Here is a 288,358-nt window from a genome sequence, read left to right as displayed (position 1 = left end):
GTTTATTTATTCAAAATCGTGCTTTGAATACTTTCTATAAGAAAATTAACAGACTAAATAATTGGATGAACAAAATCAGATGGGGCAGTACTTTTGGGGTCTTACAGTATATCCTCAGGAAGATTCAAAGTAAGATTCCAGGGGTTGGGAGAAATATATAAAACTGGCAAGTGGTTAAGAGGTGACCTGTGGAATATTAGCAAAAATGCTTATTTCAAGAGTGACTCCAAGGTCCACAGAAGTGCTCAGGTGATACTTATTAAAATAAGGGCAAGATAAGGGGAAGAAAGTTCATTCTGTTGGAGCTTGAGATTCCTTATGGGTCAATCAGGTGGAAGTAGATACTAGCAATTAGAGGCTGCATAGAAATGTAAAGATAGGGCATATGTAGGTAAGGAGGGTGTATAAAGTGGTTCATGATTGAGATGACCCCATGTCTTCAGACCCTGCTTTTGGGGAAAGTGAGGCTGAGGCTAGCATGCAGGTAGCCTATTAGGAACACAGCAAGAGTGAGGGAGCAAGAAATAAGGAAAGACAAAGGTGCTTTGAGTTAGCCTCTACTGTGACAACTGCCTGCCTCATCCCACAGAAGCTCCAGGAAAGGTCTTGAGAAAAACTTGAGGAAAGGTCTCAAAGCTATGCAACAGGAAGAAAAGAAGCATTTACCCAGAGGCTTTATTGCCCTCCCCCCGGATCAAGTGTTTTCAAGTGTGACTCCTTGGGCTTTCTGGTTTATACATGGGAGTGCAGTGCAGGTTGCCATGGGCATCTATGCAGCAATGTCAGAGGGTCCAGAAGAAGGTGCTGCATGGGGAAGAGATTGTATTGCTCCTGGGTGAAACTGGTCCCAGTATGGCTCAAAGGAAAGGTGAGGTCGAAGGGTTTGATTGAAGTAGTACTGAAATGTTTCCAATACATTTGAAGGCAACATAGAAAATACAGTTGAGCCCCTGGGGAACAAGTTGCCACAAGCCTCAGAGAAGAGCTCTCAAAAAGGAAGGATTTGAAAATAAACACAGCAAAAATCAAGAGATCAATTGTGACCAATAGATTTGAGAAGTCGCTAAAGTCAGGTCCCTAGGATGAGAAAAACAAGTTTGCAAAATACTAAGTAGTAAATGAATTGTGATCTGGGTAGACCAGTGACATTAGTATTTGTATACTTCTGCCACATATATATACAATATTGCAATATATGTTAAACATTCTCAAACAAATGTCACAAAATAATGTTTGCAAACCTTTTTCCTCAGTAATTTTAGTGCTGTGAATAAAAATGCTGTTCTAAAGTTTAACATCCTGTGAAACAGCATTTTTGAAGATCAACTAAGTTTGTTTTGATTCTTGGTCTTAAGGGTTGTCATAGCTGAGAAATATTTTGTGAAGATTGGTAGCTCCAGATGAAAAAACTGCACCATTGGCTGTTCTTATTAAATCATGAAACTCAGTGTGTAGTACCATTTTATTACACAAAACTGAGACTCTTCTGAAATTCCCATGGTGTCACTGTTGTTGCAAACTAATTGGAAGGTGTTGCACTTCTACGCTTTTAACCAATTAGTCCAAAACCTCCTGAAATTTTGAAAGCCACTTTCTAACCTGCTTGAAACATCTAGATCTTAACATGCAGACATGAGACTCTTTAGACACTGTTCTCCAGAACACAATTGCAATATTGGAAACATTTGAAAATCTGCTTTTATAATCTCTTTATAGTATGAATTTATTCTCAAAGCAGTTTCTTGCTTTATTGTTACTTTGCTTTTATCTTGAAGGGAAAGATTTCTCCAAGGGTATCCAATTGTGTTAAGGTTAGCAAATATGGAACATTTGACACTTCAAAAGATAAACGCTTAACTTACCTTAATCTTTATTTTTGAGATAGGCCATAATGAAAAATTCTCATACCACAGATATTCATTCTAATTGCAAAGAATCACAAGGCTTCTATGGTCTAAAAATCTTTTTTTCACTAAATTAGTCCCCTCAATGACAACATCTAGTACAATGTACACTGTTTTCAACTTCTTCCTGGCAACTTCCTGTTTGTGAATGACACAATGGATGAATTGCACATCCTGATACATCTGTAAACTCACCCTGGTATCAATAGTGATTACTTACATTTTCCTTGAAGGGGTTATTTAATGTTGAATATGGCTCACAGAAGTAATTTTAGGTTTATATCATTTTCAAAGTAGAAACTGGCAGATACCACAATCTGAGACATGTTCAAAACATTTATACTTTCTTCCAACTGTATAGCAACCTCCCACACTATAATTTGTTCTAAACCTCATTTCTTCAAATCTTCAGTATTTGCTGTTTATCTGCCAACAGTGTTTGATACGTATGGTTCCATTGTTCCCAGTGTATTGTAGCAATTTCTATCATAGAACCAAGTGTTTCCTCAGTGGTAAACGGATCTTTATCTTTCACTCCTCAACATATCATTGCTAAATTAGTGAAGTCTTAGAGTGTTGGAGTAAGAATTACATGACTCTACAAGACACTGAGAGAATTGTAAATACATGCTCTGTGTACTTAGTATGAAGTTATCAGGATTAGCAAGACGTCAAAAACATTAACATATCAAGTCATTGTGTATATACTTATGGAAGTAATTTCTATGCTAATCTAGAAAATCTTACCTTAATAGTCTTTATAATTTCAATTAGTCCCTTGGCAGATTTATTGGGAGAGCTAATGTTTTACCTTATATGGCTATTGAAGAAACATACTAGAAGTAATTTGTCAGCTCTTGCTCTCAGGTGCTTATACCAGCTTCTTCAATCTGTAGTTTCACTGTAGCAGTATGTTTTCTGAGACAGGGGTCTCACTCTGTTGCCCAGGCTGGAGGGCAGTAGCATGGTCATAGCTCACTGCAGCCTCAAACTCCTGGGCAGAAGTGATCCTCCCACCTCAGTCTCCCAAGTAGCTGGAACTACAGGTGCATGCCACCACACCTGGCTTCCCTGTAACAATCTTTCAATCTCATGCTTTATTAGTCTGTTCTTACATTGCTATAAAGAAATACCTGAAACTGGGTAATTTATAAAAGAGGTTTAATCGACTCACAGTTCTGCTGCAGGCTGTTCTGTAAAGGAAGTTCTGTAGAAGTAATAGTGGCTTCTATTTCTGGGGAGGCCTCAGGAAGCTTCCAATCATTACATCGTTGGAGCAGGAGAGAGGGAGGAGGTGCTATATATACATTTAGAGGACCAGATCTCATGAGAACTCACTGTCACAAGGACGGTACAAAGAGGACAGTGCAACACTTATTCATGAGAAACTTCCCCCATGATCCAATCACCTCCCGCTAGGTTCCACCTCCAACATTAGGGATTACAATGGGACGTAAGATTTGCACAGGGACACAGATGTAAACCATATTCTGCCCCTGGCCCCTCCCAAATCTCGTGTCCCTCTCACAAAGTACAATAATCCTTTCTCAACAGTCCCCCAAAGTCTTAACTCATTCCAGCATTAACTCAGAAGTCCACAGTCCAAAGTCTCATCTGAAACAAAACAAGTCCTTTCACCTATGAGCCTGTAAAATCAAAAACAAATCAGTTACTCAAGATACAATGGGGGTATAAGCATTAGGTAAATACTCCAGTTCCAAAAGGGAGAAATCAGCCAAAAGAAGGGGGTTACAGGCCCCATGCAAGTCAAATCCATCAGGGAAGCCATTGAATCTTGTTTTGTTTTGTTTTGTTTTAAAGTTTAGCTTTAATTTGGAAAATATGTAATACTTTCATATCTTTAACATGTGTAAGGCACAAAGGCCAGGCAGAGAAAAACTTCCCTGTAATATCTGTCCTCCATCTACCCACATTCCTTCTAGGATAATATTATTAGTATAATATTAATTCCTTAGCTGTTCATGCAGAGACATTCTATACAATATATGCTTGTATTTATTCCATATGCAAGTGAATAGAAGCCCCCTATACCATTTTTATGCCAATACTCCAAAATCTCCTTTGACTCCTTGTCCCACATCCAAGGCACACTGGCGTAAGGAGTGGGCTCCCAAGACCTTGGACGACATCACCCCTGTGGCTTTGCAGGTTTGATCTCTATGGCTGCTCTCATAGGCTGCTGTTGAGTATTTATGGTTTTTCCAAGCTCATGGTGCAAGCTTTCAGTGTGGATCTATCATTCCGGAATCTGGAAGACAGTGGCCCTCTTTTTACAACTCCATTAGGCAGTACCCCAGTGGGTACTTGGCGGGAGGTGGGGCTCCAACCCCACATTTCCCCTCCACAGTGTCCTAGTCAGATATTCATGAGGTCTCTGCTCCTGCAACAGCCTTCTGCCTGGACATCCAGGCATTTCCATACATCCTCTGAAATCTAGGAGGAGGCTTTCAAGCCTCAACTCTTGTAGTTTGTTCACCTGCAGGCTTAACAGTACATGGAAGCCACCAAGGATTAAGGCTACAGCCTGTGAAGCAGCAGTACAAACTGTACCTGGGACCCTTTGAACCATGGCTGGGGCTGGAGTAGCTGGGACACAGGAAGCAGTGTCTGAGAACTATGCAGGGTGACAGGGCCCTAGGTCTGGCCCAGAAAACCATTCAGTACTCCCAGGCCTCTGGGCCTATGATGGGAGGGGCTGTTGGTCTTCAGAGACAGCTGACAGTGTAGCCTGCCCCAGCCTAAGCTCTGTGTCAAATCTTGAGTCTATGTGTATTTCAAAGTCTAATAGTTGAGGGTCAGTAACTCATATATGGAGTCTAAGAGGTAACCTCACACTCATGAGGGGAGGAGGAGTTCACTCCAAGTTCTCAGTGGAGTCTGAGACCTCACCTTCCCAAGGTGGGTGGGGAATACGCTCCAAGTTCTTACTACAGCAAAACATACATTTGCTTAAATTGTTTGGCATCCCTTCAAAGCTACATAACAGCCCATTCCCTCTGAAGCCAGAGGCAGGGATCTATGCTGATAAAAGAGCTGATATAGATTTGTTGTGGGAGGTCTGCAACAGCTGCTGTCTACAATAACATCATTAACAAAGGGCAAAAGTTTCCCTTCTGCTGCAAGATATTCACCTTGTCCCTCTAAGAAACAACTGGTTCATGGAAATCTGTTTGGAGAAGTCAAGAGGTCCTGAAACCAGGAAAGAATGGCAGAGGAAGGCTCTAGGCTCAATACAGGCAAACAGGTGCCCTCTTGCCAGAATACGATACCAAAGGCAAGGCACTTCCATCTTCCACTGAAGTTGCAAATGTTCTTTGCATATCTTAAATATACAAACTTTCAGGGCTAAAGAAAAACTGTCAAATGTCTCCCAACTGGATTAGTTATATATACATTTTTAAATGTCTTCATGATTTTTAAAACTTGTGGTTTCATTTTATACAATTATTCACACATTTATATATAGCTTCAACATTGGCATTGTCATAGCTAGTGACAAGCTGAGTCACCTAAGTTTTACAGAGCTTGTGTGCTCTTAGTCATATAACAGATATTAGTTAAATCGGATACAACTGCAGGAAACTTGAACCCAAACCACAAAGACCTTTTTTATGATACGAGTATCAGTCTTTACCCCTATTCCTCCAATGGTCATGGGTTTGTTTCCTACAGTGTAACTCCATTGCTTTAAAAAACCTATAAAAGGCCTATTTGTAATAACATCTAAAATTTGACTGTGAGACATAGGGCATACCCTCAGAAACAACTACTGAGTTGGTGTTAATGTGAGAGAAACTGCTCACTTCCTGTATTATTAATGTGGTTGAGACCTATAGCACAGTCTTGAACCAGCATTGATTGAGGTCTTTTCCAGTTAACATATCTTCCCTTTCCCCATTGCTTGTTTTTCTCAGGTTTGTCAAAGATCAGATAGTTGTAGATATGTGGCGTTATTTCTGACGTCTCTGTTCTGTTCCATTGATCTATATCTCTGTTTTGGTACCAGTACCATGCTGATTTGGTTACTGTAGCCCTGTAGTATAGTTTGAAGTCAGGTAGCGTGATGCCTCCAGCTTTGTTCTTTTGGCTTAGGATTGACTTGGTGATGCGGGCTCTTTTTTGGTTCCATATGAACTTTAAAGTAGTTTTTTCCAATTCTGTGAAGAAATTCACTGGTAGCTTGATGGGGATGGCATTCAATCTATAAATTACCTTGGGCAGTATGGCCATTTTCATGATATTGATTCTTCCTACCCATGAGCATGGAATGTTCTTCCATTTGTTTGTATCCTCTTTTATTTCATTGAGCAGTGGTTTGTAGTTCTCCTTGAAGAGGTCCTTCACATCCCTTGTAAGTTGGATTCCTAGGTATTTTATTCTCTTTGAAGCAATTGTGAATGGGAGTTCACTCATGATTTGGCTCTCTGTTTGTCTGTTATTGGTGTATAAGAATGCTTGTGATTTTTGTACATTGATTTTGTATCCTGAGACTTTGCTGAAGTTGCTTATCAGCTTAAGGAGATTTTGGGCTAAGACAATGGGGTTTTCTAGATATACAATCATGTCATCTGCTAACAGGGACAATTTAATAAATGGTGCTGGGAAAACTGGCTAGCCATATGTAGAAAGCTGAAACTGGATCCCTTCCTTATGCCTTATAAAAAAATTAATTCAAGATGGATTAAAGACTTATATGTTAGACCTAAAACCATAAAAACCCTAGAAGAAAACCTAGGCATTACCATTCAGGACATAGGCATGGGCAAGGACTTCATGTCTAAAACACCAAAAGCAATGGCAACCAAAGCCAAAATTGACAAATGGGATCTAATTAAACTAAAGAGCTTCTGCACAGCAAAAGAAACTACCATCAGAGTGAACAGGCAACCTACAAAATGGGAGAAAATTTTCACAACCTACTCATCTGACAAAGGGCTAATATGCAGAATCTACAATGAACTCAAACAAATTTACAAGAAAAAAACAACCCCATCAAAAAGTGGGCAAAGGACATGAACAGACACTTCTCAAAAGAAGACATTTATGCAGCCAAAAAACACATGAAAAAACGCTCACCATCATTGGCCATCAGAGAAATGCAAATCAAAACCACAATGAGATACCATCTCACACCAGTTAGAATGGCAATCATTAAAAAGTCAGGAAACAACAGGTGCTGGAGAGGATGTGGAGAAATAGGAACACTTTTACACTGTTGGTGGGACTGTAAACTAGTTCAACCATTGTGGAAGTCAGTGTGGCAATTCCTCAGGGATCTAGAACTAGAAATACCATTTGACCCAGCCATCCCATTACTGGGTATATACTCAAAGGACTATAAATCATGCTGCTATAAAGACACATGCACACGTATGTTTATTGTGGCAGTATTCACAATAGCAAAGACTTGGAACCAACCCAAACGTCCAACAATGATAGACTGGATTAAGAAAATGTTGTACATATACACCATGGAATACTATGCAGCCATAAAAATGATGAATTCATGTCCTTTGTAGGGACATGGATGAAATTGGAAATCATCATTCTCAGTAAACTATTGCAAGAACAAAAAACCAAACACCGCATATTCTCACTCATAGGTGGGAACTGAACAGTGAGAACACATGGACACAGGAAGGGGAACATCACACTCTGGGGACTGTTATGGGGTGGTGGGAGGGGGGAGGGATAGCATTAGGAGATATACCTAATGCTAAATGACGAGTTAATGGATGCAGCACACCAGCATGGCACATGTGTACATATGTAACTAACCTGCACATTGTGCACATGTACCCTAAAACTCAAAGTATAATAATGATAAAGAAAAAATATCTTCCCCAAATGGCATTTTGTATTCAAAATTTATTGAGACTATATCTAAATGGAGTTTTTGTAAAGACTTTCACTTAATTTGACTTTCTCTCTCCTGAGGGATGTTTTTTTGAGGGAGAACTAATATCCAGGCATATGCCACATGTTCTTCATAATTCAGTCCAGGCAGCATGCTGCATGACACATGGCTAACTTTGAGCAATTAGTCACTACTGTAGTAGGGTCAAATGACAAATCCCTCCTTTATCTCTGCCATCCCCCAAGTTCCTGGGCCTATTCAGATTTGGGCATTCAGAAGAAAACACCAGAATGATGGAAGCGGTATTTAAAAAGAGAAGTTTGCAAGGAAAAAAACTATTGTGGAATTTAAAAGGGGAAGAAATACTGGCAAGAATAAGTTTGAGGTAGAACAGAATTTCTGAGGAGCTTCTTCCTTTTGAAGAAAGGTGAAAGGGTATCAGTGGGGAGAATGGTTAAGGTCTTACTGAACAAAACACTTGTTTACTCCTTGAGATCTTACTAAGTTAAGAAAGCATAGTACTTGTGATGACTTGTCAGATTCTGCTCCTTTGAAAAGGCTCAAGCAGAGATTGGACCCTGCAGGATTTATGTAACAGTAAGATTTATTGCCCATTGAACAGAATGTCAATACACCAAAACACCAACGTTGAAGCCAAGAAAACTTAATTGTAGAGCCACTAAATGAGGTGGGTGGAAACCTCAAATCTTACCTCCCCAAGAGGTTTGGAGAATAAGGTTAAGGATCTAGAAGGATGGTGGGATGGATGGTGGGCTGAGGTGTGAGGGGATTGCTGATTGGCCCTAGACGTGAAAGGTAAAGTCATGGGACAGAAAGATGAAAAAATGGCATTCTTATGCTGAGTCAGTTCCTTGGGTGGATTTTCAGATTCATTGGCACCAGCCATCCTGCTGGAATTTGGAGGTCTCAAAAACCAAGCAATCTTTGAGCGAGTCTTATTCTAGCATGAGCAAAGATGCTGTCTATAGGAACAATGAAGAAGCAAGTGATCAGCATATTACATGATTCTCAATTGGCAACTGCAAGGAAGAGGGTCAAAATACACCAGTGTGCCCTGGTTAATGCCTATAATTCTGCCTAAAGCCTGGCTTGTTAGTGTTAACCCTGTGAGGATGGTCTCGGTATCCCTCGACTCACTTATTTTCTGAATCCTGAGGCAGGGATCAATAAGGAAGGATTCAGGGTATGACTGCTGTCAGCTTCCTGCTGAATGGGGGTACATATGGAAGCACCATGATCAGGATTAGAGAAATGAAGCTGTTTTGCAATAGCCTATAGGTACTCATGCATGCCAGGCCTGGGGCTCCCACCCTGCGTAATGAAAGCATTAGTCCTCTCATCTATAGTTTCAGCACAACATTTAATGGAACACTGAATTATGAGGCAAATTATGAGCCCAATTAGTGAAAAGGAAAGCTCTAATATCAGGAGCTCTTGCAAAACTGATCACAAGGCCTGGGGCATTCATGAGAAGTCCAGAAAATCAATCAGGTAATTCTGGGGCTTCTGGAAAGAACTGCTGTAGCCAAGTGGCCTCATGTCTAACCTTGTCCACATGGGTTTTGACTTCAGCTGAGGCATTGTATGTACACAAGTTGTATTAGCTATTGCAGACTCCACCCTGTCCTGCCAAGATAGTCAAGAGCAATCTCATCTAACAGAACCCAAGCCAATGGATTAACTTCTTTGGGTGGCTACTGCAGACGCAGTTTCATCAGCAAGAATTCCTAAGGTAAGGGAGAGGTTTCTAATCACATTTATGGAACACTACTCCATACCAGAGTAACAGTCTGCCCAAAGAAATACTCGGCTCCATCTTTGTACCCAGACAAGTTCTGGCTTATGAATCTCCAAAGCAAGTATGAGGAACCATTTAGTTCTAACAAATTTCAGGGCTAGTCTAGTGCTTAGTCTCAGCAGATCTACCTATAGAAAGAAACTAGCCCAATGGGCAAGTTCCTCATATATACCAGCTGTCAATGCTTTTGTAAGCCCAGGGAGGGGATTCTCTGGGAACCCTCACAAACAATAGGCATACTGTAAGCACACAGGACCCTAGACAAGTTGTATAGGTTAAGCCTGCAGTCTTAAGCAGGGCTTTGGGGATTGGACTAAACCAAAGATCTGTAGCTAGGGAGTTTATTTCCAAGCACTGCTTTGTAGTAAGGAGCTACTGAATTTGACAAGACCTAAGGCAAGAGTTCAGAGGTATTACTGAGCAGGCCTTTAAGGGATGATAGAAATACAAGAATATGGCCTACTAATATTCCTGTCAAGCTGATAGTAAACTAAACAGTGGGGAAGGGTATAAGTATTTCCTTGGCAAAATTGATCAAGGTAGTTCCAAGAAACAGGGGCATATAATGGTGCCTTCATTCATACAGTATTTCTTAGGTGGGTCAGAAAACAAAACCAACAGATGGCTAGTGATATCAACAGGCTTAGAACAGTTAATAACTTTGGGGTATAGAGAAAATCAACTCTTCAATAAAGGAGTTAGAAGCAATTGGAGAGAGAGTCTTGGATAGCTACCTTTACTAGATAGGTCCCTTGGTGGGGGTCTCATATTCTGTGACAAAGTTGGGAAAAGCCGTGAAATTACAGGCATGACTAAAGGATTATTATGTTCATGAATCAAAAGATTTGGGATGATATCCAGCAGTCAGATTTCCTAAAGAGGTCAAAGTCTGGGAAATTCTAGTCATGGGGTTATCTCCTCAAGCCAGCACAAGAGTCAAGAGTGATTAAAAACCAGAATCATGTTGATCCTTTCCCAGAAAGACGAGATAAAAATGACATGTCCAATTCTATCCAGGCTATTAATAGAAGTTCTCATATCTTGAGTAAAATAAAGATAGCTAATGTGCTGAATGATTATTATAGCTCAGATACCAAAACATAATCCATAAAAGTTCAAAAAGTAACAAATTTTATTCCTAATAGCCATTTAAAAATTCAAACGAAGGGAGAAAGCATAAATCCAAATTCAGAGAAACTGCTGCTCAAGCTCTGGTGTTTGCCTTTAAGGTAGTAAAGTACTTGACTCATCAAAGTAAAATAGCAATGTCCTCTGAAGAAAGTCACAACATATGGATGTCTAAACATAGGAATACATGGAACTGCTTTAGCATGGCATAAAATATGTAAAATGCATAAGACTCCTGCCACCGTGATCAAAGGAATTATGAAATAAACATGCAATCTAGGCACTTAGCAAGGCAGAGATGGGTAACCTGTTTTTTTCCCCAAAGTCTAAAAATACTTTATTTTTTTACTTAAAGTTCAGGGGTACATGTGCAGGACATACAGGTTTTTTTTTACACAGGTAAATGGGTGTCATGGGGTTTTGTTATACAGATTATTTCATCACCTAGGTAATAAGCCTAGTATCCATTATCTTTTCTCCTCTCCCTCCTCCCAACCTCCACCCTCAAGTAGACTCCAGTGTGTATTATTTCCTTCTTTGTGTTCTTAAATTCTCATTTAAAAGTAAGAACATGCGATATTTGGTTTTCTGTTCCTGCATTAGTTTGCTAGGGATAATAGCCTTCAGCACTGTTCATGTCCCTGCAAAGGACATGATCACATTCTTCTTTATGGCTGCATAGTATTCCATGGTATATATTTACCACACTTCCTTCACCCAGTCTATCATAGGGCTTTTAGGTTGATTCCATGTTGTATTAGTCTATCACACTGTTATAAATACCCAAGACTGGGTAATCTGTAAAGGAAAGAGGTTTAATTGACTCACAGTTCCACATGGCTGGGGAGGCCTCAGGAAACTTTCATGGCGGAAGGTGAAGGAGAAGCAAGGGCCTTCTTCACATGGCAGCAGGAGAGAGAATGAGGAGTGAAGCGGGAAAAGCCCCTTATGAAACCATCAGATCTCATGAGAACTCACTATCAGGAGAACAGTATGGGGAAAACTGCCCCCATGATCCAGTTACCTCCACCTGGTCTCTCCCTTGACACATGAGAATTATGGGGATCATAACTTGGGATTTGGGTGGGGACACACAGCCTAACTATATCACATGTCTTTGGTATTGTGAATAGTGCTGCAGTGAACATGTGTATGCATGTGTCTTTATGATAGAATGACTTACATTCCTCTGGGCATATAACCAGTAGTAGGATTGTTAGGTGGAATGGCAGTTCAGCTTCTAGCTCTTTGAAGAATCACCATACTGCTTTCAACAACGTTTGAACTAATTTACACTCCCACCAACATTATATAAGTGTTCCCTTTTCTCTGCAACCTCAAAAGCATCTGTTATTTTTTGACTTTTTAAATTAATAGCCATTTTGACTGGTGTGAGATGGTATCTCATTGAGGTTTTGATTTGCATTTCTCTAATCAGTAATATTAAGTCTTTATGCTTGTTTGCCACGTGTGTATTTAGAAAAGTGTTCCTGTCCTTTGCCCACCTTTTAATGAGGTTTTTTTTTCTTGTAAATTTAAGTTCCTTAGAGATGCTGAATGTTAGACCTTCGTCAGATGCATAGTTTACATTTTCTCCCATTCTGTAGGTTGTGTACTGTAATTGTTTCTTTTGCTGTGCAGAAGCTATTTAGCTTAATTAGATCCCATTTGTCAATTTTTGCTTTTGTTGCAACTGTTTTTGGCATCTTCATCATGAAATCTTTGCCTGTGCCTATATCCTGAATGGTATTGCCTAAGTTGTCTGCCAGGGTTTTTATAGTTTGGGGTTTTACATTTAAAGCTTCAATCTATCTTGAGTTGATTTTTGTATATGGTGTAAAGAAGAGGCCCACTTTCAATCTTCTGCATATGGCTAGTCAGTTATCCCAGCACCATTTATTGAATAGAGAATCCTTTCCCCATTGCTTGTTTTTGTCAGGCTTGTCGAAGATCAGATAGTGGTAGGTGTGTGGTCTTATTTCTGGGTTCTCTATTCTTTTCCATTGGTGTCTACGTGTCTGTTTCTGTACCAGTACCATGTTTTGGTTACTGCAGCCCTGTAGTATAGTTTGAAGCCAGGTAGCATGATGCCTCCAGCTCTGTTCTTTCGCTTAGGATTGCCTTGGCCATTCGTGCTCTTTTTTGGTTCCATATGAATTTTAAAATAGTTCTAGTTCTGTGAATGTCGATGGTAGTTAGATTGAAAATAGCATTAAATCTTCAAATTTCTTTGGGCAGCATAACCATTTTAACGATATTCTTCCTATCCATGAGCACTCAATGTTTTTTCTGTTGGTGTAATCTGATTTATTTGAACAGTGGTTTGTAGTTCTCCTTGTAGAGATCTTTCACCTCCTTTGTTAGCTGTATTCCTAGGTGTTTTATTTTTGTGGCAATCGTGAATTAAATTTCGTTTATGATTTGGTTCATTGCTTGACTGTTGTTAGTATGTAAGAATGCTGCTGATCTTTGCATATTGATTTTTGTATCCTGTGACTTTGCTGAAGTTATTTATCAGCTTAAGCTTTTGGGCTGAAATGATGGGGTTTTCTAGATACAGGATCATGTCATCTGCAAAGAGGGGGATAGTCTGACTTCTTCTCTTACTATTTGGATGCCTTTTATTTCTTTCTCTTGCCTGATTGCCCTGGCCAGAGTGCTAATTTGATTGGCCAAAACTTCCAATACTTTGACTAGGAGTGGTGAGAGAGGGCATCTTTATCTTTTCAGTATTTAAGGGGAATGCTTCCAGCTTTTGTCCATTCATTATGATGTTGGCTGTAGGTTTGTCATATATGGCTCTCATTATTTTGAGGTTATGTTCCTTTAATACCTAGTTTGAGATTTCTTAACATGAAGGGGTGTTGAATTTTATTGAAGCCTTTTCTGCATCTATTGAGATAATGTGGTTTTTGTCTTTAGTTCTGTTTATGTGATCATGTTCTCCAAGATTGAAATCAATCCAGATACTACTTTTGCTTTTCCTATGGTCTTCACAACCCACAGACCAGGAGATTTCCCCCGGGTGCCTACACCACCAGGGCCCTGCGTTTCAAGCACAAAACTGGGCGGCAGTTTGGGCAGACACCAAACTAGCTGCAGGAGTTTTTTTCATACCCCAGTGGTGCCTGGAACACCAGCAAGACAGAACCGTTCACTCCCCTGGAAAGGGGATTGAAGCCAGGTAGCCCAGTGGTCTAGCTCAGCAGATCCCACTCCCATGGAGCACAGCAAGCTAAGATCCACTGGCTTGAAATTCTCGCTGGCAACACAGCAGTCTGAAGTTGTCCTGGGATGCTCAAGCTTGGTGGGGGGAGAGGCATCTGCCATTACTGAGGCTTGAATAGGAGGTTTTCCCCTCATCGTGTAAACAAAGCTGTGGGGAAGTTCCAACTGTGTGGAGCCCTCTGCAGTTCAGCAAAGCTGCTGTAGCCAGACTGCCCATCTAGATTTCTTCTCTCTGGGCAAGGCATCTCTGAAAAAAAGGCGTCAGCCCCAGTCAGGGGCTTATAGATAAAATTCCCATCTCCCTGGGACAGAGCACCTGGGGGAAGGGGTGGCTGTGGGTGCAGCTTCAGCAGACTTAAACATCCCTGCCTTCCAGCTCTATGCAGCGGATCTCCCAGCACTACATTCAAGCTCTGCTAAGGGTTAGACTGCCTCCTTAAGTGGTACCCTGACCCCCATGTCTCCTGACTGGGAGACACCTTCCAGCAGGGGCTGACAGACACCTCGTATAAGAAAGCAGCGGCTGGCATCTGGTGGGTGCCCCTCTGGGATGAAGCTTCCAGAGGAAACAAAGGGCAGAAATCTGCTGTTCTGCAGCCTCTGCTGGTGATACCCAGGCAAACAGGGTCTGGAGTCGATCTCCAGCAAACTTCAGCAGACCTGCAGCAGCAGAGGGGACTGACTATTAGAAGGAGAACTAACAAACATAAAGGAATAGCATCAACATCAACAAAAAGGCCGTCTACTCAAACCCCATCCGAAGGTCACCAACATCAAAGACCAAAGAGAGATAAATCTACGAAGATGGGGAGAAACCAGCACAAAAAGGCTGAAAAGTCCAAAAACCAGAATGCCTCTTCTCTACCCTCAATCGTTAAGGTTGTTGACCTTTGAGTGGGTTCCTTAACAGTCTGGCAACTTTTCCATAGGGCTGCTGTATTTTCCTGGGGGTTTATTCCAGTCCCTAGTCATCTTAGATTTTCTAGTACCTAAAGGTATCACCACTGAAGGCTGTGAAGCAGCAAAGATGACAGCCTTGCCCCTTTCTCTGGGAGCTCAGGCCCGGGGGGTTACAGACCTGTTGCTGGCCCAAACACACCTGTAGGAGGTAGCTGGAGACCCTGGTTTGAAGGTCTCGCCCAGCCAGGAGGAATGGGATTGGGGATTCAAGCAGTTCAGTCACACTTTCATAGAGCAACAGTGCAGTTCTGGGGTACTGCTACCCCCAAGTGCCTCAGATAACTCCAAAGCCCACAGACTGGAATGTCTAAGTTGCCCAAACAGCAAAGATGGCATTCCACCTTTCCCTCTGGGGGCTCCATCCCAGGGAGAATTCAAATCTCTGTCCACCAGAGAACACGGGCAGGCATGGCTTGGAGGCCCCAGTTGGGAAGTCCTGCCCAGTAAGGAGGAAAGGATCAGGAATCTGCTTTAAAGAAGCAGTGTCTGGCCACGTTTTGGTAGAGCAGCTGTGCTGGGGGATTTCTTTCACTCCTAGTCAGTGTGGACTCTTCAAAGCCCACAGGCTGAAACAGTTGAGTTGCCCAAACAGCAAAGATAGTGAGTGGCCTGCCCCCCTCCCCACCTCCCCGGGAACTCCATTCCATCCCAGGTAGGTGTTGTAACACCGTTGCCAGTGGCTGGCTGGAATTCCAAACCAGTAGGTCTTATCCTGTGAGGTGCCATGGAAGTGGGGCCTGCAGACCATCGCTACTCAGCCCCCTTCCTAGGGGTATGTACAGAGGTCCAACCTCCTGTCTTGCCTGAGTTGCTTTTGCCTTTGCCGGGGAGCCCAGAGCTGGAATATGTAAAGCTTCTGGGTCTCCAGGTATGCCTGAGGAGCTGTTCTATCAAGATTCCACACAGCTCTGCATGTCAGACCGAAGGCCCTGGTGGAGTGGGTTCATGAAGGGATCGCCTGACCCGAAAATTGCAAAAATCTGTGGGAGAAGTGTGGGTTCCCGGGGTTGCACATTCACTCACTTGAGGGGAGTTTCCCTTGGCTCTGTGTCACTCCTGGGTGGGCCATCATCCTGCCCTGCTTTTCTCTATTCTCCATGGGTCAAGCTGTTTGTCTGATCAGTCCCGCTGTAAGTACCTGGATGTTTCAGTTGAAGATGCCATATTTACTTGCCCCTTTTGTTCCTCTCTGTGAGAGCCACATACTGTAGCTGTTTCTAGTCAGCCATCTTGGCCCCCTCACCTAACTTCTTACATAGGATAATAGTAATGAATCCAAAAACAGTATAATCAAGGTATAAGAGGTTAGGCTATTCATTAGCAGAAAACAGATGGAAAGCTTAGGCTCTGAAGTCTGGTATTATCTAGTTGGTTATTTTTCTTAGAAAAACTTGAGGTCAGTCAGGCTTTTGCTCATCCATTAGGTAGTGTTCAGCAGCCTTTGGATGACTCAGCTCTGAATGTGGGTCAGATGGGACAAGCTCTACACAGCTGTGGTAGACTCAAGCCTTAATTCCCACACATTTCATGGAGGAGCAAGTCACCAGCAGCACTTCATATGGTCCATTCTATTAGGGCTTCAGTTGATCATCAGGGTGCTGGTTTCTAAACAACCTGCTAGAAGACTTATGGCAGTCAAACCTAAGGATTGCACATACCTGACAGTGTCTAGCTCTTTTACACCTATGCTTTTGTGGCATTTCAGTTTAGAGGAGAAGCATGGGAAGTTTCTCCCATGTAAGATTTCAAAAGGGCTCTGTTTGGACCCAATTGTAGGGACCACTCTTACTCTGATCAGGGCAATAGGCAAAGCCTTATTCCAGGTCAGGTTGATTCCTGACAAATCTTAGCCTTTTTCAAGGTATGACTCATCTTTTCAGTGTTTCCTCTGTACCGTGGCCTTCAAGCAGTGTAGTTTCCAAGTTGCGCCAAGGTCTTCATAAACATCCTGAGTTACCTTGGCCACAAAGGCAGCACCACTATTAGAGTAGAAATGGGCAGGCCAAACTGAGGAACAACTTTGAGTAAGCCTTAATAACTTTTTTTCACAAGGGAATGTTTCAATCCATCCTGAAAGTGTCTATAAACCTAAGCAGATAGTTTCCCATGACCCTTAGCATCATGGTGAAGTCAACCTGCTAATCTTCAGTTGGCCTTTCATCTCACACCTGGACTCCTTGCATCAAGAGTAGAGGACTAGTTTTGAAGTTGTTTCAGGCACAAATACACTTTGAACAGCCATATTCATATGTGGGCTAAGATATTTCTGAATCCATTGGAGAGTGACATCCCAGTCATATGATGTCATGAATGTCCAATGCCATCTGTGAGTTGTCCAGGACTATTCTCTTTTATATATCTATCTGTCCTAGGTTTGTTGATTGGGGTCAACCCCAGTCAAGTGCTCTTTTCAGATCATTCAAATACAGTATATAGGTGATTCAAGGTCTATTTCAGGCATTAATAAAGTTTTGGACCTTTTCTCTTGCTGCTGTCTTTGCAGCCTTGTGTGCCCAATTGTCTTTTGCCACCAAACTGTCAACAGATGCCCAAGGCAATGAACTATTGCTACTTCTTTAGGGACCAGGGCTGCCTTCAACAGAGTTTAAAATTCTTAGCATGTTTAATTTGTTATCAGAGGTTAAAAATCCCCTTTCCTTCCAAATGGCTCCATGAGCATGAACCACAGAAAAGGCTAATCTTGAATCAGTGTAGACTGTGGCTCATGGGTTGTTCATCCAGTTGAAGCACCCAGGTCAGGGTGATGAGTTTGATGGCTGCTGTGAAACCTTGGTGGTTCTTAGTTTATGAGAATCTAAACAAGTCATACAGCAAAGGAAATGCAACATAGAGTAATTTATTGCAAAGGAGAAAGAATACGTTGAAAGTTAGGTGCAGAACAGATAGTATACCCTGAGATTCAGGGTAGGGTGCTCATAAGGATGAGACAGCAAAGACTGGCACTAGAGACTCCCTTTATGGGAGTCTTACATGATTATTCATAAGGGGGTGGGAAGAGCTATTGGTAAGCATGTTCTGGGTGGTTCTTTGCACACGTGCAGTAGTGGTACCTGCTTGTTCAAAACATTATATGTTGCATTAGCATCTTAAATATCCACCTAGGGGTGTGTTTTTTACTATTAAAATGAGCAAAGGGCCAGTCTGAGGACAGGTAAAAATGCATGTTCTCTACAGGGGAAATTGCCTACTGGAGATAGCTGTGCTTGAATAAGCTTGACTACAATGTGAATGCTGGGGCTTATTGTGTTAACTGTACAGTAGCCTGTAACATGTCCCAAGGACATGGTTACCTCCTTGACTACCCATCCTGCCTCAAGTTCATCTTTCCATCCTTACTTCCCATGAGGAAGTATTTCAGCTTCTAAAACTGGCCAATGTGTTATTGCAGCATATACAGCTTTCTGCTGTCCCTGGTCCATGAAGCTTCCATCTGTGAACATATCTCAATTGATCTTCCAAGGGTATGTTGGCCAAATATGGTTGGCTCAAATAAACTTGTTCCATAATTTGCAAACAGTCACCTGTAGGTTCAGATGCTATCTGCGGGAGTAAAGTAGCAGGGCTTAAGGTAGAAACAGCTCTTAATATCACATTTGGGTCATCCTGAAGTATAGCCTAGCCTTCCAGAGGTCAGCCAATAGCCTCCTTTCTGTTCCAATAAAAGTACACAGTAAAGGGTATACACTGTGGTAAGCTGGCCCAGGATCCCCAAAGTAGATCACAGGTGACAACAACTGCCCAAAGGCAAGATGGCCATCCGTTGGTGATGTCCAACTGCTTTTGAAAAGTAAGCAACTAGCCTCTTGGTGCTCCCCATGTCCTACATCAGCAGTCCTAAACCAACTTTGCCTTTCAGGTACAAAATAGGTCAAACAGCTTCCCTTCAGTCAGGGAGCAGGTTTTTCTGTTCTTGAGAGTTAAATCTAAGATATCTAACCAAGGGCTAAGATTTGAACCTTTTTCTTGGATGTCTTATAAACCCCATTTAGCCAGAAAATTTCAGTATGGTGTTTGGATTGGAAGCCTCTCTGGTTGTGCTAGTAGTAACTAATGTCATGAACATATTGGAGCAGAGCCCCATCTTTTAATTGCTAACCCTGGAGGTCCTTAGGGAAAACTTCCCTAATAGTGGTTGGAGTTCATAAAGCCCTGGATGACAAATGACAATATTGTTGTCTTCTCCTTAGTTATGTGGATCTTCGTTCCAAATGATTCTCTGGATTCTGGACTTGGAATGCAAACGAAAGCATCTTTCATATCTAAGATTATAAACCAGCAAAGCTCACCAATTAAGGTTGTGAGTAATGTATAAGGCTGGAGACCACTGGATAAATGCCTTCTATAACTTGATGAATGACTCTCAAATCCTGAACAAACGTATATTCTTTGGTCCAGAGTTTCTGAACTGGGGGGATAGGTTATTAGACTTTGCCAGTCCCCATGTAAGTTCAACCTGTAGGAAAGTGGAGAGCAAATGGTGAATAGTTCATCACGCTTGTTCTCTCAAAAGGTGTTTCAGATTGAGTGGTACCATCCCTGTGTACACCTTTACCTATACTAAGGTTGTGGAGTTGGCCCTCCCTGGCCTCCCATCTGCCCATGTATCCGGATTCATCTCTTATGGCAATTCTTCAGAAATAGGCACAGGCTTTTAAGCTGCTTATAACAACAAAGCTCGCAAGGTGCAAGCTTGACCTGTGAGCATTCTGATACTCAGCCAACCCTGCGAAAATGTAACCTTTGCATTCAGTTTAGTCAAGAGATAATGTCTCAAAATGGGTCATTCAGGCACATATAAGCTGTTTTTAACTGGACTTGTCCCAGTTGATCCAGGGGTTGGAGGAATTGTCTTCAGGGTCTCCCCTGAGGCCCTAGTCACTTTCATAGTTTCTGACAACAGTTTGGATATGCATGTACTTAATACCAAATAGGTGACACCAGTATCTACTAGAAAGTCCAAAAGTTGATTTTCCATGGTCATAGTGACCCAAGGTTCCATGTGGGAAATATGGAGTGTATTAGTTGGGTTGGAGGGAGACCTTGTACTGTCATTTCTAATCCTCAAAATCTTCAGCCCTCTAGACCCTTCAGCTATTTTGGGCATCTGTTGAACAGGAGACTGATTCCCCTCGTAACCCCCTACCCCCCACCCCCCACCCCCATATTGGCCCTTTTGAGGTATAGGTAATCTTTTTCCCAGTGGACCCTCCTGTCTGCAATAGACCCACTGGTTAGGACCCCCAGTGGAGTATTTCTTTTTGTGGGGAGCATGGGGCCCAGGAAGGCCCTACCTTAAGTGGAATTCCTGGAGAGTACCCTCAGGGTGGTCTACCGTTTCCTTGAGTCAGAGCAGCTACCAGCATGGTGGCTTGCTGTTGCATTTTTTCATTGTTCTGACATTGATCTTTGCTGATGAATACCTTGAAAACAATCTTCACCGATTGGGACAAAGACATGGCCAATGTTCCTTTTTGCACCTTCCTCTGAATATCAGAGGCACTTTTGCTAATAAACATCATGTATATTATCTTAATTTTCTGGTGCCTTAGTGTCAATACCAGTATATTGCCTGAGTGCTTAAAAAAAAGTGTTCCAGGATTTCTGAGGGGCTCTACCTGGGTTCTTGTTGTACTTCTTGAAACTTAAGGCTTCTCTGCTTTGGTATTCCTTTACGGTGCCTGGCCAGAGTGAAATCATGAGCACAATAATGCCCAAGCTTATCCCTACCTCCAGTGTTAACATTCTACTTAGGGTTGGCTGTGGGCACTGTGACCTGGGCAGCTGCCCACACTGGGTTACTGGGGGAATCAGCATACTGGGGGGATCTACCTCTTCTCTAGCCTTGTCTAAGACCATTTTCTGTTCCTCAGACATTAAGTGTGTTTAACAAGCTTTAGACACTGACCCTGGTGGGGTTATAAGTTGCAAAGATAAAGGGGAAATTTTTCATTTTCGATCATCCCAATAGGTGGGCATGTCATTTTTCCAATTAAGTCAGAAGTAGATAATGAGGAATAGACCCAAACAAGCCATATGGATTGCCCTGTGTCAGCATCAGTCCCTCCATGGGTAGCTATTAATGGGGGAATTGCCCTGCTAGAGCTAAAGTGGTGCCCTGGCGAAATTTGGTTCTCTGACAGTAGCAACAAGGGAAACCATTGCTGTAGCTCCAGGTTCCTGCACTTTTGAAGGCAGGGAGTCTGATTCAAGTGCTTGTGGCATGGTCACATCTCTCCCATGAAGTTGGGGAGGTGAAACCAATGGCTCATTCAACTGAACTAGCAAAGTATTGTCATCCTTCTCCTGTGATTCCACTAACACACAATTGTTTGCATTAACATTCCATTGTACCATGATTTTGCATTTTTCTGTATCAGCTTTTGTCAAAGCAACACAAAACATTGTACATAAGGAATTTCATTCAATTTTTCTTTCTTACACAACAGGTGTAACTACAAGATGGTATTATAATTAAGGAAAACATTTTCTGGCCTCTTTCCCTGTATTCTAATGAGTACTGGGGCCAGGCCGTATTATAAAGTAAATCACTTTCTATGTGTTTGTAGGTAAGAAACCCAATTTTGGAGGATACAGCCCAATGGACTGCTTTGGGGGGAATCAAATTAGCATTTTCCATATCAACCAAGACAAAACTCCACTGTACACACAACAAACACGAGCTGCTCTGCTCAATGCCTGAGTTCAACCTGGCAAGGCTCACACTTGCCCCAGCTAGTACCTGACACTATCGATCCATACAAGGTGGGGGAGACATGACCCCCAGCCAGTAATCTAGCAAATGGTCACTCAGTGTGATAGAGCAGATGGCCACCCTGAGTTAGGCTACCAAGCTGCTGACTACTCTGGGACTCACTAACTGCAAGTGGTAAGACAGAACAGGTTCCAAGTCAGGCCAACTGAGCTTTCACCAGCAACTCCTTTGGGGTTTTCATACAAACAAGACATGATGAAACATAAGGTCTCACAAGTCAGTTCCGTAATTTGATTTTGAAACTAAGACCCAGACAAGTCTGAGTACCTCTCCCAGAGAAGATCCTTTATTCCCTTTTTGGTTGGAATAAGTCCCACCCACCCACCCTCGCCCTCAGCAAGTCTTTTCCTAGTGATAAGGGAGGGTCAACAAGACCTCTGGAGAGGCTACAGGACCTCCAAGGAGGTAAACAAGTTAGAAGGAAAAGTGGGTTCTTCCAGGTCCAGATACCATATTTCTGCTGGAAACAAGTGTATGCACCAATGCTGAGCAATGCCCAGCCAGCAGGGAAGGCTTCAGAGATATTCCATGGCTTCAGGAGCCAGGTGACTTCTTGAGTTTGTCTCTGAGCAGACTGAAATGACAAGTAGGGAAACCGAGCCATGGACAGATTCCCACAAGGGGGGTCTCCTGGCTAGATTGCCACTAAATATCATAATTGTAACAGATTCATTGCCTGATGCCTGACAAGTCAATATACTGAGACACTGAGGGTTGCAGCAGTGTTTAATCACAGGGCCACCCAAATGGGAGAGAAGGAAACCTCAAATCCACCTCCCTGAGAAGTTTGGAAATAGAGCTTTTAAGGACTCTGGACAGATGGCAGGCTGAGGTGTAGGGGATCACTGACATGTCCTGAAAATGAGAAGTTAAGTCATGTGACAAGGAGATGAAGAAATGGCATCCTTGAGCTGAGTCAGTTTCTCAGGTGGTCTTCAGTCTAGTTGACACCAGATATTCTGCTGGAATTTGGGGTTCTGGAAGCAACTTAAGCAATATTTGAGCAAAAGTCTTATTCTAGCTTTAGAGAACCTATGTACAGGAATGATGGAGAAGCAAGTAGTCAGCATGCTATGTGACTCAGTTGGCAGCTGCAAAGAAAGTGGGTCAAAATGTGCCAACACACCTTAATGCCTAACTATAATTCTACCTAAAGCCTGGCTTGTGCTTCTTGTCAACCCTGTGAGGGCAGTTCCATATGTTCTTTTTAGGGCTGTAATATCACCTGACAGCTCTATGTGCTTGACATAGTATGGTATAAATTAGATAACTGGTCTTCATCCCTGTTTTCTAATATACAGGTCCTAAAACTTCTGAAGTGATTATGCTAATTATGACTAGTGCCCCCTAGATAGCTTCAGGATGGGAGCTGGTCACTGGAAAGACTAAAGCATGATTAGAGGGTTGGGACTTGCAGCCATACCCCCCAACCTTGGGTTGTCAGAAGAAAAGGCTAAAAGTTAAGTTGATCACCAATGGTCAAAGATGTAATCAATCATGCCTATGTAATTGAAACTTCCATAAAGCCCAAAAGGACAGGTTCATAGCTTCTGGATAGCTGAACACATGGATGTGCTTGGAAGGTGGCATGCTGAAGAGGCCATGGAAGCCCTGCAACCCTTTCCCACATGCCTTGCCTAATGAGTCTTTTCTATCAGGCTGTTCATATGTGTGTTTTGTAATAGCGTTTATAAAAAATGGGTAAACATAAGTAAAGTGCTTCTCTTCTGCACATGTATCCCGTAACTTAAAGTAAAAAAAAGTGCTTCTTTGAATTCTGTGAGCCATCTAGCAAATTAAATGAACCCAAGGAGAAAGGCAGGTTGTAGGACCCTTGATACGTAGCTGGGAGTGGTACCTGCACTCCAAAAAGGGGGTCAGTGTCCTTGAGTGCTGGGGTTAAGGTTATCTGACCAGCTTGTTGCAGGACAGACTAGAATACTAACCACTGAAAGTGCCTTTGTCCTGAACTTTGGCTACTTATATAACTCAAATGAGTGTAAAACAGGCCTTATCAATTACTTCCTCTAATACTCACTTTTGTTCCATATGTCCAATATCTACTTCTTGAAGATAATCCCCGTGGCTCTCAAAATATGGGGCTATGTTTGGCCTTGGAGAAAGTTAGCCCTGTTTGACCTGTCCACTTCTGCTAGTATTTCTACTGGCAGGGCACTCTTAAACTATCCTGGATGCCTTTCAGTTCTACTGATCCAAATCTAGTCAAAGCTGCAATGGGATCCCACATTGGAGTGACAAAGTTACAGCTGACTAAAATTCAATTCCCCTGTTCACAGTTTCTAAAATACAATGTTCATGTTCAAAAGAGAACCCAGCATTCATTAAATGTTATTTTGACCCCAGACTATCAGCCCGAAATTCCCTTACTCTGGGGAATCCTATTTCAGGGACTCTTTCCCCTTTTAACCTAGAGAACCAATAGTGCCATCGTAAGAAGTCCAGAGACTTCCAAATAGCTCACCCTTATCTCTCAACTCTGCACACCAAGGTAAGAGGTAGTAGCTTTGCTAAGTCCCCATTGCAGATTATTGTGTTACAAATGAATCCCAAGGTAACAGTTGATTTGTCCTTAACCTTATTCTAAAAGGTGTTTTACAAGAAGTTTCTCCTAAGTATAGTGGACATTCTGTGCTCAATCTAGATCCTCCAATTTCTTTTAAATTGAGGTAAAATACACATTATCTTAACCACTTTAAGAATACAGTTAATTGAGTACGTTCATATTTACAACCTCCAGAATTCTGCATCTTCCCAAACTGAAACTTATATACCCCTTTGTATCTTCCCCCACAGCTCCTGTGAGAACCATTTTATCTTTATGAATGTGACTATTGTAGGTACCTCATAAGTGGAATAATATAGTATGTCAGTTTGTGATGGGCTTATTTTGCCTAGTGTAATGTCCTCAAGGCTCATTCACGTTGTGACATGAGCTGGTTTTCTTTTTAAGGCTGAACAATATTCCATTGTATGTGTATATACTTTGTTCATCTGTGGGACACTTGGGTTGCTTCCACCTGTTGGCTATTGAGAATAATGCTGCTACGAACATGGATATACAAACATCTGAGGCCCTGATTTCACCTCTTTGGGGCATATACCCAGAAGTAGAATTTCTAGTTCATATAATTCTAATTTTGATAAACTACCATACTATTTTTCATAGTGCCTGTACTATTGTATATTCCCACCAACAAGGCTTCCAATTTCTCCACATCCTCAGCATCCCTTATTCTGCAGCGTTTTGTCCATGGTAGCCTTCCTAATGAGTGTTAGGGGGTATTTCATTGTGGCTTGGATTTGCATTTCCCCATTGATTAGCGGTGTTGAGCATCTCTTTGTATGCTTTTTCACCATTTGAATAGACATCCCTCAGATGAGTCCGCTGCCCACTTTTTTGGTTGCTGTTGGATTGCAAGAGTACCTGGCATATATTCTGGATATTAAGCCCCTGTAAGATATGACTTGCAAATACTTTCTCCCATCCCACAGGTTGCCTCCTCACTGTATTCATTGTGATCTTTGCAGGGGCGTTTGTAACTTTATAGTCCAATGTATCTGTCTTTACTTTGGCCTATGCTTTTGTCATATCCAAGAAACTATTGCCAAATTAAATGTCAAACTGGTTTAAGTTCTATAGTTTTATGTAAGTCTTTGATCAGTTGACTGTTTATATATGGGATAAGCCTTATAAGGTAAAGTTCCAACTTTTCTTTTGCGTGGGGGATATCTAGTTTACTCAGTACCATTTTAAGAGGCTGTTCTTTCCCCCCATTGAATGGTTTTGGCATCCTTGTCAAATAACTTGACCATAATGTGATAGGAGTTACTTCTGGAGTACTCTTCTATTCTATTGGTCTATGACTTTATGGCAGTATCTCAGTATCTAGATTATTGTAGCTTTATAACTTTGAAGTCAGGAAGTATAAGACTTCCAACTTTGTTCTTTCTCAAAATTGTTCTGGCTATTCTGGGTGTCTTGAAATTCCATATGAATTTAGTTAAAACTTTCTATTTCTACAAAAAAAAAATTGAGATTGTGATGGAGGTGACATTAAATTTGTAGATAAATTTGGATAGTATTGCCATTAATAACACTCCAATCCACAAACATGGAATGTCTTTGTGTCACTGTATTTCATCAGGGTTTTGTTTTCAGTGTAAGTTTTTCACTTCCTAGGTTTATTCTTAAATATTCTTTGTGACTATAAGTTTTCCTTTTCTTAACATTGCTGGTGTATGGAAACACAACTTATTTTTGTTTTCACATCCTGCAACTTAACTAAATTTGCTTATTTAACAGCCTTTTTTTTTTAACTTAAAATTAAGTTCCGGAATTCATGTACACGACGTGCAAGTTTGTTACATAGGTAAACATGTGCCATGGTCATTTGCTGCACAGATCAACCCATCACCTAGGTAATAAGCCACATACGCATTAATTATCCTGGTGCTCTCCCTCCCTCTGCTGCCTGAACAGGTCCCAATGTGTGTTGTTCCCTTTCCTGTGTCCATGTGTTCATTGTTCAGGTCCCACTTATAAACGAGAACATGCAGTGTTTGGTTGTCTGCTCCTGCATTACTTTGCTGAGAATAATAGCTTCCAACTCCATTCATGTCTGTGCAAAGGACGTTATTTCATTCCTTTTTATGGCTGCATAGTATTCCACAATGTACATGTACATTTTATCTGGTCTATCAATTATGGCCATCTGGGTTGATTCCATGTCTTTGCTATTGTGAATAGTGCTGCAATGAACATACACATACATGTATCTTTATAATAGAATGGTTTATATCCCTTTGGGTATATACCCAGTAATGGGATTGCTTGGTCAAATGGTATTCATTTCTAGGTCTTTGAGGAATCACCACACTGTCTTCTACAATGGTGGAACCAATTTACATTTCCACCAACAGTGTAAAGTGTTCCTATTTCTCCACAGCCCAACCAGCATCTGTGGTTTCTTGACTTTTTTTTATAATTGCCATTCTGGCTGGTGTGGTTTTGATTTGCATTTCTCTAATGATCAGTGATGTTGAGCTTATTTTCCTGTTGGCCACAAAAATGTCGTCTTTTGAGAAGTGTCTGTTCATGTCCTTTGCCCACTTTTAGAATGGGGTTTAACAGGCATTTTTGTGGAATCTTTAGGGTTTTCTACATGAAAGATCATGTCTGAACAGGGAACTATTTCCAATTTGGATGCCTTGTTACTATTTCTTCCCTAATTGCTCTAAGACATCCAGTACTATGTTAAATAGAAGTGGCAAAGACAAGGCATTCTTTAGCCTTTTCCAATCTTAGATCTGAGTTTCTAGTCTCTCACCAACTGAGTATGATGGCTGTGGGCTTTTCATATAAGACATTTATGTTAAAAAAAAAAAAGTTTCCCTCTATTCCTAGTCTGAGTGTCTTTAATTATGAACAGGTAAATTGAAGTTCTTTCTCCACATCAATTTTGCTTTTCCTTCTTCATTCTGTTAATGTGGTACACGACATTGACTTTTCTCTTTCATATACAGAATCATCCTTGAATTCCAGGAATGGAGCCCACTTGGTCATGGGGTATGATCCTTCTAATGTGCTGTTAAATTGTTAGTATCTTGTTATAAGTTTGCCTCAATATTTATCACTAATACTGGTCTGGTGTTGTTTTTTGTCTTGCTTTAGTGTCAGGGTAATGTTGGCCTTATAGAATGTTTAGAAGTATTCCCTTTTCAATGTTTTGGGAGGGTTATTAATTTTTAAATGTTTTAGAACATACCAGTGAAGCCATCTGGTCCTGGGCTTTTAATTGTTTATAAGTTTTAAATGACTGATTAAATCTCCTTGCTGGTTATAGACCTGTTCAGATTTTCTTTCTTAATAAGTTGGAGTGTATGTTTCTAGGAATTTATCCATCTCATCTAGGTTATCCAATCCTTTAGCACACAATTATTCCTAGTATTCTCTTAATGTTTTTTGTTTTTGTAAAGTCAATTGTTGTAATGTTTCATCTTTCATTTCTGATCTTAGTTATTTAACTCTTTTAAATCTAGTTGTCGATTTTGTTTGCAAAGAACATAGTTTGATTTCTCTATCTCTACTCTAATTTTCATTTCTTTTGGTCTGCTTGCTTTTAGGTTTAATCTGTAACGTGTCTGGGTTAAGTTGTGAAGTTACGTTGTTGATTTGAGACCTGTCTTAAATGTTTACAACTATAAATTTCCCTCTCAGCATTGCTTTCATTGCACCCCATAAGTTTTGATATATTCTCTATCTTGGTTTATCAAGATTTTCTATTGTCTCTTGTGATTTCTTTTTTGATTAAAGGGTGTATTATCTAATTTCTAGTTTTTCTTGTTTTCTAGTTTTATTCCATTGTGATCAGAAAAGATAATTTGTATAATTCAATCCTCCTAAGTCTATTAAGACTTGTGGACTAATATATGGTCTATCCCGAGGAATGTTCCATATGTACTTGAAAAAAATGTGTATGCTGCTGAGTGTTCTGTACATGTCTGTTGGGTACAACTTGTCGGTAGTGGTATTCAGGACCTATTTCCCTATTGGTCCTGTCTGGTTGTTATATCCACTATTGGAAGTAGGGTGTTAATTTGTGGTTGTGAAGTTGTCTATTTCTATAATTTTGTCAATGTTTGCTTCATATAATTAGGAGCTTTGATATGTGGTATGTTTCTCACTGTATGCACATTTACCTTTAAACATGTTAAGAGCCTCACCCCTTCTCAGGAGCTTTGTTCTATTGTGCCTCTCTTCCCAGAATCTCTCATCCTCAGGAGCCCATGATTCTGCAGCCCCCTGAATCTCATGCTACAGAACCTGCCACTGCTTTCAGGGGCTTCCAACCTGATATTCAAACTATGCTGCCACTCCTGCCAGTGCTCAGTCAAGTGACACAGAAACCAATCCTTCAGGTTTTTCACAGACAAGTCAGAACTTGGCAAGTTCCATTCTTTATGTGCCAAGGAAGGGGCCAGGATTTGGGCAGCTTTCTTCTAACCACCCACAGATGTGGTAAAGCAAGGTTGAGCAAAAATGCTGAGTAATTTCCTATCATTGAGTATGGTTTCTTGGGTTGAGCATAAGCTTGATTGCTGCAGCTTCTAAACTGGTTTCTAGAGTTCTCACAATGCTACTCTGACCTGTATACTTCATGTTTCCATGATGGGGGAATAAGCCAGTGTTTTCTTTTCTGCCATCTTGCTGTCACTTCCTCAATTCCTTGTTACCTTTCCTGAGCATCTCTTCCTGGCTTTGTGTTTTTACTTCCAATAGCCTGCATATGTGCCTCTTGGGAGAACTGACCTAAGGAATGGGACCATCTCATCTGTAGGCAGAGAAAGCCAGACATCCCTGGGAGCTTATCTTCTTGGAATAGTCCTTGGCCAGTGACTAGAATGAAAATTATGCCTCTGACTTTGGGTGCAGAGCCCTCCTGTGGGATCAGGCTGCAGCTGGTCTCCGGGACCTTGCCTAAATCGTATCCCCACTTGATTGGCTTTCTTTTCCCTGTCCTGCTTTTGTGACTTCCTTACTAGATCCTCCTGGCAATCTTTCCTTAATCATTTGTACTTATCTTCACCTCAAGGTCTGTTTCTAGAATCTGTTTTGGGGCTGTTCCTAAGACCCAAATTACATACTGCATATCTCTATGCAAACAGAAGCTTATAGCTTCTCAGGGTTTCAAAAAAAATAAAGGTATTCTTTTATACATGACTTTTCATAGTAGAAAAATAGGTTTTTCCCTAAACCCCTATCTGACTTGTAGAAAAGTCTGGATGTTGTAAGGAATATGGGACAGGGGAGAACCAGTAAGGAGAACAAAATTATTCGATTACTGGTCCTATTGGGTCGTCGGAGAAAAGAGATGGCATAGTTTAATAGGCTTAGTGTTTAATAAAGGGACACTTTAAAGAAGTAGAGGCAGGGTGAAGGAAACTAACAATGGTGAAACACCAGCGGAATAGCAAAAGGAGCACTTACCGCCACCAGGACCTGGAGGGGGGTGTACAGGAGAAGCTGTTGCTAGAACCCAGTACAAGCTTCAGCCATGGGGTCTAGATCACCAAGCAGGAACTAAAGCTTTTGGTAAAGGAGCACAACCCTGCCAAAGATGGCCTTATAGGGAAAGGAACAGAGGGAATAATACCCCATCCTGTTCTCCTCATCCTTGGCCTCTTGTGAGTGCCTTCTAGGGGCTGAGTTCACTAAAAGCCACAGGGCAAGTATAGAAGACACAACTGTGTCACTAAGATGCCCAACAAGATGTACCAGGCTTGCTGCCCAGGTACAGGAAGCCACTTGCCCAAGGTCATGAAGCCACCAGTGACTGAGGTGTAGCGGCAAAAGCCCAGGTGTGTCACCGACACATAGAACAAATGGAAAACACTTGCTTTGGAGCTCTCCACCAAGCTGGCCAAAGCTCTTCTGGGCCTGCATAGCAGTCAGATTATTTTCTCTCTGCTTAATCCTGCTTCTTCCCCGTCCTTTCACAGGTGTTGATACCTAATAAACACCTTGCATCCCAAACTGTCCAACCTATAACAGCAAGAGAGATGAGTGATACAATCACACAGGTTAGCCTCCTGTGTGCAGAGCAAGACAGGATGGCTCTAGGGGGAAAACACGGAATAACCAGTAAGTCTACACTTCGCTGCCACTCCCTGGGCTCAACTGTTCTAACTCGTTAAAGGAAGAGAGGAAGTTAACCTGATGCCCTTCAATCTGAGGGCCTGGACCACTTGGGGACATATATAGGAACCTGGGGAGCTATGATTATCAGGTGTGCATGCCTGTCACATGGCAGTGTGCAAGGCTGTCTGCACATGGCTGGTGCTGTCTCCAGTGGTCTATGTGCGTGTCGGCCCTGTGTGAGACTCCCTTGAGTGCTGTCAAGGAAAACTCTACAATGGTGCTAAATGATGCTAAATGATGCTGCTCTAAGTGGGATGATTAAACAGTTCAGTGACTGGAGCATCATCACAGGGAGAAGAGCAACAGGAGGCTCCTGAGGACATGCCTGAGTACATCACAACAGGGTTCCAGTGAAGGGAGCTGGCTAGCAGCACAGGAAGTTGGTGAATGCAACTTGTTCCAGGAGAAAGGTGACCTTGCCCTTTTTGGGGGGAACAGTCCCCTCTGCACCAAGGTGCTCTGCTCAGGGGTGGTAGGGAACTGCTGTGCTCCTCAGGCCAGAGCTAGGGAGCTGTTGGACTGACACAAGCTTAAGGCATAGTCAGTTGTCAGTACTGTGCCATTTGTTCTGAGTCCCCTCGGGCCCTCTTGTGTAATGCTGCATTTCATCCAGATTTTCTTGGATTTAAAGGATGCAACTCTTCCATACGTTAAGTTTCTCCCCATTACAGGGAGATTCCAGGACAGACTTTGGGGTGCAAGGTGTTGATTAGAGGTCAATGCCTATGAAAGCAGGGAGGAAGTAGAAAGGGGAATAGAAGTTGAATAATAATGCAAACTCAACAGAGCCTCAGCTGATCCTGTGGGGAACTCTGCAGCCACTCCTGCCCTCCAGTTTTGGGTCAAAATGAGCAGCCTTCTACACCTTACCCCTCTGTCGCTGGGCACAAACTGCCCAAGGAAGAGATGAACTCAAGTCCTTTCTTGGTAGATCTGGATTGGCACATCTCCATGTTTAAAACACTTTCCCAGTTGTGGCTCTGGTAGCCTATAGGATGGGGCTGCTCTCTGACCAATGTACAGACCCCAGACCATGGATGGAAAGAATGACAACCCCAGAATCCCTGATAAGGTAGAATAGGAGCTACTCCTACATGAGACAATGGGGTTCTGTGATGGATCACAGTAGTTCCTGTTAGTCTGCAAAGTGTGATTTGAATTTGTTTCAGACGTTCAGCTTGAACCTACATTCAGCCTCCTTGGCACATCCTTGGTGTCCCCTCCTCCCTAAGACAGCCAGACTCAGACTGAGGACACATAAGCCTACTATAGGTATCCTCCTTAGGCATGGGACTAGTGATTGCAGAGCAGGAAATACATTAAGAATCTGGATAATTAGATATACACTAGTACCTGAGTGTCAGCAAAACTGCCATTCCCTAAATAGAGTGCTTTCCCTCTCTTGGCCCCTGGTGTTCCCCTCTGTGATGACCTGAATGGTGCTTCTGCTTTGGAGGAACTGGATTATGCTGTCACCCTGAGCCCTTCTGATCAGGCTGCTCTCACCATCCCCCTGCTTCCTGTCATAGCCCCATGGACAAGGAATGGCTGTGTACTGAGCTCAGGAGAAACTGCAGTCATCTTGGGGCTCCCGTAGTCTTTCCCCAACTGCAGATGGGGATCTGCAGGCACTTATTCAAGGCTGCGCTGTGTGTCAGGATGAGACTGAGGGCCTATTTGCTTTTGTCCCCAACCACCTGGTATACAGCTACCTGAGCACCATGTCACTCGTCTCCTTGAGCTGTAGTCTGGAAAGATGAGGCTTGCATTGCCTGCTTTTGCCCAGCTATAGTTGGGAAGGTAATCAGAAATGTGCCTGGGTAACCCTAGGACTGAGCTCTAAGCCCAGAGCCAGATTTCCCTGAGAATCAGGATCCTGCCTAGCTGAGGATTCCAAGCCTCTGAGGCCTAGATATTGCCCCTGAGGCTCTTTCACAAAACCTGCAGTTTGCTGTACCATATGCCACTCTTGGGGCATAGCCCATTGGCAGGGGCTATTTTCAGGCACATTGATGCCAGGGATCATTGAGTGGCCTAAAATGCTGCTTCTAGGGCTATTTTTTCCATTCCCAGAGGCACCTATCAGTTAAGTTGGGACCAACTTCCAAATCCCCCTGCCTCCGGAGGGGCTACAGGGAGCTGTCTGCCAAGGGATGCTGCTGACACTGAGGCTGGCGGAGCTCTGCAGTCACTCAGCTCTTGGGATCTGTCAAAGGGGCCCTGATAGGGAACTGATGGCTCAGTCAAATTTGAATCATTAAAAAAATGTTGACTTCCAAAAGAGCTAACTTTGAAGCTGTGTGTCATAGAAGAATTGTATTAGTCCATCTGAGCTTCTATAACAATACCATTAACTATGCGGCTTATAAACAGAGGTCCATTTCACACAGTCCTGGAAGCTGGGAGGTCCAAGATCAATGTTCTGGCATATCTGGTATCTGGTGAGGACCTGCTTCATAGATGACACCTTTTGCTGTGTCTTCAAATGACAGAAGGGGTGAGGGAGCTCTCTGGGGTCTCTTTTATAAAGGCACTAATCCCATTCATGATAACTTTACTCCCATGACCTAATCACCTCCCAAAGGCTTCACCACCTAACACTGCCTTGAGGGTTTAGGATTTCAACATGAATTTGGAAGAACACAAATATTCAGACCATAGCAGGAAGCACAAAGAATGATCAAAAACATCAATGAAGTTGTTACCACACCTGAGCCCAAAGGTATTGGGGGTGTCCAGCTGGGGAGGTCACCAGAACCCAGGGAGCCAGTTCAGAAGAAAATACAGCTTTGAGTGGAACAATGACTTTTTGCCAAGGGTACACTCAGCTGAAGGTGACCCTCCTGCCCTTTCCTGCTATTCTTTCCAGTTTCCCCATGAACTGAAAACAGCCAGGAGACAGGGCAGGGAGCCCAATTGATGCCATTCACACAGCTCAGCCTTCCAAGATAGAGTGGGGAAAGATAGAGAGTTTATCTGGAGCAAGTGGGACACATGGGTACAGAGTTTTAGCTTCCTCTTCAAGTGTTTGTATCCCTATCAAAGCTCATTCCCAAGAGCTGGCTAAAAGGCTGGTCTCTTATGTGCTTGTATTTATCTATTGCTGCATAACAAATTACCCTAAAACTTAGTGTCTTAAACATTTATGACCTGATGGTTTCTGTGGGTTGGGCATCTGGGACAGGGTATCTGAGGAGTTTCATCTGCAGGCTTGACTGGGACTGGATCATCTGCTTCCACAGTGGCTGATTCACACACTCCTAGCTCAGATGACCAACCCATCCTGGTTTGCCCAGTATTGTTTGTTTATGGCAGCTGGGGCAAGCTACAACAGAAGAATTAACTAGTTGACAGACCACTTGGCCCTCACGTCCTGAATACTTAAGGTTTGGCACTTTCTGTAGTTTGCCAAACCTTGACATAGACTCATGCTGAGAATCAACTCCAGAGGAAAAAAAAAGCTTCTTGGCCCCCACATTTGTAGCAGATGCTCTACCTTGGTGAATACACATCTGTAGATGCCACCTCAGGACTGAGCTAAGCCTGTCCCTACAGATATTAGGGCCAGAGTCTCAGGATCCCACCTGATTGGAGATTCCAAAGCTCTGAAGCATGGATATCTTATCACCTATTTGAAGTGCATCACAACATGTTTATCAGTTTTGGCATTATGGGTGAGAAACTCATTTAAGTAAGACAGTGTTGGTGGCCTGCCCACATCCACTCATTCTTACCACTTCAGTGCCCCCTAGCTCAACTACTGACTAGCATCTATGACTCTTCACCTGAGAGCTTTCTCTAGCTATTGAAATCTAGCACATGGCCAGCCAGAAGGCTAGGGAACTAACACCACTGAGAGAAGTCCTCAGTCAATGACTTACGGGAGCTGATGTATGAATACCCCAGCTGCCTCTTCCTTCCATGGCAACAACTCTGTGTCCTGTACTGGCTCTCAGAATTCCCCTGTAAAGGTGTGCTCCAGTTACCCTTGGTGGTAATAAGCTTGCTAACACACCAATTGTTAACTATCTTCCCTTTGTCTCACTTCTTCCCTCCCTTTCCTTGGCTCCCCTCTAAATAACTTGCTCAAATCTTGAGCTTGGGTCTCCTCTGTCAAAACCCAATTTAAGACACTGGACACTGACTTGAGGTGGCCTGAGGAAGCCCTCGATCTGGCTTAGATAGCTGATTCCAATGGCTCACTTGGCTGTTTCCTTGCTGTATGACTTTGTGGTTTCAAAGCAGCATGATTCTGCCCAATTTTCATCTATTAAGATGGGAATGCCACATTCTTGATATCCTGACTGAGACTAATAAGAAATCCCAAAGAGCTCATTTAACATGAATCCTGAGTCATCGGAATGGAATGATCAGATGGAAATCTCTGCCTTTGCCCCTAGTGTGGGCATAATAATCACCACTCCTTGGCCTTCTGCTATGAACAGTATGGTCAAGAGTGCTGCCCTACAGGTGATTCAGTGGATCAAACAAGAGTGGAAAATGAGGAAAGAGCCCCTGCAAGTGTCCTGCTCCCTGAGGAGCCTGAATGGGGCAGAGGCAGAGGCTTACTCACCTCACTGGAGCAAGTAGCTGGAACTGGTGGTATGCCATGGTCCAATGTGGCAGTGTTGGGAGTTGGGACCTTTGGGAGGTGACTGAGTTGTGAGGTCTCAGCCCTCATGAATAGATTAATCCGTTCATGGATTAATGGATTGTGTTCTTGAGGGGAATGGGTCATGAGTGGGTCTGTCATAAGCCAGTTTGGCCTTCTCTCACAAGCCCTTTCACCATGTGATGCCTTCTGCTATGGGATGATGCAGAAAGACCTTTGCCAGATGCAGCCCCTCAGCCTTAGACTTCTCAGCTCCAGAATTGTATAAGAATTTTCTTTATAAATTATTCTAACCTTAAGTATTCTGTTAGTTACAGAAAATGGATTAACACATGGCGCATATGATGGCCCTCTTGGATTCAAGATATTAATGGGTTCAAGTGAGGTCCTTTGGGTGCCCAAGCCTGAGGACAACTGTCTGCCAAATCTATCAGTTTTCCATGGATGGCAATGCCAAATCTGATGTTGGCCCTTAGGAACAGGCATTCCATGGAATTTCAGAACACAATACATTACAAGCCAGGAAGTGGCACAGGAAGTATCTGGAATATAATGTACCTTGACTGAATTACTGAACTGTGGGAATCTTGATTTCACTGTATCAGTCAATTCACGGTACATGCTAACTTTATTTTGACAGATGCTGATCTAATGTTGCTTACTTGCTTGGAGTCTGACAGAACTATTGTCTTGGTGCTGAAATTAACATCCCATCCCAGGGTGAGAGCAACAGAAATGTGTTGGGAGATAATGGTCTTTTATGATAGAGAATTTCAGAGCCAATATGGGAGGCAGGCTAATATTTTCAAAGATAGTTGGATAAGGGTAACATTCCAGATGATGATTCTAGATAGGATATAGTCCAAGAAAGACTTCTGGAGGTGAAGTACATTAAGCAAGACAGAGATAGATGGGATTGAGGGAGAAACGTAAGCTGGCAGGAAAAGGGGCTTATAAGAAAGAGCTTAAGAAATTGAAGCTTTCAGAAGAAGCTGGATGGTCGTGGAAGCCATCATATTGCCTTCAAGTCAATCTTGGGTTAGAATTTAGCCTAACTACTTACAAGCTAAGAGCATTTGGGCAACTTTCATGATTTCCGCTCCAATCATCAGCTTTTTGATATATAAAAGGGGGATTCACAACTATTTCCTAAGGGTGCTAAGAGGACTAAAGTACCATGTTGGTAGAATGTCTAGCACACAGTAAATGGTCACCAAGTGTTAGTCACTGTCATCCCATTCTAACCTAAGTATTCTGTTAGTTACAGAAAATGGATTAAGACATGGCAGAAGAGGGATATAAGTTGGACTATATGGCCCAGGAACTAGAAGTTACAGGGAGACACAGTGGACATTCGAAGTACTGTCTGAATAATAGTGGATGCCCTAGGAGTCAGCAGACTCTCCTGTGCTGAGCAACAGCTGCTGCAGGATCATTGCTTGGCTGGGCTGCTGTAAAGGGTTTTGAGACAGTCTTGGATGAGTAGTCAGATAAGAAGGTTCTAAGGTCACCTCAAACCCTGTGACGGATGTGCACTAATCTTGTTTTTCAGACCCACTAGACTTTGGGTGAACCTTGTTCTGACCAAAAACTGTTTTGTTTCCAAATCTCTTCTGTTAAAACCTTGTTGTATCTCACTGCCCAATCAGGGATTTTCATTAGTAGTGAGGTAGATAATAGGTATGAAAAATGTTTTGACCTCCTTCAAATCTAAGAAAAATACAAATTACATTCCAGGAAATTTATTACAAATTGAGGTTCTGCACATAGCCATGCCCACCCTAGACAAGTTCTTGAACCTACGCAGATTAAATCACTGTAAATGCACCAGGAGAAGGCTTGCTATTTAACCTGCATCACAGGATGATTCTCACGTTGGAGGATTCATGAGAGGAATGGATTTGTTTTTATTAACGTGACTAGTGAAACAATTTTCCAATTACTACTTATTATAAAATGAGTTATGTTCTCAGAAGAATTTCTTGGATCATTGACTAAGTATGGGGGAGAGTTAAAGGACCTATGCAAGTCCTATAGACCTGTTTTTGCCTTAGGCCTTGACCTTGCCTTTACCAGCCCTGCTTCTGGGACTCTTCTGGATGTACACATGTGTGTGTGTGTGTATGTGTATATATGTGTATATATGTATATATATGTGTATGTATATATGTATATGTGTGTATATATGTATATATGTGTGTGTGTGTATGTATATATAACTGGCTACACAGAATCTGTTAGTGACCCTCCTATTTTCCTTGGACCTTTAGAGTACTCAGGGCTGACTTTTGCCAGCATTTGCATCTGATAGCTTTTTTCTGAAATTATAAGGCAATTGACGTTACCTCAGAGCTGCCCTCAACCAGTAACTGGCAAGAACATAAGTACCCCAACTTCCTCTTACACACACACCCGACGTGGGGGAGATAATTCTGAGACATTAACTCTGCACCAGTACCTAGGGTCTCCAAAAGGAAGGAAGTTCCTGTTGCCCTTCCTTTCTGTAGCTTTTTTGGCCTCCTTCCCTTCTCTGTATCACTTCCTATGTCCCTACCAGTTCCTCTGCATCTCCCAAATAAACCTGCATTGAATCCTTTGAGGAAACATAAACTAAGTCCCTGGCTGTGTCAATCCCTTTTGAGCCCTATTATAGATTGTTGAATACCAGGCCCCCTTCTCTGTGTGCACACCTATACTTTGTCTCCAAAGATCTCAAGGAGGAGCAGTGCAGCCCTCAAACCGTGCCATAGTGGGGTCATGGGATTTGGGACTGGGGACCTGTTCCAAGGAAACCTGCCAAGGGTCCATTTGGCTATTTGTTGAAGACTCAAGTCCCAGAACCAGGGCACAGATTGCTGCAGGGAGCAAGGTATTCTTAATCACCTTATCCTGAAATACCCACCTCTTAGTCTTAGATAAATTGACTTTTCTAGATTCTTAAGATGAGTCTGGCATCTGTGTCCCTGAGAAGTCCATTTGAGAGGGAGCTGCTGTGTGGATGTCTGCCACTGCCCATTTGAGGCATTTGAGGAGAGTTTTCTTGTTACCAGACAGTCCTGCCTTTCCCTCTACCCACAGGATCGGTGGGGAGAGGTGTTCTTGGTTAAAGGCGTAGCAAAGTTCTTGGCATCATGTGGTGGTGCAGGCCTGTAATCCCAGCTATTCCAGAGGCTGAGATGGGAAGACCACTTGAGCCCAGGAGTTTGAGACCATCCTGATCAACATAGCAAGATGCTTTCTCAAAACTAAAAAAAAAAAATACAACCAAGTGAAACACCACAAGATTTGCCAGGCACAGTGGCACATGACTGTAGTGCTAGCTACTTGGGAGGCTCAGGCGGGAGGATCCTTTAAGTGCAGGAGTTCAAGTCCAGCCTGGGCAACGTGGTAAGATCCTGTCTCAAAGTTTAGCAAAACCCTGCCTACTTTTACTTTATCCAAATATCAACTTGAACAAAATATGCCTACTTTTATGCAATGATTTCCCCATGCCCCTACAAGGGAGGATACAACCTATTGGGAAGATTTGAGGGAAACTGAGAACTACATCTTTGCATAGAGGTTCTTATCAATATCTTACGGCTACTGACATTTTCATATATAAGGTACCCATTTCTGCAGTTTACTTTCTTTATTAATATTGACTAAGTTCATTATCTCTGTCCACAAACTAATTTGATCTTGATTCAAATTCAGAAGGCATGTTAATCGCTCCTATCTTAATAGAAGTAAAACTCCTTGAGTAGCAAAATCACAATTTCTGAGAAGGGCTCAGGTTGAAGTTCAGGCGGAAAAACCTAGGATGGCTCACTGCCACTTCAATCTGGGCCTGGCTGAGATTTCATAGTGTTGACAGATTCTCTACATCCCCTGCCCTCATATTTCCTTCCATGAATATACTGCACATAACCCAAGTGTATTTAGAATGTCATTGTTTTGGTGGAGGCGGGGAAGGTGCTTGTCCCCCAGGTAATGTGATAGGCCTGTTACACAGGGCTCCTCCCTCTGTGTATAACCACTGATGCCAGACACATGGCAGTTCAGTGGAACTGAGCTGGTAAGAAGGAGCAGAGGAGAGTCATGAGCGATGTACACATGGGAAACTCTGAATTTTTAATTTGAAAATGGTGACCAGTTTTTTACAGGTAAATATCATTTACAAATTGCTGCTACTGTATTGAATTACATCCAGTGGCATCACTTTTGTATCAGTCCCATTAGCTTTCTGTTTATTGGTACATGGAAGTACTGCTCCACCTCCTCCCTCTGAGTTGGATGGGACCTTTAATAAGAGGTGGCACTTGAGGTGCCATTGTGGATAGGAAAGGAGCAAGGCAGATGCCAAGGTGGAGATATGTGGCACAGACGGGAGGTGCTAAGGGTGTGATAGAGGATTCCTTAAATTTAGAGCCCCTTAGGACGTCTCCCTTAGTTCTTTGCCTAGATTATTAGACTCCTGTGACTTCTGTGTTTGTAATTCATCCCCAACTTAAATAACTTCACAGCAATAATTGTCATGGGAAGAAAGGAAGAAGATCAACTTTGCTGAAGGTATACCTTGGGGACCTGAGAGTGAATTATATATGGGGACAAGGAGTTTACTGTTTAGCCCTAGAAAGGAATACAGATAATTCTTGGGGCACAAGGTGAATCTTTAGCATCGATGCCCTCATATGTCCCATTTTAGTAGAGCTGTGGTGAATCTTTGTGGAACCTAGTGGGAATGGCCAAATTTTGATAGAAAAGAGAATCAGAAAGCAGGCCAAGGTGGCAAACTTCAATGTAAGACTATAAGCTCCCTCAAGGGCAGGACTCTCATCTTTAGTCCCTAGTGACAAGCAAGATGTTTTGATAAATGTGATCCATGTTTGTGCTCAGAAAATGCATGTTTGAATGGAGGGACTCCTGGGAGCCATCTTGGCTGCTGGAGGTGAGCTTGAGCTCATAGTTGGGCTCTGTAAATGTCAGGGTCCTTAGAGGGGAGAAGCAATTACAGTTCTGACATTTGGAGCATAAGGCAGAGTTCGTGGAAAATGCCTGGCCCAGTGAACTATTATGGAAGCTGCTGAGTGGAATGGGCAGCAAATTTTATTGAGAAGGTTCAGGGGGGATTCTCTCATCTTCCTATTTATGCTGTTTTCCTCTCAGCCTTCCCACCCCTAGGATGGACCACCACACTGCTATACCATAAATATTTGTTAAAACCATGCTCTCTTCCTTCACAGGCTGCCTTGTTTGTGAAGGAAGAGAAGGGTAAATTCAAGGAACAGAACATTCAGGGTGGTTGGAGGGAGGCAGTCTAGTACAAAATAGGTGTATTAGTCAGGGTTCTCCAGAGAGACAGAACTAATAGGATATATGCATATATGAAAGGGAGTTTATTAAGGAGAATCTACCCACACAATGACAAGGTGAAGTCCCAGGGACAGACCATCTGCAAGTTGAACAAGGAAGCCTGTAGTGGCTCACTCCAAGTCCTGAAACATCAAAAACAGGGAAGCCAACAGTGCAGCCTTCAGTCTGTAGTCGAAGGCCCGAGACTCCCTGGCAAACCACTGGTGTAAGTCCAAAAGCCAAAGAACCTGGAGTCTGATGTTCAAGGGAAGGAAGCATCCAGCATGGGAGAAAGATGAAGGCCAGAAGACTCAGCAAGTCAACTCATTCCACCTTCTTCCATGTGCTTTTTCTAGCAGTGCTGGCAGCCGATTGGGGCCCCCCAGGACTGAGGGTGGGTCTGCCTCTCACAGTCCACTGACTCAAATGTAAATCTCCTCTGGCACCCTCACAGACACACCCAGAAACAATACTATGCATCCTTCAAGCAAGTTGACACTTAATATTAACCATCACAATAGGAATATTCACCACACACCTGAATGACTGTATAAAATTAATTAGGGTCAGTTTTTCATTTTTTTTCTGTCATAGCGTGTCATTTTGTATTTACAGTGTTACCAGCCTACAGCAAAAAGCTATCTTTGCCTAGCTCCAGAAAGCTCAAGGCACTCGAGCTACCATTTTTTCTATTAGCAAGGATGAAGATGTTCCAATGTCTTTTCTCCAAGATCATCTTTGGGTAATTTACTAGATGCCTTATATACAGACTTATCTAAAACCTCCAACTCCCTCCCCACCACCAAATGAGGGACAGCTGGATAGTCTCCATCATAATCTTATCCCCAGTGAGGTGGTTGGTGGTCACAGCTGCTTTTGTGCCTGAACCAGTTTTATAACAAAAAGGAATGGACTGAAGTTGTAGTAGGAGTGAACATACTACTTCAAACCCTAGGTCCCTGATTTTTTGATTCAGAAAATATGGGCCAGTGTTAAAGCTACTTAGTCTGACATCTGGAATTCCATGAGCTACCCCAGTCTTATCAACCCTAACTCCTGATGTCTGCATGGGCTTAAACCCTGAAATAATTTCTAGAAATGGCTCCATCTGAAATTAAGGCAACCAAATAGTCTAAATTTTATAGGGCCATCCTTCAGACTAGAAATGGTGGTTTTTTAGCCAGAGTTTCTATTCCTTCTGTATACCCTCTTCCACCACCACAGTGCTGGTATCACAGCTATACCATAAATACTTGTTAAAATTACATTAGAAATCATAAGCCAAGAAAATAGTGCATCTTAGAATTTTGTCCATTGTGGCACTTTTGTCAAAGTATCTGTTTTATGTTAAGAAGCAGGAGTCAAATCCTAACTAGTATCACCCAAGCCATTTCTTAAATGCCATGTGACTCTCAACACATTATGGTGGTTTGTTTCCATTAGCCCCATTTGTCTCTTATTCCAGCTCTCTATCTGGGTTCTATGACTGGATCATAACTTAAAGTAGAAATGTTCCTGGGAGGGGCAAGTGATTAACCAAAACATTCTAGACATAAGGCTTTAGTTCATAGGTACAACTGTAAAATGGAGAAATGAGGCATAGTCTAGGGCACGAATATGTGTATTTGAGGGTATGTGGAGGTACCAGAGGCTTTTTCCCCCATAAATTCCTAGCTCCTGAAAAATCTATCCCCAGTGTCTGGCATTTAAAACCCAATTAACTGAATGAAATCTTATAGCATAACTGACTCCCAGTCAGTTGCTGCTAACCATAAATAGTTGGTCAAAAAAATGAATGATCCCCCAGAAAGTGCTTTTTCTAACTCCCTACTTTTCTCCACCCTCACTGCTCTGTCCCACCTTGTGCCAGTGGCCCATGTTCCCTAGATCTGGTCTTGCTGACTTGATTGAGGAGGAGTTACAGCTGTGGCAGAGTCCACCAAAATACAAGTCTATTAAAAGCATCAGTTCATCAAAGTCCATGAAGTTAACTTGCTGGGTAAGGGGTCCCATTGGATTAGATTTTTAATTGGGATGAAATGCAGCCCAGAAAACTGGGGTCTTGGGGAAACTCGATTCCTCAGCCTGGCAATAATTAACCAACCTCCTCCAGAGTTACTGCCCCCTGGAGCATTGAAGTTGTTAAATCATCAGGCAGGGGAAATTCTATTATCTAGAAGCCTAACCCTTATGTATTCAGTTCTCTCCTCTACTCCCTTCCCATCTTACTGTTGTAAGTGAGCTATTTCTGACTCAAGGCTGCCAAGGAGACTCAGATCCTATAGAACCATAAGACCATGAGTGAATGCCTGTTCCTTTGGGTATCATCATCTCTAACTTGTTGTTTTCAGAGGCAAATACATAGGAATCAACGTGTTCAAACTGCTGTACCAGCATATCACAGGCAGAATGGCTTATAAATGTATTTCTCACAGCTCTTGAGGCTGAGATGTACAAGATCAAGATAATGGTAGGGGACTACTTCCTAGTTCATAGATGATGCCTTCTCACTATATCCTCACATGATGGAAATGGAAAGGTAGATCTCTGGGGTCTCTTTTATAATAGCATTAATCCCATTTATGAAAGCTCTATCCTCATGACCTAATCACCTCCCAAAGGGCTCTACCTTCTAACATCACATTGGTGATTGGGTGTCAACATACAAATTTGGGGAAAACAGATGATAGTATCCCACCCCTGGCCCTCTAAAACTTGTTCTTCTCACATTAGGTATTCATTCATCTCAATAGTGCCAAAATTCTTAACTCATTCCAGTATCAACTTCAAAGTTGAAGTTCAAAGTCTCATCTAAATATTATCTAAATCAGATATGGATGAGACTCAAGGAATGATTCATCTTAGAGCAAATTGCTCTCCAGCTGTGACCTATGAAATCAAACACGTTATATGCACCCAAAACACACTGGAGGGATGGACAGAGGATAGACATTTCCATTTCAAAATAAGGAAATAGGGAAGAAAAGGGTATTGGGGCCCAAGCAAGTCCAAAGCTCAACAGGGCAAACAACAAATCTTAAGGCTCCAGAATCTTTCTCTGACTTGATGTCCCACCTCTAGACCCACTAAGGTGGGAGTTGGACCCTCAAGGCCTTCAGTGGCACCACCCTCATGACTTTGCTAGGTACAGCCCATGCCACAGCTTTCTTGGGTTATAGTGGGTGACTGGCTCTTCTAGGCTGGAATTGCATACCAGTAGCTCTACCAGTTTTGTGGTCTTAGGAATGGCTTATCCCCAATGACTCTGCTGGGCATTGCCCTGGTAGGGGCTTTCTATGACGGGCCCTACCCCACAGTTTTCTGGGGCATCCTTGGCAATCTTAGGTAGAGGCTGCCATACCTCCATAGCTTCTCCTGGTACAGTGCACACTGCACCTAGCATAGACAATGTGTGTGGCAATGGAGCTCAGGGAGTGGAGCCTGTGATGTGAGGTGGCACCACTATAGCAGCCCCTCCTTTAAAATCATCCTGGCTCATAGACCCTTGCATTCTGGGCCTGTGATTGGGTGGTACCCTGATTTCTGAATTGTCTTCAAGGCTTATCTTCCATTGCCTGGGACAGTAAGTCCTGGCTTCTCTTTAGATTACTGACTAATCTCTTTATCAGATGGTCATCCCCTTGTTTTCTCCTAAACATGCTTTCTCATTCCTGATAATTTTCCAAACTTAAGTTCTGTTTTCCTTTTGATTACAAATTTCATTTTTAAATTGTTTCTTTGTGCATTTAAGCATTCAAGAGAAGCCAAGTCACACCTTCGACACTTTGCTTAGAAACTTCTTCAGCCAAATATCCTATTTCATCATTCACAAATTCTACCTTCCACAAAACACTAGAAGATAAACATAATTCAGTCAAGTTCTTTGTGACTGATCGCTTTTCCTCCAGTTTCCAATAACATTTTCTGCATCTCATAGCTCATCAGAATGGCCTTTACCATTCATATTTCTATCAGAATTCTGTTCATGAGCATACAAGTATTCTCTAAGAAGACTGAGCCTTTCTCTATAGCGCTCCTACTCCTTTCAAGCCCCCACCAGAATCACCCTTTACAGTCTGTTCATGGCAATGCAGGCTTTCTCTAGCATGGACCTCAACCCTTCCTGTCTTTACCCACTATCTAGCTCCAAAGCTGCTTCCACATTTTAGGTATTTGTGGCAGGAGCACCTATCCTACTTCTCAGCACCAATTTTGCGTCCATTCAGTCTGATATAACAACACCTTAGATTAGATAGCTAATAAACAGAAATGTGTTTCTCATAATTCTGGAGGCTGGGAAGTTCAAGATTAAGGCACCAGTATATTTGCTGTCTGACGTCCCATTTTCTGGCTTATAGATATACTTTCTTGCTGGTGGAAGAGGTGAGGCAGCTGTCTGGGGCTAGGGTTCTCTTGTAAGGGCAAAAATCTCATACATGAAAGTTCCACCCTCATGATCTAATCACCTACCAAAGGCCCTACCTCCTAACAACTTATTGATAATTAGGGTTCAACATGAATTTTGGGAGGACACAAAAATTCTGATCATTGAAGAGCCCTTTAGACTGTCATTCCAGGACTTAAGAGATTTTCTACTACCCTCTGTAAGCCTGTAAGCCAAGACTGGAGCAGGGTCACAAACTGTGATACAGTCATACAGTGTAGAAAATAACAAAGGCAAACTGTGTCTTCCCTACAAGGAATAAAAACAAAATACAAAAATACAAACTAATAAATTGCCAGTCCATTTCGTGTTACTATAACAGAATATGTGAGACTGGGTAACTTTAGAGATTTATTACAGTTCTGGAGACTGGGAAGTCTGTCAAGGGACCACACCTGGTGAAGGCTTCTTGCTGTGTCATAATGTGGAAAGGATATGGCAATAACATAGAAGGGAGATGGGAGGGGGAGCATTAGGAAGGGGTCCAAACTAATCCTTTTCATCAGAAGCACAATCCAGTGATAACCAACTCTATTCCATTGATAATAAATTCTATTCCATGACAATGGCATTAATGCATTCAAAAGGGCAGAGTCTTTGTGACCTAATGACGTCTTAAGGGTCCCACCTCTCAGCACTGTTGCATTGGGGATTGTCTCCAACACAAACTTTGGAGGACACATTCAAATCATAGCAAGAACGGATACATGTCCAGTAAAAGCCAGACATGAAAGAGAAGCTGTGATTCTGTGTAAAGTTCAAGGACAGGCAAAACCTGTTGTGATAGAAATTAGAATAGGATTTGCCTATAAGGTGTCAGAATAGAAAATAACTACTAAGAGTGTGAGGGAGGTTTCCTGAGTAGTAGAAATAGTCAAGTACCACATGATGTTTTGGTCAACGATGGACCAAATGAGTTGGTCCTGTAAGATTGATACCATATCTTTTTCTATGTTTAGATACATGTAAATATACAAATACTTACCATTATGCTACAACTGCCTACAATATTCAGTAATATGCTGCATAGGTTTGTAGTCCAGAGCTATAAGCTGTGTCATATAGCCTAGTTGTGTAGTAGGCTTATACCATCTAGGTTTAAGTACTCTGTTTGCACAATGACTAAATCGCCTAATGCATTTATCAGAACAAATCCCCATCATTAAGCCACACGTGGCTGTAGTTTATATATTGAGTGTTTGGTGGTTAAACAGGCATATACAGTTGTTAAAATTCATTAGGTTGTACACAGAAGATCTATGCATTTCTCTATACGTAAATTTTACCCCAATAAAAAAGAATTAGACTTGAAGGGAACAAATACACATACCTCCTTTAACTCAGCAAATTCTACTGAGAATTTGTCTCATGTCATTAAGCAAGTATATAAAAACTCATTGCAGTGCTTATAATAGAAAAATATAGAAATAGAACTTAAATGCTCAGCAGTATAGTTAAATTATGGTAGCTCAAAACAGAATGCTCTATGGCCATGAAAAAATAATGTTGTAATGTACTTTGACATGGGAAAATACAAAATGTGATGAATTATAAACATGAGTACAAATCCATTTTTGCAAACACTAAATATAACTGGCTTTTTTGTTTAGCTTAATTACAGGCAAAATTTATGCTTTTCTGAGTCCTATATAGTATATAACAGTATATGTGTCTATAATTTGTGCCCACTTAAATTTCTAGTTGTATTCTTACACATCTTTAATTAGATTTGGGACAGCTCCTACCACAGTGCCCAACTCTTAGAGTGCCAATGCTCATAGTCTGTTCTGTCTCCTCCATTTCTTTCCCTTCTACTCAGGCTCTCAATCTTGTATTCCTTTTTTCTCTCTGGAAAAAAATCTGGGAGCTTAGTTTTTCCATATCATTGATACACTGCCACCATTTAGTCCAGAGGAAGATACCCGTTTCTTCTTTTGGGCTTGAACTTTTCAGACTCCTAGCAGTGGTCTGCTTCCACTCACAGCAATCTAGTCCACACTCCTAGGTTTGTGCACTCTGCTCTTTCATGAAGGTGCAGAGTGACCTGGATGGGACCTATGTACCCTTGAGAGCTTCAAGGGCCAGTTTGTTGGTGCTTTGCTCCTACTTGCAGGCCCTGGCCTCAGGTTCCAGGTGAGGTATGCACACTTTGGGCATACCAGGCTGCTTCTCAGCCTCTGATTTTGGTCACATATCTACACTGTTCCAGCTGTCTTGTCTTCCTCTAGCACTGTCTTTGGGCTCACACCTTCTTTTCACCTACCTTTTATTCTAGGTTTTCAGATCCTGAGACTCTTGGCTATTTTCGTATTTTGTACAAAGAGGTAGTATAGTACAGATAATAAGTTTGAATAGCCACCCCTCCTCAAAAGTATGTAAAAGTCCTAACCCCCAGAACTCTGTGAATATGACCTTTTGGATATGGAATCTTTGAAAATTAGATGATATCATCCTGAATTTAGGATGGCCCCTAAATTTGATGACAAGCAGCCTTATAAGAAAAGTGAGATATCTGACACACAAAAGGCCATGTGAAGGTGGAGGCAGAGCTAGGAGTTATGTCGCAACAAGCCAGGGTACACCCGGAGTCATCAGAAGCTGGAAGAGGCAAGGAAAGAATCCTCCCTAGAGCTTTGAGGAGGCATGGCCCTGGCCATCCCTTAATCTCAGACTTCTGGCCTCAACACTGATGGAACAAATTATTTTAAGCCACCCAATTTGTGGCGATGTACTCCAGCAGCCACAGGAAATGAACACAGGTAGTAACTGCCAAAGCATCTGTATCAGTCCTTCTCCTACCCCTACCACTTGACCTGGTAGAAGGAACTGTGGTCTATGCATGAAAGACATGAATGAAAGCCTGATGGTGAGGGCTGGTGTGGGTTCAATGCAGTCTGAGGAGTGATTCCAGGAAACTGAGTTTGGAAACAAATTAAGTGAAACCAGGAAGGAGGGAGGGGCATCCAAAATTAAGTGTGTGTGTTGTAGCAAGCTTGTTACCGCTGAGGACAAGGGAGGTATGTTTTTGCAGGGATTCTCCAGGAGCTGTAGCAGTCCCACAACCACCCCAGAATTGTCTGTTCAAGGGTCAGAAGAGGGGAATACTTACTTCCTGGCTCCCTTTCCTCGTTGGTCAAGTCAGTCACCTCGTTGGTCAAGTCAGTCACCTCGTTGGTCAAGTCACCTCGTTGGTCATTAACCGCTCATTGCTTGTGCTGCTTTCAGCTGTGCCTGCAAAAGCCGGAAGTGACAGAAGGCCCTGGGCAGAATGTGAGATGTGTGGTGCCAGTGCTGGAGTTCGTATGACAGCTGTGGCTGGAGTAAAGGTGGGCTGGGGGGACCGAGGCGGGCCACCAGAGGTGTGACCTAGAGCACAGGAAGATGTGTCATCAGACTTGGATTGCAGTCTGTAACTTCAGGGAAATGCTCTCAAAACTCTCAGCATGCTTAATTTATAACGGATTTCCCAGATCCGATGAAGGTCTGATAAGAATGAATATGAGAGTGTTTCATAAACTGTAAAACACTAATGAATACCAACCAGTATTTCCCATTGTATATAATCTGCCCAAACTGCAAGAGCCTATTTCTTCAAGTCTCAGACCCTGTGCTCCACTCCTTCTCCACTCCCCACCTCATTCCTGACAGATCTTGTTACATCTCCAGCTGGTGTCCTACCCAGGCTACCTGCAGATGCAGGTTAAGGGGCAATTAAGTCTCTCGGAAGATGCTGCCCAGTGGAGGGACTTGGAAGGGAGCGAATAGTCTTCCCGGATACAGAAGGAACTCGCTCTCCTCAGAAGCATCTTTTCGTATAAGACCTAATTGCATCTTTCCTACTGCTCTTGCAAATGAAATTTAAATATTTAACAAGCACCCTTTGGGTGGCTGCAGTTTCCCCAGATGAGATCTCAGAGGAAGGCACCTACCTGGAGCACACACAGTTAGCAGATTCTGTTCCTCTCCCTCACGTGCCCTCGCTGACCGAGCACTCAGGGTGGGTGGCCTGGGCTGTGGCTGCTGTTGGGTGCCCTTGCCATACAGAGCCTGAATGGGGCTGCTGCCATAGTTGGGCCAGATCCTGGTGGGTACCATCAAACCATGGATGCAGATGGGCCAACCCCATGGTTGATGGGGTCTGGAGCCAGATCTGATGTAGCTACCTACCACCAGAAGTGGATGTTTGCCCCCGGGAGTAGAGCCTAACACCCCTAACAGGCCAAGTGGCTTCTTCTGTCTTCTTACTTTCTCTGATATGCTATGTCTGATCACAGGCCCCCTATTTTTCAGAAGAAATGTTATAGGAATAAAACATTAAACTAAAAATATATGTGTAACTATATTTTAAGTATATTTAACTATGATATAAACTATTATAACTATATAACACCTATATTTTATAAGCTAACTATATTATAACTATCGTAAATATTAGTCAAATTTTCAACTGACAGATAGCTCCCACATATTAGGAGAATTGGAGGAGGTTTATAAGGGGACCCTTTACAAAGCAAGGGTGAGGTGTGCTGAACTGTGATTAGCAACAGTGGAGCTGTGATCACCCTTAGGCCTGATGGAATGAGGAAAGGGACCCTGAAAGAATTGTAACCTACAGGCTGCCTGGAGAAATACCATATGAACGCACTTAGAGAATGCTACCATGCTAGGCACTGGGGATTTGAGAGATGAAGGGAGATTCCTTGTGTTTAAGAAATTCTGCTTAGAAAGTGAAGCAGTTATCAAAAGCTATACAATAGGACAGGTGTTCTATATCTTACAGTTCAGATATCTGTAGTAGGAAAGAATAGTGCTCCCACTCTTGGAAAGCTGGCCAGAAAGGGATTACTAGAAGACTTCACAGATGATAGCTGAAATGAATTTAGGAGGTGTTATTTAGACAAGCTTTAGGTAGAAGGAGCAGCATCTGTGTACACTCAGTGGTATTTGGATTCCTGCCACGTTTTGGGAATGGCTGGAGTTTGGACAGCTGCCAGTAAGGGTAGGAGAATAAAAGGAGGTACCCCATTCAGTGACTTTCCAAGACCTACCTCTCTGTTCCCACTTTAGTCAGTTGCAGAGGATTAGGGGAAGCTGCCAGTAAAGCCATTGTGAGGCTGGACACCCCATGCAGCTGATGGCCAACCCAAAATGTCTGAGTAAGCTGCTCAAAGCTGTGGTGTAGATCTACCAGCCCTCCTCCTGCTTCCTTCCTGGAGTCTCTCAAGGAGTACAGGCAGACCTGAAAAACCTGAAGGTTTGTGCAGTATGGGACTGAACAGCCTCGGGGTCTAGAAATGAGGAAGCCACATCATCTCTCTAGTTCTTGCCTGTGCTCAGACTTGTTCCTGCAGGCATGCTGAGGGCCCCAGAGGCCCTTCCTCCTGACCCCAATTATTAGGCTGTTTCTTCCATGCCAGTAGCATGTAAGAATCAATCCAAGGTCAAAAAAAATCAATATTTAAAATGTGCTCTCAGGTTATCTACCCATCTACCTCTTAATATTTCTACCACTCTTAAAGAATTTTGAAAGTCTTTTGACCAGATAACACCTGATAAAGTACCTATGTTGAAGGGGAAAGCTGTTAACCTAGTATCTATTATTCCTGGCAGTACAGATGTTTCCTTAAAGATGGAACGTGGGACTGACAAAATTTTGAAAAGAGAGAAGATGGAAAAATGTTAGGGTGTAAGATACTGAATTAGGGAGGACCCATGAGCTTCGAGGATTCTCTGTGGATAGGAGAGATCATGCCGTGAAGACCAAGATCAGTTTGAATTCATCAAATAGTTACTTAATTCTTCCTGTCTTGGTTCCACTCTTATCTGGCTGGGACTGATACACATATTTCACTGGAAACCTACCTGGGGCAGAGCCCCATGGAAGTTACTCTGTACTCCATTTAGCTTGCTTGGGAAATGTAGTTAAAACTGTGTGAAAAGGGGTATCATCTTGATAGCCATGGCAGGGTGCTTGATAAGAATATGGTTCACTGCCAAGCCATTGTTTCTTTATCTTGGGGGATGGGTGGAAAAGTAGAAGGGAGGTGCTCAAGACCTTTGCAGGTAGAATGTCAGGGAGGACTGGCTCAGACTTAAGTAGGACAGTCAGTGTGGAGGACATTGTGGCCTTTGGGCTGGTCACTGAACCCCATAAGCCTTAATTTCTCCTATCTGAAGTTGGGTGAGTAATATCTAACCCTCTCATATAGGTTTGGAAGGAAGAGAGATGTTAAGCCAACAGGGCCTACCAAGGGGCTAAACTAACAGGTGTTCATTCCTTCCTACGAGATTAATACTATAAAAACAAGCAGGAAAATGTCAAAAGTGATGAAACTCTAAAGGGCAGAAGGGAGGAACTGTTGATGTGCGTATGCTGTGGGAGAATAGAGGAGCATGAATAAGAGTATCTGTTTCATGACAAATGTGCAGCATCCTCATGATTAAAACCAGGGCAGTGCAGAAGCCCTGTGCTCGTGAGAAACTGCAGAAAAATAGGGCACCAACTAAGGCAGCTGTTTCTAGAAAACTTCCTCTTAACTACCAGTACTGCTGCCTTTTTACTGTTTCCTTTGCTGTTCAGAAGCCTTTTAGTTTTATGCAGTTCTATTTGTCTATCCTTTTATGGTCTGTGCTTTTGAAGTCTTAGCCTCCCAAAATATTATTCTACAGACCAATGTCACCGAGCTTTTTCCCCCATTTTCCTCTAGTAGTTTCAAGGTTATAGGTCTTTTAGTCTTTAATTCATTTTGGGTTTTTTTTTTATGATATGAGAAAATGGCTTGTTTACATTCTTCTGGATGTGAATATCTTGTTTTCCCAAAACCATTTAAGATACTATTCATTTTCCATCGTGTGTTCCTGGCACCTGACTATAACATCAAAGATCAATTGACCATAAACTCCCTCAGATTTTTTTTGAGTCCTTATCTCTCCGTTTTTGAAGGACGGCTTTGCCAGGTGTAGTAGTCGTGGTTGACAGTTTTTTTTTTCTTTCAGCTCTTAGAATATATTCTATGACACTCTTCTGGCCTTGGAAGTATTCTGAGAAATTTGCTGATAGCTTTGAGATCTTCCTTGTATGAGATGATTCACTTTTTTCTTGCTGACTTCCAAACTTTTGTCTTTCACTTTTGATAACTATAATGTCTATGTAATCTTTTGGTGTTATGTTTGAAACTTCACAGGTATGAATGTCCATATTCCTCTCCAGATTTGGGAAGTTTTCAGCCATTTTTTTAAGCTTTTTGCCCCCTTTCTCTTCTCCCTTTTGAACTCCTCTAATGCACACATTGGTTCTCTTGATATTGTCCCATAAATCCTGTACACTTTATTTCTTCTCCTCTGACTAGATAATTTTATATTACCAGTCTTCAAATTCAGATGCTTGCTTCTGCTTGATCAATTTTGTTGAAGCTCCCTCTTGCATTTCATTTCATCCATTGTATTCTCCAGCTCCAGAATGTTTATTTGGCTTTAAAAATGATTTCTACTTATTGAACTTCTCATTTTATTCAAGTATTTTCCTGACTTTATTGAGTTGTCTTTTCTCTTGCAGCTCACTAAGCTTCCTTAAAACAATTATGCATATTTTCAGGCAACTAATAGATCCTCATTTTGGGAAGATTGGTTACTTGAGCTTTATTAGTTGCCTTCAGTGTCATATTCACTTGATCATGATTTATGTAGTCTTGTGTTGATGGCCTTGCATTTTAAGGAGCAAACACTTCTTCCTATCTTAACACACTGGCTTTGTCAGGTAAACACCTTCTTCTGCCAGGTCCATGAATTGATGATACTGCCTCCAGGATCACAGTCAAGTGGGGCTAGAGCCCAGGACATCTGGCTGCTACTGGGTCTGCAGCTTGGTCCCTGGTTGACAGGCCTGTTAATGAACCATATGTGGGCCTCGTTTCTGCTAGATCCCCAGGTGAACAGGACTTCCTATATGGGACCATAGTTGAGTAGGAGAAGGGCCAGGTCATGAAGCCACTTCTAGTTCCAAAGTTAACTCTGCAGATAGTAGCCCATTACAAAGAGTATCGACGAGTGTGCTCCTCCTGAGTAGATCCCTAGGAAATCAAGATGGGCTTTAAGATCAGAGTTGAGCTGGAGATAGGCTGCAGGGTTGCTTTTGAAGATCTACAGTTGGCTTGACGTTGGTGGGCTTATTTACCAGAGCAGAAAAACATGTCTCCTGCTAGACCCCTGAGTGGGAAGGACTGACTGTGGGTCATGGTAGAACAGAGCTGGAGCTAAGTCACAGGGTTACTTCAAAATTTATAGTTGGATCTGAGGTCAGTGAGCCTGCTACTAGGGACACAGATGAATGTGGCTACTCTGAAGTCCTCTGGCAGATGGGTGTGGTTATGAGACTGTGGCAAATGAGTCTGGGGATGAGTATCTGGCATGATGGGGATATCTTTGGTCTACAGCTAGTACCACATTTGGCAAGCCTGCCACTGGGGTATAATCAGGGTTTTGTAACCCTTACCTTTATTTCAATGATCCCACAAAGACACTTTTGTCCAGAGTTTGCTGCTGATCATTGTTTGGGGGGAAGCAGGCTGGAGACCTCTTATTCCATCTGGATATTATTCAAGTCAAAAGCAGTTTTGGATGAAGCACTATACTTACAGAAAAATATATAAATCTAGGATATGCTACAAGAACAATGATCAGATGAATTTTTTTATCTTAGCTATTTTTTAAGACAATCTTAAATTTACAATAATCCAGAATTAAGTCTATAACATTAATCATGATGTGCGGGGGAGAGAAACAATGTAAGATTATGCTAAATTTCTTGCCATGTTAAGAAGATAGATATTACATAAAAATAGGATTTAATACCCGCAGTAAAAAGTGGGACAAGCTGAAAAGTTTAAGGTATTAGAAAACAGAGTAAACATTCATTGTAATACATGTACAAAACTCACTAGGAGAATTATCGACAGGTGGAGTTAAAATCAAATGAAAATGGAAACATAACCTACTGGATACAGCAGAAGCAGTGCTAAGAGGGAAGTGTATAGCATTAAATGCCTTCATCAACAAAGGAGACTTCATCAACAAAGGGGGGGGGTCGGGGGGGGCAGGGAGACAGATTCTCACTCTGTTGCCGAGGCTGGAGTGCAGTGGCACGATCTTGGCTCACTGCAACCTCCGCCTCCCAAGTTCAAGTGATTCTCCTGCTTCAGCTGGAGATTATAAATTAAGTGTAACAATGCAGCTTGAAGTAGAAGAGCAAGAAAATAAGCCAACCCCCCGCCATTAGGAGAAGAGAAAAAGCTGAATCAAATGAAGACTAAAACTAACAGAAGAAAACAAATGAAGACTTTAAAACATAAAATTATTAACAAGTCAGTTTATTAAAAAGGTAAAATTGATAAACTGCTAACTAGTCAAGGAGAGAAGACCTAAATCAGTAGTGAAAAGGACATTACAACTGATATGAAACACAACATCAGAGACCTGGAGACACAGCCTACCAAGACTGAATCAGGAAGTAGAAAACCTGAACAGACCAATAATGAGTAATGAGATTGAATCAGTAATAAGTCTTCCAACAAAGAAATGCCCAGGACTGGCTGGATTCATAGCTGAATTCTACCATATGTACAAAGAACTAGTATCAGTGCTTTTGAAACTATTCAAAAAACCAAAGAGGAGGAAATTCTTCCTAACTCATTCTATGAGGGCAGCTTCACCCTGATACCAAACAAGGACACAAAACTACAGTCCAGTTTTCATGCTGCTGATAAAGACATACCTGAGACTGGGCAACATACAAAATAAGGAAGTTTAATGGACTTACAGTTCCACATGGCTGGAGAAGCTTCACAATCATGGCAGAAGGCAAGGAGAAGTAAGTCATATCTTACATGGATGGCAGCAGGCAAAGAGAGAGCTTGTGCAGGGGGATTCCTCTTTTTAAAACCATCAGCTCTCATGAGACTTATTCACTATCACGAGAATGGCAGGGGAAAGACTTGCCCCTATGATTCAATTACCTCCCACTAGGTCCCTCCCACAACATGTGGGAATTCAAGATGAGATTTGGGTGGGGATACAGCCAAACCATATCAAACATACATGCCAAAACCTGTAACAAGATACTAGCAAACTGAATCCAACAGCACGTCAAAAAGATATAATCAAGTGGGATTTTTATACCAGGGATGCAAGGATGGTTCAATATATGCAAATAAATGTCACATCAACAGAATGACAGAAACCATATGACCATGTCAAGAGACACAGAAAAAGAACTTGATAAAATTCAACATCCCTTCATAAAACTCAAACTAGGCATAGAATAAATAATAAAAACTATATACAACAAACCCACTGCTAACATACTAGACAGAGAAAAGTTGAGTCTTTCCTCTAAAAATTGGAATGAGACAAGGATGTGCATTCTTACCACTCCAATTCAGCAGTACTGAAAGTCCTAACCAGGGCAATAAGGAAAGAGAAAAGGCATCCAAATTGGAAAAGAAGAATTCAAATTGTCCTTATTTGCTTATATGATCTTATATCTAGAAAAACGTAATGACGTCACTAAAAAACTTAGATTTGATAAATTCAGTAATTTTGCAGGACAAAAACAAAGTCAACATATAAAAACTCATAGCCTTTCTATACACCAGTCTAGCCGAGAAAGAAATCAAGAAGGCAATCCCATTTATAACACTTAAAACAAAACAAAAAACTGGCCAGGGATGGTGACTCACACCTGTAATCTCAGAACTTTGGGAGACCAAAGCAAGTGGGTCACTTGAGGTCAGGAGTTTGAGACCAGCCTGGCCAACATGGTGAAACCCCGTCTCTACTAAAAATATTTGGTGCAAAAGTAATTGTGGATTTTGCCATTTAAAAAATGGCAAAATTAGCCTGGCATGGTGGCTGTACCCCTGTAATCCCAGCTACTCAGGAGGCTAAGGCATGAGAATTGCTTGAACCCAGGAGACAGAGGTTGCAGTGAGCCAAGATCGTGCTACTGCACTCTGGCCTGGGTGACAGAGCAAGACTCTATCTCAAATTAAAAAAAGAAAACTAGAAACAAACTTAACCAAGAAAGTAAAAGATCCCTAAAATGAAGAAAACTACAAAAGACTCAAGAAATTGAAGGTGACATAAACACATGGAAAACATCTCATGCTCATGGATTGGAAGGATTAGTATTGTTAAAACAACCGTATTGCCCACAGCAATCTGCAGACTTACTGCAATTCCTTTCAAAATATTCTTCACAGAATTAGAAAAAAAGATCCTGTTTCATATGGAACCAAAAATGGGCCTGAATAGCCAAAGCAATCTTAAGCAAAATGAACAAAGTAGGAGGCATCACATTACTTTAAAAATGTATTACGTGGCTATAGTAAGTGAAATAGCATGCTTCTAGTACAAAAATACTGGAACAGAATACAGAACCCCGAAATAAAGCTACATATTTATAGCCATCTGATCTTTGACAAAGCTGACAATAACTTTAAATGGGGAAAGGACACCCTCTTCAATAAATTGTGCTGGGAAAATTGGATAGCCACATGCAGAAGAGTGAAACAACCCCTGTCTCTCGCTATATACAAAATCCAACTCAAAACAGACTAAAGTCTTAAATGTAACACCCAAACTATAAAAATGCTAGAAGAAAAACCTATAGTAAACTCTCCTGGACATCAATCTAGGCAAAGAATTTATGACTAAGGCCTCAAAAGCACAGGCAACACAAAATAGATGGGACATAAACTATAACTTCTACACAGCAAAAGAAAACAGTGAAGAGATGTTGAATGAGAGAAAATATTTGCAAACTATGCATCCAACAGAGGACTAATATCCAGAAGACATAAGAAATTCAGAACAGGAAAAACAATCCATTAAAAAGTGGGCAAAGGACATGAACATCTCAAAAGATATGCAAATGTCCAATAGGAATATAAAAGAAATGTTCAACATCACTAATCAAAGAAAAAAATAAAACACTACAATGGGATCATCTTACCCCAGATAAATAGCAGCAATAAATTAAATTGAAGCTAAAAAACACAGATCTATGAAATAGTTGACTTTTTGAAAAGACAGAATTGAAACTTTTCCTTAGAAAATCCAAATAAGTCAAATCAGAAAAAAGACTACCAAAATACAAAGAATCATTAGACTATTATGAACAACTGTATATCAACAAATTGGAAAGCCTAGAAGAAATGGACAATTTCCTGAACATACACAACGTGCCAAGATTGAAGCATGTAGAAATAGAAAACCAGACCAATAACAAATAATGACATTGAAGCCATAAAGTCCCCCATCAAAGAAAAGCCCAGGACCTGCTGGCTTCCCTGCTGAATTCTGAACATTTGAAGAACTAAGACTTTGAGGTCTTACACAGTTTTTGCTGAGACTGATATTAGAGTATTTCCCCAATGTTTTGTTTTAGTAGTTTCATAGCTTCAGATCTTAAACACAGGCAGCCAAAGCAAAAAGAGACCAAGAGGAATTACATCAAACTAAAAAGCTTCTGCACGCCAATCAATCAACAAAGTGAAAAGACAACCTACAGAATGGGAAAAAATACTCACATACCACCCATTGGTATATATTCTGAATTGGTAACCAGAATATATGAAGAACTCAGACAACTCAGTAGGAAAAACTATTCTATTTGATTTTAAAATGGGCATCAGAATAGATAATTCTCAAGACGCACAAATGGCCAACACATATGAAAAAATGTTCATCACTAATCATAAATGCAAACCAAAACTGCAATGAGATACCATCTCATCCCCTTTAAGATGGCTTTTATGAAAAACATGGGAACAATGGATACTGGTGAAGAGGTAGAGAAAGTGGAACACTCATAGGCTGTTGGTGGGAATGTAAATTAAGACAGCCACTACACAAAACTGTTTGGAGGTTCCTCAAAACTAAAAATAGAACTACTGTATAATCCAGCAATTCCACTGAGTATATACAAAAAGGAGATAAGTATAAAGCAATGTCTGCACTCCCATGTTTGTTGCAGTACTACTCACAACAGCCAAAATATGGAATCAATGTAAGTCTCCATAAATGGATGAATGGATAGTGTTGTATATATACACAGTGGAATCTATTAAGTCATAAAGAATGAAATCGTCATTTTTAGCAACATAGAACTGGGGGCAATTATGTTTAGTGAAATAAGCCAAGCACACACACGCGCACACACACACACACACACACAAATACTCTGTGTTCTCATATGTGGAGCTAAAAAGCGATCTCATGAAGATAGAATAGATTGGCAGTTACCAGAGGCCAGGAAGGGGGAAAGTGAGATTGATTCACGGGTAAAAATAAACATTCAACTAGAAGAAATAAGATCTAGTGTTTGATCAGTAGGGTGACTGTCAATCTATTATATATTTCAAAATGCAAAACAATTCAGATGCTCCTAACATAAAAAGATGAATATTTAAGTGCTAGATATCCCAATTACCCTGATTTGATCCTTATACATCATATGAATACATAAAATATCACATGTACTCCCCAAATATGTACATCTATTTGTCCATACACAAAAAAATACCTATAACTGAATGGTGACATATATTACAGCCTCTGTGATAAAGCTAATAGCTATTAGATACCATTTAAAAACAGGAATTTTCAAAAGGTCAAGAACTTAACAAAATTAGAGAATAAACTCATACATGAATTAAAAACAAAACTTCAATAAGATAAGCTAAAGTGAGATTGTTGAAATGAATAATATAATAGACACCTCTGATATGACTGATCAAAAGAAGTAAGAGGCAGAGCAAGATGGCCAAATAGAAGCCTCCACTAATCATCCTCCCTATAGGAACACCAAATTTAACATCTATACAAAAACGTCCCTTCATAAGAACCAAAAACCAGGTGAGGGATCACAGTACCTGGTTTTAATTTCCTATCACTGAAAAGAGGCACTGAAGGGAATAGGAAAGACAGCCTTGAATTTCCAAGAGTGAAAGGGACTTTGTCTTGCAACATAGATACCAGCTCGGCCACAGTAGGGAAGAGCGCACATAGCACCCTACTTCTATAGCCTGGCAGCAGCCACATGGCATGAAGAGAGAATCTGCACTTGGGGGAGGAAAAATGCAGGACTGTGGGACTTTGCATTGGAACTCAGTACTGCTGACCCCAGGCAGAACTCAACTGGTGCCCACAGAGGGAGCATTTACCAACCTTAGCCAGAGGGGAATTACTCATAGCAGTGGTTGCAACTTGAGTTTCAGCAAGTCTTGCTGTGGAAGGCTAAAGTCTTCGAGTTCTAAATAAACTTGAAAGGCCGCCTGGGTCACAAAGACTGCAACCCCTAGGCAATTCCTAGTGCTGTGCTGGGCTCAGAACCAGTGGACTTGGGGAACACGTGACCTGGGTGAGATACCAGTCCAGGCAGCTAAGAAAGTGTTTGTGTCACCCTTTCTCCCAACCCCAGACAGCACAGCTCACAGCTCCAAAAGAGACTTCTTTCTCTTGAGAGGAGAAGGAATAGTAAAGAGTATTTCATCTTGCAACCTGAATACAGCTCAGCCACAGTAGGATAAGGCACAAGGCAAAGTCATGAGGCCCCCGCCGTTCTAGGCCCTAGCTCCCAGATGATATTACTAGACATACCCTGGGCCAGAAAACAACCCACCGTCTTAAAGAGAAGGGCCCAATCCTGGCAGGATTAATTATGTGCTGAGTAAAGAGCCCTTGGACCCTGAATAATCAGCCATAACTAAATAGTACATGCTATGGGCCTTGGGTGAGACTGAGACATTTCTCTAACCACAATGGAATAAAAGTAGAAATAAAGAAATTTTAGGAAGTACACAAACACATTGAAATTAAATATACTTCTGGATGACCAGTGAGTGGATAGAGATTAAGAAAACTGAAGTTTCTCAAAACAAATAATGAACTGACATATCAAAACCTATGAGACAGTGAAATTTCAGAAAGTTTATAGCTATAAATGCCTACATCAAAAAAAAAAACTTCAGATAAACTTAAAGCTGCCTCTTAAAGAAAGAGAAAAGCAAGAGCAAACCAAACCCAAAATTAGAAGAAATAGGGATGAGAGCAGAAATCAATGAAATTGAAACAAAACAGTATAAAAGATCAATGAAACAAAGTTGGTTTTGTGGAAAGAAACAAAATTGACAAACCTTCAGTCAGACTAAGATAAAAAGATGACCCAAATAAAATCAGATGAAAATAAAGACATCACAACTGATAGTGCAGAAATTCAAAGGATCATTAGAGGCTACTATAAGCATCTATAGTAAACTTATAAGAAATGTATAAATTTCTAGACATATAACCTACAAAGATTGAATCATCAAGAAATCCAAAACCTGAACAGACCAATAACAAATGAGATTAAAGCTGTCATAAAGTCTTCCAACAAAGAAAAGCTTGAAACCTGATGGCTTCACTGCTGAATTTTACCAAACATTTAAAAGAACTAATCAATCCTATTCAAACTATCCCAAAAATAGAGGGAGTATCTTCAAACTCATTCTGTGAGGCCAGAATTATCCTGACACCAAAACCAAAGATGCATCCAAAAAAAAAAATCAATATCCCTGATGAACATTGATGCAAAAATCCTTAAAATACTATCAAACCAAATTCAACTCATTAAAAAGATCATTCCTTCTAAGTGGGATTTATTCCAGAGTTGCAAGGATCGCTCAACAAATACCAATAAATGTGATACATCATGTCAACAGAATGGAGGACAAAAATCATAAAATCATTTCGATTAATGCTGGAAGAGTATTTGATTAAAATTCAACATGTCTTCCTAATAAATTCTTGAAACTGAGTGTAAAAGGAATAGACATCAACATATAATAAAACTATATATGTCAGACCCACACAGCTAGTATCATACTGAATGGGGAAAAATTTAAGTGTTTCTTCTAAGATCTAGAACATGACAAAGATGCCCATTTTCATCACTGTTGTTCAACATAGTACTAGAAGGCCTAGCTGGAACAATTGGACAAGAGAATGAAATGAAGGGCATCCAAATTGAAAGGGAAGAAATCAAATTCTTGTTTGAAGATATCTTATTTGGAAAAACCTAAAGACCCCATCAAACTATTAGCATTGATAAATTCAGTAAAGATGCAAGATACAAAATCAAAAATTAGTACGATTTCTATGATAGTGGCAAGTAATCTGAAAAAAAAATCAAAGTAACCCCATTTACAATAGCTAAAATAAAATTAAATGCCTAGGAATTAATTTAACCAAGGGAATGAAAGATATCTATAACTACAAAACATTGATGCAAGAAACTTAAGAGGACACAAAAGAAAGATATTTCATGTTCATGGATTAGAAAAATTAATATCGTTAATGTTCATAATACCCAAATCGATCTAAGATTCAATGAAATTCCTGTCAAAATACCGATAATGTTCTTCACAGAAATATAAAATACACTCTTAAAACTTATATGGAATCAGAAGAGACCCAGAATAGCCAAAGATATCCTGAGCAAAAAGAACAAACTTGGAGGAAAGAATCACATTATCTGACTTCAAGTTATACTACAGAGCCATAGTAGCCAAAACAGCATGGTAGTGGCATAAAAACAAACACATAGACTAATAGAACAGAATAGAGAATCCAGAAACAAATCCATATATCTACAGTGAACTCAATTTGACAAAGGTGCCAAGAACACACATTGGGGAAAGGACAGTCTCTTCAGTAAACAGTGCTGGGAAAACTGAATATCCATACACAGAAGAATGAAACTAGACTTGTATCTCTTGCCATATACAAAGACCAAATCAAAATGTGTTAAAGACTCTAAGACCTCAAACCAAAACTAATAAAAAAAACATTTGGGAAACTCTCTAGGATATTGGATGGGGCAAAGATTTATTGAGCAATACCCCACAAGCACAGGCAACCAAAGCAAAAATGGACAAATGGGACCACATCAAGTTAAAGCTCTAGCATGGCAAAGGAAACAGGAGACAACCCACGGAATGGGATAAAACATTCATAAACCATCCATCCAACAAGGGATTAACAGCCAGAATATATAAGGAGCTCAAACAACTCAAAAGGGAAAAACCCTACTAATCCACTTTTAAAATGGGCAAAAGATCTGAACAGACATTTCTCAAGACATGCAAATGGGTATATGAAAAGATGCTCAATGTAATTGATCATCAGAGAAATGCAAATCAAAACTACAATAGATAATCTCATTGTAGCTTTGTGTAGTTGAAGTGGCTTTTATTTAAAAGACAGGCATTAACAAACGCTGGCAAGGATGTGGACAAAAAGGAACCCTCGGGTACTGTTGATGGAAATTTAGATTAGTACAACCACAGACAAATGGATAAAGAAAATGTGGTACATATACACAATGGAGTACTGGTCACCCATAAAAATGAGATCCTGTCGTTTGCAGCAACGTGGTTGGAACTAGGGGTCATCGCGTTAATGTTCTCATTTATTTATGAGAGCTAAATATTAAAACAATTGAATCATCCATGGAGACAGTAGAATGACAGTTACCAGAGGTTGAAGTATAGAAGGAGGGGGAAGTGAGGATGATTAATGGGTTTAAAAAAATAGAATAAGGTCTAGTATTTGATAGAACAGCAGGGTGATTATGGTCAATTTGTGTACACTTAAAAATAAGTATAACTTGATTGTAACACAGGTTAAATGCTTGAGGTGATGGATACCCCATTTACTGTGTGATTACGCATTGTATGCCTGTCCTGTATCTAAAGAGCTCATATACCCCATAAATACATATACCTACTATGTACCACAAAATTAAAATTTTTAAAAAGACAACATACATAAAATAGGGGACACAGTTACACAGTAGAAGATCAAAAGACAATACATAAATACCATCAATTATATGCTGACAACTCTGCAAATTTAAACAAAAAGGGCAAATTCCTAGAAAAAGACAACTTAGAACTGAAACAAAATAAAAAAGCTCATATTTCTATTAAAAAAGGAGTTGAAAAAAATCTCTCTAATAAAAAGACCTGTGTGGTTTTACTGACAAATTCTCTCAAATTGTCAAGGAACATATTCTATCTTATAGAATATAAGGCAATAGGAAAAGAGGCAGTATTTACCAGTCCTGATGCCAAATCTAGTGAAATATTATGCAAAAACAAAATTGTAGGCATATTACCCTTATAAACATAGATGCAAAAATCTTAATGTTAGCAAATTAAATCCAAGAGTATATAAAAGTGCTTATTGGGGATATACAAAGATCTTTTACTGTCAGAAAGCTCGTAAACATAATCTGCCACATCCCACAGATTAACAGAAAAACCAAATATTGAGAGAATTCTCCACAGATCTCGTTTCTGCACATCTTGTGAGCAGAAGCTCCCATGGCATATATTCCAAACTAACTTTTCAAGGATCACTGTATAGAAAATAGCCTTCAAAGATAGTGTCTCCTTCTGAAGCAGATGGCAGATTTTTTTACAGTTCAATATAATAAATATGATGTCTCACTTCAGGGCAAATGTTAGACAGGTCTGCTTCTTAGCCCATTTTAAAAGATTCAGGATTCCTTGGCTGTGATACAATCCACTACATGTGCAGCATCCACCTAGCCTTCCCTTTATTGCTCTCATGGGGCATGAGGGGCAAAGGGAAGTGGTGTGGACATCAACATGTTGTTGCCTGCTGTGCCACAATAGTCCTTTTATCTCTTACCCATAAGTCTCATGTCTTCTGCCAACATCTATAAAACTATCGCAGGCTAACTTACTAAGAGTAAAATCTCAAACTTTTCGTTTCTTGACAACTATCATCTCAGAATTTATAGGATAAAGAATGTAATAATACTCTACAACTACTTGTGATAAAAGTTCTTATATAAGAAAACATTAAAAGCATTCTTTTTCAAATCAAGAGAAGAATTTTTACTATAATTCAATGTTGTATTGAAGATCCTAGCCAGTATAATAAAACAAAAATATAGGCATAAGGATTGGAAAGGAGAAACTAAAACTCATAACAAACTCAATCTACAGACAAGTTATAAGAAAAAATACACATCAAGATGGCTATAAGAATAGCATTCAAATAGTATATTCAAATTTGGTTGTATATCCATATGTTAGTAGCAAATAATTTAAAAATGTAATCAAGACTCTGTTTAGAACACAAGAACAGAATATCAAGGATGTAAGAATAAATCCAACAAAAAAAGTAAGACCTCTATAGGAAAAAAAAAGCCCTAACTCTGAAATATCAAAAATGGAGAATTATAGCATGTTTATTAAAGGCTTAATGTTTAAATTTTTATAGAACTCAATACTGTCACAAACTTTATACTTAGAATATTTACTATTCTATATATTGTCCAATAAAAGAATAGTAGGAAGGGTACATTTCTGTATTAGAAAAAAATAACTATCATGCTATATTAAATCTGTTGATATTGACAGGGGTAGACAAATTGACCAATGCGATAGAATAGTGAGTCCCAGAAACAGACCCTGAAAGTGAGATGTCATGTCATGGGTGAGGGAATTTTTTCATATAGCTGGATTATTTTAACCTTATAAGAAACAATTTAATGCCTACCTCACACCACACCCAGTAATGTCACATGAATTAATAATTCACCTGTTTTCTACTGAGGGTTTAAGAAGCTTTATTTTTTGAGCCTGGGAGTTAAGAAAAACCTAAGACACAAAAATATTGACTGAAGGAAAATTAATAAACTTCATTAAAATTCACTTCATGAGCTGTCAAAAGTTAAGAGAAATTATGAATTGATATGTTTGCAATATATACTGAAAATAGTATTCAGAATATGCAAAGAAGTCCTACAAATAAGGAGCGAATGGACAAAAGACATAAATGGGCATTTACTGAAGGTGAAACAAAACCAATACAATATGAGATTTTTACTGGTGATAAAATGCCATCTCACTGTGATCTTGACTTGCATTTTGATATCCATTCAACTGGCAAAAACTTTTAAGTCTGACAATGCCAAGAGTTGGGAAAGCTGTGATTCTGTAAGATTTCTTATATCTTATGAACAATAACTTGAGAAGATAACATTAATACCATAACTTATGAAATACTTCACATGTATACATACAGGAGAAGAATTGTTAGATTATGAAGCATTTTAATATTCAGCTTAAGGAGATGCCACCAAATTCTTTTCCAAATATATCTGATCTCCTCTCTTCTCGTCAAATATACATCCTAGCCCCTTTTGCTTAGGTGGAGCCATAGGTCTAGTTTTAACCAATGAGTTGGGAGTAGAAGTGACACTTTTCTTCCATGCCAGGGCACTGAAATGTTGATTCCAGATTCTTCAGAGCTTTTTCCCTCTGGCAGCTGTCAACCTTTGAGACAGTGACTGTTCTGTCAGCCTAGGTCCTTGATTCAGCATAATACACGTTCTTTCCTGTTGAATACAAAGGACATACAGCATAAGTGAGAAATAAGTCTTTGTAGATTTAAGCTGCTGAGATTTTCAGGGTTGGTTTTTACTACAGAATACCATAACCTATTCTGATACATACACAATAGGAGACATGGACAAGACTGTTTTATAGCACCAGTGTTCACAATGGCTTTGGAAACAACCCAAATACCTGTTGCCTGAAGGAGGATGACTAAACTGCAGCATATTTACTCAGGTTATTCAGCAGTAAGAGTAAAATAACTACAGTGACATGTAACAATACATATGAGCTTTAGCAATGTAAATGAAGTGAAAGTAAATCCAAAAGATAATTTATAAATATATATTTTCATATATATAACAAGATGCCCTTTTCAGAAAACTAAAATTCAAATACTAAGAATACATATAGGCATCATAAAATTATATAAAAAGGAAAGCAGAAAAGTGATAACCACAAGTTTCAGAATGATAGTTACCTGAGGTAGGAAGATCCAAGGGCATAGGATGAAAACTGCATTGTTATATGTAGGCTACTATCAAGATCTCGATTTTTGAGGAGTAGCAGAAGTATTTTATAAGTATGATATTATTAAAAATAGCTAAATGGCAATTTATTCATGATTGAATGCTTTATGAACTAGAATCATAACTAATTCATATTCTAAATCTATGTACCTGAGATAGTTATACATAATGACAGAACTGGTCCTATTGTCGCTATCTTTGCAGAAAGAGAAGCATATATGTGGATGGGTTCTCAGTAACCCAGAGTTCAGTTAGAATACAAATGTGCACCTTTTACCAGCATTAAGGTTTGGGAGTAGGGTGACCTGTGACCAAAAGGATCTCTTTTTGATAGTATCCAAATCTGCCTGAACATTCATATATCATATTTCTTCTATCAGGTTCTTAGTTATATAAGTTCTTAGTTAAAGGCTGAGCAGGAGATAATTTCTGAATGAAACAGGAAAATTAATGATGTAGTAATTACTTGTTGACCATCTTACTCCTTTGTTCCTATTCTGCCAGGCATTGCTCCAAAGACTGGGGATAGGATGGTACACCAGAGCTCTCAAGGCCAGGAAATCTGTTTGTTCGGATGTGCAGGCAAACAAAATGGGTGTTATGGAAAGTAAAGGAAGGTCCCTAATCTAGACTGCTAATGAGAGGAGAGGTGACCCCCACCACCACCACAGCTGAGGCCTAAGATACAAATAAGATCTATTCAGGTAAAAGGTTGGGATGATGGGGGATTAAGGGTGGAAGATAAAAGAAAAAGAAGGGTATCTCAGGCAGAAAGCAGTTTATGCAGCTTGAGGTTGCAGCAACAACCTTGAGGAGGTTTTGGTCAACTCTAAAGTTTAGTCTGGCTGGACAGAAAAGAACAAAGTGGAGAATGACAAGACGAAATGTGAGAATAAACAGATTACGCAGGGTCTTGCATGAGTTGGATTTTAACCTGAGGTCAGTTAGTCACACTGGTGTGTGTTAATCAGAGGTGTGATGTCAGATTTGCATTTCAGAAAAGTGGCTCTGGTCTGATGTGTGTAAGGAGATCACTTAGAGGGTGGAGAAGGGTTCCCACAGGAAATAGCATACTTATGGGGTTCGATTGAAGAAAGTTTAGGGAAGAGCTACTTCTAAAAGTGTAGGCAGATCAAGGCAACCACACAGGGGACAGTACAGCACCCAGGAAGTGGCAAGAACAGAGCCTTTACCACACCAAGACCAGAGGGTCAAGGTAGCACAGCTGTGTACCAGGGTTTGTTGGGACCTGGAGCAAGGAAAGTGGCCACCTAACAAGCTGTGGCTCTTGAGGAATGACACTGCCAAAACCATGCCCAGAAGGAAGATGGAGGGATACCCCAACTGCCATGTCCTTCTAACCTCTGATTTCCTGCCCATGCCTCCCATTGGCCTAACCCAACCAGAAGACTGATGGCACAGTATCCCAGGTGATGCAATCAAACCTCTGATTTCCTGCCCATGCCTCCCATTGGCCTAACCCAACCAGAAGACTGATGGCACAGTATCCCAGGTGATGCAATCTGTAAAGGTCAGCCTCCTAGACACAGGAGGATGTAGAGGAGAAAACATGCACAGGAGGTTTGTTATGGACCACATGTTTGCGTCCTCCATTCCCCAATTTATATTGAAGCCCTAACCCCCAATATGATGGTATTTGGAGGTAATTGGATTTAGATGAGGTCATGAGGGTGGAACCCATGATGGGATTAATATCCTTAGAGCAAGAGAGATTAGTTTCTTCCTCCCATGGGAGGAGAAAGCAACTTTGTAAGTTAGGAAGAGGGCCCCCACCAGGAAGAAAAATCTGCTAGCACCTTGACTTTGGACTTCCCAGCCTCCAGAACTGAGACATAAATATCCATTGTTTAAGCTACCCAGCCTATAGTATTTTGTTATGCCAGCTCAAGTTGACTAAGACAAATCTCTAGTGGTAATTCCAGCATTATGGTGGGCTGAACAGGGAGATAGCATGGCAGAGAAATGGGAAGATTTGAATGAGATTTAGTAAGTCCATCCAACTAGAGGACTTGTTTCCAAGGGGTGATGAGCACAGAAGTACTACAGACATGGTCCACAGAAGGGACCTCCTTTCCCCCTCCATGTGGGAACAGGAGAGCTCAGGAATATCTACCACCCTTTAGCACCCTCACTCCTTCTTAGGAGAATAATGGTTAATGCAGTAGGTTAGAATCTGACGTTCACAGGCCCATGCTTCTCTGGTGGATAGGTACACATGTTCTTAGGCAGAATAACTTTCCCTCACTCTCTTCTTTTCAACCAGCATCCACATCCCATGATGGCCTTGACCATGGGTAGAATTAGTCAGCTGAGCCAGGGTCCCTCATATCCTCTGGCTGTATATCTCACCCAGTGATCCTGGGCATGTGCTTCTGCTCTATAGGCCCGCTCTCCCCTATAAGGGCGTAATGTTAGAGTTGCAGGGTTGTAGGAGGGGAGGATGATTGGGAATTTGATTATGGCTTAGACCCAAGTCACATTTTTCAGGCCACCACCCCCAACAATAAAGTTTATAGCTTGATCTCCACTGAGATGTCCCTGGTGTTTACCTTTCAATTAGTTCTGAGATAAGACAGGAAATAAAGAAAATTAATATCTCCAAAGACCCCAGCTGTGGGTTTTCCACACATGCTATATGATACCAGAGTCATATTGGCTTCTGACTGAAACTCCCAGAGGTTGAACATTTGTTGAACAAGCAAATGTTCACTAATGTCCTGCACAACCGGTAAGACTTCTAAATGGTAGTTGGGAAGCTGTCTTTTTATCCAAAAAGGAGAGCTACATTACTGGGGGCTGCCATTCTTTTCACAAAGTGTATCATCAAAGGGAAATGGTTGTGCTCCAAATCAGAGGTGTGTGGTTACCAAATTATATATGACTAGAATCATAAAAGCAGCTGAGTGTTAAATACATATTTGTGTGTGTAATCACTTGGATATGCAAAGTTTACCTTATACCTGTTTTCTTTACTGCAATAGAGAGGATCTAATACAGGCCTCTATGGGGTATGGAACAGCATGGGCCCAGAGGAAGATCAACAAATAATGTAGACCAGAATGGAGAAAAAGTCCAGTAAGGGATGCAGCAATTGACGACACAAAGTTCATGCCATGCATCTGTAGCTTGAAATAATGTTTGTAAACTTAGCTTAATATAATAGCCTACCAGCCACTTTAAGTTTATCCATGCCTACTTGTTCCAAAAATGATTGAGTATGCATATCATAAATTATTTGCAATTTGTAACAACAATTCTCTTTATAAAGTCTAAAGGTCAAGAACCCTTTGAGTATTATTGACAATTAAAGATGTTTAGTTCAGATATCTCAGTACCAGAACCTTCTCTGTAATGAAAGATGTGTATTTCTATCCAAGAGCATCACATTTAAATATTCAGAAGTAGCTGATCTATAAACACTGGGGATTAGTTACAAGAAGCTAGCAATCCCAATGTCTTTGTCTTAGCATCTTTTTGTGAAGGAACTCAGACTAAGATCTCAGTGCACGTAGTTTATTTTGGATGCGATCCCAGGAAACTGATTGGGGAGTGAGACAAGAAAGGGAGCAGCCAACAAAGGCTACCTTACTCACCACTGTAGCTCCTGAAGCTTAATCCTGTTGAAGGATTCTGGGAGCCACAGTAGGAAACAAGCTTTAGAGTTATCCCACCTAAGAGGCAAGGGAGCCAACGCCAACTCCCATTGGTCATTAGTTGAGGACTCCTAGTGTATGTGTTAATCCACTGTTGCAGGATAAAGGAAGTCCTCAGGCTGAGAAGCAGGTGCTGGTGAATGGGAGTCAGGCCAGCATGCCCTGAAGTGGGAGGGGCTGAAGAAGCCTGGGCAGGGTACCAGCAGTGTCTGCTACACACAACCACAGACCTTTGGCCCTCTCTACCATTATTTAGAGGGCCTGGATGGAACGAGTGCCCTGGATGACACAGAAGGGCACTGGGTGATTATATTGGACCAGAACAGCAGGAGGACATAACTCGTTGAGTATCCTGATATGAGTCAAGGACACTGCACTAGAGACTTTACAGCAAGATGTTACTGAGCACCTTACTTATGTTCAAATGTAAGAACTCAGGATTATGAAGAAGCAGGAAGCTAGAGCCCTAGACACTCTGGTCTGAGCCTGGTCTCCTGTGGTCATGTTTAAACAGTTCATACCTGAGTGTCTCTTTTACAGGTGATTTCATGTGTTTGGAAGGATTCTTTCTCCTAAGCCTGTTATCTTAAAAGTGTCTTGATTTCTCAAGCAAACCTCAATCCATAATATTTGGAAGGAAGGGCCTCTTGGCTCCTTATGCACTTCACCCTCCCAGTTTCCCAACGCTGGATCCTAATCTAGAGAATCTGTTCCTTATAGTGCAAGTTAAATGAAACCAGCCTTAAATTAATGCCCAAAGATTGGCAACCAAACAATGCTTCTCAAAGTGTGGTTCTGAGATCCCCTGCCCCAAGAGCTGGAGGAACTTGTTTAAAAGGTGGATTTGGGGATTCCATTCCACACCCATTGAATCTGAAACTGAGTCTCTGAGAGGATAGCCACACCTATTTATTTTATTTTAAGAAATCCCATTTATTTTTGGCTATTGGGGCAATGTCATCTTTTCAGCAAGTGTAACACATTATAGAAATCTCAAATGTAGGATAGAACAAAACCAAGTGTAGGGGTAGGGGAAGCAACAGCAAAAAGAAGATATGAGATGTTGCAGAAAAGATGGAGGAGGGTTCCCCTCTCCTCTGGGGATTGATTCAAACACTGTGGCAGTATACACCATCACACACAGTCAGGGATGTTAATTCCTTTTCAGGATAAGAAAAGGTGGGGATTAAGACATTTCTGGAGGCTTAGGGACCAAGGATGGTCTCTTTTCCCCACTTGATCCCTTTCTCTGATCTGCGATGTACTTGAAGAGCTTCTGGATGACCATGTTGACAATACCAGTGAATGACATTTTCAGGCCACGAGATGGGATGTCAGACTGTTCTTGACGTTGTTGGAGATCCATTCCACAAAGTAGCTGCTGTTTTTGTTTTGCATATTTAACATTTTGTCATTGACATCCTTCATGGATATCTGACCACTGAAGACAGCAGCCATGGTGAAGTATCAGCCATGGCGGGGTTCACAGGCAGCCATCATGTTCTTGGCATTGAAGACATGCTGGGTGAATTCAGACACTGTGCGCTTGATACTGCTGGCTTCCATGGCTGGTGAGAGGGGAAGAGCCAGGCATAAAGAAATGGAGATGTGGGAAGGGGACCATGTTGACTGCCAACTTGTGGAGGTCGGCATTGAGCTGGCCAGGGAAGCAGAGGCAGGTGATGACACTGTTCATGGTGGCTGAGATGAGGGGTTTCATATCCCTGTAGGTTGGTGTGGTCTGCTTCAGAGTGGGGGAGCAGATGTTATACAGGGCTTCATTGTCAATGGAATACGTCTCATCAGTGTTCTCTACCAACTGATGGACAGAGAGGGTGGCACTGTAGGGCTCGACCTTGGTGTCACTTTGGGTGAAGGCACTACACTGAAGATGTTCACAATGCAATCAGGGTACTCTTCTCAGATCTTGCTAATGAGAGCGCCCATTCCAGAGCCTGTGCCTCTGCCCAGTGAGTGGGTCACCTAGAAGACCTGCAGGCAGTCACAATTCTCTGCCTCCTTCCATACTGAGAGAAAGAAAAGAAAATTATTATGATTACCTAGAATTGCTGTTTACGCTGAAATAGGCTTTTGATAACCGCACCCCCCACCCCCCGAAGTTGAAGTTAAAGAATATTAACTGCTTCTCTGTGAAACATTAACCATATCTCTGCTCTGCATATTTTGTAAGCTCTGTAAGTTCCTGTTTTTCTTGCTGTGTAGCGCAAGGTCACAAGACAGATGAGTGCGAGCTGCAAAACATGTTTTCTAAGATTTAAGACCTGTCACATGATTAATGGCTTTTGTTCTCGCTTCTGTAAGCCTGCTTTCTGCTTCACGTTTTTCCTCCCTCGAGATGCTTAAAATGGCCTGTGTCCCTCTTTGTTCAGGGCTCGGACTTTCTGGATGCGAGTTCACTGAGCTGGTGTACACCTTAATCCTCCTGTAACCCTATTGGTCTCTCCAGTTCTGATTTCCCAATACATTTTCTGGGGGCTCATCCAGGATTGGAGATGGCAGATTTTCTCTCCTTTGCCTGTGGGATTGGAGCCCGGGCTGGGGGAGACCCAAGACCCTAGGCGCCAACGGGAGAACTTCAGCCCAGAGAGGAGATTGGCTCTCCCGCGTCCCAGTGCCCTTCCCTAATGGTGCAACAGAACCAGAAAAGGGGCTACAGGATGATTCCAGGAGCAGCATGCATTCTTCAAAACCACAGTTAGGTTTGGGACCTCAAGACGGGACCCCTTCCATAAAGACGGAAGGGGAGATTGATTGCCTCCCCGGGTGTAACTACTAGTTTGGCCCCAGAGGGGCTGAGAGCAGAGAAGGTGGCTCACCAATTCAGATGAAGTTTACACCCCCACTGACACAGGATGAGAGAGAGGCTCACTAAGTTGGCTTAGGAAAGGAAACTAAAGCTGAAGGTGGTGAGAGTGGCTCATCACCCCAATTAAGGAACAGGTACTGGGGAGTGAGGAGGTGTGTGAAAGTATGTGAAAGAGACAGTTCCAGGAGGGATCAATGCGGGGCATGATGTGGGGAGGCACAGATCTCCTAGTGTTGACATTGTGCTCCAAAGCAACTGTATGACTGACCTGGCCTAGGTCGATCCACATATGGTTGATAGGATCTGCCTTATGATTGCAGCAGTCATAACAGGAATAAGGTACTCTCCTAGCTAAGTGGCGCCTGAAACTCCCATAATAGGAACCAGTCTAGTCAGTCCAGCACAAAAGGCTGAGTGAGTGTGCATCATAAAGGGAGGAATGGGAGGAAAATTGTCGAAACCCACTCCATTGGAGTGCATGTTAAAGAATTTTAAGAAAGGTTTTGGAGGAGATTATGGAGTTAAACTGACCCCCAAAAGGTTGAGAACTTTGTGAATTAGAATGGCCTTCTTTTAATACAGGGTGGCCAGCCGAAGGAACAATAGATAGGGAAGCAATTGGCCATGTATTTAGGGTGGTAAGTGGGGTCGAGGACAGCCTTGGTATCCAGATCAATTTACATACATTGACTCCTGGTTAAACGTGGTCCAGACTTGCCCCAAATGGCTCTACAGCCTTGTTTGGCAATCTGTTGTAAAGCCTTGGTGGCCTGGGCTGAGCTTAAGGTGATAGAAAAGCCAATTATGCCAGGGACCTCAGAGGAAAAGAAAAAGTAACAGGAGAGCCAGGAAAAGCCAGTCCTACAAGCACCTCCCAGAGGAAAGAGTTTCCTCCCCGTTATGTTCCAATACACCTGTCCTTGTCAGGGCTAGGACGGGGTACAGAGCAAATAGTCCTTGAGGAATCAGGCTCAGAGGAAAGCAAGTCTCAAGCATCTCCCCACTGGGGAGGGCCTGAACCCCTGCCCATGAAAGGTAAAGAGGAAAAGCAAGGCGATATAGCAAGCCACCTCCAGTCTGGCCACACCCAAGCCTTACAAATGCCCCTCTGTGAGACTTGAGCACAAACTTATAATGAGCAAGGCCAGGTTGGGGGAGGGCCATGGATTTTCATCTACCAGCCCTTCTCTATGACAGACAACCTAAATTGGAAACAACATACTCCTTCCCATACAGAGAAGCCTGAGGCTCTCATAGACTTGATGAGGTCCATTTTTCTGACTCGTAACCCCACCTGGCCAGACTGCCAGCAGCAACTTCTGACACTGCTTAATACAGAAGAGCACTGGAGAGTGACCCAAGCAGCTCTCCAGTGGTTAGAGAACAATGTGCCAGATGGCACAAATGATGTCCGGCATTATGCCCAGGAGTGGTTCCCAGAGACAGATCCTAACTGGGACCCAAATGAGGCAGGGGAGCTCCAACACCTGCAAAGGTACCAAGAGCACTCTTAAATGGAATGAAAGCCGGTGGGAATAAGGCCATGACAATAGGAAAGATTTTAGAGGTCCTACAAAAGGCTAATGAAAGCCCAAGTCAGTTCTACAAGAGGCTCTGTGAGACATACTGGCTCTATACTCTATTTGATCTGGAGGCTGTTGAAAATCAGCACATGGTGAGTACTTCATTTGTTGGCCAGGTACAAGGTGACATTAAGCAAAAGCTTCAAGAATTGGAAGGTTTCACAGGCATAAATGCTACTGAGCTTATAGAGGTGGCTACCAAGGTATATGTCAACTGTGAGCAAGAGGAAAAGAAGGAAGCTGGGCAGAGGCTTAAGAAAAAGGCTGAGCTATTGGTGGCAGCCCTGGTTGAAAGAGAGACTGGCATTGTGAGGGGACGCAGTCATGGTCGTGGAAGAGGTCAGGCTAGACCAAGATTTGAAGGCCAGATTAGGCTGGAGAGGGATCAATGTGCACTATGCAAAAAGGACACTGGAAGGATGAATGTCCAGAGAAAGATAAAGGAAATAGCCATGACCAGGGAATTTGGCTAGAGCCACCAGCTGCCAGCCATTGTGTTCTAAAACCAGATGCTGACCTGATCAGCCTAGCAAAGGCTGCAGGCAATGAGGACTGAGGCAGACCAGGCTCCATCTCTTCAGGCCCTCAGGAGCCTATGGTCTCAGTAGAGGTAGGGGACCAACAGATGGACTTTATGGTAGATACAGGAGCTGAACACTCAGTAGTGACCTGACCTGTAGGGCCACTATCCAAGAATTATACAACTATTATTGGGGCAACCGGAATCTTTGAAAAAGAGGCCTTTCTGTCAAGGAGGTGCATTATTGGAGGATAGGAAGTCAGCATGAGATTCTATACCTCCCAAACTGCTCAGTCCCCTTGCTAGAAAGAGACTTACTCCAAAAACTACAGGCACAAATTTCCTTCAGGCCACAAGGAAACATGTCCTTAAACTTCAGTCAGCCAAAGGCTGTGGTGTTAACCCTCACACTCCCAAAGGCCAAGGAGTGGAGGCTATATGCAGAAGTACCACTTAAGCCCAAGACTGTCAGAACCTCTTGAAATATATGAGCTAATTGTTAAAATACCTGGAGTGTGGGCAAAGGACAACCCGCCTGTGCTGGCTGTAAATCAGGCACTAGTCCTAGTAGAGCTAAAACCAGGAGCCTCCCCAATATGAGTTCTCCAATACCCAATTTTCATAAACGGCATCTGAGGTGTTCAAAAGCACACAGACCAGCTTTTCAAGCACGGAATCATAATTAAATGCAGATCACCTTGGAACATTCCTTTATTGCCAGTGCAGAAGCCATCTGGTAAATATAAGCCAGTGCAGAATTTGCATGCTATAAACCGGGTCATGGAGACAATCCACCCGGTAGTGCCCAACCCATACAACTTAATGGGACAAATACCAGCTAGTGCAGCCTGGCTTATTTGCTTAGACCTAAGAAATACATTCTTTGGTCTCCAGCTAGCACCAATAAGCCAGCCTATCTTTGCATTTCACTGGGATGAAACACAGCACACTTGAACAAGGCTCCCACAAGGGGTTCAAGAATTCCCCTATGATCTTTGAAGAAGTGCTGGCATCAGATCTCAGCTTATATCCCACCTAATGACAAATGCATCCTGCTGCAGTGCATAGACAATCTCCTATTTGCAGCCCCTACTTGAGTGGACTGCCTACAGGTCACTAAGAAGCTCCTCCACCTTTTGTGGAAAGCAGAATATAAAGTACCTAAGAAAAAGGCACTAATCTGTTTAGAAGGAGTCAAATATCTAGGTTTTGAAATAAGTCACGGGAAACGTGAACTTGGCAGTGAATGAAAGCAGGCTGTGTGTACTTCCCACCCCTACCACCCAGCATCAAATAAGTTTTTAAGAGTAGCAGGTTTCTGCTGCATTTGGATTCCAAACTTCTCACTTATGGTAAAACCCCTATATGAAGCCACAAATGGGGGAATAGGGGAGCCCCTCCTTTTGGGAGGCTGACCAAAAAAGGCTTTTTAAGAAAATCAAAAAGGCCTTGATTCAGTCCCCAGGGTTAGGACTGCCAGATCAAACCAAGCTCTTCTTTCTGTATGTCCATGAATGGAAAGGAATGGCTATAGGGGTCCTAACTCAAATTATGTGGTCATCGCATCGACCTGTGGCATACTTAACTAAACAACTAGACCTGTTGGCACTAGGCTGGCCTCCTTGTTTCAAAGCTTTAGCCACCACAGCTCTGTTGGCACAAGAGGCTAATAAATTGGCCCTAGGACAAAAATTGATTATTCAAGTGCTACACACAGTTATCACCTTAATGGATCAGAGAGAACATCATTAGGTATCATCAAACCCAAGAATGACTAGATATCAAGGACCCTTATGTTAAAATCCTCACATGATTATAGAGACTGTAAATACACTAAACCTAGCTACTCTGCTGCCCATAGACCAAAAGACCCCCTACCTTAGCATTACTGTGTGGACATAGTAGATGAGGTATTCTCCAGCTGAAGGAACTTAAAAGACCAGCCCCTTGGTGGCCCACATGTTGAGTACTTCATGGATGGAAGCAGATTTGTCTCAGAAGGGGTCTGGTGAGCTGGGTATACAGTACTGACATGGGATTCAGTGGTAGAGGCACAGCCTCTACCTTCTGGGACAGCTCAAAAAGCAGAACTGATAGCTCTAACAAGGGCCCTGCTCTTAGCCAAAGGAAAAAGTGGTCAATATTTATACTGACTCTATGCCTTTGCCACATTACATGCCCATAGAGCTATATATTTTTTAAAAAGCTAAGAAAAGCATAACCACAAAAAAGGACACACACATAAAAAAGGATATAGATATAGGAGACTGAAAAAATGAATGGCCTCGTGAGAGAATTAAGTACTATGGCCCAGCCACCTGGGCAGAGGATGAAACATGGGGCTACTGTACCCCCATTTATGTGATAAATTTTATCATATGGTTACAGGTTGTTCTTGAAGTTATAACCAATGAAACATCAAGGGCCTTGAATTTGCTGGCCATGCAAGCCACACAGATGAGAAATGCCCTTTATGAAAATAGTTTAGCACCAAACTACCTCCTGGCCTCAGAAGGAAGAGTATGTGGGAAGTTTAACTTAAATTGCTGTCTAGAAATTGATGATAATGGACAAGCTGTCATGGAAATAACTGCTAGGATGCAGAAATTAGCTCATGTTCCAGTCCAAACCTGGAAAGGTTTGTCTCCAGACTCCCTTTTCAGAGGATGGTTTTCATCTTTAGATGGATTTAAAACCTTAATAGGAGGGTTTATGCTTATCCTTGGCAGACGCCTAATTCTCCCTTGTCTTCTACCTCTTCTAATCAGGAGTATACAGTCAGCTATAGAAGCAACTGTGGCCAGACATACTACCACCCAAATAATGGCCTTAACTAAATATCAGCCTCTACCCGAGGAAAAATATGTGCCAACTAAGGAAGAAACAAATGATAGTGGTGCCTTCTATTAAAATCCATTTATAAAAGGCACCAAAGAGGGGAATGAAATAGAGAAAATCATTATGGTTACCTAAAATTGCTGTTTAAAGTTAGGCTGAAATAGGTTTTTGGTAACCAGCGCCACCCCCCACCTACCAACCAAAGTTGAAGTTAAAGAATATTAACTGCCACTCTCTGAAACATTAACCATATCTCTGTTCTGCTTATTTTGTAAGTTCTGTAAGTTCCTGTTTTTCTTGCTGAGCAGCTGCAAGGTCACAAGGCAGATAAGCGTGAGCTGCAAAACATGTTTTCCTTTTCTAAGATGTAAGACCTGTCACATGATGATTAATTACTTTTGTTCTTGCTTCTGTAAGCCCACTTCCTGCTTCACATTTTTCTCACCTCAAACACTTAAAAGGGTCTGTCTGTCTTTGTTCGGGGCTCAGACTTTCTGGATGCAAGTCCCCTGAGCCATTGTACACCTTAATAAATCCTCCTGTAACCCTATCGGTCTCTCCAGTTCTGATTTCCCACTACAGTACCACATCCAGGACAGAATCAACCAGCTCAGCCCCTTCTGTGTAGTGGCCTTTGGCCCAGTTGTTGCCAGCCCCAGACTGACCAGAAACAAAGTTGTCTCATCTAAAGATCTGGCCAAAAGGACCTCAGCAAACAGAGTCCATGGTCCCAGGTTCTAGATCCACCAGGATGGCACGAAGAACATGTTTGCCACCTGTGGCTTCGTCATAGTACATGGAGATGCAGTCCAGCTGCAGGTCACTGTCCCCATGGTAGGTGATGGTGGGGTCAATGCCATGTTCATCATGGATCACTTCCAAGAATTTGACACTGATCTGGTTGCCACAGTGACTGGCCTGGATATGCACGATTTCCCTCATGGTTAAAATTTAATTTTTTTGTTCACATCAAAGTATCTATGGGGCAAGAAAACATGTAATTCTTTTCTCTGCTGGTCGCAGGTTGGAAGGCTGGAATGTGCCCCAGAGGCTGGCGCAGTAAGGTGTGAGAACACAGTGGCAGGAAGTTTGAGAGGGAGAAAGCAGCTGCACCTTTAAGAAGCAACCTAGATGATTTTAATACATGACCTAGGCTTGTGGTTCTCAAATTTTGCTACACATTTGAATCACTTGGAGCACTCCTGAAACTCCCAATGTAAGGGCCACACCCAAAGCCAATTAAACCTTCTGGCTAATGTCCAGCTGTCACTCCTGGATTCTGGCTTAAGACTCCCCAGGCGATTTCAGTGTTCAGCCAACTTTGAGAACTAGTGACCTATAGCTAGTAAAGATAAAGCTGTTACGTGATTGATTTTGAGAACCTGGGTTTTCTCAGACATCAAAGAATTTTTAAAAACAGATCCTTGTTTCCTTCTGGCCTTAGAAATCTTAGATAAGATTTTCAATTTACAGGTGAGGAAGCTGAGTCCTAAAAGGTAAAAATGTGGGACAAACAGCTAATTAAATTGATATTTCTTTTTTTATTCAATATAATTGTTCTTAAAAGTTTAGTGCCAATATTCAGTGTTTAAGTCATTGTCAAATGGAAAAGCAGATTTATGTTACCCTAATATTCCAAGCATCTCCACTGCATGATTTAAAAAGTATTTTTAGGCCGGGCATGGTGGCTTATTAGCCAGGTGTGGCTGTGCATGCCTGTAATCCCAGCTACTTGGGAGGCTGAGGCAGAAGAATTGCTTGAACGCAGGAGGTGGAGGTTGCAGTGAGCCAAGATAGCACCACTGCACTCCAGCCTGGGTGACAGAGCAAGACTGTCTCAAAAAATAGAGTATTTTTATGACTTTATTCTTGTACATGTTTCTCTTAATTTCTGAAAACATTTTAATATTTCAATGTCCTGACTAATCTCCTTAAACAATAACAGCAGAACTTTTGGCAAAAATTTGAAAAGACATATATAAAATCCACAAATAAGAGTTAAGTCCTCCAAACCATATAATAATAAAGCCACAGGCTTTTAATAATGAGCAAAATAAACACACACAAAATTTTGCATATACATACATAGTACAAGGCTGAAGTATTTTGACATTTATCTCAATATTTGCAAGTATATAAACTATTGGAAGCCCTGGACAGGGCAATCAGGCAAGATAAAAGGCATCCAAATATAATAGGAAGAGAGGACGTCAAACTATCCCCATATGCAGATGATATTCTGCATCTAGAAAACCCCACAGTTTCAGCCCAAAAACTCCTTGAGCACATAAGCAACTTTAAAGTTTTGGGATATAATATCAATGTACAGAAATCAGTAGCATTCAATTACCCTAATAGCACCCAAGCCAAGAGCCAAATCAGGAATAAAATCCTGTTCACGATTGCTACAAGGAGAATAAAATACCTAGGAATACAGCTAGCCAGGGAGGTGAAAGATCTCTACAACGGAGAACCACAAAACACTATTCAGAGAAATCAGATGACACAAATGGAAGAACATTTCATGCTCAGGGACAGTAAGAATCCATATTGTTAAAATGGCCATACTGCCCAAAGCAATTTAAAGATTTGATACTATTATCAATATACCAATGACATTCTTGACAGAACTAGAAAAAACTGTTCTAAAATTCATATGGAACCAAAAAGAGCCTGAATAGTCAAGGCAGTCCTAAGCAAAAAGGACAAGGCTGAAAGCATCATGCTATCTGACTTCAAACTATGCCAAAGGGCTACAGTAACCAAAACAACATGGTACTGGTATAAAAATGGACACATAGACCAGTGGAATGGAATATAGAGCCCAGAAATAAGGCCACACACCTACAACCATCTGATCTTTGACAAAACTGACAAAAACAAGCAATGGTGAAAGGACTTCCTATTCAATAAATGATGCTGGGATAATTGGCTAGCCACATGCAGAAAACTGAAACTGAACCTCCTTCCCTACACCATATATAAAAATCAACTCCATATATAAAAATCAACTCAAGATGGATTACAGACCTAAATGTGAAACATAAAACTATAAAAACTCTGTGAGATAACCTAGGAAATACCACTTTGGACATAGGAATGGGCAAAGATTTCATGATAAAATGCCAAAGCAATTACAACAAAAGCAAAAATTGAGAAGTGGGTCCTAATTAAAGAACCTCTGCACAGCAAAAGAAACTATCAACAGAGTAAACAGGCAACCTACAGAATGGGAGAAAATATTTGCAAAGTATGCATCTGACAAAGATCTAATATCCAGAATCTACAAGGAACTTAAACATATAAGCAAAAAGCAAACAATCTCATTAATAAGTGGGCAAAGGAAAGAACACTTCTCAAAAGACATACATGAGGCCAACAAGCATATGAAAAACTCCGTATCACTGATCATTAGAGAAATGCAAATCAAAACCACAATGAGATACCATCTCACACCAGTCAAAATGGCTTTTTTTTTTTTTTTTTTTTGAGACGGGGTCTCTGTCACCCAGGCTGAAGTACAGTGGCACGATCTCAGCTCACTGCAGCCTCCACCTCCTGGATTCAGGCAATTCTCCTGCCTCGGCCTCCCAAGTGGTTGGGATTACAGGCATGTGCCACCATGCCCAGCTAATTTTTGTATTTTTAGTAGAGATGGGGTTTCACCATGTTGGCCAGGCTGGTCTTGAACTCCTGACCTCAGGTGATCCACCTGCCTAGGCCTCTCAAAGTGCTGGGGTTACAGGTGTGAGCCACTGCACCCAGCCTTCAGCATGGCTATTATTAAAAAGTCAAAAAATAACAGATGCTGGAGAGGTTGCAGAGAAAAGGGACTGCTTATACACTGCTGGTGGGAGTGTAAATAAGTTCAACCATTGTGGGAAGTGGTATGGTGGTTCCTCGAAGAACTGAGGACAGAACTACCACTTGAGCAGCAATCCCGTTACTGGGTGTATACCCAAAGGAATATAAATTGTTCTACCATAAAGACACATATACATGTATGTTCATTGCAGTAAAATTCACTGTAGCAAAGACATGGAATCAACCTAAATGCCCATCAGTCACAGGCTAGATAAATAAAATGGGGTACATTTACACCATAGAATACTATGTAGCCATAAAAGGAGGAGACCGTGTCCTTTGCAGGAACATGGATGGAGCTGGAGGCCTTTATCCTTAGCAAGCTGACACAGGAACAGAAAACCAAATACCTCATCTTCTCATTTATAAGTGAGAGCTAACTCATAACATGGACACATACAGGGGAACAACAGATACTAGGCCTATCAGAAAGGGGAGGGTAGGAGGAGAGAAGTTAAGAAAAAACAACTCATGTACTATGCTTAGCATCCAGGTGATGGAATAATCTGTACCCAAAATCCCAAAGTCACAAGTTTACCTATATAACATGCACATGTACCCATGAACCTAAAATAAAAGTTAAAATATTTTTTTTAAATTACTGACTATAATGCATACATTTTGGGGTTTGTATGTTTATTACCATAGCTATGTATATTTTTCCCCACATAGAAATTTAAAAACTCTGGTTCATTTTTTTTTTTTTTGAGAAGCTCATATGCAATGGAATGTCATAAGGTAACTCTCAATAACTTTGCTTCCAGGAGATCTTGCTTATAGAAAATTGTTACAGTGAAATAACCTCAGTTATTTCCCTTCACTTCGGTGCATCACATCTTACCTGCAAATGAAGATGATCCCACTCCCAGGGATGGGTGAGACCAACTCCTCCCTACAGGCAGCACAGACATGATTCTCCTCGTGTGCAATATGGCCACATTAGAAACCCAACAAAATCAGTATCATCCAATCAAATATACCAAGGAACCATAAATGGGTTTTAGTATTGGTATCTCATTTTCAACTTCAGATTTTAGAAAATTAACATGAAAGAAAAAACACCTTTTTAAAAAGAAAATTACAGGCTTCCTATAGGAGCTATTCGCCAAAATGTAAAGGTGATTGAGTTGCGCTGAAACCAACCATTGCTTAGTTTGATTTTTCCTGGTGCCAAGAATTGTTTGCTTCATGTATTATAAATTCTTATTTTTCTCTATGCTTCAAACCTCCCAGAAAAAAAATTGAATCCTCAAGGTGAGTCTGTATTCTTTCCATAACATAGGATTGGCCTACCTTAAAGGAAACCCTCACCTGGGACATTGCTTGTAGAAATACTGAAGCAGGCAGGGCAAGGCATTCTTGCAAGTGTGCAGCACTTTCTGCCTAAAGTTCTGCTTTTCTGAAACCATCTCCCAATTCTGGCTCCTATACTCTGCCATGCAATGAGAGGGCTGACCTTTCAGACATATGCCTATGACTTGGAGCGGACCAGGTTGGAGACTCAGGACAGGTGGCTGGAAGCCCAGAACTATATGGCCGGTATGCGCTCCTGGTAAGATGTAAAAGTTATTTCAGTTCTATGCTACTTTATTCTACAGTCTCATGTTTATTAGCTTCATTTTCCTCCTCCGCTGATTTCCTAGGCAATGGGGTCTGTGTCAACAAAGGTCCAGTCAGGAAAAAAAAGCACTCCAGGTACTTCAAGAGGGGGAATTTAACTTGGGGTGGGTCTCAGCTGCTTTGCTTCTGGGGACTTACGGTGGGGCGGGCGGGCGGTGGTAGGGCATGCCACCTCCTGAAGTATGCACCCAGGGCATGTATACTAGGTTTTCCATCCTAGAGATACCCAAGTTCCTGGATGCTAGCAGGAAGGGGAAGAAGAAAATCCTCCTCTCCAACTCCAGAACAGTTCTCCTGGGCCTAGAGGCTCAAGAGCCTTGCTCTGTGTACCAGTGTCTCCTGGAGAGCAGGTCTGACCTCTGTCTCTCTCTGTTGAGGCTGGACAGGACTTAGACCTCAGACTACCTTTGTTACACTTTCTTCCTGAAGAAGACCTCAGACTACCTTTGTTACTTTCTTTCCAACCCAACCAAAATTGCTCTCCCAAATTACAAAGCAAAAATTCCCATCCTGTATCTATGCATGTACACAGGTACATTTGGGAGAGACAGAGGTGAGGCATTGTCTGTACAATGGGCAAGGCCCAGCTCAAGCAACAACAAAAACAATACAGAAAAGATCAGTATTAGTATAGGTATATATAAAAACACAAATCTCAAACCCCCTTCCCCTGTCATAGATCTGTTTACATGCCCATTTTCTTCCTATTCTCTTGACCCCCTGCACCTAAAAAAGTTAAGTGGGCCATGCTTACTAGTCCCCAAGCCCATACCTCCCAATCCCAAAAGCATAGCCAAGAGGCTGAATGTTGCTTCAAGCTCCAGTACAATAAAGCCATCAGAAGCTTGGGAAGGTCCCAGGATTCAAAGAGCCATTGGCCTTTTTTTAGTTATCTATTACTATGAAAGAAAATCCTTCAACATTTAACAGGTTAAAACAACAAACATCACTATGTACCCCATAAATATGTATAATTGTGTCCATTTAAAAAGTTTTGTTTTTTTTTAGTTTCTAAGGATCAGAACTTCAGGAATAGCTTAGTTTGGTCCTGGCTCTGGAGGCTACAGTCATGCTGTTGACTGGGACCAGACCTCAAGCATCCAGGCCTGGAGGATCTGTTCCAAGCTCACTCACATGGTTGTTGTCAGGCCAATGATCCAAGAGGGAGAGAGAACCCAAAACTGAAGCTGCAGCGTCTTTTATAACCTAATTTCATAAGTGGAGTGCCATCACTTCTGCTGCATATTGGGGTTGCAGAACCAACCCCTGGTACAAAGCAAGAGGGGACTACACAAGAGCCTGAATACCAGTAAGGTGGGGATCATTGAGGACCATCTTGAAAGCTGGCTGTCATGTCCTCTGATACCTCTTACCCAGCTTTTGCAAAGAGTAATACCAGAGCAGGGAGGTCCTATTCCACTTAACAATCAGCAGTAATTGCTTTTCATTCAGTTCCTGTTCCTTATCCTCCTCCAAGGATCATTGTGAACTGAAGGGATGACTGACATTCTTGGATCCCATGGAAATATCACCGAATGCTATTAACTATAATCATGGCAGATCAAGTGAGTACATGTGTAGAATTTGGGAGTTAAGCACTATATTGGAAAGTTGAGGTCTCTGATATATAGCTGGTCTAGGATCATAAATTGAGTTTGGATCTTGGCCTGCACTGGAATTTTTAGGGTCAGGGGAGTCTCACTCTGGGACATTAAACTGGAAGTGGCTACACCTACCATGAGGCCTTGCATGCTAACCTCTTTCCAGATAGAGAAGGGCAGGGCTCTCATCTGGGCCAGAGCAAGTGTAATTCAAAAGAACTCCTTTAATCTTTGGTGGGCGTAATGGCTTTTTGCTATCACAACTCCTCCTCCCTCCTCTCAAAAAAATATATCTTCTCAAATGCTGCTCAGGAATTTTTTGCTTCTCCAGGGGGGCTATAGTTCTGATGTTGCAAGCAACACAGCAGAGGAAAGGGATTTTTATGCTTCCTTTGGAGTAGTAAAATCAACCAAGGCCTAGGGAATCCAAAGGCTAAAGTAAGATGAGATTTTGCAGCTTGTGGAGCTGAGGTCCTGATGTATTTCACTGGGTTTCTAAAGCATGAACTAGGGGCAGTCTAAGATACCAGAAAAAGTCAAAGGTGTTTTTCCTATTCCTTTACTCAACAATCAACATAGAATACTTCACCTCTGGTCACTACAATGTGTGGGGATTTCTCCTCACACAAAACTAGTCAATTATCCAGCAGACACAGGCTGGGAGTCCTTTAATTCAATTCTGATGCTACTTACCTGGAGATAGCATCAGACACCACAGGCTGAGGGCTCAGTCCCACAAGACTGCCCCCCACTTCAGGTATCAGCTGCAAGTAGTAGGTTGCTGCCTACACTTTGACCATGTAGCAGGAGTTCTCATAAACCCCTCCTTGGACTTGACTAATTTTCTAGAGTGGCTCATAGAACTCAGGGAAACACTTACATTTGCCCATTTATTATAAAGGATATTACACAGGGTACAGGTGAACAGTCACATGGAAGAGACACACAAGGTAAGGCATGTGGGAAGAAGCTTCCATGCCCTCTCTGGGCAACATCTTCCAGGCACCCTCATGTGTTGAGTTTAGCTATCCAGAAGCTCCCTGAACTTAGTCCTGGGTTGTTATGGAGGCTTCTTCACAAAGGCACGATTTATTACATCATTGTCCATTGGTGATCAACTCAACCTTCAGCCACATTTCCCTCTCAGGAGGCTGGGGATGGAACTAAAAGTTCCAACCCTCTAATCCTGTCATGGTCTTTCCAGTGACCAGCTCCCAACCTGGAAGCTACTTAAGTGACTCAGCCATCGATCATCTCATTAGTATACCAAAGACGCTCCAGAAACTCTGGAAGTTCCAAGGATTTTAGAAGCCATAGATGTGTATGTATATGTCTGGAAACTGAGAAAAAGAGCTAAAAATATATTTCACAGAATCACAGTTGGCTTCTATAGTTATTCAAGTTGGGCTTCTGAAAGGCTTAAGAGAAGCAAATGGTAAAGGTCAATGAGGTTACTGGACTTCTGCTATGTTAAAAAATATTTTACATCAGGATAGGCTAGATTGTACTGTAGTAACACAACCCCCAAATTTTGGTGGCTCAAAGGTTTATTTCTTTCTCATGCTTCATGTCCATAAGGGGTTGGCCTGAGTGTTCTGCTCATTACCACTCAGGCTGGTGAAGCATCCACCATTTTGAACTTGCCAGGTCATAATGCCCATAAAGAACACTCTGGAGAGCCTCCCACCAAAAACTAAATCCTCTATCCCAAATAGACATTTTTTCCGGTCATTTCTGCTCATCATTTTGGACTTCATGAGTTATATGAGCCAAACCAACCAGGACCCAGGAAATAGGTGTTTTTTTTTTTAATATGTGCCTGGAGTGAAGAAGGTGAATATTGGTGAACAGCATTATTAAAGACCACAACTGGCATCCTATAAAAGTGAAGCCCAGATCCAGACTTTCTCTTCTTTTGCTTTGTCTACTTCAATTCGCCCAGAGAGCACTGCATCTGTGTTAGTGTCTGTAGCTGGCAACAGCAATGTGAGGCTAGAGACGGTAATATATGCTGTGTTGTGGAAACATTATGCTTGTTTAGGAAATGCTATGGTTGTACCTAGATGGTATAGGTCTAGAACTGGTGCTATGACATCCATAGGTTCTATCTACCATTTATTTGGAAGACTACCCTTAGGAAAAGTGGAACAGATGAGACTCAAGGTGGAATTTAACAGTGAAAGTGCTAAAATAATTCCATCCCCTCCAGTGGAAGACATCCCAGGATGCTGCCATTGGAGAAGGGCCCCCTCTTCCAAGGCTTCCTGGTGCCAGGTACTTAGGGAGTATGAAGTCAAGCTCATGGCAGGAAAGAGAATGCAACTCATATGGTTCAAAGGAAGAGGACTTAATGGAAGGATTTTCAGAGGTGTGGGCAGGATTAAGAGAATCAACCAGGTTGTTGAGGCACCCAAGGCTAGCATCTGTAGGAACCTGGTAATCCCTTGAGTCATAAGAGGAAATAGGGTTATCTTAGCTCATCAGAGCTAGAACTGAGGAATAGGGGCTGCTGAACAGATCTATGCTTATTCAAGTACAGAGCCACTGCCAGAAATGTGGCCCAAAGCAGGAAGGAAGCTGGAAGAAATAGTTCATCTTTTCCCACCTGTCAATCTCCTATCAGTGTCTCTTATTGGCTGAACCTGTTGAGAGAAAAGCCAGCTAGGAAGGGGGTTCCAGTGATGCACTTCGCAGGCACCGGCTTCCTGGGCAGAGAGGTGCAGGAAATGATCTGAGAAAGATGAGGAGTGGGGCTAGGGCTAGGGGAGTAAGCAGACTCAACACAGTGAGACTGTCCCTAGCTTAGGTTGAGCAAAATAAGAAAATTACAGTGACTTTTGGCCTTTAATTTATCTAGGATTTTAATTTTCCCAAGGGAAGGGAGATTTTATTTTCTCCATGGCAACAAATAAAGGATTCATTACTGGAGCTTAAATATCTGAGAGAATTTAATAAAAGGAGAAGATTCATATGGTTTGGGACATTTTTCACACTGAGTATTCTATGTGTGCTACTTTAGGTACCCACTGTTCTAGTGAACCAGGTTTATCCATGGCAGGCAACAATTTGAGTTAAGAAATAAAATTGAGGGGTCAATATCTGACTATGAGCTTGGGCCAAATGTGTTGGTTTATCCATTTCAGAAGCTTCTAGATTAGAGCCAACAGAAGAACTGCCCATTTCTCTGGGCTCAGGAATTTATAAAAGTCAGTGGTACTAGGAAGCAGCCTTAAGTGCTTACCTTGAAGGGAGGAACTTGCCCAAGTGAAGGAGCAGGTCTCATTCCTGGTTGACTATAGCCTTGAGTGAGGACAATAAACCTGATCTCACAGTTCTGATAAAACACAAAGCAAGTAAATGTTGATGAGGAAACACTTCCACCACTCCCACCAACCAACCCTCTCCTTGTTAATTTCTACTCAACACACAAGGAAGACCTGTTACATCTAAAGATATTGCTGAGATGTTGGTTGAGTCTCATTTACTAGTTGATGAAGGACTAGGCCTATAAGGGGGTCCTGATTCAGTGCACTCATTCTGTCAACTGGAATGAGAGCTCTAGGAAGTTTTTCATGATCTTTATTATTTGAGTGTCTTCATCAAGTTCCTTCCTGCTTGCAGTTTGAAGCTCAGCTCTCTTTAGCTAAGTATCTTGGTTTCTAATCCATGGCCTTTGAGTGTGGAGGGTAGGTAGCAATCTGTGCCAAAACCTCAAACCCCAGCCTTGTGTTTAATTCAGAGCTCTGTATTGAAGGTTACATGTCACTGACTGCTGTGGTTTGAATATATCCCTCAAAGTTCATGTGTTGGAAACTTAATCACCAATGCAACAGTGTTGGGAGGTGGGGTATAAACAGAGGTGACTAGGTCCTCAGGGCTTTTCCCTCATGAATAAACTAATTCCATTATCAGAGTGAGTTTCTGATAAAATGATGAGTTCTGCCCCCTTCTCTTCCTCTCTTTCCATGTGATGCCTTCTGGCATGGTATGTAACAAGGAGACCCTCATCAAATGCAAACCCTCAATCTTGGACTTCCCAGCCTCTAGAACTATAAGAAATGAGTTTCTTTTCCTAGTTACCTAATCCATAGTATTCTTTTATGGCAATACAAAATGGACTAAGACACTGATCTGTCAAGTAATAAAGAGATACTTTGAGTTCTGACTTCATTTTTTATAAATGTCTCTTGGGGAGCAGAGGACTAGACATCCACTATTCTTTACCCAGTGAAAAGAAAAAGTTTTTCTTTTGGTAAGAGCACTTTCCTTTTGAAAAACTCTATTCTGACTTTAATCACACTCTATAGGGTGGGCACGTGGCCCAAGATAAGCCAATCAGAGCAACAGTAATGATTGGCCCTGCTTTGAGCATATGCTCATCTTTTGCCAGTGTCAGTCCTTGTTGTTAAACTGAATTCTGGTTGTAAAGAGCCTTTACCTTTCCTGTAGTGAAGTTGGTAAGAGATGAGCATAAAGCAGCCAGGACCCCATCTCCCACCAGAGAGAGTCAGTCTTTCACAAGAAAGAAAGAATTTGACATTCAAAGCAATAGAAAAATCGGTGAGAATGTTCCAGAAAACATAACTGTCACTCATCCAGTCTTTCCCAGCTGTACCCATGCCCTCCCTGGGGCCAAAAACATTTCCTTTTTGTCTAGGGTAGACTTAATTGGATTTCTGTCACAAGCAACAGAGTCCTGACTGATTTAGTAGAGAAGATGTGTGGTGGTTCTGGGTCCCTGGCCATCATACAACCTCTGACCTAAATCCTTCAGAGTATAGATTAGGTAAAGGAATGCCACAAAGTCAACGGTGATCAAATCTCCATAAATAGGTCAGGTGATGCTTCCCAAAGAAGCAATGCCTATTAAAGGCATAGGTTTTCAGAACCCATAAAGCACCATGGGAGAATTTAAGGAGCTTCAAGTAACAGACTAGTAAAAATAAGGAAATTCTGCAGCAGGAAAATGTCTCACAAGCCATGTTACGGCATTTCAACTTTATCTCACAGGCGATGGGGAGCCATAGGGTTTACCATCTAAGACCCTTAACCTCTCTATTCCATCAAAACAACTAATAGGCCTTAGACTGGCACTTCTTGTTTTCAGTGGTAGAAGTAGAGATTAGAAGTTAAAAATAACTGGAAGCAGAATCTGAGCTCATTGCATTGTCCTTAGAAGTCTGAGGCAAGGGAGGATGGGACAGTGCTATTCCTTGGTGATCTTGAACCAAGTTACTGCCTCCCTGACCACCAACCCTACCCCTTACTCCCCACCCCCATCTTCTTATCTGTGACAGTGGCATTTCCCATTCAGCCCTTAAAAAAAAAAAAAAAAAAAAAAAAAAAAAAAATTGGTTCATTGAGAAACCTTTGCTGACTCATGTACTAACCAACACTTCCACCTAGTGGGAACCTTTGGAAATCATCTCACAGGATCAACACCCCTCTTCCCCGCCACCCACTGCACAGCTTCTATAAAAGACAGAAATGTCCCATTCTCTGCTTGGTCTCTCAGTGACTGTCTCTTTGACCCCAGTCTTCCACTGCCATGCACATGAACATAGTTCCCTACATGGGAATAAGGCTTTGTAACCTGCAAGCAGTGCTCACATATCAGCCTCTGTGGCCCTCATCTAAAACAGTACATCCGTGCTTCCTGGCTCTGTTCGTCATCTTGGTATAAACACAGGATGGCAATAGTGTCCAAACATGGCATTCCTCTGGATCTTTCACTGTCTATTTTGAGTGGCCTTCAGCCCCCTCATATTCCTCCCTAGTGATTTTAGAAATTGTCAGTGCCAGTTGACAACTCCAGTCATCTGGGTGACTGTAATGTATGCCATGTTTATTTTTTTATCAACTATATGTTCACTCACTGGAATGATGTGTTCTTTTGGCATTCATCTATAAATATTACAGCTCCTTGCTTAATGAGATACCAAAGCCCATGTAAGATACTGGGGACATTGTTATCTATGCTGAAAAGGCCACCATCACCAGATGTCCTCTAGTGTCTGAGCTACTAGTGTCATTGTCAAGGGTATTGGCTATTACCATTGCCAGGACATCATCCCCACCCCCTGCCCCTACTGTCTCCCCTCACTATCAGCAGTTGTCATCAATTGGCTCTCTTACATATTCAATGTTCTATGAAGACAAAAGGTTTCTGCTCTACAGTCCAAAGGCTGATGAAATATTTCTATTGGAGAAAATCATCCCTACTTCTAATTCTACTTATTTCTATACCCCAACTTCTATCCACTTTTTTCAAACCTAGGGTCAGAAGAACAATATTTCTATTGCAACTTTGGATGAAGTTCCACCAAAGTGAGTTGTGCTTCTTCTCTTTTCCAGTGCTTAATTCTGAGACATGGCCAGGTTTGAGGCTGGGTAGGAGAAAAACAACTAGAGAGCCAAGTCTCACTGCTTTGTTCCTCACTTTGAGAAAAGGGCAGATGATTCAGGATCCTCTGATCTGGACTCCGGGCATTATTCTTGATGGATTTCTAGACCCAGGAATTGCCTTGGACATCATCCACTTGCTGTATGCTATGTTCAGCCTGGAACAGAACTGAGGGAGGAGGATGGGAGGGGAAGGAAGAGTGGGCAGAAGGGAGAAAGAGATAGAAACAAAAAAATACAGTGAAAACTCCATGAAAAAGTAGAAAGTGTCCATATTTTTCAGGTCGCTTGGTGGACATGACTTCCTGTCTTTCATGTAATATGGAATCAAAATTATTGAAATAGACTGATTTGGTCTCCCTTTAATTGTCAGGAGTGAAAGAGTAAAGGGATGTGTTTGTTTTGCTTTGAGTCTATTTTTGGTCATGAATTTTGCAAGATTGCCAAAGATTATGTTTATTCTCTCATTGGCTGAAGATTTCACCCTGTTTTTCTGAGAGGCTGGGCTTGTCTTTTCCACCCATCTCCTGGGAAAGAACATAGAAAAAGAGGGAGTTGAATGGCTTCTGCAGAGGCAAGACTTGAGCTGGCCTGAGAGGAGGCAATGGCTCGGGTCCACAGAGAAGAAGGCCTAGCTTTCAATTCTCTACTTGCATCATGGTCTCTGTGTTAAACATTGCTAAGTTGCAGACTTCATGCACCCAGCACAGGCCCTAGCACAGAGTAGGCATGCAATAAGAGCTTGCTGAGTAGAACTGAACAGAGAATGTCAAGGTTATGGGGAGATACCTAGAGGGTTAATCTGGATCTTCTATGCAAAACTCTAGGAACAATGAAGGAGGAAGCTATTTAGTAGTTGAAGAGAAATGGCAGAAACTGGAAAGTGCAAATTCAAAAATAAGTCCTGCAGAGACATTTAGAATAAGTCTAAAATCTTAGTATCAGAAATGGAGAATTTGAGGAAATCTAGTTGAACCTGCTATTATAACCAATAAAGTGGCCGCATCTTGATCCTGCCACCAGTTTTTGGGCAACATCAGGCAAGGTTTTCTATCTCCCTCAGGTGGCCTGATTTGCATTGCCCAGGATCCTGTAAGAGGAAGGGAGGTGTCCCCTGTGGCAATGAATGGAGGGGAAGCATTGATTGTGACAGGAACAGGGCATAAGAATAACATGTTCTCATTGCAGCATTTGGGAAATACAAGGAACCAGAATAAAACTGTGTCCCCAGAGTCTGGTGGTAATAGGGTTTCTTCATTTACCAATGGACTAATACTTTTTTGAGACAAGGTCTTACTCTGTTGCCTAGGCTGGAGTGCGATGGCATGATTGCAGCTCACTGAAGCCTGACCTCCATGGCTTAAGTGATCCTCCACCTCAGCTTCCCTAGTAGCTGGGACCATAGGCATGCACCACCATGCCTAATTTTTTCATTTGCAGAGACGGGGTCTTGCAATGTTGCCCAGGCTGGTCTCAAATTCCTGGGCTCAAGCAATCTACCTGCCTCAGCCTCCCAAAGTACTGGGATTATGAGCATGAGCCACAGCACCCAGCTCACCAATGAATTATTGAGTGGTATGTGCCAAACTCAATACTGACCACAGAAGATAGATAGATGAGGAAAATGTAGTCACCAGACTGAGAAAATTCATAATCACTCAATTGACTCATACTTCTTTTCTCTAGAATATCCAATTCCAGCATCCCTTTTACTACAAGTTCCTGTCTCCCATTCCTTCTGCTACACCCACTCATTGATTCCTTGACCCACCCCTACCACCACCCATCTCCCAGCTCCCAGCTTACTCAGCCTCCTTACTTCCCTACCTTCATATTTTCCTATGAATCCATGGCCAGCTATATTCTTAACAACTTCCTCATATCCCCGATGCCCTTGATCTTTCCACCTTGTCAAGTCCCAGTTTAAATGCAACCCATGCTTTTCATCCATTCCTTAAATATTCTTTAAATACCTGCCATGGGCCCCAGACACTCTTCTAGATGCTAAGGATACATTAGTGAGGAATAAAATTCCTTCTGGGGCCTGCGTTCTACAGGCAGTAGAAAATTTTCATATAAACAATAAATATATAGTAAAAAAATATGCAATAAAATGTCATAAAGGCTATGAAAACAAAGCAGAGTAATAAGAGGGGTCAGGAAAGAACTCTTTGACCTGAATGAAGTAAAAGAGTGAGCCAGGAGAATATCTTGAATAAGAAAACTCCAAGGGCCAGGCGGCCTGTAATCCCAGCACTCTGGGAAGCCGAGTCGGGCAGATCACTAGGTCAGGAGATCGAGACCATCCTGGCTAACACAGGGAAACCCCATCTCTACTAAAAATACAAAAAATTAGCCGGGCGTGGTGGTGGGCGCCTGTAGTCCTAGCTACTCGGGAGGCTGAGGCAGGAGAATGGCATGAACCTATGAGGCGGAGCTTGCAGTGAGCTGAGCTCACGCCACTGTACTCCAGCCTGGGTGACAGAGCGAGACTCCATCTCAAAAAAACTCCAGGAGGAGAAGCCCTGAGGTAGGAAAACAATGTGGCTGTGTGAACTAATGGAGAGGAGGAGTGGTAGGAAGTGGAAAGCTGGGAATGGGTGCACGTAGGGCCTCATGAGCTGTATTTGAATTCTAAGTGTAATGGGAAGCCATTGGAGAGGGAATATTTCAGCAGGAGTGATGTGATCACTAGAGAAAAGAGCCTCCAATGCAGGTGCTGTTGCAGAAATCCTGGGGAGAAGTGGGGGTTCATGCGAGGAGGGTGGCAGTGATGAGAAGGGCTCAGGTGCAGGACACGGACTGTAGGTAGAACCCACAGAATCTGTGGAAGAACCGGGCATGAGCCACAGGGAATCATGAGACGAATCCAGAGTGACTCCAAAGTGAAGAGTGTTGCCATCTTAAGAGATGGGGGATTAAAGGAGTAGGTTGGCAGAGTGACAAGGAAATTAGAAGTTGTTTCCTAGACACGTTTGAGATGTCTCTTAGACAGTCAAGTAAGCTATTAAGTAGGCAGTTTAACATACAATATAAACATGGGGTGGCCAGGTGCAGTGCCTCACGCCTGTAATTCCAGCAGTTTGAGAGGCTGACACGGGTGGATCGCCTGAGGTCAGGAGTTCAAGGGCAGCCTGGCCAACATGGTGAAACCCCGTCTCTACTAAAAATACAAAAAATTAGCTGGGCATGATGGCGGGCGCCTATAATCCCAGCTACTCAGGAGGCTGAGGCAGGAGAATCGCTTGAACCCAGGAGGCGGAGGTTGCAGTGAGCAACTCCAGGTACACTCCAGCCTGGGCAACAAGAGTGAAGCTCCATCTCAACAAAAAGAAAAAAAAAATGGCGTCATCAGATTACCAATAATGTCTGAAACCACAGTACCACATGAGATTTTCTAAGGAGTGGGCATAAATAAGAGGTATAAGAATGGAGCCCTGGGGACATCTTGATGTTTAGAGTCCAGAGGGGTAGGAAAACCAGCAAGGATGTTGAGACAAAGTCACCAGAAGAATAGAAGGAAACCTCGATGAACCAACGCCCTGGAGGTGAAGGAAGCATGTCAGAAGGAGCCCTTTGACTGTCTCCATGTGCCTGGCTATCACTAAGATGGCCCAGGGAGCCGGGGAGCGTGCTTACCCTGCATATCCATACTTTCCATCCCAAGAGGGTCTTGGGGCTGCTGGGTCCTCCACTCAGCCTTTACGGGGTAGTTTCCTTGACCAGGTCCCACAGTATTTCTTTTGCTTTCCCCATTCCTGACCCCTTCACATCCTACAAACAGCTTTTCCTTTATTAGAAAATGAGAGAACTTCCTTTCCTTCACATCAGAATGACTTCCATTCTCTTTTTCTGTCAGAGGAGCAGAGATGGAGCTCTGGTTTCCTTCTCTGGGCAGAGTCCCACATTTGCCACGTGGATTCTCAGTATCCCAGACTCCCTGTGGCCAAAAACCTGCACAGATCACCAACTACTCATCCTGCCCTCAATGGGCTGCCTAGTCCCGGCCTTGGAAACAGAAAGACTGGTTCATCTCTAATGGGAACAGGCTCCTAGCTTCCTCACTTTTAATTTGCCTTCCACCTTATCAAACTCAGATCTGGTGGTCATAGTGTTTCCCTGTTCATAGACTTCAGAGGATTATTCTGGAGAAAGTCCACATTTATTGCAGGGCATTTAAGTAAGACCCACTGCAGTCTGACTCCTCAGTCCTCCAACTTGTCTCCTGCTCTACACCAGTGCTCCACTATGTATGGGGAACATAACCCTCCCCAAAATACTGTGTACATTCTTGGCCACAGGCCAAACTTAATCCCTATGCCTGGATTTCACCGTGAAGGCTTCAACATGTCAGCTCAAACGCTATCGCCTTTGATGTTTTCTAGACCATCTCCTCCCTGCCCCAGTTCCTCTACCAATCAGAATTCACTGCTGTCTCCTCTGTCTACATAGACTCTGTCCCTCTATTGTTGTGCCGGTCATTACAGTGCCCTTGTCTGTCACTCACACTAGACTCACAGCTAGTTCACTAGTGGTCATGTTCACTTCTACTTACCCCACAGGGCCTTACCCTTATAAGGGGCTCAAAACTGGAATTGGGTTTAAGCTGGGCTGGGGGTTGGCTGCCAGTTGCAGGAGGGATTTTACAACTAAGGAAATGCTTCCAGCCGGAGCCTTAGGTACAGATGGGTCTGGAATGTTTGGTAAATAATGGGCAGGCCAGTGTGGCTGGAACTGATGGTTCTGATGATGCTAGGAAGACTAAGTTGTTGGGGTCAAGGATTTCAAAGGACACTGGTGGTCAGGCTCAAGGGTCTGGACCTCATCCTTTAGGCAGTACCCTGTGTTTTCCCAAGTTCTGTCTATTTCAAATGTCTATTTTTCTTTCAGACCATTCACTGCAAGTATCTTTCCAGAAATCATGGTTCTGTGGCAAAGTGATTCTGAGTAGGGTTGTGACATGGAGAAAGGGGTGATTGGGGAAGCATGTATGCCACCATGAGTTGTGGAGGGGGATGACATTGGATGTTTGGCAGGGAGGCTGTTAGTGCAATGGAGGTGACAGAAGAGGGCCAGGACCAAGACACTCGAAGTGGGGACAGGAAGAAAGCAGCCCTGGGAAATCCTGCACTTCACAGGAAGAGGGAAGCATCAGATCCACCCCTTGGGCAGACAAATGAGAGGTCTAAGAGCCTTGAAGGGAAACGAGTTGTCTAAGCTCCAGGATTAAAACTCATTTCATAGCTCCTGGTCCAGTGCTCCTTTCCCCTCCTGTGAGTGGAATGAGAGGCTATCAGTGAGAATGGGGCTCAGGAGATCCCACTTGAGCCCCCAAGAACTGTTTTCACAGTTCTTAGTGATATGTGCAAATTTAGTGCTAAAATAACCCTGGGCCACATATACATACTAGCTTTGCCTCTAGCATCCCAATAAACAGGGGTTGACTGGCACATTCTCTCTGAGGCCTGCCTTTTCTGAGCTGGCTTTTCTGGGTACGCACCTCTCCTTTGCCATCACAGGTGGCCTGCTCTGCTCCAGACTCCGGGCTCACTGGGTCCTGGAAAAGGGGCAGCCAGGGTGACTTTTGAATACAGTGAATTTTCCCCATTACTCAATTGCATATTCTCATCATTGTAAATCCAGAGAATAAAGACAATTTGTACCGAAACAAATGACCCACGACCACAAAGGGCATCAGCACTTTTCTAAGCACAGAGCCTCACCTGGTGAGAATCCACAGCCACACGCACCTGGCCTGGATCTGCTTTCCTGTGGCTCTCCCGGGGCTTCTCCTCCCAGGAAATCCTGCTCTGGTTCTACAACCTGCTCTGGCCTGCTCATATTTCTACCACTAACTACCACAAAAAACAAAATGCAACTCTTTCTCCAAAATATGTAGTTCTGGGGTTTTAAACATGAAGGAGTTTAAAACGGAGGCAGTTTTAATAGAAGTCAAAGAGGAACAGAATGGAAAAACAGAGTGGAACCAGAGGAAAGGAAATATTAAGATAATCACTAAGAATACGTCTTCAAAAGAGCCCATCAAGTACTGAACTTCTAAGATGACATACACTTAGATATATACTGGTGACATTTCTGTACCTCAAAGATAATTTTAAAAGCTTTCAGAGATGCAAAAAATTTTTCCACAAAGGAACAAGAATCAAAAAGACCTCATCCAATTCTGGAAGCTAAATGACAGTGGAAAAATGCCCTCAAAAATCTGAGAGAAATGGCTATAGAATCCCTGGGACAAAAATATCAAATCAAGTTTAAGGAAGTATAAAGATGATGTGGTAGGGTAGGTCCTTTGAGAAACATTACAAGACAGGGTTATGTGTGCAAGAAATTTATTAGAGCAAACACCTGTAAAGACACGAGGCCAGGATAGGCTCAGCAAGCTGTCAGTCAGCAATAATGATCTGACCCCCTATAAAGGAGAGAGTGAAGGAAGACAGGGCGGGTGGGCATATTTAGACTGCACTGCAGTCTTAGAGTTAGAAAAGTCTGCGGGGAGTCCTCAAGCCCCCGGGGAGTATTGTCTCTCTGCTCAGTCTTTGGCTGGGAGTAGCCTCTCAGAAGCCCCAGTGTGGACGTGCTGATGGATTTCAGAGGCAGCACCAGAGTCTGTGGGTCAATTATACTCCCTGCAGTGGAACTTCTGAGGGACACATTCTCACAGCAGCCACAGATATCTTCTGATTTACAAAGATTCAGAAAGTTTACAACCAACTAACCTTGTGTGTTAAAAATGAAGGATATACTTCATCCCAAAAGAAACACATCCCAAAAGAAGAGAGACGGAAACCTGAGAAATCACAGGCACTGAGTTCACCCTAGAACAGCAAAGGAAGCTGGAAAATTATGAAAGAAAGCCTATGTAACCTCAATGCCTGGTGCAGTGCCCTTCAGGTGGCACAGGATATAAAGCATCACATTCCTTCCACTAAGGGTTCAATCACCCCACTTGGAATTCACTACAAATAAAAGCCAAATAATCATAATCATAAATAGTTTTTGTTTCTTACAGAATTAATCTGTAGAAAAGCACAGTAGTCATTTTAGTTGAAGGGTACCACAACAACAAAAATATCCTTTTCACTTCGTTAAAGTTTAATACAGTGAGTCAGATGGGGGAAGGGGAGAAGGAAAGTGGAAAGAAGTAGCAGCTCACTAATTTTCTCACCTTTCATGACATAGGTATGTCTAAATGTGAGCAGGTGGGAATACAATTCAAGTTGAGATTTGGGTGAGGACACAGAGCCAAACCATATCATTCTGCCCCTGGCCCCTCCAAATTTCATGTCCTCACATTTCAAAACCAATCATGATTTCCCAACAGTTCCCCAAAGTCTTAACTCATTTCAGCATTAACCCAAAAGTCCGTAGTCCAAAGTCTCATCTGAGACAAGGCAAGTCCCTTCTGCCTATAAGCCTGTAAAATCAAAAGCAAGCTAGTTACTTCCTAGACACAATGGGGGTACAGGTATTGGGTAAATACAGCTGTTCCAAATGGGAGAAATTGGCCAAAACAAAGGGGTTACAGGGCCCATGAAAGTCTGAAATCCAGCAGGGCAGTCAAATTTTAGAGCTCCGAAATTATCTCCTTTGACTCCAGGTCTCACGTTCAGATCACACTGATGCAGCAGGGTGGGTTCCCATGGTCTTAGGCAGCTATGCCCCTGTGGCTTTGCACAGTATAGCCTCCCTCCTTGCTGCTTTCATGGGCTGGTGTTGAGTGTCTGTGGCTTTTCCAGGTGCACGGTGCAAGCTGTAGGTGGATCTACCATTCTGGGGTCTGGAGGATGGTGGCCCTCTTCTCACAGCTCCACTAGGCAGTGCCCCAGTAGGGACTCCATGTGGGAGCTCCAATCCCACATTTCCTTTCTGCACTCCCCTAGCAGAAGTTCTCCATGAGATCCCTGGCCCTGCAGCAAACTTCTGCCTGGGCACCCAGGTGTTACCATACAACTTCTGAAATCTAGGAGGAGGTTCCCAAACTCCAATTCTTCATTTCTGTGCACCTGCAGGCTCAACATCACATGGAAGCCGCCAAGGCTTGGGGATTGCAGCCTCTGAAATCATGGCCCAAGCTCTACATTGGCCCCTTTCAGCCACAGCTGGAGTGGCTGGGATACAGGGCACCAAGTCCCTAGACTGCACATAACACAAGGACCCTGGGCCTGCCCACAATACCATCTTTCCTCCTAGACCTCCAGGTCTGTGAATGGGAGAGTCTGCAGCAAAGGTCTCTGACATGCCCTGGAGATAGTTTCCCCATTGTCTTGGGGATTAACATTAGGCTCCTCATTACTTGTGCAAATATCTGAAGCTAGCTTGAATTTCTCCTCAGAAAATGAGATTTTGTTTTCTTTCAAACTGTCAGGCTGAAAACTTTCCAAATTTTGATGCCGCTTCCCTTTTAAAACTGAATGCCTTTAACAGCACCCAAGTCACTTTTTGAATGTTTTGCTGCTTAGAAGTTTCTTCTACCAGATACCCTAAATCATCTCTCTCAAGCTCAACATTCCACAAATCTGTAGGGCAGGGGCAAAATGCTGCCAGTCTCTTTACTAAAACATAACAAGAGTCATCTTTGCTCCAGTTCCCAACAAGTTCCTCATCTCCATCTGAGACCACCTCAGCCTGGACATCATTGTCCATATCACTATCAGGATTTTGGTCAAAGCCATTCAACAAGTCTCCAAGTTCCAAACTTTCCCATATTTTCCTGTCTTCTTCTGAGCCCTCCAAACTGTTCCAACTTCTGCCTGTTGCCCAGTTCCAAAGTTGCTTCCACATTTTCAGGTATCTTTTCAGCAGTGCCCCTCTACTGGTACCAATGTCCAGTATTAGCCCATTTCATGTTGCTGATAAAGACATACTCAAGACGGGGAAGGAAAAGAGGTTTAATTGGAGTTACAGTTCCACATGGCTGGGGAGGCCTCAGAATCATGGCAGGAGGTGAAAAGCACTTCTTACATGGCAGCAGCAAGAGAAAATGAGGAACATGCAAAGCGGAAACCCTTGATAAAACCATCAGATCTCATGAGACTTAGTCACTACCATGAGAACAGTATGGGGAAAACTGCCTCCATGATTCAAATCATCTCCCACCAGGTCCCTCCCACAACATGTGGGAATTATGGGAGTATAATTCAAGATGGGATTTGGGTGGAGACACAGAGCCAAACCATATCAGTGTGATTTAAATAGATGTTTATGAGTAACTTCATCTGCCTCTGAATTGTTTGTTCTTAGCCAGTTTGCTTCTGATTCCCTGCCAGTAATTCTTGGAATATGTATACAGAGGACAGTCACATAAAGAACCTTCTGGCCTGTTTTTATCTAATGCTGGTAGCAGAATCCTAAAAAATAATCACAGATTAAAGCCAAAACTCATTCCCAGATATAAGCAGCAAGTGTCATTCTAGAAAACAAAGAAACTTTAGATTATGAAGTTTTATCTATTTTGATTGCTTTGTCTGAAGGAGAGCCATGACCAAATGATATAGAGTGGATACTGCTGTCAATCATCCAAGGGCATAAAAGGAAGAGAAGGGGATGAACCAACACTGCATGCTATTCTTTTAGAGTAGTTGTATTGGGTTGTCTATGTATTGGGTAGTTCAGCCATGCAAGCAAATATATGAAGGCTTAGGATCAAAACCTGAGCTGTTAATAAAAAATGCATCTATTTGAGGGGAGAAAAAAAAGGGATAGAAGGAAGGTAGGGGCTCTCAGGACTGAGAAGGGGATGGTTTGGCTAGAACCTAGAGGAGACCTCTTGTGAATGCACACAGACTTCAGATTCTAGAAGCAATGATATACAGTATCCAATATCAATTTTTTTCCTTTCTGCTTTGTGACCGTCTTTATTACTCTAAAGCTTTCAGGAAGATACACCATAGCCTAAGTCTAACTGTAAGAAGGAAAGATGCAGTGGCCAGACTTGGCCAAAACGAGTGTGATAAGAGTAGCAACAGCCAGTAGAAGCAATGTGTAGATAGCAGAAAATGCCTTAAAGAATTTTGGACCTGCATCATTTGTATAGGGATTCTGTGAAATTTTGTCAAGAGCAGATAACTTGATTAGAAGAATGGACTTCCCATGGCCAATTGGAAAGGTTTTATACCCCTATCTCTAAAAGGGAAGGCTGGCTATTTATGAGTGGAGAAATCAGGGATATTGGGATTAAAGATTTTTTCTGCAAGTAACCATTAATTTTTGCATGTAATCTTTAGCTTCTCTTGAGTTTTTAATGAGGACAGTTATAACATATACAATTAGTGAAAGCTTTGCTTTTATCTTTCCAATGTTATTTCTTTTGTTTATTTTTTATTGTACTGCCTAGGATTGCCAGTTCAGGGTTAAATAGTAATGGTGGTAATGGGCATCCTTATCTTGTTCCTGATTTTAAAAGAATACTCATTATGAAGTACGTTACTTCCTATGGGTTTTTGGAAGGTACACTTTGTTGGATTAAGCAGTTGCCTTGTATTCCTTGTTAGCTGAGAATTTCATAGAATGGCATCCATTGAGAAATATCATTTATCTCCTTTAGTCTGTTTGTATAGTTCTCTATTCTGCTCCATTGATCTCTGCCAATATCACAGACTTGATTACTATTGCTATATAAGGTCTTAAAGTTGGATAGACAGATTCCTTCCATTTCATTTTTTTTATAAAATCGAATCATTCCAATTACTTCGCCTTCCTGTCTAAATTTTGGAACAACTTTGATAGAAATTCGTTTAAACCTGGGGGAATTTATATATTAACTATTGACATCTTCTAATGCATGAACAGTGTATCGCAATTCATTTCTTTGATTTATTTAATCAGTGTTTGTTTTCAGCATACAAATCCTGTATATGGTTTGTTGGATACTATTTCATTACCTTCTGAGAATGTCTTGATTTACCCTTCATTCTTGAAGAATATATTGGTTGAATGGAGAATTCTTGGCTGACAATTATTTTCTTTCCTACTTGAAAAATATTATGCCAGACAGTTCTTTTCTTTCATACTTGAAACATGTGCCATTTCCTTCTGGCCTCCAGAGCTTCTCATGGGAAGTCATTGCCATTGAAGTTGGTTTTCTCATATAGTTAACGTATCATTTCTCTTGCTGTTTTCAAGAGTTTTTTTTTTCTCTCTCTCTCTCCTTCTATAGTTTTTACAAGTTAGAGTATATATTACTTGGTGTTGATTTCTTTGGGTTTACCCTGTTTGGATTTTTCTTAGCTGCTTGAATGTGTAGTTTTATGTCTTTTGCCAAATTTGAGGATTGTGTAGCCTCTATTTCTTCAAGAACATTTTCAGACTCACCTTCCTTCTCCTCTCTATTTGGGACACCAGTGATATAAATGTTAGATTTTTTTTTATATACTTCCACAAATCCCTGAGGTTCTGTTAATTGTTTTTGGTCTACTTTCTGTCTGTTCACACTGCATAATTTCTATCTTAAAGTTCACTGATTATTTCTTCAATTTTGCAAGAAATAATTCAGACTTCAGATTCTAGAAGCAATGATATTCAGTATCATCCTTTAAGGGTTTTTTTTCTGACTACAAAGACCCAGAGGAGAGAGTTTTAAAAAACTATTTAATTGTATTTTTACTTCTAAAATTGTCACTTGATTCTTGTATCTTCTATGTCTTTGAGACTTTTTTTATTCATTTCAAATATGGTCATAATTGAACCTTGATTTTTTTTTCTTTTTATTATTTTATTTTATTTTTTATTTTGAGACAGAGTCTTGCTCTGTTGCCCAGGTTGGAGCGCAGTGGCGTGATCTCAGCTCACTGCAACCTCCGCCTCCTAGGTTCAAGCAATTGTCCTGCCTCGGCCTCCTGAGTAGCTGGGATTACAGGTGCGTGCCACCATGCCCCGCTAATTTTTGTATTTTTAGTAGAGATGGGGATTCACCATGTTGGTCAGGCTGGTCTTGAACTCCTGACCTCAGGTGATCCACCCATCTCGGCCCCCCAAAGTGCTGGGATTACAGGCCACTATGCCCAGCCTTTTCTATTTTTTTATTGTACTAAAATACCCATAATGTAAAATTTCTCATCTTAATCATTAAGTGTATAGTTCAGTGGTATTAAGTACATTCATATTGTTACACAACTCATCACTATCCATCTCTTTTCAAACTCAAACTGTCTATCCCTATTAAACAATAATGTCCCATCCTCTCTCCTCCCAGCCCTTGGCAACCACCATTCTACTTTCTGTCTCCCTAGTTTTGACTATTCTACCTCATACGCGGAATCATATAGAATTTGATATTTTCGTGACTGTAGCAAAATGTCCTCAAGGTTCATCCACATTGTAGCATGTGTTAGAATTTCCTTCTCTTTGGAGGCAGAATAATATTCCATTTTATGATATACCACATTTTGCTTGTTCATCTGTTGATGGACATTTGGGTTGCATCCACATTTTAGTTATTGTGAATAATGCTGCTATGAATATGGGCATACAGATATCTCTTAGATCCTGCTTTCAGTTTTTGGATGAAAGTGGAATTGCTACATCATATGGTAATTATATCTTCAATTTTTTGAGGACCCACCCTACTGGCTTTCACAGTAGTAGTACCATTTATATTCCCACCAACAGCGCGTAAAGATTCCAATTTCTCCACATCCTCACCAACGCTGTTATTTTTTGTTTCTTTTGACAGTAGCCATCCTAATGGGTGTAAGGTATTATCTCATTGTGGTTTTAATTTTCATTTCCCTAATGTTTAGTGATGCCGATCATCTCTTTAGGTGCTTACTGGACATTTGTATATCTTCTTTGGAGAAATGTCTATTCAAATCTTTTGCCTATTTTTAAAAATCTGGTTGTTTTTCATTGATTTTTGTGATGACTATCTTAAACTATTTGTCAGATCATTCTAATGTCTCTGTCATATTGATATGAGCATTTATTACCTCTTTTCACTCAGTTTGAGATCTTGGTGGTTGGTATGATGAGTGATTTGTGATTGAACCCTGGAAATTTGGGGTATTATGTCATGAGAGTCTGATCTTACATAAATTTTCTGTTCTAACTGGCTTCCTCTGACACTGCACTGATAGGGGAAGGGGGGTTCCACTGCCAGGTGGGGCTGGAAGTCCAGGTTTCCCACCTGGCCTTTATTAACACCTGAGAGAGAGAACTCCTTGTTACTGCTGGGCAGGGGTGCAAGTTCCAGCCCCCATCTAGGCCTCTCTGGTTGAGGGGAGGGGTAGGAGTGTCTCATGAGTGTTCTTCAAATAGCCTCCACTGACACCATAGGGGTAGAGGGTAGCCTCATTATGGCTGGGTGGTGGCGAAAGGCCCAGCCCTCTCCACAGGCTTCCTGATACCCACCCTCCAGCAGGAGGGGAGAGATGTCTTATTACTGCCAAGGGGCCATGGAAATCGAGGCTCCCACGTGGGTGCAGGGTGCCTGGTACTGCCAGGAAGGATGAATATTCTCACTTGGCCTTCTTTGATACCAGTTTTTGGAGGACAGGGGATTTTGGTGCTTCCTTACAGTCTGGCCAAGTCTCCCCACTTGGCCTCTGCTGGCCTGGGGACGACCAAAACTCTGCTTTAGCCAATGGAATGTGGGTAAATTTGATAGGAGCAGGAGACTTGAATATGTTAGTGCAGTTTTGTTTAATCTTTTTTTTTTTTTTTTTTTTTTTTTGAGATGGAGTCTTGCTGTCACCCAGGCTGATGTGCAGTGGCACAATCCGGGTTCAGTGCAACCTCCGCCTCCCAGGTTCAAGCGATTCTACTGTCTCAGCCTCCCAGGTAGCTGGGATTACAGGCACGTGCCACTATGCCCAACTGTTTTTGTATTTTTTTAGTAGAGATGGGGTTTTGCCATTTTGACCAGGCTGGTCTCAAACTCCTGACCTCAGGTGATCCGATGCCTGCATCTGCCCCCCAGAGTGCTGGGATTACAGGTGTGAGCCACCGAACCCGGCCTAGTTTAATCTGTTGCTTGCCTGCCATTCACTAAGGGAAGAACGTGCTCCAGGTTTAAGGACCTGAACACAACCTGCAACTTGGAGGCTGAAGCCCAGATTTTAGCCTATCCCAGCTGACTCATACACCCTGCAGTAAGAAATCAATGCTTGTTGTTTAAATGCTGAGTTTGGGTGGTCCTGAGGCCAGCAGAGGCCAAGTGGGAAGCCTTGGCCTTGATAGTGAAGCCCTTTTTCAGGGGGGCAGGGAACTATATCTGCCCAGTAACTTTACAGTATCTTTCCATTGTACGTAGAGGATGTGGATGTACAATCCTATTATAGGAGAGTAAAACAAAACTGAGTCCAATGCAAGATATTACAATTAATTGCTGATCTTATCTTTATTGTCCTCCATTTAGTTACTTTGGACCCTGTTCTTTTTCTAATTTCTTGAGTTGGATGATTAACTCATAAATTTTCAGACTTCTTTGAGTATATGAGGCTGTAAATTTCTGTAAAGGTAGTTTTAGCTGTACCGCATGAGTTTTGATACATAGATTTTCATTATTATTCAGTTGAAATGTTTCTTTATATCTCTTACAATATTGTCTTTGACCCAAAAACTACATGTTTGAAAATTTCCAAATGTATTTTTATGTTTTTGTTACTGCTTTCTAAGTTAATTATACTGTGGTCAGATAATACAATCTGTATGATATTGATTCTTTCAGTATTTGTAAGGTTGGTTTTATGTCTTAATATGTGGCTAATTTTCATAAATGTTCCGTGTGTAAGAGTATATATTTTTTTAATTTGTGATATAGGGTTTATTACATGTTCATTATATAATAGTCATTATGTTAACATCTGCTAAACATTTATTAATTTTTTATTTGTTTGATCTGTCAATACTAGATTGTTTTGGAGTTACCTGGAGTTGACCTTTTCCTTGCACTTCTCTTTGTTTTCTATGTTCTTAGGCTGTTTCTATGTTTCCTTGTACTTCTTTTTGCTTTCTATGTTTTTAGGCTGTTTTAGGTACCTAATATTTAGAAATGTCACATCTTCCTTAGGAATTGAAATTTTACAACCATGGAGAAGCTCTCCTTAAAGCAAAAAAGCATTTCTAGAGGTATTTTGAGATACCTACACCAGCTTTTTAGTTAATATTTGCCTGATATTATCTTTTTTCCATTCTTCTATGTGTGACCTTTGTGTTCTTTCATGTTTGAAGTATCTCTTAATGATGGCATAGAGCTAATTTTAAAAATATAATCCAGTTGGACAATCTGATCTTTCAAATGACTTAGCCCCTTTATATAATGATTATTGAATACTTATATATTTCTAGAATCTTTCTGGTGCTGCCAAAAGACATACATTTTCCCCATGTTGCAATATCTTTGAAATTAAAGTGTCTCTTACAATTCATGTTGTAGTTAGCAGCTTTTTTTAACGTAGTAGCATGTAAAATTTAAGTACATTTTACAACTGATGTCATCCTAGATTTCTTAGATTCTAAGAAATACAATGTTTACTCAGATTTTCTTAACTTTCTCTTCCCCTTCCACCCCTTTTATCTTTATTGACTTAAGGTTTTTCATTTCCTTTTTTCTCTTATACCTGGAATTTTCACATCCTGTCTGTATCATTTTAGTGATTACTCTTAAAATTGTAGCAAGCATGCTTTAGTTAAATTCCAAAGGTAATCGGTGTCTTATTCAGATTCTTCTAGAAGCTGCCCTTGAGACAAGAACTTGAGTACAGGCATTTGGAAGTAAAATCAGGAAGCACAAGTGAATGAATGGGACAGTGAGATGGGGAAGAGAGAGAAGCCAATACAGGAAGCCCTCATGAGCAGGTAACTGTTGTGGATAACATGCTCAAACCCTCTGAATAAGCAAATGGAATGTGTCTGACAATTTTCCTGCCAGGGGATAAGGAGGTCAGGACATTTATCTGACTCCTCTATTGGTTGAACGCTATCCATGGGTGTTAACTTCCCTAAACTTCCAGGTTACAGGTGCTTAAGGCAGAGCACGTTTCTGTGGTTCAGGAGAAAGACATTGGGCATGGGAGAGAGACATGTGCTTCAGCAGGAGCTGTCAGCCTGTTGAAAACTGTCTACCACAGTTGCAAATGAACTTGGGTGGGCAGAAAGGATACTGGGGAAACCGGTATCAACAGTGCCTGCTACGATTAGTATATTTCTAATCTCCTCCTGCCTATTGCCAAAACCTTGAACTTTTCATTTCAATTACCAATTCTACTTCATATATTAATCAGTCCATATTTTATTTCCACTATTTTGTATACCTCCTAAAACAATGATTATTTGTATTATTTCAAACAATGGTCATTTAGCTTTACCCATATGTTAATCAGTTTCCTTGCTCACCTTTCCTTCTTGAGAATCTCACTTCTTTTTTTGGGGTTTAATTTTTCTTCCTTTAGTTATGTTTTCCTCAACATCTGAACTTTCTGGTTCCTAGGTTTGGATAATGAATTTGGATACTGAGACTGTAAAGTATATCATGTTATGCAAGTCTATTTCGTTCCTGCATTTTAGATAGCAAATAGCAAGTGTTTTCATAGAGTGGAATTTATGTAGTTTAACATTTTTTTTTCCAGAAACAGTCTGTTAGGGAATTTAGTCTTTGTCTTTGTGAAAATGACTTTTTTCTCAGTCCTGAATGATAGTTTGACTAGGCATAAAATTGTAGGTTCATTCTTACTTTCTCTCAGCGCTTAAAAGATACAAGGTGACCTCAAAATTTCATGGAAACTGGAATTAAAAGATAAAAAAGCATTTTTTTCTCAACATAAACTCTATCAGTTCAAGACACTTTTGAAAGCAATGATACCAGCCATTTAGTCCATCCGTAAAGAACTGAGGGTCTTGGGAATTTAACGCATCAGTGCAACCTTTTTTACATTATTAGGTGAAGAAAAATGGGTGCCCTTTAAAGATTTTGTAAGACGAGGAAACAAAAAGTAATCAGAAGAAGCCAAATCAGAACTGTAAGGTGGATGCCTAATTTTCCATCAAATCTCATGAAATTGCCCTTGTTTAAGAGGAATAAGCTGGAGCATTGTCGTAGTGAAAGACTCTCTAGCAGTCTTCCTGAGTATTTTTCTCATAAAGCTTGGCTAACTTTCTCAAAACACTCATAATAAACAGATGATATCATTCTTCAGCGCTCCAGAAAGTAAACAAGAAAAATGCCTTGAGCATTCCAAGAAACTTTTGCCACGATCTTTGCTCTTCACTGGTCTGCTTTTGCTTTGACTGGGCCACTTCCACCTCTTGGTAGCCATTGCTTCTGATTCCACTTCAATGTGTCTAATGTATACCTACTTTTATTTATACCATTCAGGGGTGTTGTGACCATAGAGCTAGGTAAAGAAAAGAGAGAAGCAGAGTCTACCAATACCAGACTCTTGGTAGCCATGAAAAATACGTAGTTTAGTCAAGTAGTGATGACATTAGGGAACAAAATCAGCTGAAATTTGGTTGGAGATTGTAGAATTCAGATGATTCAAATCAAGTAATAAAACTGAAAGATTACAAAAAGTATTGTGTGATGGTATATAACTGAAACAGTAGGTACCAACCCTACCTGAAAGGTCCTTAACAATCTAGAGATTATTAAAACTGGACTCAGTACATCCATCTGTGATGCATGAAGCCACACTTGACACAGGCAGTTCCAAGTCTGGTATCCCTGTGCCAAATGTCTCTATGTCTCTGTCCAGTTGCAACTCCAACTTGCCTTGGGTGATAATCACATCATGAATTGTCTCAGTAACCTAAAATAACACTGAATTTTAGTGGGTTAAGTGTCTTTTAACCCCAGGAATATAGAAATTATGAAGTGCATAAAACCCATGACATTAGTTTATGTTACAGTCAAGATAATCTGAGTGGTGGGTATCTAAAATGCTGGTAAAATATAATTGAATGTAGCATATTAAAGTAAATGACAAATTGGCCTGTCATTCCAAATTAAATGTGCATTGGATTTGAGGTTGGATGGTATAAGAGGAAGTGACTTAACTTATAAAGAGTGTTAGGATAGTTAAAAGAACTGTAGCTGCTTAATAATGAGGGAAGGATTCGTTTGTTAGGTCATGAGTTTGTTGAGTTTAGACTTCTAATTTCTTAAAGAAAATGGAATATGTTAAATTTATAAATGTTAAAGTGCTTACAGAAAACTAGTCTGTTCAATTCAGGTTTACTTAACATTAATCAAAATCAAACTCCCTTAAGCAATCAGTCCAATTTAATAAGGCTCCCTGAAAATAATTATTTTATTTAAAACTTACTGGGTTTAAAACAGTATAATACAATTTATAAGATAAATTTAGAGGTTTAGGGAAAACTGTTTACATTTATAATTTTAGTAAACAAAACTTTATTTTTATTTATTTGGGTTTGATTTTTAATCTATGTGCACAAAACCTGCCCTTGGACTTAAAAAAATTCTCACATAGAAACTGAATCTAAGGATTCATATTCTTTACCGATGTGGTCTCTTGCTGATTCTCTCTAATCTCACCTTCTGAAATTTGTACTGAGTATAAATTGAACCTTTTCACTCTATCTCTCATGCCTCTCATTTTTTCATGTTTCCTTACCCAAAATGTAGCACAGAGAAATCACTTCTCTTCCAGTTCCCAATTCTATCTTCATCTGGATCTGATTAATCTTTCCACTGGGAATTTTTTCTTAATTTCAATGGCTCTATTTCTCATTTCACATCAGACACAAACCTTGTGTACTTTCTCAGAGCCAAACTGCCTCCCTTGTTCTCAAAATTCCTCCTATTTGCGATAACTCACTGGAGTAAACAGGCGCACTGCCGCCTCTACTCAGCTTCCCAGACTGGCTGGGGGCCTGAGACTGAACGGACCTCACATCTCACATGCCATGCCTGTCTGCAACAAGTCGTTCCTCCACTTATGGACATAGGATCTGGCTTCCTGAGTGACATCAAAGGATGAATAATGCAATAATTATGAGTTAGGTCTCCATGGTGTGAAATTTGAGCAATGGGAAATGAGAAACAGGAAGGAGCTGGGCAGAGAAATTCCCCTTCTTTTCTCCCTTCTAATCAGAGGTGGTGCTTCTTTTTTAAAACTTTCCAGAAAGGTACTGTGTGCTAAGCAAATATACCTTCTATGTGACTAGCTGTGTTTCTTCATGGCTTCTCAAGAACCAGTGGCTAGTGCAGTAATGCATCATGTTACATTGCTTCACATCTTTCTTTGCCCCACTTCCCCCTTTTCTCCCTCACATTCATGTCACTGGGCTTGTAATTTCTAAATAAAATATCTCCATCTTCATCCTTGTCTCAAGCTCTGCTTTCTAGAGAACTTAAACTAAGAGAGTCTTTAACACTTTTATTTGATTTTGAGAATTTAGCCTTCTCTTATATTTAAAAAAAAACTATTAATGTAACTTCCAGTCAGAGAGTGTAAAAGATGCTTAATGATATTGATTCCCTGTGGAATACTATGCAGTCATAAAAAAGAACAAGGTCATGTTCTTTGCAGAGATATGGATGGAGCTGCAGGCCATTATTCTTAGCAAACTAACACAGGAACAGAAAACCAAACGCTGCATGTTCTCACAAGTGGGAGCTAAATGATAAGAACACATGGACACATAGAGGGAAACAACACACACTGGGGCCTATCAGAGGGTGGAGTGTGGGAGGAGAGAGGGGATCAGGAAAAAATAATAGGTACTAGGCTTCATACCTGGGTGAAATAATCTGTACAAAAAAACCCCATGACACAAGTTTACCTATGTAACAAATCTGCCCATGCACCACTTAACTTAAAAGTTTAAAAAATGCTTTAAATTACTATGTTTTAAATTTGAGACTCTAATCCCACTTTTAATATTGACAACTCTCACTCATGGTGAATTCTTTTTTTTTTTTTTTTTTTTTTTTGAGACGGAGTCTCGCTCTGTCGCCCAGGCTGGAGTGCAGTGGCGCGATCTCGGCTCACTGCAAGCTCCGCCTCCTGGGTTCACGCCATTCTCCTGCCTCAGCCTCCCGAGTAGCTGGGACTACAGGCGCCCGCCACCACGCCCGGCTAATTTTTAGTATTTTTAGTAGAGACGGGGTTTCACCGTGTTAGCCAGGATGGTCTCGATCTCCTGACCTCGTGATCCACCCACCTCGGCCTCCCAAAGTGCTGGGATTACAGGCGTGAGCCACCGCGCCCGGCCGTGAATTCTTTTCTTATGTGTTTTGTGATTGTGGATTGTGAGTTCACCTTTAGCAGGGCTGTATTGAAGGGAACTCTGAGAAACCTTAGATACGGTTTTGTCCCTCCAGAGAGGACTTACATTCTCTTTGTTACAGATATTACCAGCTTGGGAGTTCTCAGCCACATAAGAGATATAAATGTGAAACTCTGCCTTCAGGGAGAGCAGGTGTCTGGGGGAATCCTATCCCTTTATTCAAATACAAGTAAAAACAGACAAGCTTCCTTGATATCCCTCTTTGCTGAAGGGTTGATCTTGTTTTTAGTTGCTGCCCTTCTTCTGAAAATATAGTAGTAGTTCTTTGATAGTTTTCGGCTTTATGTGCAAAGCCTCCATCATGGTCTCTGAGGTAGACAAACCTAAGGACAGCTACAATGGGAACTGAAGAATACTTCTGGTTTTCAATTCTCTCTTCATTTTTGCTCCAGGATTTATGTTATTATAAGCTCAGCTATGCATTTAGAAGACTATTTTCTGTATTTAATCATACTTTCATGGTATTTTATAATGAAAAGGTTTTTGGATTATCTAATCTGCTACAGTGCTACAGCATTTCTGTAATACTAGAAATGTAAGATGGGGTCTATCTTTAACAATCAAAATGGACTGAGTCATTACTATTTCTCAAGTATGACTATTACCATATTAAATGAATTAACTCATCTTCTCAACTCTGTGAGGTGTAGGTACTACTGTCTCCACTGTGTTAATCTGGGTCCTCCAAGACAAAGGTGACAAGACCAGAATAAATGTGCAAGTATGTTCAGGGAAATGCCTTTGAAAAAGAAATGGGAGAAAGAGGGTAAAGCCTGGGAGAATCATGTCATAACCCAAGATTGACTCTGAGTGAAGGAGAAAGGGAGAAAAGGCTGGGTAGAAATGTCTTAGACTACACAGCAGTTTCGGAAATGTTCAGCAAAGCCTTTGGAGAGTCTTTGAGCCACAGTTGGTTAAGAAAGGCGTCCCGTGTCTTTCGGGAATAGATGTACCTTAGTATCCCTGCCATTTTCAGTCATTAGTGGGGAGCAGCCCGGAAGATATGTGACCCTGGCACACATGCTATGATGGATTCCAAACTGTAGCAACTGGGACCCTTGGCTAGTTATGTGCTCTGTACTAGAAGGTCTGCCAGGTGCATTTTCATGCCACCACACCCACTCTATGCGTGAGTAAACAAACACAAAGAGGCTGACCAGCATGCTCAAGAACACACAGCTGGCACGTAGTGGAAACAGGATTCCAACTTGGGTACTTTGACTCTGGGACACAACTTCTTAACAACTATGTCATGCTTTTTTGTTGTTAAATAAGATTTTATTGCATTGAAAATTCACATACTTTGTACAGAAAGAATATTAAGTTGAACAATTGTGCATATAGTTTGTATTCTTTCAGGGTGAAAGTTATAAATTAATTGGATTCATGGGCCTGTACAAGAGGGAAAAGCACACTTAAAAAGGCCTTAAGTGCTTTTTTCTTCTTTCCGGCTTTCAAGATGTTGAAGCGAGGACGTGGTGGGTCCCCTGGTGTGAAATTCCAGATCTCCTTGGGTCTTCTGGTAGGAGCTGTGATCAGTTGTGCTGACAACACAGGAGCCAAAAACCTGTATATCATCTCCGTGAAAGGGGATCAAGGGACGGCTGAACAGACTTCCCACTGCTGGTGTGGGTGACACGGTGATGGCCACAGTCAAGAAAGGCAAACCAGAGCTCAGAAAAAAGGTACATCCAGCAGTGGTTATTCGACAACGAAAGTCATACCGCAGAAAAGATGGCGTGTTTCTTTATTTTGAAGATAATGCAGGGGTCACAGTGAACAATAAAGGCGAGACGAAAGGTCCTGCCATTACAGGACCAGTAGCAAAGGAGTGTGCAGACTTGTGGCCCTGGATTGCGTCCAGTGCTGGCAGCATTGCATGATTCTCCAGTATATTTGTAAAAAATAAAAAAAAACTTTAAGCCCATTTAAAAAAAAAAGGCCTTAAGGTGGGGCACTTCAAAGGCAGGGGCCTACGGATTTGCCAGTGACCTTTAAAATGTGACTGTGTTGCTGAGAGTTCAATGATTATTGATGTATATTCCCTTTCTCCTCAGTCTACTTAGCTACACATTATTATTGTTTCTTCCCTTGTGGGCTCTCTTTATCTTTCCCTCTCTGACACAGACATCTAGCTGCCTATCCAGTATCCAATATTCCTTCATAAATACTAATTGCCAGTCCCCCAAAAAGCCAACAACAATAATATACCACCTACCTATCCCCACCTCTCTTATTCAGGATGGCCATCTGACTAACTTCTAACTATGAGTAAAAAATGGTGGGCAGAGCTTTCAGGAAACCCTAAAAGGGGCTGGCTCAACTGACCTGTGCCTTGTGTCATCAGGGTCCCAGCAAAGAAACGGATGTCACACTGAACTTAGTAAAACTTAGGATGGTTTTATATATGGGACTACTGACAATATGAATATATGAATATATGAATATATGAAAATATATGAATATATGAAAATCATGAAGAACAGCATAGGAACACAATATTAGAGTCAGCTGAGCTGTTATCTCTAAACCTGAACAGGTAAGAAGACAGGTACAGCAGACTACCTTGAGAAGGGTGACCTTCAAGTCAAGAGATACAGCCAGCAAGAGATGACTCTTTTGGAAGGGAGTTTGGGGGAGTAGGGGGAGATATACTTCTTAGGTGCAAAGTTCTACAAATTATTTAAAATGTATGAAGTTGTGTGTCTATCACTGAAATGAAGAGATAGAGTATTTTTTAGGTTTTCTCATGCCCTTTATAGTCAATCCCATACCATACTACCAGCCCCTGGCAACCACTGATCTGTTTTCCATCTCTACTATTTTGCCTTTTCTATAACGTCATGCTGCATTTTGAATCTGGCTTCTTTCACTTAGCATAATACCTCTGCATTTATGACTAGTTCATTCCTTCTTATTGTTGAGTAGTATTCCATTGTGCCAATATACCATAACTTGTTTATCCATTCATAGTAGAACAATATTTGGATTGTTTCCAGTTTTGGGCAATTATGAATAAAGCTGTAAATATTTAGGTACAGTAGTCCCCCTTTTTTCACGAGGGATACATTCCAAGATTCCCAGTGGATGCCCAAAACTGCAGATAGTACCAAATCCTATGCCATATACTATTGTTTTTTGATCTGATAACTACTATGTGACTAATGAGGAGGTAGCACAGACAGTGTGAATACACTGTACAAGGCGATGATTCACATCCCAGGCAGGACTGAGAGGGAGAGCAAGATATTTCACCAAGCTGATCTCAACTGCATGAAACTTAAAACTTATGAATTATTTCTGGAATTTTCTATCTATTTTCAAACTCTGGTTAACTGTACGTAACTGAAACCACGGGACACAAGACCATGGATAAGAAGAGACTCCTGTATAGGTTTTTGTGTGAATGCAGTTTCATTTCTCATGGGTATACACTTAGCAATAGGATTACTGGGTCATACGGTAAATGTAGATTTAGCGTTTTAAGAAACTGCTGAAGTGTTCTCCAATGTGTCTATACCATTTTACATTCCCACCAGCAATGAATGAAACTTCCAGTTACTCTGCAACATCACCAGCACTTAGCAGCTTTTAAAAATTGTCATTGTACTAGTTTGTGGTGGTATCTTATTGTGGCTTTAATTTGCATTTTCCCGTTGGCAAATTATGTTGGGCATCTTTTTGTGAGCTTATTTGCTACCCGTGTCTTTGAAATAGCTGTTCAAGTCATTGATAATTGGATTGTTCGTGTTTCTATTACTTAGATATGAGAGTTCTTTATATATTCTGGGTATTCCTGATCAGGTATATGTTTTGCAAAATATTCTCTCAATCTTTTTTTTATTTTTATGGTGTTTTTCAAAGAGCAAAATAGTTAAATGTACAAACTACACTTTGTCAAATTTCTTCTATGGCTCATGTTTTTTATGTCCTGTCTTAGAAATCTTTGTGAAGCCCAAGGTCACAAAGATCATCCCCTATATTTTCTTGTAGAAATTTTATGGTTTTTAGACTTTTACAATTGGGTCAATAATCCATTTCAAGTTAATGTGTGTATATGGTACAAGAGATGGGTTAACATTTGTTACCAATTATTTCATTACCATTTGTTGAAAAGACTATTCTTTCTCTGTTGAATTCAACCTTTATTGAAAATCAGTTGACCATATAAGTGTGGGTTTATTCTATTCTGTTCCTCTGATCTATTTCTCTGTCCTTTTGCCAATTTCATGCTGTCTTCATTACTACAGCTTCATAGCAAACTTGGAAATCAAGTGGTATAAGTCCTCCAACTTTCTTCTTGTTTCTCAAAATTGTTTTGACTATTCCTGTCACTGCTTTTCCTTATAAATTTTAGAATCAGCTTTTCTGTTTCTACAAAAACCTTTCTAGGATCTGAGGATTGTGTTAAACTTATAAAAAGATGTCAATTCTTCCCAAATTGGTTTATGTTTGTTTTGGGTTTTGGGCATTTTTTGAAGTTGGGAGGGTTTGGTTTTTTGTTTGTCTTTTTTTAACTTCAGGTGTACATGTGCAGGATGTACAGGTTTGTTACGTACGTAAACTTGTGTCATCGGGGTTTGTCGTACAGATTATTTCATCACCCAGGTGTTAAGCCTAGTATCTACTAGTTAGTTTTCTTGATCTTCCCCCTCCTCCCACCCTCTTCCCTCTGATAGGCCCCAATGTGTCGTTCCCCTCTATGTGTCCATGTGTTTTCATCATTTAGCTCCTATTTATAAGTGAGAGTATGTGATATTTGGTTTTCCGTTCCTGCATTAGTTTGCTAAGGATAATGGCCTTCAGCCCCATCCATGTCCCTGCAAAGGACATGATCTCGTTCTTTTGGGGGGCTGCATAGTATTCCATGGTGTATTTGTACCACATTTTCTTTACTCAGTTTATCATTGATAGGCATTTGGGTTGATTCCATGTCTTTGCTATTGTGAATGGTGCTGCAGTGAACATACATGTGCACAGATCTTTATAAGAGAACAATGTATATTCCTCTGGGTATATACCCAGTAATGGGATTGCTGGGTTGAATGGTATTTCTGTCTTTAGGTCTCTGAAGAATCACTACACTGTCTTCCACAAAGGTTCAACTAATTTACACTCCCACCAACAGTGTATAAGTGTTCCTTTGAGAATTGACATCTTAACAATATTGAGTCTTCCAATCTAGAAGACAGTATGTCTATTTATTTAGGCCTTTGATTTCTCTCACTCTTTTAATAATTTTCAGCATAAGCCTTGCACATATTTTGATTTATCTCTAAATATTTTGTGAGCTTTTTTGGTGCTAGTATACATGGCATTTCTCTTTAAATTTAAATTTATAATTGTTCATTGCTAGTATGCAGAAATAAAATTGACTTTTGTACATTCACCTTGTATTCTGCAACCAGGATAACCTCAACAGTAGCTTTTATTTTATATTTTTTAGGACATCCTAGGTAAATAATCATGTTGTCTGCAACTAGTTGTATTTATTCCTTTCCAATTCATATAACTTTTATTTCTTTTTTTTCTTGCCTTATTGTGCTGGCTAGACTCCCTAGTATAAAGTTGAATAGAAATAGATATTTCTCTTATATGTGTACATGATTGATATATGATAAATCTAAGCATAAAAAGCTGGCCATGGTGGCTCATGCCTGTAATCCCAGCACTTTGGGAGGCTGAGGTAGGAGGATCATTTGAACCTAGGAGTTCAAGACCAGCCTGGGCAACATAGTGAGACCTACTCTCTACAAATAATTAAAAAAAATAGCCAGGCATGGTAGCACATGCCTGTAGTCCTAGCTACTCTGGAGGTTAGGGCAGGAGGATTGCTTGAGCCCTGGAGGTCGAGGCTGCAACGAGCCATGATTGTGCCACTGCACTCCAGCCTGGGTGACAGAGCTGAGACCCTGTCTCTGAAAAAATAAATAAATAAAAAGCATTAAAGAGCTCTTTCAATGTACAATAAAAAAATCAAAACAAAAGAGCATTTTATCATAGTTTAGTTGGAAGTTTCTTTTTTATTTCCGTTACACCTAAAGTAAAGGTGTGTTTTACTATTAAGAGTGTTAGATATGATGAAACCTTATAATAGTTAGAGCAGCTACATTTCATATTCATAGACTATGATATGAACAGAGCACCTGGAGTTGTACAATGTGGAGGCCTTGGTATTATATTACATGTGCCTGGGGGCTACAAAATTTACACTGTTATTACTTATTTCATTTAACCAAAGATGAAATGTCAGTTTAAGCCTGCTACTTGGGATCCTGGAAAGCTAAAAATGGTTGGCTAGCCAGAGACATTTACTAAATGCTGACCATGATAAACTTGAACTGGTAACTCTCAAAAACTGTAATGGGTCTGAGGCTTTACTTGCAAGCTAACAGGTTAGCCTGGCACTGTTTCATGTGTGCTTCCAGAAGACACAGAATGTCTAGGCAAAAGAAAAGGATTTTGTGACTGGTACCACAGCAGGCAGCATAGGTTTTATGTTTGTGTTGGTTCTTCTTGCCTACCAAGGATTGTGGGGCAAGGGCTGGGCGCAGATGGATGCTGAGCATATTATGGTTTAGGGTCACACCTAAGAAACCTCAAACTTAGGAAACTTCAATCTAAACAAGGTTTGTAAGCAAACCTGTCTAAACTTTTTCCCAGAGAGAGATAATATCTTTATTAACCTGGACACCAAACTGCCCTCTGCTCCAAAGGGAGACACTATTTCCATCTTCCAATGCCGTTTGTAATACAAACATCCGTGAAAAGATAACCCAGAGTGTTGTCAGTGCCTCTTCTCAGAAGATGCTATCCACAGGGAGTTTTTTTGTTTGTTTTGTTTTTTTTTCCCAACAGTAACATAGCCTCTATGGTCAACTGGGAAAAGTAATTCTGAGTAAGGCATGCCTGTCACTTAATTTGTCCCCAGTTGTGGCAGTCTGCCCACATGTTCAATAAATCTGTTTCTTCTTTATCTAGATCTGCAGTTAGACCACATCTCCCAAACTCTTTTGAAGTTAAATATGGCCACATGGCTCAGTTGGACAACAAAACAGATGGAAGTCATGCTGTCATCTCCAGGCCTGGCCTATAAAATGTCCCCCACACAATCCTCTCTGTCTCCTCTCCTCATCCTTTTCCTACTCTGGTTAAATGCAAAAAAAGACAAATTCCTGAAAGATGGTAGAATCATGTGGTGGAAGAAGATTGGGTCTTTGAATAGTTGCATGGAGCAGTGATTCTCTTTCTTCTCCCAAGGTGCATAGAACTATGATGTAAATAAAAAAATCAATCAAGTTTTAGTGGTCTGACAATAAGTGTATCAATTATAGTATCTAGCATTATGTAGTCTAATACATCAGCCTTACTGCTTTTCTACCCCAAACTTAAATAGCTCCCCCCATTGCATTTGACCTCATTTATGTTTGTTTTTTGTAGCTTTCTGTTAGATGTTAACAACACAAATAAGAGAGACTTTCAACTCCATTTGCTATGAATATGGAGTAATTTGTATGATTTTTGGCAGTTCAAGATGCCACCACCCAGTGGTGCACAGCAGCACTGGGGAAGCAACTAACTCTGGAAGGTGGAAGCAGGGCTAAGGGTCTTCCACTTGGCATAGTAGGTCATGGCCACTAACATCATGTGAAGGTGGGGGGCTGGAAGATGAGCAAGGAAAACATAGTATCTGTTGTATTTACTGGCATTATTATCATCTTTGAAACATCTACTGGTCCTCTCAAATACATAGGTGAGAGGTCAGCTTAGTGCACAGGGGTGATTAGTCTCATTAGTGACCAAAGCTATGGCAAAAGGACTCCACGAACACAGGCTACGTGATCCTCCCCACAGCCCCTTGCTTCAGGGAGTCAAATCCTTCCTGCCATCTATTTTTGCAAGTACAGTTTTATGGGAATACAGCCATGCTCATTTGGTTAGGGATTGTCTTTGGCTGCTTTCTCACTCCAACCACAGAATCAGTAGTTGCAACAGAGGCCAGATGGCTTGCCAAGCCTAAAATATTTTCTCTCTGGGCCTTTACAGAAAAAGTTTGCTGACCCATGGTATAGAGACTGTTATACTACTCATTGTATGTATGTATAAACTGTGGCTCTGCTGATTTAGATCACTGAATTCAATTCACAGAGTATGTTAGTAGTCAAGCCAATCATTCAGTCTAGGCCTGTAGATTCCTTCTCCAACTTCTTTGCCTGCTCATTCTATAGAAATTCTACTGGGCACGATTTGAGTTGAGGGTAATAGAGTGCTTAAAGTGATGGATGGAGGAGGAAGGGAATTTGGAAAGGACTCAATGGATTAAGATAAAATGGAATGGGTTCAGGGACTGGATGTTCACATGAACTCAGAAGGTTGGCTTCTGGGAAGCAGGGAAGCATGAGTGCATGCATGTGACAGTCAGCTAGAAAGAGCGTGAACAAGAAAACTCAGAGTGGGTAAGGGTAAGACATTGCCTTTCTCCTTACAGAATGTGTACCTGGCAAGCCTCCAAATTTAGACCCATTCAATCATGTGTATCTCCTTAACCCAGAATAAGAATCTGATTAAAAAATAATAAAAAGTGGTTAGAATATATCTGTTCCTAGCATCTTCCCTTTCCATTCTTTTCTGTTCCAAGAACCTAAGTGGCCTGACACATCTTTGGAAGAAAAAGACAAGATAACAACCAAACCTTTTTGCAGAGCCCTTAGACAAAACAAAAGTGAGATGTGGTCTCAGAGTCCTAAGGACTCCATTTTGAAGGCAAAGGGATGGCCAGTAGCCTCCAGCTTCTTTGTCCCAAAGAACCCAGCTGGACTGATATTTGTGGGAATGACACCCAGGCAGGAGAAACAGCAGGGATATGGCTCCCATTTCTGAGGCTGGTTTAGGCTTGAAGACACCTGTTGTGTTATCAAGCCCACTGTAACTTGCCAAACGTGTCATGATGTCTTCATTTAGAAAATAGAACCCAGAAAGCCCTTGCTGTCACTGACTCCCTCTGAATGTTAAATGGCAATGTCTTACCCTTTCTCATGTGTTTTCTCTCACTCACACGCTCCCTAGCTCGCAGTTCTCACTGGCTGTCTTATGTGTATGCACTCATCCTTTCTCCCTCCCCTCAAGCCAGCCTTCTGAGTTCATCTGAAAGTTCAGTCCTTGAACACAGTCCATTTTATCCCAATCTATCGACTCTCTTCCAAATTCCATTCTTCCCCCATCCATCACTTCAAGCACTCTATTACCCTCAACACATGTTGTGCCCAGTTCTCCCTACACAATATACACCTGGCAAACCTCCAACTTTGGATCAATCCAATCATTTACCTTCTCCACTCCTACAACTCCCCTACTCAGGCTGCTGGGACAATCATAGAGCAAGGAGGGTGGGAGCCACTACAAATTTCTCTCCTGCACACTCATCAGAACCTCCACTTCAGCATTATCACACCTTGACAAATCTTTCAACAGCTGCTTCTCACCATTTCCTCAGAAACTAACTAGGGGTGGGCATTTATTGGTTGACTTCCCAGTATTCATTCTTCCCTTTTCTTCCCAATAGCACCCAGATTTTCCCTCGAGGAGGTGTACCTCTCCCATTCTCAATCATGCTGTTTGGGTGGGCTTGACCTCATTCCATCTCCAGGAGGAGGCACTGATGGGCTTCAGCAAATCAGCTCTCCCATTTCTGCGGTCACCTGATGGGTGAATCACAGATGAGCACACCACCCAGATGGGCTGATGAGACAAGAGGAGATGACCATAAGGGCTTCTGAGAAATATACTTCCCCTGTCTTCTTCTGGAGCCCCAGAGGAGACTCTGTCTGGGTGTTGCAATGTGGGTGTAATGTCTTACTGCTGGAGCTCATAAGGTAGAACCAGGGGCAAGAGAATCACAGGAGCTAGAGTCCTGATATCTTGAGCTACTGGATAAAACTGTGCCAACACCCTGGTCTGCCTTTAGACTTTCAAGAATACCAGTCAATAAATCTTACTGCTTTTTAAGCCAGTTTCTGTTGAGCTTTCCATGCTTGCATCTTCACTGATGCCCCCTTCCAAAATTTTACCTCTTACCCTCAAATCTTCCATTTTGCTACAGCAAATGATCTTGCCTCCCAGTTGAGGGAAGAAATGAAAGTCATCTGGCAAGAACTCTATCACCTGCTTCTCTGACACTGTTAAGTACTTCTGAATCTGAACTTGTCTTCCTCCTTCCTTAAAGCCTCTCCCCTCTACCTTCTCAGAAACTTGGCTTCTCATGTGTCTCTGCCTTTCTGCCTTCTTATCGTTGTTTTGTTTTGAGACAGAGTCTCACTCTGTCACCAGGGATAGAGTGCAATGGTGCTATCTCAGTTCACTGCAACCTCTGCCTCCTGGGTTCGAGCTATTTGCGTGCCTCAGTCTCCTGAGTAGCTGGGACGACACAGGCACTTGCCACCATGCCTGGCTAATTTTTTAGTAGAGATGGGGTTTTACCATGTTGGCCAGGCTGGTCTCAAACTCTTGACCTCAGGTGATCTGCCCACCTCGGCCTCCCAAAGTGCTGGAATTACAGGTGTGAGCCACCATGCCTGGCCTCTTACTGTTCTTATGGAACAGTCCATAACTGTTCTCAACCTCACCACCTCATTTTCTTGCCTCTCTTCTATTCTTCCCTGCCAAATTTCTTGGGGAAAAGTGTTCTACCACAGAAATTTTATCTAGAGTGCATGCTTGGGGAAGGCTCCATGGAGTGTTCAGGGTCTCTACCTAGTAGACAGTTGAACATAGAAGGGGGAGCTCAAAACAGATGCCTGGGTGGAAGACAGATTGGCGTATCGCTGGCATTTGTTATGGAAGCCACTGAAGTTGAGGCTGCCTAGTGAGTGTGGGGAGTGTGAATAGAAGAGGGCTCAGGTGGAGCTTTAGGGGACATGGGACACTTAAGGGGGAAGTGAAAAGATGCATCTCTGAATGGCAGAAAGCTTAATGGAAAGGGGAAATCTAGGAGAAAAGGCTGTCTTTGGGAGCAAAGAGAAGTGTGTTCCAAGGAGGCGATGGTTGGTCAACTGCTACCTAGAGGTCAAGTATGATTGGGCAAAATCACTGGATTTGACAGTATGGGGAATTTCAGGGTGACAGGGCCAGAAGCTAGCTTTCAGTGGGTAGGAGAGTAAATTTAAGCTAAAAAGAAGAGGTGAGAGCCACTGTAGACTTTTTCTTCCTTTCCAACTATCTTCATTTAGATTTTCTCCAAAAGCAGACCCTAGACCAGTACTTGGGTACAGCTAATTTAATTGGGAAGTAAACCACAAAATTCCAAGTGAGGTGTTGGTAAGAGAGATAAGAAGAAAGAAAAGGCAGTGAAACAGGGCACTTATGGGCAAGACTCATGTGCACAAACAACTGAGGCACAGCCCTTCTGGGGCTTCCAGGAAACTGTGAACCAGGACTCAATAGTTCCCATGGACCACATATTCACTGACTCCCATGCCTTGTTGATAGATGGCTGTGACTGGAGCGTCCTTCCTGACAACACTCATCCCCTCACAGTTTGCCCAGCAAGCTCCTGTGGCTCTGAGAACACCCTCAGTGCAGGTGGGAATAGTTTAGCATGCTGGAGCTATCAGTGCAACTGCCTTGAACTCTGGAAAGCTCAGGAAGTGTGGGGTAGGGCATCAGCCTGGTATCTGCCACAGGCAGGACCCCTTAACTACCTCACGAAGTCACATGGCTAAGGTCACAGCAGGGGACCTTTCGAAATGTAACTCAAGGCAGGCATGATAGAGACTTTAGCATAATGAGCAGATGATAATGCGATGTACTCACAGGACATTGTCTCACAGAAATCGGAGAGGTCCAATTGAGCAATAGATAACTTTTCTCAGCCCCACATTCTCTTCCTGAAATGGGAGGTAGAATTAAGGGCAGGAGCAGGCAGAGGTGCAGATTTTATCACCGTGCTCTACCCTTTGACCCTTTGTTTCAAAAGCATAAGAAGGTATGTAGTCAGTGCCTTGTTAGGTCATGTTTCATTCCATTCCACAACTGCACTCTGTACACTCTATGTTAAAATAGAGAAGCCAGTGACTTGACTTTTCTTGCATATATTAGGTTGGTGCAGAATTAATTGCAGTTCTTGTCATTGAAAGTGGCAAAAAGCCACAATTACTTTTGTAGCAACCTAATATCTGTACCATCATTGTTCCTCAGTTTATTGATCATGCACCATACACCAGGAGTTGAAGAAAACATTTGCCCTAAAGGTGAGCAATGAAACTTAGACCAAGTCAGGAAATGGTGGTTACTGTATACGAGCGCAGCAGCACGGTCCTGCAATGAGCATGGAAACAGCAGGCAAGAACTACTCCCCACTCTCTCCCTACACCCATCCCTTTCTCCAGAGGTCAAAGGTAGAAGAAAAACAAGGTGTGCCTGGGGAAAGAGTGAAACAGAGAGCACTGGAAGAGGCTGGCAGTACTAAACACTGAGCTGAAGCTTGGTAGCATTGTGGATCTCCTGAGCACAGTCTCCAGCTGCACTGTGAGGTCTTCCTTCTTTTGTAATGCAGAGGCAGAATGGTGAGAACACATCTCAGCCAGGGACCTTCCGAATACACACTCTGGGGGAGGAGGAACAGCAAAAACTGGGAGAGTTGGGCAACCTAGGGGTAGACTCAGGAAGAGTGATCCCTATCATGGCTGACTGTGACAAGCCAGCTGAAGGACTGCACACCTGCGATCCTGGGTTTGATCTCACCTTTAATATCCTTGCCTGATCACCAGTCTCCTCACACATTTCTAAGAGCCCTCCTTGTGTCTGAGAAAGAAAAAATGTTCTGCATTAGTAACAACACGTGCAGAAGCATGCATACATATGATGTTTCAAATCCTGGGGAACAAGAAAGGAGAATTAAATGCATTTAGGAGGAAGTGACTGTACACTGTTTTAGAAGTGGAATGGAAGGTTTTACCAGGCCTAAGGTCTGTGATTAGAGTTGGAGTAAACATTTTAGTTACTGTCAAACTGTCACACTCATGAATGAGATGGTACCACTCACTGCTCAAAGTCATGCATCTCTCCTTCCTTAATTCTCCAATGGAAGCCCCTCCTCCTGTTCATCTTTCTTTCTCCAAGGAGCTATCATATAGCCTTTGCTCAGGTGTTGCCTTTGTCTTTGCCTAGCTTCTCCCTAGGCTTACCTGTTTTCCTAGTTTTCTAAGTCCCCTGCCTGTCTTCATGAAGAAAGCCAAACTGCAGCTCTAGGAAATTATCCTTGATTGATTAGCAAAATGAGATGGGAATGTAGAAAATGTAATTTAAAGAAAGAAATTGTTATTTATCCCTGTTCTTTGACTCCTCAGAGATGGAGAACAGTTTTACCCTCTCTATTAGCTCATTTGAGGTCTCTATTTTTATATTCTCTCTGGTTTCTGATTCCCACATAGGAAATGTCCATTTTTATAACTCACAGGCGTGAAATTGCAGAGTTCTTCTCCTAGAGGCCACCTGGCCCTCCCTAGGTGCCGACTATGTGTTATAGGGATGTCACTAAGGGGTCTGGTGGTGCCCTACAGGGATGTTAATGAAAGCCCAAAAGACTGATAGCAGACAGATCCAGAGGTAGGATGGAGAGACTGAAAGGCCAGGCCCAGACATACTTAGAGAATACAGAAAGAAGCCAGTGGCCAGGACATAGCAGCAAGGTCAGCAGCCAGCTCCAATAAAGACCTTGGTGCATTCAGGCTGCTATTTAAAAACAAACAAACCCACCCTTAGAATAGGTAATTTATAAACAATAGAAGGTTATGGCTCACAATTCTGAAGGCTAAGATGCCCAAGAACAAGCTGCCACTAGATCCGGTGTCTGAGAGCCTGTTCCTCACAGCTCAAATGGTGGAAGAGCAAAAGGGCATCTCCATCCTCTTTTATAAAGAGCTAATCCTGTTCGTAAGAGAGGAGGCTTCATCACTCAGTCCTTTCCCAGATGCCTCCCCTCTACCATTGAACTGGGGATTTCATTTCAACATACGAAATTTGAGGAAACACAAACATTCCCACCATAGCAGTAGGTGACAATACTAAGCATTCCAATATGTCAGGCATAGCTCTGAGATTAACACTGACTTATCTGACCTTCATGTACCCATAGAAAGTTGATACTATTGTCCCCTTCCAATTATAAAGAAACTGAGGCACTAGGGGACATGACTTGCTAAGGTCACACAGCTGGTAAGTGCTAGAGACAGGATCGAACCCCAGGCATCCTGGCTCCAAAGCCCATGCTCATAACCACTGGACTATACTCCCCTTCCGTCTTGAGAGGTCTGTGGGCTCCCTGGTCCACATGGCTTCACCAGGAGTCAGAGGCCTCTTAAGGCTTCTGAAAGCACAAGTCATTCCCTTCCATGGCCCCATCTTATACACATCAGGCCGGGCCAGTCTTTGTATTCCTGTAACCTATGTATGTGCTGCAGAACTTCTCCCCTGGGCTAGGCGTGTCTTATCTTGCTTAGGGTGTTCAAGTATACGGTATAATTGCTGGGAGGCTCTGCACAGGTAGGATACCACCCCCATGCTCTGATAGTACAGCCTGGTCCAATGCAACTTTCTAGCACTCAGAGCTGTTAACACGGACCAAGAGTCAGTTGCCCAGATGTTTTCTAGAGTCATGGCAGCAAGCCCCCAGGCTCACTGTGCGCCATGCCTGTATTTGACCTTGTTCTAGAAAGGATTTAAAACAGACCACACAGGGAATAAGTTTATTCACACTCGCAAAGTTGAGTTTATAATTTTTCCATAAAATACTCTTTAATAAATGGTTTTATAAAATACTATTTCCATATTAACTGTCTACTAAATTACCACTTGGAAGCAATATTTAAATAAATTTAATCATAGGCACAGATTGGTCCAACTCTTATTACTTTTTAATTGATCTTGGCTTTTGTACCAGTCAATGTCCTGTCAGGACCACACTCAAGTTTGGAATTTATTTTTTTATTGGGAGTTTAATAAAGTAATATTTATAAAGGTCTGGGCTGGGTGCAAGGAAACCTCAAGAGAAAGTGTGGTATTCTGGAGCTAGTGGTGTGGGTTTGGGTGTGTATTGAGGGGAGTGGCGGAGGGTGTCCCACTCCTAGGCCTGAAGAAGCATGAGGAAGAGAGAGAACTACATGGGGAGGATCACCCACAGAAGCTATAACTGCAGTTGAGGGACACAGCTGTCCCAAGGCAGCCACCAAGGGAAGCAGCCAAGGGCCTGGTACCCTCACAAACTCTTCTCCCTCTCTCTAGTCTCCTGCCAGGGCTCCCCACTGGACAGGCCCCATCAGAACCAGATGGGGAGGGTCATCCCTGCAGATCAGCCTTCTGAGGCCAGAGCAAGGTGCAGAAGATGGAGGGGAGGCCTGGTGGTGCAAACGGAAGACATCCCCATGTCAAAAGCAAAATCTCTGATTACTTTCTTAGGATCAGTGTTTCATGGCTTGATGTTGCTAGTAGGGACTGTTCCAATCTACCAAACTTCAACTGACTTGAGGAGGGAACAAAGCTGTAAAATGTGGTTCTCCTTCCTGGAGAGGTAACTAGAACTAGAAAAGGAAAGTGTGTAATCTTCTCAGTAATGAAACAGAGTTTATCTTGATTACCCTTGGCCCAATTCTATATTACCTCAAGTCTATTATCCCTTAAGTGTAATTCCAAAATTAAACTACTTCTGTACACTGAAAATTTTTCCATACTTCATCTGTCAACAAAACATGGCCGTGTGATGTGAACTATTTATAACTATTACCCTACTTCGTGTGAATATTTTCTTGCAGAAAAATTGCTTGGTTACTGGGGGCTTTCCTAGCCCCTGTCTTATGTTCTATATTCATATGCTTTTACATATACATACAAAATGTATATAATGTACAGTGTATGACATTTCAAACCCCAAACACTCCTAAATTCCAAAATCTATCTGGCCCCTCAGCCTTCAGAAAAGAGACTTTGAACTTATGTTCTGATTCACATCAACTCCATAATATTCTTTAGAAAAGGGATAGGGACCACCATGCCTGGCTAATTTTTGTATTAGTAGAGACAGGGTTTCACCATGTTGGCCAGACTGGTCTTGAACCCCTGACCTCAAGTGATCCACCCAACTTGGCCTCCCAAAGTGCTGGGGTTACAGGCATGAGCCACCGGGAGGCTGAGGCAGGAGAATCACTTGAACACAAGCGGTGGAGGTTTCAGCGAGCCGAGGTTGTGACGTTGTACTCAAGCCTGGGCTGACAAGGGCGAAACTCTGTCTCAAAAAAACAACAAAAAAAAAAAAACAAAAAAACAAAAAAAAAAACGGGGTCAGGGGCCAGGCGTGGTGGCTTTTGCCTGTAATCCCAGCACTTTGAGAGGCCGAGGCAGGCAGATCACCTTAGGTCAGGAGTTTGACACCAGCCTGGCCAACATGGTGAAACCCCAGGTCTACAAAAAAATACAAAAAAACTAGCTGGGTGTGGTGGCAGGTACCTGTAATCCCAGCTACAGCTACTTGGGAGGCCGAGGCAGGAGGATCGCTTGAACCCAGGAGGTAGAGGTTGCAGTGAACCAAGATCATGCCACTGTACTCCAGCCTGGGCGACAAAAGCGAGACTCCTCTTCAAAAAAAAAAAAAAAAAAAGGATAGGGAAAGTTATGTTTTACATTTATGATTGATAGACTTTCTCTACTTAGAATGTGGCTTTATAAATTGAACTTTACAACATGTAAAGTTCTTTTTAACTCAAGCTTAGTTTTTTAAGTTTTCCTCTGCCCCTTTTGAATATTAAGAGATCGTGGAAGACAATCAAGTATAGCATAGGATTGCAGCAGGAAAGAAAGGGGAAGCCAAAGGGACACTCAGAATGTACTAAAGGGACTGTTTGCAGGGGTGTGGTCAGGGTCAAGAACACAGAAAGGATAGGGCTTCAGAGTGTGGATTTGCGAGCCGGACATGTTAACCCCCCTGGTTCTCAGCTTCACCCCTTATTAGCTATGCATCATTGGGCTGCTTACTTCACCTCTTTGTGCTTCATCTTATATTTTAATAATATAGTAAAATCCTCTCTAATTGATTTCTCGCAACCCACCACCCTGTGAAGTAGATAAGACAGGCAGTTTCCCCTCTGACATATGATGAAACCAGAGAGATGAAGTAATTGGCCCAAGGTTAAGCAGGGAATTTGTGCCAAGTGAGGACTGGCACAAATCAGATCGCCGCCACTGCTGAGCCAGGGCTCTTTCCAAGCCATCACCTGCCTTACTTACAGAGGCTTGCCCTTCACTGACTTGTCCCAGGAGGGAACATGTCAGGTGGCATTCTCAGCTGGGCCAATTCTGATGAGCGAGGACTTCTGAGGTGTTTCCAAAAATGTCAGCCTTTGATACTTCTTGTTTTATCTCTCCACCCCAATAATTACCCCAACCCAATTTAACAAACAGACACTGCATAATCCAGACAGTACAACTTGATCTTGCTTGCAGAGGAATTAGGCCTGAGTTTAGTGGATTTGATTGTCTTAGGGGAATTAAAGGTTATTTTCTAGTTCAAATGTAGAGCCACACGTGAGTTGCTTTTCTTCTAAATGCATGGGCCTTAACACAGTGAACTCTAACTCTGTAGGTGTGAGTAGAACAAAGTCAGGTGTAAAGTCATCTCTTGCCTCCCTCGGCTGGTAGAAAAGAATGCAGAGTTGGCGGGGAGGAGTTGCCCATGCCCAGATCTCTCTCCCATGCTGTCCTCTGCTCCCCTCCCAGTCTCTTCCGTGAATGGACTCCAAACAGAAGCCTGAAGGCAAGGGGGTCCATGGGATCAACCTCTTGGGGCAGAGAACAGGGGGCAAAGACAGGTGGAGAATGGATCCCAGGGAAGGGTGGGGCACATGGAGAACAAATGGCCCAGAACGCCACCAATACAGTTACAGACATAAACAGCATCTCTTTCCTGTGATGGCAACAGGCAATATAGTTAAACAGCAACTCACTGTAGGAATTCACACACAACTTTTAAATTTTCTATTGCTGTGTAACAAGTTACTCCAAAATGTAACAGCTAAGAACAACCAGTATTTATCTCACCCAGTTTCTAAGGGGCAGGAGCCTGGGAGTGGCTTGGCTGGATGTTTCTGGTTCAGGATATCTTGTGAGACTGCAGTGAAGATCTCAGCAAGGGCTGCAGGTACATGAAGCTGTGACTAGGTCTGGAGGAGTCCTATCCAAAATGGTTCTGATACATGGCTGTTGGTTGGAGGCCTTCGTTCCTAACTGGCTGTTGGCAGGACGTTCAGTCTTCGTCAAATGGGCATCTCCAGAGAACTGCTCACAGCATGGCCGCTGGCTTCTCCCAGAGGGAGCAAGGAGGAAACCACGTGGTCTTTTACTGACTACCCTCAGGAGCCTAACACCATCACTTCTGCCACATTTGCTTTGCTAGAGTTCATAAGTTCAGCCCACATTTAAGGGGAGGGGAACTAGGCTCCACCTTTTAAAGTGAAGAATATTTAAGAATTTATGGACCTGTTTAAAACCACCATACACTAAGAAGATCAGTAGGAGAAAACAGTTCAGGATGATTTCATAACAGGGGTGACAGTCTGGCCTGCAAAAGACCTGGGAATACCTCAGAAGAAAGTTCTCAGTGTCCTCCGAGCCCCTCCTCTTCTCCCACACACCAAGGGTCTCAGGACTCCCTGAGAGTTGGGGCCCATCCTTCTTGGCAATCCCTGTGCCTTATTTTTTCCTAACTCATTATCATACCTACCCTACTTCCCATTATTGCTCTTGGCTACCTACTCTTGGAAAACAGTTAAACTATTTTGAGCTGAGTTATATACATGGTTTATAATGAACCCGCCATCCCTTATGGGGGTTACCTAATTCTAATAAGAGTTTTCCTATAGGCTCAATACATCCAAAAGAGCTAATCTCTTTAATCTCGTTCCTGTGAGAAAGGATGGTTTCAGTAACATGAGTAAGGCCCTCCTTGCCCTAAAACAATATCATAAAAACAACAGAGCACTTGCTTAAGCATTCCATGACTCAAGTCTCACAACAAAGCTGAAGACCAGTTTTTTATTTCCAGTCAATGAGGAGCCTAAACTAGTAGAGAGAAAGTGACTCTGTGGCAGAGGTTGGATGTGAAACGTGGAGCTGATTCCCAGTGTAGGGCTCCTGTCAAACCTCAGGATGAGGACCCTCAAACCAATCTCATCATCAACTCCATAGGAAAACAGCCCACTCCAGGAGCTCAGGGAAATGGGGGATAGGTAAGAGTTTATTCTATATTCTTCTCAATGGCTTGGGGAGGGTGATGTGGACACAGCAGTTATAGAGAATAATTAGGATGTCTCTAGAGGATGAAAGGTTGTGTATTACGGCAGCAATTCTCAAATTGTTTGTCTCAGGAACTCTTTATACTCTAAAGCAGGGGTCCCCAACCCCCAGGCCTTGGACTGGTACCGGTCTGTAGCTTGTTAGGAACTGAGCCACACAGCAGAAGGTGAGTAGCAAGCAAGCGAGCCATGACCTCCTGAGCTCTGCCTCCTGTCAGATCAGCAGCAGCATTAGATTCTCAGAGGAGCTCAAACCCTATTGTGAACTGCGCCTGCAAGGGATCGATCTGGGTTGCATGTTTCTTCTGAGAACCTAATGCTTGATGATCTCAGGTGGAACAGTTCCATCCTGAAACCATTCCCCCACCACTGCCCCCATGGAAAAATTGTCTTCCACAAAACTGGTCCCTGGTGCCAAAAGGGTTGTGGATCACTGCTCTGAAGTATCAAACATCCCAAAAGAGCTTATTTGTTTATTTGTGTTATATCTACTTAATACCTATTTTTAACTTATTTAAATTGACAGAAATAGTATATATCATATACAATGTTTTGAAACATACATTATGAAATGGCTAAATTGAGCTAATTAACATTAACACTTGCATTTCCTCACTTTTTTGTGTGGCGAGAACACTTAAAATCTCTTAGCAATTTTCAAGATACGATATATTGTTATCAACCACAGTCACCATGTTGTACAATAGATCTTTTGAAATATTTAATTTCTATTTACTATATCAATTTATTTGATTTATAGTTATGATATTAGAAATTCAAACTCAGAAAATCTGAAAACATTTAACTCACTGAAAAATAACAATGTCCATAATACCTATTACATGTTAACATAATGCTTTATGAAAACAACAATAATTTCCAAAACAAAAACAGGGGAAAAAAAGTGGCATTGTGCTACATTTTGGCAACTTGCTTTCATGTCTGGCTTAGTAGAAGGCAACTGGATTCTCATATCTGCTTCTGCGTTCAATCTGTGAAATCACACATAGAAAACTCCTATGTGGTCATAGGAGCATGAGAGTGGAAAAGACGATTTCTTTCTTTTTTTTTTTTTTTTTTTTTGAGACGGAGTCTCGCACTGTTGCCCAGGCTGGAGTGCAGTGGTGTGATCTCGGCTCATTGCAAGCTCCGCCTCCCGGGTTCACGCCATTCTCCTGCCTCAGCCTCCTGAGTGGCTGGGACTACAGGCGCCCGCCACCACGCCCAGCTAATTTTTTGTGTTTTTAGTAGAGACGGGGTTTCACCGTGTTAGCCAGGATAGTCTCGATCTGCTGACCTTGTGATCCGCCTGCCTCGGCCTCCCAAAGTGCTGGGATTACAGGCAGGAGCCACCGCGCCTGGCACGATGTCTTAATATTACTATGAAACTAGTGTTGACCTCTGAAATCCACACTTTGAAAACAATCGAATTAAAGAGGTATTACAAACTCTCCTCTTAGTTTTGCTGATGACAGAATCTAAACAAGAGACTCCTAGTCAGCACCTCATGGCTCTGAGGGTATGCATGATACATGCAGATGCATAAGGCTGCCATGGCTGGTTTCAGTATGCAAGGGGAGTGATAGGTGCAAAGAAGTGGAAGAGTTGAATGGAAAAACTGGATGATACATAACAGAGCAAGGGGAAGTTTGTTCCTGGAGTAAGGTTATTTTACTGTTCACCAGCATCTGCGTTCCCTCTCTGAGGGAGGACGAAGCTGCTCTTCCCTTTGAAATTAGATACAGCCATGTGACTTGCTTCAAGCAGAGTGATGTGTGACACTTCCAGAAAGAAGCTGTAAGAGCCAGTTTGCTGTTTGCCACACTCTTTTTCCCTCTTGGTAACCACAAATGTTCTATGTGGATATTCGCTGCCCTATCAGGCCGGGACCCAGAGTGAGGGCAATATTGACCGGAAACAAAGTTCACAGCTAACTCTTGGACATAGTTTGGATGTTTGTCCTCTCCAGATCTCATGTTGAAATTTGATCCCCAGTGTTGGAGGGTGGGGCCTGGTAGGAGGTGTTTGGGCTAAGGGAACAAATCCCTCAGGAATAGGTTGGTGTCATCCCCTAGGTGACAAGTGAGTTTTTACTCCATTAGCTTATGCAAGAGCTCGTTGTTTAATGTGACTTCCCTCCTCTCCCCATGTCATGCCTGCTTCCCTCTGCCTTCTACCATAATTGGAAGCTTCCTGAAGCCCTCACCAGAAACAGACGCTGGTACCATGCTTCTTATACACCCACAGAACCATAAGCCAAATGAACCTATTTTCTTTATAAATTACCTAGTCTCCATTATTCCTTTACAGCAATGTAAAGCAGACAAATACACCTTTGCTGGACACGTAGCCCAAATGAGAGAATAAACACTTGTGATTTTCAGCCTTTGAGATATTAGAGTTATTTGTTACAACAGTACAATCTAGCCCAGGCTGGCTGACACAGCTGTCTTAGTCTGTTTTGTACTTCTATAGAAGGAACACCTGGGGCTGGGCAATTGATAAGAGGTTTATTTATCTCATTACAAGAAGCATGACATTAGCATCTGCTCAGCCTCTGGTGAGGGCTTTTGTGCTATGTCAAGATATGGTGGAGAAGATCAAAGGGGAAGCTAGCATCAGTACAAAAGGGCCAAACTGGACAAGTGTCCTGGCTTTATAACAACACACTTTCATGGGAACTAATCCATTCCCCTGGGAACTTGCTCACTAGCATGAGAACAGCACCAAGCCATTCATGAGGGATCTACACCCATGACCCACACCTTCCACCACTGCCACACTGGGGATCAAATTTCAACATGAGATTTGGTGGAGACAGACAAACCATATCCAAACCATAACAGCCATCTTACAGGCAAATCAAGGATATGGAATCTGCCATTTAATGTACTTATTGTGAGCCTATTGTGCATTAAATACCATGCTAGGTGGTATGATTACAGATGATTTAGATTTGGCAACAGCCCTCAGAGGGTTTATAGTGCAGAAGGCATATAAATAAACAATGTCACTCTGTTGTAATTGCCACTATTAACAAAGGGTACTATGGAAGGGAGGAGTCCACGAATCCTGTATCAGGGAACCAGCAAGAAACGGCATACTCAGCTAAAATTTTTGAAGGGATATTTTCATGAAGTTTTAATAAAAAAGTAACTGCTGCTCTTTATCATTAAGAGAGACTATTTTGGAGGTGTGGGCAAGGTTAAGGTGGGCGGGCTGAGGGGGGCAACAGGAATGCTGAGGCATCCAAGGACAATCAGCAGAAGAAAGCCAATCCCACTCCAGTCTGAAGTGAAGAAACAAATGTGAGAAATAGTGTTACTGAACTAAGTGGGAGGTGGAATCATGGCGGAGAGGCCAGATGACACCAACTACAGCTGTAGCCAGAGCAAAACAGGGGGGATCAGGAAGAATAGATATTCCAGCTTTTCTCTCCTCCTGCTCTCTGATCTCCTGCCATGCTCCATATTGGCAAGATCCACCTGGAAACCAGAGGTCAGGGCACCTGGATGATGCCATCAATGCAGTTGGTAGAAGTCAACCTCCTGGTCCTCAGAGCAGGGTGGAGAAGGATCTGGAGGGGCAAATAAAGACTATCCTGAACAAGGTCCTCAAAAGAGAAATGATAGGAATAGTTGATACAATATTTTTTGAAACTTTATTGCTTCACTAAAATGCTTAAAATTGCAAGGAGAGTCCACAGTTACTGATGGAATAGGGGATAGGTTTGAATGAATATTCAGGTGACTGGACACTTGAGGCTCCTATTAGAAGAGACAATGGACATATGGCTGGAAATCACATCCTGGATCTTTTTTTGAGGGGGAGTTGGGAGATGAAAGTCAAGTGTGGAGAAAATGGGTGGGGAATAAGGAGAAACATATCTTCCTGTCAGCTGGAGAACAGATCACTAGAGATAAATTGTAAGGTGGGAATTGCATCATACTTTTCTGACCTAGTCTCAAAAGCCATGCAGTATCACTTTCACACTGTTACAAACAAGTTACAAACTGACCCAGATGCAAAGGAAGGAAAGTTAATTCCACCCCTTCTGGAGAAAGCAAAATTCTATCACAGGGCTGAATAATACAGTAGCCAGTAGCCACACATGGCTGTTTACACTTCAATTAATGACAATTTAATAAAATTAGAAATCCAATTCTCAGTCACACTAGCCACATTTCATGTGTTCAATAGCTATGTCAGGACATGGAATATCTCCATTATTGCAGAAGTTTCTATTGGACAACACAGCTCTAGAACATACGAGACAGGAAATATTGTTGCAGCCATCTTGCAAATACAGTCTGCCACCAGGACCTAGGCAAACCAAATTGTATTAGAGAAGATGGTGCAGTGGCTCACAAGACATTGTGTACAAGGGTTGGCAATAACTGCTGCTGTTTATCATTAAGAGAGTACTTGGGTTAAGGTCTCAAAGAGAGGATGTATATGCCTAGGGGGCTAAAACTAGGGCCAATAGGAGGGTATCACAAAAGAGAGATTTCTAGGACAGTATGTTCCATGAGGCTCTTTGAGCATGTGACAAAAAGCCACCATTCCCCAGGAAAAAAAAAAAATACAGTATTATGCATTCAAGTTCAGGGGTCTACAGAACCCTCCAAATCAATCCATGGACTTGCCACATCAGAGCCCTACTGCAGGCTGTGAGCCCTTGAAAGTATTTCCTTATTCCCAGCCATTAGCAGAGGATTCGGCCCTGATGACACTTAATCACCATATGTTGACAGAAAGGGGCACTTTTTTGCTGAATACAAGTAAGAACTTTAATAGGCGGGGAGACATTTAAGTGGACCAGACAACATCGGGAAGCCAGAAAGTTTCCCAGCACTACAGGAGTCCAAGTAGATGTATGATAATATGGAGAGGATTTCAGCCTTCAAACAGAACTGAATAAGCCTTAGGTCTTGCCTTGGAGACCCAAGTTCTATAAAAGATGACAGTAAAGCCCAAGTGAAGGGATGATCACACACAATTTGTATGAAGAGGGTGGAATCTAGAGAGGCTCCAAGGAGCTGGTGACATTCTTGGATCAAGTTCATATGTCAGATGGCTTCTTCCCTGAGGTTGAGTCCTCTCTAGAAGGCTCTTCAAGCCTCATACATACAAAAAAAAAAAAAGTTTTTATCCTTCTCTCCCCCATACCCAGTTTTCCTGATAAATCCAGACATATCTAAACTTAGCAGTGGACAGAGCTTGAACAGTCTTCAGTTGGTCTTCAGGCCCCTTGCAAACAGACCTCTGGCATACTTGTCGCATCAGTTTCAAACATACCCCAGATACACTTTCATCTCCCACAATGTATTTTCTGAATTTTGAGTATCATTGTGAGAAACTCACATTGAATCTAAGGCTAAAATCATCTCAGCTTTTCTGACAGTCCCACTGCATTTGTAAAAGTCAGTTATATTCAGTTATTTTTTCCTCTCCCACTATTCGGTCAATTCTTCAAGATCAGGAGCTATATTCCCACTTCCTAAGCATGCACTTGGCAGCTGTATGTTCCAGCCGGTGTTTTATTCTTGCAATTCCACAGGGATAGGGTTTTGGATACAACAGGCTGGTTTGAGCATAATTATTCTTAGTACATAAGCTCATTATTGTGTGTGTTATCCAAAATCTTAAAGGACTACAGCACTCTGCTTTTTATAGAGAGGAAGAGGCACACCCCACCATTCCTAACACATACTGAATCTTGATTGAATGACTGTAGAAAGCAGATTGCCCTGGGTTTGAAACCCACTATCAGCTGTGTGACTTCGAGAAAATTACCTGGTCTCTCTAAGCCTCAATGTCCTCAGTTGCAAAATGGACATTCTATTCATACCAGGATTGTTTTAAATAACATTTAGCATGGTGCTTGGTGTATAAGAAGCATTTCAAAAATGTTGTCCACTCTTTCTGTGACTTCTCATATAGTCTTTTTTTTTTTTTTTCGTGGAGAAGGCAAGATTGGTAATATCCTTTTGGGGCACAACTGGAGAAGTGTATCTTGAAAGACCTAACTGACTGTTTTACAACCACAATCTGCACTATGGTGCACTGAGTGATGTGAGTCATGCAAGTGTAGGATCAATCTTTTTATTTAGAATGTTGATATTTCACGGACTTCTGAAAATTTATTACGATTTTTTGAAATATTACATTAAAAAATTACTTACTTTGATAACCGCAGTTTACCTGGCACCCTCTTAAATTTTGCACCCAAGGCAGTGCCTCATTCGTTTGGCCCTTGTCCTGTCCTGCCTACTGTCACACCACGACCTAAATCTGAGACTAGAGCAGCCAGAAAAACTGGAAGGAAAAGAAACCCCACTCCTTACCTGAGTTTACCCTTCTGCCCTAGAGCGCTACCCCGGCCCAGGAAAGTGGGCACAGGGAGCGTACTACAGCTCCCACAAGGCCACGCGGGACTGCGTCCTCGCCTATTGGCTGCGCGGGTCCCGCCCTCCCCCTGCCCCTCCCCGCCCTTGCTGGGATGACCCCGGGGGCGAGTGCCCGGCCAGTGTGCTCCCGAAGCGGGCTGCGGTTCCGCTCGGATCAGGCTTCATGGCGGCGCGGCCACTGTCCCGGATGCTGCGGCGGCTTCTGAGGTCCAGCGCCCGGAGCTGCAGCTCAGGGGCTCCGGTGACACAGCCCTGCCCCGGGGAGTCCGCGCGAGCTGCCTCGGAGGTGAGCCCACCCCGCCTGCGTCCACAGCTTCCCGGGGCAGGAGTGGCCCGGGCACACTGCCCTTTTCCCCCAGTAGCTCCCGGCCTATCTGCTTGACCGCTTCTGGGAGGGACCCGTTGGCACTCCTCAGTGGAGCGATGTTCTCCAGATGGACCGCCCGGTCTCACCCGCTAGCCCAGCGGGAGAGGCTCCTGGGAGTCCCGCTTCAGAACCTCCCTGCCCCCCAGCCACGCCACCCCTTCTAGCCCTGAGCTTGGCCAGAAATTGGGGTAAGCTGAGGAGGACTGGGATTTTGGGTCCAGTGAGGTGTCTTAGTACCTTTCAGCCTTGCCTTGCACCCACCCTCTTTCTTAAACATTTTCCCTCACTATCCCCGGAGCTCAAAGATCAGGTGTCCCTGTGACACCTGCTTCATAGTGCGACTGACTAAACATGTCACCTCGGTGTCACCAACGGTGAGTTGTTACTGTAGTCCCAGGGCTCTGTAACCCATCCTTTGCTGACTCTCCTTGTCTTTTTTATTAACCTTGGGAGGGTTCAGCCTTATCCTAGAGCAGAACAGGGCAGGACGTGGCCTCTTCCAGGTGAGAAATTCCTCTGTCTTTAGGGTTTGGGGTAAGATCCCTCAGTCCTTGCCAGCACCCCTCAGAGTGTTTCAAGTCATGAAAAGTTTTAGGTTTTGGTTGTTCTTCTGCTCAGGTGGTTAGGGAATAATTTGGGGGGAAAAGTACCTCTTTTCATTTAGTGAAACCTCTTTTCGGTACCTATCTAGGCGTTTTTTTCCCCGTCTCCCAGAACTAGGCTTCCTGTCCTGGGATTCATAAGATCACTGCTCCCTCCTCCCCCGTATTGCTCAATGACTTCCGCCAAATTTGCTTTGCCCAAATCTAAGCCCCTCTGGGATCCTCAGATAAGCAGGCCCATGGTTGGGAAGTGAAGACTTTAGTATCCTCGAACTCTGAACATCATTGAGGAAGAGATAGGAAAGCAAAGATGGCTGAGAGATCTTTAAAGAATTCAAGAAAAGGGACTTTTCTTCTCCAGCCCCCCACCCCCTAGTTTGTTTTGTACTGGTCTTTCATGAGAGAACCTGTGTTGAGTGACTCACATGTGGAAGCATTTAGTCGTCACTAAGCCATGTGAGGTGAGTAGAGTTTGTATGTTCAGATGAGGGGGCTAATCTAACTTTCCTCCAGTCGCAGAGCTGTAAAGTAGAGGGCAGGAACTCAACTCTAATGCTTTTCCGTCCTCCCTGTGTGGAGGCCAGGGAGAGAGCCTGCTCCTATCCATCCCTTTACACTGAAGGGAGGGGTAATGTGGCAGAAAGGAGAACATAGACTCTGGGGCAGCCCCATCCCTTATTAGGGATTCATCAAGTCCCCTTACCTCTCAGTGTCTGTTTTCTCATCTGCAAAGTACGAATAAAAGTGTCTACTTCATAGGATGTCACAGGGATTAAAAGAGTTAACATATGTTAACGTATATACTTAGAACAAAGCTTAGCCCATGTAAGTGCTGTGTTATGTAAATGTTGGTGGTAATTACTATTATCCATGCTGCCACTGGCACATGCTCTGTCCTGTGAGTCCCCTCCCATCTGGACTTGTTGGATAGCTATTCTGTCAACTCATATTGAATCCTGGACATCTCATTAGGATTATCTTCAGCAGACTGGGAGTTCCTGAGGGCTGGGTGCACCTCCGCCTTTCTATCCCCACAAGCGCTTAACGCAGGGTTGTGCAGGCAGTGGATTCAGCCAATAATTGTAGCTGCTTGAAACTTAACTAGTGAGGAGTCACGTGGCATAGTAGACCACACTGGACAGGGAGTCCCATGTTTTCACCCGCCAGTTTCGCCTCCAATTTCACCTGGCTCCTGGGGCTGTCACTTCCTTTTGCTTCATGTTTATAAAATGAGAGGGCTGGGCCAGCCCATCATAAGATGGGGGAGGGCACAGAAACCTGTCTTGAGGAGACTCTAAGGGGAGGTGAGTCTGGAAATGGATATGTTCTGCTCATCTCCAGAGCTTGCTAGTTGGGATGGGGACACCTTGAACCCCTTCTTGCAGGGTGTGTCTCCCCCAACACGCCCACACAGGGCTCTGGTAGTCTGGTTTGGGATGGGAGGTGCTTGGAGAGCTAGGATGGAAAGCCACTGGGCATTGTTTGTGTGGCAGGATGAGGGTGTGAGGGAGAGAAGTGAGGTGTAAGTGGGAGCTGGCTGTGAGGATTGCAGAAAGGGGGCTGTGGGCTGAGTCCAAGGACAGGTCGAGTAGCTTCTAGCTATGGAAAGGAGTAGTGTGTGGGTCAATGGGGAGGTGGGTGGGGGAGACACAGCAACCTGCCAGCCTGCGTCTGGGGTGGCCCAGACAATCTTTGCAGGGTTCAGCCTAGCCTGGGAGTGCTGTATCCCTCTTTCTCCCTCTGAGGCTCCATGCAGGCTTTGTTGGGCAACAATGAAGCCTGCTGCCTGTGGCAGGGGAAGCAGGGAGGGTGAGTCTAGGCAAGGCAAAGGCACCCATCTGTTCAGGGGGCCAGAAAAAACAAATGCTGGCTAGGGGTTAGGCTGCAAGGAAGTGGGTGTGGGTGAAGGTAGAAGGAGTACAGCAGGCACTGGTGAGGGAGAATGAGGGGGAGGAGGGAAAGAGGGCTTTCAGGGGGTCATCTTGACTTCCAATCTGCCCAGCTCCTCAAAATCCATGTTTCAGTGAAATGTGACTGTCCTTCTCAGAAGCTATAGGTGTAAAGACCTCACACTTAGGGTGGGAATGAGGGGAGGGGGAAGGAGAATCAAGCTAGGCTAGGCTCTTTGTTGGGTCCTCTCATTTAAAAGAGATTAGTTTTAAGAGACCCTTAGTATACATCATCCCAATAGCAGGGTAAATCAGGGCCACTGATACTTAGATTTGGAATGTGCTTTTTTTCCTCTTGAATAACCCTGCTGCTCTGTTTAGACTTTGGAGCTATTTGAGGGCTAGCCTTTAGCAGTCAAATCAGAAGCCTAAGATGAGTAACTAGTAGAGGAAGGCACCTTGAGGGTAGGGTCCCGCTTTAACTCTTTTGTCCCACCCTTCCCCACCCCCTTCACCGTAATCTGCATTGGGTAGACATGAGATGACCAGTAGTGTCTGGCAGGCTGCTTAGTGCCTGCTGATGCGCACCAGTATTGGTGGTCCTGGGGATGCTCAGACCCCACTTGGGTGGTGTGGCAGCAGCTTTGAAACCCTGCCTCTGGCCATCTGCTGTTAGTAGGGTTGGAAGGCCAGGTTCTTGGAAGGGAAGGGAAGCTGACAAACTAGAAAAACTGATCACAGCACACATCAGTGTTCCTCCATGGATCACTGAATGAAAACCTCGGTGCCAGGAACTCCTCCAACTGAGTTAGGTTGGATTATTATTTCCACTGCATAGATGAGGAAACTAAGGTTTCGAGAATTTAGTTGACTTGCTCAACAGCTAGAGCCAGGCTTGTAATATAGGCTCACCTACTCCAAATCCTGTGCTCAGAACCACAACAACTTGCCCCGGATTAAAATAGCACCTGGCACTTGGTGTCACTAGGCCGATGGTTCTCAGCCCTGGCTGCACAGCTGAGGCACTAGATTGAGCTAGAATCTTTGGGACAGATTCTAGCTCCTTCTTGAAGCTAGAATCCTTCTTGAAGCTCCTTGAGTGATTTTGATGTGCTGCCAGGGTTTCAAACCACTATACCAGGTTAAACCATTTTGACAGTAGAGACCAGCCGGGAAATGATTACCCCCATGTAACTGGCTTTTGCATATACGACCTTTCTGTTTACATTAAGGACAGGACTATTTGTTCATATGATTCAAAATGTACCAACATCCTGTGCTAGACACTGGGGATACTGAATCAGGCAGAATGACTTCTCATGGAGAGGAAACAGCCCGGGCCAGCCTGGGACCCTGGGAATATGATCCGTTGAGTGCTTCCTACTACCTCTGGCATGTCCCAGCCCTCCTGAGCAAGCAGGGTTGCTGTCTACTCTGTCCTATCATTCCCTCTGAATCTTGGGCTCCTTTGACTGGTGCTGACATTTTTTTCCTCCAGGAGATTTAAGGGACAGGGAAAAAAGTAGAAGAATGAAAGTAGGGCATGCAGTGTTAGAGGAGAGAAGATGCAGGAATGGGGCTCGTGAATATCTAAGTAATGAGTTTGCGTTGCTGGCAGGGTGAGAGTGTGTGTGTTTAGGAGGCTGGGTTCAGAACGGGTGGTGCAGTCTGCATAAGTCTAGACAAGGTCACAAAAGTTCTTAAAAGTGAAATCTGACCAGCCTCTCCCATTGCCAGAACAAAAGCACCAAATTCCTTTTTTTTTTTTTTTTTTTTTTTTGAGAGAGTCTCGCTCTGTTGCCCAGGCTGGAGTACAGTGGTGCGATCTTGGCTGACTGCCACATCTGCCTTCTGGGTTCAAGCGATTCTCTTGCCTCAGCCTCCCGAGTAGCTGGGATTACAGACTCGCGTCACCACAGCCAGCTAACTTTTGTATTTTTTAGTAGAGACGGGGTTTCGCCATGTTGCCCAGGCTAGTCTCACACTCCTGGCCTCAAATGATCTGCCCTCCTCGGCCTCCCAAAGTGCTGGGATTCCAGGCATGAAACACCACACCCGGCCCCTAATTCCATTCTTGATTGCTCCATCACACTGCTTGCTCTCAGTTTTCTGCTGAATCATGCTCCTTGGTACTCTCAACTTCCAATTCTTTGATTTATTTTGACTCCTCCCCCATCCAGCCACCCCGTCCCCCCATCATGTCAAGACTGGGTTGAGGGGGGTATCTTGGCAAGTGAAGAGGCAGAATCTGGGGTGACTAACATGACTGAATTGCAAATAGCTGTTGATGAAAAAGTGGGCACAGCACTGCAATACATCCAGATTCCCAGGTATCTCATCTGGACTCTGGTGGCTGATGGGATTCTTGATTATGGAGTGCTCCCCGCCCCACCCCTGAGGCTGTCTGTGGAAAGGCAATGGGTTGAGTTTGAGTTTTCTCCATCACACCGCAGGGAGGGAGGAAGTGACTGTTGTGATTATAGCAGACGGCAGTTAGAGAAGTGACTGCTGCTTACTCCCCACAGGATGGTGAGCAGGGCTTCTCAGAGGAGGTGGGAAATTCTCCCGCGGTGGGTAGAGTGAGGAATGTTTTATGGGCCCAGAAAATCAAGAGCAGCTTCACACATACTCTCATGTCTCTTATCTTTGAGCCACTCAGTGGCTCTTGACCCAGTCAAGGGCTGCCGGTGAGAATTACCTGGAGAGATTGAAAACGTAACAGATTCAGAGATCCAGATTTAGCTGGTCTCCACTGGAATCTTTTTTTAAAGTTCTCCAGATGGTTCTAATGTGCAGCTGGAGCTGAGGAACTTACTGAAGCAAATGCTTCTTCCTCCTAATTGTAGGCATAGTTGCGCTAGACCTTTGGAGGGCCTGAGGCCTTCTGTTCTCCGTCATAATTGTAAGTGTTCACCTACCATCTTCTGATACCACCACTACCACCCCACCCCTGTCTTTACTCCTAGCAAGACAACCTTAGCCTGTAGCTGTATTCTTATTTTACAACTGGGAAAGCAGGCCTGGAGAAGTTAAGGGACTTTCACAGTGTGCCAGGTCATACCTGCTGCAGAAACCAGGGGTTCTTATTCCCATTCCAGAACCTTGTCTGTAGATCTCATGCATGACTTCCAGGGTCGTGATTTTTTTGTATGAAATATTCTAGAGAAGTGACTTCTACTCACCCTAGTTGTCGTCCTCCCTATCTTCTTGGACTCTCTCTGTGTGATAGAAGGGAGTAATTTAGAACCTGGAATCAGGGTCGGGCGTGGTGGCTCATGCCTGTAATCCCAGCACTTTGGGGGGCCAAGGCAGGTGGATCACGAGGTCAGGAGATCGAGACCATCCTGGCTAACACAGCAAAACCCCGTCTCTACTAAAAATACAAAAACTTAGCCGGGTGCAGTGGCGGGTGCCTGTAGTCCCAGCTACTTGGGAGACTGAGGCAGGAGAATGGCATGAATCTGGGAGGTGGAGTTTGCAGTGAGCCAAGATCACGCTACTGCACTCCAGCCTGGGCAAAAGAGCGAGACTCCATCTCAAAAAAAAAAAAAAAGAACCTGGAATCAGAAGACCTGGGTTTGAATCCTGCTTCTGCCGAGGGTGTTCTTGGACCCCATCCAAGCCTTAGTTATAATAATCCCTTGTGGAGTGGGTGTGGGAATAAAATAGAACGTTCTTTGGAAACTTTAAGATGCTTGGTAAATGCTACTTCCTTGGAGCAATTATCTCATCAGCATCTGTCGGGACCCAGGTTGTACTCTCCAAGGACCGATAGGTCAGGGGGAGACGGATCAGTCTAGATCAGACTTGTACATGGGAAAGAGTGAAGCTGGCTCCCTCCTTTCTCTCTGCAGGACAGGTTTGGGCCTTGCTTGTGGCCTTCAGCAGTCTCTTCTCATTTATGCCCAAGACCATGGGTGCACAATCCTTTTTTTGGCACTGGCTAGAGTGAAGAATAAGGGCTAATAGATTCCCCCACACCCTTGCCTCCACCTTGCTGCCCAGCCAGAAATCCTCCCAGTAGAGATCACCATCCGCCCCCGACCCCCGAGCTGAATACTTAAGGGGTGGGTCCTTCCCATCAAGCTCATTTCTCAACAAGAGGGACAATCCCAGCTTCCCCAACATTGCAGAGCCCAAACATGTGGAAGAGTTGGAAGCTCCACACAGATGTCAGAGTAAGGGAGGGGGCAGGCGGTTCTTGTGCCTCTTCCCAGCCCGGTAGCAGGGGCCCATGCTTCCTCCCTGGTCTGTCCTTGCAGGAGCTATCCAGGCGGAGGCAGTTCCTGCGGGAGCATGCAGCCCCCTTCTCCGCCTTCCTCACAGACAGCTTTGGCCGGCAGCACAGCTACCTGCGGATCTCCCTCACAGAGAAGTGCAACCTCAGATGTGAGTCACCTTCCTGAGCCCTCTCTGGGCTGGTGTCCATCTGCTGAAGCAGCCTCTGAAATTTCCCTGTGCCTGGAAATCCTCCTGTGTCCTCCAGTTCTGCTTTCTAACTTCCTCACCTGCTACCCCTTGCTTACCAGGCCAGGTGGGCTTCAGGGGCAAGATAGGGGTCAAGGCTGAGTTGTATGATTGTAGAAGCTGTGTCCTACTTGGGATTAGATTTGAAAACATAAATGCAGTTGGATTTAGAATTAAGATTGGGTCCTGGACCTCTCATTCTTCAGGGGTCCTTCCTCCTGTTTCCCTGTAGTTCCCGAAGTCCAGGACATGGCCAGGGGTGGGGTGGTGGACATTATAAACATGTGAAGTAGACAGCCATGCCCATGCCAGCACTGCTGACTCTGGAGGTGCCCCAGTCCCGGGCCAAATCAGCTGGGGCCAGGCTAATAACAAAGAGGCCTCATTTCATAATCCTCCCAAAGAGTGCTCTGGATCTGTAGCCACTGCTGGAGGGACTTCCAAAGTTGATCTTCCTTCCCCTCTTTTCCTTCCTTCCACCTCTCCCCCCTTTCCCTTCCCCTCCCCCTTCCCTCCCTCCCCCCTTTCTGCTACCCTCCCCCTCCCCCTTCCCCTCCCCTCCCTCCCCCTCCACCTCCCCTCCCTCCCCCCTTTCTGCTCCCCTCCCCCTCCCCCTTCCCCTCCCCTCCCTCCCCCCTCCACCTCCCATCCCTCTCCCTCCCCCTCCCCCCTCCCCTCCCCTCCCCCCTCCCCATCCCCTTTCCCTCCCCCCTCCCCATCCCCTTTCCCTCCCCCTACCTCCTTCCCCCCTCCTCCTCCCTCTTCCCTATTCCCCCTCTCCCCCCTCCCCCTCTTTCCCCCTCTCTCCCCCTTCCCCCTTCCCCTCTCCCGCTTTCCCCCTCCCGCTTCTCCCCTCCCGCTTTCCCCCCTTCCCCCTGCCCCTTTCCCCCTTCCCCCCTTCCCCCTGCCCCTTCCCCCCGCCCCTTTTCCCCCCTTCTCCCCACCCTTTTCCCCCTTCCCCCCGCCCCTTTTCCCCCTTCCCCTGCCCCTTTTCCCCCTTCCCCCCGCCCCTTTCTCCCTCCCCGTGCCCCTCCCCCTCCCCTTCCCCTTCTCCCCTCCCCCTTTCCCCCTCCCCCTGCCCCTCCCCCTCCCCTTCTCCCCTCCCCCTTTCTGCCTTCCTCCTTCCCCCTCCTTCCCCCCTTCCCCCCCCTTCTTTTCCTCCCCACTTTCTTTCTTTCACTATACCTCACGATAAGAAATAAAATTACTTCATGGCCCAATAAATGCATGCATGTATGTTTAGTAACTGTTTAACCAAACAAGATGTACTATATGCTTTACATTCTGGTAGTCTTACTTATTCTCTTCAGTCTCAAAGGACTGGTTCTGGACCCAACTGAGTAATTTGCCTTCATGACTCTCTAACAGATCTTGACCCAAACCTTAATGAAACTGCACCACAGGAAGTGACGGTGGAGGATGGTGGCCCTTCCACGGCCTGCCGCTGCTCACCTCATTTACCCCATTCTGATACCTCACCATGAACAAGTAGTATCTCAGTTTTCCAATATATAAAATGGGTCTGATGATAACCTGAAATAGATAGAGTGGATTTGAGAATGCTTGTAGCTACAGAGGATGGCAGCTTTTGCCAGGCCAGAGAGTACCTCTTTCTCACCCCATGACACGCAGAGAGAAAGCTACCTGTTTGCCATAGCCAGTGAAATGCAGCAGGATGGGTGACAATGCCAGGAGGAAGGCCCCTGCCCAGGTGCCCTCAGCCCAGGAAGTCAGGCCAGGCTCTGCCCTCAGCCTACTTCATCTCTAAGCCAAGCCCTTGGCCTCGCACAGAGGGATGTTATGGCCAGATTGTGTGTGTTGGGCATAGGGAAAGGTGTTAACGTTTCAGAAATGAGAAAGGTGAGGCCTGGGGAGATGCTGGCCTGGGGTTTTTCCACCTCAGGTTTAGTGAGGTCTCCGCTCACATCCAGATGGGTTTGAGAAGCCTTTGGCCTGATGGAGAGTTGGGGAACGGAGGCATCACGGGGCTGTGGCCATGCCTCTTTCCTCCCTCCACATTCCCATTCATCCTTCCCTCAGGTCAGTACTGCATGCCCGAGGAGGGGGTCCCGCTGACCCCCAAAGCCAACCTGCTGACCACAGAGGAGATCCTGACCCTCGCCCGGCTCTTTGTGAAGGAAGGCGTCGACAAGATCCGGCTCACAGGTGGAGAGCCGCTTATCCGGCCGGACGTGGTGGACATTGTGGGTGAGTTGGACGAAAGTCATCGCCACTTCTCCCAGTGCCACCTCAGCTGGCTGGACACTGATGCCGATGTTAACATTGGCAGCTGACATTCATTTAGCACATGACACTCTCAGCACCTGCTGAGACAGGTGCTATTATTATTTCCATTTTTGATGAGAAAATGAGGCTTAGGTTGGATAACTTGCCCAAGGTCATGAAGCTCGCAAATGCCAGACCTCAGTAGCTTGCTGTCACATTGAGACCAAGGTCCTCCAGGAGGCCCACGTGACCTGGCTCTTGCTGACCTCCAAAACCCTCGCAGGCTTCTCCACCTTCCCCCTCCTTCCCATTCACATGACCGGGCCTTGACATGTGCTGTTCCCTTTGCTAGGAGCTCAGGGCGCTCTCCTCGATCTCATTCAGGTCTCTGTTCACATGTCATCTTCTCAGCAAGGCCTTCCTCAGCCATCCTGTCTAAAGTGCATCCTCATGTACTCACACCAGCCACTCTTTCCCAGAAATTGGCAAGTTATAGCAGCCAAATCTGGGCCGACATGTGTTTTTGTCTAACTTGCAAACTGAGTGTTGTTTGTTTGTTTGTTTTTGAGATAGAGTCTCGCTCTGTCACCTAGGCTAGAGTGCAGTGGCAGGATCTCGGCTCACTGCAACCTCCACCTCCCAGGTTCAAGTGACTCTCCTTCCTCAGCCTCCAGAGTAGCTGGGCTTACAGGCACACACCGCTATGCCTGGCTAATTTTTTGTGTTTTTAGCAGAGACGGGGTTTCACCATGTTGGCTAAGCTGGTCTTGAAACCCTGACCTCAAGTGATCCACACACCTCGGCCTCCCAAAGTGCTGAGATTACAGGCGTGAGCCACTGCATCCTGCCATGGTTTTTATCTTCCTAAATAATGGGGAAAAAAATAAAATAATAACATTTTCTACCACATGAAAATTATAAAATCCTATATGTTCAGTGTCTATTAATGGAGTTTTATTGGAATATAGCCATGCCCATTCATTTACATATTGCCGATGGCTGCTTTGGCAGAGTTGCATGGTGATGACAAAGACTGTGTTGCAAAGCTGGCCAGCCAAGTAGAAAATATTTACTATCTGGACTTCCACAGAAAAAGTGTGGCAACCCCTGCCCTACTCACTTACCCTACTTTGTTTTGCTTCATAGCATTTATTTCATCCTGGCACTCTGTGATTGGGTTGTGTGTTTGGTTTCTTTAATTGTCTGTCTCCTGCATTCGCTGGCGTGAAAGCTCTCAGGTTGCTGCAGCAGGTTTTGTTTTTGGCATCCAGTACCGTGCCTGACACGTGGTTGATGCTCCCTGAAATTCGCTGAATGAATGGAGACTGGGTCAGAGTAGTCTCTGCAGTACGGCATATTCCTATTTGAGTCTTCACTGTGCCTCTTACAAGAAGCGTACCTTGGGCAACTTTTAAAATCTGTTCTAAGCCTTGAGGCAGTGATAGTACCTACCTTATAAGGTTGACCTGAGGAGGGAATGAGAATGAAATGCCCAGCCTATGGCAAGTGCTCTGTAAAGGTAGCTGTAAAGGGCCTCTTGCCATGAGCTTCTAAACCCCAAGATCAGGAAAGAGACCTTTGCTCATGTAATTATAGGTGATGAAATCGGGGCTATGAGGTTCCATGTTCTTGACTGCTGCCCCGTCCAGCTGCTTTGGACCCATGGCCCACTGGAGGAAGCAGCTGCTGTATAAGGGGAGCCTAGGTGCTGTGAGAGTCCCAAGGAGGGGCCCAGGTCCCCCTGACAGCCCTTTTCTCCCTCCTGCCCCATGGCCAGCTCCCTTCAGCTCTGACTGGTCACTTGGCCTGGGAACCTCTGTCATCCTGTGCTGGCTGAGCTGGCCCAGGCAAGCTGACCCCATGTTCCAGGCAGCTCCTCAGGGCTAAAAGGCAGGCTGGCTACCAGGAAAGGGCTGAACCTGCTGAACCAGCTGCTTGCCAGGCCCAGCCCCCTCATCCAGGCCACTTCCTCTCCCTGGCACCTGTGGGCATGGGCCACCTTGTGCCAGGACCTGTGAGAGAGCAGAGGGGGTGAGGATCACTCACTGGTCAGGGAGGTACAGGATGGCTGAGCACCGGTATGAGGACTCGGGGCTCTCCCCGGAAACCCCAGCATGCAGAGTGGGAAGAATGGGAGCCAGGAAAGTTGGTAGCTCTGTCCCCATTCTGCCACTCTCTGGCTGGGTGAACTTGTGCAGGTTCCTTCCCCACCCAGAGCCTCAGTTTCCTCAGCTGTGGATGAGCCACTTTAAGGATGTTTTCTGCTGTGATATTCTGTGGTTATTGGCCCTGGCTGATGGAATGGGATGGGCAAGGGGTGATCGCCACATGGATGCTAGTTAGGACAAGGCCCCGCCTGCAGTGACCTGCTTCTGAGGATTTACCTTCTGCCTCCCAGGGGGTGGGGGTGGGTGAAACACCTCCCCTTGCCCCTCTCCCAGTGCTTCAAAAAGAATGGCGGCTTCACCCCCTCACTTCCTGTGGCGCTGTGCCTGTGAGCACTCTGACATCCCTCAGCGGCTAGCCTCTGATCTTCCCCAGAGGAGCTGCTTCAGAGCAAAGCAGCCTTGAAGGGCAGGGCAGATGGGTGTTGGTGGAGGAAGGAGGGATGGGGGAAGAGAGAGAACAGAAGTCAGGGCCAGGATGTTCACGAACACTTGTGCCTACCCTCTCACGTGAGGGTTTTGAGGGGCCCCCACCTGGAGGCAGAGCAAAAGGATTGCAGGTTACAGTTCCTGCTGAGCCTGAGGTCCCGTTCACCTCAGGTCCATGTCTGAAGCTCTGTCAGCCTCTGAGAGGTGCTGCAGAACACCCCACGGGAAGGGTTTGGGCCCCTCAGCTCTCTCTGGCTCCCTATGCCAACCCCTTGCCTCTCCAGCACTTCTGCACCCTGCTTCGTGTGCAGACAAAGTCCCATGCCCCTTCTTTTCAGCTGAGATGGGTTTAAAGCATTATCTTGGTGCAAAAGTTATGGCGGGTTTGGCCATGAATAGCATTGTCCCATAGAGCATGGGTGTCCTATCTTTTGGCTTCCCAGGGCCACAGTGGAAGAATTGTCTGAGGCCACACATAAAATACACGAACACTAATGATAGCTGATGAGCTAAAAATTTACCAAAAAATATAATGTTTTTAGCAAATTTACAAATTTGTGTTGGGCCACATTCAAAGCCATCCTAGGCCATGTGCAGCCCGTAGGGCACAGGTTGGACAAGCTTGCCATAGAGCTTCCCAAGATGATGGAATGTTCTGCATCTGTGTTGTCTGATACAGTAGCCACTCATAGCTCTTGAGGGCCTGACATGTGGCTAATGTAACCGAGAAATTAAATTTGTATTTTATGACTTTTTCGTTCATTTAAGTAGCCTCGTGGCCAGCAGCTGCTGTGTTGGACAGTGAAAGTTAGGGTCTTCCAAAGGAAGGAAGAAGGAACTAAGTGCACAAGTACTGTGAGAGTGCTGGAGGAGTTTGCAGGGCCCTTGTTTTCCATCCTAACTTCCCGAACGACTGGCCACTGCCAGATGAGCTGGACTTAGCTTAAGAATTTCTCACTGGGGAACAGCAGACACTGGGACCTACTTGAGGGTGGAGGGTGGGAAAAGGGAGAGGATCAGAAAAAATAACTATTGAGTACTAGGCTTAGTACCTGGATGACGAAGTAATCTGTACAACAAACCCCCATTACACAAGTTAACCCATGTAACAAACCTGCACATGTACCCCTGAACGTAAAAAATAAAGTTGAAAAAAAATCACTCATTGCGGCAGCTTCTTCCTTTCCTTTTTCTTTGCTTCCTTCTTTCCTTCCATTCCTCACTCCCTCCATTCCTTCCTGCCTTTCTTGTAGAGTATAGCTTGATTTCACAGCTTAAAGCCCATGAGAGGCTTAATGTAATGGAAAGCCAATGACAGATTGTGAAAAGAGGTAAAGCATTTTGTTTTATTTTTGGTGGGCTCCAGTTGCATAGAATTAGGTTAAATCATACTCCTTGGTTCATAAGATATTCTCATCATTGATCCATGTATGACTTGCTTTACTTTATTCATGTTAATAATGTTGGTGGTTCCTAAGGAAACCCACTATACCACCAATGTTTTGGCAAAAAGTTTTTTTTTTGTTTTAGACGCAGTCTTGCTCTGTTGCCCAGGCTGGAGTGCAGTGGTGCGATCTGAGCTGACTGCAACCACTGCCTCCCGGGTTCACGCCATTCTCCCACCTCAGCCTCCCAAGTAGCTGGGACTACAGGCACCCGCCACCATGCCTGGCTAATTTTTTATATTTTTAGTAGAGACGGGGTTTCACCGTGTTAGCCAGGATGATCTCGATCTCCTGACCTCATGATCCACCCGCCTCGGCCTCCCAAAGTGCTGGGATTACAGGCATGAGCCACTGTGCCCAGCCATTTGGCAATAACTTTTAACTACCTATGGGGCCTTCCCTATACTGTACCCTGCCCCCACCCCACTGCCACCTAAGGTAAGTGTTCCTCAGTTTTCTATTTATCGTTTCCTTGCTGCCCTGTCCCCCCTTTTTTTTTTTTTTTGGGAGACCGGATCTAGCTCTGTTGCCCGGGCTGGAGTGCAGTGGCACGACAGCTCACTGCAGCCTCAACCTCCTGGGTTCAAGCGATCCTCCCACCTCAGCCTCTAGAGTAGTTGGGACTACAGGCGCACACCACCACACCCAGCTAATTTTTGTATTTTTTGTAGAGACAGTGTTTTGCCATGTTACCCAGGCTGGTCTTGCACTCCTGGGCTCAAGTGATCCTCCTGCCCTGGCCTCCCAAAGTGCTGGGATTACAGGCATGAGCCACCACACCTGGCCTATTCCCTTGCTTTTTAAAAAGTAGATATAGCGTTTTGAAGTTTGTAAGTGTCATGCTGTGTGTAGTCTTTCAGGGCTTATTGTTTTTGACTCAAGTAAAATGCATAATGTTATACAGAGTTGTAGTTCTTTTTTCCTCTGTGGTCTACTGTTACATTATGTGAATGTACCGTATTTTCTCCTTTTAGTGAGCATTTGAATTGGTTCTAGCTTTTTTGTTGTGGACGGTGCCGCTTTAAACACTGTTTTCATTAACATATCTTGGTATACAGTTTCTCTAGTGGTGGAATTGCTGTATCATAAAATAGGTGAATGTTTAACTCTGGAAAACAATGTGGCATTACTTAATAACATGGTTGTGCCAAATACACTTTCACCAGCCCTATGTAAGAGATCCTGCCAAATGACCTCCCAACACTCAGTATTATTCTTGATATTTGCCAGTTGAACAAGTGTAAAATTATATTTCATTGTGGTCTTAATTTGTATTTTCATGTTTAAGAACGAAGTTGGCATCTCTTCACATGTTAATTAGCTATACATATATATAAAATATATTTTACTGTGTAATTCCTGGTCATGTCTTTTGCCTATTTTTCTATTTGGTTCTTTGTCCTTTCATATTTATTTGGTACAGGTTCTTTATATATGTTGTGAATATCTCCTCCCAATCTGAAAAAACAAGTTACACCATGTGTAATGATTGTTTTTGATCAGTAGCAGTTCTTGAATTTATCAGCGTTTTTTTCTTTTATGGTTAGTGTTTTCATATCTTGTTAATGAAACACCTAACCCCAGATCAGATCACCTACCTCCGTTCTTCACAAAAAAATTTAAATTTGCATATAGGTCCTTAGTTCATCTGTAGATGATTTTTGGGAATTCAATGTAATTTTTTTCCATATGGATAGCCTTTTTTTTATAGTTCTTTATATTGAACAATCCTTACTTCCTCCATAAATCTGCCATTCTGAACTTGATCTGTTTCAAGTTCTACTTTGTTCTGTTGGTCCATTTGTTAGTCTCTGTGCCAATATCAACTGTCTTAATCACTGTAGCTTCATCAGTCAATTATCTGGTAGGGCAAGTTCTCTTTATTCTTTTTCAGCAGTGTTTTACATATACTAAGGCTTGACCATGTAAATTTTGAAATCAGCTTATCAAGTTTTTTTTTGTTGTTGCTGTTTTTTGTTTGTTTTTAGTTTTTGAGACAGAGTCTTACTCTGTCACCCAGGCTGGAGTGCAATGACATGATCTCGGCTCACTGCCACCTTCGCCTCCCGGGTTCAAGCGATTCTCCTGCTTTGGCTTCCCAAGCAGCTGGGATTACAGGCATATGCCACCACCACACCTGGCTAATTTTTGTATTTTTGTTAGAAACAGGGTTTTACTACGTTGGGCAGGCTTGTCTTGAACTCCTGACCTCAAGTGATCCACCTGCCTTGGCCTCCCAAAGTGCTGGGATTATAGCCATCAGCCACCGTGCCTGGCCTCCAGTTGACTTTTAAGCTAGTTCTTTGGGCAGTTGCCGCTGATTTCTTCAGTAAGGGGATAATCAGTGATGGTGCTGAGGTCTCAGTGGGCAAGGGAAAGAATACAACGTAACCTGCTTCATTTTCCTTTATCTACTCACATTCTTTGCCCATCTTCATCCCCTAACTCATACCAGTTCAGAACAACTAGCCTTCTTAAGGACTTAGATTGTTAAGTTCTTACATTCCTAGATTGTGTTTCTCCGGGGTTGATTTGGTAGAAGTGAACAACCACTGCTAATTTTCCTTATTGGTAGAGTCAGAGTGAAACTCTTTCCTTTTTCAAACAGCTCTTATTTGTAAACTTTATTATTATTATTTTTTACAAAAGTAATTTATGTTTATTTCAGAAAAGCGGAAAGAATGTCATTACTGCCTGTTTGTAACCACTGTTGACATTTTCGTTTGATGACCCACCTGCCATTTTTTCTCTGCATCTTGTGTTTACTATTTTTTGTGTTTACTGCATCTCTTGTTACTGTTCTCTCTACGTAATATAGTGCATGCATTTCCCTACACCCTAATGTATGATTTTACAGAGTCATTTTGGGTTGCATAATGTTCCGTCATCCAGAGAAAACATAATTTAACCAGTTTGCTATTGTTGGCTCTCTAGATTATTTCCCACTTTCCTTAATTATGCATTACTCCGTGATGAACATCTTTGTAGGTAAATGTTATTCACATCCATGATTATTTCCTTAAATTCTTAGTGGAATTTCAGGTCAAAGGCTTTAAAAATTCATGTACAACTTCTCTCCAGAAAGATTATATGATTTTATTCTTACACCATGATTGTATGCATTCCCATGCACCCCTACCTTAAACTGATGATGAATTTTGTAACATTCTGCCTTTTCTAATATTTGGCTTCACTTGAGCACTTTACTCTTGGTTTCCTCTCTCTTGCAGGACTGAGCTGGGTCTTCATAGAGACATACGTTTACATAGCTTCTTGGAAACAACTGGTCTGGTGGCTGGAAGGGTGTAGTCAGTGGCACTGTCCATGTAGCAAAGGTCAGCTAAAATTCAGGGGGAGGGGTGTGTATGTGTGTCACCCACATTATCAAAGAAAACGTGTTTGTTATAGAAAGAAATTTTACCTATAAATAAATATAAAAATCACCTATGATCCTACTGATCAAAGATAACTACTGTGTACATTTTGATAGCTTATCTTTTCTCTAGATCTTCTTGGATTTGAATGTGAGCAGGTGTGTTTCTTCAGACTCATTCTTTTCATTCTTTGGTCTTTTGTATCCAGCTCTTCAAGAATGCCTTTGCTGAATTTTCCAGTTTGCTCATTCATTCCTGTGTTCATTCTGCTTCTCAAGTTTTTTCTTCTTGTAACTATATATTGTTTAATTTTCAAGAGCCCTAATTAGGGTTTTTTCTTGGTTTATTTTCAAGATTGAATATTTATCCCAATAAGGATATTCCCTCTGCTTTTTAAAAGAATTGTCTTCTGTTATCACTGTTCCTTCTCCTCCTCCTTTCATTCTTCTATTTGGGGAAGTAGTTATCTTTCTTTCATGCTTCTTCCTTAAATGTTTGTTGATTCTTGGCGGTGTACTCATCTTAGTGCCTGAGGTCTCTGTTGGCCTGCCTGGCAATGTTGTTTGTGTTGTGTTTCTGTTTGGGTTGCTCCAAGGTTGTGGAGAAGGGGTGTGAGGTACTGCTGAGTGTCACCAGGACTCAGGCCTTGCCCCCGAAATGGTTTGGCTGTGTCCCCACCCAAATCTCTTCTTGAATTGTAGTTCCCATAATCCCCACGTGTCATGGGAGGGACCCAGTAGGAGGTAATTTAATAATGGGGGTGGTTACCCTCATGCTGTTCTCATGATAGTGAGTTTTGACGAGATCTGATGATTTTTATAAGGGGCTTTTCCTGTTTTGCTCAACATTTCTTGCTGCCGCCATGTGAAGAAGGACGTGTTTGCTTCCTCTTCTGCCATGATTGTAAGTTTCCTGAGGCCTCCCTAACCATGCTGAACTGTGAGTCAGTGAAACCTCTTTTCTTTATAAATTACCCAGTCTCAGGTATTTCTTTATTAGCAGCATGAGAAGGAACTAATACAGCCCCATGGCTCGCTTAAGTGTCTGCACTGGTGCTCTATCCTTGAGGCAAATGCTTCTGCTGCCTTCCCGTGCCGACAGGGAAGGATGAGGCCAACCTGTCCAGCTCCTTCAAATATAACTCCCCTCTTAGACAACCTCCCTGACATGTAGTAGGACCCCTCTGCTCCTGTACATGTGACTACTAAGCTGCGTGCACACTAGTCTCTCCCTGTTTTTACAGAACCTTCTGCTGGGTGCACTTTGAGCTGTGGTCTCTATCCGTCTGGTCGGTTCCATCTGCTTTCTCTCTTTCAGTGCTAATTTACCTTTCTGGGCTATCTACGGCATTCTTTCTTACCTTCCAATGCTATTATGGATTTTTAAAATCCTTCCATTATTTCTAGGGATATTTGGTAGAATGGAGCTGTCAAATAGCACTTAATTCAAACACTTTTGTTTCCATTATACAGAGTATCAAGACCTGTGTAGTACTTGGTTGTTAAGAGCAGAGTCCTGAGTCAAGTACACATGGATTTAAATGCCAGCTCTTCTTACTGTGTGACATTAAGCAATTTTCATAATCTTTCAGAGCACCTCTTTCCTTACCTACTAAATGAGGTAATTGTTATTGTGAGGCTTCAATGAGCTAATGTATGCAAAGCCCTCAGCAGAGCACCTAGCACAGAGCACTCAATGCTTAATCTTTTGGTTGTTTTTGTCAGTTTTGATTCTTAGCTTTCTTTTTAAGTTAGGCCTGGTTAATATAGGTCTGCAGAGAGCCTCTTTCCCATCCATCTTGTCTGGACCAAGAGTTTTGCCTTCCAGCCCTTTTCCCGGCCTCACCAAGAACAAGCAAGCAGTCTGACCCCCTTTCTGTTGTCCTTACAGCCCAGCTCCAGCGGCTGGAAGGGCTGAGGACCATAGGTGTTACCACCAATGGCATCAACCTGGCCCGGCTACTGCCCCAGCTTCAGAAGGCTGGTCTCAGTGCCATCAACATCAGCCTGGACACCCTGGTGCCTGCCAAGTTTGAGTTCATTGTCCGCAGGAAAGGTGAGCGGATGTGGATGGGGTGGGTGTCCCTCCCAGGGCCTGCACATAGCTGGGGAGGGGGTGGCCATTGCTGAACCAGGGGCCTGGTCACTTCCTCTTGGTGTCTGGGCTATCAGTAAGTCAAAGCACTTATTTCTCACCCCTCATCTTTGCCAATTGTATGTCAGGGACTTTGGGGATCAGACACTAATGACCTAGGGTGACCAACCTCCCCACCACCCCAGCCCCAGTTTGCCCAGGACTTGAGGGGGTTTTAGAATGAAGGACTTGAAGTTTTAAAACCAAGACAGTCTGTGGCAAACTGGGCCGAGTTGGTCATTCTACGATGAGCTCTGAAGAAACATGGGACAGCCCAGGGTGGAAGTAGCCACGCTGGGATGCCAGGGTCTGGGTGTATGCTGCCAGGAGGGGATCCCCCAGCAGGCCCCCATGGTTGTCCCTGTGCCCACCTGGGTATAAGCCCCTCTTATGCACCTCCTACTACAAGCACACCCATACCCTCCACTCACCTGCCTCAGGAGGCCCAAGGTAGACAGGTGGAGCCAGCCTCGAGCTCTGGGTCACAGGAGACCAGTGCCTGGCTTCCCTTTGGCATGGACCTCATGTTGGGGCAAAGGCTCTTCAGGTTTGGATACCCTTTGATATGTGGGAGGGGGTACATGACGGAGGACTCTGGAGGATCAGAGGGGTGGCAGGGAGACCCAGATCTCCTTCCTCTTCCTTGGAAACAGCTTCAAGATCAGCCCCACCACCTTCTTTCCTTCCTTTTCTTAAACGGGGTGTGATGCCTTGCTTAGTACCCTCCATGTGCTGAGGAAGCACTCATGGTGTCTCCTTCCTCTATGGAGGCCTGCTCCAGGTGCTGTGGAGGGGACAGAAGACACATAAGACATTGCCCTGGCCTTACAGGCTGCTAAGGGCCAAAAGATGTAATTCCATGGGACAGCCTTTGCTTGTCTTGTGGTACTGATTAAAGAGTTACAGAGAGGAAGAAAGAACTCTTAGCAGGAGAAAACTAGGAGGGCTTCAAGGAGGATGCATGCATGCTGGCCTTGAGGAACCGGAGGGTTTCAATCAATGGCACATAATCTGAGGGGGAGCAGGAGTACAGAACCTGCAAGGGCTCTACGGTGGGAAAGTGGGAAGTGGATCTGTGGGCTGTACTGCCCGCAAACACATTCTCCCTTTTTGTCTCTTATTTCCTGGCACATGGATTGGAGACATAAGATCTTCCCTCCCATTCATACTCTTTTGTCCACCACCTGCCTTTGGAGGGGAGTGTTTTACAGAAAAGAAAACTTATAGTTCTAGGTTATCCTGGCAGCATTATTTTTTTTCAAAGCTATATATTTTTCCCTTTACCCTCTCACTGAGCAGTCTGAAAATGCTGCAAGGAAACCATGGAGGCCATCTCTAGGCACCCTGTCTCACAGGTGACCACCCAGGCTGTGCAGGCTGGGGGTGCTGGAGGGGGCCAGGATGCAGTAGGTGATCAAGTGATTGGATGCATGAGAGAACTGGGCAGTGAGAAGTCAGCCTGGGGTCACATTGACTGTGGTTAATGATTGTTGAGACAATAATTGCTTACCAGACTTGGAACAGCACCTGTGCGTAGTAGGTGCTCAGAGAGTATGTGTTGAGTGAATAATTGATGGACTGTTGAGGAAAAAACACTGAAACGGGAGTGGAAAACCTGCATTCTGAAAGATGGAGCCATGGGGCTTTGAGCAGAGCATTGCCTCACTCTGGGTCTTGGTTTCCTTCTGTAGACTACAAGAGGGTTCAACTAGATCCAGGGTCAGCATGCTATGGCCCACAGGCCACATCTAGCCCCCTGCCTGTTTTCATGTAGCCTTTGAGCCAAGAATGCATTTTACAGATAGCATTCAAAATCAGTTAATGATAGGGAACATTAACTATGAACCCCATTTAAGCAAAATATTGTCCCTGCAAAAAGAATTGCATTATTGTATCCCATTTGTAGATCTCTTTTACAAAACACTGTAGTCAGTTATTACTATTACATTTTGAATTTAGCCAACACTTTGTGACATATGCTTACACGGATCCTCAATTTTGCCTCTTGGCTTGCAAAGCCTACGATATTACTCTGGCCTGTTTTAGAAAACATTTGCCAATCTCCAGAGTAGATGGGCTCTGGTGCTTTTCTGTGGGGGTGTGGGGGAAGAGGAGAGAGGACAGAAGTTCCTGGATCCTTGTTTCTCCATCCCAGGCTTCCACAAGGTCATGGAGGGCATCCACAAGGCCATCGAGCTGGGCTACAACCCTGTGAAGGTGAGGCCGTGCCCCTGCTGTAGATTCCCGACTTCCCTCCACACTGCCCTGGCCTTCCCCTCACCGCCCCTTGGCCCACTTGAGAGCCCTCAGCTCTGGCCAGCATGGCTGAAGTACGTGCACCCTCCCACCTCTTCTCTCCCTGTCCAGCCCTGCCGACCCTCGAGAGAAACGAGAAAATCAGTGACCCCAAGGAATCCCGTAACTTAGAGAACTGAGTGGGAGAAGCAAGGAATGGGTCCCTGAGTGGAAGGCCTCAGTGAGTGCCAGGCCCCCAAGGGTCATCTCCACAAAAGAATGCAGGGGGCACAGCCCTCATGGTCCCATTGTTCCCCGGCCAGGTGAACTGTGTGGTGATGCGAGGCCTTAACGAGGATGAACTCCTGGACTTTGCGGCCTTGACCGAGGGCCTCCCCCTGGATGTGCGCTTCATAGAGTATATGCCCTTTGATGGTCAGTGACCAGGGATGGGTTGAGGGAGGGAAGAAGGGGTTGGGCCTGCAGGTCACATAGGGTGGCTCACCCACTGGATATGGCTGACCTCAGGGGCAGTGAGTCTAGGATTATGATGGGCTATTGGTGGCTTCTTGGAGCCCACTGTGTATGTGATTCAATCCACCAGTTTTAGGCAGAGCCCCCGTCCCTCCCTTCCAAGAGGCTGGAGAACTGATTGCTATGCTATGGCAGGGGATGGACTCAAAGACCCTGGGGCCCCTTCAACTCTGATTCAGAAGCTCCCCTTGCCTTCCCCCATCCCGAATACAGGCAACAAGTGGAACTTCAAGAAGATGGTCAGCTATAAGGAGATGCTAGACACTGTTCGGCAGCAGTGGCCAGAGCTGGAGAAGGTGCCAGAGGAGGAATCCAGCACAGCCAAGGTTAGGGAGCAGGAGGGTGTGGGGCAGGCCTGGAGGAAGGTCGTACCTCCACCCTAGGATGGAGAGCTAGCAGGGAGCTGCACTGTGGTGGGGATGCTGTGATGTGGGATGGTACCATTTAAGCAGGAAGCATCAGTGCTATCACAACCACCTCCCTGTTTCATGGATGAAGATGTGGGCTCGGCTAGGGTGGGGGGCTCAGTAACATGTCAGAGGACACACTCCAGGAAGTAGCAGAGAGGGGTGCTCATCCAGCTTCCACACAGACTTTTCTAAACATGCTGCCCACAGGTCCCTGCCTTAGCAGCTTTTATCTAGGGCAAGCCAGGCATAGGTCAACCCATGGGTCATCCATCCTACCAGAGTCTTCTATCACCTGAGGGCCTTGGGTGGAGCTTCACGTGGGGTCCTCTGGGAGAGGGTTGAGGAGTGGAGGTTCTGATGTCATGGAGTGAGAAACTGGGCTCAGTAGCCCATCCCCTCCACTGCCCTTTTGCTCCCACTCTCCCCTGCCCAGGCCTTTAAAATCCCTGGCTTCCAAGGCCAGATCAGCTTCATCACATCCATGTCTGAGCATTTCTGTGGGACCTGCAACCGCCTGCGAATCACAGCTGATGGGAACCTCAAGGTGAGCATCCCCTCCTCCACAGGGACCCCTTGCCACCTCTGTGTTCTCATGTCTCCTCCCACCTGTGCTCCCTGATTGGAGAGGAGGCTGGCAGGGCACGGTGTGGGGGGAGGTGGTTGGTGCAATAATGTCAGGTTTGGGGGCATGATGGGAGCAGCAGGTGAGGGTGAACTCATGGCCCCTCTGGAAATGTCACCCTGATTCCTTCCTTCCTTCTGTGGGACCCTGAAGTAGCTTCTGGTTTATTGGGAGCTCCTTTCCAGCTCTCATGGAGCTGCAGGATCAATGTGCATTTTGCCTGGCCCCCACCATGGTTAGCCCCTTCCACCAGGCCAGGGGCTCAGCTCTGAAACCAGAAATGGATGTTACTCATATCTAACAAGCATGTCCTGTGCATTCGTCCCTGTGGGGGATGTCGGGACCCCTTCTCGTCAGGGCTATGCAGACTCACAGGCAAGACCAAACAGAGGCAATAGGCTGTGAGAGTGCAGGGCATCAAGAGCACTACAGACCTCAGCGAGCCTTGAAGAATGGGTGGGGCAGAAGTGGGGAGGGGAGGGTGCATACATAGGGTTCATACTGGTTGGGCGGGCTAGGGCAGATTAAAGTCAGCTATGGGAAGACTACATTGTAGGGGGCTTTGGTTCAGAATGTGTTCTGTGGACAATAGTGTGCTGTGTAAGGTTCCTGAACAGGGGAGACATCCCCCATGTATGTTTTATAAGCCACAGGCTGGGTGTGATGACAGGAAGACCAATTAGGTGGCCATTCAGTGGTTCTCCAAATATGTTAGAGTGTGAATTGAAGGGAAGGAAGACTCAGAGAGCTTGGTAATGTTTGTGGAAGGAGAGGAGGAAGGCATCAAGGTAGCTGGAAGGCCTTGGGATCTTTTACAATTGTGGGAGGGTGATGATGGTGGGTTGGGTTTAGATGCATGCAGTTTGAATCCAAAAGGAACCATCCAGCAGGTTGCTGAAAAGCTTGGGGGTTTTTCTGGGCTGGAGATACGGAATTGACTTGGACTAGAGGTGGTATCTGTATCTGTGAGGTCTTGGCAGGAAATGGAAGGTGGGATTCTGAAGAGAATGTAATGAAGAAGCTATTTATAACATATAAGATTAAGGGAACCAATAGAGGATATTGAGGTACTTGGGACCAGCAGCAGCAAAGTGCTGTTCCCACCTAGGAAGGGCAAGGGGGAAGCACTGATGTCACTGGGGCCCAGGAAGGGCTGGAGCCTTAGAAGAGAGGCCACCTCATTGGCACTTGAGCTGTGCAGAGAAGCAGCTGCTGCCAGATACATCAAAGCAGGCAGGAAGTAGGGGAGAAATGCCTGAAGATTGTTCTTTCCCTTTACCCATTGATCTCCCAGGCAGGAGCCAGCTGGGGGGTGGGAGGGGAGGGTGGCACCAGGTGAAGTCCACAGGAGGAACCTCTTTGTTGCAGAGAAGGGAACCTGGAGGCTGGTTGGGGAGCGAGGCATGAGGAATAACAGGCACGCTGAAGCAGTTAGACCTATCCTAGATTTCACTGGTATCTTCTCCAGTGGTCTCTGCCTGCAGAAGCTTCTCAGACATTCTTCTTTCTCTGTGGCCACAGTGCCTTGTGCAGAGCTGGCACAGAGTAGATGCTTCATAAGTTTTGGTGGAAGGATGGTAGGTATATTGATTTCTGGGGCTGTCTCATCCATCCCTCTTACAGAAGCTGAGAAGCATTGAGTGAAGTTTGACCTTAAGTTGTCATGCCCAGCAGCCCTCAGCTGAAGCTTCCAAGCAGTGATCACAGACTCAAATAGGTACAGGGCAGTCAGGTGATGTCCACAAGGGACTTGGAGGGGCTGAGGTGAAATGGGATGTGTGTGCCACAACAGGGGTAGGAGACTTCCAGGACACACACAGCTCCAACTGGTTGGGGGCCATTCTCATGGTGATAAAGTGGCCATTCCAGCAAGTATCTCAGAAGGTAGAGATCTGGATTTTTACATGCTATCTCTGTTGGCATCTACTTAGTTTTTTAAAAATACACTGAGGGAAGTATGACTGTAAGTCACATATAGGTATTGGGAAGTCGAATTTTGCCTCTTGCTCTTCTAGCCTCTCTGACCTCCCTACAGCACCTCTGTCTCTCACTGCTGGGGGCCCTGCCATGGGAGGCCTGGGCCCTGGTGCTCCTCCCGGAGGGAGAACCAGGGAAGGAGTTAGCTCCTCAGAGGCCAGGAGGCCAAGGCTCAGGGGTAAGGAAGGCATATTGTCCTCACCCACATGTAGGTCTGCCTCTTTGGAAACTCTGAGGTATCCCTGCGGGATCACCTGCGAGCTGGGGCCTCCGAGCAGGAGCTGCTGAGAATCATTGGGGCTGCTGTGGGCAGGAAGAAGCGGCAGCATGCAGGTAAGGGCAGGGTGGGGAGGGCTGGCCTGGATGGTGAGTGGGCCTTGTCCCTGGGAGGGAGGTGTGGAGTTGTGGGGTGAGATGACCAAGGAACACCGAGGGGGAAGCTGGCGAGAGTCAGCATCATCCCCACTACCACTCACTCCTGTTGGCCCTCTGGACTCAGAGTACAGTGATGCTTCTCCTTCCATGGGGAAAAGTCATAGCAGAGGCTGCACAGGAGAGGGGACCCCAAATTCTCTTGGGCTGTTTTACTAGGTGGGGAGAAGGGGGTGTCATTGCTTCTTTCTCATCCCTAAACACGTGGCCTTCTGTTTAGGGAGGGCAGGGTCCTGATGTCCACAGACTGTTCTTTGGGCTCAGCCTTGAGCGACCTCGCAGTGCACATGTGGGGGCCTTTTGTCATATAGCTGAGTGCATGTGCTCAGGGCTGTCAAGCGCGTTTGTTTCAGTGAACTCTCCTCTCCCCGCCCTCTCCCTCTCTGCCTCCCCTGCTTTCCTCTCCCTCTCCCCCTCCCCCTCCCCTGCTTTCCTCTCCCTCTCCCTCTCCCCCTCCCCTGCTTTCCTCTCCCTCCCCATCTTTCCCTCATCCCAGGCATGTTCAGTATTTCCCAGATGAAGAACCGGCCCATGATCCTCATCGGTGGGTGACCCATCAGTACGTAACCACTCACCGTTGTCATTTGGGGATCCCGTGGGGTGGGAGCCGTGCCATAGGCACCCCCAGCTCCTGCATTTCCTGCTGATTTCTCATCCTTGTTTTTCTTCTATTCCTCCTTCATCTCTTCTTAACCTTCAAGGTTTTACTGTTTCTTCCCCCACTGTTCATGATCCCCCTTACTATACCTGCCACAGAAATGATCCTTCTGTCTCACCAGACATCGGAGCAGAGGGATGGTCTGCCAGATTTAATGATCACTAAGTTAGTGGCTCCCTGAGAATTGAAATCCTGGTTAAAACAGAGGCCTTTTCCTCGGCTCTAAAATCTCCCATTTGGATAATGCGACAGGTGTCCTCTGTAGTACACACTGATCCACGCATGGTGTATCTGGACCATGAGCCCCCGCGGGTGGATGTGTGGCCAGACATCTGTGCTGGGCGGATCTTGAGGTAGCAAGTTAATAATGTTACTCACATGTAACATGATGTCATGATGGCCCAGACCTCAACTTCCCAATTCCTTAACTCTCAGGAACATCTGCATAGGATGTATCATTGTGTGTGTAGGATGCTTCAAACAAAAGCCCCCTGGTTTTAAGTCCTTATGTGGTCTCCTACCCCTGGGGGCTGGGCTGGTCACTGAGGAGCTGTAGGGTGGCTGTTGCCCCTCTGTCACGGTGCCCAGATTATAGCAGGTGAGGCCTTGACCCTTTGCTCACAGTCAGTTCTGAGCCCCCTGAACTGTGCCACTAGGAAAGAAAAAGCATGGGGGAGAAAAGATGAGAGGAAAGATCCTTTCTTTAGAGGTTAGAGCAGAGGGAATTCAGTGGCCCAGAGGGGAAGGCAGGCTAGAGACAGCCCAAGGACCATCTTTGCCCACTGGCTGCCCGGGAAAGCAAAGGTAGCTCGCCACTGGGAAGAAGACTCTCATCTCCTCTCCTCCCACCCCCAGCATCCAAGTCCTCTTGTTGGGCCCTGACCTATGCTGAGGCACCTTCATGGCCTTGATGGCATCTCCCCAGAAGGGAGGCTGCCCCTCTGACATTGACATGTCTGGGGCTTAGAGTATGATGCGAAGTGGGAAGCTGGAGGAGCATTTGCTTCATACTTTCAGAGATACCGAGTAACCAGTCTGCTTTCTATACAACCAAGAGTTGCCTAGGACAGGGCCTCTCAGAATTTCATGTGCATGTGAATCACTGGGGATTTTGTCCTTTTGGATTGACTTGGAAGGTCTGGGGTGGGATTCTGCATCTCTTGTGAGTTCTCAGGTAGTGCTGGTGCTGCTGGTGCTGCTGGTCCATAAGCCAACCACCCTTTGAGTAACAAGAGCCTGCACCATTCCCTAGGCCCTCTGCACCATCTGAATTAGCCCGTCAGTTTGTATGTGCTTTTCATGTGCTTCAGGGGACTTGAAAAACATTTAAGTAAATCACAAATTCCCCTTATTATCTTGTCTGTAAACTAAGTGGTTATATTAACTCTTCATGGAGAATGTGAAGATAAAAATAGGTGTAATTGGTAATTTAGAGTGAGACCTAGCTCTAGTTTTAAGAAAATGAAGGGACATTCAGAGATCATGTGATCCAGGCCTCAGCTTGGTGCTGCTTGAGAGAACTTGGGAATTGAGAAGGTTTTCATGAGGAGGGAACCCTGTGCCACGGTGGCACAGCAGTTTCTAGGAGGGCTGTTACCCTGTACATCACTGGGTGAGAAGGGCTGTGAACTTGGACTCTGGGTGCCATCTATCTGTGGATCTTCTGCTTTGTCTTGTCCCACTACGCTTTTTGTTCTTCATTCCTCTTTCCCTGGTATGAAAGAGAACTTGAGGTGGGATAGGGAGAGGGTTGGGGAGTAGAGGTGGGAAAAAGAATTGCCTTTTGGACTTAGTCTTTCTTCTCTTTTCTTCTTGCCTTGCAGAGTTATTTTTGATGTTCCACAATTCCCCACCAGGCAATCCAAGCATTTTCTCCTGGGACCCCCTCCATGTTCAGGGTCTAAGACCCAGAATGAGTTTCTCCAGCCAGGTGGCCACTTTATGGAAAGGATGCAGGGTCCCCCAGACCCCTCCTCTAGCCCAGCAGCGGCTGGGGTCTGGCTCCTTTCAGAGACACTACACTTCCCGTGCAGACTCAAATGCCAACTCAAAGTGCCTTAGCCCAGGTTCCTGGGCTTCTGCTGCCCCCTCAGGACCCCAGCTAACCTCAGAACAACTAACTCATGTGGACTCGGAAGGACGGGCAGCTATGGTAGATGTGGGCAGGAAGCCAGACACAGAGCGGGTGGCTGTGGCTTCAGCCGTGGTCCTCCTGGGACCTGTAGCCTTCAAGCTTGTCCAGCAGAACCAGCTCAAGAAAGGAGATGCCCTAGTGGTGGCCCAGCTGGCTGGAGTCCAGGCAGCCAAGGTGACCAGCCAGCTGATCCCTCTGTGCCACCACGTGGCCCTGAGCCACATCCAGGTGCAGCTGGAGCTGGACAGCACACGCCATGCCGTGAAGATCCGGGCATCTTGCCGGGCTCGGGGCCCCACCGGGGTGGAGATGGAGGCCCTGACCTCTGCTGCAGTGGCCGCCCTCACCCTGTATGACATGTGCAAGGCTGTCAGCAGGGACATCGTGTTGGAGGAGATCAAGCTCATTAGCAAGACTGGCGGTCAGCGGGGGGACTTCCATCGGGCTTAGCACCTGCCCTTCTCACCCATGGCCCACCCACGCCTGGAGCTGGGATGCAATGTAGGCTGAGGGAAAGACGTCAGGTTCCTTTAATCACAGTCACTGTTTACCTTGAGCAGTAAACCCGAAGTCAGCCTGCTCTACTACTAACAAACAGGCCTGCTGCTAGATGATCTCTAATGACCAATGGGGCTTCCTTTCTATAGGGAGGATACCAGCAGGCCCTTAAGCCTTCCAGGACACTAAGGTCATGGGAGCGGGACTGCAACAAGCAATGCCAGATAACTAACTGAGAAATCATGTTCTTTGTGGACTATTTCAGACAACCAGGTTCCGACAGTCCAGCCCAGAACTTTTCCTTCTCATTTTGGGTTTTCTCTTCTCCTACTTTCCTGGGGAGCGAGTAAGGGCTCATTAAGCAGAGGAGCCCACTTTGAGGAGAGCAAAGCACAAGCTTGCCTAAAGAATGGATCCCAACTTCTCCCCGGCAGCTCTGCCTCCCTAAGTCTGTGAAGCCGCAGCCCTGCCCTGTCCTGTCCTGACTTCATCTCTCCTTCTGCCCAAGTCTGTGTCCCATCAGACTTGCAGCCTTTCAGCTTAACAGTTGCCCGGTCCTACTGGCCCCTTTTCCTCTGGCCCCCCTCTTCTGAAACAGGATGTGCACACATGGGCCATAGCCCTAAGGACTCCTGCCGGACCACACAGCCCACACCTGGCCCTGTTCATGGCTGTTCCACCCACCCCTCTTTATTCTGGAGCATATCAGGGAAAGAAGAGTTGATGATAGATTGCCTTCACCCTCACAGCGCACAAATAAAGCTACGATGCCAACTTTGCAGATGCAAGAATGAAGACACTGTGTGGGTAGGGCACTGAGCTGCTGCAGTTTCACAGGGAAGGCTGCACCTATCAATCCTATCCCAAGACACAGTTCCCTGAGGGAAGAAGAGCAGGGACCTGGAAAGGCCTAAGGGTGTATTCTCTGTATAGCCCCGCTATGGGAGAATAAAGTGGAGTAGGGGGCATAGAAATGCACCATCTAAGGGAAATTTTTTGTCAGGTGGTGGCCAGGGGTGTTCAAAGCTCATTGCTTGCATTACCAGCTAGTTATTAGAGAGATCAGAGAGGGCAATTAGAGGCTCCTGGTTCTCACATCCCAAACACACACAGTTCTGGCCTGCTGGGCTCTCTAACTAACTTGGATGTCTTTGAGTCCTCAGTGGTGCCCCCTGCCTGCCTCCCCTCTGCCCTATGCCAAGGTGTGCTGGCAAATATTTAACAAACAACCAGCTCTCTGGAAAAGACAATTTGTGATATAAATACTCCCATGTTGAATAATTTCAAGCTACCAGTATGTCAAATGGCTTGCAAAATTTCTGAAAATGTAAACAATTGGTTCTCACAGAGCTGGTACAAGCTGGCTCCAGCACACTCTCAGCCCACCCCAGATCCCCTCATAGGAAGAAGGCACAAGTTTAAAGACTGGGTAGGGATGGTATGAATTTAATATTTTTTAGTATTACAATATATTCTTATAAAAAAGGTGCAAGTGAAAAAGGACACTGTAGATCATGTCCATTAGCCTCATTTGTCATCTGAGGCAGCTGGTGAGAACAGCCTTGGCGTGAAGGCATCCCTGGTAGAGGTCGGGGGAGATAGTCACAGTTCCCCAGTTGGTGGAAATGGGATGGGAGTAGGGAGAGGCTGGACCAGACCCTTCCCCATTCACCTGGAGAATTTTCTCCTCCCACTGCCCTAAACACTTTATTTCCATCACAGGGGAGAAATGCTGCTGAGAAGGTTGTGTTTGTTAGGTTGATGACGAATTTTACATTGGCCACAAAATTAGCTAGAGAAACTTATCTAAAGGTGGCAGGAGCAGTGGGGAGGGCATGAAAAAAGCAAGACCAAGAAACATTAAGAGGCTAAAACATTTAACATATTAAGGACCAGCTCAGCCACCCCGACTGGGCACCAGCCCCTTCTTACTCAGTTGAATATGAGTCCATGGTCCAAGGCACTGTTGGAGATCTGGCTACAGTGGCATCTAGCACCAGAGCCACTGGCCAGATCTAGAAAATAAATAGAAAAATATCTTTTAGAGTGAGAAGGCTGGGCTCTGGAACAACGTATTTGTGTCCTCTGTCAACAGTTGAACCAAATTCTGCTTTTCTGAAGATCAAATGTGTCTTGAACAGCTTCCATAGTCCTTTTGTTTCCAGGTGCGTATCCAGTCTTCCATGGTGGGTGGGAATGCCAGACACGCTTGTGCAGCCCTCCCCTGTTCCCTGCCCCTGAGGGGGTTAGGTTGACATCAGCCTGGTCAGTTTGGGAGAGGACCTTTAGAGGCCTCACCCACAACCTCCCATCTTCCCCAACACTTGTCTTGCAGTGGGAGCTCTTGGGGCTGCAGATGCATATAGCCAAACTCTCTGCAGCTGTTCTGCCTGGAAGCCTTCATCTTGCCCTCACCTGGGTTCCAGGATGGCCTCTCCACACCTGTGTCAGCCAGGCTTGCACTTGCTCAGATCCCTCCCACCAGAACACACACACACCGCCCGCCCCCTCAAACCAACGCACATGCTGGGCTCACCGACCCTGTGTTTCTTCCCCCCGCAGCTACTACGGTCTCAGCCCCAGGAGTTGGATGCAAGTGAAAGGCAGAAGATAGGCAGCTGAGAGTAGGCCCAGCTCACCGGTCTCCACTGGCAATAACCCTGAGCCAGGGATTAGGTTGGAAAGTGAGAAACACAGGGAAGGGCAGAAGGGCCAAGAGCTGGTTGATGGTAGAGGTTAGGCAGGGCCAGTCTCAAAGAAGGTGAAAGGCCAACTTGGAACGTGGTATTGAATAAGAGCCTTGATGGAGTTTTAGAAAAATTTTGTCTAGATACAGCCATCCCATCCACCAAGGCCAGCATGAGATGGACAAAATGGAAGGTGACAGTGGATGGGAGGACCAGAAGGAACCCCTTGCAAGTTGGGCTGAAGAACCAAATTGGGTACCAGAAATGGGGTGGCCACCCTCTCAGCCTTCCTCCTTGGCACCTTCAGGTGATGTGCTCCCCAGAGGATGTCAGCCTTCCTCCTCCATCCCCATCTCCCCAGTTTCCCTTGCCTGCTCTGCTGTTTGCACCATCCGAATGCCTGAGAGGAGGGGCCACCCTTAGAGACAGCATGTTAATGTAGAGGGCAGCTCTGGCCCTCAGACCTCTCAGGAACCAACTCCCCAACGCCAGTGGACACATGGTTCCAAGTGGCCACCTGCAGGCTGGACAGAGGCCGCTGTGGCTTCTGCCTTGAAGCTAGTGTTAGAGAAGGGGTGGGAGGGCCTGAGCAATTTATATGAAGTAGAGAACTATGGGATGGAGCTAAGCATTCAAGTGCTGCCCTCTGCTGAGGGGCTATAGGGAACTCCAAGGCAACATTTGAGGTCACTGTCTGGCTTCACAACAATGGCCAGGTGTCCAGGAGATGGGGACATGGGAGATGCCCAAAAGGCATGAGGTGTGGTGATGCATGAGGTCTGTCTTGAGCCCCTCGCCAGATTCATCAAGCACCTGGTAGTGAGCCATAGCTGTGGAAACCAAGGTGAGTCTTCTAGGACTGTGGATTAGTAGACAGGATGGAGGTGAGGGTAGAGAAGGAAGGGAAAGATACTTAAGACATGCAGGGAGAGGCCAGAGGACTTGTGACTCTGTCCTGATGGCTTTGGTCCCTGCATCATCCTTCCAACATTGACTGTTCTCTGGAACCTACCAGAGCTGATCTAACTAGAATATATAATGCCTCCTCTGTTCCCATTCAGGAGGAAAGTTTGCCCCCAGGTCAATGTTCTGTTGAGCCTCCCCTTGAGAGAAGGGAGTCTGGATTCCCTCACCAGATTCCCTCTCAGGGGCTCCCTCCATCATTGCTCCCCGTGCTACACAGGAACTCTGGACAAGGCTGTGGACCTCTCCAGTCCAGATCTGGAACTGTTCTGTGCCAGCACATGGGTGCCCATGGTAGGGGATGGGGAGCAGGGCCCCTTCAGCCTGGGGTTACCTGGCCTGAGGCCGTCCAAGGCAGCCTCAGAATAATCCCTGGGGCCAGGGCACAGAAGAAATCGTGTGAAGGGGAGATAAGAGGAGCCCCTTAAGGTAAGCGTGGGGAGACACCTGGTCCAGCCACACACAGCCCCCCATCCCAGGACCCAGCCCAAGGCTCTAAACCAAGCACCAAATGGTTTAAATATCACCACCTCCTCCACTCAGCCCCATTCTCACCAGTCCCTGTCTCCCGGCCTCCTGTGTGGCTCGTTCCCCAAGTCAATAATTTAGCCGGTTTATTGCCCGCTCCCGGGTAACTTCCAGGGCCTGGCTCCCTGATCGCTTGCGGCTGCGCTTGAGCTTGCATAAGTCCTTGTCGAAGACCTCCCCAGAGCGCAGGGCCGACACCAGGTCATCGAACTCGCCTCCCTCCTCCAGCGAGCTGCCCGCAGCCAGGACCTTCCGCTGCCGCTGCCACCGCTCACGTTCCCTCTGCTCCTTCAGCTGCGGGCGGGGGGCCAGAGATAGGAACCCTCTCAGGGAGAGGCGCTGAGGCCAGGGCAGCCCCCCCACAGCCCTGGGCTAACTCCTAGGCCGTGGTCATGCTGCCTGCCTGTATCTGTTGGCCCCACTTTCCTCCTGCCTAGGACATACAGGCCCCCCGCTTCACACCACTCTCTTCCCTCAGGCTGGGAAGAAGTTTCTCTCTCCTGGGGCTGACATCCAACCCCTATGGTGTTCCTCAGTTCCTCAGTCTCTGCCCTCCTCCCACACACCCCAGTTTGGGGGTGTTCTCCCCAAGTAGCACCCATCTCCCCTCAGTCCCAGGCCTGGCACTGCCCCTCACCATGGCTTCCATGCGCGCCCGCCGCTCCTCCTCCTCCTTCCTCCTCCTCATGGCCTCTAGATCCTGCCGGGCCTCTGAGAAGGCCTGCAAGAAGGTATCAAAGATGCCAAAGAATTCGTCTGGCTGCATCTTGCTGTCATGCTCCCCGAAGTGCATCAAGGCCTTGGCGAACTGTCAAGGGAGAGAACAGGAGTGGTGGAGAGTGCCCTGGAGCATGCTGGGCTCAGCCCCTGAGGTTAGCTGGGTTCTAGCCAGAGCAGAGCCCAGCGCAAGGCTGGGGACTGTTGGCACAGGGGGCAGGGCTGGAAGAGGTGAGAAGCCCCCCATCATCATCAGGATCAGAGACAAGGCTAAGGAGAGGCAGGTAAAGAGTTGGGCTCACTCAGTCCACCTTAGAGCCACCCCTGGGCCTGTAAGGGGTAGGCATGAGGTCAGGGGTATAGACCTTGGGAAGCCCTTCCTGAGGTCAGGAAGAGGCTGGCAGAACTCAGAACTTCAAAGATCCTCTAGTTACGTTAATAACCCCTCTGTGCCTCAGCTTCCTCCACTGTCAAATGGGAATAATAGAGTCTACATCATAGTGGTGTTGGGGGGTTAGATGAGTTGGTGGCTATAAAACAGTGGCTATATTTATATAGGCCAGGCACTGTTCTGAGTTACTGAGAGCTACCATTGTTAATTCAACTCACTCAGTATCCTCTAAGAAAGATCTCACTACTCAAAGTGTGCTTCATGGACTAGCAGCAGATTCACCTCCTGTTAGAAATGCAGAATCTCAGACCCCAGGCCTCCTAAATGAGAATCCATGTTTTAATAAGACCCCCATACATGAGGTCTATGGACACGTTAGTGTGAGAAGCAGATAGAGGCATGGTAATCATGTCCACTGCTGAGCTGTGGTGTCAGATTCTAACCCAGTTCTATCACTTACAGCTGGGCAATCTTGGGCAAGTTACTTAGCATCTCTGATTTTAGCGTTCATATCTGTCAAGTGGGAAATAACCTTTCAACAAACCCATAAGGTAGGTGGTGACAACATTAAAACACTTAACATGGTGCCTGATATCTGATAAATGGACCATGATTTTTGCGATATGTGGTTATCATTGCTTGTCTTGTTAAGAGCGAAGAAATGGTTTTCTCTCAAAGCTCTGTAACTCTGGGTTTGTCCCTCCTGGGCTGTCTGTGGTAGGAACGGGTGAAGGAACTTGTTTAGATAAGGCTGGGTTGGCAAGCAGTGGGGGTTGGGGCACCCTTACCTTGTCCCTGGCCTCATTTAGCTGGTCCTCCAGCTCGGAGAAGCTGAAGCTGGACACCGTGATGAAGTCGCTCATGACAGGGACAAACTTGTCACTGGGCTCCCGTACCTGGCGCCTCTGATACTCCAGCTCCTGAGGAGGGAGGGTGAAGTGCTGCTTAGACTGGTGCCAAGATGAGAGTCAGGGGTGCAGGGGTCACCACATCTCCCCTCGTCACTCACAGGACATTGAGCCCTTTGGAAGAGGGAACACCCTGCGTCTCAAAGTTCTAAGGATGGCAAAGACTATGAGCTAACATTAGCAGCCAGCCCACCCTGCCATCTTTCTTTCTCTAGAGCACTGAGACCCAACATGTGACCTGGGGCCAGCAGCATCACCTAGGAAATTATGAGAAATACAGACTCTCAGACCCACAGGATCAGAAGCTGCATTTTAACAAGACTCATCTTTACAAGACTCCAGGTGACTCATGCACAAATTAAAGAGACATTTTTCTAAAGCTCCCAGCTGATTCAGAAGCTGCTGGTCCATGTACCACACTTTGAGTAGCACTTAACAGGACTATAAAATTGTAAATTTGGAAATCATCTTCCCCCACCATAGTGGCAACAAAACGTTCTTTGTCATCCTTAATCTGTCTCTAAAGTCCATTCTCCCCTTACCCACTGCCTCTCTCCTCAGTGAAGAGGGGAAGGGTCCCTTGTTCCTAGGTGTGGGGGACAAGACTTAGAGACATCCCCATGCTGGGCCAGTCTGGCTCACTTCCCCACTCCTCTACTGGTGTTTTCTGGAAGGCTAGGGCCAGAGATAGTATCAGCCGAGAAGCCATCAGAACAGGAATGGTGGGAACAAAAGACCTGGGTCCTCCACTGGCCCAGGAAACAGGCAGAGAGACATAAGGAAGAACCTTCTGGGGACATCGGTCCCACTGCCACATTGCGTGCTTCCTGCCCCTAGCTGGCAGTCAAGGGATGAGGATTCTTTTTCCCATGCACTTGAATCCAGTGTAGGCATGGGTCAGATGTATGGTTCATTCCACTCCACTGCCAAATAGATACCAAGTTGGACAGTAACATGGGTATAGTCTTAGGTAACCCTTTTTAAAAGGCTCAAACTTAAGCCCCAGTAATCCAGTTATCCTTTGGGAGGGCTGACCCTGTGCTAGAGGCTGTACCCATTGTGCCCGTTGTTTTTTGCCCCTGTGTAGGAGCTTAGGGTGCAGTGACGAACAGTGTTTGCTGACAGCAGCCCTCACCCAGGTAGGCATTGACAAGGTACTCACCACCTCCACCGCTCTCAGGCCCCTCCTGAGGTTGCCCACCTCCTTCTCCAGCTCTGCTAGGCTGTAAGGAGACACAGAGGGAAGGGAATGAGGACCATCAACTCCCGCCTTGAGGTGCTAAGGCTGGTTCAGGGAGAGGGCAGAGCCAAGCACAGTGGCCTGGGAGTCGGTGAGCCTGGGTTCCAGCCCTGGTGTGGCCATTGATGTTGGCCCTGACAAAGCACCTCCCCTTCATGCCTCTGTCTGTGCATCCATAAATTAACAAGGTGAAACCTACATTCTATAGATCTTTCCAGGTCAGAAATGTCATGCTGCAATATCAGAAGATTTCCAACCTGTGGCCTCTGGCTTAGACCTATTTATTTCTATTACTACCAGGTAATGCTTATAAGCTCTTTATGTGATCCTGCAAGCAATAGCATTCGATACCAGTGAGCCATTTACCACTATGTTTCTAGTTTTCCTGGAGATGACATCTATCAGCCTAGATGTTCGTGTCTGATATCTTGCCTAGCAGATGCTGTTGGGGCCCCACCCACATTTCCTTGGACCATCCATTGTAGGGCATGGCCCCAACTCTTCCAACTGTATGCACACTCTTTTTGAGGCCAAGCTCTTTCTACCTGTACCTGTGGCCAGAGAGTTATTCCCTGCCCCTGCAGAGCCCCTCAGCCAATTACTGCGAGATGCTCTCTGATTGCCCCAGCAACCTTGCCCTTTGGGTGGGAAAACTGAAGTATTCCACATTGTTTCCCAGAATTCCTCATGGGGTTAAGCACCAATTGCCTGTGATTGGTAACTGGCTTAATAATGTTTGTTACTGGCATTCTTTCTATCTCTGGCTCACTTCCCCATTCTTCTACTGGTATTTTCTGGAAGCATCTCTGAAATAAGGATTTAAGAGCAAATTGTCTTTGTTTGGTTTTTCCCAGAAGCAGACCCTGAGACATGGCCCATTCCTACTCAGCCTGAGGCAGGATAGGTAGTCAAGGAAGTGAGCACTTCTCAGAACACAGCAGCTGTGGTGGTGCCCATACAGTCAACACAATAAACCTCAGCATTCGCATTGTAATTGAGCTCATTCAAGCAAAGCTATCTGCAGTAGCGACTTTCCCCTCTGGAAAGCATGCGCATTTTGATTTTACCTATCCTCAGACTGGCCCTTTGCTCATATAATAGTAAAAAAACACACCCCTAGGTGGAGATTTAAGGTGCTAATGAGACATGTGATGTATGAAAAAGCACACACAGCTACTACACATGTGCACCCAGAGGACCACTCAGAGCCTGCTTCCTAATACCTCTTCCCACCTCTTTATGAATAATCGTGTAAGTCTCCCATACTGGGAGTCTTCCTAGTGCCAGTCTTGGCTGTCTCATCCTTACAAGCAGCCCACCCTGAATCCTCTCTCTCTCTCAGGGTGTACTGTCTATTCTGCACCTAACTCACAAGATATCTTCTTTTGCAATACATTGTTCTATGCTAAACCCCCTTTGCTGTGTGTCTGTTTAAATTCTTTTGAACTCAGAAGACAAGAACCAAGGTCTCACACCAGCCATCATCAAGCCCAGAGTAGACCCCAAAAGAGGAAAGTAAGACAAGAATGAGGGTCATCATGGGAAGAAGGAAGTCTTGGAGAGAACCCTCACTTGACTTTGGCGGCTTCTGGAAGATGTTGCAGCTCTGAAGGCATGTTCAGAATATCAGGAAAATGCTTCTCCAGGATCATGATCAGGTAATGGAGCAGAGAGATGTTTCTGTGGATGAAAGTCAGGTCAGTGGTAAGTGACAGAGGAAACTGGGCACGAGGGTCAGAGGGTCAGAAGATGGAGTGCTAAGAGAAAGGGGTGATGAGTCTTAGGATGTTCCCGTCCTAATAGAGGGAGGATGTGAGAGGCCAGGGTAGGGTGAGATAGAGGCCAAGGAAGTGGCCGGGAAGGGAGGTCCTCACCTGTCGATGCTGGACTTGGTGTCAGCGATCTTGTTGAGGCTGGCCACCCGGAACCCGTAGGCGCCCCCACGCTGCCCTTTGTTCATGAAGTTGCCTATGGCTAGGATGACCTCTAGCATCTGTCTAAGACGCTTGCTGCGGACCAGCTCCCGGGAGGCCAACAGGATGGCTGGGAGAGGAGGCACAGGTCAGAGGCCTGCATGGGCTAGGCAGAGCAGCAGTTCTCATTGCACCCCAGGAAGATGCCACCGCAAAGTTCAGAAAAGGGGCTGTCAAATGTCTTCAACTCTCAGTGAGGCAGAGATTATACCTACTCCTCAGCAGACCCATTGATTTCACATTCACCCACCTCCAGGGGAAGCAGACACATTCACCAAGGCCAATTCACCAGATACCCCATTTGTAGGACGTGCCAGCTCTTCCCAAGAAGACAATTTCAGAAGATCTTTTCTTACATGTATTTAAAGATTATTAAGAAGGCCGGTTGCGGTGGCTCACACCTGTAATCCCAGCACTTTGGGAGGCCGAGGCGGGGAGATCACTTGAGTCAGGAGTTCGAGACCAGCCTGGCCAACGTGGTGAAACCCCGTCTCTACTAAAAATACAAAAAATTAGTCAGGTGTGGTGGTGCATGCCTATAATCCCAGCTGCTTGGGAAGCCAAAGCAAAAGAGTCCCTTGAACCCAGGAGGCTGAGGCTGCAGTGAGCCAAGATTGCCTCACTGCACTCCAGCCTGGGCAAGAGCATGAGACTCTGTATCAAAAAGAAAAAAGAAAAAAGAAAAAAAGATTATGCAGATATTCTTTCCATGAATATACTCATGAATATGACACTTTTACTTTTCTAAACCTAGCACTTAACTTCAGCATTTTACCTATTATGGGATTGCTTCTGCCTGTGTTGAAATGCTATATTCTATTGATTTTTTGGAAAGAAAAAAAATCAATTAAATAACATATTCTCAATTATAATATTCTATTATTTTTGTTCTATAAAATAATGGCATGCTTTTCAGTTGATAGTGTCTAAGATTTGATGAAATAAGCTACTTGACATCCTGTTGAATGTCATTTTTAAGATTTTTCCAACCTTTGGGCATCTTAACCATTTTCCCCCAATGCTCTAAATGTTATCTTTGCCAGAAATACAAACTAAGCTAACAGTAACCAAAACTTCAATAATTCATTCTGCTGTGTATTCTCTGGCCCTTCCTCAGCTATGATGTCTTTATGGTGGGTGTGCAGAAGGGGGACACAAATCCTAAACTGAGATTTTGTCTACTAGTTACGGAATATGATTTTTGAATATTCAGTGTGGCAACAAAAAGACCAGATTATCCTGTGATCTGTGGCTTATGCCAAACTGAACATTCTTTAGGATGCTGCTAGGAAGATAAAATGAAAACGACTTTGCTAAAAGTTTGTAGAAAGCTTCGAACACAGTTAGAAATAAGTAACTGTTAAAAAGAAGATATACCAGCACTTTGGGAGACTGAGGCAGGCGGATCACCTGAGGTCAGGCGTTCGAGACCAACCTGGGCGACACGGTGAAACCCCGTCTCTACTAAAAATACAAAAATTAGCCAGGCGTGGTGGTGCACACCTGTAATCCCAGTTACTTGGGAAGCTGAGACAGGAGAATTGCTTGAACCCGGGAGACAGAGGTTGCAGTGAGCCGAGATCACACCACTGCACTCCAGCCTGGGCGACAGAGTGAGGCTCCGTCTCAAATAAATAAATAAATAAATAAATAAAGTTGTAAAAATGAATAGTAAGGTTTGTCAGTAGCTTTTAAGTTGAACATGTACATACTCTGTTACCTAAAAGCCACATTATTCTTGGTGGGTATTTGGGTTGTTTCTAGGTTTTTTAAATTCCAAATAGAATGGGTAAATTATGGTATATTCATATAATGGAATAAAATGCAGAACTGAAAATGAATACCCCACTGCTACATGTAACAGCAGGGACAACCCACAACCATAATGTTAAGCAAAAGTCACCAGCCTAAAATTATTCATACTCTATCATTCCTTTCATATAAAGTTCAAAACAGGCCAGGCATGGTAGCTCATGCCTACAATCCCAGCACTTTGGGAGGCCAAGGTGGGCAGATCACTTGGGCCCAGGAGTTTGAGACCAGCCTAGGCAACATGGTGAAACCCTGTCTCTACAAAAATACAAAAATTAGCCAGGCTGGCGGCATGTGCCTGTAGTGCCAGCTACTTGGGGGGCTGAGATGGGAGGATACCTTGAGCCCAGGAGGCAGAGGTTGCAGTGAGCCAAGATCACACCACTGCACTCCAGCCTGGGTGACAGGGCAGGACCCTGGGTGACAGGGCAGGACCCTGTCTCAAAAAGAAAATAGGTAAAAATTTAAAAAATAAAGTTCAAAACTGATAAAACTAAACTAGCAGTCAAGATGGGTTTGACCTTTAGAGAGGAGGGAGGGGGGTAAAGTTTGGGAGGGGGACATGAAGAAGGCTCTGGGGGGTTGGAAGCTGTATTTCTTGACCTGGGTGTTGATTACACATGTGGTTCCCTTTTTTAATTCTTCAGGTAGGACTCTTATGATTTGTGTACTTTCCTATATGCATGTTATGTTTCAAAAAAAGTTTATTTAAAAAGAATACTTGGGAAAGTTTCTGGCAATTTATATTGGTTGGGATGTTTTTTCTAAGGTTTATATGCTATTTGGAAAATCTGCAAAGGAATCCTCCTAAAAATGCTAAAATGTTGGCAAAACAGAAAATGACAAGAGTTCAAAGGAAATCAGTGTAAATGGGAAAACGCCCAGATGCAGTTCTGACATTTTAGATATACTCGCAAGAATAATATATTCATGAATATATTCATAAGAATATTACATTTGCAACCATATTCATCTTGACTATATTCGGTGAATGTATTTATAATAAGAATCGGTAAATGTGGTATATTCAGCAATAAATATATTCATAAGAAGAATATATTCAAGAATTATAAGTTCATGAATATATTCATAGAAGAACTGGTAAATTTGTCAAATTTGGTGAACTAGCTTTTGGCAAATGGACTCAGAGCCCCTGCTGGGGATAGGAGGGCAGGTGTCAACAGCTCATCACACCTAGCTGGGATAGGCTAAATCTTAGCTCTTCCAGGAATACTTCCTGGGAGAACTGGAAGGAAGAATAAGAATCCCATCTTTGCACAATCCTCTTTTCTCCACTTACAGTCACACACACTGATCTGATTCTATAATACACAACTTTAGTCATATCTTTCCTATCTAGCTCTTAGAGGAAACAGACTTATGTCTGGTCTACACAAGGACAGCAGCCATTGCTATACAGAGCAATTATTATAGAGCAGAGCTATAGAAGAGTAGCTTTCCCCAGCAGATCTTGCTATCCCAAACACATCTTAACTCGGCTTAGCTTGATATCAAATGGAGACTCTTTCCTGAGTATCCACTGACTAATTCTTTTTTTTTTTTCTTTTTTGAGATGGAGTCGTGCTCTGTTGCCCAGGCTGGAGTGCAGTGGCTCCATGTCGGCTCACTGCAAGCTCCGCCTCCTGGGTTCATGCCATTCTCCTGCCTCAGCCTCCTGAATAGCTGGGACTACAGGTGCCTACCTCCATGCCCGGCTAATTTTTTTGTATTTTTTAGTAGACACGAGGTTTCACCGTGTTAGCCAGAGTGGTCTCAATCTCCTGACCTTGTGATCCGCCCGCCTTGGCCTCCCAAAATGCTGGGATTATAGGCATCAGCCACCGCACCCAGCCTCCACTGACTAATTCTTAGGCTCCTGGGAGCAGGAAACTGTCTGAGATTAAACCTTTCTGGTGGCTAAGCTACTCTGGTTCCAAATCTCCAAATGGCAATTGCTCACATTTGTTCCACTGACCCAAGACATACAAATAGTTGTGCACACATGTCTTGGGCTGAACCCCTTACTTGTGCTGCATGCTCCAAAGGCAGTCTGCAGCAGGATGAAAGAAAGTTGTGAAGAAGATAAGGATTCACCCATCACCAGGGCAGGAGATATGGCCAGACCTTAGAAATAGAGAGTCACTGCTGCTCTCTTTCCCTCTTGATTGATTATCTTGATACCTGCTTACCACCTGCAGGTCCCTTGCTGTGTGTGTGTGTAGTGTGAGGGGGAACAAGATCTGATTACAGAAAATGTCTGCCTTAGCTCTGCATGCTCCACCCTATCCATAGACTATCCCTGAAGCATCTCAATGGATTTCAGGAAGGGTTGCTCTCTGGACTGGGCATCTCAGGGAGTACTGACTGGCCCTGGTGTCCAGCAGGGGGTGCCCATGCTCTGTTCTGCCCCCAGCCTGGTAACCTCAACATCCTGGAAACAGGCTTTCTTGCTCCACTCTGCTGACCCTGTCCTCCCCACAAATGAGCCTCCCAGCCTCTCCTGCTTATTGCCTCCTGGGTCCACATGTCTCTGCCCACCATCCTGACCTCCTGCCTCTCCCGACAACTCCACGCCCCTCCCTGCTCTGCCATCAGCACAGGCAGCCCCTGGGGAGTACTAGGGGACAAGAGGGAAGGGACTGATTTTGAAGATCAGCATCTGCATTCCTACCCTGGTTCCACCACTCACCAGTGTCACAGCCTCGGGACATTAACATAGCCCTACTTTAGAAAGGAGAGAATGGAGGCACATGGAAATTAATAATAGCACCCACCCGTGCGATTGCTGTGATGACCAAATGAGGACCAACCAAGCAGAGTGCTTCACACAGTGCTTGGCACATGTTTCTCATTGAACTACAAATTTCTCATCTGGAAATGGCCTGTATTGGAAGTGTTCCTGACTCAGAAAATCAGATGCTTTTAGAAATCAGCTTGTGCAATTTCCTACTTTCTGAATGGCTCACACTTAAACTAACGTGCCCAGAAGTCTTCTATGAGCCTAGTACCTCTTAAGTAGAGTAAAGACTGATGAGCTCAGTCCCAGCCAGGCACTGTTGTAGGTGTGGCTATTATTATCTTTTCTACCTTTCCATCCCATGCTGGGGCAGATGTCAACAGACGCCCCACCTTGGAGAGCTTGCATGCTGAGGCATAAGGAACATGTCACAAGTGCATATTTTTATAATAATCATCATTTTACATTTTGTCTTTGACTTTTTGTTTTTGTTTTTGGATTGAGAATAAGAAAGGGGTTTCCCTCTGTCCCTATTCACTGGCTCCCACCCACCCTGCCTTTCTCAGATGCCTCTCCACTCTAAGCCTCCTGCAACCCTCAGCCCTACCTTCCACTTTGGGCTTTGCCTCAGCCAGCCGCTCCTGGAATTTCTTCTTGAAGAAGAGGGCTTGCAGTCGCTGCTGGTAGTGGTCGATCCTGTAGACAAGGTGAACCATATCTTGAGGTATCCCATCCCTATCCCGGCCAGCCCCAGCTCCCGGAGCCAGCTCCAGTCTCCTCTCAAGCCTGCCCACCTCCATCCCCTTCCTCTTGGCAGAGCCCCACCTGCCCCACCTGCCAGAACCCCACCTGCTTGAATCCCCGCCATGCCCATGGCCCCAACCTGCTCATTTCATAGAGGAAGCGGTCAGCACGGGCCATCCGCTCAATTTCATGCTTGTGCTCCTCCAGGAGGTCAATGTCACTCTTCTCCGGGACGAACTTGAGGAGCTGCAAAGAGCAGGCGCAAGTCACACAAGCAACTGGTGAGCAGCAGACATGGGGTACAGGGTGTGAGAAGCTGTACTGACTTGGGTCAAGATGGGGAGGGTGCCTTGAAAGAGGGAGGCACCCTCGTGTGGACAGATTTGTTTCATCTGCCTGAAGGGGATGACAGGGCACACAGCTCTGAAATTCTTTTTTCTTTTTTAAAATTGAGATGTAACTGATATACAGTATTTCTTTCTTTCTTTTTTTTTTTTTAATAGGGTCTCACTCTGTCAATCAGGCTAGAATGCAGTGGTATGATCATAGCTCACTGCAGCCGTGACCTCCTGGGCTGAAGCAATACTCCCACCTCAGGTCCTGAGTAGCTGGGAATATAGGCATGTAGCACATACTGGGTTAATTTTTTTTATTTTTTTATTTTGTAAGACAGGACCTCACTATGTAGCCCTGGCTGGTCTTTACCTCCCGAGCTCAAGCAGTCCTCTCACTTCAGCCTCCAAAAGTGCTGAGATTATAGGTAGGAGCCACCACGTCTGGCCTAAAGTACACTATTCTTCAATGTACAGCTCAATGATTTTTCTTTCCTTTTAAACAAACTTGAGGTATAGTCTACATAAAATAAAATGCACCCACTTTAAATGTGCAGTTCAGTGATTTTTGTCAAATCTCCATCCATTGAATCATCATTCAGATTAAGATAGAGAACATTTCCGTCCCCCAGGAAAGTTATTTTTCATCACTTCAGTAAGCCATTCAAGTGAATATAGGCTCTCAACTGAATTCTAGGACCTTAGCCAGATTTGCCTGTCCTTGAACTCGTGCTGTATGCTCTCTTTTATGTCTGACTTCTCCCCAGCATAATGTCTAAGGTTCATCCATGTCATGGTAGTTTATTTATTGCTGAGTAGGATTCTACTGTATGAATATACCACAGTCTACTTATTCACTTTCCTATTGATGGACAGTTGGGTTGTTCACAGTTCGGGGAATTTATAAATAAAGTTGCTATAAATAGAGTTGGCCCGTGAGTAACACAGGGTTGAACTGTGCAGGACCACTTGTATGTGGATTTTCTTCCGCCTCTGCCATCCCTGAGACAGCAAGACCAACCATTCCTCTTCCTCCTCCTCAGCGTGAAGACAATGAGGATGAAGACCTTTATGATGATCCACCTCCACCCAATGAACACTATCTTTTAATGATTTTCTTTTTTTCTTTTTTTTTGATGGAGTCTCACTCTGTTGCCCAGGCTGGAGTGCAATGGCACCATCTCACCTCACTGCAACCTCCGCCTCCTGGGTTCAAGTGATTCCCCTGCCTCAGCCTCCCAAATAGCTAGGACTACAGGCATGCACCATCACACCTGGCTAATTTTTGTATTTTTTAGTAAAGATGGGGTCTCACCATACTGGCCAGGCTGGTCTTGAACTCCTGACCTCAAGTAATTTGTCCACCTCAGCCTCCCAAAGTGCTGGGATTACAGGCATGAGCCACCATGCCCGGACTTCCTTCTAATAATTTTCTTAATAACGTTTTCTTTTCTTTAGCTTACTATGTTATAAAAATACAGCATATAATACATGTAACATAAAAATATGTGTTAATTGGTTGTTTATCTTATCAGTAAGGCTTCTGGTCAACAGTAGGCAATTAGTGGCTAAGTTGTTGGGAAGTCAAAAGTTATATGTGGATTTTTGACTGCATGGAGGGTCAATGCCTCCAGCCCCCACATTATTAAGGGTCAACTTTATTCTTGTGTATTTATTTTAGTCAGTATTTGTACTCATTTCCCTGGAGTTATACCTAAGAGTGGGATTACTAGGCAATAGGGCGGGTATATGTTTAGCTGTAGAGTGTACTTCCAAGTAGTTTTCCAAAATAATTGTGCCAAATGAGAATTCCAATTGCTTCACATCCTCGTCAGCACATGGCATTGTCAGTCTTTTTAACTTTAGCTACTCTAGTGGGTGTGTGGTGCCCCCTTATTGTGGTTGACTGTATTTCTCTGATAACTAATCATATTGAACACCTTTTCATATTCTTATTGTCTATTTGGAAATCCTCTTTCATGAAGCACCCCTTCAAGTCTTTTGCTCATTTTTAAGTTGATTTCATCATTTTCTCATTGATTTGTAGAGTTCTTTGTTCTGAATATGATCTTTGTTATATGTATGTATAGCAAATATCTTCTTCTAAGGTTTGTCTTCTTTTCACTCAGTAACCATGCCCTTGATGAACAGAAGTTCTTAACTGTAATGAAGTCCAATTGATGATGTTTCTTTGTGTGTTTTCTAGGTTTCCCAAAGGATCCAAAAAACTGAGAGGGAAGAGATTTGGGGAAGATATCACTTTTCCTCATCTGACTTTGCCTTGGAGTCAGATGGGAGAACGACTCCTGGAGGACACTTAGCCTTTTCCAGCTTTCCCCAAGAAAGGCTGGCCCAGGGAGGCTTCTATAAACCTTCTCCCTAACTCTTCCAGCCTGATTTCTCCTTGACCCAAGAATCGCAGCCTCTCTGGGGGCTGTTGGGAAGGGGTGTGGCTGCCCGCTGGGTTCAGTTCCCCTTCCTTCCCACGAGGGTCCTCACCTGCTCCAGCATGTCCTTAGCAAGGTCCTCCTGCTCATCCATCTTCAAGATGGCCTGCCGGATCTCCTCGTTAGAAAGCTTCAACCTAAGGCAAAACCCCACCTCAATCCAGGACAGCCCTCAAACCTTCTTCTCCAAAAAGTACCACCTCCGCCTTCCCTCATTCCCTAACAGGACTTGGGAATATATTTAATAGTATTCTCCCCTCACCTCCTCTACAAAGCCTTCTTAGACTAGACTAGTATGATTCAGTCCATAAACTTGATAATGAGCATTTTAGTGTCAAAATAGAGACGTGAGGGTCTCTGTTCTCTTGATAATCCATCAGAGCTGATAGGGGCATTTGGGAGTAAAAGAGATGTCTTCAATGTAGACCAAAGGGACAGGGCAAAGGGTTCCTGATCCTTCTCCTCCTCCTCATGCTTAAAAAATGCACAGCATCTCCACGGGAGGACAGGATTATCGGCAAGCCACTAAGAGGGCAATTTCCTGCTGCCTTCATTCTCAGAACACAGAATCGCTCTCAGTTTTCTGACAGCGCCTCAGCTCCCACACAGCTGTCCCAGTCAGTCTTGCTGTCTGGGAGAGGGAGAAGCCACATACCCCCATAGCCCTTCCCTATCCCCTCCACATGCACCCCCATTAGGAACCCTGGGGATTCAGAACTCTTTCCACCATCAAGTGGGGGAAACTGAGGCCTGGGGGCTTGTGAGAAGAAAGTGAGGAGGATGTCTCAGAGGCGGCTGGGGCAGCACTAAGAATAGTATGGGAGGTGGTGCCCTCTGACCCTGCTCAGGCAGGAGGCCCCCCATACAGAAGCTGTGCTGTTAGCGCAGATACTGCCCTGTTTGTTCTGCAGCCGTGGGAAATGCTTAGGGGCTGAGATCATGCTGCTCCATGGCCTGAGCCAAGCGAGGCCCTCCGTGGGCTTAGAGCAACTCAGCTGCCAGACGCTGACCAGGCTGGGCAAGGGCCTGGTGACTGGGCAGTTTCCTGCCTGCAGAGCCCCAAACTGCTGCTCAAGGCATGTTTCCGAGAGACAGTTCCAGATCAATGCCTGTCCCTCCCAGGGGACAGCAGAGAGGGAGAGGCCTGAGACTGCCACCACTCCGTTCCTCCACCCTCTTTGTCCCCCAGGCATCCAACTCAACCACCTTCTTTTGCACATACTTGGAAAGAAGGATGATGCAGTTTTGGGCCCTCCGGCCATCAATGACCGACAGCTCTTTGACCTTGCGGGAAGCCAGGTAGATGTCCTCAGTGGAGCCCAGCTCTTTCTGCAACCAACAAGTCAAGTGGACAGTTGAGGTGTGTGTTCCCTAATCCTCCTCTTACCCGCCCCGCAAGAGCCACCTCCTACCAATCCAGGAATGCTCCTGGTGTGAGGGGAAGGGGGAAGAAAAAGACAGGAGAGAGAGGAGGGTGGCTAATAGCTAACTTTAAGAGAAGGTATCTGGGACTTTTCCATAGGCTCCAATGGGTTGGGGAAGGACACCGAGGAGCCCCCCTTCCTATTTTTTTATTTTTTTAGAGATTTTTTTTAGAAATTATCCACTCTGGGCAATGAGGGAAGGGGCTGTGCCAGTGGGTCAGGGTATGACTGATCTCTGTGGCTTTGGGCAATGTGACATAACCTACCATGACTCCGACAGAATCAACTCCCATTCCCACTGCCCAACCCAGAGGCCCTCCTCAGGCTTATGCTGAGAACCTGGTTGCAAACCCCCCTAGGGAACAGTTGCTGACTCCTAGGGACTTCAGGCACAGCCCAAGATGCCCAGGGTAGAGAGCATCCACAAGTTCAGAGGTATGGAAACTGAAGCAGAACTCTCTCCTCTGAGTCCCAGCAGGCAGATTCTGGAGAAATCATTGATCCCGCCCCACTCCTTCTCTTGGGCCCCTGGCGAGGTAGACAGGAGGCTGTCTACTGTGCTGTTCTTCCTCTGGGAGGTCCCTCTTGCACAACTTCAGGGGCCGCCTTACATGGTTATCTTTGTGAATTGTGTCGTGCCTACCCTGTGTGTCCTTACAGGAAAGGCTCTCCTTTGGCCTGGTGGGTAAGACAGTAGACCTAGAAGCCTTCTCCTCATTCCAGGAGACATTGACCTCCACTGCTGCCAGGGGTCTATTTGATTACCTCCCTCTGCTACATTTCTTCTTTCTCTTTGGGGGCCCTCTCCCATACCACCCTGTATGAATGCGGAATAAGGTAGAAAGTGGAATGGACAAGTCCTCTCTGTCAGGCCCAGTACAGAGCAGCAGCCCGGGACAGCAGTTAAAAGTTGGAGTGGTCAGAGCCCCGAGAGTAACTCACCTGCTGAGAAGGATTAGTTATCAGCTCCTAGGCAGCAGCCACAGCCAACAGAGAATTAAACATGCACAACATTAGCCAAGACATTTGGGGACCCAGAAATAGCATGACAGACACGGGGATCCCTCAGCATCTACACTGTCCGCTTCGTCCCAGTGAGACCCATGGTTGTAGACAGGCACCCATAAGTGGCACTAGACAGGAGCTGCTTCTAGCAGACATGCACTCACGGAGAAGCCAAACGAAGCGGAGATCAGGCAGCTCCTCCCATCTGCCTAGTGCGACCACCACTCCCCAGTTAGGGCAGACCAAACCCCTGAGTTCTCCCACCCCAGGCTTTGCTGCCTGTTCTTCCTTTTCCTCTGCTGAAAACCTGCGGAGAGGGTGGAGGATATTCCTCCATCCTGGGATGAGTTCACCTTTCTAAATAGAGGAGGAGTCACAAATGAACTCGATCTGGAAGCTCCAGAAAGTTGTGTTTACTGAGGCAGAGAAAAGCAAGTGTCCTTGAAGTTGCTCACTGCCCCTCATCTGTCCTTTGATGTGCAAGGGGAACTGAAGAGGCACAGCCGGCACCTCTGTTCTCCCTGACGCCGATGGAGTGGAAGCTGCCAACTCAAAACTCGCATGGGGCACAGAGAAGACCATGACTCCCAGGACCTCCCCTGCCCCACAACCAACTGACAGAAGAGGCAACAAGGTTAATACGGCCTCCAGGATCTCTCCAGTCCTGCTGCTGGGATTTCAGTCCCAGAGACTAGACGGCCCACTGAGTGAGGGGAGGCAGGTGATTAGACTGCGTGGGCTCAGAGAGGTGAGGGGGACAGGACAGGGGGTCTTTCAGTCTTAACTCTTCTCAACTCACCAAGCTGGGAGGCCCCAGACCCAGTTTGTACAAAATCCATAACCTTCTTTCCTGACTGGCCCCATCCCAGCCTCACCTCAGGGCCCTGGAGCCTGGGTAGGCTGGGCCAGAGCCCTGTCCTTCAGAAAGACTCTCAAATGAGGAGGTGGCCTGCGATCACCAAGCCTGGTACGCTTGCCACACACTCCTCTGTCCTCAACCCCACTCGTGGAGAATTGGCTTCCAAGAGCCAGTGCTCATAAGAGTTCCTTTCAGCTCCAGCAGCCTTAGCTGCCAGCCTGACATGGGCATGGGGTTAAAAATGCCTCCTGGAATTAGGAGTAGAGAATCTGATGCTGTGGGCACCCACATTTAAATTAAATAAGCAATCATCTGGCCAGAGCCCTAGGAGCGGCTGCATGTGTCCTCAGTCATCCACAGATCAGGGCTGGGCAGAAAGTGAGCTAGGGCACCCTCTCCAGCTCAGTGGGGAGCCAGGCCACAACAGCCAGCCATTGCCAGGACCCACTCATTGGCACCCAGGGAAACCCTCAAGACTGAGGTCCCAGGCTAAGTAAAGAAAACAAGGAAGATGGTAGCCCAGCCCCAAGAGGGAGAAGTCCCTCTGGGGCGGGCCAGAGATAAAGCAATTCCCTGAGGCTTCTAAGCTGGTCATTCCCCAGATGGACTTAGAGGGAAAGCCCCTAGCTGCTAGTTACCAGGCAGATTCCTGGGCCCCAATTCATCTCCTGAATCACATTCCAGGATGAGGTCTGAGAAGCAACCCTTTTGGCAGTCCCCACAGGTACTCGGCACAGTTTCAGATTCCCACCATAGGAACACCCTGCGCTCTGCCACCAACTCACCCCCTACTTTCTCTGTGACTGGAAGACCAGACTGCTGGCAGCCACCTGCACATAGAGCCTTGAGAGAAATATCCAAGGCCTCCCCGGGCCTTCCCAGGCCCAGCCCCAGCCTCAGCCTCAGTCTCAGCCCCCTGAGTGACATGGAGCAGCACCTTCTGCCTTCCTTGCAAGGCAACATCCCCTGCTCGGTCTCATAGAGGTGTTGACAAACAAAATGTGGTGGAAAAGTGGTTTGAGAAGTTATTATGCCTTCTAAGCCTAGTCCCTAAATCCTGGGCCAAAGACAGCAAGGGTCCACAGTGGTCAGGCCTTGCGACTCTACCTCCGATGCTCCAGGATGGAAGAGAGAAATGGACAAAACACCATTTCAATACTTGGTGTATAAATATGAACCATAATACAAGCATATTTCCCCCTATGGTCTGTGCACCTCTACTTCATACCTACATCCTCAGCAAGAATAAAATCATCACCTCATAAAGAATAAAATCATTCAGTATACATGTGAGGAAGGAAGGAAAGAAGGAAGGGAAGGAGAAGATGGAGGAAGGGAAGGAAGGAAAGGAAAGGAAAGGAAGGCAGGCAGGCAGAAAGAAAAGGAGAAGCTGAGGTTTGGATTCAAGGGTATGGTCCAAGAGGCCAGAGGGTATAGGGTCTTACCTGGTGCCTCTGGTAGGCTGAAAACATTTTTTCAAAATCCTCTAGGTCCAGGATCCGAAATACCTGCATGTCATCAATCTCATTCCATACGGTGCCAGGGACACGCTCCTAAAATTCAGGGTAGGGAGAAGATCCCATGGTTGGCCCAACTCCATCATGAAGATGCCCCATGCCTCCCTAACCCCACTTATCTCCCAACTGCACATACTAAGATGACCAGGATTTCAGACCTTCAGAAGGTAGTCGGTTGCTCCCCTCAACCTCCAATTCTCTTGAATACTCTGCTCCAGGGTAGAGGCCAGAGACAACCCCCTTCTCCTCCCTTGTGCATGGAGCCACATGTAAGCATGTTCTAGAAATCATGCGGGGTGCTGGGGGGATGAGTAGGCAGTAGGAAAGGGAGTGCACTTCACTTTTTCCAAAAGCAAAGTCAGAAGCTGCACTCAGGGTACTTCACACAGGCCCACTCCCCCTAAAGGGCAGGTTGCCCGGAGTCACTCCTGTCCTTGGCAGCCATCATTGGAAGATTAAAGCCATACATATTTTGGATCCTCAAAGCTGCAGCACGGACTGTATTTATGTATCTCAGATGGTTGTTTTCTTTCCCAAGGGTCTTCCTCCCACTTTCCCAGATTCTCAGACAGTGGACAAATACCAAAGTTTGGGACCTGGCATCTGTAGTGACACTGCTGAGACCAGCAAGACTCTGCCACAATTTCCCTTTGGTCAGAGCCAGGGAAGGTGTTACCATCCTTTACAACTGGGATATGTCCAGGGTTTTACATTCCAAGGTCTCTCCATTTAGGCCTTGCCCCATCTCTGTGTAGGACCCTTGCACTAGGGTCTGGATCCTGGCTGTTAGTCAAACCAAAAAAAAAAAAAAAGCCCTGGCAGTCTCGTAGCACCCTGCTGATGGTCCAGAGCACAGCCAGCCAAGCTCCTGACAGGGTGTTCCAACCCTCCCCTCTCAGGAATCCCCACCTCATCTAGAGCTTTGCTGTCCTTCAGTGTAGAATCTCTCTGCCTTCCTCTACCTAGAGCACAGCTGGGGAACCTTGTTTAATGCCTCCTCTTCCTCCCTACAACCCCCCTCAGAAAGACTTGGAGAGAGAAACATACCTTTCACTCACTGTTATTTTCTTAAACTCTGGAAAGGGGAGGCTAGGCCAGAGTCAGGGGGTGGGGACATTCCTGTGGCCTTCTGAAGGCCAGGGACCCTCTTGTGGAATGCCGGCTGGGAAGCTTGGAGCAGCAAGGGATACAGGCAGCTGGCCAACCCCAACACAGATGCATTCTTTTCATGGCAGAAACAACCACTGTGTATGAGTGTGTGTATGTGTGTGTGTGTGTGCGCGCGTGCGTGCTCACAGAAGCACACGTGGGATAGGGGAAGGGACTAGGAGAGGCGTCGGGCTTCTGGAAAGGGGTGTGGGAGGCAGAGAGATGAGAAGGGAATGGAATCAGGGAAGGCAGGGACGGAGCTGGCTGAAGCAGTGTGCAGCCAGAGTCTGATCTGCAGGGAGGCCTCCCTCTGCAGCTAGGACCAACGTGGAGGTAGGGGAGAGAGAAGCCTGCAGAGGTAAAGCTTCCCATCCTTCTCTATTCTTGGTGAGGCTGGGGTGAGAAGAAACGGGCTGCAGCGAGAGAGCTGGCTGCTTCACACTGGAAGAATTTCCCATGAGACAGCTGACTAAGCTCGGGCTCTTTCTCTCTCTCTCACTTCTTCCCAAACATTGCCCAGCCCACCCCCAGCTTCCAGCATCTGCCAGAGGACTTGAGGCTCTTCGAGGAGGTATAACTGAGGTCTGGAGCCAGAGAGCGGTAAGTCTGTTCCTAATATTCTCTACATGTTGACACTCACCGCGTCGCCCTGATGTGCCCACCTTGCATAATTCTCTAATTTAATTTTCCCACCACTCTGGCCAAGAGCCCATCATCTCTAGTCTAGACTCCTGGGACTTCTGCCCGCTGGAGATATCCTTCACATGCCAGGGAAAGCTTTCTCAAAAGCATGTTTCATTATGTTTCCCCCGTGGTGCACTGCCTTTGGGGTCAGGCGGGCCTAGCTGGCTGACGCTCCCAGCCCTGCCATCCTGTGGGACTGTGGGAAGATGGAGGGATGAGATTTTTCTCCCACGTCACATAAAAGGAAACTGAGTCTCCATGATTTTTTTTACCTCACCGAGTTGACGTGAGAAGTGAGATAACATACTTCAAACATACATGGTAGGGCCACTAATAATAATCTATTTATTATATGAAGACTTTCTATGTTCCAAGTACTTTGTATGTAGGAAATCAACTAATCCTCACAGCAATCTCTTTTTTTTTCGAGACGGAGTCTTGCTTTGTTGCCCAGGTTGGAGTGCAGCGTGTAGCGGTGCAATCTTGGTTCATTACAACCTCCGCCCCCCAGGTTTAATTCTCCTGCCTCAGCCTCCAGAGTAGCTGGGATTACAGGCGTGCGCCACCGCACCCGGCTAATTTTTGTATTTTTAGTAAAGATGGGGTTTCACCATGTTGGCCAGGCTGGTCTCAAACTCCTGACCTTGTGATCTGCCCACCTTGGCCTCCCCAAGTGCTGGGATTACAGGCGTGAGCCACCGCACCCGGCTACAATCTCTTGAAATGGACATTATTATTGCCCCACTTACAGATCAGGAACCTGAAGTCCAAATGATTCCATAACCTGCCCGTCACACAATTAAAAGCTTGGCATTGGGGTGATAAGTTCTCAAATGTTATTCAAAGACCGTTCACCTTGCTCTACTTCTCCAAATATCCCCCACTGTCTATTCCAACAAACCCACACTCTCCAGTCTAGAAACGAAACTCTGGCCTGCTCTGGGCCCCTGGGCAATCTGTATAGACCTTACTATTACTGGACCCAGAGAAACTCCTGAGCACACAGCTTCATATGATGAAAATGTTGCACAAATATTGCTTGCTTTGGCTGTCTTCCTTCATTATTGATGTGCATAACTTTTTATTACATCTTTAAAATCTTACATTATAAATTGTGACAATAGGAGACAGAATGTTATTTCTCTTTTTACCACAATACAAAATGTTATTTTCTGACCATGAACAATGAACCTTTCTGCACGTTCTGCAGAGCGCTTGGCCTACTCATGTGCAGTTTGTCTTTCTGGCTCACCTCATGGCCACAGAGCACCCACAGGGCACAACTGTGCAGTGCACCTGTCACCAACCTCAACAATCTTGCTTTGAATGCTGCTAACAGGTGGCTCTAAAGCTTAAGTAACTCAGATTGGAGATGTTATCAGAGGCCCAGGAAACTACAAATGGGCTGTGTTCCATGCTTTATCTTTCCACCTAGATTATAAAGCCAGAGGCAGAGGGAATTTTTGAGATCATCTCACACATGAGCAAACTGACTTACAGACAAGTTGAGTGATTTACAGAGGTTGTACCGCTAAAGCTACACCTGGTTTGGTTAGAACCTCACCCTTAACTCATCTCAGGCTCTCTAGGGGTTTCTTTGAACACGCTTCCTAATTTGGCAGATCCTAAGCTCTGAGAGGACAATGTCATTTTATTACTATCCGTCATAGCCCCCAGCACAAAGCTTTACAAAAGCAGACTTCAGATTGACAGGCTAGCTGGTCTACCATTAGGAGAAGACCCCTAGCAGATAGCTGACCACCTACTTAGCAATCTCGCATCTCTTCCCACTTGACTCTGCATTTGAGCTCACTGAAGCTCAAACACAATGGTACAGTTATGAGTTCCCCAAGAGCTAGTCCAACAGGCCCATGGGATAAAGGTCAGTGTGGAATCCATTCATCCCAGCTTCAAATCCCAGTGAGCCAACCTAACTGAAACCAGTTACCATGCAGGTCTTTACTTCAAGGACAAAGCTCCTAGTCCTCCTAATAGGACTTGCCATTGTGCAGAACCAGAGGCAGGCCTTGGTCCAGGCTGGAACTGGCCTTCGATTGCTAGAGGTCTAATGCAACCAAGGGCGTCTCTACTCTATGCTCATGGGAGTCACATAGAGGAATCAACCCCTACCTGTGGTTCTGGGATTGGTGATTATTAGTGGATAATACTCATGAGGATCTCTCACTGCTGGTCCAGACATGAGGCCAGTGTGTGCAGCTTCCCCCAGGAAGATGCCAAAATAGCTATGTCTTGCCATCAAACTCTTTAGTCCTTTGTATACATTGCCCTGATCTTTACCAAAACCTAGATGCTGGCCCAAGCTCTTTGCTTATTTTTCCATCCTTTCCTTCAACTGGACCCTGTCCTTGAATTCTACTCAGTGTTTGTCTTGGCTGTGACTCCATTAACCCTGGGCAAACACAAATTCCATTTGTAGATGACTTTGTCAATGTCAGCATTGCCCAATGTCAAGCATCTCTCCCAGGGTAGGTGTTCTGACCGTGAGCTGCCTGGCACAGCAAACCCACTTTGTACATCCACATGACTGCCCTTACCCCCCACCAAAGAAACGACCCAGAGTGGAGATCTGTAAACAAGGGGCGGGCGGTCCCTGAGGCTGACTGCCCTGCTGTAGAGGAATGGGCCCGCCAGCCCCTTTCCAGATGCTCACCTCATTCAGCTTCACCCAGTTGAAGGACTTCAGTGGGTGAGAAGGCTGGGGGACACGCTTTTTCCTGAGTGGGACGTCACTGCTGGGGTAGGGGTCCTGAGGGAGGGGCAGGCCCATGCCGAGGCAAGGTGGGGCACCTGGGGGAGTCGGGGGTCCCCCGGGAGGAAGGGGTGGTGGTGGGGGAGGGGGACAACAGGCGAAGGGCAGAGGAGGAGGGGGTGGAGGCAGGTCATTGGTTGTCATTGAGGAAGACAAGGTGAGTGGGCCCCCAGGGGGTGGTGGGGAAGATACAGGGCCTGTCTGTGAGGAAACAGAAAAATTGCAAGGACAAAGCCATCAGCACTGATGCCATTCAGGTCTCCCACCATGATTCCTCTCCTTCTAGTTTCTTTCTATACTAGACCCCAAATCCTACCCTTATCTTCTACACACGTTTGGCCCCATTTTCTCTCTCTGCATCCAAACATCTAACACACGCAAACACACACACACCACCACCACAGACACACACAAGTCACGCACACGGACACTGGACAATCAGAGTCATAGCCATCACAATGCAACAGCAGGACTGATCTATGCAGTTGTGTAGGTTACTGACTGCACAAGATCTCCAGCTGAGAGAGGGAAGTGGATCCAATTCCAGCTGCACTCTGCTGTCCAAGGTGTGCTTCCTGGGACAGTGTCACCCAGAGGAAGGGACATTATTTTTCTAACACAAAGATGCCACCTGTACAGCCTCAAGGGTCTCTTCTATCCTGGCCCAAGGTCTCCATCTCTCTTCTCCCTCATGCCGGGGTCCTTGGCCTCTCAGACACCTGCTCTGCCCACCCTGTCCTGAAGCCCAGGGTCTTGGCTCAACTATGTAAAGGGGGAGATGCTTGCGTACTGAGAGTTCACTGAGCTGGGCTACCAGCTCTGCCACTTGTCCCCGAGCCTGGCGCAGCTCCTGGGACTCCCGGGCCAGCTTGTCCTTCATTTTGTTCAGCGTCCGCATCATCTCTTCCTTCTCCAATGTCTTTGTCTCGCATTCCCGCTCCTTCCTCTCCAGACGGCTCACAAGCTCCATGTGTTCTGGAATGGGGGTGGGACGGCAGAGGAAACAGGAGAGAATGTGAGTAATGTGGCTCCCTGCCTGGAAGGACATGGAGTTATGGGCTGGGCAGGGGAAGGGCACGTGGAGTGGACAGCAGGCTTAAGCAGAGCCCCTCACCTTTCCGGAACTTCTCTGCCTGGTCTCGCCACTGTTTCACTTCATTCTCGTTGATGAGCCTGGCAGGGCATAGAGGGAAGGGTCAATGTGATTGTTGACCATTGACTCACAGCTTCCCAGGAGACATCATCTTTTTACCCTCCAGGTGGGGACCCTGGTCTCCAATCTGTCCAGCCACATCAAGGGGGCTAGGATTTAGACTTCCCAGGTGTCTCTCCAGGTCCCCTGCCCCGTTCACATTATGTGTCTGTGGAGACCGTGAGAGAAAAGACCTTTAGATACCCTATAACCCGGCCCCTTTGTGATACAGCTGGAGCCACTGAGGCTCAGAGAATGGGGATAGGGCAAGAGCTAATTAATGGTAGAACTAGGACTGAACCTCAGGCTCCCAAGAATTATATCATGACTTGCACCTCCTTGTAAAATAGGTTTTACCTTTAAAAGAGATCAAAATATTGGCCCTACCATGGTCCAGGTTTCCAAAGACCAATGTGTAAGAGCAAGAGACATCACCCACACCAGCAATACAGACTGAGTGTGTTCAGAGTGACACAGAGGACAGCCTTGTTCATGCCAAGCTCTTGAAACTGTGTTCAAATTTAGCTTTTACCTTGACACCAAGGCCTAACAGAGGTGAAATCCCAAAGCGAGATCCCAAGAATCCTTTCCTTTATAAATCTGAGAATGTGGAAGAGTTAGACCCATGACTTTTGGCCTCTTCAGCCACATCAAGGACATAGAGAACAGAGTATGGAGAGGGAGAGTATTTCATTAAGACATTTCTTTGAAGAGGGCCACTGCTGTTATCCCCAAGATGCTACCTCCTTCACCACCATCCAAGGAAGGGGTTTCTTCGGGCCTTCCCCAAGAGTTTTGACTCATGTTCCCTGAAGTTGGGAGGGAGGCAGGGTAGACTGGGGCGCTACTTGGAACCAAGCAAAGCCCTGGGAGCAAAAGAAGAACACTGCTCTGCGGGGCCCTGCCAGCACTCCTAGAGTTCGTTGGCACAAGAGATTGCGTGAGGGTTGCCCATGGGTCAGATATAAGCCTCGTGGAGGAACTGGGCTGCAGTTTTCACAGTCCTGTGCAAGGGGAGCTGTTTCCACCTGAGCGAAAAGTGGGAACATCCACACCAAAAGTCTACAGGCAGTGGACTGCCAGGGAACCAGGGACAGATGGAAGGGCTGGAAGCAGCCAGCCAGCTGGAACAAAAATCTTGCATGGCCAGCGAGCTGGGTTTTGTAGTGAGAGGCACCCAGCAAAGAACTTCTGAAGATTCCAGGAACACACTGACGTCTTTACCCATATGCCAAAAAGGCGAGAGAGCAGGGAGCCTGTTTACTAAATTATCTTATCAAGTAAGACCTTTTCCCTTTTTCCTTCCTGTCCCCAGGCTGCCTCTTCGGAGGGTCAGACTAGTTTGTAGAAAGGAGGGGTGGGAGATAGAAGGGGTTACAGGGTAAATAGAACAGAGAAAAGAAGGCAAATATCACACACAGACATATGTGCACACATATGCACATACACACACACATGCACACACACACACACACGCCCTTCCCATTCCAGTTTCCTGGCCCCAGCTGGTGGAAGAGAAAGATTTACGGCTAAATCATGTCTAGAATGTCATGATTTTAGTCCTCCTAGTTGTAGATTTCAGACTATGTTGCACTTGAAAGTGATCTTAGGACTCCTGTTACCCAAGAAGGGGTAAAAACTTCATTGGACCTCAGGAGTTTTTATCCTCTGGCAGTGGAAAAGATTGCCTACTAAATAGTGTAATGAATTGGTAGGAAATAAAACTAAAGTCGCCTTTTGATCACTTTCCCAGTTGCACTTGTCCAACATACCAATTAGGATTTTAACTACATCAATATCTGACTATGCAAATGAAAACAGTAGCAAGAAGAGCTGGAAAATAATTGTGTACTTGGCTTTGGAATGCAACATAATGAATCACTGACAGCCAATTTATCTCCTTAAGGGCAAGTGGCTCAAACTCATACTGAAAGTTAAGTAAAAGCTTAAAATTAAAAATTAGTATGTTAATGTAAGGCCTTATTATTAATTGATGTAAATTTAAATGTTTCTCTGTGTTTCTCTATCCAAGATCAATAAAATATGGTAAACCAGAAGGCCTTAGGCTCTGATAACCTTATCCAGCAACCTCATGATCAAATGGTCAGGCTCTATGTCAGTGGTCAGCAAACTTTCTATAAAGGGCCAGAGTAAATATTTTAGGTTTTACACACCATGCATAGTCTCTGTCACTTATACTTGTGTGTGTGTGTTGTTTGAAATGTAAAAATTATTAGTTCATGGGCCATACACAATAAGCTGGAGGACTGGAGTCAGCCCATGCACCCATAGTTTGCTGACCCTTGTTCTATGTTAATGTGTTTAAATTCCCTATCTATCCAAGCCATGCAGTGGATCGTGGAGAGTTGAGAACATGCCCAATACACCTGTGCTGGCTGTCCAAGAGAGTAATCACTAGCCACGTGTCATGTGGCTATTTAAATTTAAATGAAACAACCTTTAAGATTCAGTTCCTTGGTCATACTAGTCGTGTGTCAAGTACTCCATAGCCACATTTGGCTGCCATGTTGAACAGTAGAGAAATGCACTTTTTTCATTAGCTTAGAGAGTTCTGTTGGACCATGCTGCCCAAGACTCATTTCGGGATGACTGGGTTGCGAAAGGGAGCTGAGGTTTCGCTGGTGAGACCAGAGTGGGAGAGTGATGAGGAAGGTGGAGGAAGACAGGGCAAAGGCTGGCCACTGCTCACATGTTGACGATGTTCTTGACATTGAAGTTCTCCAAGGGAGCCAGGTCAGGGTCCACACCCCGCTCATCCTGGAGGACAATCTGCTGGAGGATGCGGTCCAGGAGCTGCCACTGCTGGAAGTAGCCACCGTTCCGTTTGTCTGAGGGATGACAGGTATCATATCTTTCCTGAGTCCTGAAGTCCCCCTTGGGCCCCACCCTAGAGTTGCTGCCTGGGGTCTGGCTGGTGAGGCATGCCTTTCTCCACCCACGGTAAGCTCCCAGTCTAGAAGAAGAGGCAATGCCATTGCTGATAATGGCAACTCACTGATTCAGTCATCTCTTGATTATCGGCAACTAGACTTCTACGGATGTGTCAACCACCTCCCCAATATATTTCTCTACTCCCTGAAATACTTTCTGGCTGCCTTTCTTCCTTGTTTGGACCCTGGGCATACTATGCCCAGGAAGTGCAGATTGCTTTTTACATTATCTATAAAAACCACCTGCTCTAAAATATTACATGCTGAATAATGAAGTCTCCAGGGAAGTTTTTTTTAAAAAAGATTTTAGGATTATCCACATATTACTCTACAGAGAAAGATGAAGGGAAACTGATTGCAGGTGTGCACTGAGAGTCAAAATGGGTTAGAGAAGTGCTTAATGGAACTCGAGAAAATTTCTTGTGGAAGTGACCTTGAACTATGAAGGTAAAGGCATAGTGTGTTATGTGTGATCTCATAGAGTCTCACTCTCATCCCCTCTAATGATAGTCATCTGGCTGGACATGGACTTCCTTTTTATGTAATAACCACAAACTCTCTTTCCTTGGTCCTTGATCCCTAGCACTTTATTGACCATCATAAAAAGCCAATAAGTTCAATCCTGACATCAAAGCAAACCACAATGCCTACAAGGTAGAATATCGAGTCTGCAAAGCCCCATTTTGGGGCAGAGTAGAAGAACCCATTCACATTGCCCATGGAACAGGAAACACAGGAATCCCTGGGAGCACAAGAAGTCAGGTTTCCCAGAGATTTCTAAGCCCTTCATGAAGACCTGCTGCAATGAGCTTTGGAGAACTGATAGCTTCTTAATTCAGGTCACTGCATCTATCCTGTCCACCAGTCTACTGACACATGCATTGCAAAGTGGTATCATTTACCATCTACTTTTCACCCAGCAAAATCGTGTAAAGCCAGGTCACTAGCTCAAAGAGGCAGAACATGTTTTATCTCAACCCTTGACCCTGCAGAAACCAAAATTCTTTCTATACGTAAATATCTCGCTGAGCCTCAGGTTCACTCACTATTCAAATGGACATAATAATGTGTATTCCTTAGGTCATTCTAAGGTTCAGAGACGATGTGCTTAAAGGACCTCACGTCACGCCTGGCCCCGAGTTGGCACACAATAAGTCACAGTTGTCATCACTGTCAATATGATTGCTGACACCACCAACATCAACCATTATGGTGGGCCACACTGGTTTTCAAAATATTCTCTTTTGTGAAGAGCTTAAGTACCAAGGGGTACAGTTAAAGCTCATTTCAAATTGCATTCTGGAGTGGCTATTAGCAACTATGTACAATTTATTCTATCACTGTGCACACCTGGATCTTAAGAACTTAGCCATCTGCTCCCATAGATGCTGACATTTGGTATTTGTAGGCAGAAGCAGGGGCAAGAGTGCCAGAGTGGAAGCCAACAAGGACTAGATGAAGGAGTTGATAAAACCTTAAGGAAAAAAACAACCATGTTCATTCCACATCTGTGCTACTCCCCCAAGCACAAAACTTTTTGGAACTCCCCAGCATGACTGATCTCTCACCCGTCATGAGCTGAAAGCTGAGCTATTTAATTTTGCAATGATCAAGCTACCGTTTTTGGACTAGGATGTTGGAGTTGCTCAGGGCCAAGTCCCCAGCTCCTTCCCCAGATGACAGTGAAGACCTGACCCCAAGGAGGGAAGGAAAAGCAGGGGCCTCCGTCATGGGGCCTGCCCTCCCAAAAGCAAGTGCACAGGGAGACATGGTCAGACTCCCCAAACCAGGGAGGTCCCAAAGTCTTGTCTAAACCTGCCCCAAGTCAAGGTTCAGGCCAGTCGAGGGAAGCAGCAAGTGCAGGGTACTTACAGGGCATCTGCAAGCAGTGGTGCAGCACAGAGAGCAGGCAGGGGTAGGCCTCCGTGTACTTCAGCTTCTTGTGGATCAACTCAAACATCTGGGAAGCACTCTTGGTGTCGATGTGGACCTGGGAGAGAAGAGGGCACAGTGATCAGTGGGTAGGCAGCAGAGGAAGTCAGCAGGAGAGAGAAGACCCTGCTTCCATCCACTACGCCCTGTCTCACAGGAAAAGTTTTCTTCCCCTGCCTCTGGCCCAGGCTTAAAAAGAGAAAGACAAAAGGAAGAGGGAGATAGTCAATTTTATAAACTAGAGTTTCTCAGTCTCAGCACTATTGGCATCTTGGGTCAGATAATTACTCATTGTGGGGGCTGCCCTGTGCTTTGTAGGTTGTGTATCAGCACCCCAGCCTCTCCTTAGCAGATGCCAGTGGCACCCCCTCACACAAGTCAAAATGTCCCCAGACATTGCAAATGTCCCCAGGGGGAGAGGAGAGCAAAATCATCCCTGCTTGAGAGCTACTGATCCAAACTCAGGGAAGGGAGCAGGGGCATAGAGGATTCAAAGTAGCAGGTGGAATGTGGCGCAGGTCCACCACCTGGGTTCAAACCCCAGATCTATGCTTTAGTTCTGTGATGACAGGCAAGCTGCTTATCCCCTCTAACCTCTGTTTCTGTATCTATAAATCCAGGGCTTTTGTGAAAATATAATGGATGCACTCAGTGACTGTAAAGCACCACCCAAAAGTAGCTTTCTATTTGGATAGGGATTTTATGACACAATAAAGCAGAGTTGTGTGCTTTCAGGGTTGCTGAGGTTAAAATGAAAATACAATTTAGTTTGCTAAGCATGATCTGGTTAGGGATGGGGAGAGGGGACTCAGGAAGTTGCTGGAAGGCAGGGGAAAGTCAGCCCAGGAAAGGTATTTGAGACTAATCACATGCAATAACTTGCTCCCTTTCCTTTGGGGGTTTCAGTCTCCTCCTAGGCCGATGCCTTCCCGGGGGAGGCTTCCACAGCCAGCATACTACTAAGGCTCTGGAAGTGAGATGTGATGGTTCGTTTTAGGTGTCAACTTGACTGGATCAAGGGATACTCAGATAGCTGGTAAAGAATTCTTTCTGGGTATGTCTGTGAGGGTGTTTCCCAAAGAGACTGGCATTTGAATCAGAGGACTGGGTAAGGAAGATCCCACACCAGCTCCACCACAGCACAGGGCCTGGAGAAATGGCTGTGGGGCCACCTAGAACCCTACTACCATACTACGATCACTCCACCCTGTGAGCTCCTCACCATCCAATCAGCTTAGGGTCTGGAGAGAACAAAAAGGCCAAGGAAAGGTGAATTTTCTGTCTCCCTCTTTTGGAGCCAGGACACCCTTCTTTTCCTGCCCTTGGACATCAGAACAGCAGGCTCTCCAGCTTTTGGATTCCAGAACTTGCTCCAGTGGCCCCTTATGTTCTCAGGCCCTTGGCCTTGGACTGAGCCATGCTACTGGCTTCCCTGTTTCTCCATGCAATAACTCCGACCTGTCATGGGACTTCTCAGTCTCCATAGTTGTGTGAGCCAATTCGCCTAATAAATGCCCTCTCATCTGTCTATCCCTATATATGTATCCTATTGGTTGGGTTTCTATGGAGAACTATGACTGATCACAGGACCTAGCCATGGGGGTGCCCACCAGGGAACCAGCCCACACCAGCCCTGCCACAACACAGGGTCTAGAAAAGTGGCTGTGGGGCCACCAAGAACCCTACTACCCCATTGCAATCGCTCCACCCTGCTGGCTCCTCACCATGTCAAACCTCCTGGCTAGCTCCAGGTCATCCTCATTCCGCACCATCTCGAAGAAGTCTAAATGTCTAGACAGAATGGGGAGACAGAGAGAGTAGACATTACAGCCAGGACACACCCTTGGTTGAGGGTTACAGCCCCTTCGAGCCCCCCACTGGCTAAATCTGAAAGCTTCATTCAAGCAAGATGAAGGCAAAATGGGAAAGAAGCCGCTGTTTGTAGGACACCCATTGTCTTCCCTTTATAAGATCCCATGACCTTCCTTCAGGGAGGCCAATCCAGGGTCCCTTCACCTTAGAATGGGCTTCTATACTTTGGCACTACTGACATTTTGGGCTCGCTTATCTTTGGTTGTGGGAGGCTGATCTGTGAGGATGTTTAGCAGCATCCCCAGCCTCTACCCACTAGATGCCAGCAGCACCCCCTAGTGTGACAACCAAGAATGTAATGTCTGCAGGCATTGCCCAATGTCTCTCAGTTGAGGACATCAGCCCTGGTCTATTTTCCCCAGTACTTTCATAGGGTCTCCAAGTCAACCCTCAAAACTAATCTCTCCCTCATTTTCTGTCCTCATGCACACATCCACTTGTTCCACCTCAAAAGAATCCATCCTCTGTTCCTTAAAACCTAGTGTAATAAAATAGCCTAAATTAATGGGACAGAACCAGAGGGGCCTCACTGGTATCACATGGGAACATAATTGTGCCCTTGGATCAACAAGGGCGTTATAGCAAGCATTTTGGGTGGGACATTTCTTTGTTGAGCAGGAAGGTACTGCGGGACATTTAGCATTCCTGGACCCCAACAACCAATACCAGTATTGCCCACCATCAACCAGTTTGAAAACCAAAGAATACCCTCATATATTTCCACATGCCCCCCAGGGGGCAGTACTGCAATGGTTGAGGGCTACTGGGTTCACCTGTCTATAACATCAGAGATGAGACAAGCAGGTCAGCAAAGAGGACAGGCAAGGGCACCCCTTCCCCCCACAGAGCTGATTCTGAATCTACGCTGGGAATGGCAGCTGGTCTCCAGAGGGAAGGGCAGCCTTCACAAAGGTCCCAACTATCCCCATCTGAGGCAGTGTCCCCACAGGTTTGCGATGGAGACGGGTGCTTGGAACTTACTTGTCCAGGATGGCATTTTCATGTTGCCGGAGCTTGTCAATCACAGGCTGTATCCCCAGCATCAGGAATTCATACCGTAGATGTAGGCGGAACTCCAGATTATCCTGGGGGTCACCAAGGGAGGGCCAGACTCATTGGCAGATCTCAGTTTCCACAACATCCCCAGTGGAGCCCTCATCACCACCCTAGCCACAGACCCAACACATCTCCCACAGCTAACTCACCTGGAGCTGCTTCCAATCCCAGAGTTCCAAGAAAGAATGGAAACCTTATTTCTTAGTTTAAAGCAAACCCACTGCCCAGCTTCTTTTAGGTCTCCTGCCTCACTTCCTTCAAGCCCCTTGCCAGTTCTAGCCTTCAGCACCAAAGAGCAGTGTTGTAGAGTGACATGGAGCACAAGCTTTGGAATCAGACAGATCTTGGATCTGGTTTTGTGACCTTGGGAAAACTTTTAGTTTCCCCATTTGTGAAATGGTCATAGCATAACTAATCTACAGGGATGACACTTGTTATAATTACCTGATGAGGTGTGGTTACCAGCTAATCAGAGCACATGCCAACCATGAAAAGGTGGTACCAACAAAGGTGATGTTAGCATCTTAGGGGCAGATTATTCCCCCAACCGGCCTTCCCTAACCCAGGGCATAAAGACAAATTGTTTTAAAAAAAAAAAAAAAAAAGTATGCTGGCAGAAAAGAGGGGAAAGTAAAGATCATTAAATTGCTCCCTTTGCCCCTTCTGTCCTTCAAGTTAACCTTGACCAGGGCATCTGATTGCCTTAGAATTTGGAACGTTCACCTGCTCTTCAAGTTCTTCTATTGTTGCTTTTTTTTTTTTTCTTTCTTTGAGATGGAGTTTTGCTCTTGTCCCCTAGGCTAGAGTGCAATGATGGTGCAATCTCGGCTCACTGCAACCTCCGCCTCCCAGGTTCAAGTGATTCTCCTGCCTCAGCCTCCCAAGTAGCTGGGATTACAGGTGCCCACCACCACACTTGGCTAATTTTTATATTTTTTTAGTGGAGACGGGGTTTCACCCTGTTGACCAGACTGGTCTCAAACTCCTGACCTCAGGTAATTCACTCACCTAGGCCTCTCAAAGTGCTGGGATTACAGGCATGAGCCACCACACCCAGCCTGTTGCTATTTTTATACTTCAAGAATCCCATTCTGACCCCAAAGGAAGGGAAACCAGAAGGCACACCTAACAGAAGGCACTAGAAGAACATGACCAGCCAATGAGAAAACAGTCCAGAAACAGCTCTCCATAAACAAGGGCCCAAACTCGCCCTCCTCCCACCAATGATTCTCTGCTACCCTGAGCCATCATCAGCCAGCTCAGCTCTGGGTCTGTCCACCGTGCATGATGCTACCTATGTAGGCAACTCCCCAGGAGCCCTCCCAGGTTTAATAGCAAAAACAATTATTGGGGAAGCAACACACTCACACACTCTACCCCAGGTCCAGAAAGTCAGGGAACAGCAAGGGCAAGGAGAAGGCACCCCACCTCTCCAGCTCCAGCATTGAGGACAGCATTGATGAAGGACATGATGGCTGTTTTCAGATTCACTTCATCCCGGTACCGGCCCAGACTTCGGTCTAGCTCGTTCAGCAGGGTCTAGGTGGAAATGCAGAACAGAGCAGGAGGAGAGGGCTGAGTTCCCAACAGGTGTGGCCTTTGCACCTTTATTCCTGTCACCTCCACTACCTAGAATGCCCCATCTGCTCTCTCCACCCAATCAGGTCTGTCCAATTTACTCTGGGCTGCCCCAAACCTCACCTCTGCCTGGAAAATTCCCTTGCCTCTCACCTCAGTGGCAGTGCTGCCTCACTTCCTCTCCACTCAGCCTTTGGGGCTTGGTCTATATGGTTGAGCAGTGCTTCAGTGCTGCTTTATCACCGTGCTCCAGCTGTTTACAGCTCATATGTATTCCCTGCCTAGCTCCTTTATCGTATGGACACTGCTTTTATCCCTTTTCCGTCTTCTGCAAAGAGTCAGGACCCAGTTTTTGGCAATAAACCATGGAGTTTGTAACATCAGTTCACGTCTCTATGGACTTACTCTGTGCCAGGCACTGTGCTAAGACACTTCATATTTACTGTTCATCTCATTGATACTTCTCTGGGCAGGTCAGGGAAAGAAAAGAGAATAGCATGGCTGAAGCTCCCAGGGATGGTCCCAGTGTCCCACATTAGGTACTGGCCCAAGTATAGCACTTAAAATCTCAATCTCAGCAATTGCACTCAATTCAGTAATTCTTGACTGAGCTCCGATCATGAGCCAGGTGTTGAGGTTGGAGATGCAGAGCCACAAAAATAATGCAGGCCAATATTCCAGCTTCCAGGAACCCACTGACTAATAAGGAGGACAAGTCCATTTCCCAGCCAAACTCACAACTCTTAAGGCCCTGCATGTGTTTTTATGCAAGCCTTCCAGGTCCCAGTACTCTTCACCTGTTACCTTCCAGGAGCAGGCATGCAGACCACATTACTTTCCTTTTCCCCCAGTTTCTGCTGCAAAGAATCTTCAGGCTCTCACTCACATGTGACATCCTCTGCCCCACCCAGCTGGCATCCCACCTCCAGCCAGGCCCCTCACCTGGAAGCGGGTTCGTTCTGCTGCATACACCTGGTAGTGCAGCATGGCCTGCAGCACCTTCTTGTGGCCACCAGGCACGAGGCACACAGCACCCAGGATCTCCAGCACAGCCACCTTGGTCTTGCTGTTCTCTGTGCGTAGGCTCTGGGCTATGGTACTAATAGCCTCAGGCTGTGCCAGCACATGTGCCCGCCCCTGGGAGTTGTTCATCAATGCTTTGATGCAGCCAATGAGTGAGGTGTGGATGCGGCTCTCACAGGTGGCGTGGTCCATGCTCCGGAGGAAATTTAGCAGACAGGTCAAGCCCTCCAGCTCAATGAAGCGGGTCACAAACCTACCAATCAGAGCCATTAACAAACATATATTTGCATATGATTCTATGCACACTTTGCAAATAGTTACCCCCTTACCTGTGTACCACCATGCACCTTGTCCCACCTACAGTAGCCACTTGGTTTATTCGTAGTTTATCTAAAGCACTGAAATCCTATCATCTTCACAAAAGACTTGTGTCTTATTTGCATTTTAAATACTGTGTATTTGCATATCATTGTCAGTTGCATAGCTAAAATGGTATGAATGTGAAGTCCTCTTCATATGATCATGATAATTATCAGAGCTGTTAAACCTGAACCCTCCTCTCCAGTGAGGATGGAGATTAAGAGAATTACAGTCGGATAACAAAGAGGGCTTCCAGATAGGAAAGCCATCAGAATCATCAACTCATGGAGTTAAGCCTAGGGAAGCTACATTTCAAGGGATCCTAAAGAAAATAGCAGAGTTATCTATCTTGAATATTAGCAAAAAAACATTAAAACCCATTTAGTTCAGGGGTTCTTAATTTGGAGTCTGTGTTCTGCTGAAGAATCTATGGATAGCATTCACAGATCCAAGGACTTGGGTGGGAAAAGAAAATTACATTTTTATTTTTGGTAACTTCTAATTAAAATTTAGTATTTTCCTCAATGATGAATGTAAGCAATAAATGACAGTAGTATTAGCATAATCTGTGACTTTGTCACCCCAAGAAATCACAGCTATTTTCATACCAAATTACAGTTGTACCAGGTATCTCAAAATACCATTTACACTCCTCAGTACTTCAAAATTACGATGGTTATCAGACTCGCAGCTAGCTCTTGCTATTTAAGGTGTAAAGAAGCAGAATTCATTGCTATCTCATTTTTATTATTTGTAGCTGTATTTTCATTGATTTGTTATTCCTATCTTTTTATCTATTATTTAAAACATCATTTCTGAGAAGCAGTCCATAAGTTTCACCTGGGTGCCGGATGTCCATGGCACGCCCACACACACAGGTACCCTTGATTTAGTAAAATAATTAATGATCTAAGAAAATTATTATAAATAACATTACTTATCCCAAGTGTATTTGTGTTTATGTTATTGTACAAATATGCCTAGAAAATAAAAGAATGTGCTCTCAAACTAAGTTGTTAACAATAGCTATTTTTTACTTTTTTCTATTTTATGCTTGTCTGCATTCCATAAAATTTCCACAATGACAATATGTAACTTTTGTTAGCAGAATATTATTAAGGGAAATTACAATAAATTGGGGTAGGAGACAAACCTGGCAACTTCCCCTCAACCCCTTTATTTCCTGACTACCTCATCCTTTCCTCTATCCCCTTCCCATTCCAGAACCCCACCACTACCAGAATGACAAGAGACAATTAGGATGCTCCCATTCTTCTTGAAGCTGTTTCTAGTCTCCTGGGGAGAGAGCTCAGCTCAGACAACATACACATTCCCACGCAATGGATGGCTAGCTTTTCACCAGGGGAAGGGTGGAGGGTGGCTCCTGATTGTTTGCTCATTTCCATGGTGTAAATGCTCCCAGCATAGCCAATTTCAAGCTACAGATATGATGTCATTGAATGCAGAGTTGGGAAGAGATGCATATTTCATAGTGTTTCCATGCACATACAATGCATGTAAACTCAAAAGTATACCTTATAGTAAAATGTAGAAAAATAATTAGGTAATTTGGGAATGAAGAGTTTCAAGTATTTATTACCTTTGTTTTGATATAACTTACTGAATCTTAAATTTATACAATTGAAATTTTAATCATAGCTACGTTTAACAACCAGCTTACAAAATTGCTGAAAATTTGACACTCGGCATTCGCCAGCTGTTACTAGCCAGTTCCAGCACACCACGGGGCAGACCCAGACACAAGGAGCCCCACTTTGGGCCCCACACGTTGTGGCCTGGGAATGGAAAGGGGTCCTCCTATGGCTCCAGGACTTCTACCCCCTTTTCCATGCCTGCGTTGCTCCCATTCTAGATGGCAAATCCCATCCAGAGACACCACACCGCCCCCTAGTGGTTGGAGTACTTCTCTACCCGTGCGTCCCTCTTTTCCTGGATGGGGCACTCACCCTGCCCCCTCATCCTCACAAGGCTCTTTCTTTTGTACCTTGTCCATTTGGTCACCCTCCTATTCTATCCCCTTACCAAAAATAAATCAATAAATTTTAAAAAAGCACTTGCCCTCGATTCCTCTTTAGAGAGCTCCTCAGGACCTGAGGTTTATCCCACTTTCCCAGGTTTCTCTCCCCTCCTCCCAAGCCCTGGCAGCCTCCCAGGAGAGGAGTAGGGGCTGGGAAGTGAAGTCAGGTGAGGCGGAGTTGGCCAGGAGGACCGGCATGGGAGCAGAGCACTGCACAGGGCTTCGGGAAGGCAAGGAGACCAACTGTGAAGGGACTCAGCAGGAAGCAAGAGGGGGAAACTGAATTACCTCATAGGCTGTGTCCGGAGGGCTGTCTTCAGGTCTTCCACGACTTGGTTCCTCATCTCCGTCTCCTCCTCATCAAACGCGTACAGACTCTGCATCTGAGGGCCAGCAGGTAGAAAGGGGCTGCCTGTCTCCCAACCCTCTGCACTCCAGCTCAGGTGTGACCCAGGGGCCATGCTTGCCTCAGAAAGCGTGAGGCCTCAGGGAATGGTTTACTGAGACGAGTGTCGGCCCCTGGGAAGACCTAGGTTCTGGGCTGGGACTTCACTTTCCTCATCTGCGAAATGGAGAGAAGTACTGGCCCGGTTTATTTCCCAAGTTTGTGTGATGCCCAAATGGATTTTAAAATGTTTAAATGGTTGGGGGACTCTGAGATTGCCCAGAGGAGGGGTGGATTACCTTAAAATTTCATGAATAACTGGAAAGCTGCTGAACTCCAGTGAGTGGGCAGTGGGGCGCTGAGGAGCAGTAAAAGGCAGTTTGGTGTGTCGGGGGTGGGGGCTGGGGGAATCACTCCCTGACGTAGCCTTTCTAGGTTGGGGCAGGGCAAGAGAGGGGCAGCCACTCACCGCAGCCATGGAATTGATGCGGTCGATGTAATAGTCAGGCCAGCTGGTTGCCAGCTTATTGGGGTCCTCCTGCTCCTGAAACAAGAAAAAGGACAGCATGGACCAACAGGCAAGACAGGCCCGTGGCAAGAGATCCTGAGCTTCATTCCGTGTCAGCAGAGGGATTCATTTCCCAGCTCTGCCCATGTGGGGTGGGTTGGAGGAAATTACACTCTCCCCCAGGCTTCCATTTCTCCCTTGGTGAAATACGGATGATGAACATTGACTCTCATGGCCAGCCAACGACGCGGGCAGTAACTATGCAGGTGTGTGTACTTTCAGTGAGCAACGTGCACCATTTTTTTAAAATTCTTTTCTCTTGTTCTGTTTGCTCAGCTTGTATTTAATGAAATATAATTTCCTGGCTGTTGAATCTAATTCAAATTCCTGTTTATTTTTATACATCTTTTTACTTTTTCTGATAATCTCATTCTCATATTTTACAAAAGTATTGGTCTGTGACAGTTTGGAAATTTAAAAACTTAAGTCTTTCAGGTAGTTCTAGAACACTAATAGAAAACACTGGGCACATAGTAGGCACTCACTAAATAGTAACTTTAGAAAAATAGAGAAATTTCCAAGGCCTTGGGCTTTGAAAAGACTCAGGAGACCCCCTTAGGCCTGTGATTTAATTCCTGGCAAACTCCTGAATGAGGGGGATGTGCAGCGCGGAGGCAGAGCCCAGATCCGAGGACCTTTGGCCCAGTGCTCAGCCCTCAAGAGACAGGCTCGACTCTTCCCCAAGTATGGGCAAGAATGATGGGAGTTAAAGAAATATTAATGTTGACTGAAAATCCAGCCTTCTCCAGCCAAATGGATCTGCTTCTGGGCCTCACACCCATCCTGCTCATTCCTGTTCCTGTGCCCCAGGTCACTTTGGAGGCTCCTCCCCATCTGCTTTCTCCACTCTCCTGCTTCCAAATCGGCATGAAAACTTAACCTCCTCCAGACCCTCCCTGACAAAACACCTCTCTGCCAGCTGCCAGCGGGCCCTGCAGCTCTCAGCTCCATCCACTCGATGTTTTCTATTTTGTTTCACAAAATACAAATCTTAGACCAGTAGAAAAGCTGCTTTGTTTGGGTCTTTATGACTTCACATGGTTAAATGTTAAATTTAATCATGGTTATACATGTTAAATTCTCCACGACTGAAGGCCAAACATTCTGCCTTCTGCCTTGGGGAGGGGAATCAGCACCAAAAACAATTGTGTCGGCAAACACATCCTTTCCTAAACTTGCTGGCTCGTCATTTACCCATGCCATATGCGCTGAATGGGGACCTGCTAGATGCCAATCACTGTGCTGAGCTCTGAAAGTACGGAGTGAAGAGTCATGGTCTCTGCCTTCCATGTAACAGTCCAGTGCCAGAGAAAGGGTGGTAAATGTTCTATGGTAGAGCCACCCATAGCAGACCTTGGGGGGTGATCCATCCAACACAGAAGGCTTGTAGGGGGTTGGCGTGAGTGGTCTAAGAACACTGGGCTATTAAAGAGCATTACAGCTAAGACAGGTGGGGAGGGTGTTATAGACAGAGGAAGTGCCATGTGGGAAGGTGGAAGGTTGTGAAAGTGTGTGGGGAAATTACAATTTGGTTTGGAAGGCAGTGAGAGATGCCTTCTATTTTAATAAATCTTTTTTTTTTTTTTTTTTTTTTGAGATGGAGTTTCACTCTTGTTGCCCAGGCTGGAGTGCAATGGCATGATCTCGGCTAACCACAATCTCCACCTCCCAGGTTCAAGTGATTTTCCTGCCTCAGCCTCCCGAGTAGCTGGGATTACAGGCAAGTGCCACCACACCTGGCTAGTTTTGTATTTTTTTAGTAGAGATGGGGTTTCTCCATGTTGGTCAGGCTGGTCTCGAACTCCCAACCTCAGATGATCTGCCCACCTCGGCCTCCCAAAGTGCTGGGATTACAGGCGTGAGCCACCATGCCTGGCCGTTTTTTTGTTTGTTTGTTTGTTTTAGCAGCTGTAGAAGAGACCAACTTAAGGGAACTCCGTAGTAAATCAATTTGGAAAATGGAGAATCATGAGATATGATTAATTACGCCTGAAATTTCTTTCCTTCCTTCCTTCTTTCCATGATTTCAGCTTTTTAAAGACCTGCTTTTCTCACAATGAGATGCATAAACACAGAGTGTTATATTCTGCAGGTGCTTAATAAGCATGCATTGAGTATACTAGACAATGGCTCATAGCGTGTGCAGCCCATGCCTCTTGTCACAGGTCCTCAGCCTCTAGCACTATTTTCCCCAGCAGTCTCAGGTTCTAGCAATGGGCAGCCAGTTGCCATAAGGGACTGGGTGGACTATGGGTGAGTTTTGCCTCTCTAGGCCTTCTTGGCCTCATTTGTAGAATAAAGAATGAGACTGCATCGACACTGTGTGGTTTTCCGGGTTCCTGCAACTCTGAAATGGTGTATATTTGAATCCTCCAATGTTACAAGGTCAGTCTGGCTCAGTGTGGAGACCTCGGAATGGGATAAAGTCTTCAGCAGGAAGAGTAAGAGAAGAGCTATGAGGAGGCACAGGAGCACAGAGGATACATGGCTCAGACTCCGCCCAGACCTTCCTGTCTCCTCCCAGGAGGGAGGGAGCCTAAGCCTCAGGCGTGGGAATAGCCAGGCTCTGGTCCCCAAACACCAAAGCAATGTAGGAGGGCAGAATAACAAGTTTTAGACTTGGGACTCAAGTCTGAAAACTGGGAGGGTGGAGGGGAGAGGAGGAAAGTAGGCCATGAAAAGAAAATTCAGGAGCAAAAGAAACAGACTAAAATAGAAAGGGGGCAAGAGAGAGACGTAGAGACAGAGGCAAGCTGAAGAAACACGGAGATGGAGACAGCAGAGAGAAGAATGCACAGCCGCTGGGAAAGCAGAAGGGAGGAGATCAAGTCCAATTAAGCCCCACTGGAGCTCAGCATACCGCTTTCTAGGGAGGGCCATAGCAGGAGGCTAACAGCATCTTTTAATGAGCAAGAAGAGAGGGAGGATATGCTGAGGAGAACATGCACGGATGTGTGAGCCCTAGCCTGGGACAGAGTGGAGACTAAAGATCCAAAAGAGGACATCCCTGCCCCCCAAACTGATTTCTTATAGCAAAGCTGCTCCAGGTATGGTCCATGATGCCCACCCTCCATGCCTGGGAGCAGGCACGAGAGAGTCCAGACTCTGCTTCTTTGTCTGTCTCCCAGCAAGCCCCAGTCCTGGGATGCAGCAGGTCCTGCTTTAAGCGTTTTTGAAAAAGAGAATCCTATTTCTTTGAGTGTAAGCTCCAGGACAACAGAATTTCCTTTTTCTATTTTATTCACTGTTGTTCCTCCAACACCTAGAACAGTGCTGGCATGTAATAAACATCAGGTGAATGCATGAGCAGGCAAGGCAGCAAGAGCCACCCCATGCCATGAACCCTGAGATGTGGCCAGAGGGGTCAGAGAGGGCACCTTCTTCTTGCTGCAGTAGATCTGCCATTTCTTCTCAGGGGGCAGTGCAAACATAGCCTCTCGGTTTTTGTCAGTGAGATCCAATTCATCCTGCAAAGACAATAAGAAAAAATACGTCTGACACTAGGGATGGTTGAGATTAGAATAGTCAGCCCTGCAGGAAATTACAATTCCCCCAAATCAGTTCCTCAGCCTACTATCTTCCTCCCGAAGAGCATCAAAGATATGATAGGGCATTTCTTTTTCTATCAGAGATACAGCCCCATCCCCTTGCCTCAACCAACCCTATGTGACTTCTATTGCACTCCCTTTACTTCCTGTCCACCCCCAACCTTGTCTCTGCAAATCCACCCTCCTGCTTCAGGTCACCCTGTTCCCTGCCCATCGCCTGCATTGCTTTGCTAGCTCCTGATCCTCTCGCCCTGGGGTTTCTTGTCTTCCATCCCTTGTCATTCTTAAGCTTGTGGACACCATAATACAAAGCCTAACAAAGAAGGGAATTGTCTGCAGATCTCGTTCTGCCTCTCTCAGATTCTTGCCCCATCCTTCACATCTACCTGCCCTTCGAATCTCTGCCCTAGACATTCTCTGGCTCCCCCAAACTCAGCATAGGCCCTAGCACAGGCTGGAGAGAGCTGGTGAGGACAAGGGGCTGCTCAGAGTAGGATGGGCGAGCCATGCCCAGGGAGGCATTGATCTGCTTCCAAGGGAGGTAGTGCCTGCTGGAGGCAGCCCCTCCCACTGCAGGACCAGCAAGAGAAGGCATGGGGCTCCATCAGGCTAGTCCAAACTTTCCAAGGAGCTAACTGGAACTTTATGAGGTCATATTTGGGGTAACTCCACAGGTATTTTAGGGTGAATTTGAAGGTTTTGCTATGCTAGACGGCCCCTGAAAAGCTCTCTTTTTGAAGCTGCCTCTCCTGTCATTCATGAGCAATGCCAGGGCTAATCAAAGGACTAGTTAATGGGCCATGGAGAACATAGCGTGCTTTTTTTAAAATCAAAAGCAAAACTTGCATTAAGCATAAATTAAGCATAACAAAGCATAATATTATGACTCTTTATATTTTCAAATACAATAAACAGTGAAAACAATATCTAAGGAAGTATAATAGTCTTAAATTTTGATATCTGTAATCTTTTCCCTATACTTTTATTCAAGGGAGAATATTAAGACTTTATTCTCTCACCTAGATCAGAACTGCCTAATAGAAAGATAACATGGGCGACATATATTTTCAATTTTTTCTAGTCACATTAAAAAATTTAAAAGAAATAGGTGAAGTCAGTTTTCATAGTACATTTTAAACCAGTAAATCTAAAATATAATCATTTAAACATAAAATCATGTAGAAAATTAATAATGAGATATTTTACATTCCTTTTTTCACACTAAGTCTTCAAAATCTGGTGTGCATTTTACAGTTACAGTTCATCTCAATTCAGATGAGCCAGTAGTCCCACGTGGCCAGGGACTGCCATTCAGACAGCACAGACAAGGATTATTTGAAATAATACCCATCAGTTCACCTGCCTCTGGAACTAAAGACTCTTGCAGATTTAATCCCAAACAAAAGTTCTTCCCTAGAACTGCTCTCTATATATCCCAGGAAGTTCTTTGTCAAAATTCCCAGAACCCTGTTTGAGGTTTCTTTCCCACGATCAAAATCAGAAATGAAAGAAAAAGGAGAGTTATATGCACCTTACATTTCCCAGTACAAACTCTGCACCTCTTCAACCTCTGTGCCTTTGTTTACACAGTGAGTCCTACCTGGACATGCCTCTGCACCCACTCACACTAAGGACCTGGTCTAATTCCTAGGGCACAGTGTCAGCCTCCTCCCGCAAGTCTTCAGTAGACCTTCCCAGGTAAGAAGAATCTCTCCCTTCCTGAACTACAGAGCAGTTCCATGTGAGCTTGTATTCAGATGATTGATGCACTTGTCTTTTCCAGCCAGTGGTCTCTATACCCCTAAATCAATGGTGGTTTTGCTCAGCCTAGGCAGCACATGACTGACTGCTGACTGCTCAGTCCTTATGAAACCTCACTTCCCTGGTTTCTTTAGCAACTACCCTCCTGAGCAGTCTCTCCTGCTTCACCCTATGTTCCTGCGTGGGCTTCCTTGATGACTTCTCCTCTTCTATCCCACCTTTAAATGTAGAAGTCCCTCAGGGCACCATCCTCCCTCACCTGTTCCCCAGGACTCAGTTATTATCTCAAACTCTCTCAAACTTGTACCCCTAGGCCAACAGTTTCCTGAGCTCCAGACCCTAGGGCCCCACTGTCTCCAGTACGTCTCTACTATGATGTACTTATGTAGAGTTACTATGTACCAGGCACTGTTCTAAGTACGTAATGTTTATTCATAAATAAATAACAACTTATAACAACTCATTTTACAGATAAGGAAACCGATGTACAGAAAGAATGTGTGGATTGAGTTCATCATCCCAGCCCCCTCAACTTGAATCTCCTCCAGTATATCCTATCCTGCCCAGGGCCCCAATATCCATCCAACACTTCATGTCAGAAACCAGGGTATTCTTTGATTCCTACTCACTCTTTGATCCTACCAAGTCCTATTATCTTTCCTCCTAAACAGCTCTTGAATCTATCCACTTCTCTCCATCCTCACTGCTAATACTTTAGTCTAAGGCACCCTTCTCTCTAACCTGTAGGATTAGGAGGCAAAAGCCTCCAAATGGTCAACCCAGAACCCTTCTTTAGCAGAGCACCTTGCGTGGTCTTTTAGAGAAGCAGATCAGATCACCTCAAATCCCTACTTAAAATCTTCCATGGCTTTCCACTGCCCTTAGGGTTTAATCCAAAAACTTTAGTTCTTCTGGTCTTCATTGTGTACCCCAAAAGGACCCAGCTCCTTTCTGACTTGAGACTCATGTATGCCGTTTCTTCTGCAGGAGACCCTCTGTCATTGTCCTGAACCTCATTCACTGATCTAATCATCTCTGTGGAAATGTCACTGCTCACAGAGGCCACTGTGACTTCTCCCAGTCTAGAATACAGCTCCCTGCTAGACACTCCCATGCCCCCACCCCCCGAATGCTCCCTGTCCTAGCACTCATCACACTTGTCACTGCTCCTCAAAATCAGTCTTCCCTACTAGGCTTTCACATTCTTGGAGGCAGGGGAGGTCTCTGGTGGCTCATCACTACATCCCTAGGACCCTCATACAGCCCAGCACCCAGCAGTCTCTCCAAGAAATATTGTTCACTTGTTTGAGAGATACCTGATGCTATTCTTCTTGCAGGCAAGACTTGTCTGACTCACCCTTGTTTTTGCTAAAGTGCCATGCAAGGGTCCCTGTCCTGAAGATGCTCAGTAAATATCTGTTGAATAAAAGAGCCAAAGAAAGGAACACTGCCTATCATGTCCTTCTTTCAAAACTCACTCTACTCAAGAAAATATCCCTAACACTAATCAGGCTCCAGATATTATTCTACACTAGCAAACGCTTTGCCCACACCACTTGCCCCATCCAGAGGAAAGCTAAAAAATCAGGAAACAGTGAGTTTTCCTAAATCTGATGTGACAAGAAAGCTGGACACCTTTCTCATATAACCTGCATAATCTCATCTTACAGGGACCCTGTTATTTAAAGAGCTGGATTGGCTTAACCAGGTATATCTATTAGCAAATACAAGTATAAAACCACATTCCAACCACATGGCCTTGTTTCTTTACTGGCTTACTAATGGCCCACCACAGAATGAGTGACCAAGAGCTAATGGTAGATGAACATGTACTTATGGCTCTTTACCAGGCCTGGGACCTCCCTTGGTGTGCAGACTTTGTCTCACCACCAGACCTCCAAAGAGAGAAGGAATCATGCTTCTTTCCTAGCCTGTCTATTTGTGGCCAGGGTATAAAGCTGCACACACACGGGCTTCTCACAAGGGCAGTCTGAAAGCTGGTCTGGGCGGGCATTGCAGAATCAGCACAGGCTGGTCCGGGTGTGAATGGCAGAGCTTCCGCCTGCCCCTTGCTAAGCACAGCACATAATCATCCCAGGCCTGAACTGGGACCCCAGGCATGACATAGGCATTTCCACCTCCAGGTTCCTAGCCAATCATCCCCTGTTCCAAGGTGCACAGTGTCTGCCCACAGAATCCCACTCTGTCCCTTCTTTGTGCCTCGGACATTAAAAGATCCCAGGGAAACTCCAAGGAGCAGAAGAGAGAAAGGCGTCAAATGTTCTGATGTTCTTTGAGATGTCTCACCATCTTATTTTGCAAAACCCAGAGCTGCCCCTTCCTATGATAACCTAATTACTGCACCATGTGGTCTACAATCCAATGCAGAGAGGAGGTAGGACCATTCTTCTGGGGACACACTTTATGCTGTCCATCCCAGCGAGAGACTCTGGTTCCCCAACATAGCTGAGGTGTCCTGGGGGCCTATCTCCTCCCAAGAGGAGTTTTGAGAGATGGAGACCCCAGCACAGGGGCCCTGCCCTCTGTCCAGCTCTGCCTCTCCATCCACCCTCCTCCCCATTGTCACTGTCTCTCCCCACCCTCTCACTGACCACCAGCTCTGCAAAGCGGATGTTGAGCTCCTCTGCGTTCGGGATGGGGCTGGAGAACTCCATGAACTGCAGAGGGTGGTTGTCCCGGAGGTTGATTTCGGGGATGTCACTGCCCCCAAAGCAGCACAGGAAGCCCAGGCCATGGCGGCTCCTCTTGCGGGGGGCCATGGTCACTGCAGGCCAGGGGGCGTCAGCAGGCAGATGCCCTAGGTCCTCATTGTGATCTGGACAAGAGGAGAGAACACAGGGTGGTCAGGCATACAGTCAGATAGGCCAGGGCAGAGGTCACTCTGCCTTCATAACCTCTGTCCCACAGGTTGCTGGGAGCCCTCAACCCAATAGCAAAGCCCCACCCACCCCGCTGTCGCCCTTCCTCCCACAGCATCCCTCTGTTCCCTCCAGCTCTTCCCACCTGGAGGCATTTACATATCCTCCCCACCATGTCCTCTGAGTGTTATCTGCCAAGACACTTTCATATTCCCCTTCCTTGCCCTCAGAGAAGGACAAAGACTGGGGTCACTGAATGTGACTTCCATGTGACCAGAGCTGACTTTCCATAAATGTGTGGACGGGATCCTATTCCCTGTCTTCCGTAAGATCAGCTTCCAGCAAGGCTCACTTACTCACTTGATTCATTTCCGGGTCTGGGGATAACTGATTTAAAGGCATGGACCAATGGGGAGGAAAGAGTTGAAGAAGGCTGGCAGAGGAAACACTGAGCTAATGATGTGGCATAGCTCCTGCAGCCTGGGTCTCTAGAGCAGGAGGAAGACGGAAGACTACAGAGGCTTGTACAGTTTTGTGCTCAGTTTTCTGTACAGGCATGTTTGGATGAATGTGAAATAGCAACAGGCAGTGGTTCACTGATCCTTCTAGAAGGAGGCGGCCAGTTGTCCTCAGAGAGTTACCCAGGGGAGTCAGAGCGAAGCCTGGGTACAGAAATAGGACTGATCATTGGAATGGTATTTGACATCTGCTCAGATTTTCAGAAGAAATCTGCTCAGATTTTCTTATCATACCAGCCAACCACAGAGAACACTGTTCTGTCCAGAGACCAGAACTGATGGACATTTAACAGCTGAGTAGTCATTGGACAGAAAGGGTTAAGGCTTTGGCTCGCCACTAGGAAAGCCTAGGTCAATGATGACCAGCTTGAGAAAGAACGCTACCCCTGTCATTGGTGCCACATGGCCTCTAGATCAATTCAATCCAACAACCAGTACACATGCCTCCTGAGAGGCAGAATCATCCTCAACCACTCGTTCCTGACAACCTAGGGGGGTTCAGTAGAGAGACCATAGCTTATGCACCAAACTGCTACCCAGCCAAGATTCTCCCCATCCCATACTTATAGATCTTAATTTTTTGGCCATAAATATGGAATTCTGTTTTTATCCCTGTTGAGTATCATTGGTTTGCAGTCAATATATTTTAGAATTCTGATTCTTAGCTATTTCTCCTGGACTCAGATTACTAACAGATTAGAATGCCTCTGTAGTCATCATGCACATCTTTGCTAAAAATGTTGACCACATCAAGGACACAGACCCTAATGACACAAAAATCTGATCTAGGAATGCCAGGGAAGTTTCATCAATACTCTTAGGGGACAGTCATTCAACCAGCTCTAAATCTATGTAACTATGCTCTCATCTAGCCCTCTTTTCTATAAAGTCAACATGAGAGATTTCCCCTAAAGCCCTGTAGAACTCAACATATGCTAAATCTATGACACTCCTTTGAACCAAGCTCTAGAATCTTATCAAAAGAGAGAACAATATAAATGTGGCATAATTTGTTCCTAGTGAACTCAGGGTAACTTCTAGAGAACACGGCTTTATTTCCTAAGTCCTAGCTAATAATTTAGTATAATCTCATCTGGCCTCTCATACATCATGCTCTATTTTAACTGTCATTCTAGAATTTTTTACCAGCTCCATTTTCTCTTTCTTTATAAACTGTGACAGAATTTTTAATAGGCGCAGAAAAACCTCAAATAACACATTATGGAAGATTGCCCTTGTATTACTGGTTATCTTTTTGCTGCTGGCTCTCACAAATATCATGAGGGCTCCTGGAGGGCAGGAGCTGTGTCTCCTGCTTCTTTGACAGCCATCCCCATTTCTATAGCCAATAAAAGCCTTGTGCTTCATGGGGGTTCAGTAAATATTTCTTGACCATTTGGGAAATGACCTATTCTCATGGAAATGGAGGAAAGAGGGGTCCTTATTAATCAGTCAAAAAATACTGATGGAAATCTTGACTACTAGCAATTAATAAGCAATCAAGAACCTTTGTAAGGAAAAAGAGAACCATCCTAGAGGCTGAGGGTAGGAGAAGCAGCCAGCAGGCTAGCACAGCAATCCAGGGACATGGCAGCAAAGACCTGGAGTAGGTTAGCATTAGAGTAAAACAGAGTGGAAGGGGGACTTTGGGGTTCCCCTGGGACTTGATAGCCAATGGCAAAGAGTGGGTAAGACAAAGCCCTGGTTTCTGACCATTAGGGTTAGTAAAGCACCAACTCTTCAGGCAGGTAGGGGTGGAATCCCTGGGGTCCCCTGCCCATTGTCAAGTGTGGGATGATCACATGGAATACAGACCAGATCCCCTTGGTTCCATCAGCCTCCAGAACGCAGCTGCAGCTGGCAAGCAAGACTGCTTTGTTCAGGGCACAAGGCACGGGAAGGGAGCTCCGAGAGGCAGCGGGGAGGGTGGGATGACAGCACCATGAGGGAGGGACAAGGAGAACCTGTGACCCCTCTTTCTGCCTTTACTTCCCCAGCCTCTTGTTCCCTAGTCTCCCTCTTACCTTTCTTGGCTCTACTAGAGGAATCAGACATGGCAGCAGGGGTGGCATATAGCTGGTGCACCTTGGTACAGTCTTAAACCAGCTGTTTACAGCCATGATTGCTCTGACTGGCCAGGGCCTGTGCCATACCTGTTGTTAAATATTAGAGCATCTCCCCTGAGTACGGGGAGTGAGGCACAGCGGCCCTCAGGAGAGGAGAAGTAGACACAGACCCTGCGAACAGGAAGTACCATCCCCCAAGAGAAGGACCTCGTGCATTCAGGGGGCTGCTGCATATGTGTCTTTTTGAGGGGCTGCATGTATGACAGCTCCCAAGTATGTTTATGCTCCTGAGGACAATGCCCTCCCAACCAAACCCTAAGTCTTTCCTTGCCTCCCTTTCTTAAGGCCCCATCTGAACATCCAAGACTAAAATCACAGGTTCTCTGCCAAAAGAGGCCTTAGAAATCATGTCACTTCATGGTAGAGATCTGAAAATGGAGGTCCAAAGAGGAACTGTCTTATCTGAGGTCACAGGCCTAGGAACAGAGCTGAGATTAAAACCCAGGACTCCAGCAGCCAGGCTGTGGTCCGGTCACTGCCCCAGCAGACCTTGTCTTCCCTGTCAATGGGCTTTTTTTCTTACCTTGCCTTCAGCTCCCCCATAGCCATAGCCTCCCTCCGCTAGAGCAGATCAATCTCTACAGCTTAGTTTAGAAATCCCTCTAGAGAGCTGGAGAGGTTTATAGAGGCTCCAAATGCTGCCTCCTTCTCCTCATCAGTAGGAGCTGCTTCCATCATCTGAACCCTAATTCCTCACCCGCTCCTGCTCTGACACCTCTTTCACTCCAGCTTCCTAGTAGCAGGGTGGGGTGGGGAGCAGAGGCTTTGAAGTCAGGAGACTGGGATTCCCCCACCTTTGTGTTCTCAGCTAGTGCCCATGAGTACTCTTCACCTCTGAAGCCCCAGCTTCCTCATCTGTGACACCCTGATCACAGGGTCTTCCTCGCTGGGTTTCAGTGAGGATTACAGGAAGTAACAGAAGTGAAATGGTTGGAGCACACTGGGCGACACTAGAGGAAGCGCCACCCTGCAGTGGGCCTCCATTCCCATCATCGCCAGCAAGGTAAGACTCGCCCTGCCCAAAGCCTGCAAGCCTCAGCGCTTCTCCAGGCAATGATGGGGTGACCGAGGCCTGGCATTCTGGGAATGTGCCTGGCCAGATTTATGAAGTCACCCAGCTCTGCCTTCCTCTAGGCCAGGGGAGCTGTGCTTTTCCCTGGGCTCTGAGCTATCTCTGGGTAGAAAGATAAGCAAATCTTCATCACTGGCCCTGGACAGGGAGAGGAGAAGGTGAAGTGGCCACAGGAATTCCTTTCTGCAAAACCTCTTTAGAAGAGGAACAATGAGGTTTCCACCTCGGAGGAGAATTGAGAAGCAATTTGGAGAAAAGGGGATGCAAAGACACAAGGAAACCAAGTGGACTTGAACTCAGGCCAGACAGATTTCAACTGCCCCCACCTCCACCCACTTTTCTCTCCCTGAAAACTTCCCCAGCGCCAGCAGCTCCCTGCCCTCCACATCCTGTCTCCTTGCTCCCTCTCCTCTTCCTGTGGGGACAAGGTCTCCTCAGGACTGTTAGTCCCTAAGCACAGACCAACTGGCCTAAGACACCAAACCATAGGTCACAGCCAGTTAAGCAATGCTTCTCGTGGCTCCAGCCTGACTGCACCCATCACCGTCACAGTCCCTCTACATTGTAGTGAAAGCACATTGCCTGTCCCAGTTCTGTCACTCACCAGCGGGAGTTCAGCAGGCCATGGTGTTAGTCTCTCTGGGCCTCAGTTTCCTTTCTGTGCAATGGCAGGGTTTGACTAAAGACCTCCAAGGACTTTCCCACCTCTGACCTTTCATACTGCCTTCGCAATCCTATTCCCAAAGGCTTCCCAAGGGGCTGTCCTCTGCCTGTACTGAGCGCTTCCCCCACATTGCTCTCCGAGCCAGGAAGGACTTCCTACCACTTGAGCTGATTCCTTCCATTTGGTTGGTAAAGATGCAATCCTAGCCTTTACCCTCAAACCCTAACCCCTAGCCACTGCACACACCAGCTTTCACATTTCAGGACTTCAAAAGCCCCATATCATCAGTGTTTATCCCTCAGTCTTACATAGAAGCAGAATAATACTAACACTTGAGACTTTCCTACATGCCAGACACTGGCTATGTCGACATTTTATTCCCTCGACAACTCTCTGAGATAACTGGCTTCATTTTATAGAACTTATGGAGAAAAAAACAAAAATTCAACAACAAAAACAAAAGCCACAAAAACTGTGGTTCAGAGTGGTTAAGTAGCTTGCCTAAGATCACATAGCTAGTTAGGGACATAGCTAGGATTCAAACCCAGGACTGTCTGACTCTAAAGCGGTAAGCCACTAAGCCATAAGGCACATGTCCAGAAAGTATCCTAAGCTGAGATCTGCTCAGAGTTTTCTCAAGTGTTACACAGATTCATATTAATAATTCATGATTCTGCATTTCCTGTGAGCTGGGCCAGGTGTTCTCACAGCTGGGCAATCTCATTTCAGCTTCACAATGACCTTATAAGGTGGTTATTATTATCCCCTCTTACAGATAAAAATATTGAGGCTTCAGGAGCTGTTACATGGCTTGCTCTATGACACCCAGCTGCTAAGAGATAGAGCTAGGACTCACAAGTAAGTATTCTTACTCTAAGCCTAGTGGTCTTGTCACAGAACCAAAGCTGACTCATGAGCCCCTCCTCTAGCTCTTGCAGAAAATGCTATTGCTTTGGGACATTCAAATTGCCTCGTATCAAACTGCCTCCTTTCCTACCTTCAGACACAGGGGTAACAGGACAAGGACATGGTATTGACTATCTCTCCCTGGTCACTTCCAAGGTACCTACTGAGAACCAGGTATTATACTGATAATTTTCTGCATTATCTCATTTATTCCCCCAACCCTACAATGATATCACGATCCCTTCTTACTGATGATGACATTAAGAGTCTCAAAGGTCAGGCAAGTTGCCCAAAGACCAAGTTTTAGAAGTGAAAGGGCTGGGTTTGAGGACAGTAGTGTCTCATTCAAACAAATGTGCTTTTGACCAGCTTCTAGCCATGTGTTGAACACTGACCTGTGATGAGGACCCAGGAGTAAACAAGGTGTGATCCCTTTCCTAAAAGTCTCCTTCTAGTGGGAAAGCAAGGAGAGTCCAGGCAGTGACAACGAAGAGAGTTAGAGAGCGAGGTGTTTGGGCAGCCCTGAGAAGGAGGACCTGGTCCAGCCTGGGGGGTGGGGGGTAAAGGGGAAGTCAGGGCAGGCTTCCAGGAGGAGCAGACATTGAGCCAGCCTTGAAAGAGAGGAGAGAATCAAGGAAGGGTGCAAGGGGAGGGAAAAGGCACTCCAGGCAAGGAAAACGGCATAAGCAGAAGCGCAGAAGGAAGAGCACAGCATGTGTGAGCCCAGAGTCCTGACCAGTGGCTTCATTCTTTGGTGGCTAAATCAACAGGCAAAGCAAATGGAAAGGGTATGCGAGTACCCTGGTTTGATGGCAGAGCTGCAGGCATCCTGGGGAGCCTGTTCCTTTGCCCTCCTCTCCCCACCAGGTCCCCTGGGGCTGGGGCTGGGGCTGGGAATGGGGCTCAGAGCTTCCCAGAGCTGCTGCATGGAACATAAGGAATGTAAACAATTTCCTGCTCCACAGGCGGACATTGCTCCCTGTATGCTGACCCTCCACGTGCCATGTGCTGCTGGGAGTCACCCAGGAAATGGCCCCAGGCTCAGCTTGGGGCCTGGCTCCCAAAGGAAGAATCTATGCTTTTCCATCCTGTGTCCCAAGAGACACTATCAGACTCTTTGCCCACACATGTCCCCACTGCCCACCTACACCACACCTGCTTCCACCCCAAGCCTCTGCAGACCATCTCCTCAAGCTGGTGGACAGCAAGCAGACCTGGGGATTCCTCTTAGCTCTAATCCATCCACTTCCTCCCTGAAGCTGTTGAATTACCATCACCCAACTCTACCCTACACACTCAGTTGAATTCTGTTCAGTTGCCATCAACTCTAACCAGGTGACTTCAAACAAGTTACTTGGCCTCTCTGAGCCTCAGTTTCTTCAGCCATAAAACAGGGGAAATATTATAGTACATAATTCATAGGGTTGTCAGGAGGATTAAAGTAGTTAATATTTGTAAAGCATTTGGAATAGAGCCTAGTAAAAGTAAAGACTATTAATAGCTACACAGATAAGCTGCTGTTCTACTTGTGAAGATACCTGAATGTTGACGGTATTACAGAGTTTTCTTTCTGTAATTTCATTAGTTTTACATATTACTATAGGGCTTGGCAGATATTACAGGGGCCATGTTCAGCCCACGGACTGTTTTCCCAAATACAGTTTTACTGGAACAGTCATGCACATTCATTTAAGTATTGTCTACGGCTACTACCATGCAACAGAGACCGTATGGCCCACAAAGCCAAAAACACTTACTATCTGGCCCATTATAGAAAGACTGCCAACTCCTGGATTACTGGATTGATTCCTATGCAACTGACAATATCCAATTATTTTTAGTCCACAGAAACACCGATTTCATATGATTCCAATTAATATATCGTACTGGCTCCTCACTTGTACTATCTGACCCATTGAGAGCGTTGCCTTCTAAATCCAGTGATTCCAACCATAATAAAGATATAATTATTTATTGAGCACCTACCATATTCGAGGTTTATCTCAAACTTTCATCTTCCCTTTTTACAGACGAAGAAACTTGAGGCTCAGAAGGACGCTAGGTATGAACCTAGGAACTCAAACCAGGTCTCCAGACACCACTGCTGCCCTGAACAATTTGACTGACTTGTACTGTGAGCCTCGGGCAGGGCTGGGGGAGAGACAAGGAGCACTTTCAAAAATAAGCACACGCTCTTTCCAGGATTGGGGGAGCTATTCTTAGCAGCCGCCTAAATTACGGTTTCCCCCTATGCTCTGGAAAAGGCAAAGAAAGCAAAAGTAAATTATCTCGGCCTCTGAGTCCCCTCTGTGCAGGCCTAGGGGTGGGAGACACAGGGGGCATCGCTGAGACCGGAGAAGAGGAAGGAGAGAAAGGAACGTCTTTCCGGAAAAGTGAAACTGAAAATCCCTCAGAGTGGCATTTCTCAAACTTGGGGGTGAGGGTGGGAGTTGAGGATTTTCCAACTGTTTTTCTCATTTTGAGAAATGATAAAGAGAATAAAGGTTTCTTTGACTCACTAGGGCACTAAACAAGCAGATGATAGTTCTCCAAGGTCATGGTCAAATATTCATTCATTCATTTATCCATTCATCCACCCACCCACCGAGTAAATGCCATGTATAAAGCAATGTTCTGGGTATCTTAGATGAGCCTGACATCAGATCCTAGGATGTAAGGGAGGCAAGGAGGTGCGGCTCCAGGCCCTGGGACTGTAGGTGGGGAAGAGTGACTTCTGGCTGGAAGGATCTGGAACATTCACCAGAGGAAGTGTCAACGAAGCTGGGCCTCAGAAGAAGAGAGGGCGTCAGCACATGCCAGGGGCTCAGGGGGTGTCCAGGAAAGCATTCTCAACAAGTGGCATGCCAGAGTGAGAACCTGGCACAACGACAGCCCAAATGAATGAGAAGCTCCACTAGGGTGGTTCCACTGCACCTCTCAGGGCTCAAAAAGGTGCAGTGGGAACCAAAACTACAGCCAGAAAAAGGAGGGCCTTGAGTGCCAGGGGAAGAAGGAAGAAGCCATTGGAGAGTGTGTGGCTTGCTGTTGATTAGTTCCTTGGCTTATGGTAGAGGAGTGAGTTTGTGAGGTCTGAGATTAGAAGAGACATTTCTGGTGGCACTGTATGGGGTGGGAAGACAAGAGGGAGAAGTGGAAGAGTAGAAGAGTTAGGGAGGCAAGTCGGTGTGTCTGGGTAGAAGGGAATGAGACCCTGAACCGTCAAGAATAGAGAGGAAGGGGTGGATGCTGGTGGTGCCATGGACGGGTGCCGGCACGTGAGTGAGAGGATGAGGGGCTGGACACACAGAGCAAGGACCTGGGCTGACTATGAACCTGGGGAGCATGGAGAGCTCTCTGGGCAACAGCTATGAAGTGAAAGAGAAGGAATTTTAGCGCCCATGTCTCTGCTACCCATTAGCGCCGTAAGTCTGGGGCTCCTGGCCAAAGGGAAATCACCCTACACAGGAGAACCTGAGGCCTCGCCCCTCTGCTTCCAGAAGCCAAGCCCCTCCTCTGGCTCACACAGATGGGGCTGCTGTTACTGAAAGGCGCAGGGAAAGGAGCCTCCAGCTTTCTTCTGTGCTCCACTCCCAGCTCTCCCACCAGAGCAACCCATCACTGAGGCCTCAGCACCGTTCCACAGCCCAGGACTGGGAGAAGCCTCCACTGGCTACTATTCCTGATCCTCTCTCCCAGGGTCCCAGCACAAAAAGCATTCTGTCACTCTTGAGGGAAGGACCTCGAGGTTCTGTCAGGCCAACTCTGCCCTAGAAACACAGCGGGGCCTGTGCACGTGGCCCCACCTGGCCCCCGGGGCTGTGCCTTCTGCAGTACAAGGTGACCTTCCTGCCTTTCTACCAGAAAGGCCCCTGCTCCTGCCTCAGGACCCACAGGCACAGTCCATCTCCTCAGGGAGGGCAGACTGGGATGGGGCAGTAACTAGGGGGTAGGATGGGAGCTGAGCTGGCCCCTGAAAGGCAAATGTGGTTGAAAATGTAGATCCAGGGTGACTCCTTTCCTCCTCCTAAATGTTGTGTGTACAATTTCACCACTTCATTCATTCTTTCAAACAAATATTTGTTGGGCCCCTAAGTACCATGCTAAGAGCTGTAAAAATGTAAAATAAGCATGAGTTCAGTTTGGTTGGGAAGAGAGACAAATAAATATAATAAAGTGTGGATGTGGGGCGACAGAGCGAGACCCCGTCTCAAAAAAAAAAAAAAAAGTGTGGATGTGATTATGATAAGGGAAGTACAAACGTTTGAATCTGCGGAATGTCTGCAGAACTGTATGCCAGCGGGGGTTCTAGTCCACCCTAAACCTTCTGCTCATAAACATGGTTTAGAGGAGGCGTCGTAGAGTAGAATGAGAGCTGGGAATACTCAGAGATGCTACCAAAGATCAAGAACAGAAGTCCAACGTAGGGTTATTGATGCCATAGGAGATTGAAAACGCCTTGGGCAAGAGAACATAAGTATTTTGGGCCCTGTCTGTAAATAAGCCAGTCAAACTACATATTGTCTAGTAGTTTCTTCTACCCCATCACCAGGATCTGTGTCAGACAGTATATGAGGTGTTAAATGACGCTGTTTGAATTGAATCCTATCCCATGAACTCCCTTTAGTTCATCATTCACTCATTTGCTCATTTATTCATCCAACCACCATTGATTTTTAGCACCTACTCCATGCCCGGCACTGCTCTTGGGGCTGGGTACATGCAGGTAAACTCATCAGACACAGCTCCTGCCCTTACAGAGCTATAGTCTCCCAAGCTCAGCGTCCCTTTTGTCCTTTGTCTTCAATCCCTAATGCCCCATCCTGCGAATGATTCTCAGCACCTTTTTCTAAAACACCTTGGATGCATTTGTTTCATTCCCAAATACCAGGCTCCAAACCAGCCCCACGTGATTCCATGCTGAGACCAGGGCCAACCTCTCTCATTTCCCCCTTTCCTAGCCACCCTGCAAACAGCTCTCTGAATGATGTGCTTCTCGAGTTATTCTGCATTCCCGAGTTCAGCTGACTTGACAGCAGCCTAGGGCCCCGGGTGGATAAGAACAGGGCACTCACAGCCTAGGTCACACTCCAGAAATTTATTAGAGGCAGACGAGATGGCAAAGAGGACTAGGAATGGGAGCCATGAAACGGAGTTTTCAGGACAAAGCATCGGGAGGGATGTGGATTGAGTGGGGTCCAGGAGGGACCCTGAGTCCTTGTGCACTGGACAAGCAAGTATAGGAGATGCTCACTAAAGACAGGAAGAGAGAGGGAGGAGGAGAGAGAAGACATGAATGCATGTCTTTGACTCTCTGGGTGAAGAGGTGGGGAGTGGTATGTGTGTGTGGTATGTATTTATGTGTGTATGTGGTATGGTGTATGTTTATGTATGTGTAGGTAGCATATGTGTGGTATGTGTACTTGGTGTATGCGCATGTGTGGTATATGTGTATGTGGTGTGGTACATATATTTGTGGTATGTGTGCGGTGTGTGTGGTGAGTGTGTGGTGTGTGTAGGTGGGGAATGTGTATGTGTGGTGTGTGTATATGTGTATGTGTGGTGTGGTGGGTATATGTGTGGTATGTGTGGTGTGTGTGTAGGTAGGGTATGACTATATGTGGTATGTGCACATAGTTGGTGTACATACACGTATGGTGTATGTGTATATGTATGTGAGGTGTGGTGTGTATATGTGATGTGTGGTGTGTATGTGATGTGTGCATGCATGTATAAGTGGTGTGTGTGGTGTGTGTATGTTTAGGTTGTATATGTGTGGTGTGTGTATGTGGTATGGTGTGTGTATGTGTGGTGTGTATGTGTGGCATGTGTGTGGCGTGTGTGGTGGGGTAGATGTGTGTGATGTGTATAGGCAGTATATGTGCATGTGTGGTGTGATATGTATGTGTGATGTGTGTGGGGTGTGTGTGATCACATAGTATGTGTGTAGAGAGGGTATGTGTATGTATGGTGTATGTGGCATGTGTGTGTGTGGCATATGTGTACGTGTGGTGTGTAAGAGGTATATGTTCAAGTGTGTGTGTGTGTAGATGGGGTTTATATGTGTGTGGTATATGTCTGAGGTGTGTGTATGTGTGGTGGGATATGGTATGTGTATGTGTATTTGTGGTATGTTTGTGTAGTGTGTGGTGTGTATGTAGATGGGGTGTGTGTATGTGGTGTATGTGTGGTGTGTATGTGGCACGTGTGTGGGTGGCATATGTGTTGGTGTGTAGGTGGTATATGTTTATAGGTGGTATATGTATAGATAGGATTTATGTGCGTGTGGTATGTGTCTGTGGTGTGTGTACGTATGGTGTGATGTGGTATGTATATTTGTGATATGTTTGTGTAGTGTATGTGGTGTGTATGTAGATGGGATGTGTGTGGTGTGCGTATTGTATGTGTGGTGTGTGTGTGTGTGTTCAGGTGTGGCATGTATGGTGTGTGTATATATGTATGGTGTGCATGTGGTGTATGCGGGGTATGTGTAGTATGTGTGTAGCATGTATGTAAGTGGGGTATGTGTATGTTTGGTGTGTGTGTAGGTGGTATATGTACATGTGTGGTGTGTGTATATGTGTATGTGTGGTGTGATATGGTATGTATGTGTGATATGTGTGTGGTGTGTGTGGTGTGCATAGGCAGAGTATGTGTGTGGTGTGTGTGTAGGTGGCGTGTGTATGTGTATGTATGTATGTATGTATGTATGTATATATGTATGTTTGGTGTGTGTCTACATGTATCTGTGCTGTGCTGTGGTGTGTTGTGTAGTATGTGTATGTGTGGTGCATATGTGTGGTGTGTGTGTAGGTGGTGTATGTGTATGTGCATGTGTGGTATGTGCACATGTGTATGTATGGTGTGTGTGTGACATGTGTATTTTGGTGTATATATGTGGTATGTGTATGGCATTTGTCGGGATGGGATATGGGGATATGGGTATGTGTGGGGTGTGTGTGTGTGGTATGTGTATATGTGGTGTTTATGTGTAGAATGTGTGTAGATGGGGTTTGTGTACATGTGTGTGTTGTACATGTGTGTGTATGTAGGGGGTGTGTGCAGGTTGCATGTGTGGTGTGTATATGTGTATGTGTGGTCTATGTGGTATGTGTATGCTGTGTGTGTGCTGTGTGTGTAGATGGGGTTTGTGTGTGTGGTATATGTGTGGTGTGGTGTATATGTGTAGTACGTGCAGTGTGTGTGATATGTGTATGTGTGGCAGGGTATGTTTAGGCGGTGTGTATGTATGTGTGATGAGTGTATATGTGCATGTGGGGTGTGTATGTGGTGTGTATGTGATGTGTGTGATGTGTGGTATGTCTGTGGTGTGCCTATGTCTGGGGTATACATGTGGTATATGTGTGATGTGTGTGTAGATGGGGTTCGTGCATGTGTGATGTGTATGGGATGTGTATGTGTGGTGTATACACGTGGTATCTGTGTGATGTGTGTATAGATGGGGTTTGTGTATGTGTGGTGTGTATGTGTGATATGCGTGTAATGTGGTATGAGTATGTGTGGATGTGTGTGTAGATGGCTTATGTGCATGTCTGGTGTATGTGTATGTGTGTGGTGTGTGTATGTGTGGTGTATATGTGTGTAATGTGTGTGTAGATGGGGTTTGGGTACATGTGGTATGTGTGTATGGTATATATGTGTTGTATATGTATGTGTGGTAAGGGCGTAGTTGATGTATATGTGCATGTGTGGTGTATGTATATGTGTGTGGGGGGTGTGTATGTGTGGTGTGTGTAGTGTGTGTGATGGGGTTTGTGTACATGTGTGTGTATGGTGTATATGTGTGGTGTGTGTGGTGTATGTATGTGTGGTGGAGGGGCGTAGGTGATGTATGTGTGCATGTATGGTATGCATATATGTGTGTCCATCTCCAAAAAGCAAACACACATGCTTGTACCGACTTCCAAAGCTAAGTAGAAAGAACTCTCAGGCAACTCCCCAAAGTATATGAGCAGAGGAAACAGTAAGATCGCTAGAAATCAGCCCCCGTGCCAATTTCTGATCAGCCCGCTCTTCGTTTATAAAGGAGTTGCCCAAGCATAATATTTAGGAAATGTTACTGTTGAGAAGGCAATGTCTTTTCTTCTTTTTCCCATGAACCACACTATGGCCTGGGAGCACAGACTCATTCAAAGGACGCTTACATCCGCCATAGACCGGAGACTGAGTATCCACACATGCATCTCATTTAATCTTACAACAACCCAGAGAGGTCAGAATTTTTGACCGATGAGGACCCTGAGGTTCAAAACCAGGAGACGATGCCCAAACTAGGGCTCTTCCTGTAACACAGTATCACATTCCAACCCAGCTTCGATTTAGCTCTGGGTGGGGTGTGTGTGTATGCGTGTGTGTCCAGCAGATGTAACTGGGTTTCCCTTGGGTGTATATTACAATGGGGCATACCTCCCCTCAACCCCCCGCCTCTGCTATTTGAAATCAGGGTGGTAGGTTTTAGCTGCATCCCCATTGAGCTTGAAATAGAAAAAGCAAGTTGCTGACAATAATATATTCCAAACTATTCCATGCTCCACGCTTTAAAACATAAATATTTCACACATTTCTAGAAAAGAGAATACTAGTATTTATTAAAAGCTAGCCTAGGCTCAAAATTTTACTCCTATTATTTAAGTATGCTAGCATCCTGCAAAAGCAGTAATATGATCTCCATTTTTACATATAGGGAAATTAAGGCTCAGAGAAAATCAGTAACTTGCCCAAGTTAGTAAAGTTGATAAAACATGTGACCTCAGTCTGACTGATTCCAACATTCAGATACAGCCTTCCCACTGCAAGCAGAACACAGCTCGTAAATGGCAGCATCACTGTACACCACACGCATCCCCACAGCCACAGCACCTCCTATGGTGCACTTCCCATCTCTTCCCCATCTCCCCATCCCAGCTCACAGGAAAGAACTCAGTGCTTGCATGACGAAACCCTGTACCTAGTCACAGACAGCAATTGGGCCCCATCGTCTCACCACACACTTAGTCACAGAAAGGTCCATGCTGTCCCACCTTCAGGATCGGCCTCTTGGGCATGCGAGCTGGGCACACTCAGAAGGGCCCTGCGCTTGGTTTAAAGCTCTGCGATTGCCGTCTTGAAACTTTTAATAATTTTTGAACAAGGAGTCCCGCATTTTCATTTTGTGCTGGGCCCGCAAATCATGCAGCTGGCCCTGCCCATCTTCTCCAGCAGCCAGCGCAGGCAGCCTTTCCCAGGAAGAGCGGCCTGGCTGGCCACTCCCCGTGTGTTTCCAAAAATGTCACCCACAGTCCCTGAATGGTCAAGACTGAACAGAGACAAGTTACTTTAATCTGGGGTGGCTTCCTGTTCAAGTGGCGTTGATCTACATCTCAGTAACTGCTGGACTACTCCCCACCCTGATCTTTCTTCCCCATCGCACCCCACTCCTCCACTCCACACTCCCTGCTTTCCGACCACGTTGTCCCACTCATTCCTCCTTAAATGCACCATTGCTCAAGGGACTGAAATTCCTAGAGGGCAGGGACATTTTTATCTCCAACTCCCCCCATACACACAGCAGGAACTTGATAAGAGCTAAAGGATTAAATGAATTGCTACAATGTTATCTGTCAATTTAAAAAAATACAGTTTTTAAAAATTGGTATGATAAAAAACAAATTGCTATATTTCCTGAATTCTTGACCCTATCAATTATAAGACATATCATCAATGTGATGACATGACATTAAGCATACACGAAGCTTCTACATCCTTCTGAAATTAAATAATAAAAGCAGGAGACTATTTTAGCTTTGAAACATAGTAAAGAATAGACTTGCTCGTTCCGCATGTGGATTCTCAACATTACCCCTCACCCCAATCTCATGCCCACCTCCCCTGCTTCCTCCCCCTCTTCTCTCATCCATCCCCACTGCAGATGCCACCTTCCCCAAGCAGCCTCCCTAACCACTCCAACCTACCTGCATTCTCCTAAATAAACTCAAAGCACTTTCTGTCTGCTGTTTATAGGACACTTCATTATATACTTCATTATATATGTTATTTAATATCTTGTATTCATTGATTTTATTTTTATTTATTTATTTTTTTGAGACGGAGTCTCTGTCTGTTGCCCCGGCTGGAGTACAGTGGCACAGTCTCGGCTCACTGCAACCTCCGCCTCCCGGGTTCAAGCGATTCTCCTGCCTCAACCTCCCAAGTAGCTGGGTTTACAGGCATGCACCACCACGCCTGGCAAATTTTTTATATTTTTAGTAGAGACGGGATTTCACCATGTTGGCCAGGCTGGTCTCCAACTCCTGACCTCAAGAGATCTACCTGCCTTGGCCTCCCAAAGTGCTGGGATTACACGCATGAGCCATCTCACCTGGCCACGTGTATGTTTTTTATACCAATTAACTTCTCCCCCATCTAGACTCTGAGTCCATGAGAATAGCTCCTGGCACAGTGGAATGTGTGCAGCAGGTCCTCAGTCCTCCGTGAGCTCTTCCTAAAGGAACAACATCTAACAGCAGTGTGTGGGGAGAGGCAGAGTGAAGAAAGTGGTTAACACCCCAGGAATGAACCTTCGTGGCCCAGCCAATGACTCAGGTCCTTCAATCCATGAAGGCATCCAGGCCTTGGCCAGGCACCCTCAATAGGTGTCTCAAGTGACCCTCAGCAAGTGGCAAAGGAATGCTTCTTTATAAACCTGCATGGTTAAATCAGGTCTTGGAATTCTCAGATAAATGCAGGATGTTTTCATTTGTTTGTTTCATTTCTGTTTTTAATTTCCCCCTCCTCTCTGTCAACAAAAGGCATCTTGCGTGTAAAAGGTATGAGATATTCTTCGTCTCTGTGCTTTGAGGGATGCTTTCTCTGACGGAAACGAGACTCTGGCTCCAGGACTTCAGGCTACAGAAGCTGAGATTTCCTCTGAGAACACAGGCCAATCCTCAAGCCCTGAGAACAGTCCTTGAATGGACTCCCCATTTCTAAATTGCCTTTTTTCAACCCAGACATCCTTGCAAGCTCTACCCCGATTATTGCCACTGAAGGGATCCCCCTCCTCAGTGCCCAGTGTTGAAGCCACTTACCCACCTCATCCTGGAAAGTGCCTGCTGTGTGTCACCTTTTTCCATCCTGTCACCCCTTCAGAAGCCTTTTCTCAGTTCTCCCTCCTCAAGTTGTGAACAATGTGAAATCTGATCCACCTGCCCTGAGAACTCCAAGCTCTCTCTAGCCTCTCTGATTCAGCCGAAGCCACTCAGGTCAGAGCTTCTCCCAGGAATCCCTCCATGTAGAGGCCCTCCCTCTGGAGCCCCTCCCCGACCTTTCCCCAAGGAGTTCCCTCCCCGCTGGAACCCTCCCCCTGGAGCCCCTCCTCCCAGAGCCCCTCCCCCTGGAACCCTGCTGCCCCTGGAGCTCCTCCCCATGGAACCCTCCCCCTGGGACTCCCTCCCCCTGGAGCCTCTCCCCCTGGAACCCTCGCCCTAGAAGCCCCTCCCCAACCCTTCCCCAAGGAGTTCCCTCTACCCTGGAACCCCTCCCCCTGGAGCCCCTCTTCCCAGAGCCCCTCCTCCTGGAACCCTGCCCCTGGAGCTTCCCCCCATGGAACCCTCCCCGTGGGACCCCTACACCCCAGATCCCCTCCTCCTGGAGCCCCTCCCCTGGAGCCCCTCCCCTGGAACCTCAGCCGGAACACCCAGCAAGCCTCACTTCCTGCTGTAAGCCATCCCCGCCACCCTTCCTCCTCCTTAGCATCCTGTGTTTCTCCCATAATCAAACATCAGGCAGATCTATTGTTTCCTGAATTACAGCCACTCTCCCTGGGTTGTGATCTTCTTAGGTCAGGGACAGTGTCGCACAGTGTAATGGGAACCCTGGTGCTCAGCACAGAGCCTGGCACATAGCAGATAGACCAGGGCTTTGCCAAGGTGCAGACCCTGGATGTCTGGCCTTCTCCTGTATCCTCTCCCCTCCAAAACTCCCCTCCATCTCCTTCCTTCAGACTAATTCAGCAATGGTCACTCCAAAATTCTCCTTTCCCTCATCTCCAGCTCCATATTTCCAACGATCTACATTTCTATTCAGATGTGCCGATGCTGGTGCCACCAACTTCCCCTACAACTAACCTCTCCTTTCCTTCCCCCTTCGGACCACCCTGAACTTCAAAGACAGAGAAGCATCTTTAACTCTTCCTTTGTCTTAAATACTGCTATATGCCAGGTATTTTATATGTACTATCTCACTTAATTCTCACAAGAAACTCCGAAATGTGGGTATTAGCATCCCAATTTTAAGGAAACCAGTGTTCAGTGAAGTGAAGCAACCTTCCCAAGGTCAGAAGCACAAAACTGACTGAGCCAGGATTAGAGGCAGGTTCTGACCTAGCTGCCTGTTTGTTTGTTTGTTTGTTTGTTTGTTTGTTTGTTTGTTTATTGAGACGTCTCACTCTATTGCCCAGGCTGGAGTGCTGTGGTGCGATCTTCGCCCACTGCAACCTCCACCTCCCAGACTCAAGCGATCCTCCTGCCTCAGCCTCCCAAGTAGCTGGGACTATAGCCATGCACCATCACACCTGGCTAATGTTTGGATTTTGTGTAGAGACAGGGTTTCACCATGTTGCCCAGGCTGGTATCGAACTCCTGGCCTCCAGTGATCTGCCTGCCTCAGCCTCCCAAAGTGCTGGGATTATAAGTGTGAGCTACTGCGCCTGGCCATGACCCAGCTGTCTTAAACTCCCATTCTTCTCCCCCAACACACAGGTACTCCCGCACCCACACACAGTTCTCTATTTTATAGATTATCCAGTCTTCATATCCAGTCTACTGGGTTCTACTTAGAAATGCTTCCTGCATCAAGTCTGTGCTCACCTGTGTGAACACTGGGCTCCCCTCACTGGCCTCTGGGAGGCTGGCTGTGCAGAGCCTCCTGCGATTTGCTGGCAGTGTGGACTCACCTCACACTTGCTCTGTGAGCCTGCACATGCTCTAAGCTTGGAACCATTTCTCTCAGGCATTGTCCTTTCTTGCCAGCTTGGCTGACCTCCAGCCCAGGCCGAGGCTGACCCCTTTCTTCTGGACTCCATCTGCACCCTTCTCATTCTTCCTTTTGGCTTCAGGTCCTAAGCCTGGTTCTCAGGTCAGAACCACTCAACAGACCACCCGCTTAAACAATATCCTGAGTTTCCCAGCTCTCTTCTCTCAATTTAATTCCTGTTTTTTCCACTTTCAACAGAACATCTCAAACTAAGTGCACATTTTGAGTCTACCTAGTGCATTTACGAAAGATGCAGATTCCAGGGCCCTGCCTTCAGAGTTTCTAAGTAAACAGATCTGGGGGGAAGACCTAGGAATCTGCATTTTAACAAGTTCCCCAGGAGATTTGGATGCAGGCAGTTTAATTTACTGCCGTTTCTCTTTCCTCTTTTTTCGCCAGAATTTTTACAAACCTTTTAACAATTCACACTTTCTATCCAAAGTTATGAGCGGATCCCTCAGGTTTTCCTGCCTGGCTGCAAAGTAGAATCACGGGGCATTTTAAAAAAACAAAAACAAAAAAACAAAAAAAAAAGGTTCCTAGCCTAGACCCAACCTGAACCAATTAAAACAATCTCTGTGGGAGGAGAGAGAAGAGGAGCCACTAGGGTGAGCAGTTCATCGTGGTTTGTCCAAGATCACCCTAGTTTTAAAACTGAAAGTCCCGGCCAGGCACGGTGGCTCATGCCTGTAATCCCAGCACTTTGGGAGGCCGAGGTGGGTGGATCACTTGAGGTCAGGAGTTTGAGACCAGCCTGGCCAACATGGTGAAACCCTGTCTCTACTAAAAATACAAAAATTAGCTAGGTGTGGTAGGGTGTGCCTGTAATCTCAGCTACTCAGGAGGCGGAGACAGGAGAATCACTTGAACACAGGAGGTGGAGGTTGTACTGAGCCGAGATTACACCACTGCACTCCAGCCTGGGTGACAGAGCAAGACTCCATCTCAAAAAAGAAAAAGAAAAAAGTAAGTCCCAAATCACAGGAACCTTCTCAGTCTCAGGCAAACTGGGACGGTTGGTCACTCTTCTGGGCTCTGACAGTTGTAAAATCTCTCCAGGTGACACTAATTTGTAGGCAAGTTTACCAAACACTGGACTGCATCCAGGTCAGGCAAGGCCTCGACCAACCAGCCCACTCTCCCTACAATTCCCAAAAGTCAGCTCACCTGCGTTTTGTTTTCATTGAGCGCTGGTTATCTTAAAATTTGTCACTGGGCCAGCAGCATCAGCATCACCTGGGAATTTGTTTGAAAAGGTGGCGCCATCTTCAATAATAATAGCAATAATAATCCACATCTACAATTTATCCACGTTTCTTCTATGGGCCATGCACCTCCTTGGGTGCCTTATGTGTCCTCCTTCAACTCACAAGAAAAATGTGAGGTCATTATTACTGTGATCTCTAGTTGACAAATGAAGACATTGGGCCCCAGAGAGGCTGAGGGAACCAGGTGAGGTCAGATTGCTAGTTGCTGGCAACACTGTGCCTAGAGCCCAGACATGCTTAACCCAACAGCCCCATGCTACTCTCTCACCTGCAGATCTTCTGCAAATCCCTACCAGAAGCATCCGTGTGGACTGACTTGAGTGAAGTGGTGATTAGGGAATTATCTGTCAGCCATGGGCTGGTGGTACAGGTGGTTTGAGGCTGGGAGGTCCATCCCACAGGGAGAGTGTAAGGCTGATCAGAGGGGGCCTGTTTTGATTCTGGTGCAGCAAACATTTACTGACCACCAACTAACTAGCTGGCTTGAATATGCCATCTCATTAAATTCAGCAATAACTCTATAAAATATATGGCATTGGGGTTTTGTAGGGGCCATACATAAAAGTTTCCCCTTCATGCTCAAGTTCAGGACCAATTGAGAAACAGACACATGAAGCCCCTGATAAAGGTCAAAATAGCAGCCATTTCTTTTTTTCTTTTCTTTTTTTTTTGAGATGGAGTTTCGCTCTTGTTGCCCAGGCTGGAGTGCAATGGTGCGATCTCGGCTCACCACAACCTCTGCCTCCCAGCTTCAAGCGATTCTCCTGTCTCAGCCTCCCGAGTAGCTGGGATTACAGGCGCATGCCACCACGCCTGGCTAATTTTTGTATTTTTAGTAGAGATGGGGTTTCATCATATTGGTCAGCACTTTGGGAGGCTGAGGTGGGCGGATCACCTGAGGTCAGGAGTTCGAGAATAGCAGCTATGTTTATGATAGAGCTGTTGGGAGGATGTGGCTTTACTGGCCAAATGCGCTCCTAATATTCCACCCATGAATGAGGCCAATTCACACATCCAATCACTGGCATAGGATGGGGACTATGGACCTCCCCATAGGAGCAAGCTCCTGACCCCACTGCCAAGATGCACCCACCCTGCAGGTGGCAGATCCAAGAGAGACGGGGGAGGCAGTTGGCAGGCCCAGCTCATACTTCTTCGAGAGTCACCAGTTGCAGATGCCTTGGCTCTTCCCTTGAGGAAGTGATAGGAAGGGAGAAGCCTGAGAGTGGGCAGCAGGGTTCTCTACCCACATGCACATCAGAGCTACTCATGCCCCAGGCCCACTCCCAGAGATGTTGACTTAGTCTGGGAAGGGAGGGAGTGGGCATTAATATTTTGTAAAAGTTCCCCCAGGTGATGCTAAGGTGCTGAGTATTGACAGCCACTCACAGAAGATCTTCTCTTGGAAACCAGAAACCAGGGCAGTGCCTCTAGAAGAGTTGGAATTGTTCCTGTTTTACAGCTAGGGAAACAAGTGCTCAGGAAACTTGAGTATCTTGCCCTCTATCCAGAGCTAGTAAATAGAATAGTAAGGATGAGTAATGGCAGTTAACAAATGGGCTTTCCCCCACATTTAGGGTGGACGTGGAGATTTGCAGCCAGGTCGGAGCCAGATCAGCCAAACCAGCCGTTCTCAAGCTTTATCCTGCATCAGAATTTCCTGGAGGGCTTGTTAAAATGCAGATTGCTGGGCCCCACCCCAGAGTTTCTGATTTAGAGAGAAGGCTCTGTAGCGGTGAGAAGAGATGACAATGGAGCTTTGGAGTTAGGCATACCTGGGTTCTAGGTACAGCTTTGCCACCAACTAACAATATGACCTTGCCTGGTTTACTTGACCTCTCATGGGCTCAGTGTCTTCATTTGTCAACTAGAGATCACAGTAATAATGACCTCGCGTTTTTCTTGTGAGTTGAAGAAGGACACATAAGGCACCCAGGGTGGTGCAGGGCCATAGCAGAAATGTGGATAAACTGTAGATGTCATTTTTGCTGCTGTTATTTAGGGATGCCTTCTTTAAGAAGGCTGGAAGGCTGGGGGGAGGTTTTAGATGCAGGCAAGCATACCAAGAGATAGAACACCAAAGTATGAATGAACTAAGTCTTAAAGGATGCAGCGATGTGAGCCAAAATGGAGCCAAAGCCAGTGCACAGAACTGAGAATGAGGGAATCTTCTGCACAGGGGGGAGGTCTGCTGTGAATCTGGCCGGCAGAGGGGCTGGGATTTAAAGTCACCCAAAATAGAACTTCCTTCTCTCCAAGCTTGCAATCTATGTTTCCCCTCCTCCCCTTTTCTCTGGGCCACACTCCACATGCCTCTGTCCAGACTCATTTGTTAGAACTGCCCCCACCACCACCCCACCCCCAACCCTGCCCTAGGGATTCAAGGAATCTTAGTAATGTCTCCAAGTTCTGGAGGAAAGGAAGCAGAATATAAGGGGGAAGCCCTCTCTGGGCCTGTGTCTTTGTATGACTTCCCTCAGTTCCCCACCCTCCCTTCTCCCAAGACAGGGCCCTTCTAAGTCAGCATCAGCCTGGCCATCTCATTAGGGTAGGCACCAAGAGGGGCACCAACAGCCTTCTTCCAACCACTCAACCACAGAGTCCTCTCGGCATCTTCGCCAACCCATGCCCCTGTCTCTTTCATAGCTACGCTCAATGCGCATCCCCTCAAGCCTTCCCTGATGAATCTCACTGGATGGCAAGAGTTCCTTCCTCCATATGTTTGTTCATTCATTCAGCCACTCATTCCACAAATGTTCTCTGAGCACCAACTCTGTGACCTGGCACCAATATAAAAAAAGACACAGTCCCTGCCCTCCTGCAGGCTAAAGAAGAGAGCACTAGATTTGGAGTCCAGAGTTGGGAGCTCACATTGTCATAAGGAAAAAATAGAGCCCCAGCTCATGTTCCTCAAGTCTCTTCTAACATGAGAAGAGATCTCCCAGCCACTGGTGAGACACAGTCAAATCTTCCTGCTCTCTCTCTTGCACACAGAAAATACATAAAATAAAACATATTGTATCAGACATGGATAACACACTTCATGACTCCGTGCTGTTCTCCACCCTGCAGATTTTAGACATTTGTCTGAGTCTCAATGCATGCCATCTTCAGTCACTACCTGGACCCCTATGTCCAGCATCTTAGCTTAATGACTACGTCAACCAGCATTTCTTGGCCTGTTCAGATGTGCCAGGCACCGGAGATAAAGAGATGAAGAAAATACATTCCTGAGCACCTGGAGCTCGCAGTCCAGTGGGAGAGTCATGCACATAAACAGACAGTCATGACATAATGTGGGAAGTGCACAGTGACCCAAGTAAGGCATTGTGGTGTGGGTGGAGAGAGGCACCTAATACCGCTATTGACAAGGAGGACACCAGGGAAGGCTTCCTGGAGAAGGCAATGCCAGAGCTCAGTCTTAAGGGAAAGTGAGTCTGAAACTGAGCCTGTGCGTTGGCTTGACTCCTGCCACTTCAGGTCACCTTAATCACCTGTCATTGATTTTGCTCCCTTCCCTTCCCTGCCCTCCATCTCAGAATTCCCGGGGCATTGGAGCTTTTGGAAATGTGAATCCAAATGCATGTGGTGTGATTATGGCTGGATTTTCCCCTTCCTCTTATATAGAGTTAATATAACACCAATAGCATGATGCTGATTATGTAATAAAAGCTTAAAACATAAAGTGAGAGTTAATTTCCCCCTATTTTTAGGTGGTGCCCAGATACCCCCTTCGCCTTTCAACTCCAGTGCAAGTGAAGCCAGAGCTGAGTTTTCAAATGTCGCACACGATCCTCAACAGCTACTAGCAGACAGAAAAGGGCAGGGCTTTAGCCAACTTGAGCACTGAGAGTCAGGGCTGTACCAGGCTCGGCAAACAGGAGCTACTGCTGCAAATCAAAGGCCTCTTTCACTAGGGAAGCAGAGTGGAGTTGAAGGATGTCCACATCACACTTTTTCTCCAGTGCAGTCACCCAAACAGTTAGTGAAAAATCATAGTTAAAATGAGTGAAAAAAGAAGGATGTAGGTAGTCACATGCATACAAATGGGGGAATTTGAAAACCAACAAGCCCCTCTCTAAATCTGAAATGAGATATCCTATGACAATATAAGAGGTATGCTCTTATATTTACCCCTGGTGGAGCCAACTGAAACCCATCCCCATTTCTCTGGGGGATATTGTACATTATTCAAGGCGCTACATCACACGTCACTGAGTGCTAAAGAGCCATTACCCCAAGACTCATTTCTGAGAAGCAGCAAAAGCCTCAGGCATACGACGGGGTCAAGAATCCAGAATTTTTAGATTCTAAACTTGGCTCTGCCACTAACAAGCTGCAAGACTTTGGGAAAGTTGCTTGACTTCTCTAAGCCTTACCTCCTTCGTCTGTAGAGACTATGACAGGACCTAACCCCAAGGCAGTGGTGAGGACTGAGTGAGAATTCAGGCATAGCACTGCTTGCCAGATACAGAGGATTTCACAAGGAAAATATTTAAAATATTTCCCAACATATTTACCTCTGGAAAATGCCAGTGTTTCCTTTTTTTTCCTTTTCTTTCTTTTCTTGTACACTTCTAATATCAGAGCTAAGCCAGGACCTTGTTTTCCCTGGGAAAAGAAGACTGATAGCTTCCAGAACAAAATGGTGCATAGAGGGAGGAACAGTTGATACGAGGTAATGATGTCTCCTCTAGACAGGACAGGGCAATAGAAAACCTTTATAGGCCGTGCGTGGTAGCTCAAGCCTGTAATCTCAGCACTTTGGGAGGCTGAAGCAGGTGGATCACTTGAGGTCATGAGTTCAAGACCAGCCTGGCCAACATGGTGAAACTCTGTCTCTAATAAAAATATGAAAAAACTTAGCCAGGTGTGGTGGTGCACACTCATAATCTCAGCCACTTGGGAGGCTGAGGCAGAAGAATCACTTGAACCTGGGAGGCAGAGGTTGCAGTGAGCCGAGATTACACCACTGCATTCCAGCCTGGGCAACAGAGCGAGACTCCCATCAGGAAGGAAGGGAAGGAAGGGAGGGAGAAAAGCAAAGCAAAAGAAAAGGAAAAGAAAAGAAAGGAAAAGAGAAAAGAAAAGAAAAAGAAAATCTTTCTAGTACTAGGAGGAAAAGAAAGTAAATGCCCGGGATTCCACTTCCTTCCCCACCTCCAGAGAAGAGAGGAGGGGGTGGTTTGCAGTGTCATTAGAAATAACTCAATGACTTGGAGAATTTCAGAATAGGGTGCAGGGTTGGGGAAAGGTCACGTGGATAAACCCTGCCTAAACCCAGCTCTGAGCAAACATGGCTGGTGACAGCTGAGGAAGTTACCTGGGGGCTGCCCTCGGGCCCACCCATTTAGAACCCTCACATCCCAGAGCAGCCACTGGACACCTGGGCCCTCCAGGAGTGGGTGGACGTCCTGGCAGAGCCAGGAGCCTGAGGAAGCCCTAAGCTTCAGCAGTGGGTGCCAAGTCTACCCTCAGAGGCCCTGGGGACCAGACCAGACCTGACCCCTTCAATGGAGTTCAGCACAGAGGCCCAAGCAGCAGAGACAGCAAGGTACAGCTCCGTGGAGATCTGCAGAAACCCTGCAGCCCCCAGGCCCTTCCCTGGTCACCAGGAAAATACTGGAGCTTCCCCAGGAAGCCAGACCATTCAGGGGAGGGGCACTGGGAGCTGCCCTCACAGGAAGTTTGAATTTTGACTTGATGGGACCTCGCTCCAAAGAAACTCATTTAAATCAGAGACTAAAGTACCTTTATTTTTCACACTAAGTTTTTCATTAAAATTATCCATTATAAGAATCAATTACTTTTTCCTGCACAGTTGAGTGTCATTATTCATGTTCGCTGCCCAGTTTAGTAAGTCTTCAATAAATATGAGCTGCTATTATGTCATCATCATCACCACCACCACTAAGTGGGTTATTCCCAGATAGACAAAAGGAAGGGAAGAAGAGGACAAGAGCAAAAAATAGTCCCACTTTTGTTTCAGATCTGAGTCCTCGGAGGGCTCAGGGAGGCTGGCTGGCATAGGAGGAAAGGGGAGAAGGGGAGCCTCTGGGACCCCCTCACTGGGGAGTTCATCCTCTCCTTATTTGACACAAACTAGTCAAACCCCACTTTCACCCAGGTTTAACTGCAACTGACCTGTCGGCCCCTCTACCCTTTCCTCACCAAGGGAGCTGCAGAGGAGTGAGCACCAGTGCACCTGCCTCCCTAGTGTACCTGTCCCCCCAGTACACCTGTTCCCCCAGTGCACCTACTCCCTCAGTACACCTGTCCCCGCAGTGTACCTGTGCCCCCAGTGCACCTGTCCCCCCAGTATACCTGTCCCCCCAGTATACCTGCCTCCCCAGTGCACCTACCCTCCAGCGCAGCTAACCCCCCAGTGCACCTACCCCCCAGTGCCCCGGTCCCTCGCACTGCATCTGCACCTTCAGTGCACCTGCCCCCCAGTGCACCTGCCCCCTCAGTACACCTGCCTCCCCAGTGCACCTACCCCCCCAGTGCTCCGGTCCCTGCACTGCACCTGCCCCCTCAGTGCACCTGCCCCCCAGTGCACCTGCCCCCTCAGTACACCTGCCTCCCCAGTGCTCCTGTCCCCACAGTGCACCTGCCCCCTAGTGCGCCTGTCCCTCAGCGTGCCTACCCCCCAGGCCACGGACCTGGACTGTTCAGGTGGGGTCTTACAAGCCTCTTGACCTTCCCACCCATTTACTGTCTTTGTGGCCCTGGCAGAGGCCACACAGAGGTTAAGAGCCAGAACTCAGGAGTTAGACTTCCTGGGTGCAAATCCTAGAGCTGCTTCTTATCTGCTGTGTCATCTTTGGCAAGTTACTTAACCTCCCTGTGCCTCAGTTTCCCCATGTGAAAATGAGAATAATAATAGTAATCTGCCTCAAAGATTGTGGGGATTAATTGTGGGGATTAATTTAGTGAGTCAGGTACAGTGATTAGGGTAGCACCAGGCACCTATTCAGCACTAAGTGTGAATAACTCACACCCTCTCAATGAGGTCTTTCAAGGGCATCTGAAATAGCAGCCCCGCTCCCAGGGCTTCCCATCTCCCTTCCCTTCATTTTCCACGTAGACTTACCACCACCTGACAGACTATACATCCCATGTATTCATTATCCCTCCCACAAGAATGTATATTCCATGGGGCATTTTTGTCTATCATTCATTGCTGTATCCGCAGTGACTAGAATTACTACCTGGTACATAATAGGCCCTTGTAATAAAGAAGGAATATATGAAACTTACTAACTGTGTAGACTTAGGCAAGTTACATAACTCCCCACATGCCTTAGTTTACTCATCTGAGAAATGGAGATGATGCCCACACCCTCACATTGATGTGAAGATTAAATGAGGCAACGTTTGTAAATATGCCCACTCCAGTCCTTGGTACATGGTCGACCTGAGAGGACCAGTCTCTGCCTGATGGAGGAAGGGCCTGAAATGGTTAATCCCTGACTCTCCTCCCCCATGCAAAGCTGGTCCGGGCTGCAGGGCCACTGGCAGCTATCCAGGTGGAGGCTAAATGTCAGAGGTGTGTGCCTGCAGAGCTGCCCTGGTCCTGATGCAGTCTTGACCCAGGCAGCTGGAGCCCCTCGCCACCCCCTCCTGCTAAACAATGCTGCCTGGGCCTGGAGCATTTGGGAGTGCAGGAGCAGAGCGGTGGGAACCTCCGCAGGCCTGGGTCCCACGCCACATCCTGGCCTTGGGGGAGGTGGGCCCAAGGCCTGGACTTGCTTCCCAGCTATTCCCAGGCGGCCCGCTCTCCTGCTGGCCCAGCTGCGCTGCCTGAGCCGGAGGGCCGCAGGGGTAGGTCTGTCTGTCAGCATCACTTGTCCCCACTCACGATGAAGAAGACGCGGGCCTCAGCACAAGCACAGTCTGGACTCAGAGCCCCACTCTGTCAGCCCTGAAGCCCACCTGCCTCCCTCCCTGGGAGGGAGTGCGTGGAATGACAGTCACAGAGGACTCACCGGAGCCCAGGGACTCCAGCCTGTGGCTTCCCAGATTTCTCCAATTTCTCGCAATGCCCCAGCTTTTCAGCAACTTCTCTGAGAGTCATGCCTCTCCATGATGGACCCAGAAAAAGATGAAAATAGATAGACACAGGCTTCAGTGTGAATGCTGAAGATGAAATAAATGCAGTCCAGCATTGCCCCATGGGCATCCACTCCACAAACATCTATGAACCCCCACTCTGGGCCAGACACTGTGCACTGTAGGATGTGGCAGTGAATAAAACACAGACCTGATCGTCAGAAAGCTCCCAGTCGGAAAGTGGGTACAAATGTGAGCAGGCCGGGGTAGTGGGCAGAAGTATCTTGGTGGAGCTGTACATGGAATGATGAGAGTATGGATGAAGGGTCTCTAACTCAGCGTGGGGAAGGAGGGAGCATGAGAAATCTAGAAGGGTGGTACCAAGGTGCTTCTGGCCAGCAACAACTTGGGGGAGAATAGAGGAGCTAATAAATGGAGAAATGATATTTCCCACCAAGGGGCCGGCTCAGAACGGCTCTGGGGAGGGTGCCAGCTTCAACTCCCATCCTCCCAATCTTCAAGCACTTTTACCGGAAACTAAGCCCTCTGAGGGCAGGGACCAGGTTCAGTCTGCATCCCTAGAATGAGGACAGGCATATATGGCAGGCACTGAGTAGAAATGTCTGAGTGTGCCAATGAATAAACAAACCCCTGAAGGTAAGATCACTACTGACCCAGGGACATGTTGCTTTTTTGTTATCCCACAGACATTAACATAAATTTCTATTGCCCAATTTCCTCTTGGTAAGTGTAAGAACCCTCACATGCTATAAACTCTCCAACTGGTGCCAAACGAGGTATCACTCAGCCTCCAACACAAGCCTCTTAAGAGGGAACCAACCATGGGGTTCTGTCCATCACCCTGAGTGCTGCCAGCCTCCCCATCGATGGTCACCACAGTCACACTCCTTTGGTACACCCTGGGAAAAGCCGCAAGAATCACACACCACTGAGGATAATGGCCAGAAAGTCACTGCCAATGTTTGTGGCTCGGTATTTACAGAAAAACAGGATCATTCTGTGCTTGCTACCCACAACCAGTCACAGGCGCATGTGCAGGCCCATCCACATACCCTGTGTGGAACACACAGCCCGCTCCCCAGGCCCCTGCCATCAACAAAAGTATACAAGGAAGAGATGCCAATTGGATTTATCTGTTGAAACAGCATCCCGTGAAGCTGGTCCCTGGGTGAATTATCCAAACAGTATCCATTCTTGCTTCTTTCTTAAAGAAAAACTGTAGAGAGCATAAATTCTCCTTGCATCTCTGCTATTCATTCATGCAGCCAATATTTAATAAGGACCTACTATGCGTTAGCCCCTGCTAGTGGAACTGTGCTATGGTTTGCATGTCTGTGTTCCCTCCAAAATGCATATGTTGAAACTTAATCTTTGTTGTAATAATATTAAAGGTGGGGCCTTTTGGGAAGTGATTAAGTCATGATGGCTCTACCTTCATGAATGGATTAGTGCATTATAAAAAGGCGGGAGGCAGAGGCAGGCAGATCACAAGGTCAGGAGATCAACACCATCCAGGCCAACATGGTGAAACCCCGTCTCTACCAAAAATACAAAAATTAGCCGGGCATGGTGGCACACACCTGTAGTCCCAGCTACCCGGGAGGCTGAGGAAGGAGAATCGCTTGAACCCGGGAGGCAGAGGCTGCAGTGAGCTGAGATCGCACCATTGCACTCCAGCCTGGCGACAGAGCAAGAATCCGTCTCAAAAAAAAAAAAAAAAAAAAAAGACGGAGGGGGCTGGAGGGAATTAGCTTAGGCCCTTTTAGCCCTTCCATTCCTTCTGTCATGTAAGGACACTTCCTCCAGAGGAAGGAAAGGAACACAGACATGCAAACTATAGCATAGTTCCACTGGCAAGGGCTAATGCATAGTAAGTCCTTATTAAATATTGGCTGCATGAATGAATAGCAAAAATGCAAGGAGTACCTATGCTCTTTACAGTTTTTCATTAAGAAGCAACAAAACACCACCTTAGGAGCAGAGGGCAGCCCTCACCAGACAACAACTCTGCTGGCACCTTGATCTTGCACTTCCCAAAGTCCAGAACCATGAGAAATGTTGTTTTGGTTTATAAATTACCCAGTGTGTGGAATATTGGCACAAATGGACTAAGACATACTAGAAATGCAAAACTGAACCAGTCAGAGCTTTGCATTCTGGAAGCTAGTAGTCTAGCGAGAGTCAGACAGAACAGTGGTTTTCAAACATTGTGCTCAGTGCTTCATCAGGGACAGGCCTGTGGGAGCACAGGTGAGAGGGAACCCTACTACCTGAAATTGGTGCGGAGGAGGAAGGGTTAAAGAGACTTTATAGGTATGGTGATTTTTGGGCTGAGACTCCAAGGACAGCGAGGCGTTCCCCAGGTATGAGCCTTCAGGTAGTAGGGAGGGCAGGAGTTAGAAGTGTGAGCGGCAGGGCAGGCAGAGCTTGGGCAGCTGGCAAGGAGATGACCCAAGTAGTAGTCCAGGGCTCAGACATGAAGGGACTATACCCCTTGAATTCTGAAACTGGGTTTGCGATTTTCCAGATTCCCCTTTGGTCCATTAAGAGAGTCCATTCTCAGACCAAGGGGGTCAAGGGGTATCACACTTCACACAAAGACAGAGACCCTGAAGAGTAATCCAGGCATGAGGACCCCAAGGAAAAGAGTCAGGGAGAGGCCGGGCGCGGTGGCTCACGCCTGTAATCCCAGCACTTTGGGAGGCCGAGGCGGGCGGATCACGAGGTCAGGAGATCGAGACCATCCTGGCTAACACAGTGAAACCCCGTCTCTACTAAAAAAAAAAAATACAAAAAATTAGCCGGGCGTGGTGGCGGGCGCCTGTAGTCCCAGCTACGCGGGAGGCTGAGGCAGGAGAATGGCGTGAACCCGGGAGGCGGAGCTTGCAATGAGCCGAGATCGCGCCACTGCACTCCAGCCTGGGCGACAGAGCGAGACTCCGTCTCAAAAAAAAAAAAAAAAAAAGAGTCAGGGAGAATCCTCCAGCCACTGTTTCTGAAGCCCAGGCCCCCGCATCCTACCAGGCCCGGGGGCACCTCCATGAGCCCACACACACAGAGCCAAGGCGTGAGTGAGGGCCACCATTCCCTGGGGTGATGAAGCACCATTCCACAAACCCAGACCCAATAATCAGACTCTGAAAAAGACTACCCCCGCCCCACTTCAGCTCCTGCATAGCTGTGCCTTCCCCTCTTGAGATGTCACACTCCCCACCTGTGTGCAAATGGACTCAACTCCTCCTTTCTCCGACATGATCTTCAGGACGCCCCTCATACAGCTGCTGGCATGCACAAGACGTTGAGAATGAAGGTGACTACCATTTAAAGACCGCTTTACAGGCGAGAAAGCTGAGGCCCAAGAAGCAGGCTACTTGCCTCAGGACCCACAGCAAACTCATGCCACAGCCATGTCTAGAACCCAATTATCGAATTCACAGCACAGAACTCTTCTCTCCCACTATAGAACAGTCACAGACAAATTCTGCTTTGCTTCCTGGTTTCTCCTGAGTTTCTACTTAAGTGGAAACAACAACTACAAAAATGCAATATAAAAACAAAAATTAAAAATTCCAAAAATCTTAGCCAAGATTCATTCATGAATATTTCCCCTAAATATTGTGAGCCCTGCTAGGATCCAAGCTACACAGCCTCTCTCTTTAAATATTCTCAAATACTCCAGGAAACTGATTCCCAACTTCTCCTGATTTCCTCACCTCAGATTTTCTCTTTGAAGCCTGAAGGGTACTTAGAAACTTCTCTTTAAAAAGAGAAGGTGCTCCTGACAGTCATTCCAAGAGATTTGGATTTGCCAAGTTGAAGTTACAGAAACCTGTGACTATGCATACTAATTATTATTATTTGCCTACCATTAGTATGCTTTTTCACATTTCACATCTGATTTTTTATGTACATTTTTCTTAATTTTTGTGTGCAAACAGTCCTAATATGAAGTGAAAAAAATCATTGGCAAAAGGAGAAAAGCAAACAAACTAGCCTGGTGTCCAGGGATTCGAGAATTTCAGGAGGATCGGGAGGCAAATTGGATATGTTCTCCAGGAAAGGGGAGCTATTGGGCGTATCAGCTACACAACCGATCACCTGAGGATTCCACTGGAAATGAAAAAGAGAGAAAGAGAAGGAGTCGAGAGTCCCCCAAAACCCTAAGTGGCTTCTCCCCAGCTTTAGAACACCACAGGGATGCTCACCTTGTAAGAGACTTGCTTTCCTAGAATAGCCCCAGCCCCTCACTTTGGGATTGTGCTGTGAATGACAAAGTACTCATGGCAGGGAGCCCAGAGAGTTCCAGCAGGTAAGGAGAAGACCCTCAAAAGTAAAATTAAAAAAAAAATCTGCTACTAACTGGCAGTTATTTGAACTAGTTATACCAGAGACCAGGAGCAGGCCGTACAATCGCTTCTTCCCCAGGGCTCTTCTCCTAAGCTGAGAAGATGCCAGCCGTGTGTTTATCATTTCTCCCCACTATCTTTTAAGGCAGCCACATCCCAAGCCAGCAGGCAGAAGCTGGACCAAGACACATGTCCAATGGGGAAAGAGGCCAGGTTCACTGCACTAGGCATGAAATACGCCTTATCTCATATTTGCCAACACACCTGCACCATGGGGACACATAAAATATGAACCTCATCCCCATTTCCCATTAGAAATTAGAGATTCACAAAGCCCAAATAATGTGTGCTGGGCCATTTAGCAATGATACAGCAGGACTGGGTCTCCCTCCAATTCCATTCTACCCAAGAGGTACCAGGACCACTGCATGTAGTGTGCAGGCTGTGAACTGCAAGAGAATCCCACATCCAAGGAGATACATGAGCCCACCCTGCCTGCAGGGCTTGTACACCTGGGAAAGAGTATACTCAGTACACTCAGTACAGATATCGGGGTGCAGAAAGCCAGTCCCACTTATGCTCCCTCGACTCCCCCCATTCCCACCTGCCCAATCACAGCCATGGTGGGAGCAGGGGAAGGGCATATCTTATCCCTGGTACGACGGAGAGGGTGTGTGATCAGGTGACAGGGTGATTCTGTGAGTGAATGCACAGCCAGGCTCAGGAAAGTGCCCCCTAACACATACACACTGACAGAGCTGGGCTACTTTACAGGAGTATGCTTAACTATGTTTCCTTCAAGAAACAAAGACCCCCCCCACCCCCCGACCTTGTTTTTTGTTTTGTTTTGTTTTGTTTCAAACAGTCTTGCTCTGTCACCCAGCTGGAGTGCAGTGGCGCAGTCTCAGTTCACTGCAACCTCCACCTCCCGGGTTCAAGCGTTATCCTGCCTCAGCCTCCTGAGTAGCTGAGACTACAGGCGCACACCACCATGCCTGGCTAATTTTTGTATTTTTAGTAGAGAGAGCGTTTCCCCATGTCCGCCAGGCTGGTTTCAGACTCCTGACCTCAGGTGATCTTCCCGCCTTGGCCTCCCAAGGTGCTGAGATTACAGGCGTGAGCCACCGCACCCAGCCTGACAAAGACCCTTCTTAAATTCACACCCAGGCCCTGCATGGCTAAGCAGCCTCTCTGATCAGGCTCCCCTTGGCAGCTGGCAGGTCAGCTACCTGGGCCCCTCTGAAGCCACCCCAGGTCACCTCTCATCATTCTCCTCCAGGAGTTAGACAGTTGGGATAACCTGGCTCTGGAGCGGAAGACTGGCAAGTCCCAAGAAAGTATTTGTGTCTCCCCCTGCTATTCTCATCCAGCTGGCCTTTCCCCATGGCCCTCACCCATGATAAATGCACCCTGGACGGGGAAAGAGGAACAGAAATTCCATGCTCTGGACCTTGCCTGGAGCTGGCTTCCCAACCACGCGACTTCCGCGGCACCTGCTCTTGCTGGGAAGGCACCAGTGGGTCCTCTCCAGCTCAAACATCTGCCTCCCTCAGCTTGTCCTGCCTGCAGGAGCTGGCCAGCTTCTCCTGCATGCTATGCTGATGCAAAGTTCTCTGTCCTGAATCAGCAGAACCACCTCTGTCAAGGATGTGGGGTTTGTTTTCTTAATTAACTGAAAATGCTAACATGGGAGCCCAGGAGCTGGCAGGGGCCTGGCCTTCAACGGCTGCTAGAAAAAATTCTTGCTTTGAAATCTGGATCTCTAACGCCCCACATGGGATGTCAAAACAAACAGGGACACTTGATCCTGGAGCACAGGGCCTGGGGCAGGTTCAGGTTACAGGGCCAGAGATGGACTTAGCTACAGGATGCCACAGCAACCAACAGGTGACCAGATCCCGATTTCCCAAAATGGTACAGCTAGACCCCAAGATGCCCCCTGCTGGGGCACGGGCTCTAGGGGGATGGGGAGAGGTCATTGGGATTTATGCCAGCAATACTTCCTGAGTGCCTACTGCCCAGCAGGCATGGAACTGGGGGCGGGGGAGGCTGCAGAGATAGCCAAGTTCTATTGGCTCCTGCGCTTGAGGAGATAAAATTAGGAACAAATTACTAATGTGTAGCACAGAAGGCCCCCAGAGCTGAAATATTTACTGTCAAGACCTTTGCAGATAATGTTCACTGACTCCTAATGTACAAGACAGAAGAGGGTAGAGTGGAGTCTGGAGAAAAGACGACCAGAATGACCACCCAGAGCCCAGCTGAGGGACAGTAACCAGAGAGTGGAGATACAATGGAGCATCATTCAAAAGCAGAGATGACAGCAAGACCCAAAACCCCAGCAGGGGGAGGAGGGAAAGGAGGTGGAAGAGGATGGAGAGGCAGGGGTCCTCAGTCTCCTGCCTCCAGCCTCCAAGACTGGCAGGACATCCCATCCAGAAAGGATGCTGATTGCCCAGCCCCATCTAAGGGCCAAGGCACCAGGCTAGCATGATACAGCCCTGGATGCCCCCAGGGTGGTGAGGCACAAGTCACATGCACAGTTCTGTACACCAGGGATCATGCGATGGCCTTCTCACCTAACAGCTGGGCCTCAGGAAAGGTCAGAAGTTCTGAACGACCAGAAAACATCCCTCTTTGGGAGGAAGTCACACAGTGTTCCAGGGAGGCCCCACACTTCCCCCTTCCCGGCACAAGTCGTCCCATCTGCAAAGGCCCAGAAAGGAGCAAGTTTGCTTGAGGTCAGAGATGCTATGTCAGAGCAGAGCACACCAATCTGAACTCAAGAGTCTTCGTTTTTCCTGACTTGCCTGTTCCTCTCTGAGTCTCTGGCCTAGGTCCATCCTGAGCTTGGAGACCAGCAGGTTGGAAGATTCAGAACCCCCAAGCTGCTTTGCCCCAACCTGAACTCCTCAGTTTTCTTCACCCCCCAGGAGAGGGGGATGTTGAACCATTTCCTCTTGGGACACCCATACTGCACATCTCCCTTCCTGCAGTAGAATCTGTCAATGTAGCCTTTCTTAATCTTTGGGCCTTTGAAGCACACAGTGTAGAGCCCAGTTTGAGAAACAAAGCATTAAAAGTTAAAAACCATCATTTTAGGAAACCACTCGGTGCCAACTTGCACAGAAACACAAACCTGGGGACTAAAATCGCATGCCAATAGTAAGTTATATGGTGGTCATTCAGATGATTCAGAATAAATGCCTCCAATTTTTAGAGTATTATTATTAAAATGAAAACAAAGAAACATTTCTCAAGGAAAAGCACATTCTCAAGCAGAGTCTCAGACCTTGGAGAAAACAATCACACAATGTTCCCAGGGGTCTCTGGGGCCCAGTGTGAAGGGCTCTGGCTGGGGGTGAGGACCCAGGCTATGGAGTTAGGCTGCCCTGGACCCTTCCCTGTCCCAGCTGTGTCCTGAGTGCCCTCCACAATGGCTGTCACACAGTAGGCCAGCAATTCAACTTTGTTGAACACACAAATGAATACATGGTTAGACGAATTAAGAGGTTCATCCTGGCTTTGCCATTTACCAGCCCTGCATCTTTAAGGAAAGGTCCTTAATCTCTGAGCCTTAGTTTCTTAATCTTTGAAATCTACAGAATTAGTCACAAGTCAATAAACTACTGCAAGAATTAAAGGAGATGCAAAGCCTTTAGCAGAGTGATTGGTGCATTCAAGGTACAGAATAAATGGTAACTATTACTGTTACTTTTCAAAAATGGCTTTAATCTCACATCCAAAATATATTTCCAGCTCTGCACACCTTCCCAATTCCACCATGCCATATTATATTTTGGTAAATCCCCAGCACAAAGCCTGGCACAAGTAGGAACACAGAAAACATCTGTTGAAGCATAATTTAGCAGAAAGTGTCTCTGATTTGGAAACCCTGGCCTCGGATGAGTGCCAGGGGCTGAGGCTTCTAGCATTTCCTGCCTCCTCCATGGGAGGCCACCTCTTTGTAACAGACCCCAGCCCTCCAAACTGTACCTGAGCATTCAACGCCAGGAAGCTCACCTGTGTCCATGCCCCAGGAAATGGGACGGGGGGCATTTGCTCTGCAGAGGGTGGATGCTGGCTGAGCCCATCCCCCTGCTGCATAGCCTTCTCCTCCCATTCCTTCTCACTCCAGCTCTGGGGAGCGTGGGCCTCCCCCCAGGCAGCGTTCCCAGGCTTCAGCAGTAACAGGCCCTCCATTCTTCCCTGCCCTTGGCAGACCTGCCTCCTCCCACTACGACACTGTCCGCTGCTGCTCATGGGCAGCTGCCTCAATCCAAGGAGACAACGCAGACTTCTTGGGGCCCAGGCCTGGTCTGTCCCCTGACCCTATAGGAAGAAGAGGAATTGGTCCGAGTCTCCTGCTGAGATACACTCACAGGGTCACTCATTTCACCCTCAGGCTGCAAATGTCACTGGTCTCTGGCATCTTCACAAACAGCACTCACTGACCACACTTTGTTTTTCCCAAATGAGGGAGAAATCTGACATCTGCCCCTCCCGGATCTTCACTCCTTGGGCCAGGCTCCAGCTATGTTCAGATGTCAACCTCCAGCTCCCTGCCTCAAGGTTGACAACCACCAGGATAAGGTGGGGGGCTATCCCCAAGTTCAAGACTCGCTACCCACTGGGGATCCCAGTCCCCACCTCTGTCTCCTCCTTCTCACATTTGCCCATCAGATACCATTGGCAAGAGTCACCAGAACTCAACCCAAAATCTGCAATCCACAATCCAAGGAAGAGGATGTAACGCAGCTTTCTTTCACTTACCAAGTTTATCCAGCTATTTTCCAACTTTCTTTTTAGGAATCCTGAGCTCAGTCCTCAAGAATTATCTTCTGATGTCCCAGAGCTGGGTGCTGGGAGCCCAGGGCCACAGCAGGGGGCTGCAGACAGGGAGTCCTTCTGTGGGCATGGATTCCTGGTGTGGGGTGTGCTTGATTTGAAGCAGTGCCCCCTCCTCTGGAGGCTTCAGTACTAAAATCCAGCCCAGGAGTGTCCCAACCACAGCCCAGCAAGGTATCTAGCAAGGGAGGCAGGGCCACTGTCAGGAGCAGAATGTGTGGCTGTCTTTCTTAAAGGGACAGCCTGCCCCAAGAGCCCGAGGTGGGTGGAAATGCTAGAAAGGAAGGAGCAAGGGAGGATAAGCTAGCATCCTCTAGGGAAAAACTCTGAACACACACCAGTCTGTGACTCGGCACTAGCCTCATCCTGTGGTATGACAAGCTTCTCCACTTTCCTGATGTAGAACATGGAGGCAGAAAGACCCTTCCCCAGGCGAACTCACCTACTCTAGGGCTGAACTCACCCAGAGGGTGTTGCAATAACCCATAAGAAATATTAATTATTTACTATGTACACAGCACTTTCGTAAGTGCTTTGCATGAAGAAAATGATTTAGTCCCAATAGGAACTTTAGGAGGTAGGTATTGTGATTATTATTCCCATTTTACAGATGAGGAAACTGAGGCCTGGAGATAGTAAATTGCCAAGGTCTTACAGGTAATATGTGAAAAAATTAGGATTTGAACAAAACTGATTCTACTGGAGCTCAACCACTCATCTTCTACCAACCTTGTCCAGAGGGTAAATTTCTTTTTTCATCTTTATAGTTTTTAGTATTTTCCACATTCTAAAATAAGCATTATTCTGTATAAAGAGAAAAAAAAATAAAGATCCCACCTTCTATCTCTCACTCCAGTATTTCAACCAAGACGAGACTAGAGCGAGAAGATAAATGTATTCTACGTGGAAGCTCTAAGAGGAAGGAGAGTGGCAAAATTAACAGGACAGTGCAGCAAGGCTATGATTAAATCTATTTGAGTTAAGTTTTGCCTATTATAGATCCACAGGCAGGTTTCAAATAAAATTAAAGCAATAGCTTCTTCTTTCAGCCAAAAACTGAAATAAAAAGTTTTTTAAAACCTGGTAATTGAAAAATTCAGCGAAGTCCAGGCTCCTCATAGATTACCCAAGACCTTTCCTAATTTGATCACCAGCTCCCTCCGCAGCTTCCCCGACATGGTCCCACCCACCCCACCCAGCCACCAGGCCAGATTACCAGAGGTTTCCATAAGCCTCTCCAGCACGCTGCCACTCACTCAGGCTAGGATGCCCATTCCCTCCGCCTGTGTAGTCTTTGCCATCTTTCCAGACCAGGTTAAACTGCCAGTGCTGCTATGGAGGCTTCCACCCCCACGAGCAGAGTGTTGAACATTAAAAACTCCTTCCTCTGCGCTCTCACAAGCTTTGCCCGTTGCTATGGACTGAATGTGTGTGTCCTCTCAAAATTCGTAGGTTGAGGCAGAATTCCCTATCTGATGCTATGTGTAGGCGGGGCCTTCGGGATATGATTAGGTCATGAGGGCGGAGCTCCCCTGAACAGGATTCATGCCCTTATAAAAGAGACCCCAGAGAGCTGTCTCATCCCATCTGCCACGTGAGGACACAGTGAGAAGGCTGAACCACCAGATGTCAAATCTGCTGGTGCCTGGATCTTGACTTTCCGGCCTCCAGAACTGTGAGAAATAAGCGTTTGCTGTGTAAGTCACCCAATCTATGGTATTTTGTTAGAGCAGCTTGAACTAAGACATCATCCAAAGTCTATTGTTAGAGGTGGCATCACATTGTATGCTAATTAACTGAGCATCTTTTTTTCACTTTTCTGTCCCTAGCACCTAGCACTAAAATCTTGTGGAGTCAGGCAGCTCATGATAGTAATTCTTATTGTTTGAGAGTGTGTTCAGTTTTGTGGGCACTTCCTCATGAGTTACCTCATTTGAACTTCACAACAATGAATAGGCATTAGATGTGTCAAATGTTAGTACTGGAGGAGGTAAGTAGCATTTGAGGTCCTTGTGACTCTGCCCTTTGAAGACTAGGTTTGCCCAGATGGACCTGAAGGACTGGCCAGGCTCCCCAAGCCCATTTTCAGCTGGGCCAGACTCTACGCCATCCCTGCCTTCCACAGGCCTCCCTGTGCTCCAACCTAACATCCTCTTGTCCTCAGCTTCCCTCCAGCCAAACAGAAAGCCAGTGGGCATAGAGATGATGGTGATGCTCACTAGCTGGGGTGTAGCCCGCATTCTCTGTGAGTTAGTGCATGCAAAATGGCCAAAGAACTGATGACGGGCCACATTTTCAAATAAGAACCCAGAACAATTCTGCCAGTTTTGTGGAGGAAAACCCTGTTATACATCCCTGAGGCTGTACCCCCTGGCACTGGCATCACTGAAAAAGGGTGTGGAACAAAGGCACACAGAATGTCAGAGCCAGAAGGAACCTTAGAAATCACATTGCTCAACCCCACTCTAGACAGGGAAATGAGGGCCCAAACTCAGGAGGGGCTTGTCAGAAACAGTGACTCAGTAGCAAAAAACACAGAGCGACAGCTGGCTCCTGAGCCCTTTCAGATGATTCTGATCCAAGCAAGAAAAAGGAACCTAAAGAATTTATACTAAAAGGAGGTCACAAAGGCCAAATTAATTGCAAGGCATTCTTCAATTACACAGCACACAAATGGGCTTTAAATGCAACATCACACACAGAAAACATGTTATAAAGAAAACAATACAGAAGAATAACAGGACGATGTTCAGTAACAGTGTTCAAATTTAGTCACCCTGGAGGCCAGGCCATGCTACAACCCATGTTCTTCCATGACCTCTGCTACGAATGAATTGAGCAGGTAGAGCTAAGTCTAACACTATTTCTGCATTGTGTTAGTAGAATGCATTAACGTCAAAATACCACAGATTAATACTTTCTTTCATCCTCAGATAAAATAATTTATAGTTGTTCTAGTTGTTGGTGCTTAGTCAAATACTGTTGGTCCCCACTCCCGATTACACACAGAGGATTGTACTTCCTGGGTCCTTGCGTTGGGTGGAGTCATTTGGCTAATTTTGGCCCATTCGCTGAAAATAGAAGGTGAGTGTCATAAGGGTTAATTTTATGTGTCAAGTTGGCCATGGGACCAGGTATTTGGTCAAACACCAGTATAAAGATTACTGTGAAGATTTTTTTTTTTTTTAATTGAGATGGAGTTTCACTCTGTCACCCAGGCTGGAGTGCAGTGGCGCCATCTCGGCTCACTGCAGCCTCCACCTCCCAGCTTCAAGCGATTCTCCTGCCCCAGCCTCCCAAGTAGCTAGGACTACAGGCGTGTGCTACCATGCCCGACTAATTTTTGTATTTTTAGTAGAGCTGGGAATTCACCATGCTGGCCAGACTCATCTCAAACTCCTGACCTCAGGTGATACACCCACCTCGGCCTCCCAAAGTGCTGGGATTACAGGCGTGAGCCATCATGCCCAGCCAGAATTTTTTCTTTTTTAACATGAGATGAACACTTAAATCAGTAGACTCTGAGTAAAGCAGATTACCCTCCATAATGTGGGTAGGCCTCATTTGATCAGTTGGAGGCCTTCAGAGAAAATGACCGAGGTCCCCCAATGAAGGGAACTCTACCCCTAGACTGCCTTCAGTCTTGAGCTGCAACATCAGCTCTTTCCTGGGTCTCCAGCCTGCTGGCCTACCCTGCGGATTTTTGACTTGTCAGTCCCACAACCATGGGAGCCCATTCCTTAAAACAAATCCAGATATATGTAGAGAGAGATCCTATTGGTTCTGTTTCACTATAGAACACTGATGAACAGAAGCATCATTAGTGGTCTAGAGCTTTTAATTGTGAGGACCAGACCCCCTTTTCCTTTAGAACAGCAACTGCCAACATTGAAGACAGGGCCTGTTCTGCCAGCCTCAGTTCCTGAGGGACTAAAACAAGCAGAGACCCTCTGTTGATCCACTACCGACAGATAACATGAGTAAGAAATACACCTTTGTTGTTTTCAGTCACTGAAATTTGGAGATTGTGTGTTATTACGCATAATCTTTTACTGACTGAAGTGCTCATTGTTTATCTTAGATTTAAGACATTAGGGGGCAAGGAGAGAAACCCAGAAAAGTAATAGAATCATAAAAGGATTTTGATCCTGGCCTCCCAGAAAGACTCCCAGGCACATGGCCCTTCCTCCAGCTGCATAGTTTCCCTGTTGTGTATGTTGGGATCCTGGGAGTCTTAACCCAGAATCCAGCCACGGTTGTGTAAGTGCATCAAAGGTACGATCTCACTGCTGAAACTTCCCTAGAAAATGTTCAGAGCTCTGCTGAGGAATCTGACCTGGGCCTAGGGTGGGAAGCCCTCCAAAGAACAAAAGTTTCCACTACGGCAACAAGAATGTTCAACACGATTTTGAAAAAGTTCTCAGTAAAAGAAATGTGATGATGAGTATTTATAAGCCAAAAACGAAAGGCCATTCCCTAGTTCCTGTGAGGTTTCCCGCCACACGGGGAGCATTAACAGGACTAGAGACAGTACTGGAAACAGACCTGGATGTCCTTGGCTCCACTGCAGATGGGTTAAGTGTGGAGCCTTTGAGAAAAAGCAGTCACAAAGTGTTGATGATTCTCCTTGGAAATCAAGGGTGATCCAGAGGCTGCTGGGACTCCTCCATACCTTTCTTCTCAATGAATAAATCCAGGCCCCTGAACTTAAATACAGAGATAAAGTGTGGGGTAGAATAAGATATAATGGACTTGAACTATTACAGGAACTATTTAGCTTAGACCAGCAGCTCTCAAAACTGGGGGTGGCTACCCATCAAACCCCCTGCCCCCAGAGACATTTGGCAATGTCTGGAGAAGTTTTGTGGTTCTCGTAACTAGTAAATGTTACTGAGATCTACTGAGTAGAGGCTCGGGGTGTTAATAAGCCTCCTATAATACAAAAGATAGCCCCCCCCACAACCAAGAATTATGTGGCCTAGTATCAAGATTGAGAACCTGTGGCTGTGATCAAATCCCTAGTTATGAGGGTGTGAAGGTTTAGAACAAGAGCAGGAGGAACATTTATAGAGCAATATGCCCCATTGCAAAAAAAAAAATACATTGCAGTCAAACTGTGGGACCTCAGATCAGCAGTATCAGCATTACCTGTGAACATGTTAGAAATGCGCAGCCTTGGGCTCTACCCCAGACTCCTGGATCAAATTCTTTCTCAAGTATTTATTAGAAAAAATACGACATGTGATTCATATACCTATAGAGAAAAACCAAAACTGACTATCACTAAAGCATCCTGAGAGGTAGCACAGTTCATGTCAGTAGGAAAAATAAATCTTCATTGCTACTCTCTTCTCCCTATGAGGGAGGAATCCAGCATGAGAATCAGGGTAGAAGGTCCATTCTTTAGAAGTTGTCTTTGGATTTGCAAAGTGAACTGAGGAGCAAAGTTGAGGAGTGGGGCTGGAGAGTAAAGACAGCTGAATTACTCAACATAATAAAGAGGGGGACCTGTTTGAGTGAGTTGCTGGTGAGCACCAAGGGAGAGAGGAGGAAGACCAAATGGTGTAACCTTTGGCCAATCTATTTTAGAATAAGCTTATCCAGTACTCAATTCTTAATTCTTGTAATACAAATACCCTTGGTCTCCCCAGACCTCCTTAAAGTTCACCGCATTCACGAAGCCTTGTGTAAATGGTGTGTGTGTGTGTGTGTGTGTGTGTGTGTGTGTGTGTAAACCAGGGGTATGGGAGTAATTCCACATCTGGGTCAACACAGTGCAGAAGAGTTCGTGGTTTGCATGAAACCAATAAGAGTTAATGTTTCCTGTGAGCTTACTATGTGCAAGGCACTGTTTAAGTATTTAATACTTAACAGACACAGTTTCATTGAAGGCTCACAGCTGCCCTATGGGGAATACCATTGTTATTTCATATTAGGGATAAGAGGTCTGCAGCAGAGGGAATTTATGCCACTCGCTCAGGGACACCCATACAATGAGTGAGCCTTAGAGACAGAATTGAAATCTCAGCAGTCTGGCTCCAGAGTTCATGTTAATTTCTGGGCCACCATGCGTGTCACCTAGGGGTAGTTAATAATCTTAACGAATTCAGTGGAAATAGGAACTCAGAGCCAGAGGTGATGTGAAAAATATAAGCCACCACCACTTATTTTGGAATCTCCAGACCAGCAGTTCCCAGGCTTCAGTGTGCACCAGGATCACCACGTGAGCTTGATAAGACACAAATCGCTGGGCTGCACCCCTAGAGCTTGATCCAGAAGCCTTGGGCAGAGCCCAGGGATGTGCATTTCTAAGAAGTTCACAGGTGATTCTGATATTGCTGGTCTAAGGTCCCACAATTTGAGAACCACTGCCCTCTGTTTGTGGCAGTGAGATTCAGCTAATTTATTCTGAATCTCAAAGACAGGGCTCCTTGGGTGACATCTGGTCACAATATCAATGACTGAGTGGCTCTGAATTGAATCAGGCTAATACTGAAGAGAATGGAGGAGGAGAGGGATGAGTATCCAGTGGAATTCAACCTGGAAAACTTCCTGGAGGAAGAGCCACGTGGTGAGAACAGATGCTGAGGTTACTTATTTCCTCAAATCTCCTTGATACACACTCCATACAGCAGGGCTCAGGCATTTGAGTTCCATAGAAATGGTGGGAGGGCACCCCTTGCTCTTTGGTGAGTCAATCCAGAAAGGCTTAGCAGAAAGTGAGGAATCAGGAGACATTCTCTTCCATGGAACTAGAAGCTGCCTAGGACAGTGGTTAGGAGAAAGATGAACGCGTTTGAATTGCAGCTCTGCTGCTGTGCCACATGGATCTTACTCCAGGTCCTTAGCTGTTCTAAACTTTAGTTTCCAAATCTGTAAAACAGACAATCAGTTGTATGTGAAGTGCTCACCACAGTGCTCACCCAACGCCAGCGCCAACCCCAACAAAGGCATCAGAGCTCCATCTGTGGCCAGGGAAACCAAGCCAAGGTCAAAGGGGAGGCTGGCTTTGTTACTGCTCCCAACCCACATAGGAGCTGGGAGGTTGAGGTTTAGATGCTCTTCATCTTCTATCATTTAAAACAGGGTGTCTAATCTTTTGGCTTCTCTGGGCCACACTGGAAGAAGAATTGTCTTGAGCTACACATAAAATACACTAGCACTAATGATAGCTGATGAGCGAGAAAAAAAAGAAAGAAAGAAAAATTAAAAAAAATAAAACCTTGCAAAAATCTCATAACATTTTAAGAAATTTTATGAATTTTTGTTGGCCCTCATTCAAAGCCATCCTGGGCCGCATGCAGCCCATGGGCCACGGGTTGAACAAGCTTGATTTAAAAGATCCTCCATCCCACAGGGTATCAGCTGGTCTTTTAGGGCCCCTTTCCCCCAGTTCTCAGTTTCCTCTCTACCAAACAGTGGCCATGACCCTTTTCCACACCTCACTGGACTTATCTCCTCATTTACAAAGTTGGTAATACTAAGCAGAAGATAAAACCACAATACAAAACTGTCTAACATCTGCACATATAATATGTATTCAACCATGCTTTTACAATGTATGTGGAGAGAAAAGACTGGAAACATTAATTGCCAAATGTTAAGTGACCTGGGAAGGCAGATTCTCCAAGTGTTGTTTGTGGCCAGGTGGGGAAAGGGGGCAGAGGAACAGAAAGATCAAAGTCTCTTTTCAGTGCCCCGTGATGGGCTCATAAACTAATTTTATTTTTGTCTTCTGCTACTATGTATTTTGTATAATAAATCCATGTTTCTTTTATAATAAAGGAGAGAATTTTTTTTTAAAAAAAGCAACTTCATATCCTCCTAAAGCTTTTCTTGATTATAACTCACTCCACACGCACTCTGCTCACTCAGCTCACGTGCTTCCTCTTGGCGCCTGTCCTGTTTCTAGCCTATGAATTTGCATAACGCAGCCATAAGAGGTTGCTTTCTAAATGCTTTCGAGCAGATTTCCTATTCATTTACCTTAGATCTTCTGGTAAACTGAGCTGCCCCAAAGTGGAGGGAGATGCTTCCTCCTAGTGGAAGAGCAGCCAGACTCATCGCCTATGATTCACCCCCACCCCAAAAACTCACTAGAGGGCTCTTCAAACAGTAAGTGGTCCATGCCAAAAGGAACTGCATAGAAAGTGGCCTGTAGGTGAGGAGAACTGTGTACACATACATACACACACACACGCGCACACACACACACACACACACACACACACACACACACACACACACAATCTGCCTCTTCTTTCCTTCTCTCTCCAGAGGAAAATGTCATCCGGTTAGTGCCCTCAGATGAACTGGGAAGGCAAGCTCCCCGGTTGTGGTTTGTGAGGGGTGGGTGGCTGGGGAGGGGAGGTGTCAGGGAGAGCCAATCCACTTCCATCTGGCACCAAAATCTACACTTATTTTCCTGGACTGGACTACGATCCCCTTTCCCAATGTGAGGAATCGTGCTTTCTTGGTGACACACACTTTCCCCCAAGAATGCTTGGCTTTTCAATGAGGAATTCTTATATATTTGGGATTCTTGGAAACAGGACAAAGACTAATGAATTGCTGGCTCTATCCTAGGTTTGGAAACCCTCTAGAACTCACAGGAGCTGGAGGAGGACAGAGGCAGGCAGGAAAAGGGAGTTGAGGGTGTGTTTGCAACAGAGGGGAGGGTGGCAGGATTGAGATGTCAGATTAAATTGTTTGAGTTACAGGCACTCCAAAAGCTACCTGCTGACTCCACAGTCAGAGGTCACCATCCACACTAAGAATAGAAGGCTGACAGCGGCAGGGTGGGGAGGCAGGGGATACTGAGTGTTTGTGGAGGCTAGAGAGTTATAACAAAGCAGAACTCAGGTACAGTCGATTGTCAAGTTCATCATGAAGTGAAATGGTTGGGGTACGGTACAGAAAGCACGGGTCTTAGGGTCAGGCACACCTTACTTGGAATCCCCTCTGTGCTACAAACTAGATGTGCAACTTCAGGAAAGTTGACTAAATTCTCAGAACCTCAGTTTCCTCTTCTGTAAAATGGGATAATACCCACTTTGCAGAGCTGTTAGAATGAGATGTGTTGAAATGTGCAAGGGCTTAGCCCAGTGTCTGGCACCTAGTGAGCCCTCCATACATGGTAGGTATTATTTAGAGAATTTGAATTTGAAGAGTAGGAGTGTATAAAACCATTCATAGGAGAACAGCTGCAGAAGGTCTGACTGCCGTGGGTCTGGCCAGGGAGTGGGAAGACCTAGCTCCCGGGGTCTGCAGCAACCAGGCTTATATTCCCCTCCTAACATGCTCTTTGGGAGCCTTTGTTAGTTCTGGCAGGTTTGGGCTATGCACCCTGCCCTATGCCCCAGATACAAATCCTCTGTAGCCTCAGTGTTTAAGTCCAAGGAGTAAATGTGTGGGTTCCAGGTCACCAGAATGAAATCACAGAGGGTCTACAGGGGCCCTGCATCCTCAGTCTCAGTTCCCTCAATTATCAGGAAGGGGACTGGCTTCTCAGTAAACATTAGGCAAACCATCCAACCCTGGTGTCTAAGGAGCTCCATGAGTTCTCAAGCCATCCTGGAGAAAGCCAGGGGCTGAGTTCCTGCCACCCTCCTCAGATCCCCCCACCAACATCCCCTGCCAAGAGCTCTAGTAACCTGGGCAAACAGACCATGGCCCCCAGGGTGTTCTCAGCCTAACAGAGAAGGCCAAACCCAGACATAAAAGACTTCAGAATACAGCAAAACAAGGGAGAAAGAAAACAGTTTTCTTTCAAAAGAGCTTATATATGCAGAGGGATCATGAGGTGATTTAAGGAATCCACATTCCATGGGGTAAATCCAGGCAGACGTTCCAGAGAGGAGGGTGCCGGGTGGGGTTGCCATTTGGTGTTGCCCACGAGCTCTCCCCAAAAGTCCCCTCCTTTACTCTGCGGACTGCCTGAAGGAGAACAGGCACTTTGTCCTGAAATAGTCAATGTACATAACCCCTCCATCGCAGGGATGCTCAGGGTGGCTCTAGTTACAACAATAAGGGTTTAACAACTGGAGTGCTTGCAATGGCGGAGGCAGAGAGAGAAAACAAAACAACATCCACATGAGGTTTTCATTTTCTTTAGCCACGTGAGAATGGCCCTGAAGATCCAGCTATAAATACCCAGCTGCCATTGCCACAAGATGGAAAATCACACACACACACACACACACACACACACACACACACACACACACACATTCCCTTCAGTTTACAGGCTTACAAATGCAAATCAAAGTTTCTAAGAATATCTGCCTTGAGAAGAGACAATGCTGGACCCCTTGTGCTAAATGCCTTGTCAGGAGGCCTCCGCAAACATATCTGAGGACTTGGCAAGGAGCATTCCCACAGCCATCATCAGGGTGGAATGAGGATCTGCCTCCACAACACCCAGGCCAAGCCAAAGCCCACCAGTGGCCACAAACTGGGCTGAGGGGAAGGGTTTTAGATCCCTTCCCTTAGGGTATAATAAAGAACAGCCTGCTTTACCCAGGACATTTTAGATTGGGTTCCCTAGAAGCAGAGCCTCGGACAGGATGGGTGTATGTGTGATTTGGTGAAACTGAGCTCTCAGGAAGAACCAGAAAGGGAATGAAGGAAATAGGAAAAGGCAGGGGAGGGATCTGGGAAAGAATGTGGTTTCGGGTGAGGTCTAACTTCAGCCTCATGCTGTGAGGAACTCTGAAGGGTGACTTGGACCGACACACATTTGTCCCCATGAGGGGCAAAAAAATGGGGCTTTTCCCCTTTCCTAGTGAGTCATTGGTCACAGGATGCAAGGGAGAGGTGGGCTGGGGTGGGGCAAGTGGGTGTAACTTCCAGGTACCTCTGGGTAGAGGGGGACGGACAACCCAAGGGCAGTCCACACAGGTGTGAACCGTTAGCTGGAGCACCCACAGCAACCGGGGATCTGGGCAGCGCACCAATAGTATTTTCTGCAGACTCTGCCATACCAAGTGGCTTGTTGCTTAGAATTTGTTTTTTCTATTGATTACATAGGTTTTTGTTTGTTTTTATTTTGTTTTACCTGGGAAGATTTTAGAATCAGCCTGCTGAAGAGAGAAACAAGGTTTGATCGACATGACACATGATGCTCATTGTTCACCTAATGTCTGATCTCTTCTTCTTTCTTCCTATGAATGGGTCCCTGCTTTTGTTTGCTGCAGCAACATGCTCAGTTAAAAAATGTTCAGCTTCCCCCCGGACTCCACTGCAGTTTGGGACCTCTATTCAACAGAATTTTGATGTGTATGGACAGGACTTTCAGAGAAGCTTATTAAAGAGACTGGAAGTAGCTGGCATGCACTTTTTATGCATTGTCATTTTCTTTCTTCCTGCCTGGAATGCAGATTGAAGATGGAGGTGATGCAGCCACATTGTAACCATGAAGCAATGAGCACAAAGACAAAGGTTCCATTCTAAAGAAGGCTGAAGAAGAGAGAGAGAGAGGGGAGCCTCGGTCCCTGATGGCAGTGTGGAACCACCCTACCAACTCTGGAGTGTGTCTGCTGAACTGGTTGTGTAAGAAAAATAAAGAACCCCAGTTGACAGAACAACTCTAGCCAGGTTTCTGTTCCACGTGGCTATAGCTGAATATAAATTCTGATACAAACCTCAAAACACTCGTTCTGTGGGGTATACCATGGAAAAAGTCCCTTTAGATAAATTGAGAAGTGCTAGTTTAGACATCGTAAAACTAGGGTGTTTTTTGTTTTTGTTTTTTTACTGCAGTGCTTCTCTGAGCATTGTGGCTCTCTAGGGGGAAAAGTAGGGGAGATGGAAAAGGGCTACTTAAATTTCTTTAACCACAGAACTTTCTTTTTCCCTAGGACAACCATTGTGAGAACTTAGTGTTCTATCAAAGGCAGTTGGGGAAATGCTACAATAGATGACCTCTTCAGATTTCTTTCCTCCTGAACATTTCACCATTCCCCAGCTAGAAGAAACCGAGCAGATAGCCAGGTCTATAAGCAGCCCTGGCATGTGACTTTAATGAGACATGAATGAGAGCCAAAGAACTGAGGCCTGTGAGGTTGGTCAGGGAAGAGCAATGAACTAGGTAAATTAAGAAACTCAGGGAGGTGCCAAGTCCCTGAAATTTCAGAGTGCCCACTCCCCCATTACCTTTCTGCTAAGCCGTGAGTCTGGCAGACGCTGTGTCCCTCTGGGTCCACAGCTCCTGCCAAGTGGTCCCTCCTGCACAGCTCCAGCAGGCAGAGCTCTGACGACACTACTCCTTGCTCTCACATCTTCAGGTGGAGAAGCACTAATGGCTTCCTGGTGCTGCTCCTTCCTGAGTGAGTCACCATCTCTCTACTCCCTCCTCTGTAAGTAGCCTTCTCATTAAACTCATATCCATCAAACCCTTTTGGGAGTGCCAACTGCTTCCTGCCTGGAGCCTGACTGACAGAGACAACAATACACATTCTTAGAGCAACCACGCTCCCACGATTTGCTCAAACAAGTCCCAATTTCATAATTTTTGTCTTTTAATGAAGGTGAATTACACGATGTATAAATAAGCAGGATGCAGAGAGGAAAGCCACCCCCAACTTTAGTCCCCAGTGCAAGCACCACGCCAACCCGATAAGGGGTTCACTGCTGCTGAACTGAGAGTTAAGGTTCATGGACTGGGTCAAGGACAAAGGCCATATAACAAGGACAAGGGCCCTCAGGGCCAACACAGTGTATGTCACTTGGATTGGGCTCAGACCAGATCAAGGGAAGGAAGCTATCATAAAAAGTAAGGGACATGAAAGAGCTGAATCGACTGCATTTCAATAAGACACCAGAGAAGAAGTCAGCATGGCTTCATTGTCAAGTAAAAGAAAGTGAAGCAATTCCCAGTGGTGGGTACTTTCCCACCTCAGGCTGGGGTGTTCGCAAAAGGAACAGAGCAATGGCTGTATATGAATGAAAATCAGAAGGGAAGGAGGACTTCATGGAGACAAGGCAGTGATGGTGGAGAGAGGAAAATTCTTTCACCCTGTAGCAATGAGAAGCACTTGACATTATCTGGTCCCATGTCCTTATCAAAAGGACAGCCTGTGGTCACTTTCTAGCACTTGCAAGAAATCCCAGTAGCTCTCAAGGAAGGGATGGGAGAAAGAAGGCTCCAGAATTTGATGTGTGGGAATGAGCCAGAGAGTTGCTGTTTGGTTTCTATTAGGTTGGTGCAAAAGTAATCATGGTTTTTGCCATAATTTTTGGACCAACCTATACTACTACGACCCTATTTGGCATCTCCACCAGTATATCAAAATATGAACCCAACAAATCCACAAATTAGAAAAAAAAAAAAGGTCAAAAACAGTGATTACCATGTGCACATGAGATATAGATGTCTGGAGAAGAGCCTATTTGGAGATGTCACATCTACCTGAAATTTTCCAGATGGACCTACAGCCAATAGGAGACAGCTTCCTGTTCACTCTTCGGCATAACTACTCACCAATGGTCACGGGAGATGAACTAGGAGTCTGTGCCTAGTTTTTAAAATTAGCTTTGCTTAAACCAAAAAATATTTTAAATATCTAAAAAATATAAATAATAATAAACTAGGCCTGGTGCAGTGGCTCAAGCCTATAATCCCAGCACTTTGGGAGGCCGAGGTGGGCGGGTCACTTGAGGTCAGAAGTTCGAGACCAGCCTGGCCAACATGGCAAAACCCCATCTCTAGCAAAAATACAAAAATCACCCAAGCATAGTTGTGCTCGCCTGTAATCCCAACTACTCAGGAGGCTGAGGTGGGAGAATCACTTGAACCCAGGAGGCGGAGGTTGCAGTGAAAAGAGGTCACGCCATTGCACTCCTGTCTGGGTGACAGAGTGAGACTCTGTCTCAAAAATAAAATAAACATTTGTATACCCACCCTTCAGTCTAAGAAATAAAATATTACAGATATAAATGAAGCCCCTACGTGCTTCTCCCCTGGTCTGCCTTACTGCCTTTCCTAGAAGGAGCCGCTTCTCTGAATTTTATGGTTGTTCACAAACATAATTTTATGCTTTAATTATACATATAAATGTTTGTAAATAAAAGAGAGTATTGTTTTACATGATTTTAACTTACTAGCAATGGCATCCTTCTGCAACTTGCTTAATATTGTTTCCACTTCATATCGTTTCTGAGATTATACGTCACTAGTATCTGTCTTTAACAATGTCTAGCACCCTTTTTTTTTTTTTTTGCTGTGTTCTATAGTATTCCACTGTAAGTATGTATGTATCAAATTATTTAACCAGTCTTCTGGTTGATAATGGATATATGGGTTGCTTTTTAGCTCTAAAAAACCATGCTGTAGTGAATATTCCTGAACATATCTTCTTTCCATATGTATTAGACTTTGTCTGGACTTACCTAGGAGTGAAATTGCTGGGTCTTACAGTAAGTGCATCTTCAGTTTTACCAGATAGTGTCAAATTGCCCTTTGAAGTGTTCCTATCAGTTTAATTCCACCCTTAGTGAAGAGGAGTTATTTTTGGCTCCACATCCAGTATGATGAGCATGATTTTTTCTTTTTTTTTTTTTTTTTGTTTGCCAATCTGATGAGTATAAAACAGAGTCTCCTTGTGATTTTAATTTATGTATTTCCCTGATTCCAAGTAAGGTTAAGCATCTTTTCATATGTTTATGATTCTATGGCATCATTTTAATGTTAGCATTACATTTACATGCTTTAAGACACTAAAGGATTTTTTATTTTAATTCCTCACTGGAAAACTTGCAGAGGAAAGAAGGGTTGAGGATGGAGGCAGAGGGAAGACTTCCTTTTGCATCCTGGCTATGAGACAGGGATTTTTTTTTAAATAAGCCATAATATTAGAGATAAATCACATGAAGCAGAAATTCCAGCCATTCCTGGGCAATGTGGGGAATGCACTTTTTAGATCTTGTTGTCATTGTCTAGGAGCAGCTCTGAATGATTTCATCATACCCTTCACCTGCAAGGCACATAGCTATATGGGTATAGCAGATAGGCTGGAGGAATCAAAGGAACCATTTGTCCATCTTCCTACTGCAAGAAGCACCACATATTGACCATATCAACAGATGAAATGGCTCCTCTAATAACATACCTGGAAGGAGACTCCACAATGTCCTTCTACTCCCAAATACTCTTAAATGAGAAAGAGGCATCCTAAGGTATTTTTCAAGTATCTTTTACATCCTGAGCAAGACGGACTTGTTTAATTTCCATCCACTTTGAGCATCTCCCTCTTATAGCAATAATCTTCACTTCTAGATCCTTCCCCCATGACATTGCTGAGTACCTTGAGGACTCATCTATATGTCCCCTATCTCTGGCTCAAGGATGGTGGCAAAATAGATCAACTAGTTTGGAAATGCTTGAGAGTAAGGACCACAAGTTATTCAACTTCAAAATTTCAGGAGGCATTTGATTTATGTTTCTTAAGGGAAGGAAATTCTTCCACACTGAATTTTCTCTGAGCTTTAAGAACAGCATAATGGTAGAAATAAACAAGCCAGTCTTGTTCAGGTTATAAAAGATACCTTAAAAATACCTTAGGGGCCGGGCGCGGTGGCTCACTCCTGTAATCCCAGCACTTTGGGAGGCCGAGGCGGGTGGATCATGAGGTCAGGAGATGGAGACCATCCTGCCAACATGGTGAAACCCCGTCTCTACTAAAATACAAAAAATTAGCCGGGTGTGGTGGTGGGTGCCTGTAGTCCCAGCTACTCCAGAGGCTGAGGCAGGGAAATCACTTGAACCCAGGAGGCGGAGGCTGCAGTGACCTGAGATCGTGCCACTGCACTCCAGCCTGGGCAACAGAGTGAGACTCTGTCTCAAAAAAAAAAAAAAAAAAAAAAGTACCTTAGGATACTTCTTTCCCGTGAAACCTTCCCTGACTTCTCCCAACTCAGAATGATATTTCCTCATCCATGTGTTGCAGTAACACCATATAGTATAATACCTAGCATTCCAATGGAAAGAAAACTATGTGGCAAATAATAATAAATATTTATGGAGTACATACTATGTTCCAGGCACTGTTCTAAGTATTTTACATATATTAATTTTACCCTCATTTGGGAGTAGGTATCATTACCATCACCATTTTACAGATGAGGAAACTGAGGCTCAGTTGCCAAGACTACACTCCTAGCAAGTGGTGAAATTTGAATTTAGGTCCCACTAGTTTGACTCCCGGAATCTGCACTAGAAATCACTGTGCTATACCAAAACTTCTCCTGGAAGCACACAAGCCCTTAGATGCTTCTTGCTGTTATTCTGGTGAAAATGCAGCTGTGGGCTTAATAAGAAATTAATTATCCTTTGCATCCTTATCTTGGAAACCCACATCAAATCCTTAAGGCCTTGGAGGAATTTGCTGATTCCTTTCTTATTAATAAAAATTCCCAGTCACAGGGGTTTGGCTCATATGCAGTCAACCTCACTTTAACAGACTGGAGCTCTGGAAGTGGGCGGGAATTTTGCTCACCAGAATTCACTCCACAACACCTGACTCAGCACACAGTGCCTCATACCAGGCAGCTTCCCAGATGTTTGTTGAATGACCACAAGCATTAACAAATAAGACTTACACAGCACTTTGCAGTGTGCCAAGCACTTTTCATATACTTTACACCATTCCGGCTCACTTCAGTCTGGTACCACCAGTATTATTGTCATTTCCATTTCACACATGACTAAAACTGAGGCTCAGAAATGCTCAGAAGCTCATCTACGGCGGTGCAGCTAATTAGTGGAAGGCTGGAATTCAAACCTAAGTCCTGACATCAAGTCCCATGATACCACATCTTTTGTTACTAATTAAGTTGATCCCTTTTATTCTTTGTCCTTTGTATGTGTATGTGCGCATGCATGCATACACACACACACACACACACACACAGAACTGATCTCTCTTTCTGGACCAGTGCAATAGGCGTCAGCTCAGAAAAAAAGGAAAGAATCTAAACCAAGTTCTTGTTTATGGACTATGAATGAATGAGTGAGCTAGTGACTGAGTAAATGAATACACACAGGGATAACTGATACATACAGTCAACAAGTATCCCCTGAGCGCTAACTCTGTGTCTGCCACCAGACACTGTAAACACTGCAGTGACTTAGGCACAGTCCTAACCTTCTAGGAGTATCAAATCTGTTGACAGAAGAATCTCAACAGCAACTGAATCTGAGAAAAGAAGCTCACCTTGTCAGAGTGCCATTTGAACAGGAAATGGTGTGGAAAGCGGAAGAAAAAAGCCAGGCTCTGCCAGACTCTTCCCATAAACAGAGGAGGCTGGGGAGGATGCCACATCAGGCCAAACTCCAGACAGACAGTGCTCTGAAAGAGTTAAAAATAACCCACACAGCCCCACTGACCAGGACAGCAATGCCCACACAGACTTCCAGAGGGTGAGCATTGTCCCAGGCTGCCCAGGACAGTCTCAGTCTGTGACTATTCCCTCCAGTGTCCCATCCAGTTAATGCCCCTTTCACTCTTGAGAGTCCTGGTTTAGAAAGTAAATTATATGGTTGCCTTTGCCTTCCAGGAAATTCATGACTCTCCAGCAGCCCCTGGGCAGGAAAACAATTTGGCTTCCCAAGGTCACTGAGTTGTTTATGTCTGTTCCTCTTTACAGGACTTCTCCTCACAGCCCCCACCCCACAGCCTGCACAGGTTCTAGGGGGACAGCACCCAAGTCTGTGTCTGTGTTTCCTTCCAGTGTTAGCACTGAGGCTAAAGTGAGTCACCATGGGATCCAATATGCATGAGCTTCAGATTCAGGCATCCCTGTTTTATATCCTGACCCTGACAGTTTCTGCTTCTAACATCTTAGGCAAGTCTCTCAAGTTTCCTCATCTGAGCCTCAGTCTCCTCATCTGTGAAAAGGGAGTGATACTCCCACTCCCCATCTCATGGGATTGCTGTGAGGATTTGGTGAAACAGTGTAAGCGAAAATGCCTGGCACACTGCCTGCTTCTTAGAGGACTACCTACCCCAGCAGACTTTCTAGAACATGTGAACTCTCAGCTAGAAAGAGCCCGGGAGCTGTGAATGTCTCAGGAATCCCTGTATATCACTGTCAAGCCTCTGCACTATTGAGTTGGAACAGCTTCTTCATCTGTCAAGAATATGCAAAACATGGCACAACTCCTTTATAAAACTTTGGCCATACCTCCTAAAGCTGGACATATGCATGCTGAAGGCTCTAGCAATTCTACTCCCAGGAATATACCAAGAAAAATGCATTCATGTGTTCACCTAAAAGTGCACAAATGTTCACAGCAAGGCTACTCACAACAGCCCCAGACTTGACACCACTCAAATGCCCATCAACAGAAAAATGGAAAAAGTAAAGTATGTTATATTCACATAATGGACTACTACGCAACAATGAGAATGAATGATCTACACAACAACAAAATGCTGAGCAAATGAAGCCAGACACAAATAAGCACCCACTGTATGATTCCATTTATATGAAGAGCAGGAAAAGGCAAAACTAATCTATGGTGCTAGAAGTCAGGATCATGGAAGGGTAGTAACCAGAGAGGGGCACGAGGGGGCTTCTTGGGCAGGGCTGGGGTGGTGGATGTTCAGTTTATGGAAATATATTGAGCTACATCCTCAAAAATTGTGTATTTTTTCTGATTTATGTTGGGCTTCAATAAAAAGTTAAGACAAAATAAAAATTTGTAATGGAAAGTATATTTCTTTCTTTGGTAGAGAGTTGAGTGGACTAGGTAGGCAGTAGATAGCAAAAGGCACTGGGATGTATTATTTAATAAATGTTTCTTGAGACCTCTGTGCCAGACACTATGCAGGATGCTGGGGAAACAGCTAATGAGATGCAGTCTCTGTTCTCTACTATCTTCACCACCACCACCACCACCATCATCATTTTCATCCTCACTAACATTTCTTAGTGCTTACTATGTGCCAGACATGATTTCAAGGACTTTCTTTTTTCTTTTTTTTTAACTAAGTAATGTATTAACTTTACCTCCAAAACAATCTGCTTTGCAGATGAGGAAACTAAGGCACAGAGAGATAAAGTAACTTGTGCAAGGTCACACAGCTAGCAAGAAGTGGAGCCAGAATCAGAATCCAGGCCATCTGAATCCAGGGCCTGTGCTCTGAAAAACAGCTTTATGCTGCCTCTAACAGTTGGGAAACCTGGTCTGTTTATCAGCTGTCAGCCTCAGCTTCCATTTAGGCAGCCACAGACATCAATAACTTTACCTCTGTTCAGGGCAGCGAGGATGGTAACTTACTGATTTTGTGTCTTGGAAGGGCCGAGCAGTTCCTAACTCTATCTCTGGGCAGCTGCTAGTGCAATGCTTCCTGGTGGGGAACAGTCTGATTAATACACTGACAGAGATTACAAAAGAAATAGAGAGTTATAATAGCTTGATCCTTCTGCAGCCCAAAGTCCACAGAAACTCTGAATTTGTTTCAAAATAACTTCAGAGCTGCCTCTGGCACTGTGAAAATATTGACATATCTTCCCACTGACCTGGAATCACTTTCTCCCCTCCCTGCCCTGGTCAAGGGAACTTGGAGGCAGGGGGTTTTGGTGTCTGGGAGGAAACAAGGAAGGGAGTGTTGACACTGACCCCCCGGGAATGTGGTCAGACATGAGCTGTGAGTCTGGATCCCGGAGTCTGGCGGATCAAGCATTCATCACACAGGCAAGCTTTGCATTGGCATTCTGGATGGACAATGGGTGTACATAACCTGAAAGGCAGAATGTTCAAAGCACAGCACCAAAGACCGCCTGTGCTTGGGACAAAGGAGCAAGCAACAAACACCCATCGGGAGGAATCAGATTTGGCAGACAGCTATGCAGTCATGACATGAATAAGCACGCAGGCAGGATGGCAGCTCCCAGTGGGCCAGCAGGGTCCCTTGGGACGACCCCCTTCATACTGCAGAAGCACAGGTGAGGTAGAGAGGAATTCCCAAAAGTCAACTTGTCCAGCCCCTTGTCTCCAGGCAGGTCGGCAACAAGGCCATCTCATTATGCTTCCACCCAGATACATCCACACCCCTCAGATTAGCATGGGGTTGGGGAACAAAAGCAAATTTGCCAATAAAAGTCAAGACATTCACTCAGTCTGCCCAGTTTTGCCACAACTCTATTTGTAGAGAAATCAGTTGAGGGTTGCCTAAAAACCACACAAAGCACAGGGGGAAAAATGTACTTTTTCATATCCTGACATAGCTACCAACAATTACCTAGAAAATAATGGACTCCTCTAAAACGATTTCACATAAAATTGCTAAAACTTGTAGCATTTTTCCAGGTACCGTGCCAGGGACTTAACATGCATCTTCCCATTTAATTGTCTCAACAACCCCATGAGGAAGGAAATGTTATTATCTCCATTTGACAGATAAGAAAACTGAAGCCCAGACAAGGTTCATAACTTGTTGGGCAAGTTATTAAATGGCAAAGTAGGTAGGGTTTCTTCTTGGGAGGCAGACTCTGGGATGGAGTACAGCGGGCAGCAGGCTTGTTAGGAAGGGTTCCTCGAGTCAAGTCCTCCAGGCAGGAGGGCAGGTTGGAGGCAACACTGGGCAGAGGGAGAAATGAAGCTGTGATGTAGCCTCAGCTAAGGCCTCCGCCAAACCCACAGGGAGCCCTGAAGCTGGCACGCCCGTTAGAATTGTCCCACATTGTGGCAGAGGGGCCAGGTAGTCACAGCTCCCCACCATCATTGGTTTCAGGGTGACCCAGGAGAGGAGCATGGACAGGAGTGCCTGACACAGCAAGTCTCTTTAGCCGGGGCTGTTCCAAAAAGGCTAACCATGTCCAGCACTCCCTGCAGCTGGGGACTCAGTCCTCAAAGGGGTCAGAGAGCACAGCCCAGTGTCCACTACACAGGGATGTGGACCCAGCCAGGCAAGTTGAGTGCAGGGCCCACATACTTGGCCATTATACTATGCTGCCCGATTTGCTCCATCAAAACTGTTCTCCAATCTCATTGATCATCCTGCTATGTTTCCCGCATATTCAGTAATTAAGGAGCTCCAAGGAGGTAAGCCTAACTCTGATGAGCAGGAAGGGCAGTCATAGGGGCCTGATGCCTGATAGCTACCCCAGGCCCAGGAGACACAAGGAGGCCACACACACCAGGTAGTCACACCCCAGGGTGGTCAGCAGGCTGTGTACATCCATCACGCAGCCTGAGAGCCAAAGCAAAGCTTGCCTGGGTGATGGATGATGCTTGATCTGGCAGCTCAGAGACCCAAACTAGTGATCATCCAGAAAGAAACCACACTTAATAGCTGACTGATGACAAAATGACCACCTCACCAGGAACAATGTGATCCCAAATATGTAAAGCTGTGTAAGTCTAGGCATAAAGACGTCAGAAAAAATAAAAATGAGTTACATCCAGTGTAAGGATGACCTGGACATATGGTCAAGGGAAAGAAAAGTATGCTACAGAGTAACATGTACTATAAGATTCCCTTTCAGTGAAAAATACTCAGGCAAATTACCTCCATCCTGTATACACCAGTAGGTATTTGTATGGACAAATGAAGTTACAGCAGGATATATTACTAGGCTATTAACATTAATTACCAGGGTGTAGAAGGGGGTGAATACATTTCTACTTGTCTTTATATATCTTTGCATGATATTAATTCACTTGCTTAAGCAAGAAAGAATTACCTTCATAATATGGAAAAATCAAATGAAGAATATATTTTTTAAAATGACCTGCCTAGTGTCATGTATAGTGGAGCATATAGATAAATAGTATTTCATTTCCTCTCCTCCTGCCCCTCTTAGGAGGCAGCTCCCAATCATTCATTTGGGGAGGATCAAAAGAAATATTAAACTCAAGGTGAAGAGTTTTCTGTGCCATCCCCTTCACCATCAGAATAGAACTTCATTTTTACATTATTCCACACACAATATATATCTGCCACCAAAATAAGTCTGCCACTAAAGTCTATAAAAATTATGCAACACATTCTGTAGTCAAACAGCAAAACTGTGCATTATTTGTTTGCTATTATTTGTGGCCATATTTCTATTACGGTGCTAACGAAAGAGCCAAATCCCAATTCTCTTGGCACATACCAAACCAACTCCCAATTATCTTGGCACATATCCATGAAAAGCCTAAAGAAGACAAAACCCGACTTTTCACCACATCTGCTGACAAGAAATCAAAGAGTTGGTTTTAAGTTTCTTCCATCTTTCCCTGTCTCTGGCTACCCCCTAGAAGTGTTGTGGAGGGTAGGAGCCACCAAAGAGTGGGGAGATGAGGACACAAAGTATCCACATAGTCGATAAACTGGGTAGCTCCTGCCCCTCTGGTTATGGAGACTAGCTCTTGCAAGCCCATCACACCTGGGCAAGTCCTACTCATTCCTCAAACTCAGACATGATTGCCTTGGATTAAGGGCCTAGTTGACATGGTTTGGCTTCCAGGCGTCGATTCTACAATGCAATTTGACTTTTATGAGCTGTAAACATGTAGAAAGCATGAAGGAGACTTGGTCCTTCCTCGACGGTAATGCAATGTTTTCAATGTGATGATAGAGTTGTGTGCCAGGTTTAAGGGAATAAGGAGGAAAAGGGGGTTGGAATGAGCCTTGTAGAGGGAATTTGAGAAAAAAAGGGACACCTGAGCAGGACTTGGAGGATGAGTAGATCAGGAAGACCAGGATTGAGGCAAGGACTTTCAGGTAGAAAGAACTATGTATACAGGTGCACTGTTCTTGAGACTAGATTTGGTGCAATAAAACTTAAGTTAACCCTTGAGGACTGATGGGGATTGCTGGCCGACACAGCAATTGGTCATACAAAAGCACCTCACTCACACCTCCTGGGGCCTGATCTGTGTTGTCTTAAAAGGACACCATTTATCTCAGAAACCTCACATTAGTCTTTCTTCACACAAGCTTACTGACTGCCTATTTTTTCCTACTTCATCCCTTGATCTACCTTGTGATACTGGATTTAGATTTTGACTTTTGTCTAGTTAGTTCTCTATGTGGCTGATTGCTAGTAACTACAGCAACCACCATAGCTATAGCTAATGTTACTCTCCGCCAGGGGCTGACAACCCTCACAGTCATCCTATGAGGGAGGTATTTTATTATCATCCCCACTTTTCAGATGCGAAAACTGAGAATCAGGTGAAATAATTTGCAAGCTCTTTTAATAGGTAAGTGTTCCAGGAATCATACATAGCTTTATCTGATTCTAGAACCCATATTCTTAACAACCATGCAGTAATGACCTTCCCTAAGCTACTATACTTGCTCTGTTCATGTCTGGGATCCAGAGCAGGAGCCAGCAAACCTTTTCTGTGAAATGCTAGATGGTAAATGTTTTCAGCTTTGTAGGCCATGCAGTCTCTGTCACATCTACTCAACTCTGCCATTGCAGCACGAAAGCAGCCATAGGCAAAGCACAAATGAACAGACATGGCTGTGTTCCAATAAAACTTTATCTATAAAACAAGATGACAAGCTGGGTTTCACTGTTGAAATTGACAACTTCTAATCTATGGTATCTTGTTCATTTGTTCATCTACCCAACGTTTATTGAGCACTTACCTTGTAGCTGGCACTCTCCTAGGCTCCAGGGATTCACGGAGAACTATACGAAGTCTGCACCCTCATAGGGCTTAAATCCTAGCAAAGTCTTGGCTGTTTCTTTTTCCCATGCCTGGTATCCTGGGTCCTAACTTTGGTGCTTTTCACTCCTCTTAGACCAGTGATTCTCAGCTTAGACTTCAGATCACCTGGGAAGCTTACAGAACTGTGGACGCCTAGGTTCCATTCCCAAGGAGTCTAATTAAATTGATCTGGGGTGGGCCCAAGCATTGATACTTTTACAAGCTCCCCCAAGTGGTTCTAATGTGCAGCCAGGGTTGAGACCCACTGCTTGGGGAACAGTTTGTTTTCTGTTTATTCTACTTACTTAAGGTGTGAAATATGGTAAGTTTTTTAAGTCCTCAGAATTTGGGCTGTGAAATGTGGTTAATATCAATCTCATAAGATTGTCAGCGATGTTTAAATGAGACAATGTACCTTTCAAATGATACAATGTTACATAAATTTAAAATACTGCTGTCATTGTGACATCATTATTAGATTTTAATGTTAGGTACTGCCTCAATGATTTCTGTCCTCAGTTTGACCTTGATTCTCAGGACAGTGTTTGAGCTTTTTAAACAAGCTCTATGGAGAGCTCACTAAATAGCCCAAATTCATGGGTGAGTGAGCTAGTGGCCTTTCCTTTATTCCAATAGAGGGTCACATGGGGCTGCCATTTGCTTGGCATGGGGAGCACTGTTCTGTGCCCCACTTTTGTATAAAGGGTCTCCATCTCCAGGCTGAGATATCTGACCTCCAAGCACAGTTGTTAATCCTTGAATAAGTGGCTTATTTACTTTGACCTGTGGACAAATGTCTAAACCCATGTACTTTCATGGACTTAGAACTGGAGAGGGGAATGGCATTAACATTTTACTGAGCAGTTTGCTAGCTTCTTCCCATATATCATTCCATTTCATTTTCAGAACAACCCTGGGGAATGAGAATAGTTATTGTTCTCATTTAACAGATAAAGAAGACTCAGAGAGGTTAGCAAGCTTGTGACCTGGTGGTGCCAGAACTCAAATCTCTGTCTGCTTGATTCTAAAGCTCTTCCTTGGAACCATAGGATGTACCACAAATAATTCAGCTCCTCTTTGGCCAGGATTGAAAGAGACATCAAACTGCCTAAAGTTCATTTTTTTACAGGTTCTTTTTTTTTTTTTTTTTTTTTTTTTTTGGAGGGGGAACCCAGAAAGAAACCCATAACACCTATTAATAACCATAGTCTGATAAGTCTTGGCCAGTGCTAGCATAACGCTGCACAGGTTCCAAAAACAGGCACTTACTTCCTCCCCCCACAGCATCTTGACTGTGCAGTTTTAGAACCTCATAATGAAACAAAAAACAAACCAAAAAATGTGGAGAGAGTTGGAGAAATAGATGCTGCCAAGAGTGAGGAATTCACTGACCCCCGCTCTGGGCCATCTCAAGAGAAGTTGGCCACTGGTTGAGCCTCTTAAAAGCTTAAAAGTCATCCCAGGCCATGGTTAAAGAGAGAGCTTGAACAAAACAAAAACAAATGGGATCTTCAAAATCTTAAATGTCAACTTGAAGGATAACTTACAAGCTGTGAGATGGGCCAAGAGGACCTGCAGCTGCTCTCTAACATCAGATGTTCCTTTGTTCCTTTGGAGTAGTCACTCCCTTGGATAATGTATCAATCAGGGTTCAGGGGGCAGCCTCCCACCCCATACCCACTGGAGATGTTTGCAATGACTAAAGCTTTCAATCTTTACAACCCATCAGATTCCCCTATTACTCTGACCTGAGCACCCTTGACAAGGAGTGGCTGCCTACCCGCTCTCTGACTCAGGCTTGTCCTTCAAGATCCAATTGGTCCTTGACCCTCCTGCCCTACCCCCACCTCCCTACCTTTCCCCTCCCCACCATACTTATACAACCTGCTCTTCTGTCCTTCTCCCTCCCTAAAGAGCACAAACACAAGAGTGATTTCTAGGCCAGACATCCAGGATCCCTGGTTTCTTCTCCCACACCTCAGGATAATGGACCAGGGATGCTCATGGAATATCTTCACTAGTCACCTTTTCTAGAGGAAGGAAGTAAGGGTGATCAGAGCCCTAGAAACTCCACCCACTACCCTTCAATCATGGAAAATATGTAGCTAGATTTGGGGAGAGGTTCTTTCCAAGCAATACTGGCTCGTGATGGCTGAAAAACTGAAAAATAAAAATACAGCACTCCCTTTATGAAGGGTCTTATAACATTCTGAGCTCTGTTCTTAGTTCTTGTGCATAAATGTTTTCATAATAACCTGGGGAGGGAAATACTATCCTTATTTTACAGATGAGGAAGCTGAAGCTCAGAAGGAATAAGTCATGTAGCCCAGGTTACTAATTCGTATTTAGGTCACAGTTCTCTCTCTCCAGGCAGCTGATCAGAAATCTGCACTCTTTCCATTGTTGTCGGGCTGCCTCTGAAGTCCAGGGCTGAATGACACAGGATCCTTGACAGAGTCTCTGGCTGTTGAGATCTAGAGGGTCATCCGCTATCAAAGCCAAGGATATCCTGCAACTTGTTCTTTCTGCCAGCTGTGTTTGCCCTCTGGACCTTCAAGGATGTCTTGGAATGCATCCCATCTACTTAATCTAATCTCAAAGATGACCAAAGAGCTGGCCAGAAGATTGAACTGATAGAATGAGCCATGAGAAGGCTTCAATGTCAGCCTAGGCATCCATGGCCTGGGAATTCATCCTGGCCATAGTGAAATGTCTCCTAGTACAAGCCCAGAAGCATCAGGACTCCACTGATCCCACATGCAGCACTCCCAGAAACCCCACATGTAGAAAGAGTTGAAAGCCCAGTTCTTGCCCCTCACCTGTCCCTGAGGAGTTGTATGCTGGGATAAGAGTATTTCTGGGAATCCTGCTCCAAGGGGTCCCTTCTGTCCCTGGGTAGTCTTCTATGTTTAAATAATGGAAATGAATGAGAACATTTAAACTTGTTACTTCCATTGGCTCTACTAAAATCAAATAAGAAAGCCTCATCTTTCATTATCTCTATGCCTTCTCTACTGCCTGTACTTACCCTTTATCTTCATTCTTTACACCTGGATCCAAGGCTCTTTAGTAATGGGGAGTTTAATCTGTTTTGCATCAAAAACTTTGGAGACAGTCGGGAAAGAAGACTGGGGAGAGAACATGTTCTCACAGCAAGCAGTAGTATTTCAACTTCCTCCACGCTCACCAAAAACAAAATCATTTACAGGCCTTCCTATTGGTCCTGCCTGCACAGCCTCCGCCTTCTTGAGCCCCTGACTCTCTAAGTTCTAATGCCCAGGAGAATGTTCTCTCCTCTTTTTGTCCTGATGGGGGCACGAGTATTCCCTCAGCATCCGAGGCGCTGGAGGAAAAGCTCTGAAAACTCAGCTGGGAGTTAGGAGCCAGAGTTTGCCACTACCAGGGAGCAAGACAATAATAGCACAGTTGTTTGCATAAAGGAAGAAATGGGGGTTAGATGAAGTTCCAAGCACAGATGAAGAAATAGACCATTTATCCTCCCATGCCTAAGGCCATGGCCATCACCACACAGTCATGTATGTGTAAATACACATAAGCATGTGCATCTCATGGGGACCAGTCACTCCTGTTTACATGCACCCTTGTTTACATTGCCTATGGGATGATTTCGTCCTCCTTCATTACACTTCAGTTGACAACGTACTCCTGAAGTTAAATGAGTCTGTTTCTGACATTGCTGCCTGCTCCATCTTTTATGGAGCTTCCCTGGGGTTCAATTTATATAATTTCTAAAATCCTTCCTGAATCTTAACTTCCTGTGGGTCTGTTTTTACATCCAGATTTCCTCCCTGTCCCTTCATTTTCTCATTTTTCTAGGACAGAGGGAGAGTCCAGTAATCTTCCTCCCACCCAGACATTGTAGGTTGGCTCTATTGCAAAATACAAAACCAGAGACCTGGCTAGCTCAAAGCTGAAAATTCAGTCTGTCTGTGGTCACTCGTTTGTGGAACCCAGCTATTGACAGGCAGTGCCTGGCACTGTGCTACTCAGGGATGATGGATCGATACAGCCTCACTGCTGCTTTTTTCCCCTACTCTCCGTGGAGCACACTTTCCGCCCTAGGCCCTAGGGAAAATCCATTCCCCGCTTCAGCTGGCTTTGCAAAGAAACTCAGGAAACTAACACCAAACTCAGAAGGGGGAAAACACAAGACTTTGAACTTTTTAAAGATGGGAAGCTGCTTTCATTCCCACGTGGGCATCAAGGAAAACCTATGGGGACTCTTTTCCGGAGAGGTGTGATTTTCCTCTAACCCTCCGAGAAAGGTTCCAAATCCACTCCAAAACTGTGGAGAAGTGGCCGAGGCAGAGAGAGAAGAGTTAAATCAAGCCCAGACCTCAGCAATCTGTGTTCAATTTTGATAAAAATCTCTCTCCCTCTCCCCCACCGCCCCCCTTCCTCCACCCCACAGCTCAGACACGTCTCTTTATGTTAGGAGCTTGCATCTTGTTTGGGGCACCACACGCGGTACTCCCGGAGAACCTGGCACGTACCTCACCGTGGCCATGTGGCAGAACCATCCACCCCACTCCCAAGCTACGGCTGGACACAGAGCCACAGCGTCCTGGCCATCACCACCACCTCCCCCTCTTCCTTCTCATCCTCTTCACAAAATTACCTGCCGCCAGACCAAGTCCCTCATTCCCCGGTTAAGTCAGAGTCCCGAAGCCTGGTAAAGTCAGGGCATGAGGTTGGTTTGCGACCGCAGGTGCTGAGAGCCCCAGAGTCCGGGGACCCCTTTCCTGAGATGCTCCTTCCCCCGCCCAGGGTCCCACTGCCACTGAGAACAAGAACCTCACGGCTGCCCTGCCCACTGGCCAGAGGCCAGGCCTGCAAGTGGGAGCTGGGGGCTTGTGAAGACTTCAGCCCAGCCAAGTGAAGGTTCAAGCCGAACCCGGAAAAGCCACCACCAAAAAGTTGTCAGTTTTGCGGGGGTATCTTCTGTGTTTGTCCACTTGTGACAACCAGGAGTCAGGTTTCAAAGCCGCAAAAAAACATTTTAAAAAAGTTTTCCAAAGACATTTCCTATGTCCAGATGTGCCAGTACAGACACACGCAATCACACTCATACACACACACAACTCACACACACACAGGCCCTGGGAGCCCACTCCGGGGTCGGCGGCTCCTGCAAACACTTTGGAGAAACAAAACCGCCAGCCTGCGGAGCCGCTGCCTCCCCAAGCCCCGCGGGGCATGCTAAAGAAAGCAGAGGGGAGAGAAGTGTGGGAGCCCAGCGGAGAGGGCTCCCCGCGGCCCCGGCCCCAAGACGGGGAGCGCCAGGGCCGGCCGCACTTACTCCGAGGACCCCAGGGCGCCCGCGCTCCCGCAGCCCGAGGTCCGGCGCCGCCGCCCGCGCTCCGCTCGCTGCTGCGTGCTCCGCGCTATCCCCGGGAAGCCGCGGCTGCCGCCCCTCCAGGCCCGGCCTCGCGCCCGTCCGCCCGCCCCGCTCTGACGTCAGGCGTCTTGGAGCGGGATATTTATGGCAAGGTTACTCTGAATTTTCCCTAGGTAGAGTTCTGATTGCAGTTTCTTGGGATTTGTAATTTTCACACTTTCAGACCGAACGGAGGCGGGGGAGAGCGCCGCCGGCAGGGCGAGGCGTACAATGAGGGTAGCTGTTCCCCACTTTGGCAGGGAGCGTTCTCAGGGCCCCTTCTGTTTTGGAAACATGGAAGGGTCAAGGAGGCAAAAGTGGCCACCTGGGCAGCGGGTTTCTCCCCGGCTCCTCCTCTGGGCTACGGGCAAATGGCCTGGTCTGAGGCCAGCTCGGAGGTGGAGGTCCCGGTGCCAAGGAATCCCCTGTCCCTCCCCAAAGTGTCCCTGCACTGGACAGTGTGTCCCAAGGGGTGCTGGGCAAGACAGGAGCGAAATCAGGCACAACAGAACAGCTAATTAGGAGTCCTGGTCCACGCCCTAACAACTTTTCCGTTTCTTTTTTGGGAGTGTATATATATATTTTTTAAGCTTATTTTTATTAAATTATGTTCCACACTCCCTGCCTCTGTATAGCTTTTCCAATTCAGTGCCAGTCAATTCATCTTACTTCATTGCTTATATGCATAGTTTGAGCAGTTTACAATAGCTCTTATTCATACTTTTAAAATTTCCTTTTAGTTTTTTTTTTCTTTTTTTTAATGTGATTGTGGTCTGTCTCCTTGACTGAACTAGAGATTGCTTTGGTCAAGAGCAATTGTCCTCTCTGGGATTGGCAACACCCTCACGGGGAGTATTTGATCTTCTCTGTTTCCTATTTTCCCCAGCTCCCTCTGCAAGCAAATGGTGCCCCCACTGGGTGATGACCTGTATACAGTTTTCTGGGTGTTCAGTGGTTGTTCTGTGTTAGTGGTTGTCTGTTTCTCCACCTAGCCAAAGGGGTTTAGGGAAATGGCTTGGTTTAAGGGCCACCCTTCCAGAGAAAAAAAGAGAATGTAATGCATGATCTTCCAGAGGGGAAAAAAAAGAGAGAGAATGTAATGTGTTATCCTTCATGGTTCCCAAGGATTGGAGAATGAAATGAACTTGATACATGTGAGATGCAAAATACTTATATGGTTAGACAACATAAGTGTTTAGGTATTCATCTCACCATGAATGGGAGGGGGCACGGATAACTGCAAATCATCATTAAAACACAACTATAGTGAACTTTCCATTAGCCCAAACTGGTAGAGGCGGGGTTGTGTTTTAACCACAGTTACAGTGCAGCAGGGACTCAAGGACTTGGAATGTGTTTACCTCTTTGGCAGCAGCTGGTTAGAGCTGATTGCCAGAAGGAGCTGTCTTAGGGCTGGGCCTCTCGGTAGAGGCCACGCTGTTTTGACCCAAGCCACCGAGGGCCCTGCAGCAGGGAGCTGCTGTTTGGTCACTGTGGGATTGCTCTCCCTGGCATCATACCCCACTTTTACCTCCTTCCATTCCCTCTCTCATATCAAGGCTCCACTGGCAAGGTGTGCTCTGTTCTTCAGCAGATCCTGCAAATAGGTTTCCAGAAGCCATTGACAAACCCATTCTCCCTTGCCTTTCTCAACTAAAGAAGTCAGAAATCTACAATATTCGCCATCCCAGACTCCCTGGTAGCTCACAATTGCTATGAGACCCAGTTCTGACCAGTGAGATTGTAATACAGAAGACAGAGGATGCCTTCCACAAACTCTCTTTAAGAGAAGATCAGATTTGGCCAGGCGCGGTGGCTCACGCCTGTATTCCCAACACTTTGGGAGGCCGAGGTGGGCGGATCACGAGGTCAGGAGATCGAGACCATCCTGGCTAACACGGTTAAACCCCGTCTCTACTAAAAAACACAAAAAAATTAGCCAGGCGTGGTGGCGGGCGCCTGTAGTCCCAGCTACTTCGGAGGCTGAGGCAGGAGAATGGCGTGAACCTGGGAGGCGGAGCTTGAAGTGAGCCGAGATTGCGCCACTGCACTCCAGCCTGGGCGGCAGAGCGAGACTCCGTCTCAAAAATAATAATAATAATAAAAGAGAAGGTCAGATTCATATAACATTCCCGTTGACATTCCCTAATCCTCCTTCCCCATTTCTTCTCTCCTGGAACATTTATATGATGCCTGGAGATACAGTATCCATCTTGCTACCTTGAGAACAAAAGCTACTCTCTTAAGCGCGGTGGAGCAGGAAGCTAAAAGGAGCCAAGGCCCTAGATACCATCCGTAAGTGGCTATACCTTCCTCTGACTTTTTGTTAGGTGAGAAAAATAAACCCCTATGTGTTTAAGTTATATAATTGAGTTTTCTATTCTTTATAGCCAAATATAACCTTACCTACTATACTTTTATCAATCCACCTAAATATAATACTGGATGATTACTGAGCATTGGCTTACAGATATGATACTAATTTTTGCATGATGCCTTGCACTTTAACGTAATTCTTTTTTAAATTTTCTTTTTTTGTTTTTGTTTTTCAAGACAGAGCCTCACTCTGTCACCAGGCTGCAGTGCAGTGGTGCCATCTCGGCTCACTGCAACCTCCACCTCCTGGGTTCAAGTGATTCTTCTGCCTCAGCCTCCCGAGTAGCTGGGACTACAGGCGCATGTCAACACGCCCAGCCAATATTTGTATTTTTAGTGGAGACGGGGTTTCACCATGTTGGCCAGGATGATCTTGATCTCTTGACCGGGTGATCTGCCTGCCTCGGCCTCCAGAGTGCTGGGATTACAGGCATGAGCAGTATCTATGAGAACCTGTCTATGAAATTGATACTGGGTAACTTCATTTCAGGCAAAGTGAGAGAAAGGATAAAATTAAAGATGAGATTGGATAAAAGAGGGAGTCAGAGAATTAAAGATAGGGCCAGACAGAGGTTGCAGTGAGCCATGGTCAGGCCACTGCACTCCAGCCAGGGTGACAGAGTGAGACCCTGTCTCAAAAACAAACCAGGCTGGGCATGATGGCTCACTCCTGTAATCCCAGCACTTCGGGAGGCTGAGGTGGGCACATCACTTGAGGTCAGGAGTTCGAGACCAGCCTAGCTGACATGGTGAAACCCCATCTCTACTAAAAAATAATAATAATAATACAAAAATTAGCCAGGCATGGTAGCACACACCTATAATCGCAGCTACTGGGGAGGCTGAGGCAGGAGAATCACTTGAGCCCAGGAAGCAAAGGTTGCAGTGAGCCGAGATCACACCCCTGCACTCCAGCCTGGGTGACAGAGAGAGACTCCATCTCAAATAAATAAATAAATAAATAAAAACACAAAAAAAGATAGGGCCAGAGACTCAGAGGTGGCAGGTTGGGGACATCATGAGGACAGAAACAGGGGAAGTGAGGCTGAGGAGCAAGCATTCTAGGTCTGGGAGAGGGGAGTCTCTCCATCCTTGCCCAAGTGTTTTGGAGGCAGGGTCTCTCTCTGTCACCTAGGCTGGAGTGCAGTGGCACGATGATAGCTCACTACAGCTTCGAACTCCTGGGCTCAAGGGATTTTCCCACCTCAGCCTTCCCAGTAGCTGGGACTACAGGTGCATGCCACTAGGCCCTGCTAATCTTTTTTTTTTTTTTTTTTTTTTTTGTAGCGATGTGGTCTTCCTCTGTTTCCCAAGCTAATCTCAAATTCCTGGTCTCAAGCAATTCTCTCAACTCGAGAGGCCGAAGCGCTGGGATTACAGGTGTGAGCCATTGTACCTGGCCCCCAAGCATTCTTAATTGGGTTCTATTGGGATGAGGAGCAAGTGAAATTCATAAAATACGTAGCTCTCAGTGCTGAGGAGCTGTTTTTGAGGTTGGCAAGCCCTGAAGAGTCCATGAAGTAGTAGGGCCCGCTCGAAGATCATCTGATTCACTCCCTACCCCCAGCCCTATCACTCACAGGGTCCTAATGTGGGAGTCTCTCCTATTCTCAAGATTCCCAAGAAAGGGGTTTCATCCTTCTTCACCTGCATATTCTAGGAATGTTCCCAGAACATACAGTGAGGCCCTCTGTAGCACACTACTCATCTGGAAAATTGTACCTGCTTGATGAAAGATTCTTAAATAGCACATTATGGTTGGCCTGGCTTCCAAAGCTCACTATATACTTCGAAGGCCCAGCCTATCATGGTAAGAAGCAAGCTTCACAAAAGTCACTTGCTCACTCTCCAGGGGTAGAGATCCTAGTCTAGTACCGCATGGACCACAATAGCACTCCGTAAAGACTTTCTGAAGAATAAATGAAGGCCCCATGAATATGTCATCTAATCAGTATGTGACTCTCCACAAATAACATATACCTTTCTCTGATTTACTGTTGTGGACTATAGCAAGTGTTTGAACCAAAGACCTTGGTTAAATCCCAGCCCTGCCTCTCACTGCTGTGCGACCTCAGCATGGCAGGAAACTTTCTCAAGCATAGTTTTTGTGATGGTTAACTTCATGTGTCAACTTGGCTGTGCCACAGTGCCCAGATATTTGATCAAGCATTATTCTGGATACTTCTGTGAAGGTGGTTTTGGATGAGATTAATACTTAAATTGGTGGACTTTGAGTAAAGCTGAGTACCCTCCATAATGTAGGTAGGCCTCATGCAATCAACTGAAATTCTTAATAGAACAAAGACTGACCCCCACCCCGCAAGAGGGAACTGTGCCAGCAGACTGCCTCAGGACTCCAGCTGCAACGCTTCCCTGGGTCTCCAGCCTGCTGGCCTACCCCTGCTGGTCTACCCTCCAGATTTTAGACTACCAGGCCTCCATAATTACATAAGCCAATTCTTTAAAATCAGTCTCTCTCTCTCTCAATATTCATATACTACATCCTGTTGGTTGTTTCTCTGAATCTCCTATTAGTAGGAGAATCCTAAAAAATACAGTGTTCTTCAACAACAACATGGTATGAAAATTATTCCACCCTAAAGTATTGTTGTAAAGTTCAAATGAAGCAAAATAAATTGAAAGCCTCTACCTCAATAAGTTCTTCTGAAACTTGGAAGGAAAAGGATGCCTCAAAATTTCAAAGTCTTTTTCATCCTACCACTTATGTGGTCAGTATCAATCTGCTGGCTCTTAGACTCTGTTCAGGGAGGTGTCAAACTTTGTTATCAGGTGTGCTGTTAATGCCTAGAAGGCAGATGCAACTTGTCTTGAACTGGACCCCATCCAGCACAGACACATCACACTTCAGGTATTTTGATCATGAGCCTGATCGTGGGGCCTATCCTGCTTCTGTCACTTCTAGTAAGGGATACAACCTCCATTGTTCAGGACAGGACTCCTGGACTTCTATTATCTCACAGTAACTTTCAAGGATACAGCTAAAGAGAGAAAAAGCCCATGGCTACCACAATTTCTTCCTGAAAGTACATACTTATCAATAGAACATGAACTGCATGTCCCAACAACTTGAAGATATTTTAGGTCCTCATTGTCATGTGGTAGAAATGACCCCAGAATATGGCATGAGAAAAACCTGGTTTCTAATTCCAGCTCTGGCTCTTGTAAGTAAGAGCATCATTTCACTTCTCTGCAAAATTCAGACTAATAGAAGGACCAATCCCATGGTGCGAGAGTAAGGATTAAATTGCAGAATATTTGTACCTTACAGATGACCACTGTTCTTATATGCCTTTTCTTCTCTTTGCCCTCTTTCCTACCTCTATACCCACTCCCTCCACCCAACACACACAGCTCCTCTGTTAGTTAATTTTAAGAATGTACTCAACGTTAATGTACAGGTTTCTGGAGTCCAGCTTTCTGCAAACCTCTTTCTTGGAGTTAAGAAATCTCCCCTGGCTCAAACATAACCACAGCAAATAGGCAGCAATCAGAAAATTGCCCCCATAAAGGCCATCTCCTCCTGAGGAGCAGGACTGCATTTTTGAGAAGCCTTCTCAGGTTGTTTGTAGCAGCTTTGAGGGTCGGCTCTGCTGCCTTGCCTACGTCAAAACCCCAAGTGTTTAACCACAAGACACACAATTCCAGGACATAGTGGCGGCGGCCCTCCACCCCCGCAGAGAGGCAGGCCACGCGTATGTCTAATCTGGCACGTGGCCTCCCTCAAAGGCCAGCAAGGCAACTCTGGCCCACTGCACCACACCTGGCCAAATTGAGAGGGACTATCGCACAGTGAGTAGAGTGCCAAAATGGGTGGGAAATGGAGTGCAATTCTTTTCTGACCATCCTCCTGCCAATCTGTGATCAGAGCCCAAGGTCCCCAGTCTGCAAAGGCCATTCCTGCTAGTAGCCACCACCACTTTTGTTATTTCTGGAGCCAGGGTACTTGCACTGTCATGATCACATACAAAACTTCCATTATACCCCATTTTCAGTAGCTCAAAATCCTTTGAAAAATAATGCTCAGGGCCAAGTATTCCAGTTAGCTTCAGGGTAAAATTATATTTTGGAATATTTAAAAGAAATCAGTTTCCCCAGGTGATCTATATTGGGGGTGATGATGGGTCTCACACACACACACATACACACACACATAGACACACACAGACACACACATACACATTTTTAGCCATTGAAAAATAGTTTGAAACTGCTTACAATGTTCAGGATGTGTGACTTTGGACTGGCATATGGATGTGTGTGCAACTGAGCAAAGACTCAGGGACATCAGGAGAAGCATGACACATTTCATCATTCAGTGGTTTTGTCTTTTAAAGGAAAATAGCTTAAAAAAGGTAAAGTGATAATGTTAAGAATCTGTTCTTAATTACCACTCAGTAACTTGGCAATCTGTTTTATCCCATTCATTTCTTTCAGAAAGTTCTTAGCAACTCGTCTCTTAAGCTGTGTGTACACAATCACACTCACAGATATAAAGGAAAAGAAAACTCACCCTGGTTGCCCTTGGAAAGAGCACAGGACATTTGCACATTTAATTTGCATACACATTCTTCTGTATGCCAAATATTTATAAGCACAGATTTTCACACACTGGCAGGTTTCATAAGCACCCAATAATAGGCTTGTCTGACTATTGCATGTCGGTGGTTTGGGACCCCAG

General features: G+C 45.1%; 2 protein-coding genes, 1 long non-coding RNA gene and 2 pseudogenes across 19 annotated transcripts; 3 read left to right on the top strand and 2 right to left on the bottom strand.

The window, feature by feature from the left end:
- Positions 1 to 70,442: 70,442 nt before the first annotated feature.
- Positions 70,443 to 78,204, bottom strand: LOC101137582 (tubulin beta chain-like; annotated as a pseudogene).
- A 34,269-nt stretch (positions 78,205 to 112,473) lies between these two features.
- On the top strand, positions 112,474 to 112,926 carry LOC101150221 (large ribosomal subunit protein uL14-like; annotated as a pseudogene).
- A 23,908-nt stretch (positions 112,927 to 136,834) lies between these two features.
- Positions 136,835 to 166,136, top strand: MOCS1 (molybdenum cofactor synthesis 1). Of its 10 annotated transcripts, none has more exons than XM_055392080.2 (12): positions 136,835 to 137,044; positions 143,879 to 144,005; positions 146,124 to 146,291; positions 153,579 to 153,683; positions 155,613 to 155,777; positions 158,011 to 158,072; positions 158,414 to 158,525; positions 158,838 to 158,950; positions 159,468 to 159,578; positions 161,846 to 161,966; positions 162,562 to 162,609; positions 164,547 to 166,136. In XM_055392080.2, exons 1-12 carry the CDS (start codon positions 136,922 to 136,924, stop codon positions 165,305 to 165,307), a joined length of 2,016 nt encoding a protein of 671 aa, XP_055248055.1. In that variant the 5' UTR covers positions 136,835 to 136,921; the 3' UTR covers positions 165,308 to 166,136. The 10 variants fall into 10 exon arrangements, with proteins under 10 accessions (XP_055248055.1, XP_018885003.2, XP_055248061.1 ...); XM_055392086.2 differs by having other exon boundaries at positions 136,843 to 137,044; positions 162,562 to 162,624; positions 164,547 to 164,683; XM_063707585.1 differs by lacking the exon at positions 136,835 to 137,044 and adding an exon at positions 137,298 to 137,499.
- A 649-nt stretch (positions 166,137 to 166,785) lies between these two features.
- On the bottom strand, positions 166,786 to 281,441 carry DAAM2 (dishevelled associated activator of morphogenesis 2). 7 transcript variants are annotated; one of them, XM_019029453.3, is made up of 26 exons: positions 281,206 to 281,441; positions 215,119 to 215,342; positions 210,575 to 210,664; positions 207,099 to 207,173; positions 206,533 to 206,627; positions 203,766 to 204,099; positions 202,674 to 202,784; positions 201,171 to 201,274; positions 200,042 to 200,108; positions 198,258 to 198,375; positions 196,145 to 196,283; positions 193,357 to 193,415; positions 193,033 to 193,217; positions 192,144 to 192,443; positions 187,568 to 187,675; positions 185,201 to 185,227; positions 184,057 to 184,163; positions 182,887 to 182,971; positions 180,195 to 180,301; positions 179,919 to 180,007; positions 174,664 to 174,832; positions 174,362 to 174,469; positions 172,712 to 172,772; positions 171,430 to 171,561; positions 170,171 to 170,341; positions 166,786 to 169,827 (listed from the first exon to the last, which is right to left on the bottom strand). In XM_019029453.3, exons 2-26 carry the CDS (start codon positions 215,284 to 215,286, stop codon positions 169,603 to 169,605), a joined length of 3,234 nt encoding a protein of 1,077 aa, XP_018884998.1. In that variant the 5' UTR covers positions 215,287 to 215,342; positions 281,206 to 281,441; the 3' UTR covers positions 166,786 to 169,602. The 7 variants fall into 7 exon arrangements, with proteins under 7 accessions (XP_018884998.1, XP_018884999.1, XP_063563652.1 ...); XM_019029454.3 differs by lacking the exon at positions 281,206 to 281,441 and adding an exon at positions 280,525 to 280,685; XM_063707582.1 differs by lacking the exon at positions 281,206 to 281,441 and adding an exon at positions 253,452 to 253,675.
- Positions 171,556 to 182,776, top strand: LOC109027314 (uncharacterized). 2 transcript variants are annotated; one of them, XR_010134255.1, is made up of 5 exons: positions 171,556 to 171,891; positions 174,244 to 174,447; positions 179,878 to 180,018; positions 180,263 to 180,336; positions 182,594 to 182,776. It is a non-coding gene; the product is annotated as an uncharacterized lncRNA (long non-coding RNA). The 2 variants fall into 2 exon arrangements; XR_008681206.2 differs by lacking the exons at positions 179,878 to 180,018; positions 180,263 to 180,336; positions 182,594 to 182,776 and adding an exon at positions 172,637 to 172,688 and having other exon boundaries at positions 174,241 to 174,368.
- Positions 281,442 to 288,358: the final 6,917 nt, after the last annotated feature.

The sequence above is a fragment of the Gorilla gorilla genome, chromosome 5 (genome assembly GCF_029281585.2).
Source record: "Gorilla gorilla gorilla isolate KB3781 chromosome 5, NHGRI_mGorGor1-v2.1_pri, whole genome shotgun sequence".
Classification (NCBI taxonomy): domain Eukaryota; kingdom Metazoa; phylum Chordata; class Mammalia; order Primates; family Hominidae; genus Gorilla; species Gorilla gorilla.
This window is presented reverse-complemented; position numbering and strand designations above follow the sequence as displayed.

Coding starts and splice junctions, on each gene's coding strand:
- DAAM2 (XM_063707582.1), bottom strand. Junction 204,100..206,532: donor CTCCGGACACAGCCTATGAG/GTAATTCAGTTT, acceptor TCTGATTGGTAG/GTTTGTGACCCGCTTCATTG. Junction 184,164..185,200: donor TAACTAATCCTTCTCAGCAG/GTGAGTTACTCT, acceptor TGTTGGTTGCAG/AAAGAGCTGGGCTCCACTGA.
- MOCS1 (XM_055392080.2), top strand. CDS start 136,922: ATGGCGGCGCGGCCACTGTCCCGGATGCTGCGGCGGCTTCTGAGGTCC. Junction 155,778..158,010: donor GTTCATTGTCCGCAGGAAAG/GTGAGCGGATGT, acceptor TCTCCATCCCAG/GCTTCCACAAGGTCATGGAG. Junction 158,073..158,413: donor TGGGCTACAACCCTGTGAAG/GTGAGGCCGTGC, acceptor TTCCCCGGCCAG/GTGAACTGTGTGGTGATGCG.